This window comes from Mustela erminea, chromosome 18 (assembly GCF_009829155.1).
Source record: "Mustela erminea isolate mMusErm1 chromosome 18, mMusErm1.Pri, whole genome shotgun sequence".
NCBI classification, from domain to species: Eukaryota; Metazoa; Chordata; class Mammalia; order Carnivora; family Mustelidae; genus Mustela; species Mustela erminea.
The window spans coordinates 1,220,883-1,472,360 of record NC_045631.1 but is presented as its reverse complement, the minus strand read 5'-3'; the positions used below and the strand labels follow the sequence as shown (position 1 = coordinate 1,472,360).

The 251,478-nt window shown below is 53.4% G+C and overlaps 9 protein-coding genes and 1 non-coding gene across 28 annotated transcripts; 4 read left to right on the top strand and 6 right to left on the bottom strand.

Annotated features, from left to right (window-relative positions):
* Positions 1–18,885: 18,885 nt before the first annotated feature.
* Positions 18,886–108,290, top strand: RABEP1 (rabaptin, RAB GTPase binding effector protein 1). 4 transcript variants are annotated; one of them, XM_032321840.1, is made up of 18 exons: positions 18,886–19,145; positions 53,546–53,674; positions 69,940–70,143; positions 71,726–71,886; positions 75,355–75,474; positions 80,731–80,866; positions 84,068–84,246; positions 86,111–86,242; positions 89,326–89,793; positions 90,757–90,861; positions 92,265–92,381; positions 98,011–98,109; positions 101,440–101,580; positions 104,026–104,215; positions 104,677–104,732; positions 106,184–106,282; positions 106,764–106,880; positions 107,404–108,290. In XM_032321840.1, the coding sequence occupies exons 1-18, from the start codon at positions 19,112–19,114 to the stop codon at positions 107,503–107,505; spliced, it is 2,589 nt and encodes an 862-aa protein (XP_032177731.1). In that variant the 5' UTR covers positions 18,886–19,111; the 3' UTR covers positions 107,506–108,290. The 4 variants fall into 4 exon arrangements, with proteins under 4 accessions (XP_032177731.1, XP_032177732.1, XP_032177733.1 ...); XM_032321841.1 differs by lacking the exon at positions 90,757–90,861; XM_032321842.1 differs by lacking the exon at positions 53,546–53,674 and having other exon boundaries at positions 107,404–107,505.
* A 1,325-nt stretch (positions 108,291–109,615) lies between these two features.
* NUP88 (nucleoporin 88) lies at positions 109,616–129,834 on the bottom strand. Of its 2 annotated transcripts, XM_032321845.1 has the most exons (17): positions 129,487–129,833; positions 127,083–127,252; positions 126,218–126,343; positions 122,846–122,932; positions 121,571–121,747; positions 118,155–118,341; positions 117,689–117,836; positions 114,656–114,754; positions 112,375–112,465; positions 111,649–111,750; positions 111,119–111,277; positions 110,741–110,866; positions 110,590–110,655; positions 110,419–110,499; positions 110,200–110,326; positions 109,998–110,116; positions 109,616–109,838 (listed from the first exon to the last, which is right to left on the bottom strand). In XM_032321845.1, the coding sequence occupies exons 1-17, from the start codon at positions 129,772–129,774 to the stop codon at positions 109,775–109,777; spliced, it is 2,217 nt and encodes a 738-aa protein (XP_032177736.1). In that variant the 5' UTR covers positions 129,775–129,833; the 3' UTR covers positions 109,616–109,774. The 2 variants fall into 2 exon arrangements, with proteins under 2 accessions (XP_032177736.1, XP_032177737.1); XM_032321846.1 differs by lacking the exon at positions 122,846–122,932 and having other exon boundaries at positions 129,487–129,834.
* Positions 129,835–129,969: 135 nt separating this feature from the next.
* Positions 129,970–136,910, top strand: RPAIN (RPA interacting protein). 7 transcript variants are annotated; one of them, XM_032321847.1, is made up of 7 exons: positions 129,970–130,395; positions 131,507–131,677; positions 132,678–132,738; positions 133,501–133,612; positions 133,743–133,806; positions 134,848–134,988; positions 135,290–136,136. In XM_032321847.1, exons 1-7 carry the CDS (start codon positions 130,315–130,317, stop codon positions 135,587–135,589), a joined length of 930 nt encoding a protein of 309 aa, XP_032177738.1. In that variant the 5' UTR covers positions 129,970–130,314; the 3' UTR covers positions 135,590–136,136. The 7 variants fall into 7 exon arrangements, 5 of the variants coding, with proteins under 5 accessions (XP_032177738.1, XP_032177740.1, XP_032177739.1 ...); XM_032321849.1 differs by lacking the exon at positions 135,290–136,136 and adding an exon at positions 136,414–136,910 and having other exon boundaries at positions 129,974–130,395; XM_032321848.1 differs by lacking the exon at positions 135,290–136,136 and adding an exon at positions 136,143–136,910 and having other exon boundaries at positions 129,974–130,395.
* A 35-nt stretch (positions 136,911–136,945) lies between these two features.
* On the bottom strand, positions 136,946–141,671 carry C1QBP (complement C1q binding protein). The gene is made up of 6 exons (XM_032321853.1): positions 141,380–141,671; positions 140,694–140,844; positions 138,809–138,902; positions 137,617–137,712; positions 137,329–137,451; positions 136,946–137,237 (listed from the first exon to the last, which is right to left on the bottom strand). The coding sequence occupies exons 1-6, from the start codon at positions 141,582–141,584 to the stop codon at positions 137,088–137,090; spliced, it is 819 nt and encodes a 272-aa protein (XP_032177744.1). The 5' UTR covers positions 141,585–141,671; the 3' UTR covers positions 136,946–137,087.
* A 2,124-nt stretch (positions 141,672–143,795) lies between these two features.
* On the bottom strand, positions 143,796–157,463 carry DHX33 (DEAH-box helicase 33). 5 transcript variants are annotated; one of them, XM_032321303.1, is made up of 12 exons: positions 157,124–157,463; positions 154,975–155,135; positions 153,979–154,206; positions 153,643–153,813; positions 151,631–151,816; positions 150,942–151,053; positions 149,540–149,699; positions 149,357–149,445; positions 148,645–148,772; positions 148,084–148,287; positions 146,509–146,595; positions 143,796–145,666 (listed from the first exon to the last, which is right to left on the bottom strand). In XM_032321303.1, exons 1-12 carry the CDS (start codon positions 157,374–157,376, stop codon positions 145,358–145,360), a joined length of 2,088 nt encoding a protein of 695 aa, XP_032177194.1. In that variant the 5' UTR covers positions 157,377–157,463; the 3' UTR covers positions 143,796–145,357. The 5 variants fall into 5 exon arrangements, with proteins under 5 accessions (XP_032177194.1, XP_032177196.1, XP_032177198.1 ...); XM_032321305.1 differs by lacking the exon at positions 157,124–157,463 and having other exon boundaries at positions 154,723–155,082; XM_032321307.1 differs by lacking the exon at positions 157,124–157,463 and having other exon boundaries at positions 154,919–155,082.
* Positions 157,464–162,436: 4,973 nt separating this feature from the next.
* On the bottom strand, positions 162,437–173,358 carry DERL2 (derlin 2). 4 transcript variants are annotated; one of them, XM_032319854.1, is made up of 7 exons: positions 172,990–173,358; positions 171,955–172,020; positions 169,975–170,048; positions 168,755–168,848; positions 167,697–167,892; positions 167,356–167,446; positions 162,437–162,947 (listed from the first exon to the last, which is right to left on the bottom strand). In XM_032319854.1, the coding sequence occupies exons 1-7, from the start codon at positions 173,173–173,175 to the stop codon at positions 162,842–162,844; spliced, it is 813 nt and encodes a 270-aa protein (XP_032175745.1). In that variant the 5' UTR covers positions 173,176–173,358; the 3' UTR covers positions 162,437–162,841. The 4 variants fall into 4 exon arrangements, with proteins under 4 accessions (XP_032175745.1, XP_032175746.1, XP_032175748.1 ...); XM_032319855.1 differs by having other exon boundaries at positions 171,955–172,017; XM_032319857.1 differs by lacking the exon at positions 172,990–173,358 and adding an exon at positions 172,705–172,970 and having other exon boundaries at positions 171,955–172,017.
* Positions 173,359–173,384: 26 nt separating this feature from the next.
* Positions 173,385–175,499, top strand: MIS12 (MIS12 kinetochore complex component). The gene is given in 3 exon segments (XM_032319853.1): positions 173,385–173,552; positions 173,554–173,612; positions 173,810–175,499. Coding segments are annotated over 3 exon segments (867 nt in total). The 5' UTR covers positions 173,385–173,399; the 3' UTR covers positions 174,465–175,499.
* Positions 175,500–176,731: 1,232 nt separating this feature from the next.
* Positions 176,732–176,836, top strand: LOC116578622. The gene has a single exon (XR_004280989.1). It is a non-coding gene; the product is annotated as a small nucleolar RNA U13 (small nucleolar RNA).
* A 4,751-nt stretch (positions 176,837–181,587) lies between these two features.
* On the bottom strand, positions 181,588–183,156 carry LOC116577102. Of its 2 annotated transcripts, none has more exons than XM_032319860.1 (2): positions 182,156–183,156; positions 181,588–182,073 (listed from the first exon to the last, which is right to left on the bottom strand). In XM_032319860.1, the coding sequence occupies exon 1, from the start codon at positions 183,040–183,042 to the stop codon at positions 182,677–182,679; it is 366 nt and encodes a 121-aa protein (XP_032175751.1). In that variant the 5' UTR covers positions 183,043–183,156; the 3' UTR covers positions 181,588–182,073; positions 182,156–182,676. The 2 variants fall into 2 exon arrangements, with proteins under 2 accessions (XP_032175751.1, XP_032175750.1); XM_032319859.1 differs by having other exon boundaries at positions 182,156–182,678.
* A 7,073-nt stretch (positions 183,157–190,229) lies between these two features.
* On the bottom strand, positions 190,230–223,694 carry NLRP1 (NLR family pyrin domain containing 1). The gene is given in 19 exon segments (XM_032319861.1): positions 190,230–190,502; positions 190,504–190,593; positions 190,595–190,806; positions 191,718–191,856; positions 192,890–193,015; positions 193,448–193,710; positions 196,910–197,133; positions 198,373–198,538; positions 199,124–199,265; position 199,519; positions 200,917–201,006; positions 202,241–202,411; positions 202,777–202,947; positions 205,424–205,594; positions 208,593–210,240; positions 219,867–220,070; positions 222,234–222,386; positions 222,929–223,254; positions 223,544–223,694. Coding segments are annotated over 18 exon segments (4,350 nt in total). The 5' UTR covers positions 223,212–223,254; positions 223,544–223,694; the 3' UTR covers positions 190,230–190,406.
* Between the last annotated feature and the right edge of the window lie 27,784 nt (positions 223,695–251,478).

Here is a 251,478-nt window from a genome sequence, read left to right as displayed (position 1 = left end):
TTTTTGTTAAAAAGATTTGATTTATTTGAGAGAGAGAGAGAGACCATGAGCAGGAGGAGGGGCAAAGGGAGAGGGAGAAGCAGACTCCCCAGTGAGTAGGTAGCTAGATGCAGGGTTTGATCCCAGGACCCTGAGATCATGACCCGAGCCGAAACCAAGAGTCAGATGCTTAACTGACTGAGCCATCCAGGTGCCTCTGTGTGTGATTTTTGGATATAGAATTTTACGCACATTGCATGCAGTATATGTGTATACACAAACTTCCTTTTTTACTTGATTATATAGCAGCCATATCTCCAGGTAAAAAAATAGAATAAAATCACAATTTCCATGGAATTTACTACTCCATGGTAAGAATGTATTTCTTTTTTTCTTAAGTTTGTTTGTTTGTTTACTATTTGTTTACTATTTGAGCTTGCCATGGGGCTCGAGCTCATGACTCCAGGTCAAGAGTCCCATGTATGCTTTTCTGATGGAGCCAGCCAGGTCCCCTGAATGTATTTCATGCAATAAAAATATCCCTATTGATAACCACTGAAGTTGTTTGCTGTTTGCCCCATACTGTAAACAATGCACAACAAACTTCCTTGTTCTGGTGGGGTGCCGGGTGGCTCAGTCCATTACGAGGGTCCTGGAATCGAGTCCTGAACCAGGCTCCACACTCAGCCGGGAGTCTGCTTCTCCCTCTGCCCCTCCCCCCACCAACTTGTGCACACTCTCTCTCAAATAAGTAAATAAATAAAATCTTTAAAAACCCCGCTTACTTCTACTGGTGCTTGCAAAGACATCTTTTACGATATATTTTTGTTGTAAAAGATTTCCAGCAGTGGGATTGCTGTCGCTAGGTGTGCACGTACTTAAACAATTTTTTTTTTTTTTGAGAAACGCAATGGTTTTTATTACTTGTTACCGGTAGAAATAGACGGATTTATTTTTAAAGATTTTATTTATTTATTTGACAGAGAGAGATGACAAACAGGCAGAGAGACAGGCAGAGAGAGAGGAGGAAGCAGGCTCCCTGCTGAGCAGAGAGCCCGATGTGGGGCTCGATCCCAGGACCCTGAGATCATGACCTGAGCCGAAGGCAGCGGCTTAACCCACTGAGCCACCTAGGCGCCCCAAGATCGATTTTTTTTTAAAGATTTTATTTATTTGTTTGACAGATAGAAATCACAAGTAGGTGGAGAGGCAGGCAGAGAGAGAGGAGGAAGCAGGCTCCCCGCTAAGCAAAGAGCCCGATGCGGGGCTCGATCCCAGGACCCTGGGATCATGACCTGAGCTGAAGGCAGAGGCTTAACCCACTGAGTCACCCAGGTGCCCCCGATTTTTTGTTTTTTGTACTTAAACTTTTAATACATACAGTAAGATCCTTGCACGAAAAGTTATTTTATTTCACATGCACCCGGTGAGTGTGAGAGAGCTCATTTCTCCGTACTCTCACCAGCATGGCTTCTTCCAGCTGTGTAGATGACCGCAGGTCGGGTGGGAGGAGAGTGTATTTACCTGCCCCGCCCCCCAGAATCTGAGCCCCTTCCCATTCACTCAGTGACCATGTGTATTTCCCACGGCCGCACATTGCGGTTCTACCCTCGCCTCTTTAATTCCCTGTGATACTGCTGGTCTTTCTGTTGTCAGTTGCTAGGAGAGGAATGGATAAGATAACATTAAGTCTTTGTGTATCATTTATATTGCTAATGTATGTCTGAGCTCTTTGCCACATGTTCTGGATAATATAGTTTGTAACTGGTTTCAGAAAGGATGACACCAACTTGGATACCAGCTTGGAATGAATGCTTTTCCTAGTTCATTCAGATATTCTTCACACGTGGATAAGTGGCTTTTGTATTATGCAGGTACTATGTTTCCTCCACTGGGATAGGAGTGAATTATAACGTCCCTGCCCACCACCTCCCCTACACAACCCACCCCTCCCTCGTCCCTTACACACGTAATCCTAAATGTGCAGAAGCACCTGGTACCTATTCGTGCAGTCGAAAATTTTAAAGTTTCAGTGTATGATCTATAAAAATAAAGTTGGGGCACTTGGGTGGCACAGTCTTGGTTAAGCAGCCAGCTTTTGGTTTCAGCTCAGATCGTGATCTCAGGGTCAGGAGATCAAGCCCCACATCTGGCTCCATGGTCAGATTCTCTCTCCCTCTCTCTCTGCCCCTCCTGCTTGGGATCTCTCCCTCAAATACATGAAATTAAGAGGAAAATAAAATAAAGTGACCCTGTCAGGGCGAAATGGCTGGAATTATTTTTATATCAGATCCGGAAGATATTTGGGACGGTCCAAATTAAAACACAGATTCTCAAACCCACCAGGAGTGGTCACAGAGGTTTGTACCTGAGTGACTGCCTTAGGTGTTAGAAGCAGGTGTTCTCTCTGGTTGCTCCAACCACTGATTGCTTCTTTTTTGAAAATCTGCCTTTTATTTTTTATTTTAGTTCTGGTGTAGTTAACACATAATGTTATCTTAGTTTCAGGTGTACAACATAGGGTTTCAACACCTGCGTACATTACCCAGTGCTCATGGCGGCAAGTGTCCTCCTGAATTCCCACCCCTGTGTCCCCCATCCCCTCACCCGCCTCCACTTTGGTGACCATCACTTTCTTCTCTACGGTGAAGAGTCTCTTTCTTGGTTTGTCTCTGTTTCTTTAGGTGTTTGTTTTGTTTCTTAACCTCCACATAGGAGTGAGATCATACGGGACGAGTCTTTCTCTGGCTCACTCGTTTCACGCAGCATTACACATTCTGGTTCCATCCATGCCATTGCGAGACTTTGAACTTACTTGGTCTTAGTCTTCTTTGCTTTCTGGCACAAAATATGTTTCAGGCTCACCTTCCCTTTTCCCTGCCCCTGCCTGGGATCATCTATGTCTCCAAATATTCCTCCTCCTCCTTTTTTTTTTTAGTGGAGCATGGTATTTGGATGAACTGGGTGCCAGATGTGTTCACTGCATCTGGGTGCTTCTAAGCCCTTCCAGTAGATGGAGCAAAAATCATGAGCTCTTAAAAAAATACACATTTTTAGAGATCATACGCTGATATTAACACGACCAATTCACCTTCAAAAGATACCGCTGCGCCTTCATCCTTCTGTACTTGTGCCTTCCTTCTGCTACCATGAGAATCCTAGCTCTCGGCAAAATCAACATACTTGTGCATTTGCTCTATCCTACACTATACCTGAAATAGTTTGAGAATTACTCTCTGTATTATGACTTTTATTACACTCTGATCTATCCTGTGTCCTTTTGGGAAAAAATAAATGCAGACAGAAGCCCTTCCAGAGGCCAAGTAAAAGTCTCTGGAAATCTCCTCCATAAAAGCAACAGAAACACTGGCAAAAATGGTCAAAATCAACTGTTTTAGAACTCTAGAAATTCACCCAAGTCTTGCTAAAACCTGAGAAGGACTTACTGACGAGAAACAGTGGAAACTAGGCAGAAACAGAACGATTTCTGGCATTTTAACTTACTCCTTTCTCATCCCTCCTCTCCTTCTCTCTGCAGTAGACTTGGAACTAGAGTACGTGTGAAAACCACCAGCCTAGAAGCTGCCAGAGGGGCCAGAATAGATTTGAACTTCCCCCAACACAGAAAACCTTCACCATTTATCTGTCTGGCAGCTCCTTAAAAATCTCCACTCTCAAGGGCTCGTTTTTATTTGAACTGACTCAGAGCTTACCCTGTGCCAACAGCCCTATCCCCAGGGCATTTGTTGGGGAAAAAAAAAAAAAAAACAACCCCAACCAGTTGCAATTGGTTAACATCATAGCTCTCCGAGGCGGTAATGCCAGTTGGAGGCAACAAGAGGCCAACCTAAGAACTTGAAAGGAAAAGCTTGGGAATGAGACGTCCGCAGAGGGCTTTGATGATCTCTGACTTACTCTGGGACTTTGAAAGACACCTGCATGTGCAGGGCTGGGGACATGTCTATGAAATGCCCAAGAGGCCCCAGTGTCTACTTGTGACCCACCTTGAGGCCCTGAGCAAGCAGGAAATGAAGGGTAAGGCAGAGTTGTAGGTGTGCACTGGAGCATTGGAGTCCTGACGGGACACACGCACGCGTGCACACACACACACGTGCACACACACACACATACACAACCTCTTGTCAAAGGCTGTGAATCTGCTTCACAAGGCATTTAAGGAAATCTCTGTCTAATTATCAGCCTTTGGCTAAACTAATTGGATAGAGACTTCCCCACTGCACGTTCAAGAAATACAGACTTTGCAGAATGAGTCCGGAAGAGTCATTACACCAACCGACAACAATAGCATCACAGACAGACAACAAATCCTGGGAGGGGGAATCTAATTTTCAGATACATCATATTATTTAAAAGGTCCAGTTTCAAAAAATAAAACAAAATAAAATAAAAGGTCCAGTTTCCAAGAAAGACAATTATGATTCATAATGAGACATTTTTCATGTCTGGACATGAAACAATGTCTGCACATACACAGAAAAAGCAGTCAATTTTTAAAAAAAATATTTAATTTATTTTTTGACAGAGAGAGAGAGAGAGCACAAGCCGGGGGAGTGGTAGGTAGAGAGAGAAGCAAGCTCCGTGCTAAGCAAGGATCCGGGTGTGGGGCTCGATCCCAGGATCTGGGGATCATGACCTAAACCAAAGGCAGATGCTGAATGGACTGAGCCCCCCAGGTACCCCACAAAAGCAGTCAAGTGAGGCTGTTGCTGAGGAAGTTGGATTTGATTTACTAGATAAAGCCTTAGAATCAACTTTTATAGATATACTCAGAGAACTAAAGGAAGGCATCACTAAAGAACTAAATTATAGTAGGAGAATTTCAATAAAGACGTGGAAATTATGCAGAGGGACCAAATACAAAGTCAGGCATTGAAAAGTATAGCAACGGAAATGAAACAATCATGAAAGGTGGCAGGGAGATTTGAACTGGCAGAAGAAAGAATCAGCAAACTTGAAAATAGGTCATTTGAGATCATGCAGTCTGAAAAACAGAAAGAAAAAATAATGAAAAGTGAACAGGGTCTAAGACTCTAGTGGGACACACACATCAGGAGGAGAAGAGAGAGAAAGAGAATGTTTAAAGAAATAATGCCAGACAATTTCCCAAATTTGACGAAAAACATTAATTTGTACATCCAGAAAGCTCAGCTAACTCCCAGTGTGGTGGACTCACACAGGACTGTTGAAAACTAAAGCTGAAGAGCGATTCCCAAAAGTAGGAGATGAAAAACGACTTATCGCATACAAGAAATCCTCAACACTAACAGCTGGCATCTCATCAGAAATGCTGGAGGCCAGAACACAGTGGAATGACATATTGGAAGTGCTGAGGGGTGCCCGGGGAGGGGGGCTCAGTCATTAAGCCTCTGCCTTTGGCTCAGGTCGTGATCCCAGGGTGGGATCCAGCCCTGCATTGGACTCTCTGCTCAGTGGGGAGCCTGCTTCTCCCTATACCCTTCCCCTTGCTTGTGTTTCCTCACTCGCTGCCTCTCTCTGTGTCAAATAAATAAATAAAATCTTAAAAAAAAAAAAAGGTGCTGAAGGACAAAGACCGTCAGCTTAAAAATTCCATATCAGCAAAACAATCCCACAAAAATGAAGGAGAAGTTAAGATACTCTCAGATATACAAAATCTAAAAAATTTGCTGCTAGCATATCTTCCCTGCGAACAATACTAAAGGGAATCCTTCATACCAAAATGCAAATACATAGACAGTAATTAAAATCCACACGGAGAAATAAAGAATAACAATAAAGGTAACTACATGGATATAAGACAGCAAACTTTCACTCTTTTTATTTGTAACTTTTTTATACTGTTGGAATTAACAGGCAAGTGTATAAAACAATAATTTTAAAGTGTTTATATATGTGTTTATAGATGTATTAATTTCCTCATATTTTATCAGTAATTACATTAAATGTAAATGTATTAAATAGTCCAACCAAAAGGCCAAGATTGGCAATGGATTAAAAAAATCATTAAGTACATGCTGTTTCAAGTACCATTTAAATTCAAAGATGTTAAAGGAATGGAACAGATAATCCCTACAAATAGTCTTCAAATGAGAAGTAGAATAATGGCACTAATACCATATAAAATGTACTTTAAAGCAAAAATTGCCCCTTGCAACAAGGAAGAACATTTTTTTTTAAAGATTTTATTTATTTATTTGACAGAGAGAAATCACAAGTAGTTGGAGAGGCAGGCAGAGAGAGAGAGAGAGGGAAGCAGGCTCCCCACTGAACACAGAGCCCAATGCGGGACTCGATCCCAGGACCCCGAGATCATGACCTGAGCCAAAGGCAGCGGCTTAACCCACTGAGCCACCCAGGCGCCCCAAGGAAGAACATTTTATAATAATAAAAAGGTTAACCCTTTGTAATTATAAATATGTAAGGGCCTAATAAAAGAGACCCAATGAAGCACAAAGTGACAGAATTTAAGGAAGATATAGACAATTCAACAACAATAGTTGGCTTCAATACCCCATTTTCAGTAATCAGTGAAGCAGCTAGAAAGGTCAACAAGGAAATGCATGACTTGGACAACACGATAAACCAATTAGACCTAACACCACCCAACAAGAGCAAAAAACACATTCTTTTCCAGGGCTCATAGAATATTTTCTAAGTTGTAACATTGTGTTAGGCTATAACATTGTGTTAGGCCATAAAATAAGCCTCAGTGAGTTTAAAAGGATCGGAATCATATAAAGTATGTTCTCCAGCCACAGTGGAATGAAATTAGAACTTAGTAGCATAAGGATATTTAGGAAATTCACAAGTATGTGGAAATTAACACATTTCTAAATAACCAATGGGTTGAAAAATCACAAGGGAAATTAGAAATTACTTTGAAATGAATGATAATGAAAACACAATCAGAATTATCAGATTATTATTAATTATCAATTAACATTATCAGAATTAATGGGTTACAGATACAGGAGTGATTAGAGGAATATTATGGCTGTAGGTGCATATATTAAAAAGAAGATATACTTTAAGCCAATAACAAAAAATCATATACTAGGAAACTAGAAAAAGAAGAGTGAATGAAACCTGAAATAGCCTGCAGAATGAAAATGGTAAAGATTAGAGTAAAAATAAATGAAACAGAGAATGGAAAAACAATAGAGAAAAATCAACAGAACCAAAGTTGGTTCTCTGAAAAGATCAGCAAAATTGACAAACCTTTCATGAGATTAGGAGCTATAAATAGGGAACATTACTACCAACCTTATAGAAATGTTAGGATAATAAGAGAATATTATGAGCAATTGTTTGCCAATAAGTTAGATAAATGAAATGGACAAAGTCCTAGAAAGAAACTGCTAAAACTGACTCATGAAGAAATAGAAAATATAAATAGATCTATAGCAAATAATGAGATTTAGTTATTAATAAGAAAAAACTACTTAGAAAGAAAAGCTTAGGACCAGATAGCTCCACCAGTAAATTCTATTAAATGTTTAAAGAAGAATTAATACCAATACTTCACAAACTCTTAAAATAAGTATGAGAGGACACATCCCCAATCATTCTCTAAGGCTAGTATTATCCTGATACCAAAACCAAAAAAGACACCACAAGAAAGAAAACTACAGACCAGTATTTCTTACGAATACAGATGCAAAAATCCTTAACAAAGTACTAGCAAAGCAAAGTCAGCAAAACATAAAATGTGGGATTTATTCCAGGAATGGAAGACTAGGCAAACACCTGAAAATCAATTAGTATTATACACCATATCGATTTAGATAAAAGGAAAGAATAGGATCATCTCAATAGACACAGAAAGATCATTCGATGAAGTCCAACACCCTCTCTCATTGGGGAAAAAAAAACTAAGTAAAGTAGGAGTACAATTCCTCAACCTGATAAAGGATATCTATGAAAACCTGTATTTTTGTGATATATGTAGGAGCCCCTGAGGTTAGTGGTGTCTGTTGCATGTGAGATACTGTGTTTAGTGGTGTGTGATGTATGTTTTACCACATGAAACACTGTGTTTAGTCACACATGGTGTGTGCTACTGTGTTTAGTGGTACATCCATGAGGCAAGTGGTGGATAGTGTCTGTGTATTGTGATATACATGTGAGATACTGTGTTTAGTGCTCACAGTGCATGTTTGTTCTTAAGTGATATGTGTTTAAGACACTATGTCTGGTGGTATATGGTGGGTGTGATACTTTGTAAAATAATGAAACTTGCCTTCTAAATCAAGAGCGATACAGAGATTTGCACTCTCATAACTTCTATTCAAGATCAGACTGGAACATCTATCCAGGGCAATTAGGCAAGATTGGAAAGAAAATAGTACAATTATATTCTCGGATGACATGATTGTATATATAGAAAATCCTAAGAAAATCCACTAAAAAACCATTAGAACTAATAAATGAGTTCATCAAGGGTGCAGGATACAAAACTAATGTACAAAAATCAGTTATATTTCTATACACTAGCTGCAAAAAAAAAATCTACAAATGAAATTAAGAAATCAATTCCATGTACAATGGTTCAAAAACTATGAAATGCCTAGGGATACATTTAACAAAAGAAGAGCAAAATTTATACTCCAAAAACTAGAAAACATCACTGCAAGAACTTTAAGACAGAAATAAATGGAAAAACATACCATATTCATGGATTGGAAGATTTTATATTGTTAAGAAGGCAGCATTCTCAAAAGGGTCTGTAGAAGCAACATGATGTCATTTAATAGCCCAGCTGCTTTCTTTGAAGAAATTGGCAAGTTGATCCTAAAGCTCATATGGGAATTCAAGGAACCCAGAATAGCAAAAACAATCTTAATAAAGAAGAGTAAAGCTGGAAGCCTCACACTTCTTGATTTCAAAATATCACATGTATAAGAGACCTGAATCCAGAATATAAAAAGAACTCTTACAACTCAACAGTATAAAGAAAAATAACCCAATTTAGAAGTGGGCAAAGGATCAGAACAGACATTCTTCCAAAGAAGACATGCAAATGGCCAGTAAGCACATGGAAAGATGGTTCGACATTGTTAATCATCAGGGAATTGCAGGGGAATACTCCTCAATAAGGTACCAACTTATTATTATTTATTATTTATTATTTATTATTATTATTTAGCCCACTAGGTTGGCTAAAATTTTAAAAAGAGGAAATAAATACCAAGTGTTGGCAAAGTTGTGGGGATTTGGAACCCTCACACACTGTACAATTGTAAAATGGTGTACCTCTTTGGAAAACAGTTTGGCAGTTCCTGAAAATACCAAACACGGAGTTAGTCTATGACCCAGTAATTTCACTCATGGTTCTGTACCAAAAGTAAGATGGAAACATGTGTCCATACGTGTCCATGAATATTCACAGTGAACTTACATGGAAATAACCCAGATGCTTCTCAGTTGATGAGTGGGTAAATGAAATGGGGTGTATCCATACAACCAATGGAATATTACTTGGCCCCAAAAGGAAACGAAATATGGACACCTACCCCAACATGAATGAATCTTGGAAGCATTATGCTTAGTGAAGGAAGACAGACACAAAAGAGAACACATTTATGGTTCCATCTGTACGAAATGTCCAGAATGGGAAAATCCACGTACGTGGAAAACAGAGAAGTGGTTGCCCAGTGCTGGAGGGAGAGGAGACAGGTTGTGACTCTAATGGGAATGGGGTTTCTTCTGGTGTGAGGAAATGTTCTAAAACTGACTGTGGTGATGGCTATCTATCTTCATGAATATATTGTACAGCACTGATGTGTATACTTTAAAATGTTCAGTTTTGGGACGCCTGGGTGGCTCAGTTGGTTGGACGACTGCTTTCGGCTCGGGTCATGATCCCGGAGTCCCAGGATCGAGTCCAGCATTGGGCTCCCAGCTCCGTGGGGAGTCTGCTTCTCCCTCTGATCTTCTCCTCGCTCATGCTCTCTCTCACTGCCTCTCTCTCAAATAAATAAATAAAACCTTAAAAAAAATAAAATGGTGAGTTTTGGGGCGCCCAGGTGGCTCAGTCAGTTAAGCGTCTAACCCTTGATTTTGGCTCAGGACATAATCTCGAAGTTTTGGGGTCCAGCCCCATGTTGGACTTGCGCTGAGTGTGGAGCCTGCCCAAAATTCTCTTTGCCTCTCCTAACCCTCCCTCTCCTCACTTGTGTGAGCTCTCTCTTTTAAAAAAAATTAAAATTAGGGGTGCCTGGGTGGCTCAGTGGGTTAAAGTCTCTGCCTTCTGCTCAGGTCATGATCCCGGGGTCCTGGGATCGAGCCCCGCATCGGGCTCTCTGCTCGGCGGGGATCCTGCTTCCACCTCTCTCTCTGCCTGCCTCTCTGCCTGCTTATGATCTCTGTCTGTCAAATAAATAAATAAAATCTTTTTAAAAATTTAAAATTAAAATAAAGTGGTGAGTTTTGTGTTATATGGATTATATTTCAATAGAACCATAATAAAAATTAGGAAATACAGAACATATAGAATTCTTTCCCCATTTTTTAATATAAAACGTTACACACTGTATATACTTTTGACCTCTGCATTTTTACCACTTAGCAGCATGTCTTGGTCTTCATTTCGTTCTAGAGCGTAGTACTCCTGTTCATGGTCTTTTATGGCTGCAAAGTACTCAGTTGTATGGCTGTAGTACTTTTAACTCAACACTTTTCCCGTGTAGGTGGCATCTGGGTTGTATTTAATATTTTGCTATCAAAGATCGTGCCACAGCGAATAACTTCGTTGTTTCTTTCTTTCTTTCTTTCTTTTTTTTTTTACAGGTGTGTCCTTGGGGTAGCTTCCTGTAAAGCAGATCACTAGATCTGGGCCACCCGGATGGCTCGGTCAATGGAGCCTGCGACTCTTGATCTCAGGGTTGTGAGTTTAAGCCCCTCACTGGGTATAGAAATTACTTAAAAATAAAATCTTAAAAACAAAAACAAAAAACCCTTCCTGAGATTACTGGACCAAGGGGTCAATCCATATTAATACATAATTTTGTTAAATACTACCAACTTTTCCCTCCATAGCCTTTGTTCCATTTTGTGCTCTGGACAGCAAGGCGAGAGGGTCTTTTCTCACAGCTTCACTAATGGGATGGGTTGTCAGCCTCTCGAGGTTTTGTTAGCCAGTGGGTGATAAACAATATCTCAGTGTGGTTTCATTTTGAGTTTTGATTTGAGTGAAATTGAGCATCTTTTGATATGTGTAAAGAACTTTTGAAGATTTCTGAAGTGAACTGCGGTGTTTTCTATCAGGTTTTAAGTTTTGTTCTTTTAGATTTTTGTAGCTCTCTTTGAGACATTCTGGCTGTTGAGTGTAAGTATCTTCTAAGCTGGTGACTCCAAACCATGCCTGTACTCAGCTCCAAACTCATATGCCCAACCATCTACTTGATATTTCCACTTACAGACCCAATAGGCAGTCTTCCGTCTATCATGGGAAAGACAGAATTCTTTATTTTCCCCCCTTGGTAATTCCTCAGCCCAATAAATGATATCCAAACACCCAACTGGTTTTGTTTTTCTCTATCTCCTCTGATAAAGCCCCAGACCAAGCCAGCATCATCTATGTCCCTGACCCCGGCAGCACTTCCTAGCTGGCCTCCCCACTTCCACCTCTCCCTCGTCCCTGCCCCATAACCCACTTTCCAAACTGTGACCAGGATGATCTCCTTAAAAGTATAAATCAAATCCTATGGGGTCTTCTGTTTAAAACTCTCCAGTGGCTTCCCACGGCAGGTGGAAATCAAAGAACAGAGAACACACAGTTCAGTTCCTTGCCGTGGCTTCTCCATCTCACGGACATTGACTCTTGCCAAGATCTCCAGCTGTCCCCACCCCGCTGGTCCTAGAGGCTTTCTTTTGTCTGCTGAACGTGCCAGGCTTGTTATACTCCTGGGATTTTTTTTTTAAAGATTTTTATTTATTTATTTGACAGATCACAAGTAGGCAGAGAGGCAGGCAGAGAGAGAGGGGGAAGCAGGCTCCCCGCGGTGCAGAGAGCCTGAGGCGGGGCTCGATCCCAGGACCCTGAGATCACTGCTACCTGAGCCGAAGGCAGAGGCTTTAGCCCCCACTGAGCCACCCAGGCGCCCATACTCTTGGGATTTTTACAAGTTTCTCCTTTCTTTGGACGAATGTCATTCCCCTCCACATCTTCCCATGGGTGCGCCCATCTTCCCTCCTGGGTCTTGGGCAGAGTCTCCCCATCCCCCACTGCTCTAGTTGATTTAATTCATGGCCTGTCCCTCAACCAGTTGCTGTTCGAAACATGTCTGTTTTATGAACAAATTCCCTTTCTCCTATTCCTCCTCTTCCTTCTTCTTTTTTAAAAAACCATTTGAGGGTTGTTTTTCTTGCAACAAAAATAATTCTAGTTAATACATATAAGAATTTATCAACCATAAAATATACTTAGAATACTTATAAAAATGTGTCAGCCATAAAAGTGGAGAAATCACGATTTGGGGGCAATCCTAACCAAAAAAAGAAAATAAATTCAGATCCCTTCCCTTGTACTGTTTGAAAAGTTCTTTCTAGTAGATTAAAACCTAACCATGAGAAACCAAAAATATAAAAATATTGGGGAAATTTTGGGAAGACTATTGAGAATCCATTCATGAATTTAGGGGTGAGAAATGCCTTTTTGGAGAAGATGAAAAATCCAGAAACGGTGAAGAGCCAGATAAGTTGACAATTAAAATTGAAAACATCTGTGAATAAATAAAAATTTGTTATTCAAATTAAAAGACAAATAACAAACTGCGGGAAAATACACTGTATTTAACACACAAAAGATTCATATCCAGACTATGTTAAGAATTCCTCCAAATCAATAATAAAAGGCAAACAACCAGTGACAAACAAGCAAAGAGATGCGTCAAATTCGTGATAGATGAGGATAAACAGGTAACCGAAATATGACAAGATCCCTAACCTCGTTGATAGTCAGGGAAATGGGTCACTAAAATGACGTGACCATATCATCTTTTGCCCATCAGACTGGCAAAGATTGAGAGAAGCCAGCTTTGGTCCGGACGTGCAGAAGCAAGCGACCACGTTCACACACCGTCCATAGGGATGTACTATGGCGTGATACTTCTGGAGAGTAATTTCTTGCTATCTGTTACAAGGAAGTGTTCGTGACTTTTGATCGGGTAATTCCAGGTGGGTAGGTAAGTCTCTAGGAAAAATCACTCGCACAAAATGACTAATTAGGCTTGCATATGCTTTTTTCCCACCCCACGTAGTGAAAAATTGTAATTAACCCAACCACTTACCGAACTGGAAAATTATGGGAGAGTCAAAAAGACTAAGGGAAAAAAGCAAGTTCAGAATCATGCATACGATGTGATCTTATCTACGTGGGGAACATGAAACAGAGGCACGTTTCTGCATGTCTGTGAATGCATAGAAAAATGTCTGAAAGGATTCATGGAAAGCTGATAGTCGTCGTTTGCCTCGGGGAGGGGCGTGGGATTGCGTGGGTGTTGCAGGGAAGAGAGGTTGAGGGAGTACTTTTGCTTTATCTGTATTTAAAAAAAAATTACACTTAAAATTTTACTGGAGCATTTTGACAAACAACAACAACAACAAACAACCTAAGAAATAAAAGGTAAGATAACTTCTGGTGATATTGCTGACAATTCTAAAAATGAGTGTAGTTGATAATGGCTTAGCCGTAGGGGTGGGTATTCACTGGTATCTAGCAGACGTGGCTACCCAGCGCCACTGGCAAAATGGCATACATACACTTTCGAGTCAGTCAGAGTTGGATATGAATACTGGTCCTTTCACCATGTGACATGGGCAAGTCTTTTAACTCCCCTGAGCTCTAGACTAATAAATGGAATCTACGTTCCTACAGCAGAGGGCTTTAGGCTCTTATCATCTAAGGGATAATCCTGGTAAAATCTCTAGTACCTCATAGGTGCTCAGTTAGGGGTGGGTATTATTAGTAGCAGTGATAGAAATGATGGTTTGTGTGACCCAGTGAGAAGGGAGAGGCAGGTGAGTCCCAACGAAACAGAACCCAATCTCACAGATTTAATCTGCAGGTTGCATATCTCACCACCGAGGGTTCTCTTTTCTTTGCTCTGTATATCCCTAGTGTTAGTTATTCTTTTATTCATTCACTCCCTGATTCATTTAATAAGTATTTACTGAGCACTCCTTAGGTCAGGCACTAGACATATAATGTGAAAATGACGGTGTCCCTGGGTGCCTGGTGGCTCAGTGGGTTAAGTGTCCAACTCTTGATCTCAGCTCAGATCTTGAGTTCAAGCCCTGTGTTGGGCTCTATGGTGGGCATGAAGTCCACTTAAAAAAAAACAACAACTGTGCCTTTTTTCTGGGATTTGACATCTTCCCCAATGTGAGAAAAAGACACATGGCTAGTTGGCAACGTAGCATGGAATATACCCACGTGGACACTGGACCCAGACACCCTGGTTTTCAGTCTCAGCTCTATCACTTACTAGCTCTGTGACCTTGGATTGTTTATGTGACCTCCATGGTCCCATCATCTATGAAATGAGCTGTCAGCATTTCCCACCTCCACTCCCCACCGTAAGGGTCTTAGGATGTAAGGGTAAAGCACTTTGCCCTGTGCTTGGTCCATGGTATGTACTCGTAGATGTTGGCCACCTTTATTTCCAGTTATGTCCCTGTATAGTTGATGTTATAAAAGAGGAATTCAGAGAGAAAGGAGCACCCATTGGTTCTAAAGACACTTACTTCCCTGGTGAACTGCATATATTAGGTAATCGTGGATCCCTCTATATTATTAATCAACAGCTAATATAAAGCTGGGGTAGGAACTTCCAATCAGCATGAGAGAAGCAATGTGGTATGATTTCTGTTCAAAGCAAAGAAATTGACATTTTAGCTTCAGGACCTTATCTAAGGTAAATGGAATGGTTCTGTTAAGCTTTGAAAATAGTGGGAGTTTCTGCCCTGGATTCCTAGGAGTAACTTCACACTGACTTCTAAGGTCCAGGGATCCCTCGTCACCAGGATGGAAACTGCTGGTCCAGGGGAAAAGGAAGGAAAGGAGAGAAGGATCGCTGGAGGCAGACATTTATGGAGAAAGTACCACGTAGTGCGTTCTGGGTCAACAGCTCACCTGTGCCAGGATTCTAGGTCTTCTAATTGCAAGCCTGGAGTTCTTCCCTGGATGCCAAGCTGTATCTCACAAGAGTGTGAGAGAGTCACCCCTCCATATACTTGTCACCTGGGATGGGGTTGGGCAAGGATGGTTTAGAGCAAGTATTAGAGATCACCATCTTCCCACTCTAGGTCCCAGGAGGGGACAGTTGCTGCTTGAGGGCAGATGCATAAGGGGATGTGTGTGTGTGTGTGAGAGAGAGAGAGAGAGAGAGAGAGAGAGACCAGGCTGGGGGATTATGGTTGAGGACATAGAGGTGTCTGTCCCTGGTGCACTCTTCTTGGAGACTCTTAATGAGGAAGGCAGTACCCAGGTTGGGAACCTTCCAAGTCTTCAGGTTCCTAGACACAGATGGAACCCCTGGGGAAGAATCCCCTTGATTCCTGTTCCTCTCTCATAGCCAGGGCACAAAAGGCCAGAGGAGTATGGTGCTTTGACTTTATTTCCTGGTCCCTTCCTGCTGTTGGGAATCTGGGTTGCAGAGAGATAGATAGAGAGAACCCCAATACAACTGAATGCTATTAGCTGAATCCCAAGCTGGGACACCTGGTCTGAGAGCCATGTGTGCACAGGATAGAAATTTGAAATGAAATTTATCCAGGAAAATTTGGTTTATCTTTCCCATGCCTGTTGTCCACCTTTTGGTTGTAAGGAGTAAAATGATATAATGTATGGGACAGCACCTAGTGAAGTTCCAAAGGCAGCAGGCTTGTTATTGTCATTATTATAGCTTTGAGGCTGGAGAGGATTGCACAGGTGGTCTAATCTGATCCCCCAAGTGTGGCAGGAGTCCTTCCCCGGCCCCCCTGACTGATTGCCAGACACCCGTCTGTCCCATGCTTGCAGAGACAAGGAGCTTGCTCCTCCAAAGGTAGCCCTGGTTGGCGCTCACTGAGAGAAGTCCTTTGGATTGAGCTCCGATCTCATCGTGCGGCACTCGCTGGGCATACAGCACATTTGTGCCCACATCCTCCTGGATTTAAGGACAGCTTCGTGTCTCAAATCATCCTTGTGCCCACCCCCACCCCCACCAGAGTACCTTTCTCTAATAATCTAGGTAGACTTTGCACAGAATACTTTGCAGATTCTCCATTTCCTGGAGCCCCACCCACTCCAGCTGGTGGGTGTCCCCCTGCAGATAATAGTTACAAAACAAACACAGCCAGCACAGCTGATATGACCCAATCAGGGCAAAGTGCGGGAAAGGCATCACTTCCTATCATCTACACGCTGGGACTCTAAGGAATGCGGAACAAAACCAAGAACTTTCCAGCCGTTGTGTCAAATTTGCTCATGTTAAGCTTGCATTTTGAGCAGATATCCCGCAGTCTTTCTCACCTAAACCACGTCTACGTCCCATATTTATAATTAGTTGAAATGGCCCCGGGGGAGAAAGAGCATGTTGCCCGTACCCTAGAAGGCAAGCTTCTTGAGGTGCTGTTGCTGATTCTACGGCCCTCCCTCCCTGGTTCCGGAGCCGTTGCTAGGACTTCTGTGGTACTTGTTCTCGTCTGTCTGTAGTTTACTACGCGCTCATCGTGTTTAGTTTTGCCTGTTTGGGAACTGTGCAGAAATGGAATCATGCCATATCTATTACTTTATAATTCACTTCTTTTCCTCCGTATGTGTGAGAGCATGCATGTTGACTCTGTGGGGTAGTTTTCTCACCATCATTGCTGGAGGCATTCCATTGTGTGAGTGCTTTCCTGTTTACTTATCTAGTCTAGTGTTGATGAACATGTAGGTTATTTATTTGTTTACTCTGTTATAAGCTATGCCATCTCAGAGGTTCTCGTATGTGTCTCCTGGGGCACCTGCACAGTGTAATCGATAAGTACTTTATGTGTTGAGATCTGGTCTCAGTTTCTTTTAGAATGGAGGAATCCTGCCTTTTACACCTTATAAAGGCTTTGAGCACATGCTAGTTTTTTTTTAAAAAAGATTTTATTCATCTATTTGACAGAGAAAGAGGGAACACAAGAGGGAGAAGGAGAAGCAGACTTCCCACTGATCAGGGAGCCCGATGTGGGGCTCAATCCCAGGACCCTGAGATCATGACCTGAGCTGAAGGCAGACACCTAACCCACTGAGCTGCCCAGGTGCCCGAGCACACAATTTTCTCTAAATTACATACTTCTGGTGGAATTGCTGAGTCTTAGGATTTATGTAAAAATAGGAGAATGTATAGTACTATTGCATGCTCCTTACCTGATTTCAAAATTGCTTTTTTTTTTTTTTTTTTAAACGCTTGTTTGACATGAGGAGTCTCAGTTGTCCAGACCAGCAGCCTATTTCGGAGTGACCTTGATCTTGAAGGCTGGGCTTCAAGCCCCAGATTATCAATAGCAGTAAGCTTGTCTCTTACTCCCTGGAAAGGGTCCCTTCTGTAAAGGGCATCGGTATCTGCTATCTTTCCCGCTCTGCCTCTCCTTAGTCACCACCAGACAGAGGATGCATTGGGCTGCCCTATCCCGCACAAGAGACATTTAAGGGGGTGTGGTGAGTAGGGGAAGTAACCGGTGCTTGTTTTCTCAAAGGTACACCGCCATCCGAGGATATTAACTGCTCAAAAAACTCAGGCCTGTATTCAGGTCCTTCCCTAACGTTAGCAGGATTTAGGGCAAAAGTACCAATAGATGCCACATGCCTACTCGAATTATTTAAAATTATAAATCATTTCATCTGTTCACCTTAATATGTTCTATTCCGCCGCCACAAGTGATGCAGGAGGCCAGGCTTCAGTTCAGATTTCCTGAACTCCTGAGATGTGGGCACTTGACTGAGGTGGTTAAAGGAGCCCTCCCCCACGCCCCACCCCCGTGGGCTGGACTTGTGGCCCAGGAACCCACTTGCCACCATGTGTGCACACGGCAGCTCAAATGTCCAAGTGATGTGCCCTCCACTCCGGCAGACATAGCTGCCTCTTAGCTACGTGTAGGCATGCCCAGTTGCTGCTCTAGAGAGGATGGATCTGGGGAAGGGGCCCAGTCTCCAGCCCGTGTGTGTGTGTGTGTGTGTGTGTGTGTGTGTGTGTGTGTTGTGGGGGTGCATTCTGGGCTAACGGTTTCCCAGCACCAGGGCCAGAAGGAGGGGCCCAGGTGCCAGGTGGGCACGGTCTCTGCACCCTGTGGGAGGGCTGTGACCACACGCGGCTAGAGGGGAGCCTCCAACGCACGGGGCCTCCAGGGCAGGCCTCTTGCGCAGGTAGCGGGCGGCCCTGAGTGCATGTCACCTGTCATGTCTCCTGCCCCCCACGATGAGCGTGGGACCGTGCCGGCCGCACCCCCCAGCAGCCCTCCCAGCGCCGGGCCCCGAGAGGTCCCGTGGCACACAGGTGCTCCGTGCTGAGACGCCAGAAACGGGCTCATGCTCTCCCGCACGGACACTCTCCGCAGCAGCCCCGCAGAGGAAGCTCCGTGCGGCCCGGGAGGTTCAGGGACCCGCCCAAGGTCGCACAGCCAGAAGCGTTGGCCGCAGCCTCTGCGCTCCCTTCACCCACCGCCCGGTCTCCTCGCCCGGCTGGGCTTTCCCGGTTTCTCCTCGCTCTGTGCTGGGCGGAGCACTGAGAGCGGCCCCCGGGCGGCCGGGCGTCCCCTTACCGGGTCCCCGCGTTCCTCGTCCCGGCCAGCCCCGGCCCCCCGGACCCCCTGCCCCGCTTGTCCGCCCCGCCCGCTCGGCCGCGCGAGGCCCCGCCCCTCCCCTCGGGCGGGTCACGTGCCGCCGGTCCCCGCGCCTGCGCACTGCTTATTTCCCGCTGTCAGGATGAGGAGGCGGAGGTCGGCGCTCGGGTCCGTCTCTGCCCGCGGCTGTGGCGGCGCCGGCGGCTCCGGCCTTAGCGGTTCCTCCCTGGGTGGCGGCGGCGGCGGCTCGGTCGACGCCTCCTCCGCCAGCTGAGCCCGCGGGATCCCGGGACGCCGGCCGCCCGCCCGCCGCGCTCCGCCAGGCCGCCGCCCGGTCATGGCGCAGCCGGGCCCGGCTCCTCAGCCCGACGGTGAGGCGCCCACCATGGCCGGCGCGGCGGGCGCGGCCTGCGGGGCGGCGCGGCGCGGGGGCGCTCGGGCGGCTGGGGGCGCGGCGGGGGCGCGCGGAGGCGCACGCGGCTGCTGGCACGGGGAGGCCGCGGGGCGCGCGGCGGCGGGGAGGGCCCGGCACGTGTGCCGCGCGGCGGGGAGGCTGCGGACTTCGGGGCCCCGCCGGCGTCCTCAGTGCGCGCGGGGCAGCCCGCGGGCGGCGGGGGCGGGGCGGCGCTCCCGGGGGGACCGTGCGGCCTGCCTGGCAGTGCCGGTGCCTGGGGCGGGGGCTGGGGTCTGGAGGACAAGGACCCCCCCCCCCCCCCCCCGCGTGACGAGCTCCGGGCAGACGCCGCCTCCTTGACCTTCGGCACGCGCGAGGAGAGGCTCCTGACTCTGCTGTGCCGGGAGGACGGCCGCCCGCGTGGACTCGCGCGCCCCGTGGCCACGGGGCCTGGGGCAGCAAGGACAGGGCGTCTGACGTGCGGAGCTTCGCACGCTCGCCTTCTGCGGGGAGCGCGAGCCCGGCCTGAGTCGCCGGCGGGGCTGCGGCCTCCGGGGGACGCGGGCTGGGCCCACACTGGAGAGGCCCGGCGCGTCGCTGTGGGTGTTGCTCGCTGGCGCCCTGCTGGGAGCCCGCGAGCTTGTGGCTGGACTGGGTGTCAGGTGCGAGAGGCCCGGGGGGTGCGGCTGCCCCGGGCCTGGGCGCCCCGCGGCCTTGGGCGGGAGCGGGCCTTGGCCGGGGAAGCTGAACGCAGAGCAGGCGCGTCCTGGAGAGCGGGGCTGGGCCTGGGGTCGTCTGAAGTTCCAGCCTTTCGTGGGAACTTGGCCTCTGGGGGGCCCGAGGCGGTTCTCGGTTAGGGCCCGCCGGCCGCCCACGGAGCGGTGGGGCCCCCTCCCGGAGCTGTGCGGGGAGAGCGCGCGGGGCCGTGGCCAGGCCGAGGTCGTGTCCGCTCGCTTTCGCAGCGGCTGTCTGGGGAGCGCGCCCGCGCTTCCACAGGCCCCTCTGGTTGCTGCCGTCGGCGGGCGCCGGGAGCGGCTTCGGGTTGCTGTCGGCCTGGGAGGGATGCTCGGATGCAGACACAGGTCCGCGCGCGCAGGTGGCCCTGGCAGCCCGGCCCCAGCAGGACTCTCCGCTCTCCCGGGCTGTGGCGCGGTCCTCCTTGTCCACATGCCGAGATGACTAAGCACTTGAGAGCGGGTGGGAATCTGGTGTCCTTTAGCTATTCTTAGTGCAGGTTTACTCCCGGTTTTCCGAGTCCTGGGGCGGCCCGCGAGGTTCGGTTTGCGTGGACCGCGGTGTTTACTCTCAGTGTGAGTGGAGGGGCAGCGCCTGTGTCAGCGCAGTCTGGAAGTCCGTCACGGGGCCGTCATTTTTCTCGTCGGCGGAGCTCAGTGTAGGTCACTTCTTAACACCTGAGCTTTGAGGCTCCCTCCGATGTCCTTGCCCTGCTGAGTCTCGAAACTGCGTGCGGGATTCTTTTGAGCCACACCGGCAGTCCGAGAGAACCATCCAGTTTCCTACTTGAATCCTGCCGTCCTCGTTTTAGTTTAGAGGGGGCTGGTCTCTTGTGTTGGTGTCGTGTAACTTTTTGGACACACCTTTGTTTTCAGCGAGATACGGCAGATTAAGGAAAGGACTGACTTGTGTGTAAATTGATAGAATGAAATATAATGCCCTTATTTTTAATTTCTTGTTTTGCAAGTTTATTGAAAAGTGGTTTTGTTTTGGTTTGGTTTGCTGGTGCATCTCAGTGTGTTCATTTAGAACCAAGATGACTTGAACAGCCGTAGGAATTTCATCCGATGATTCCATTTCATCTTGAGAATTCTAAGACTATAAAGATTTTCAAATTTTAACATTTTAAAATCCAAGTTAAACTATATCATAGAAGCATTTGCTTTCATTTTTCATGTAGAAGCACTGCCTTGGAAAGTCCCCCCATTAAAAATGTGTGCCTATAGAGAATAGGTCTTCTGTCTCCCAGGGGTCACGACTAGTGAGTTTCCTGCCCTTGACTTTTACCTGTAGCTACACAGACGTGCTGAGTGCTCTCGTGAAGGGGATGTGCTCTCCGCAGATAGGTCTGCAGCTTGTCTGTTTCACTCAGCGCACGCCGGCTGTAATGACACGCATGTGAGTGGTCCCGAGGCCCTGTCCTGTGCAGTCAGCCCTGCATGCCTTGTCTCAGGAGATCTTGGGGTCAGTGAGGCCCTTGTTGCTGTAATACTGTTCCCGTTTTACTGATGAGGAAACTGAGGCACAAACAATAAAGGTGTCTGTAGAGTTCCGTAGCCAGGAGGCAGGGGAGCCATGGTTCAGATGCAGCCTGTGGAACGTTAGGGCCCTCTGCTCTGTTAACCAGGTCGCCCACTACCTTCGAGGCCAGTGTTAGCGATCTGCTCCATTCCGTGGGCTGCGTGTGCTGCACAGGATTTGTTTGCCTGCTTTTCTGTTGATGGACAATTCGTTTTCACTGTTGGACAAGTTTTTCATTACTTTATAAGCAGTGCTGCTGTAGATATCCTTGTACCTATATTTAAGGGACTCTTGTTTTTCTGTAAGAGTACTGACTTAAAGGACGTGAGCTCTGAGTGGTTTAAATTTTAATAGCAATTGCTAATTGCTAGCTTCATCTCAAAAAAGGTATTGATTTACATACCTGCCAGCAGCATATGAGAGGGTGGATTTCCTTTGCACTTTTATCAGCCCTGGATAACGTCAGCTGTTTTAAATTCGTATCTCCTGATAGAAAAAATGCTGTTCTTCAGTGAACAGATTTTGTATACCTAGTCTTTGCCAAGCCCTGTGCCAGGTTCTAGGAAGTCCGATGACGAGCTACTTGCCCGGCACGGCTGTAGGCACTTGGGATACATCGGTGGGCAACACAGATGATAAACAGGCCAGCCTCAGTGCGGGAGAAACTGATACTAAACTACAAACATAAGCAACTGATACAGACTGTCAGGTGACAAATGCTGTGGAAAAAAGGAAGAAGCGAGCCAGGGTAAAAGGAAGGGGCGGGGTGGGCTGGTCAGCTTTATTGAGAAGACGACATTGAAGGAAGGAGAGAGGGTCAGCTATGAGGCTGTCTGGAGTAAAAGTGTTCCAGACAGGGTCAGTGTTTGCACATACATGCTTTTAGGAACGGTGTGTCTGGCATGTTTGGGGAAGGGCATGGAGGTCAGTATGGCCAGAATGAAGTTATGGGGGGCTTGGTGGGGAGGTGGGAGAGGGGAGGTAGAGGAGAGCAGAAGGATATGAGGTGAGGGGTCATGGCGTGGGGGCAGATCTCGTAGGGCCTTAGGAGCACTGATTGGCTTTCACAATGGGAACCATTGAGAGTTTTGAGGAGAAGAGTGATGGGACAGGACTTACGTTTTAAAAAATCACTCTGGCTGCTAAATGGGCAACAGAGGACAGGAAGGCATGAGTCTAGGAAGAAGATGGTAAGGCTTGGACTGGATGTATGGCTAACAGGATTTGGATTAGATACAGAATGAGGGGGAGAGAGAGAGAAAGAGAGGGAAAGAGGGAAGATCACTCAGAAGTTACTGGCTTGAGCAGCTGTGAGAGATACGCAGTGCTATGAATGCATAAAATTTAGGGATTTGACCCATTTAGGGAGTCTAGGAAGGTTTTCTAAGGCAGTGATGCTAGATCTGAGATCTGAAGGGTGAACAGGGGTCCCTGTTTTGGGAGAAGCAGGATGGTGAGAGTGCTGCAGAGAGGCCAGTAGGGGCTGGCCTGAGTGGGTTTCAGCCTCGGAGCTGAAGCAGAAGCTACTGGAGGGTTTAAAGCAAGTAGGTGACATGATGGCTTTTAAATAGTGATTATACATACTTGGTTTTCCCTCTGTTATGCAGAGTTTTTTTGCAGATCTGACCATTTTTAAAATTTTGTGGTTACGGCTCTTGCTTAGGAAGACCTCTCTTAACTCCTGTGTTTATTAAAAAAACCCCAAAACCCTCATTTCCAACACTTTTATGGTTTTGTCTTTAATATTTAGTGCTTTAAATCTTCTAGATTTTATTTATTTTGAATTTTAATAGGGTTTATACTAAACAAATTTATTTATTTATTTATTAGGATTTTATTTATTTATTTGACAGACAGAGATCACAAGTAGGCAAAGAGGCAGGCAGAGAGAGGAGTAAGCAGGCCCCCTGCTGAGCAGAGAGTCCGATGTGGGGCTTGATACCAGGACCCTGGGATCTTGACCTGAGGTGAAGGCAGAGGCTTTAACCCACTGAGCCACCCAGGTGCCCCCCTAAACAAATTGAGTGTAAAGAAGCACTAGTGGATGCCTGGGTGGCTTAGTGGGTTAAGCATCTGCCTTTGGCTCAGGTCATGATCTCGGGGCCCTGGGATCGAGTCTTACTCGATCTCCTTACTCGAGCTCCTTGCTCATCGGGGAGTCTGCTTCTCCCTCTACCCTTCCCTGCTCATGTGCGTGTGCTCTCTCTCTCTCAAGTAAATAAATAAAATCTTAAAAAAAAAAAAAGCATTAGCTAAACAGGAGATTCCCTCAGAGAAAAAGAACACAGGAAAGCAAGTATATGGGACAGCCGCTGTCTGTAGGGCCGAGGCAGAGAGCCCAGAGAAGAAATCAGTCTTCGAGAGGCCCCTCCCACTTCTGAGATCAGACTTTCTTGGCCTTCCGGGAGGCCACTTTCGGGCTTGCTGGGAGAAGGCACCTGCATCTGGAATTTATTTTTGACACGACATAGGGATCTAATTTTATTTTTTTTCAAATTGGATAGCCAATTGTTTTAACACCATTACTCAATAATTCATGTACTTGGTTCGTTTATCAGAACTTGAGAGATCTCTTGAGTACTAAACTCGCAGAGATGCCTGATCCAGAAGGTGAAGCTGTGACCTCACCCTGCAGCCTTACTGCCCCAGTACCCCGACCCGCAGTAGCCCGGATTGTGTGATCGCCTGTAATCTGTACGGGTTACCCGGCTCCCTGCGGACAGAACAGCCTTTGACTCTTCAGGGCTTGGGTTCCTGAAATCCCATGACCAGTGCATACAGGAGCTCTTTATGCCGTGAAATCTGAGGTGCTTTTCTTGTATAATCCTTAAATCGAGTTTAGTCTTGAGAGGAGTGTGTAGCAGACGTTTTGTATGACACAGTTGGGGCAGGTGGTGTAGGGGGTGGGAGATGGAAATGACAGAGATAGAGTCCTCCTTTCGAGAATCTTGCTCTAGTGAGGGCGTGGGCCTGGGGCACGCTGATGGGAACTGAGGGGTGCCTTGAGGTCTGGGATTGTTTCCTCTGTTGGATCTCAGAGGAGGCTGCCACTAGTCAGAGAAGAGGAAGCCCTAGGAAGGAAGGTGTCTTTGTTCATTTTTCTCGGTAGGTGAGCCGGATCTCTTCCGAGTGGTAGCCTGATTCCTGTTGGAACGCCTCTGGAGAGCGCGGGAACCCACCACCTCCTCTTGTGACTGGCTCTGTCGTTCTGTGCGCGCTTTGCTCGAGCGGGGACTTGCCCGCCGTAACTTCTGCCCGGGGTTTAGTTTTCTTCTCAGGGACCACACAGAGCAGATCGAAGGCATCTCTTCTGTGTGAGCCTGAAGAAATTTGATATGTCCTTCCCAGATATTCTTTGTATTTCTCTTTTCCGGCGGTTTGAATTTCCTTAACACCTTACCCCCGGTCCCCCGGCATGTCAGCTTAAACCTGCATCGCCTTTCAGGCACGCAGAAGGGGTCTCTGAACACTTTCTTTTTCTTTTCTTTTTTTTTTTTTAAAGATTTTATTTATTCATTTGACACAGAGAGATCACAAGTAGGCAGAGAGGCAGGCAGAGAGAGAGAGAGGAGGAAGCAGGCTCCCCGCGGAGCAGAGAACCCGATGCGGGACTCGATCCCAGGACCCTGAGATCATGACCTGAGCCGAAGGCAGCGGCTTAACCCACTGAGCCACCCAGGCGCCCGAACACTTTCTTTTTCTTGATGTGTAGTTAGGACACAGTGTTAGTTTCAGGTGTGCAGCACAGGGATTTGGTAAGTCCGTGCCTTATGCTCCGCTCGCCGCAGCGTACACCGTCTGTCACCACACGGCACTACTGCAGTGTCATTGACTGTGTTCTCCACGCAGGACCTTCTATCCCAGTGACGTGCCGGTTCCGTCCCTGGAAGCCTGGACCTCCTTCCCTCCACGCATTCTGCCAGTCCCCTTCCCCCGCACTGGGAACCATCTGTTCTCATTTATGGGTTTGTTTCTGCTTTTTGTTTGTTTATTCATTTCTTTTTTAGGGTTTTACATATAAGTGAAATCATACAGCATTTGTCTTTCTCTGACTTATTTTACTTAGCATAATACTCGCTAGGTCCATGTAGATCGTTACAAATGGCAAAGATCCTACTCTCTTTTGCAGCTGAGTAAAATTCCATGGCGTGTACATCGCATTTTTACCCATTCATCCGTCGGTGGGCGCCTGGGTGGCTTCCGTATCTGGCTATTGTAAGATGATGCTGCAGGGAACGTGGCGGTGGGTGGTCTTTCGGTCCGTGTGTGTGTTCTCTTACTTTAAGTTCCCAGTAGCGGAGCTACTGGATCGTAGGGTAGCTCCATTTTTTATTTTTTGAGGAGCCTCCATACTGTTTCCCATGGTGTCTGCACCAGTGTGTGTTCCCACCCTTCAGCGCACAAGGGCTCCTTTTCCTCACATCCTTGTCAACATTTGATTCCTGTCTTTTTGACTCTAGCCTTTCCGACAGGTGTGAGGTGGGATCTTGTTGTGGTTTTGATTTGCGTTTCCCGATGGTGAATGGTGTTGGGCATCTTTCCATGTGTCTTTTGGCCATCTGGATGTCTTCTTTGGAGAAACGACTATTCAGATCTTCTGCCCATTTTTTCATTGAATTACTGGTTCTTTTGGTATTGAGTTGTAGAAGTTCTTTATGTATTTTAGGTAGTAGTCTTATTGAATATATCTTTTGCAAGTCTCCTCTCATTCACTGGTTGGCCTTTTAGTTTTGCTGATGTTTCCTTTGCTCTGTAAAGGCTTTTTATTTTGATGTGATCCCAGTAGTTTTTGTTTTTGCTTCCATTGCCCAAGGAGACATATCTAGAAGAATGTAGCTATGGCTGATGTCAGAGAAATTGCTGCGTGTGTTCTCCCAGGAGTTTCATAGTTTCAGGCCTCACTTTTAGGTCTTTAATCCGGTCTGAGTTTATTTTTGTGTGTGGTGTGAGAAAGCGGTCCGGTTTCATTTTTTGCATGGACCTGTCTGGTTTTCCCAGCACCGTTTATTGAAGAGACTGACTTTTCCCCATTGTATATTCTTGCCTCTTTTATGATAAATTGTTTGATTATAAAGCATGGGTCTATTTCTGGGCTCCACATTCTGTTCCATTGATCTGTGTGTCTGTTTTCACGCCAGTACCGTTCTGTTTTGATTACTACAGCTCTCTATTATAGCCTGAAACTTGAATTGTGAGATCTCCAGCTTTGTTCCTCTTTCTCAAGATTGCTTTGGCTATTTGGGGTCTTTTACAGTTCCGTGCAGGTTTTAGTTATATTCTGGTTCTGTGAGAGATGCTTTTGGCACTCTGTAGGGATAGCATTGAGTCTGTAGGTTGTATCGGGCAGGATGGCCATTTTTAGAGTATTAAGTCTTCTAATCCAAGAGTGTGGAATGTCTTTCCATTTTTGTCGTCTTCAGTTTCTTTCATCAGTGTCTTACAGTTTTATAGTTTATAGAGGTCTTTCATCTCTTTCATTAAGTTTATTCCTAGGTATTTTATTCTTTTTGGTACAGTTGCAATACTTAACATTCTTTTGACGGTCTCCAAGACGGATGTCTGTTGTTAATGACTTCTGGTGGCACCTGATGGTCTCTAGGTGTGTGTTACCTGTAGAGAGTAGTATGTACAGAGATGTGTTACTGAAAGGAGTCCTAAAGGCTAGTTGTCTTCCCTGATTTTACAGATCAGGAACTATGGACTAAAGTCATGGAAGTGACTTGCATTGTAGCAGGGGGCAAGAGTAGAATTGAGGGGGAGAGTGGGGCTGTCATTTCTCTTCTGGTTACTACTTCTGTTTGTGTAGAATGAACTTTGCCTACAGACCTTGTTCCGATGTGGCCTGAACAGAATCATAGAATTGATGTAACTTGATGATAGTCAAAACACACAAAACTTACTCATTATCATTCCTTTTACTTTAATACTTTCATTCTTTAAATAAATATTTACTGCATATGCCTAATGCATGGTGGGCATTGTGTTGTGGATATTACAACAAAATAGAAACGCTCCTTTTGTTATGGAACAGAAAGTCGAGTGGTGAACACAGAGCGACTCCGTGAGGAAGGGCCTGTCGTCTGGCTGCGGTGCTGTTCCCAGCACCATGTTTGTGGTTCCTGTGAGCTGTCGCAGTTTGTTGAAGGAAAGTCAGAGGACGGTGTGCTGTTGAGATAACGTGCTAGCTTTTCTTCATTTATAGCACTTCGATGACAAGTAGGGAGTGTCTTAGATCTTTCAGAAAGTTCAGTCAACATAGGTCCTTCCCTCCATTCAACCCTCACTGCACCCCAGGTTATATTGGAGAAAGTGGCATTTGAGTAGAGCTTTGAGAGTGGTGTAGAATTTCTGACCGATGGAAATGGCGTCTTGGAGAAAGATGGAGGAGTGGAGCAGCCAGCAGGGTACAGTTGGAGCAAGTGCAGGGTGAGGTGAGGTGAGTGCATAATCTGGTGGTGTGGGAGCCTGGGTCTTGATAAGCGACTGGCTTAAGAAAGGGGGTTGAGCCTGAACGGTGGAAAGCTTTGCTTCGAGCGAAGGAGTTGGGGTTTGCCTAGGTGGTGTGGCCGGGCCTGTGTGCTTTGATATAGTCATAGCGTGTCCCCACCTGGGCTGTAGGAGGCTGCTCTGGAAATTACCCAGAAGGTGGATTGGTCACACACAGAGGGTAGATTGCAGGTGGTTAGGGAGATTGGCAAGGCTGTTACTGTGACCCGAGAGAGATGATGGGCTGCTCTCTTTCATCCCCGGGAATGGAGAAAAGGAAATGATCGATGGAAGAAATACGGTGGTGGGCCAACAGCAGCTTGCTGAACACTTGGTCAGGGGTGCAGGTGGGAGAGAAATGGAGGAGGCTTCTGCGAACGTAGCTGCCGAGCACCGATCTGGGGGGCCAGTGGGAGGGTGGAGAGAATAGGAGATGCGGTGGCTTTGGTTTTAGAGTGTTGATGTGGAGCGCTCGGCAGATGGCCGTGTGGAGACACCCAGGAGGTGCCAGGACTTGCGGCCCGGAGCTTTGGAAGAAGGCGGGGTGTGGATGCATCGTTGGTTGTCAGATGCCTGGGAGTCCTCCCGGCGAGCTGTGATTGTTGTGTATGCCTGTCGTGGGATGGCCCCTCTGCTGGGGAGACCACCACAACCGGACAGGCTGTATGGAGGACCGCAGGAGGAACGGATGGGTTGGGTGCGCAGGAGAAAACCAGTAGTGAATCATAAAGGAGGAGAGTTAGGGGGCAGGTCGCTGTGATGCAGAGTCAGTGTTGGAGGGTGATAGTCAGCAGTAGTAAATGCTTGCAGAGCAGTCAGATGACTGCTCACCTGATGGCCGTCTGGAACCCTGGGAAGAGTTCAGCGAAGGAGACACTGTAGAGGCAGCAGGATTAGAATGATGTTTAAAATCGTGGTGATGCACGGCAGTCGGGGCAGTTGCTGGAGAAGGCTCATAGAGTTGTAACATCGTGTGTTTTAAAAATAAAAATTAAGGGGGGGCGCCTGGGTGGCTCATCCAGTTAAGAGTCTGTTCTCATGTCAGCTCAGGTCCTGATCTCAGGGTCCTGGGGGTGAGCCCTGGCTGGGGCTTTGTGCTCAGCCTCAGGGTGTCTGCTTGCCTTTCTCCCTCTGCTCCTCCCCTACTCACACATGGGCGCTCTCTCAAATAAATAAACAAATCTTAAAGAAGTGGAGGTTAATTGTAGGTACTGGTGGCACTGCCAGTAGAAGGCGGGAGCCTGGGAGCCCGAGGGTTTCGAGGGGAAAATAGGTAGGACTGGCTGGCTGAGGACCCGAGAGCAAGTTAGGTGGGGCGGGGACCTGGGTGAGCAGGGCGGCTCTCGTCCTGCCGGCAGCAGGCATCAGGGAGAGAGAAAGCAGAGACATCTCCCAGGCAGACGAGAAGCCAACTACTCGTGTGTGTAGCCTCCGTTTTCTCCTCATTCTTGCCGCGTACACGGTCTGTCACCCGTGAACAAGGTAGAGGGTTATCTGCCCTCCCGGAGGGTGCCGTTCTGAGACCTCTGTTGGAGCCAGGTCGGTCACCTCCTTCTTACTCACCTGGATTCTGCATCTTAACCACGGAACAGGTGGTTTTCCCAGTTAGCCCAAAGCCAATATCGCCAGTACTGTTCTTGATGCAAGGAGAGAAGTTAATTCTTTGTGCCCTTTGGGGACTGAGGGCCTTGGTGCTTCTTTCTGTCACGGAACCCTCATTGAGAAAGGCTGGTAGAGTAACACGTATGGGACGTGATTGGGTCCTTACTACGGAAAGTCTGATGGAGTGCGGGAAGCAAGCCACGATGTGAGGCACCATCCCATTGGTTAAAACTTAAAAATCGAGACAGATAGATACTGACCACTTAATCCTCAACTGACATCTGCTTTTCCTAAGCTCCTGCTACATTTATGTCTACAAAGAGCCTACTTCTGCGGCCTCCCACCCCATCTAGATCTAACGTCCCCGACTTCCTTATCTACCCCAGAGCAGAGTTTGTCTGCAACTACTTTCTTACATTTTATTGTGGCCCTGGTGAGCTTCTGTAGACCGTGTCAGAAGGGACGGCAACAGTTTAGATCCAGCTCTGTTGCAAAAGTTTCCTATGCATTTGTTCTTAATAGATGAAAATTTAGTCTTCCTGGAACACCTCCATTTTCTGTGGTAACTGTATCAGAAAAGTCTTAATTTTCGGGGGCCCAGATACATTCCTTACAGTTTAGACACCTTGGTTCTGGCCTTTTGAACAAATCAGAATTAGGCCATTTTCTCTTCCTCACAGAAGGCCCTCAGGTACTTAGAGAGCTCACGCCCATCATAAATCTGTGATTTATTGAGAAGCTGTATGACTTCTACCATGCTGTGTAATTTTTAAAAATTTTTGAGCATTTATTCTATACTAGTCACTGGGGATAAGATACAATAAAAGAATAGACTGTTTTTTAGAGAATTTTTAGAGAAGTTTTATTTCTTGATTTTTTTAAAAGTACTTTTTTTTTTTTTTTTTAAAGATTTTATTTTCAAGTATACTCTACACCTGATGTGGGGCTTGAACCTACGACCTGAGATCAGGAGTCACGTGCTCTATTGACTGAGCCAGCCAGCTAGGTGCCCTTCAGAGAAGTTTCAGATTCACAGTGAAATTGAACAGAAAGTACAGTTTCCTTATACCCTCCCCCAGCTGACTCCCCCACCATCGGCCTCTCGTGTCCTTTGGCACATGTGGTAAAGTTGGTAAGCCTACACACAGCGTTTCGTTATCGCCCAGAGTCCATCGTTTGCATTAGGGTTCACTCTCGGTGCTGGACGTTCTGGGAGTTCGGATGATGTACGATGATGTGTGTTCCTTGACTGTTACAGTCTCATACAGAAGTTTCACTGCCCTGAGTCCCACCTGTTCATCTCCCCCCGCCCCACCCAGTTCTTGGCAACCGCTGATCTTTTCACTGTTTCCATAGATAGGCCTTTTCCGGAATGTCGGGAAATCCGGAATCCTACAGACTGGCTGTTTTTTCCACTTAGCGATATGTATTTCAGGTTCCTCCATGTCTTTTCTGTGGCTTCTCCACACTCATACTTCATTGTACAGATGGAAGTACCAGTTTTTCCCTTCACCTGCCGAAGGATGTCATGGCTGCTTCCAAGTCCTGGTGATCGTGAGTAAGGCTGCCGCAGTGCGGATTTCCGTGTGGATGGGTGCCGCCAGGGAGCGTGATGGCTGGATCGTTTGAGTGTCAGAGTGGCTGTGCCATTTTGCCTTCCCGCCAGCAGGGAACGGGGATTCCTGTGCCTCCGCGTCCCCACCAGCATTTGGTGTCGGCTGTGTCTGGGATTGCCTCCATTCCAGTAGGTGTGCGGCGCTCTCTCGTTTTCACGCGCAGTTCCCTAGTGATGTGATGTGTGACATCTTTTCTTATGCTTATGTGCTATCTGTATATCTTTTGTGAAGTGTCCCATTCAGAATTTTGGCCTGTCTTTGAATTGGGTGATTCATTTTCTTGCGCTTGAGTTTGAGAGTTCTTGTATGTTTTGGAGAACGGTCCTTTATAAGATGTGTCTCTTGCAAGTATTTTCTCTGAGCCTGTGGCTTGTCTTCTCATTCTACTGACAGTGTCTCTTGCCAAGCAGTTTTTTTTTTTTTTAATTTAAGATTTTAATTTTTTGAGAGACAGAGCAGGAGTGATGGGGAGAGGCAGAGGGAAAGAGAGGGGCAGTCTTCCTGCTGAGCAGGGAGCCTGATGTGGGACTCATTCCCAGGACCCTCGGATCATGACCTGAGCTAAAGGCAGGTGCTTAACCAACTGAGCCACCCAGTTGCCCCCAGAAGTTTTTGATTTTAATGAAGTTCAGCTTATCAGTTATTTCATTCATGGATGGTGCTTTTGATGTAGTATCTGAAAAGTCATTGCCATACGCAAGGTCATCTAGATTTTCTGCTGTGTTTTGCTCTAGGAGTTTTACAGTTTTGCATTTTGCATTTAGGTCTGTGACTCATTTTGAGTTAATTTTTGTGGCGAGTGTAAGGTCTGCATCTAGATTCTTCTTTTTTCCTGTGCAGTCTAGCTGTTCCAGCACCATCGTTTGTCGTCCTTTCTCCATTGAACTGCCTCTCCTTCTTTGTCACACGTCAGTTGACTCTGTGTGGTTTTGTTTCTGGGTGCTCTGTTCTGTCCCATGGAAGTATTTGTGTGCTGTTTCATGCTATGTGTTTTTCAATTTCTTTTTCTTTCTTTCTTTTTTTTTTTTTTTAAGATCTTATTTATTTATTTGACAGAGAGATCACAAGTAGGCAGAGAGGCAGGCAGAGAGAGAGTGGAGGAAGCAGGCTCCCTGCTGAGCAGGGAGCCCGATGCAGGGCTTGATCCCAAGACCCTGGGATCATGACCTGAGCCGAAGGCAGAGGCTTTAACTCACTGAGCCACCCAGGTGCCCCTCAGTTTCTTAATTAAGAATGTTTGTGTCAAAAATAAATGCTTGTGGTAAAACAGTTTGTAAATTTCTAAAAAGGAGAGGGAGAATCCATATAAGCTCCTAAGCTCATTACTCAGAGGTAAACACTAGGAAAGCCCTGGTATATATTTTTTCTATTTTTTAAAAAAGTTTGCATCGTGATGATTTAGAAGTTGGATCATACTGCATATTGCTGTTCTCAAGCTTCCTTCTCTTAACTTTGTTTTTGATACAGATGATGTCATCAGTTTTGAAATAGATTGCTTTTGTGCAGTTATAACTGCACTATAATTTGTAAAAGTAAGTCCCCACTGATGAATATTTATGCCATTACAGTAATGCTACAGTGAGTATCCTTGTAGCTGTCTTTGCATACTCCTGTGAATGTTTTTTGTGGTGTAAAGTCTTCCAACTGGAATTACCGAGTCAAAGAACGTGCAGGTTTAAAAAATTAATGGCAAGTGCCAGATTCTCTTTCAGAAAGGGTTGACAGTTTACAGGCTCCCCATCAGGGCATAAGAAGACTTGCAGCTCCTCAATTTAACATCTTTGCATGTGGGAAAGTTGACTTCTTTGTCCTGTGTGGAGCAGGTGTAGCAGGAATCTCCCCCACTTTGTATTTTAATTTTGAGATGTTTTGGCGTATGGACATATTTTAATTTTTTGTGATTTAATACTTTTTTCCTTTGTGGCTTCTAGATTTACTTCTACCTTCTTGTGTTATCTTCTAGTATTTACTATTAAATAATTGATCACACTGGGATTTATTTTGATGTTAGGACTGAGACAGGAATCCAGCTCTTACAACTTATTTTCAGATGGGGAGCTGGTAGTTCTTGTACCACATAGTGATGGTCGTTTCCCTCCATTGATTTGGAAATGCTACAATGGATTATATGCTCTCCATCGAGGGACACGTGAGTCCATTTCCGGATTGTATTTTGTTGTATTAATTTATCTGTTCTGCTCTCATACCGTATGATAACAGTTGCTTACTGATACTTCCGAGTGTTTTCATCTTCTGAGAGCCAGGAACCCTCATTGTTCATTTTCTCGAGTTTTCCCTCAGCCATTCTTTGGTATTTATTAATTCAGATAAAATTTAGAATGAGCACATTAAGTCTGCTCACCATCCTCCCCTCTCCTGCCCCCACCCCCAAAAAAGGCCTTTGGAGAAAACCTCATTGGCTGAGTTCATAAACTAAGGAGAACATGTATCTCTAGCAGAAAACCTTTACAGTTATAATGCCTTATGACACTTTGAATACGTTAACTATATTATTTATTTCTCCAGATTCTTAGGGGATAGCATTATCTGCATCTCACAGTTGAGGAAATAAAACTCAGTAACAGTTACAGTGCCACATGACACTTTGAATACGTTAACTATATTATTTATTTCTCCACATTCTTAGGGGGTAGCATTATCTGTATCTCACAGTTGAGGAAATAAAACTCAGTAACTTCCCAGGACTCAGGTTCCCGTGACTACTATCATTCACCCACAATCTCTGAGGTCGGTGTTGGTTAAGGAAGTGCTTAGGTCATTAAAGAAGGGTCAAAATTAAAACAAAATCCCATTTCTTTTTTGATCATAAAGCACAAGGAACTTGTAAAGAAAGCTGGACTCACCCATAATTCCATCCTTCCGAGGATTTCATCGGCTGGTCTACTTCTGGTCATGTTTTATGTCTACAGATAAACAGTGTTTGAGCTGTTGAGAGACATGGGTGGCTTGGTGTGTTGGACATTGACTGTTGATTTAGGCTCGGTCATGACCTCAGGGTCCTGGGATCAAGCCCTATGAAAAGTTCTGTGCTGAGCAGGAAGTCTGCCTGGGATTCTCTCCTCCCTGTCCCGCCCCCCGTCCCTGCTTGCATGCTCGTGCGTGTGCTCTCTCTCAAGTAAATAAATAGAATTTTAGAAGATTCCTTATATAAAAAAGTGTTTAAACTGTTGATTGTATCACACATGTGGTTTTTTATTCAGCTATTTTTATTTTATAAAGTGGAATTTCCTTGTAAGTTATTTCTCAAAAACACACTGGTTTTAAAAGTTCAATTTACCATATGAATGTATCATAACGTAATAATTTTCCTGTTACTCTTGCCTGTTTGATTATCTGTGAGATCTTGCTGATAATAAGGAATTCTCCGGGAGGCATCCTCGACGTTAAGCTTTGAGTGTTTCCTGGACAGTCCTGGATCAAGAAGCGTGAGGTTTTGTTGTGTTTGTTGCCAAACTGCTTTCCAGAAATCTGGTTCTAGTTTATATTTCTACCATTAGTGTCATCTCACCCTTGCTGGCATTAAGTGTAGACTGAAAACTTTCCTGCCTGTAGCATAGGCAGACCTTTGTCTTGTTTAACTGGTGTTCTGTGACACAGAGCGGTCTAGGATTGCATGTGAACCAGTTAGATGATGCTTTGGCGCTTTCAGAGACCCTCTCTGTCTCTGTACCAGACAGTCTCCTGTACTGTGGTGTCTGCTGCCTACATAGCTGCTAGTTTTTTGTGTTTTTTCCCCCAAATAATTTGAATTCTTAAGTTCTTTCTCTAGGAGCTATTTGTCAAATTAGGTCTTTCACATCTTGTATTTAAGTCCTTAATTTTCTTTCTTTTAGATAAAATTGATACTGCTTATTGCAAATAATTCAGAAAATGCAGAAAAGCATTAAGAATAAAACGGTGATCGCCCGAAGATAATTTCCGTTAACATATTGATGTATTATTTTTGTAGAATTTTCATAGGTGTATTAAAATATATGAAAAAACTCTTTAAAATTTGATAAAAAATTTTACTGTTAGAGGATGCTCTTTTCACTTACGTGAAGGGTTGTTCATGACGTACTGTGAGACAGTGTTATTTTTCATGAGCGCGTAGTATCACATGGTATGGATTCCATAACATGTTTGGTTGTCTTGTGAATATTTAAGTTTTCAGGGTTTTTTTTGGTTTGTTTGTTTTTCAAAGATTTTTACTTATTTATTTGACAGAGATCACAAGTAGGTAGGAAGGCAGGCAGAGAGAGAGGGGGAAGCAGGCTCCGCGCAGAGCAGAGAGCCTGATGCGGGGCTTGATCCCAGGACCCTGAGATCATGACCTGAGCCAAAGGCAGAGCCACTGAGCCACTCGGGTGCCCCTAAGTTTTCGTTTTTTCCTCACAACAGCTAGCATGGCATGGGGCTTCTGACACCTAGCTCTCTGGAGGTCTCTGCAGACACTCCTCAGTCAGTCTCCGCTGGTTGTTGGAGAAGTTATACACGCTTAGATTTTGCTGCATCTGGTGTGTTTCCGTTCTGGTGTGTGCTCGTGTGCTCGGAGCAGGTGGGAATCCAGTCCCTGGAGGCTTCTGCAGGTAGAGGGTTTGGTGTCTGTGTGTGTCGCCAGGTTGGTAGTCCACAGTCCAGGGCTGGCTCCAGTGCTCGGGGATGGCCCGGGGCCCGCTTTCGCCTCTTCTTCACTTTCCTCCCACAGGAGCCTGTCTGCTCACATCTTAATCACTTTTCTTGCGGATGCAGTTCTAATGACCTTGTGGGAATATTTATTCCTTTATGTCTTTCAGTATTTTCTCTGTTCCGTGTGTAGCATTCCGTCCTGTCAGCACAGGGATCGTCCTTACGCTGGGCGCTCTGTTTTCCACAGCTATTTCCTCTTTAATTGCTTTACTGTTTCCTCTTTATTGTATTCACTGGGACTGTTTCCGTGCTTTTTGTTCTCTTTAACAAAATTAAGTATTTCTTATTGTTGGACAAATTTTTGCACACTTAGGGTGAGCTCAAGTTGGTTGTACAGGCCTCTCTTCTAGTGTGTAGTTAGATTTGATTGAATTGTTTCACAGTTCTGTTCATAGGTGCGGCTGGCCTGTATTTCCATTTTGGAACTCCCTTGGTTTTGGTATCTCGATTATGCTAGCTTGCTAAAATAAATTGGGAATCATTCTATCCTTTACTATACTGAGGAAAGTGTAAGTAATGTAGAAAATATTTATTCCCTGTAGATTTGATAGAATTTGTTATGTTCTCTTTAAAAGTTCATCTTGAAATTTGTAAAGCTCCTTCATAATTTTTTGTCATTTTTCTATTGTTAGACATTGGCTTATTTTTGATGTTTTGGAATTTTAATTGGTGGTACAATCAATGCTCTTGAAATTAAATGTACACATATCTATGATTACTTCTTTAGGATAAATTCTTAGCAGTGAAATTGCCTGGTTAAGAAGTATACAGACATGTCGCCTGGGTGGCTCAGTGGATTAAGCCGCTGCCTTCGGCTCAGGTCATGATCTCAGTGTCCTGGGATCGAGCCCCGCATCGGGCTCTCTGCTCAGCAGGGAGCCTGCTTCCCCCTCTGTCTCTGCCTGCCTCTCTGCCTACTTGTGATCTCTCTCTCTGTCAAATAAAATAAATAAAATCTTTAAAAAAAAAAAAAAGTATACAGACATGTAAGCCTTTTGCTGTTGACTGTCACATAGTTGCCTGTCTTGAATTACACCCTGGATTTGTTTTAATCAGGTTTGGTAAGGTGACAGATATAAATGTATTTTTTTTTAAAGAGTTTATTTATTTATTTGACAGAGATCACAAGCAGGCAGAGAGGCAGGCAGAGAGAGAGAGGGAAGTGGGCTCCCCGCGGAGCAGAGAGCCTGATGTAGGGCTCGATCCCAGGACCCTGAGATCATGATGTGAGCTGAAGGCAGAGGCTTTAACCCGCTGAGCCACCCAGGCGCCCCAGGTAAGGTGGCAGATATAGAGATGACTGCCTTTGAAAGCGGATTTTAATACTTAGAGTGCCCAAGACGGGGCGGGGGGGACGTGCCATCGGAGAATACCGGGTTGGTCAGGAGGCAGAAGGGGCCCATGGAAGACGTGGTCTAGAACCTTTATTGTGGTTTCCGTGGGAAGGAGTAGGTGGGCCAGAGGAGGCGAGATGGAACAAGCTTAGGATTGTCTAGTTTGAGTGATGTCCGCGGGTCTCTGGTGTTCTGATACCTGGCTTGGGGGTGACGGGAAATACTGGCTTGCTGTGTCAGAGCGGATGAGCGAGGTGGTTGTAGACCTCTGTGTAGTGGGCTTGCGTGCACTAGGCTTGTTTGCAGGTGAGTTGTTTAGTATCCTGGGAACTATCTGACCCTGGGGGCTCAGTCCCTTCCTGGCCAGCTGGGCCATAAAAATGTTGGCTAGTTTTGTGAGCAGAATCTTGTTCAGATTTGCATTTCTTTGATCTCTGTTGGTTTTTGGAATTCTTTTGCAAATCATCCATCTTTAACCACTAAATAATATTTGTCTTTTTATTTACCTTTAAGAGCTTTTCCTACAAAGACATTACTCTAGCAGGTCTAGGGACTTTTGTGTGTGTGAAACGTTGTTGCCGTAAATTTGAATTAGTTGCAGAGTGATCAGAGGAGAACAAGTGAGGGGATGGGGGCCACCTGATTGGACTCTGATGTCTGTGGAGACATCCCATACCTGTGGATCCTGTTTACGCTTTCTAAGTTGTACAGAAGACACTTGGGGATGAAGACCAGAGTCTTTCTTGTTTGGGGATGTGAAAATGAAAGCCTTTTTGTGTGACTGTTACTGAGTGATCTGGTTGAATTTGGAACAAGAAATCAAATTACTTCCTTAGGCACTGTCTTCCTGCATTTAAAAGAAAAGTTTTTTAAACTCTGAAAAACACCCATGATATTTTATTTTATTATTTGAAAAAACATTTTATTTATTTATTTGACAGAGAGCACAAGCAGGGGGAATAGCAGAGGCAGAGGGAGAACAGACTTCCTCCTGAGCAAGGAGCCCAATGTGGAGCTCGATCCCAGGACCCTGGAATCGTGACCTGAGCTGAAGGCAGACACCCAGGTGCCCCCTGCCGCATGAGTATTTTATATGCAGCGTTTGCGTAGTTTTGGTAGGATTGCTGTGTCTTTCCTGGATTTCTCCAGTACTTAAATCAAACTTCATTTTCTTTCCCTTTCTTTCTTTCTTTCTTTCTTTCTTTCTTTCTTTCTTTCTTTCTTTCTTTCTCTCTTTCTCTCTTTCTTTCTCTCTTTCTTTCTTTCTTTCTTAGCCCTTTTATTTATTTGCCACAGAGAGAGAGTGCAGAAACGGGGAGTAGGAGATGGAGCTGCAGGCTCCCTGGGGAACAGGGGATTGAGGTGGGGCTCCATCCCAGGACGGGGATTGTGACCTGAGCGGAAGGCAGATGCCTCGCTGAGACCCCCAGGCGCCCTCCTTATGCTCTTGTGAGGCGTGAGTGTTGAGAAGCACCGGTGCAGGTGTCAAGTGAGCGGGGGAGAGAGTGTCAGAGAATTCAGGGACTCGCTGTAGTTATGGACTGGGTGACCCTCCGAGCTTTACAACGGAAGGGAGGGACTCTTTACCTGTAGTCTGCGCTGTCACTCTGGCTCTGAGGGTGTCAGCCCTGTGAGTTTATAGCAAACCGCTACCCTTTGTCACTGCTGGCCTCTAGGGCCGGGTCGCTCATTGCTGTGGATGGCCGTCCTGGGTACCATGGGGTGTTGAACAGCGTCTCTGGCTTCCATACCCCTCTCCTCAGGTCTGACAACCGGAAACGCTTCCCACATTGCCAGATGTCCTCTGGGGAGCAAGGTCACCTCCAGGTGAGAACCACTAGTTTCTTTCTTTCTTTTTTTTAAAAAATATTTTATTTATTTGACCCGGAGAGAGAGATCACAAGTAGGCAGAGAGGCAGGCATAGAGGGGGAAAGCAGGCTCCCTGCTGAGCAGAGAGCCCGATGCCGGGCTCAATCCCAGGACCCTGAGATCACGACCCAAGCCAAAGGCAGAGGCTTAATCCACTGAGCCACGCAGGTGCCCTGAGAACCACTTGTTTCTAACAAAATGCTTTAGGATGCCTCTGTATCATTCTGATGTAAAACTACACACATGATTAAAAAAAAAATTAACAGTATGATGCCCTTCCCTGGTAGTCACACCGAGATCCGATCTGTCTAGGCCTTGGCACGTCAATGCTTATACCCCCCCACCCCCCACACGAATATTAACATCAGTGCGCTCCCCTGAAAAGTTTTACCAGTTGGTTCCTCTTGTCCCCTTCTAGGAACATGTAATTAATTTTCTTTATCCACTTGTAGGTGGAATAGCTGTTTATCAAACTTTTGTTCCCTCTTACATATGACCTTGTTGTTTCTGAAAAGTTCATAAATAATGCATTCAATTTCCCTTATAAATAAACTATAAACCCTTGTGGCTTTATTATGTATTTATGAACTTTTTTTTTTTTAAAACTTTGTCGGGGAGAGACAGTGCACAAGTGGGGGAGCAGCAGGCAGAGAGACTCCCCGTGGAGCAGGGAGCCCAGGGCAGGGATCACGACCCGAGTCAAAGGCAGACGCCCAAGTGACTGAGCCACCCAGGCGTCCCAAAGAACTTTTTTTCTGATAAATAAGTCCTAATGTCAATTTTGTAGCTGTCGGTAGTCCTTTTACAAGATAAGAGATGGAAAGTGACATCGGTAGTTTAGATTTTTGGTGTAATACTGAAGGACACTCTGTACATAGGGAATTTGAATTTACAGTATAATAAAACATGGTTCTAAGAGAGGTTTGACTTTTCCCCTGTATGTGATAAATCTTAAGAATATTCTCAACCAGGGCACCTTGGTGGCGTGGTTGGTTAAACGTCTGCCCTTGGTTCAGGTCATGGTGTCGTGGTCCTGGGATCGAGCTCCGCGTCATGCTCCCTGCTCAGTGGGAAGCCTGCTTTTCCTTCTCCCTCTGTTCTGCTCCCTGCTTGTGCATGCACATGTGTGCTCTCTCTCTCTCAAATTAAAAAAAAAGTGTTCTAAACCAATGACCATTTTATATTAAAGGAATTGGTAATAGTCAGAAACAAAGTTTTTATTAAATAGTTCTTTGTTGTGAATTATAAATGTGAATACGTATAATGCCCCATTATCTGGAAGGGCGGGAGAATGAATATTTTTAATTATTACTATTTTTTTTAAGAGAGTGAGGGAGAGGGAGCATGTGGGCTGGGAGAGGCAAAGGGAGAGGGAGAATCTTAAGCAGGTTCCTCACCGAGCACGTGCCCCATGCAGGGCTTAATCATGACCCTGAGATCATGACCTCGGCTGAAATCAAGAGTCTGATATTTAACCGACTGAGCCATCCAGGTGCCCCTGAAATGATATTTTGTGGGCATATTATTTTTCAGCTAATTTAGAGGTAATCCTTTCAACACAGAAGAGGTAAGACTTAAAAAAAAAATTAGACTTAGAGTCCTTTCTGTGGAACATTTTAAACGCTTAAAAAGATCCATAGGTAGTGGCGCCTGGGTGGCTCAGTGGGTTAAACCTCTGCCTTCGGCTCAGGTCATGGTCTCAGGGTCCTGGGATCCAGCTGCATATCGGGCTCTCTGCTTAGCGGGGAGACTGCTTCCTCCTCTCTCTCCCTCTGCCTGCCTCTCTGCCTACTTGTGATCTCTCTCTCCATGTCAAATAAATAAGTAAAATCTTAAAAAAAAAAAAAAGATTCATAGGTAGACCCAACACCCTCCGTGTGCCGTGACTGTCGTTGTGTAGTTGATCTTGTTTCGGTTGTAACCCTCTGCCTACATCCTGTCCTGGACTTTTTTTTTTTTTTAAAGATTTTTAATTTATTTTTCAACAGATCACAAGCAGGCAGAGAGGCAGGCAGAGAGAGAGAGGAGGAAGCAGGCTCCCTGCTAAGCAGAGACCCCCGACGCGGGGCTCGATCCCAGGACTCTGGGATCATGAACTGAGCCGAAGGCAGAGGCTTTAAACCACTGAGCCACCCAGGCGCCCCCTGGACTTTTAAATAACCCATCTCAGACACCTATGATTTCATTTGAAAACATTTCAGTATCTTTGTGAACATAGCCACAGTACTACGATCACATCTGAAAACAGTCAGCAGTCATTCTTTATCATGAAATATTCAGTCCAGGTGGACATTTCCTCAGTTGTCTCAATTTGAAAAATTGGGTTTGTTCCAAACAGGACCCAGAATAGGGGCCATTAGAGTTGGTTGGTCTGTGTTGTCTCTTCCCTCTGCCTCATAATTTGTTGAAGACGGCTGTCCTGTGGCACACTCGCCCCTGTAACTTCCCGATTGCATCCGTATTTTGGTGTTCTCCGTAGTCTTGTCTTCTGTGTTTCCTCTAAGTTGGGAGTTAGATCTGAAGTCATATTCAGATCTACGTTTGTTTGTTTGTTACATGGATTTTGGCATTTTTTGTGTGCCTGGTGGTTTTCTTATGCTTTTTAAAGACCATCTCAGAGCGGCAGTGGGTACGTCCATCGGGTGCACCTACTGTCTGGTTGGCTCTTTTGGAAACGTGAGGACCACCGATGACCATTTCCTGGGTTTCTCCATTCATCAGTGTTTGTCAGATGGTAGTTACAGCCGGAATACTTCTGGACGAGGAATGCTCCATGTAGATTTTGCTACCTTAAGGGATAGTTTGTGTAGGAAATGGAGAGGGAAGGAGTGATACTTTTCCTGGTAGGCTTTCACAGTGATAACTTGGTTGCCTAGATAAGGTGACCAGTCAGGTTTTTTTTTCTTTGTATATCGAGAATATGTGGATTTACATGTATACTCGTGTTTTGACTCATTGTTATTTTTATTGATCGTGTTGGTTTACTTTGGCTTCTCCAACAAATTACCACAAACTGAATGGCTTTAAAACAACAGATGTTTATGATCTCACAGTGGGGGAGGCGGGCAGTCCAGAATCCGTACCCCTGGGCTGAAGTGTCAGGCGCCGGTGCTCCTTCCAAAGGCTGGGGCGGGCGGCAGTTCTAGCCCCTTGCGGTGTCCGGCGCTGCTGGCCTTCCCTGGTGACCCCACCCCAACCTCCGTCTTTGGTGTCACAGGGCTGAGTCCTCTGTGTGGCTGCCGCACAGGTCCTCTTTCTAAAAAGGCACTTACGGGGGCGCCTGGGCGGCTCTGTCCGTTAAATATCTGCCTTCCGCTCAGGTCATGATCCCAGGGTCCTGGGATCGAGCCCCATATCGGGCTCTCTGCTGGGCAGGGAGCCTCTCTCTCCCTCTTCCTCTGGTGCTTCCCCTGCTTGTGCTCTCTGTCTCTCTCTGTCTCTCTCTCTGTCAAATAAGTAAAATCTTAAAAAAAAAAAAAAAGGCATGTATGGATTGCATGTAGGGCCTACTGGGTAATCCAGGGTGGGCTCCTCCAGGTCCTGAATCATGTCTTTTGCCACAGAAGGTAATACTTACAGGTTCTGAGGATTAGGAATGAATATATCTTGAAGGGGAGGGTGCTTTGATGTGCAGATGATCTCTTTGGGCCACTGTCTTCTGTAGGACTCCTCAGTCCTTTGATAGAACCCCAGCAGATGCTACCATGTTTCAGCTTCGTCTTGTTCCCTTCCCGTCCAGGCCTGGAATCAGTCACTATTTCTGCCACATTCTGGGTGCTCAGAGTCTAGCTACTTTTCTTAGCGGCTTTTCCAAAATAAAATGCACTTTAATGTGCTTCCTTTAACAAAGTGCACTGGACATCATTAAGTCTTTTTTAAAAAGATTTTATTTATTTATTTGACAGAGAGCGAGAGAGTGTGCACAAGAAAGCACAGCCGCAGGCAGAGGGAGAGAGAGAAGCAGGCTCTCCACTGACCAGGGAGCCTGATGCGGGACTCAATCCCAAGACCCCGGAATCATGACCCGAGCTGAAGGCAGCCGCTTAACCAACTGAGCCACCCAGGCGCCCCCCCCTCCTTTTTTTTAAAGTAAGCTCCATGCGCAGTGTGGAGCCCAGCGCAGGGCTTGAGCTCATGACCTTGACATCAAAACCTGAGCTGAGATTGAGTCAGACGCTAACCGACTAAGCCATCCAGGCGCCCCCACATTAAATCTTTTATCGGTAATTCATTATTACGAACATCAGTTTTAGGACTGAGCTGTAGGCTGGTGACTTTTCCAGTGCTGCTGAATTTTAAAATTAGATTCATTTGCTTTTATACTAAACGTACAACACTTCCGTGGAGTTCTAGTCACTGTTCTTTGTTTCTCTGTGACCCAGCCCTCCTTGCTGCCAGTGCAGTCTGTTTCTTACCTGCAAGGCTTTTCAGTACACTCTCCGCATTCCTGCCTAAACCCTGCTCTTTCCATGCCCTGTATTTTCTGACTCCAGGAACACTCAGGGTTATTAGGAGATCAAGTCAGATCTCACAGAGTATCAAGTCTCTGGATCTTCCTGTTTTTATACACAGAATCATACCGTCTGTAGCTTTGGTGTCTGGCATCTTCCAGTTAGTGTGATGTGTTCAAGGGCCGTCCGTCCTATAGCATGGATCAGTACTTTGTTCTTTTCTCTCTCTCTCTTTTTTAAAGGTTTATTTAATTTTTAAAAAATTCTAGGCCTACCATGGGGCTAGAACTCACGATCCTGAGATCAGGAGTCCTGTGTTCCTCTGACAGAGCCAGCCAGGCGCCCCTGTACTTTGCTCCTTTTTATGGACATACAACATTCCGTTGCATGAGGACCCCGTTTTGCTGACCCATCCGTCCTGGATGAACACTGGGCTTCCTTTGTTGGCTGTTAGGAACCATGCCGTGAACATTCGTGTACGGCTCTCCGTGGAGATTAATTTTAATGATGTATTTCATTTACCGCAGTATATTCCAGGTGTCACAGTTTGTACATGTGAGCACTATAAAAATCGTTGGGGCATTTTAGATATTTTTGTTCAAAGGTTTCAAAATTCCAGATTTATTTCATACTTAACATACTCAGCTTAGACACGTTTCAGGGGTGCGGTAACCTCACACAGCTAGTGGCTGCCGAGGCGGGAAGCACAGGCCCAGAGGTCGCTCAGGGGCCTCCTGTGCTCTGTGGGGAAGTGTTTTCTGCACGTCCGGGACATTGGCTTGCTCGCCCCGTGTCTGTGCAGACTGCCCTGTTCCTTTGTCCTTGACTGTTCCCGGCGAGGCGCCCTCTCCTTCGCTTCTCCAAGTCCTTGCTGCCTTCCAGATGTGCCCCTCCGCACAGGTCGTTCTAGCCACCGTGGCTCACGTCTTTGTTCTCGTGTTCCCCTGGGAAATGCTTGGCAAACACCGTCCCGGGCCAGCACAGTTCTAGGTGTTGGAAAGGCAGCAGTGAGCAGGCTACGTCAAGTCGGCTTTCACTGTTTCTGGTTAGGGACAGTATTTAAATATTCAGAGAAATAGTTTCGGAGGAGGGCCACGAGGCTCGTTCACGGTGGCTGACGAGGAGGTCGCTTCTGTTGGCACATGCTCATTTATTCCTGGAAGGGTTCACTCCTGCCTCAGTGAGGATGTTAAAACAGTTTCCATGCTGTGAATTTCATGACTTTAGCTCTAGGTCCATGCATTTTCCTGAACGCAGCAGTTCTGTAACCATCACCAGAGTCGTGTTCTGGAACATTTTACTCCCCTAAATTGCCTCCTCCGCCTTTGTAGTTCTGCCCCTGCCCCTCCTTCTGGGGAAGCGCCGCTCTCCCTCCCGTCACTGTATTTTGGCCCACTCTAGAATTTCGTCTGTGAGTGCAGTCTGGCTTTTGGGTTTGGTTCTTTCCCTGGGCACGGCACTCTCGAGACTTGTCCCTGATGTGTGTGTTAATAGTCAGTCCTTTAGTTGCCGAAGAGCATCTGATTGTATAGGCTTCTCGTTATTTGTCCATTTTTAGTGGGCATTTGGGTTATTTACAACTGCCTGCTTCTGTGAGTAAAGCTGCTGTGAGCATTTGTATACAGATCTTTGTTTGGAAGTATGTTCTTTTTTGTGCGATTGCTGGATTGTGTGGTACATGTGCATTTACAAACCACCACCAGACTTTTCCGGAGTGATTGTACTGTCCTGTGTCCCACCAGCAGCCTTACAGACACTTGGTAAATTCAAGCCCAAAAGAAGGATTGAATTTAACTGCCCTGGTGGATAGTGAGTTTTTAGCAGTCCCAACCCGAGTCCTGAAGTGGTACGATACGGTTCCACTTACGAATGCCGAATGCCACTCGAGCTCTGGGCAGAAAACGGAATTCTTTTCACCATTTTGTTAAGTAGGCCTGATACTAAGTTTCGAGTAGCCTTCTTTGTCTTGTAAACGGCCACTAAAATATTTGAATATCCAAAGTTGGAACCCGCATCTGCTCATTAGTGTGGTGGTTGTCATGCTGTTTCATCGGGCTTGGCATTCTGCCGTGTTTGAAGCCCTTGGGAGAGTGCAGCCCAGTGCAGAATCGTCCGCCTGTGCCCATGCATGCTCGCGTCTGCTCTTGAACATGGTGCTGGCCGGCTGCGGTGCTTGGACTAAATGTAGTCCGAAGTTAGAGTGACTTAACGGTGACCTGGTCAAGTGCACAGAACGGTGCCTGAATGCATCCTGTAGTCGACTGGTATTGTGAAACGTGCAGAGTTTATCTCAGTTGTGTGATCGGCTTATTTCTGAAGTTCTCCTTGTTTGGCGACTATTGGAGGCGTTTTCATGGTGTATGTTGTATATGCCCAGTGGGAACCCGTGGGGGAACTTAGCTTTATGGGCGTAGAGTAATGCAGGATCGGAGCCTGGAACATGGTTTATGTTCATTGTTTGCCTCCTGAACATTCCCTGAAACCCCCATGTTTTGGTTTATAGTTACTCCTACATTTTTTACTTTTTGTCAAAGCTTTGTTTGCATGTTTGTCTCAAGTGATAACTTTGCTCGACTGTAGTTTCTGGAACATTTAAAGAGTAGATTATTTGAACAAGTGGCTTGAGAATTTTTAGAAATACGGTGATTTTGTAGTTATCACTAGGAAGCATCTCTACAACACGTCGAGCCAAAGGAACGTCCCGATTTTTGTTAAATATTTATTTATTTATTGGAGGGAGAGAGAGAGGGTGGAGGGAAGCAGAAGGAGAGAGTGAGAGAGCCTCCAGCAGACTCCTGGCTGTGCAGGGAGCCTGATGCAGGGCTCAGTCTCATGACCCTGAGATTGTGGCCTGAGCAGAAATCAAGAATTGGATGCTTAACCGACTGAGCCCCCCAGGCGCCCCCCTCTATTTTTTTTGGCAGAATTTTGAAGCTGCAGCTATTAGATTCTGAAGTTAACAGTAACTGTCACGTTACCACATGTGAGCTGCGTTTGTGTGATAGCGTTTCGAGTCCTCAGAGCCTGCGATACTCTCCAGAGTGGGAGTCCGCCTTATTTTAATGAAATCTTGGAAAAGTTGAACTTTTGCCCCAGTTCGTATAAAGAGAGCTCGGCTTTGGGTTGAAGCATGGTTTTCTGACTCCAAAACTGTAGATAGCTTGTCTTTGAATCTTAGTATTTGATGACAATGTTACCGAATCATGCATATGATGAAGCAATGTGATTTGAGGCTAAGGATAGTTGGGATGAACTTGTAGCTAAGAGAGTAGTCTGATAAGGCAATGTCCGCCTCTACCCAGATCCCGAGTGATGGGTGGAAGAGCTCTGTCTTTGGTTCCACCGGAAAACTTTGTTTTTAAAACAAAACAAAACAGAAAGAGAACTCTCCGATATGGCTGTTGGTTAGAGGACCCTTGGCTTGGTTGAAGTTCGAGCTGAGGGGACATAGGGACAGTGTTAGATTATGTTAATCTTGTGGGCTGAGAATGGGAGCGTGTGCTTGCGTCCAGAGAAAGCTGGGGCCAATCTGTTGAATGTTGTTAGGGAAATAGCCTCCAGATACAATGTTTCTGCTCAACTCTGTGTGGGTAATGGGTTAGGGTCAGAGTGTCCTACTTTATGTCGAGTTCTGACTGTAGTTCTGACTGTAATGTTCGGGACCGCAGCTGTGAGAGAGTGAGGGATTGAGTCATTAAAGAGTCGGGAGGTGTTTCATCTGAAGGAGGAAGGAGAGGACAGGTGTGAGATGACAGGTGTTGGACGTTTTCCAAATCTGTAGGACAGATCTAAGATCTCAGAGGAAGCTGCTTTTGGGTTGTATGACTAAAAATAGATATTTCTCACAGATAACCCCTTATCTGAAGGGGAGGGGAGGATCATCTGATATCTGTGAACGGTGGACCTGTGTGCCGTGTGGGGCAGTGAAGTGAGTTACTAGTTTTAGGTTTCTGTGGAAGCCATGTGACCACCTCTCTGTGGTGTGGTGGGAGTGCAGTCCTGTATGAGTTAAGAATTGGCAGTTTTCAGATTATTTTGACCTCTTTCTGTCATAAGAAACACATTTCCCTTTACAGCCCAATAACAGTGTGTGAGCATCTGAAATGCAGATCTCAGGAAATAACGTATACCCAGGCGAGTGTGGTGCTGCTGGTTTCTACTTCCTTCGTTTGTTTGCAAACGTGGGTTGCTGATCACTGAATTTAACAACTCATCAGTGGGTCGAAGCGCAGGCCAAAGTGCACGAGACAGGTCTCTAAAGTCCTTGCAAGACTATGCTCTTGTGATTGTCCTGCTCAGTAACCGAGAACTGAACTCAGACCCGCAAGCTTCTAGCCGCACTGCAGGCGCCTGCCTGGAGGCTGCTCTGTACATTTGGTCGTGAGCGTGTTTAGGAACGGGGATGCGGCGCGCGCTCTGTCCTGCTTCCTCTCCCCTCCGTGTCCCACACCGCCCCTGTCAGGTTTCCCGTCGTTTCCTGTCTTTAATTCATTTCAACCTTTTTGAAGAATCTCTTCCTTAGTACATTTTCCCTCTGAATGAACGTTTGGTGTTTTTTTCTCTCACTTAGTGTCTTTCCTACATTTGTAGTCGCGCCTGTGGCTGCTTCATCAAACCCACTAACGCTGGGGAGGAAGCAGTTGGGTTTTGTATCTGAGGCCTGGGATCCTAAAGGTGCTCTTTTGTCTGAAGCATTGTGACACCTAATTGCTTTGAGACTTACAAAAAAGAAGAAAGGAGAAGTGAGACAAAGTAAGGTTTTTCTACTTGGATTCTCAAGAGGATGGTTGCGAAGCTGTTCTGTGACCCGTGGACCGCGGGGGGGCTCAGAGCTGCCTCCTCTGAGGGCAGGGGCAAGGGAGAAGGAGGCACGTTTTTAACATTGCCGAGGTCGGATAGTTATAGGAGATTGTGTGACGTGAAATGGGGTTATGTGAAGTGAAGTGACAGTTGTCAGTGATACTGCAGATACGGACATGGTGCTCCCCACAAGCGCCTCTGCTGGCTCAAGTACTGTGCAAGTGCAGGTGACCTGGCGTGTGTCTGCGTGTGGACCGCCCTCTGCGGGAGGCATCATTCCTGCCAGGCTCACACCCCCCACCCTTCTCCGACTTTCCCTCTCCCCGGTCTCCTCAGGCCGCTGGGTACTTGCAGGTTTCCTTTTTTTTTTTTTCTTAAATTCTGCCTTTTTTTTTAATTAAAGATTTTATTTATTTATTTGACAGAGAGAGTGAGAGAGCACAAGCAGGGGGAGCGGCAGGCAGAGAGAGAGAGAGAGAGAGAGAATGAAGCAGGCTCCTCGCTGAGCAGAGAGCCCGATGCGGGGCTCGATCCCAGGACCCTGAGATCATGACCTGAGCCGAAGGCAGAGGCTTAACCCACTGAGCCACCCAGGCGTCCCTGCTTTCAGGTTTCTTCATTAGGAGCCTAAACAGAGCACTGCTGAGTGGCTACATTTAGTGTGACAGTTACTGTTTTTGGTAATTCCTAAAAGAAGTTGTACATGGTGAGTTTTTAGAGCACTAGGAGAAGGCAGTTTGCTAGCTGGAAGGCCACTTCTGAAACAAATTAAAAGGTTCTATTTTTTAAGGAAATTCATCTATTCTAACAAATTGTTTATCCTGGGAAAATTAAGTGTAGCTTATAAAAAATGATTATTTAGTGAGTCAGAACACTGAAGACTATTGAGGTTAATCATGTGCAATTTTTATGAGCAGAGACATTGAGACGTAACAGTAAGAAACAGTTGTAATGATTTTTTTAAAAAGATGAAACACTTCCTGGGACGCCTGGGTGGCTCACTTGGTTAAGCGGCTGCCTTCGGCTCAGGTCATGATCCCAGTGTCCTGGGATCGAGTCCCACATCGGGCTCCTTGCTTGGCGGGGAGACTGCTTCTCCCTCTGCCTCTGCCTGCCACTCTGTCTGCCTGTGCTTGATCTCGCTTCTCTCTCTGACAAATAAATAAATAAAATCTTTAAAAAAAAAAAAAAGATGAAACACTTCCTTACCTTTTAAATTTAAATCCGTGTAATCAGTGTAATTTATTATTGTAGTTACCCTTTGGTTCAGAGAGGCAACCACTCAAGGTAATTTGGCATATTCCTCCCAGTCTTTTTTTTGTATGTATTTTTTTGCATAGCTCATATTGGGTTGTATAATTTTGTATTTTGTTTTTTTTTTTAATTTAATACAATTTTTTGGCTTGATATTATTCCATTGGGTGGATATTTCCTGCCATACTTAGTAGTTTCATTTTACCCAATGAGACAGAAATGAAGACTTTTGAGTTATAGAAAATGTTGATTCTTTTGTTCTACTGAAGTTATGTGCTTTATTTATTTATTTTAGGTGTTTTCTTGGCTCTTGAACTTCTTGAAACAAAAAGATTCTGGTTGTAATATTTGACTTACACTGCTTTCTTCTGTTGCTTATGTCTCATCAAACTTAGTAAGAGTTTGGGACTTAGTGGCGCCTGGGTGTCTCAGTGGGCTAAAGCCTCTGCCTTCGGCTCAGGTCATGATCTCAGGGTCCTGGGATCGAGCCCCGCATTGGGCTCTCTGCTCAGCGGGGAGCCGGCTTCCTCCTCTCTCTCTGCCTGCCTCTCTGCCTACTTGTGATCTCTGTCTGTCAAATAAATAAGATCTTAAAAAAAAAAAAGAGTTTGACTTAAAAATATCTTTAAGTTATTACATGTTTTCCCATTCGTATCAGGATTAGGGGAGGAGATTCATCTAAGAGTCATTGGGTCTTTCCTTCAGTTATTTACCATAGTCTTTTTCCTTTTTCATTTCCGGTTGCTTATTTCATACATTTTGAGTAATTGATGTAATAATTTTTTCCCTTTGGGTGTCAAGCATTAAAAATAGCCATTGCATGGGGCGCCTGGGTGGCTCAGTGGGTTAAAGCCTCTGCCTTCAGTTCGGGTCATGGTCCCAGGGTCCTGGGATCGAGCCCCGCATTGGGCTCTCTGTTCCGCGGAGAGCCGGCTTCCTCCTCTCTCTCTGCCTGCCTCTCTGCCTACTTGTGATCTTTGTCTGTCAAATAAATAAATAAAATCTTAAAAAAAAATAGCCATTGCATAACTTAGTTTTCCCCTTTTTCTTTCTTCTTTCCTTTTAAATTTTTTTTTAGAGCATGTGCATGCTTGCAAGGGAGGGATGTGCAGAGGGAGAGAGACAGACAGAGAATCTTAAGAAACTCCACAGTCAGCGCTGAGCCCGATGTGGGGCTTGATCCCACAACCTGGAGATCATGACCTGCGCCAAAATCAAGGGTCTGATGATGCTCAACCACCTGAGCCACCCAGGATCCCCAAGATTTTATTTTTATGTAACCTCTACACCCAGTGTGGGGCTTGAACTCAGAACCCTGAGATCAGGAGTTTCACGCTCTTCCAGCCAAGTCAGCCAGGCGCTCACTTTTTCTTAGGATCCGGCTGAAGGCACCAACGTGCAGACACGTGGGGTGGTTCAGGGAGGCTGAGATACCGATAGCTCTCACCTGCTGAGTTATGGAAGGCTGGCTTTCGGACTGACTTTTCATGGTTCTGTGAAGATGCAGGGTCCTAGAGAGGGGTCGGAGCTGGAAGTCTGAAGCGTGGGCACTGAGTCAGGATTACGAGGCTCGAGGGACTTCTGGTCTTCTGTGCCTATGTACAAAGTCACCTGCTTATTCTGCCTTTTTCCTTTATTCGTCAAATAAATACCACTAGTTTAATAATTACATTGATCAATTTTTTCCCCCAAATGCCAGGCTAAGTACTTTTAACATGAGCTGTTAGCTAGTTATTGTGAACTTGGTGGTGACCATGCTAGAAAAACAGCATGTGTACTTTGTGTGATGAGCACTATTTTCAGTTTACTTTGTGGTTGGCCGCTAATGCATTAGGATATGGCCATTTGTAAACTTCTCTGCTGTCTTATGCAAGGGGAATTGATTTTCCAGATACAGCAGTAGAGGCATTCTTTTTTCTTTTTTTTTAAACAGTTATTTTGGCCTTTTTCTTTGTTGTAGAATTGCAGTATGTTAGAAGTACTTCAGGTGGATTTAAAATTTTTTAATTAAAACAACAAATGAGAGTAAGGGAGTTGGTGTGTCCTCAAAGGTTTCCTGATCCCTGGAACTGAAAACTGTCCCAGAGCTGGAGAGAGGCAGCCAGACTGTGGGTGTAGGCTGCGGCTGCTCTGTGGGCCAGAGCCAGGACGGGCTTGGGAGCTGCAACCACACTTCATTTTGGCTGCAGGGTTGTTTTTTTTTTTTTAAAAAGACTTATTTGTTTAAGAGAGAGTGCCCATAAGCAGGGGGAGGGGCCGAGGGAGAGGGAGACACGCAGACTCCCCACGGCGTGGAGAGTTAGGTGTTGGGCTACATTCCATGACCCGAAGACCCCGACCTGAGCCGAAATTAAGTCAGACACTTCGCTGACTGAGCCCCCAGGCACCCCTTAGCTGCCATTTTAAAGGCTGTGTTTTAGCTTTTATTACCGATTAGCTTCAGTTCCTAAATGTTGAAAGGTACGGCCATTTTTGTGCGTGTTTTGAGGGTGGTAGGAGTGGGGTGGGAGTGTATTTGTTAGGGAAAAGGAAGGATAGAGGGGTCTTGCTTTTTCTTTTCTTTTGCTTCCCCTGAGTCCTTCCTGACCTCATGCGGTGATCAGTAGCTATCCATAATGTCAGACTGTTAAGGGAAAAGCTTGTTTATTTGACATTTGGGATTTGGGCAGTAAAAATACCAAGAGAAGTAAATACTGTAGATAGCAAGTTTCCTCCATGATTTCAAATAGGACGTGTGAGATGACTCTGTCTTTTCCCCTCCAGATTCTCCATCCCTCTTTTTCTCCAAAAGTCATCGAATGTTCATTTGACCGGATGCCCTTCTTTGCTGTGACCTAGAGGCCCTAGATAAGCGCTCCTCAAAATGATGCCTCACCTTTAATAGTGAATGGTGGGGCTCAAACAGCAGGACAGCAGCCCTTCCCCTTCTGCCTGGATTGTATCCAGACTGTCCGATCTGTAGTGAGGCTAGTCTGAAGACGTGGCGATGAACATAGTTTTAGGTGCTGATTTCAGCTCATTATCTTTTATCATAGGAGTTGTAGAGAACCTTGAAAACCACATGGAAGAAATTAATGAGACCGACTCTGTCTCGTATAGATAAACCACTGCTGCATTTCCCCAGTCTTTCCTGTGTGCTGTAATTGAGGACCCGGTTGGGGGAAGGTAGGGCCTTCAAAGAGAATTTCAGATCATGGTTAAAATTGCAACAAATCGTCATTATCTAGAGTGGCTCGTGCTAGAGACCTGGGACCTCCACTAGCCTTGGGGTTTAGGTGGTGGCATTAGTACCCATTTGTGTCTCTCAGAAGGATTAGGGTTATGGCTTTGTGTCTGGGTTGCTGTTGGGGCAGAGGAAGAGGTGAGGTCGGACTCCCAGATCGCCCTCCTCTTGCTTGAAGCAGAAGAGCCCCTTGAAGCAGAAGTGCTCAGGATAGCCACTTCTTTAATCAGCTGCCACAAATTATGTAGCCCTGAAGTGAGACATGTCCCAATCCCTGACACTCCCCCGTGACCATGACTCTACAAACCGGATCATCCGCCAGGAATGGGGGGTTCATACCTAATAGTTCTGTACACGAAAGGGTTTTTGATGATGATTCCAGTATAATGATGATGAGTCCTTTTGCAGTTGGGAGGATGGTCTAGGCTGGTCTGCCTTTCCCAGTCAGAAAACTGTAAAGTTTTGCTTATAACGCTTGAGGGAAACCGGAGCTAGCAAGATTGGGCCCGGCACTCCAGTATTTAATAACTCCAGAATAGATCGACGCGCTGTCAGCTACAGAGGGACTTCAGAAGCTCTCTTCTGGGAAATTTGCCTCACGTGATTCTCCATATATATATGCTGTGGTACCTTGTGTGACACATTTTGTAGTGTGGGTTACGTCTGATAGAAGCAAAGATTAGAATTTCTAGAATATATTGGATCTTTGGAAGAAGCTTGCTTACTTGTTTCGTTATAGAAATATGTAACTTATAAATAAAAGTTATTACTTGTTAACTAGTATTTTTTTTTCCAGTTTCTCTTCAGCAACGGGTAGCAGAATTGGAAAAAATTAATGCAGAATTTTTACGTGCACAGCAGCAGCTTGAGCAAGAATTTAATCAAAAGAGAGCAAAATTTAAAGAGTTATATTTGGCTAAAGAGGGTAAGTTCCTAAGTCTGTCTCTAACCCCCCGTACTAAGACTGCCTTAACGTGTTGAGTTTCTTGGTAGTACAATGTTAATTTTATCATTGAACACACCTTGATTTTATTTGTATTTATGTTGTAAACTGAAAGCCTATTTAGAGCCTAGAGTTAAGAACAGAACTGATAGAGGGGTGCCTGGGTGGCTCAGTGGGTTAAGCCTCTGCCTTCGTCTCAGGTCATGATGTCAGGGTCCTGGGATTGAGCCCTTCGTCGGGCTCTCTGCTCAGCGGGGAGCCTGCTTCCCATTCTTTCTGCCTGCCTCTCTGCCTACTTGTGATCTCTGTCTCTCAAATAAATAAATAAAATCTTTAAAAAAAAAATAAAAAGAGGGGCGCCTGGGTGGCTCAGTGGGTTAAAGCCTCTGCTTTCGGCTCAGGTCATGATCCCAGGGTCCTGGGATCGAGCCCCACATCGGGCTCTCTGCTCGGCGGGGAGCCTGCTTCCTCCTCTCTCTCTGCCTGCCTCTCTGCCTACTTGTGATCTCTCTCTGTCGAATAAATAAATAAAATCTTTAAATAAAAAAAAAAAATAAAAATAAAAAAAATAAAAAGAATGGAACTGATAGAACACGTTGGAAAATGCAGGATTCAGGCTTTCCCTTATCTTTGAGCTTCACAAGGATACGCGCTGTAGGGAGGCTCCAGCAACCTGGGACACGGGGCTCTCGGTGGTCTTCCCGCCCGAGAGAGAGCCCGGGCCAAGTGGCCTCGAGGTGTTCTACTGAGAGTGTTGCAGACTGTCAGATGCTGATGCTTCCTGGAGGGGATCCCGCAGATGATCACTTACTTTACCAGCAAAGACCCAGGACTCCAGTGAGGCAGACGTGGTGCTGGGTGCTGGCTGGAGCCGGAGCTGCAGCACCAGGGTTCTGGAACTCCTAGAACTGGAGTTCGAGCAAGGAGAGAAGGAAGGCTTACAAGACAGATGCGGGAGCGTTTCGAGAGGGCCTGGCCCTGAAGAATCAGGATAGGCTTACACTTTGGGTGTTGACATAGGAAAATACAGCTGTGGCTTCTGCAGCCCCCAGCAGTGGTTCCCAGAGTGTGGTTGCAAAACAGCAGCATCGGGGTCTCAGTCACCTGGGAGGCTTGTTAGAAATGTATGGTTTGGGTCCTGTCTCACGCTTGACCAGCTCAGGGTCCAGCATTCGGTGTTTTAATTGGGCGACTCAGATGCTGGGTGAAATCCTCCGAGAGCTCGTTAGAACACAGTGTGTTGGGGTGGTGCCCAGGAATCTGCATTTCTGATGAGCTCTAGGTATGTGCAGTTTGGGAGCCGCTGCTTGAGACTGGTGATCAGCCAGCTTTGAAGTTCCACTTTGTGGAAGCACTCCATCAAGTCATCACGTATACCCTCACACCTTCCCTGAAGGTGACGCTTAAAATGTTTTATTTTAAATTTAAAAAGGTTCAAAAGATACAAATTCTGTATTATTGTCAACACTAAGAATTTAAATTAAAACCTCATGCTCTTAAACATATCCAGCAGAAGCAATCAGTGACTTAATATCTTTCATCATTCATTTTAAGAAAAATACGTGAATAAGATCTTCAGAAATTTTACATTTTTTTCCCCTCCTTGTGTTGGGTTTTCAGTTCTACATCTCCCTCAGAATTTTATTCTACAAAGTTTTTTTTTTTTTTCCCCCTTGTTTTAGGAACACAGACTTGAGTGTGCATCAGAATTTGACTTGTAGGGTTTGTTAGAACAGAGATCGTGCGTCTCACCCTAGAGCCTGACTCATCGGGTCTGCGGGGTCCTAGAGCTGACACTTCTAGTGAGTTAGCAGGGGGTGCTGACGCTCTTGGTTCAGGGACCACACTTGGGGAGTCATGGGTGGTACTTGATGCTCGAAAGCCTTTTTCAAAGAAAATTTTGTCAGACTTGTCTGCGACAGAAATTGCTTGCATATTTCTAATACATTGACTTACCGTTACAGTTATTAATACGTGCACTGTTGAACACACTACATATATTCTATACATTTAAAGTATAATAAAGTGTGAAAATTGTTGGAAATACAGGTACATTACTTATTGGTAATGCAGATACAATTGGATTTCCCTCCCAATTAAGTCGTAACCTCTGTGTGAGTAATATTTACTTGTAGAAAAAGGTAAGTTTCGGGTTTTTAAAAAAATTATTTATTTGAGAGAGAGCGCACAAGTGGGAGTAGAGGGGGTTAGAGGGAGAGGGAGAGAGAGAAACCCAAGCAGACTCCCTGCCGAGTGCAGAGCCCAACACAGGGCTTGATCCCAGGACCCTGGGATCATGACCTGAGTCAAAGGCAGATGCCTAACAGACTGAGCCCCCCAGGTGCCTCCAGGTTGTTTTTTTTTTTTTTTTTTTTTAAATAAAGATGAGTGCTGAGAACCCTTAGTCTTATATGGAAATAGAAGGTTTATTTTATTTTAGGATTTTATTTATTTATTTGAGAGAGAGAGAGAGTGAGCATGAACAGGGCAAGGGCAGAGGGAAAGGGAGAAGCAGGCTTCCCGCTGAGCAGGGATCCAGATGTGGGGCTCCATCCCAGGACCCTGAGATCATGACCTGAGCCGAAGGCAGACAGTTTTTCACTGGCCAAGCCCCCCAAGCACCCTAGAAGGTTTATTTTATAGTGATGATTATTCCATTCACTTACGGTCTCTCTGAATTACATGTTAAGTCACATAGTCCTCAGCTTCAAAAGTACTTATCGTCTGTCAGCTGGCAGCTCGCTTGGGCTTCCTTTAGTATTGTTGGAAGTGGACTTCATAGTCGCCTGACCTGCCGCAGGCCTGTTACCCAGTCGTTAGCAGTGTGTTTTTCCGTTGCTTCATATTGTCCCTTTGGTTGGACACGGGAGAGGAGGTTATTCATGGGGCGGTGACCCACAGTGCAGGGCAGGCGGAAGGCTGTGTCTTGTTACATGGGAGAGTGCTGTTGAGGGAAGGGAGGTGGGCAGGGGACTCTGCCCTCATACTCTGCAGGGTTCTGTGTGCTCCACTGAGGACCCTGCCCTGCGGGTTCCCTGCAGGTTATAGGTGGCCGCGCTCGGAGGGGTCAGGAAAGATTGTAAGTGGTTGTGCGCAGCAGGTGTCAAGAGCACAGTAGGACGCAGCGGCGCAGGACACCTGGTAAGGCTCAGCTGAGCAGAGTCACGGGGACGGACCGGTTTGCGTCAGTGACACAGCCAGGTGTGTGCGTGAGGGTGAGATAGAAAATGCATCTTTTGCTGTGAACTGTGTTCAGACAAGCTTGAGAGCTGTGTAGGCCTCACGGAGTGCATCTGGCACAGCACAGGCTTGCTGCCTGTTGCGGGGTGCGGCTGCCTCCCTCTTCGATTTAGTTCCTTCGAGGCCCACAGGGAGGGAATGCTGGCACTCCTGTCTCGGCACGGCGCACGGTGCAAGTCACTGCGGAGGCTGGGGTGACTGAGTTACGGTTTTATCTCCAAAAAAGTATGGTCTTCAGGAGCAGATCATGTGTTTGCAGAGTCCTCGTTTGAACGTATATTGAGCGTCATGAGAAGTTCTGTCTGGTTCTTCCGTGTGTCTCTGTGACTTCGTTAATGCTCCCTGAGAAAAACTGTTCCAGCCTAGAACTGAGGAGGCACCACTTTGAATGGTGCAGTGGTGTGTCCTTGTTGGGGGACCTGTTGTACCTTTCATGTCCGTGTGCAGCGGCACATGGCTTGCCTCTGGTGACCGGTGAGAGCGCCGCCGCCCTAGCCGGGGTGTCCCGTCCCCTTCTCTGCAGTCCCCAGCAGCCCTTCCTATGCTCGCTCTTTCGGTCTGGCTTACTCTGTAAACTCGTTAGTCTTGCCCCAAGTTTGTTCATTTTATTTTCTGGTTTCCTCTGTCCCCAAATAAAGCTGTTAGGGTTTCCTTTGTTTTCTTATTTTCTGCTTTTAAATTATAAGATGGACTTTCCTGTAAGATTCTTCAGAACGGAAAATGACCAAGTACCTCTCATTTCTGAAATACGTGATCATTTGCGGTTTTCAGTCTCTGATCCAGACAGCTTGAACTGTGGATTCGTTCAGAAAACAGTGTGCGTATGTCAAGTTACTGTGAGGACACCGAGACCTAGTAAATGATCTGTGCGCACGGTTGTATCTGCATTGTCTGGAGTTCCTGGCAAACTTCAGCCGGCCGTGGAGGGGACATCACTTTTCACAAAAGTTCAGAAGAAATAATGTGACCCCTTTTGAGAGTTTTTGGTGTCATTTCTAAAGAAAATGCATAGTCTGTAAAAGGTAAATGTTGATTCGGTTTCAGTCCTGGCCATTTCCCTATGTCATAATGAAAATAAAAACGTATGGCTGTCCCCTAAAGCGGCAGCTTCTGGTACAGCGTCTGCTGCAAATGTGAACCTGGTCTTCGTGGTCACAGATGGCGGCAGCGTAAGTCATGGGTTTGACGTGTTCAGCACATCTTCAGCGTCCAGCAGACCAGGTTAAGGTGACTCTGGAAGTCCAGACATCTGTATTTGTCCCAATAGCAGCAGCATTTGCTTTGATGTCGTAATAGCTGCGCTCTCGTGTTTGGAGAAGGGCCAGCGGAGAAGTATGGACAGTATGAGGAAGGCTGCTGAAAGAGGTTAGGACTTCGGACTCCCCTCAGCCGCCCCTTCCGACCTTGGGACCTGCCCTTTTCTCAGCCGCCTTCAACTGGGAATGTTCGTGTTTCTGAAAGCTCTGTTGCTTTTCCACTGAACTTGAAGAAAAAGCATTCAGCTCTGAAAAGAAGAATGTGGTTTGGCTTTCTGGATTCGCCAACCTTGGCACTATGCCAGGGTTTGGTTTTGGAAATCCTCAGTCTTGGGAAGTAAGAGAAGCTCTGTTATATGAAGCAGCAAACAGAAGGCCAGAGAGTTCAGAGTTCGAAGGAAGGTAGTAGAGCTATAACACATATTCATCACCAGAAGACAGATTTTCTAGGGCTGTTGGGAAGGACTTTATCTGTGGGCTAGTTTCTATAAAGCCCGGGCACTGACCAATCAAAGTTTCAGTAGTTCTGTGCCAGGTTAAGGAAGATGTTTGTGGTTCAGGCACTGTGACCTTACACTGAGATACGGAAATAAATCTAGGTATATTAAATAAAATTAAAAGCCATTAGAAATCTTAGAAACAACAAATAAATGGAAATAAGGTAAATAGATGGTTTAAACTGTAGATAAGACACAGATTTCAGTGAATTAGAAAATGGTATTTGGGAGTTCCTCTTCTCAGTGAGACAGAGTGAGAAGGATCAAAGGGCAGCAGACGTAGAGGCTCCAGTGAGTCTCTAACATGTTTCTAAAAAGAGTTGTGGGGCTCCTGGGGGCTCAGTCATTAAGGGTCTGCCTTCTGCTGTGGTCATGATCCCAGGGTCCTGGGTTGTAGCCCCACATAAGACTCCTTGCTCAGTGGGAAGCCTGCTTCTCCCTCTCCCACTCCCCCTGCCTGTGCTCCCTCTCTCACTGTGTCGCTCTCTGTCAAATGAATAAAATCTTAAAAAAAAGTAATAATAAAATAAGAGTTGCAGGAGAAGAAGAGAAGGGTTAAAATATTTGAGGCAATACTAACTGAGGTTTTTCAGGGATTAAGAAAAAAAGTGAGTCTCTAACATAAATACTGAGTACCAAGTAGATATATAATAGTAAATTCTTATTCTGACATATCCTAAGCTGTAGAACAGTAAAGCTGTAGAATAGTAAATTCTACTATAAGTAGATAAGTAGATAAGTAAAGTAAATAAGTAAATAAAGTAAATAAGTAAATAAGCTGTAGAATGGTAAATTCTTATTTTGACATATCATAAGCTATAGAACACCAAGAATGAAAAGAAAATATGGAAGGCTAATAGAAGAAACAGGTTATTGGGAGATGCCACATAAACAAAAGGAGACAGATATCTTCAAGGTAAAAGTAAGTCTCAACCTCAAATTTTATATGTAGCTGAGTTATTCGAGAATGAGAGGACAGGGACGCCTGGGGGGCTCAGTGGGTTAAAGCCTCTGCCTTCGGCTCAGGTCATGATCTCAGGGTCCTGGGATGGAGCCCCGCATCCGGCTCTGCTCGGCGGGGAGCCTGCTTCCCCCCTTCTCTGCCTACTTGTGATTCTCTGTCAAATAAATAAATAAAATCTTAAAAAAAAAAAAAAAAAGAATGAGAGCACAATAGGTATTTTAGGTATATGGAAACTAAGAGCACTTATCAGCCACATGAATCCCGGAAGAACCAGTAGAGACGGCATTTGCAAGAAGAGTAAATGCAGGGAGAATATAGGGTAGAAGAAACAATGCCAGCCTAGAAACAGTAAGTCTGACTGTAAAAATCAGAACCAAAAAAATTCATAGCTCCTGTTAGGTTTTAAAAGAAGAAATTGAAACAAATGAAACAGTAAGAACAGATTGGGGCCTATGGCAAAACACATTGAAGGAATATAGAAAGCTATCTCATAAAGAGACAATCTACTGAGAAGATCCAGCCATCACTGGGGTGCCTGGAGGGCTCAGTTGGTTAAGTGTCTGCCTTCAGCTCAGGTCACGATCCCGGGGTCTGGGGATCCAGGGATTGAGCTGTGCATTGGGCTCCTTGCTCCTCAGGAATTCTGCCTCTCCCTCTGTTTTCCCCCCTGGCTTGTGCGCTCGCTCGCGCTCTCTCTCATTCATTCTGTCTCTCTCAAATAAAATTCCTAAAAAAAAAAAAAAAAAAAAGACAATCATGAACTTGTATGCACCCAATGAAATCCCCATGACAGGCCATGTAAAACAAAAGGTTGATAGAATTAAAGGAAGACATCAACAGACGCACAGGAAGGAGTTATGTAACATTGTATCGATTGCTAGATCAAGCAATAGGTAAGATGTAATAGCTTTGAGCAACAGAATTTTAAAAAGCTTGAGGAATTCTGTACCCAAGGAACGAAAAAATGTTCATTCCTTTTATATTTCTTTTATATTCATATTATTATATTTTATATTTATATATAAAATATATTTACATATATTTTATAATATATAAAAATATATTTATAATATATATAAAGTGTAATATTTTATAATCCTTTTATATTCATAAGGAACACAAAAAAATAGTCTGTGTACATATATCTCAAGAACTCAACATAGTAAAAAAAACAAGACTACTTATGTTTTCTTATGTAATTCTGTTAAAGATTTTAAACAGTAATGTAAGTGTTTTTTAAAAGCTTGGGAACTAAGAATTCATTCCTGTTGGTCTTAAGTTAAAGAGGAAATCACAATGGAGATCACAATATCTGAGAATATGGTGAAGATACTTGTGGAAAGCAGCTAAAACAATACTTAGAGAATAAGCTTTTAACTTTAAAAGCATTTATTAAAATTAAATAATTAAAAGACAGTGAGAGATTGAAAAGTAAATGATCTGGGTTCCCTGGGTGGCTCAGTCAGTTAAGCGTCTGCCTCCAGCTCAGGTCATGATCCCGGGGTGCTGGGATCGAGCCCTACATTGGCTCCTTGCTTAGTGGGGAGCCTACTTCTCCCTCTTCCTCTCCCTCTGCTGCTCCCACTGCTTGTGCTTGCTCTCTCTGTCAAATAAATAAAATCTTTAAAAAGAAAAAGAAATGATTTAAGTGTTTAGCTCTAGAAACTAGAAAAAGAGTGAACATAAAGAAGAAAAAATTAGAAAATGATGAAATGGAAAGCAAAGTTAATAGTTGAGAAGCTCAATAAAATCAAAAGCTCATCTTTTGGGAAAAAAAATAAGACAATTACTGATGGAGTAGAACTGTAAAAGCATAAGAACACTGTATGTCTGTGCCAAAAGTCTTGGATATTTAGTTGAATAGTATCCCAGGATATATGAATTACCAAAATTGCCTCAAATAGAAAACTTGAATAAAGCATAACCGTAAGAAAAACCGAGTCAATAAACAATTCTTATTTATAAAAGATGCCACAGGCACAGGGAAATTTTGTTAAATACACAAGGAATATTTGTTTCTTTTATATGCTATGTCAGAAACAAAAAGAGAGCCATCCATTTCATCTCGTGGAATTAGGCTAACCCCGAAACCTAACCAAGAAGCAGAGATCCTAGCATACAAATAAACCAATCTCATTTATGACCACAGAGTTTAAAACCCTAAATAAAATTGACTTCAGGGGAAGAAGGAGCTGGAGGGGAACCTATGGACTGAGAGAGAGAGCATATGTTGAAGCATTTATGCACCTTATTGGAATTTGACTCAAAGGGCTGAACTGTTAAAAAAAAAAATTCAGACAAACAGGACTTCGCAGCACTGGTGGCATGTTTGTGGCATTCAGATGTGGTCACGGTTTTCAGCCGTGAAGATGATCCTTCCAAAGTGAAACTAGCCGGAAAGAGACAAGTAAGGTGTGATTCCACTTACATGAGGAGGACGGACGGGAATCCACTGGAAGCCTGTTTGAGCAGTTACGAGAGTTCAGCAGGGCTGCAGGGTACGCGATCAGTACATAGAATGCAATTGTATTTCTTCTACAGTTTTGAGTTCAGTTCCGGTTAGCGAATGTGCGATGTAATGCTAGTTGTGAGTGTGCAGTGTGTTGGCTCAGCACTGTGCTGTTCTGCCAGGCGCCCATCGCAAGTGCATGCCGGAATCCCCACCACCTGTTTCACCCATCCCCCAGCTTCCTCCCCCCGTAACCTGCTCTCTGTAGTTAAGGGTCTGTTCCGTGGTTTTCCTCTCTTTTTTCCTTTTTTTTTTTTTTTTTTAGTGGAGCCCAACATGGACTTGAACTTACCACCCCAAGGTCAAGACCTGAGCCTAGACTGAGTCACACGCTTAACCAGCTGAGCCACCCAGGCACCTCATTTGTTTTGTTTCTTAAATTCTACATACGAGTGAAGTCGGATGGTATTTGTCTTTCTCTGACGGATTTGCTTTGCCTTATAGTCTGTAACTCAGCCATGTCTTCGCAAATGGCAAAATTTCTTTCCTTTTTATGGCCAAGTAATATTCCATGTCTCTCTCTCTCTCTCTCACACACACACACACACACACACACACCCCATATCTTCTTTACCCATTCATCATATGATGGACATGTGGGCTGTTTCCATAATTTGGCTGTTGTAGAGAATGCTAATGTACACATGGGGTGCGTGTAGCCCTCGGAATCAGTATTTTGCAACTTCGGGTAAACCCCTAGTAGCGCAGTTGCTGGGTCCTCGGGTAGCTCTGCTTTTAACTTGCCCAGAGCGCAAGTTTGCTTTCCCAGCAGCAGTGCAGGAGGGCCCCCCTCTTCTCCCCATCCTCACTGGCATCCGTGGTTTCTTGTGTTGATCTTTGACGTTCAGACGGGCGGGAGGTGGTACCTCCTTGTAGTTTTGTTTGCACGTCCCTGCTGACCAGTGATGTTGAGCATCTTGTCGTGTGTGTGTTGGCCATCAAGACGTGTTCCTTGGAGAAATCACTGTTCATGTCTTCTGCCCATGTATTAACTGGATTATTCATGTTTTGGGTGTTGAGTTATATAAATTCTTTATAGATTTGGGGCACTGACCCTTTATTAGATATGTCATTTACAAACATCTTCTCCCATTCTGTAGGTTGCCTTTTAAGTTTTATTGATTGTTCCCTTTGCTGTGCAGAAGCTTTCTATTTTGCCCCAATAGTTTATTTTTGCTTTTGTTCTCCCTTGCATCAGAAGACTTACCTAGAAAGAATCTGCTACAGCAGTGTCAAAGAAGCTACTGCCTGTGTCCTTCACTATGATTTTTGTGGTTTCAGGTCTCACATTTAGGTCTTTGGTCTATTTTTTAATTTGTTTTTGTGTGTGGTGTAAGAAAGTGGTCCAGTTTCATTCTTCTGCACGTGCCTGTCCAATTTTTCCAACACTCTTGGTTGAAGAGATCTTCTTTTCCCCATTAGATGTTCTTTCCTGCTTTGTCAAAGATTAATACACCTGTGGGTTCAAATTGATTGTATTTCTATACACTTGCAATGAATAATCTGAAAGTGGAACTAAGGAAATAATTCTGTTTACAGTAGCATCAAAATTTGTGATATATTTAGGAAGAAATTTAACAAAATAATTGTAAAACTTATACTTTGAAAACTTTCAAAATGGTGTTGAAAAAACTGAAAGTGATCTAAATAATTGGAAAAACATTCTGTGTTCATATATCAGAAGACTTAGTATTGATGGGACCCCTTGATGGGTGTACAGATTTAATGTAGTGTCTTCCATCATCTCAGTTGCCTTTCTGATAGACGTGGACAAGCTGATCCTCCAAATTATTCAACCATGTTAGGGATCCAGAATAGCCAAAATGTTCTTGGAAAACAAGAACAAAGTTGGAGGACTCACTTAGCCAGGTTTCAGAACTGGCTACGAAGCAGTAGTGGTCGAGACAGTGTGGTGCTGGCACAGGTGTGAGTAGTAGCTCCTCGGGGTAGAGCTGGGATCCAGACGCTAACCTCCTGCGCATGGTCAGCCCACTGTGTGCAAGACACGGAACGGCTCACGTGGGGAAGAACCATCTTTCCAATAGACTGTGCCGAGACATCTTGGTATCCCCGTGTACACAGATCCACTTGGTGTGTGTCAAGGACCAAGGTTTAAAAGACAGACTGTAAAACTCTTACAGGAAAACCTAGGGATCAATCCGAGCAACCTTGGAATGGAGCAGCGCTGTCTCCGGTAATGCTGCGAGCCGGGGCAACCAGTAAGGAAGCAGACAGAGCGCGCTTCATCAGAGTTAAATGCTTTTGTGTTTCCAAGGGCACTGTTAGGGAAGTGAAAAGACAGCCCACTGGATGCGAGACATTTTTGCAATTATTGTATCAGATGAGGGACTTTTATCTCTATATATCAGGAACCTTTACAGCTAAGTAATACAAAGACAACTCGGTAGAAAATGGTCAACAGACACTGGTCTGTTGACATTGACATTGACATTTGACAGACAGTGGTCTGTAGAGGTTACTTCAGAGAGGTCGCCCGGGTGGCTGACACACACACGATTAAGATGCTCAGTGTTCTGGGGCACCTGGGTGGCTCAGTGGGTTAAAGCCTCTGCCTTCGGCTCAGGTCATGATCCCAGGGTCCTGGGATAGAGCCCCACATTGGGCTCTCTGCTCTGCAGGGAGCCTGCTTCCTCCTCTCTCTCTGCCTGCCTCTTTGCCTACTTGTGATCTCTGTCAAATAAATAAAAATCTTTAAAAAAAAAAAAAAAAGATGCTCAGTGTTCTTAGTATCAGAGAAGCGCACATCAGAGTTACGGTGAGATGCCGCTTCATGCCCCAGGATGCCCGTGTCCAGTCCGGTAATAATAGGTGTGGACGAGGATGCGGAGAACCAAGTGTCCTCACACACTACCAGCAGGATTGTTAAATGGCCCAGAGGTACAGAAAAGAGTCTTCCAGTTCTTAACGTGGCGACACAGTTACCACATGACCCAGAATTTCACCCCTAGCATTATACACAGGAGAGGAAACGTGCGGCAGCATTATTCAGAAGATCCAAATGCGGGGAACAGCCCGGATGGCACCTGATGAACAGACATATTATTTTTATTATTCCTGCATAAAAAGGAATGAAGTCCTGATGTTACCGCGGGGTTGAGCTTTGAAAGCATCATGCCGAGTGACGAGCAAGTCACAGAGGGTCACGTATGATTACATTTCTGTGAAATGGCCAGGGTGTGTAGATGGTTGACAAGGGTGGAAAGTCCATTAGTGGTTCCTTGATACTGGGGGGTAGAGAGTTGGGAGGTCATAAAGAGCCCTGGGTTTCCCTCTGGGAGGATTGAATTGGTCCCAGATCGATTGTGGTGATGGTTTCTGAGTCGGAGTATAGTAAGGCAGTGAGGGACCACCACACATGTGTTGTGATGGCCTAAGAAACACTGGCCCTCCAGCAAATGCTGCTGCCTAGGAGTAGCCGTTGGAACGTCCTTCCATTGCTGGTGGAAGTACACAGTGGTATGGTCGCTTTGGGAGGTGGCTGGGCAGTTTCTTAAAAAAACTAAACCTACTCTTAGCTGATATGATTCAACACTTTTCCTCCTCAGTATATGCCTGAGAGAATTGAAAGCTGTCCATGCACTTATTTACTAGTAATTGCCCAAACTTGAAAGCAATCAGGATGCCCTTTAGTAGGTGAACGGATAAGCTGGTACATCCAGACAGTGGAATATTCAGCCTCAAAGAGGATGCTGTTGGATTCTAACTGTGGGACACCCCAGAAAAGGCAAGACTACGGAGACAGTGAAATGATGAGTGTTTGCCAGGGCCTGGGAGGGAAGGAGGAATGAATGGGGCAGGGAGGATTTGTAGGCCGGGGAACTCTTGTGTGTGATCCACGGGGGCGGAGACATGTCATCGTGAGTTAGCCTCACGCAGACCGTGGGGTGTGTCATGTGTAATGTGTGTTTGTAGGGTGTGCCCAGGAGGGGAGCTTGTGCGGGGTGGGGTAGGGAGGGTATGGGAGCTCTGTACTTTCTGCTCCGTCTTGCTGTGAGCAGAAATGGCTCTAAAAAATAAAGTTCATCAGTTTAAAATGCCTGAGGCTGGTCTCATAGTAGCGTGTTGCGCAGGGCACATGGGTGGGCGGGGCAAGACAGCCAGCCGGTCTGTGCTTGCGGGAGCTGCGTAGCGGGTGCACGAGGCTTGTAAAGGTCATTTCCGAATCTGGTAGGGGAGGACTCCCTATGTCATCAGAATGATATGTCTCTATGAAACTGCACAAAAGTACAGAATAGGGCAAGAACTGCTGTGTCAGGCCGCGCCGCGCAGCCCTGTAGGGAGAGAGCCCTCCTGCAGGCGAGAATGTCTGTAACCCGGCCCTCGCGAGAGCACAAGGTTTTACTACAGCTTGGACGCTGGACTACATCCAGCATGTTACTTGTGACAGCAGCACTGTGTGTGTGCAAGGACATAGTCCCGTTTTAGAGATGCATGTTGTAGTATGTTAGGTGATGTTCTGTTGTTTCTGGGGCTTATTTTCAAAATACGTGGTAGAAAAACAATGGCTGAAATCAGTGTGGTCGGATCTTGGTGCATCTTAGTGATGGGTACGTGACAAATTGTTGTACTAGATTGAGTTTCGGAGTACATTTGAAAATCTTTATCACTACATATACAAAACCAAAATGGATAGATTACTGTTCTTTAGTTGTTTTGTTTTGTTTTTTTTAAAACAAGGTGTGCAACTTTTTTTTTTTTTAGATTTCATCTATTTATTTGACAGAGAGAGACACAGTAAGAGAGGGAACACAAGCCGGGGGGTGGGAGAGGGAGAAGCAGGCTTCCCGCTGAGCAGGCACCCGGATGGGGGACTCAATCCCAGCACCCTGGGATCATGACCTGAGCCAAAGGCAGGCGCTTAACCGACTGAGCCACTAGGCACCCCAGATAACTGTTCTTTAATAATAACTTGTACCATTGCAAACATTTAAAATGTTTGGTACAGAAACTGTAGGTTTTTCTAACTTTTAACTTCTTTTGTTTCTTCATTAAATGTATATATTTAAGGAATATGTAGCATATAATATAGATCTTATCTCAATATGCATAACATAAGTCAGGAACTAAATTTGACCTAGTCTTCCTCTAGGCCCTCTGTGCTGCTTTTACCCTGTGGAAACATGCCACAAATTAGCATTTAAGTTTGGTATTTGCTGCTTTTCTGTTCATAGTGACCACGTGTTAGTCTGGGTAATTTCCAGTAAATAAAAAGGAGCAGGGGTAATCAGCATGAGCAGGTGTGAGTGTATAGACTTGAGCCTTAACAGAATTGTAGCTCTCAGAAAAGACCAAGGTATCCCAAAGATAATGCTTTTTCTTTTATTTCACATTTCACTCGGAATGTGGAGGTTACACATACAGCTTTCCTTCTGTGGCTTCATGTGTGTGGTCCCGGGGTCCTTCCCCGCACCCATCATTGTTTCCTACATACCCGTCTTTCCTCCCAGATAGGTCATTACTTTCTGCAGCTAACGTTCTTATCTCCTTCTCTGGCTAATGTTTCAGAATGGTTATTTTTTGGTTATTTTTTTTTTTAAGATTTTATTCATTTATTTGACAGAGAGAAATCACAAGTAGACGGAGAGGCAGGCAGAGAGAGAGAGAGAGGGAAGCAGGCTCCCCGCTGAGCAGAGAGCCCGATGCGGGACTCGATCCCAGGACCCCGAGATCATGACCTGAGCCGAAGGCAGCGGCTTAACCCGCTGAGCCACCCAGGCACCCCTCAGAATGTTTTTTTAAAGATTTCTTTGTTTATTGGAGGGGGTGTGAGGCCATTGGGCAGACTCCCCACTGAGCATGGAGCCTGTGGGGCTCTCTTCCTCTGCCCTGAGATCATGACCTGAACCGAAACCAAGACTCAGACGCTTTGCCGGCTGAGCCACCCAGGCGCCCCCAAAATGTTTTGATACTGACGTTGAAGCGGGTGTTGTGGAAGTAAAGCGTGACTAGTGTTTCTCTCGTTTCCCGGCCTGCCTGTGCTGGGTAATGATTAATGTCCACACAACGTTGAAAAATCCTTTAATATTATCGAGTTGATTTTTTTTTTAAAGATTTATTTGTTTATTTATTTGACAGAGATCACAAGTAGGCAGAGAGGTAGGCGGAGAGAGAGGAGGAAGCAGGCTTCCCTCTGAGCAGAGAGCCCGATGCGGGCCTCAATCCCAGGACCCCGAGATCAGGACCTGAGCTGAAGGCAGAGGCTTTAACCCACTGAGCCATCCAGGCGCCCTCGAGTTGATTTTTTTTAAAGATGTTATTTATATGTCAGAGAGAGGTTGAGCACAAACAGCAGGAGCAGCAGAGAGAGAGAAGCAGGCTTCCTGCTGAGCATTCAATGTGGGGCTTGACTCCAGGACCCCAGGATCGTGACCTGAGTGAAAGCGGACACTTAACGACTGAGCCGCCCAGGGATCCCTCGATTAGATTTTTTCTAATACTTAGAAATTCATCCCGAGAAGCATTGCCGCTGCCCTGGCTTGACCGCGGTGTGATTCCTTCATGTCGTGTGGCAGCCGGTGACAGAGTTAGGTCCTCAGACTGCTGTCCTGGCCTGTCCGCTTCGTTACTGCGGTCTGTAAAGGATATCGGCGACTTTACCTAGAGACGCACGGTTCTCCTGCATGAGTGTCTCATATCTTCGATGGTGAAAGCCGTGGAAAAGTCAAGAGACAAGCAGCTGGGAGAGTGTTCTCAGGAAGTAGGGTCAGTCAGTACCGGGATGTGTCAAATACTCTTCTCCATCAGAGGAAAGGCGGTTCATTAGAGACCCAGGCAGGGGCTGTCACCGAAGAAGAAAAGCAGGCATTAACTGTCTAAAAGATACTCAGCCTCACTGCTGATGGGGGCTTGACTTCTACCCGTGACGTCGGCACGGAGTGTGAGCAGTGGGAGTAGTGACTGTTTGTAAGTGTACGGGGAGCAGGTGCGATCCCACGTACTGTTGGCAGGTGCGCCCTTTGCAGAGTCGATTGGCCAAACACACGCCCTAGCTGGGCTTGCACGTCAGATAACTTAACACTTAAGAGGCGGTCAAGAGATGTGGGAAAATTCATCCTGACTTTAAGAAATCCTTGATCTTGTATGGCTACGGTGTACTCTGGCTGTTTTCCTCCTCTGTTAACTGTTTCTGGAATGTTTACTTTGTGTCAGTGTTGGACTACTAGGTATTTTCAGTAAATTGTCTTATCATTAAAGCAGCCTTCTGAGATGGGTGTTTCTAATCCCCGTTTGTAGATGTGGAAACTGAGGCCAGAGAGATTAAATACATTCATTAGCCAGTGGTGAAAGAGGCTCAGTTTAGCGTTAGAACTATGGCCTTAATCACTGTCTGGTCGGATAATTAAGTAAGTAATGGCTTTGTGATACCCTGTATACCTTAACTTTTATGTTTATTAAAATAATTCCATTTGGGGGCCCCTGGGAGGCTCAGTCAGTTGAGTGTCTGGCTCTTGGTTTCGGCTCAGGTCATGATCCCGGGGTCCTGGGATGCAGCCTGGCATCTGGCTCCCTGCTCAGTGAGGGTCTGCTTCTCCCTCTGCCCTGCCCCAACCCCTACTCGTGCACCTGCTCTCTCTCACTCTCTCTCAAATAAATTTTTAAAGAAATGTTCATTTTCTAAGTTACTATTTTAAAATACAGGGCTTCATTTCCTCACTAGAATGTTAACATCATGAGTGTAATGCTTTATTACTTCCTGGGGATGCCAGCCTGACCCACGTGGACGCTAACAGGAAGGCTTTCCTCTTTCCCTTTCTCCCCAGAGGACCTGAAGAGGCAGAATGCGGTGTTGCAGGCGGCGCAGGACGACCTGGGGCAGCTGCGGACGCAGCTGTGGGAAGCCCAGGCAGAGGTGGAGAACATCAAGGCCATCGCCACGGTCTCCGAGAACACCAAGCAGGAAGCCATCGATGAAGTGAAGAGACAGTGGAGAGAAGAGGTTGCCTCGCTTCAGGCTGTGATGAAAGGTAAAGACCGAGAACGTTCCGGGAGAGCTGTGGTTTCCTGATCTCAGCGCTGCTGATGGCGGACAGCTGGGCGGCTATCCCACAGGGTCCTGAGCTCATGTGTGGCTTCCTGCATGGCTGTCGTCGGAGGCACCGTCCTCTCTGGAATGAGAGGAGGCCCGCGGTGCTGTCAGTGGCCTGCCATCCGCCTCTGTCCCGGGTTTGGGACTGGGGGTTTACAGGGGCATTTCCCCGGGGTTGGCAGCAGGGCCAGGCCGGGCATGTGGGAGGAGCTGGCTGCATGGACACGGGGTGTGTGCGGGGTGTGTGCCGGGGGAGACCTCCCTGGGGCTCAGGTCGCTGCTGACACTTCCCTGCTGTGCGTGCAGTCCAGCGTGGCTGGGAGTTCGCGTTTTCAGGGGAAGCTGGGATTTGATGTGCCCCTTCACTGTGGTCTCCAGGGTCGGAAGGTGCGGGCCGGAGTCTGCGGGCTGGCGGGACTTCCGGCCTCTGAGCCTGGGCTAAGGGAGGGGTCGTGGCTTGGCCTGGCTGCTGTCAGCGCCGGTGCTCCGTGACTCCTGCCTCTCTGGCCAGACAAGGATGAGACAGAGGAAGTTGCTCCTGAAGCTTTGGGTTCCTGAAATTCGTTCCATTCATACCGTACATGTAAAATTGTGGTGACTTTCTCCGCCATGTTGGCCTATGTGTCATTTTTGCCCTGTTGCTCCGACAGGCGGCTTGGTTCACAAGCCCTGCCTCCAGGTTGGTGGCTGTCCCCTCGGGATGAGTGTAAGCCTCATGGTGGCTGACGACAGTGGCTCACCCGCACGGTGGCCGGTGACAGTGGCTCACCCTCGTAGGAGTCCCGTTCTTCCCTCAGAAGCAGCCGGGGACTCTGGGCCAGTTAGAGCCTCCATGATGGAACCTGTGTCTCTGGGCCTTTGGTCCTCATGGTTCTCCATCCCTTAGTACAGGGCTTTCAACACCGTCCTCCTCATGGCTGAAAAGTGGCCGCTGCACCTTCAGTCCACCTCAGAGAAGCAAACGTTTTCTCGAAGCCTCCAGCATGTACCCGTCCCGTTTACTGAGGGGCGTGGTTGCCCGTAACTACAAAGGCAGCTGGAGAATCTGGTTTCTAAACTGGGCCACTGAGTTCTTAACAGAATTGGGGTTTTGTGGGGCAGGAGCAAGGGATCGAAGTTAGTGGCTGCCAGCAGTGTATCTCCCAGAATGCTGTACGATTATACTGACGGTGAACCCATTTGATGAGGACCGTGTAGACTCCTCTCGGTGTAGAGTCCCGAGACCCAGGGCACTGTCGCAGATGTGTATTCCTATCCCCCACGTCTTAGGCTGTGGGTGGGGTGACAGTCCTGTTGGTGTTGCAGCCGAAGCCTGCGTGTGCCGGCAGAGGTGCGGCAGAGGCTGGCCCCCTCGGCCGAGCTTTGCTGTGGGGCCCGGCACTGGCAGGGCCGGACCTTTCCTGGGCTTTCCCTGTCTGGGAGGGAACATTCGGCTCGTGCTGGTCCCCGGGGCGGGCTCCTCCCTTGGTGCCTCCCGTGGTGAACGTGCCCTGACCCGCGCTGTGCGGTGCCTCCCGCAGAGACCGTGCGCGACATCGAGCACCAGTTCCACGTGCGGCTGGAGCAGGAGCGCGGCCAGTGGGCACAGTACCGTGAGTCCGCCGAGCGCGAGATCGCTGAGCTGCGGCGGCGGCTGTCCGAGGGCCAGGAGGAGGAGAACCTGGAAAACGAAATGAAAAAGGTATGAGGGAGTGTCCTTGCACAGGGGCGTCCGATCCACGTGTGCACACGGGGACTCTGGTCTGCAATGGGGGCGGTTGCACGCAGAGTGTAGGGCTAGCTCCCCTGACACACGGGATGGCCGTGTGGCCACCGGCCTCCTGCCTCTGATGTGCGTCCCCGCCACAGCTCTGCTGGTCACCTGGCCCCACGCACGTGTCTCCCTGTCTGTGGCACACACAGCTCCCCTGTGTGTCATGTGTGCTGTTCGCTGCCTCTCTGTCCCTGCTGGCCGGGGAGCTCCGCGGGGGCAGGAGTCTTGTTTGCTGGTGGAGCCTGCGGACTCGGTGCTCGTGTCCAGCACACCGGTGCCACGTGACCGCGAGTGGGTCTGACCGGACCTGGACACCAGATGGTGGTGATCTGTCCTTCCCAGCACGCAGTGGTTCCCGCGCAAGGGCTGCGCTGCCCGCCGCGCTGAACACGGTGCGGCGGGTGCCTGAGCTGGGCGGGAGGGCCAGGGTTCCCCTGGGGAGGAAAGCCAGAAAGCTTTTTGGCCTGTGTCATTAGATGAACTTTCCCTTTACTAATGGAGTCACAGTCATGTATTGTAAGGCACTTATTATGTAAAATAATGGCTAGAATTGGATTTTTTTTTTATGTCATTCGAATTAATCATTCTCTCTGGTCCCTCATTCCATACAAGGACACTTTTGTGTTTTTAGAAGGTTGTTTGGTTTTTCTAATAACATAAAAGTCATCTGAGAACCCAACACCCCGAGTAGAAGCTTCAGACATGAAGAATGGTTTTTTCCGTTCCATCTTGTTCCAGGACAAGCATGTAACTCAGCGTTTCTATGAGGACCTGAGTGTGTCTCGGTGGCTGCTAGAGTCACTTAGTCCTGTGACAGTGTGCTCCACGGCAGGCCCCGTGTCTGGTGCTGTCACTGGGAGTTCTAGCGCATATCCTACCTGGAGATCGTTGTGGTTTTCATTCTTCTGATACATTCACATCCGTGATTTTCACAACCTGCCACTTCTTGTCATTCTTAAAATTTGTTTTATTTGTAAGATAAACTTTATTTTTTAGAATGGTTTTTGATTTCCAGAAACACTGTGAAGATAGTAGAGAGTCCTATATGCCCCACTCCTGGTTTCCCCCGTTACTAGGATCTGCTGTCAGTGTAGTATGTTTGTCACAACTGACAAACCAGCATTGATTCATTCTTACTAACCCGAGTCCATGCTCATCAGTTTTTACCTAGCGTCCTTTTTTATGTTCTAAGATCTCTTGCACGAAAGCACATTGTGTGATGCCATGTGGCTCCTCTCGATTGCAACAGTTTTTACAATTATCCTTGTGTTGTTCAAAAGCAAATAAAAAAATCTGTTTAATAAAATGGAACACCCCGGGGGGGTGCCTGGGTGGCTCATTGGGTAAGCCTGTGCCTTCGGCTCAGGTCATGATCTCAGGGTCCTGGGAACAAGCCCCGCATTGGGCTCTCCGCTCAGCAGGGAGCCTGCTTCCCCCCGCCCCGCCTGCCTCTTTGCCTACTTGTGATCTCTGCCTGTCAAATAAATAAAATCTTAAAAAAAAAAAAAAGCAACACCCAGACATAAAAACAATTCTAAGAAAATTCATAAAGGAAGGCCATGTCCTTATTTCATTGTTTATAAAAAATGAGCCTATGAGAAGTGTAATTGGTATGAAATTCTTACAAGCTGTTTGCCTGGAAGAGAAGTGCAAAAGGAAAGCCTGTTCCGTCTTCTGCTCAGTGCCGCCCTGGACGTGCAGCCTGGCAGTAAAGCAGAGGAAAGAAAGAAAAAGCCATATGGGTCAACTTCATCCATGAAATCATTGCATCTGGATGACACTTTCTTTTTTGTTATTGTATTTTTTTCCCTAAATTAAAAAAATTTTAATTCCAGTGTGGTTCACACACATTGTTACCCTAGTTCAGGTGAACAGTGCTTCTGTGTCTCGCCCATGCTCATTACTGCCACAAGTGCCCTTCTTAATGAGTTTTTCCCTTTTTTTTTTTTTTAAGATTTTATTTATTTATTTGACAGAGCATGAAAGAAGGAACACAAGCAGGGGGAGGGGGAGAGAGAGAAGCAGGCTCCCTGCTGAGCAGGGAGTCCGACTCGGGGCTCCATCCCAGGACCCTGGGATCATGACCTGAGCTGAAGGCAGATGCTTAGGGGACTGAGCCACCAGGGGACCCTGAGTTTTCCTTGTTTTTAATGACCTTTCTGCCATTAAAAAAAAAATCATCTTTACAAGTTTTGTTTATAATGATATGCAACACGTGTGGGGTCATCGTTACATGGGCACATAGCTCAGTCTGTGTTAAAGTCTTTGCTTCTTTCCTCCTCTATCAGCAGGCCTCTATAGGTATCCCAGATTAGCCGTGACTGAGGATATTTTAAGCTCATATGTCTTTTCCAAACAGGACTTAGTTAAAAATAAAATAAGTGATGAAATGACTCTTTAAGGACTGGAAAACCAAGCGAGTCCCTCTTTTCTGAGAGAGATGTTTTTTAGGGAAAATTTCCATGCATATTTGGGCATATATGATATTTTCCCTATCATGAATGTTTAAGGGTAAACTGGAGCTCTTTTAAATTTAACAAATAAGGTTAATTTTCATTTTCACTAGAAGGGAAAAAGCTAACTTTCTGAGTCTCCTTTTGTTTCTGTGTGTATATATACACGTACATATACGTACACATTATATACACCTACGCCCACATATATACACACACCCATTATACACACGTATACGCTTATATACATTATATACACATATCACATGCATGTATACTTACATAATGCGTATTATGTATACAACATATATATATTATGAAAATCAAGTTTCTTACCAGTTTACTAATTTATGGATATTATTTCCTTTTTTAATCTATGTTTTTGAAAATAGAAGAAAACAATATGATAGTTTTAGGAGTCATTCTTTGGGTTTGTCTCATTTAGATATCAAAAGTAAAGTATTACATAAATTGCTCCTTAAAATAACGAAGATGGAAGGGTTTTTTTTATAGCAACATAATTTTCCAAAATTTTAGAAAATACATTGTATTTATGTTGAAAAATGAATCAATCCTTTTATCCAGCCATTTCGTGAGAAATATGGTCTCATGAATTTAGTAACTAAAATTATGAAAATGAAAGTATTATGTGTGTTTACTTTTATATATCGGGTCTTTTCCAGTTAATTGATTTAAAGAATCAGATTTGTTATAGTGAATCCATTTTCCTACTTCCCAGTTTCTAAGAGGAACATTGGGGAAAATCGTGATGATGACTTGAGACACAGAGTCGTGTGACGTTGGAAAGTCAGACGTGGTTCCGTTTAGCTGGCGCTCACACAGCACCTGGTAGGCCACACTGAGTCTCACAGCGGAGGAGTCAGCATTTCTTGGAAAAGCAGTGAACCAGTAAGTCAGAGTATTTCATTCTTTTTAACCGTAGGCTCAAGAGGATGCTGAAAAGCTTCGGTCTGTGGTGATGCCCATGGAGAAGGAGATCGCGGCTCTGAAGGACAAACTGACAGAGGCGGAAGACAAGGTTAAAGAGCTGGAAGCCTCCAAGGTTGTGAGATGCTGTAGCTCGTTCCCTGAACCCAGGGCCCTGACCTAATGCCATGAGCAAAGTTAGAGTCACTGAGGGGGTAAAAACTGGGATTCAGACTGTGTGTCTTAAAATCTTGCTTTCTTTAAAATGCAAAGGAGAAAAACACTTGGGGAGGATTTTGTCCTGATGGTTTTTGTTTGTTTGTTTGTTTTTAAAGATTTTATTTATTTATTTGAGAGAGAGACAGTGAGAGAGAGCATGAGCGAGGAGAAGGTCAGAGGGAGAAGCAGACTCCCCATGGAGCTGGGAGCCCATTGCGGGACTCGATCCTGGGACTCCGGGATCATGACCTAAGCCGAAGGCAGTCGTCCAACCAACTGAGCCACCCAGGCGTCCCTGACCTGATGGGTGTTTTAGACGATGACCGGAACAGTGTCCTGCTGCTCTGTGAGCCGCAGTCGTGTTCATGTTCATGTCAGAGCGAGGCCCTGCCTGATTCGCTTTCCTATCGATGAAAATGAGCTCTTGGAAGTTGATTTATTTTCCTGACATGAGTCCCAGAATTGATGCCGTAGAGATGATGTAGTTACAGTGTGGCTGGATTTGTTGGCCATAAAGGTACAACCGAGGAAATACAGAGGGAATGTTGAAAACATTGATAATTAAGAGAGAGTAGGAAAGAAAGAAAGATAATAAATAGGTAGTAAACAAAAGCGCAGCATAGGAATGTAGGAAGGGGAACTAAACGTCATCGCTTGCTAAAGTAGATGGTATTAAAAAAAAAAATCTAAATTTGTATTGCTTATAATAGACCGAAAATAAAACTGCAAGATACGACTGATAGAGGAGTATCTAAAGACATGCCACCCAAATTCTAACCGAAAGAAAGCTGATGTAGTAATTGTGATATGAAGCCTCCAGGATGTAGGGGAAGGAGTGTGGAGATGGAGGGACCCCACCTCAGAATTCATCAGTGAGCCGTGACAGTCACTCTCAAGGGCATCAGACACACCTGGAAATTCGTGAGCTAAGAGGGACAGTTACAAGGGGAAATTAATGTGCACAGTTCTGGTAGGAGAGTGAGGCTGATCGTAGCCAGTGGTCGTGTGAGAAGAGGAAAATGTGAGCCGGACTGTAGGGGTTTGAGCAGTCTGATTAATAACTTGGGCGTAGCAGATCGGTAAGAGAGAGACTGTGTCTTCTGCAGTAGCAGAGGCTCAGCTGGGGACCTTGAGCAACTGAACCTCATCTTACTGCGCTTTGCTTTTCTCAGCTGTAAAATGGGGGCAGTGGTAAGGCCACTGATAGGATTATGTGAGTCTGCAGGTGTGAAGCCTAGAAGGTCGTGCCAGGATAAAGTAACTGTTAGGTTCAGGTACATGAAGATTTTCACAGCGTCACAGAGGAAGTGCTGAGAAACTTTGTTATGTAAACTCAACTCTGTTGTTATGCCAAAAATACTGTTGTATGAACTCAGCTGTCTGACCACAGGCCATTAAATTATCTCCAGTATAATGGTCACTAAAATAAAATGGAGATGGAAAAAAAAAATCTCATGGAAAAAGGCATTGTAAAATAGTTAAAGTGATTTGAATGTTTTACTCCAGATTCCAGACAGGTGGACAGTAGCACAGACAGCAGGAATATAGGGAAGTAATGTACTGCAGAGCAGAAACGGTGAAATAGAAAAGCAAAAGAAAAACTGAGAATGTCAGTGTAATGGGGAAAATGGGCAAACTGGTAAGAAAGACAAAATTCCATTAAGACTGATCAGGGGGGCCCTGGGTGGCTCAGTTGGTTAGGCGTCCCACTCTTGATTTCGACCCAGCAAGACCCGATGCAGAGACAGCATCAATCCTGAATGGGGGGCAGTGAGGCTGACGGTTGTTCGCTTAGAAAAGCAAGAGGATGTGCCGGCAGATGTTAGACTCAGCAGCAGTTCAAGAAAGTTGTGCCAACAAGATCAACGTAAAAAATCATATTCTCCAGTCATCCATCCGAGTAAAGAATGTAATGGGGGGAAAAAAGTCCCATTTATAGTAATAAAAACAAAAACAAACGGCTCCTCCCACGCCCCCGACCCTGCCGAAAAACCCCAAATCAACTCTGCGTTGTCGAGTTGTAGGTACCTGAGAAAGTAAACATAAGTGAGTACGATCATTGTGGAAAGAGCTATGATGAAGGCATGAGCACGTGTGTGTCCCTCAGGGACATGACAGTGGGCGTCTTATGTCTTACAGCACAGGGTGTGTATCCCCAAATTCATCGGAGTTCAAAAATCCCACTCTGAATATAGTGAGAGCTTGAAAGGGGCGCCTGGGTGGCTCAGTGGGTTAAAGCCTCTGCCTTCAGCTCAGGTCATGTTCCCAGGGTCCTGGGGTTGAGCCCCACATCCGGCTCTCTGCTCAGCAGGGAGCCTGCTTTCTCCTCTCTCTCTCTGCCTGCCTCTCTGCCTACTTGTGATTTCTGTCTGTCAAATAAATAAATAAAATCTTAAAAAAAATAAATAAGGAGCTTGGAAGGAGGCAGGTTGCCCCGCCTACCAGATGTTAAGACTTACAGTGAAGCCACTGTCATTCAGATGGCTTGCTCCTGGTTTGGGAACAGACGGGACCAGTGGAGCAGAGTCAAGTGCTCAGCAGAGCCGTGTGTGTGTGAGTTTGGTACGGGATGGCTCGCCTTGTGCAGCTGCGGGCAGGAAGGGATTGTTAAAGCATAGCCTTTTCAGGGGCGCCTGGGTGGCTCAGTCGCTTGACTGTCCGACTCTTGATCTCAGCTCAGGTCTTGTTCTCAGGGTCATGAGTTCAAGCCCCACATCGGACTCCATGCTGGCTGTGGAGCCTACTTAAAAAAATAAGTACCCTTTTTTTAAAGAGAGAGAGAGCATGAGTTTGGGGGGAGCGGCAGAAGGAGAGAGAGGGAGTCTCAAGCTGACTCCACACTTAACAGGGAGCCTGACGTGGGGCTTGATCCCATGATCTGAAATCATGACCTGAGCCAAAATCGAGAGTTAGGCGCCCCTATGTAGTTTTAAATATGGAATAAATTGAAATTAGCTTTCTACCTCATACTTTGCAAAAATTAATTTCAATGAATTAAAGACCAAAGACTGTAAAATCTTTAAAACTTTTAGATCCTAAGAAAAGATGTTATTTGGGATAGAAAAACATTTAAAAATTTTTTCAAATTTAGGGAGCATGAACAAACGTGAACACGAGTGGGGAGAGATGGGGAAGGAAGAGGGACGGGCAGGCTCCACGCTGAGCTCATGGGGCTCGATCTCCCAACCCTGAGATCATGACCTGAGCTGAAAGCAAGTCAGATGCTTAAGGGACACCACCATCCAGGTGCCCCCAAAATGCTTCTTGAATCAGAGACAGAAATACTGGGAAAGAGAAGTTGGACAGATTTGGCTACACTAGAATATAAATCTTCCTTATTAAAAGATGCTGCAGAGGTTGCACAGAAAGGGTGTGGGCTGCTCAGTGCATGTGCCTGACAATGAGTACCCAGAGTCGGTCAGGGCCGCGCAGTCCGTGAGGGCCGGCCGTGGACAGACCAGTAAAGCACGCGGCGAGCCGTTCAGCCGGGAGGGAAGAGAGGCGTCCCAGAATGTGGGAAGACCTCGGCCTCACTGCGAGTCGGGGAAGCATGAGCGAGGGGAACGCGTTCGCAGCCTCTCGAGAGTATAAGTGTCGCCAGGCAGATGGGTCGCGTTTTTCCGCCGTGGGAGTGTGCAGACTCTCCCACTTCCAGCTGCCGCTGTCAGGTTGGAGACTCATGTGGCAGCCTGGGGTCCTTGGGGTCGTCATTCCCTCCCTTCACTTTGCCCCACGTTGCTGCTGTACCGTGGTCCTCTGTAGAGTAGCTTTCCGTGGTCGGCCCCACCGTCCAGCCATCACTTAGTTTCCTTCGCGGATGTCACTAACTACTCATTGAGCCAGATACTTAGCCAAGAAGCAGCAGCAGACAGAGTTACTGGCTGGGTTCCACCATTTTATGTCTGCCCCGTGGACTCCTGTTGTCGTCAGCTCAGTGCCCACCCCCTGCGGTCATGGGGACACGCTCACAGCGGCCCGCACCCGTCTGTGGTGCTCACAGCCCCATGCGCGTCCCATGCTGGCTCCCGCGGCCCGCTCAGCCTTTGCCCACTGCTGACCTCTTGTGTTAATGGTCTAGGAGTACCGATGCCTGAAAACAGGTCAGCCGGCATGTTCACGCTGGGGGAAATAGGAAGTTGAAAGGCATGAAAATAACTTTGAAAGTGAAATTAGACATAGCCATTTGAAAACGTGGACATACATAAATGGCCAGAATTTTGGATGGATAATACATAAGACAGGGTAAAACAAGTGATTCACACTCTGGGGCAAGACTATTTTATTTTGGTTATAACCATTTCAGATGTTAGACTATCTTGTTAACATTTGAATATTAAACAGAAATAAGGCGTTTTTAAAAAGAAGTGATTTTATTTATTTATTTAAAGATTTCATTTATTTATTTGACAGAGATCACAGGTAGGCAGAGAGGCAGGCAGAAAGAGAGGGAAAGCAGGCTCCCTGCTAAGCAGAGAGCCTGATGCGGGACTCAGTCCCAGGACCCTGAGATCATGACCCGAGCTGAAGGTAGATGCTTAACCCATGGAGACACCTAGGCACCCCTAAAAGATGTGATTTTAAAAAACATTCACACTGGCCTTCAAGTTAGTGTTTATCATGGTACGAGAGTAGTTATTTTTCCTATCATGACTTCCTCTTTTTTCCGTCCAGTACGTGTGTCCATGAAGATGGGCCCTTTTCATAAATTCAAGGCATTTGGAACTACTACACCAGAAGTCAAAGAAAAGCACATTTACAAGAGTGTGGCACTACTTGCTATCTTTAGGAATTAGCTACTGTTTAAAGACCCCTGCACGACGCAGTGTTACTGAGAATGTGACGAAATGGGTCCCGGCAAATGCTGCTCTGGGAATGCAGATTAGAGCTGGCTGTTTGGGACACGAGGGACAAAGCTGTTGCACGTCTTCTCCGTTCTGTACTCACTTGGTGATACGATTACGGAGAACACCACTATTAATCATGTTGCTTTCCTACTTTTCTATAGCAACTATGTGTTTGTAGTGTAACTAAAAATTTCAACTTAACTTTTAAAATTGCACATAAAGCGTAAATAGACGTGTCAATTATTTTCCAGCACATCCAGAACTTACCAGCATATCTGCAGCAGAAAGTGCAGTTGGTTTTCGTTTCCTAGAACTGCGTTTTGTTTCAGGTTAAGGAGCTGAATCATTATCTGGAAGCTGAGAAATCTTGTAGGACTGACCTGGAGATGTACGTGGCTGTTCTGAACACCCAGAAATCCGTCCTGCAGGAGGACGCGGAGAAGCTGCGGAAGGAATTGCATGAGGGTGAGCACGGGTTCTATGTCTTTCTAGTCTCGTCTCTAAGGAAAATCGGTACCGATTACAGCCAGTAACAAATCCCAGACTCCAGCATAACGGTGATGCACTTGAAGCTTCGTGTGTGGCTCGCATGTTCTCCTGAGCGGCTGGAGCTGTGAGGGCCCCTCGAGATACGTGGGCTGTCAGCAGCCCCTCTGTCCTCGAGGACTCTGGGCATGAGCTCTGGACAGAAAAACAAGAGGGCTGGAAGCTCTGCTTAAATGGCTTTTGCCCCCAGACTCACTTTGATGGAGGTGGATCAGCAAGAGTGAGCGTGGACAGAGGGCGGGCGGTGTGCTCCGGCGGCCTCAAGTGGCGTCCTGTTTGTTAAGGACAGTTTTGACCTCTGGCTTGGTGGTGGAGTTCCACAGAAATGGACTCTGTTTCCTCTGGCCTAGGGAAGAAGGCTTATCTTTCCCCATTAAAATAAAGATAGTTTTTTCTTTCTTTCTTTTTTTTTTTTTTTTTAAGATTTTAGTTATTTGTCAGAGAGTACAAGCTGGTGGAGGGGCAGAGGGAGAGGGAGACCCCCGCTGAGCAGGGAGCTGGACCTGGGACTCGATCCCAGGACCCTGAGATCATGACCTGACCCGAACGCAGACGCTTCACCAGCTGAGCCCCCCAGGCGCCCCTTCCCTGGCGTTCTTAACCTTCTTGTGTCACGGACTCCTTTGGCAGTCTTGTGAAACCCTCTTAGGATCCTGTTTTTAATCCCTGAAATAGAAAATACAAAAGAAAACTCATGCATTATGAAACAGTAATGAAAACGTAAGTGACTGATCTTCCGGTACAGTAACACGTGTGCCGTTCTGTTGATGCGCTCACGGCCAAGGTTTGGTGGTGGAAGCAGTGCCGAGCGTTGGGGCTGTGTGGGGGTACCTGCGGCCATCGTGTGGAGACACGGCAGTGGCTCCGGCTTCCGTTGGCTGCCGGGTCTCAGGTGCTGTCCTCCTTCCTGGGCTGGGCTGGGCTGCCCGTACTGCGGGTCTTTACAGGAAGCAGTACATTTCAGGGAGAGGGTAGTGGTCACACACATCTACCATTTTCCTCCTCTAGATGCATGGACTCCTGAGGCCTTGTGCGCGTTGTGGGTTGTACCGGGAGCCCCTTCACAGGCGAGTTTAGGACTGGGTGAGAGTCCTGTGGTGAATACTGTCTAAGTCTGTCAGGTGCCGAGGGACACAGAGCCGTTCCGTCGGTAATTGAGGCTTGCGTGTTCGGGGTTTTCCCCCCAAATAGTGGAAAGGTGAAATTCTGTAAGCCCACAGTATTATTTCTTAAAATGTTAGGAGAATAACCCAAAGTTTGAGCAGGTCTTTGGTTTTCAGGAAGCACTTTTCAGATGTGGTGCTGCGTCAAAAAGACACGCAGACTCTGAGAGCATCCAAAGAAATAGGACTTTCTGTTCAAATGACGTGCCTCAAGCCTTCCTAACTATCTGGAAAGTATCTGAGAAGTTTCATTAATGAGCAGGGCATAATTTCCATCTGGAAGCACACACCAAAACTAGTGCTTAACGGAGGAGAAGGTACAATGTGAGCAGCTGTGTGACTTACAGCCCGAATTGGGAGAATTCGCCAAGTTAGTGCTGTCGCCTCCCCGGGACCGGCTTGCAGGTGCACTGGGAGGGGACCGTGCATGGGTGGGCTTCTTGAAAGAAGGTGTGAAGGGGGGCTGTGACCGACAGGTGGGTTTTTGTCCGGCGGCCAGAGACGAGCCTGATGTTCAAGGCCATTTGCATGTGCTACAGCAAGGTCACGGAGTGAGAGAAATTTGTTCAGCAAAGTTAGGATACCAGCGGCCAGGGAGAAGTGGGAGCCAGATTGTGGCTGCCTTAGGCTGATGGCTTGGGATTTACCAGATGGGCGGGAAGGAGCTCATGAAAATGTTTTTCTTTGGGCTTCCTGCCCAGTGGGGAGCCTGCTTCTCCCTCTGTGTCTGCCTCCCTCCCTCTCTCTCTCTCTCATCAATCAATCAATAAATCTTAAAAAAAACAAAACATTTTTCTTAAATAAAAGCTTTATGGAGATATAATTCACATGCCATGAAGCTCACTCTTTTAAAGGCTGCTGTACTCAAAGAGCTGTGTACTGTTGTCACTGTCTGATTCCACAGCTTCCCAGCAGGACATTCTGTCCTCATTACTCGTCACTTCTTTTTCTCTCGCCCTCCCAGCCCTCGGCAACCTTGGTCTGTCTATACAGATTTACCTCTTCTGGGCTTCTGTGTAAATGGCATTATACAGTATGTGGCCTTGTGTTTGGCTTTCCTGAAGGGCTTGAAACTTGAGAGTGATCATACAGATTTTGTACTTAAGAAGTCCATTTGACAGCGGTGTGGAGGGTAGGCCAGGGCACGAAGACGAATGGCAGGACACGTATCAGTGTGTGAGTCGTGAGAGCTGGTCTGAGGCTGGTGGCAGATGAGGGTTGTGTCCCCCGCACCGGAGGGAGCTCGTAGCTCCTGTCACGGGGGCGGTGGGTGGGGTGAGGCACAGCAGCTGCAGTGGCTGTCTCTGGTTTCTGGCTTGAGTGACTGGGTGATGCCACCCACCACTTCGTTGGTACAGGATGGCCAGGCAGGGGCGTGTGGGCCGTATCCGCTGATACAGAGAACCTTCGCCTTGTCCTGAGCCATCAGAGCTGTGTGGGCTCAGGAGGGACATCTGGGTAACAGACTTGTCAGAGTGTCTCTAAAGACACTGAATCACGGTTACCATACTTGTGGCTTTCAGAGCAGTGTCTCCCAAAGGGTGTTCCCCAGAACTGCCCTTGTCACGTGAGTGGCACTGTGGAGAGGACTTGGTGTCAAAGGAGTTGGGGAACTGCTGTGTTCTGTATCCTCCTCCAGGAGAACAGGCATGAGCACAGGTGCTGGGCTCTAATTCCTGCAGTGAAGGACCCTGTAAAAATTCATCTAAGCAAGGTTTCTAACACTCCCTGGGCACAGATATCCTTTTCTCACGTGTCGCTGTTCCTGGGAGCACGCTTTGGGAGCCTGTGCGAGCGGACGGCTGCCCTGTGTCCAGTCGCTGGTGGCCCCTCGGTGCTTGTGCGCCGCAGAGTCCCAGCTGAGGTGGACCGCTGGCCGGACCTGGTCTAGGGGCCCCGGTTCCAGCCGTCGCCTGCTGTTAAAACCCGGTGTTTCTGATTGGGGGTTCCCAAACAGTGTGTCATCTCTTGGAGCAAGAGCGACAGCAGCACAACCAGCTGAAACACACGTGGCAGAAGGCCAACGACCAGTTTCTGGAGTCGCAGCGTCTGCTCATGCGGGACATGCAGCGCATGGAGGCCGTGCTCACCGCAGAGCAGCTGCGGCAGGTGGAGGAGCTGAAGAAGCGAGACCAGGTGAGCCGTGCTGCGGACGCGCCCCCCACCCCCTCACAGGCTTGTCCCGAGCCTGTGGGCCTCCACGCCCTTTCCAAATACGCAGTAGCTGCGTCGGAGGGATTTTGCTTTTCAGCTTCCGTGAGGGCCTTGACTGTGGGAAAAGAACTGCTTTAGCCTTGGTCCTCTTTGGAAGCTGCGGGATGCAGCGGTTCACGGTTCTGAGAAGCTCTTTCTCCGCAGTGCTGTTCGGTTCTCCTGGGCCACGGGATTTTGTGTATCCAGGTCCCGTCTTTGGTGACGTGGCTCTGAAAGCCTCGTTGGACGGTGATGGCGCGGGATGGTGAGCTGCCACAGATAGGATTCCCGAGGGTGCCCGGAGAGCCTGCGTTCTCCTTACCTTTTGAAATCCTGTCTGAGCCACGCAAGCCACACCCAGACACATCTGAGGTCTCAGATGCTTTGTTGTACACGCGAGGGGACGGAGGAGACTGTCCCAGCCCCTCCCTTGGAGGAGCACGTGCGTTTGTTGTCTGGTCTTCGTGTGGAGGACGGTCCTCCCGGGCATGTATCCGCGATCGGAAGTGGGTGTCTGGTTGGTTCTAGTCCACACAGGGTACGTGGAACTTGCTGTCCTCGGCCCCACGCTGGGGAGCTGACACTCACTGCCGGGGTGGACACACTGTGACGGCCTCGATCCCTGGCTCCATCCCACGCCCAGAAGGCCTCGCGATCTGTGTTCTTTGTCTCTGACAGTGGTGTGTCCCAGCCTTGCCAGGTGTCACGCGGGAGCAGAGATCTCCTGCGGAGAGCCACGTGGGAGCTTTTCTCGGTGCCATAGATGTTGTTCAGACTGCCTTGTAGGACTTAGGTTGGATTTGGGTTCAAAAGTTTCATCCTTTTCAAAATTCCGGTCTTCTAGTTGTGACTCCTCCTCTTCTGGGTGTGCGGACACAACAAGCTCAGGCTGAGGCTCCGGACTGCTGTCCGTGACCACAGTCGAAACGCTGCCGCCGCTCACTGAAGGCTGCTGTTAATGCCTGCCAAGGTTTTCCCGCATGTCTGCACATGCTAAGGCTTTGCTTCTAAAGCTTCTGTCCTGAGCTCTCGGAGCAGACGCACTGACGTACCCCAGCTGCGGCGCGGACTGCCGGCAGATCTGGGGTTCGAAGCCTGCGTCCCCCTCTTGCCATGCCTGCCCTCTTAGCCACGGCAGGACACTGGGGGTCCCCTGTGCGCCCGCCTCCCTGTCCTTGGAGCTCCGCCCCGCCTCGCCCCTGGTTGGCAGACTCCCTGGTCCGCTTACTGTTCCAGAGCCAGTAGTGGTGCTTCTCGGCCCATTTCCCCTGCCCGTGCAGAGCACGTGGCACTGCTCCTGCAGAAGCTCATGCCCCCCCACCCCTGCCCTGTGAGGTGCCATGGCCGTGTCCCCACGTGCCAGGCCGGGGCGGGGGACACTGAGGGGTCTGCTCGTCTGGTCGTGCAGCAGTACATGAACTTCAGCCGTTGCTTTTGCGTCTCACGTGAACTCACCTGGTTTCCAGGGGCTATGCCCACCCGAATGCTGCCAGCATCAGCAGGAGCGTCCGCATACAGCCCCGGGGCCCCATGAAGGAGGGGCTGTTTCGGGGTGCTTTCTCTTCACACGTGCTTCTTGGAAGCCGTTTCCTGGTTTCTCCTCCAGGCCAGGCTCCGTGCTCTGGGCCCACGGTGGGAAAGTATTAGGACTGACATCCTGACGCGGGGGCACAGCGAAGAGCCGCCAGCGCCCGGTTTTCCCGCAATTCTCTGCGCTCTCTGTGTGCTCGGAGCGGCCGCGGAATGAGTGAACTGTGAGGTGCAGGTTACCGGGGTGACGTCCGTATCTGTTTTCCTTAACTTTTAGGAGGAAGATGAGCAGCAGAGATTTCACAAGCGGAAGGACCCCGGCAGAGCGGACGCGGAGGAGGAGGGGAGAGCCCCGGCGGCGTGTGCTTTCCCGCATGAGGAGCCTGCGGCCCAGCTGTCAAACGAGGAGGTAGGGTGATGCCGTCGTCAGGGTCGCCGTGGCCACGACGTGACCATGTGCATGCGGGCGTGCAGGGCCGATAATCCGAGGAGATACAGAGGAGACGTGTGTCCCCACGTCTGCGAGCCGGCAGGGAGTGCTCTCCTTGCGCTCAGCGGCTTAGATGCTCTTGCTTGCAGCGGTTCCTGGATCAGAGCAGAAGGAGACTGCAGGGCCGCCTGCTGGATCTTTTCGGGGATGACAGTAACTGATGCTGGTGCTTTGGGTTTTTCTCTAGAAGACGATCTCATTTCCCGAGTCACCAAACTCCCCACAGCACATGCTTGCACGTCAGCCGGTCTGAGGCCGTGGGCTGTGAGGACAGCGGGTGAGGCCGGGGCAGCAGGTGGAAGAGGCGGGTGGGGTGGGGAGCCCCGGGCATGGAGAGTGCTGCTCCCGTGGCCTTGGGGCCTCTCGCACCCTCCTCGCGGCGGCCGGAGCCTCTCCATCAGATTTCCTGTCTGCAGCCTGTTGGCCCGCGGCGCCCCCAGCATTACTGTCCCCTTCCCTTATGGGCAGTGCAGCTGCAGCCAGGCCTCCCTCCTCAGAGCACACGGACTCCCGTGACTGGGAGTCACCTCCCACTGCTCGCCGTTCCAGCCACAGTCGCCGTCCTGTTCTGTCAGCGCGCCGGGGGCTGCCCCACCAGGCCGCCTGCCCTGCTCGCTGACCGCTGAGGTCCTCCCTCTCATCTTCAGGACGCGGGCTGACTGTTCCCACCTTCGGGGTAAGAGCGAAGGCCCCCAGCCTCTGGGGCCCCAGAGGCACAGAAGGGCCTTCACCTCTGGGTGACGCTCAGTGCTTACCATGCTCCCCGCATCCATACAGCCAGCCCTGTCCCCCTGCCCCGAGCTCATGTGCCTCACACCCACTGCCCCCAGCCCTGCCCCACCTCCCGGCTGGATCGGATCAGGGTCTGTTCCCACTTTGAGGGGTTCCGTGTGTCTGTGTGGTTGGCACGTGGACGCTCAGCCCTGTGTGATCTGCTTCCTGGTCACTTAGGTTTCCATGTTTATGGGTGGCTGGACGTCAACGTTTTAAAAATATCCCAGTGCACGCCGACAAGGATGATGTAATTGTTTTTCTGCATTCTTTGTTTTGGGTCGTACACTGAGAACCACTTGGCCTGATTCTCCCGTGCATTTTTTAAGCGGTCAGGCTCCCAGGAGAGTGTCACAGTTTTTGGGTACTGCCAAGCGTTACGTGTTTTTTGTATGCAGGAATGTTTGAAAATGTTTCAGACTTTTCAGAAAATATTTTAGCAGGAAAATGGGAAAGGGAGGTTTGTTATAACATACAGTGAAGCTTTTTAAAAAAATATTTTGATTCTGTCTTCGTTGGTCTGTAGTATATATTGTACATAACGTTATTTTCTGACATTCGAAGTATATTTTAGGTTTTCAGATCTGATCTTTTACGCTTTGTGGAAAACACTTGTATTGAGGCTCATGACGATTTACTTTTGCCTGTTGATGTGAGGTTCATAGTGGCCGCTTCAGAGACTGAGTTTTTTGGCTAAAGATGATGAAAATTTGTAGGGCCTGATATCTTCTTTTGCCTGATGTGTAGAGGATCTTTTTCTCACTATAAAAGCAAAGTGTGTTTGCTGTGGGAAATGTGGAAAGTACAGAAAAGTCTTGCGAAACAAGGATAGCTTCGGGATGGTCCCCCTGCCCAGAGGTGACACCGCGTAGCTCTGCTTCCGTTTTGTTTTCTGTTCCCAGAGTTAACGTGTGTGTGTTTCTATTTTCACTTTTTAACCATGACCCATATTGTAACTCTCCATAATGTTTTATGTAAATTTTTTCCACTTAAATCTGTCTTGGAGGTTTTGGCACATCAGTAAATGTTTTCCTACAAGCGGTATTGAATCGCTGGCATGCAGAGGCCCCATAATCCCATCCTGGTTGATTTGTGCCCAGGCCTGTGGGTCCGCGCCATTGGAAGGAAAGTGTGATGTTGCTCACAGTGTCCCTAGCAGCAAGTCATGCACATCATGCAGAGCCATGTCCAGTCGCAGCAACGCTGGGTCACGAGGCAGGAGCGGGAACGGGGACAACATGGGCCCCGGGTGTTGGGGACTCGGAGGGCAGGTGCGGGGCTGTGCAGGGCGGGCTGGTTGGGGGAATCCCGGTAGACGTCGGTGCAGGGTCTCCTCCGTTTCCCCACGCCTGGCGCCTGGTCAATTTAGGGTGAGGGTGCACTGGTGTGGGGCAGTGAGGGCAGGTAAAGGAGGTGGCTGGGCTGGATGCAGGATGGGTCCGGTGTATGTGCCAGGCATGTTCTTAGGCGACTTGTGTATTCATTGGAGGACTCAGGTGGCTTGGAGGGCCAGTCTCTCTCTGGCTGGCAAGGTCCTCGGAATGGGAAAAACATCGTAAAACATAGAAAACAAAGAAACAGGATTAACAGACTTCACGTGCTCATGTCTCCTGCCAGTGTCCGATGTCATTCTCACTGCAGCCCTCTCAGGCTACCCCTTCCTCTGTCCAGCCGCAGTGCGGATGGAATCGGTGTTTCTTGGGGCTCTGGCCTCAGCAGCCCCTCTGGTCCGTAGACCCTTCGTAGGGTTGTGAGCTGCTGCTGTGACTTTAGTTCTCATTGCAGCGGTCACTCTCCAGCCTCTGTCTAAAGCCTTCTGCTCCCTGTGTTGGGTGGGCGTCTCCCCGTGGGCGTCCCCAGCACGGAGCTCCGGGAGTCCTCCCCCGACTCCTGTCCGGCTTCAAGCCCACACCTCGAGCCCCCGGAGCTCTCAGCCCAGAGCGGGAGCCTGCCGTGTCACGCTGTGCGGTGTTCTGCCCGCCTGCTCGCTGGCGCACTGTTTCTCATGAGCTGCACACATGCCGAGGTCGGGGTTTGCTCGCAGCTGTGTCCTGAGCGCCTGGCTTGGGCCCAGTACACAGAGGTCATTGGTGAATGCCCCAGTACTACGGAGGGAGCACACTGCGGAGTGGCGTGTGTAGTGTGTGGCAGGTGCGTCTGCGACGCGCTCGCTCCCATCTCTGAAGTGGAGCACGTCGTCTGACTCGGCCGTGTGTGTTGTCACGTTTCAGGAACACCTGGACAGCGCCCATGGCTCTGCGCACTCGCTGGACGCGGACTTGCTGTTGCCGTCTGCAGACCCATTCGGCAAGTCGGACGCAGACATGTTTAAGGACGGACTCAGGAGGGCGCAGTCTACGGACAGCCTGGGGACCTCCGGCTCGCTGCAGTGCAGAGCGCTGGGCTACAACTGCAAAGCAAAATCTGCCGGCAACCTGGATGAGTCAGACTTCGGGCCGCTGGTGGGAGCAGACTCGGCGCCCGAGAACTTCGACACGGCATCCCTTGGGTCGCTGCAGATGCCGAGTGGGTTCATGTTGACCAAAGATCAGGAGAGAGCCATCAAGGCCATGACGCCCGAGCAAGAGGAGACCGCGTCTCTCCTCTCCAGCGTCACCCAGGGTGTGGAAAGTGCTTATGTGTCCCCCAGTGGTTACCGCCTGGTCAGCGAGACCGAATGGAATCTCCTGCAGAAAGAGGTGAGCCGTCCTCCTGCTTTTCTCCCGCTCGCTCCAGCGGTGGGACACCCGGTGGCCATGGGATTGTCCCTTCACTAGATGGCCCTGGGGTCCCGGCATGCACATGTTGCTGGGAGCGGCCTTCTGCCCGAGTCCCGGGACCGACTGGCTGATCGCTCTGACTGTGCGGCACCCCCACCGCCCCCAAATGCCCCCCCAGAGCGACACGCAGGCAGCTTCATGCTGGAGGAACGTGCTTGCTCTGCCCTGTCGCCAGTCTTGGTGTTCTCCGAGACCCCTTCTGTCGTCGCTCCTTGCGATCTCGTCAGCAGTCCGTGCGTGAGTGCACGTCAGGAGGGGGTGGACACCACAGGAGGGAGAAGAAGGCGACGTTTCAGGAGGTTTATTTTCCTCTCGGGCGTGTTTGCAAACTCAGAGGGACCAGTAGGAGCAAACTTGACGCCTTGCGCAGTGGCTCACAGGTTCACGGGGCCTGTGTTCTAGGGACATGGTCCCTGGCTCACAGGTGAGGGCTTTGTCTCAGGCCACAGAGTCGTGCAGGTTTTCCCAGTGACCGTGCGCAGGGAGACAGGGGGCCAGGTTCTCGGATTTGCAGCGCTTTCTCTCAGGGCCCCGTCTCCAGAAGGAGCGGTTGAGCTCTGAGTGGAGCCGCCTCCCTCAGTCACACAAAGGACGTGTAGCTCACTGGTTGGCAGCTTGAGCTTGGTGCGCTGGTTCCCCGCCCGCAGCCCCTCATGGACGGCGTGCGGCTCTCGGCCTGGGACTGTGGCCTCTTGCTCTCCTGCGGCACGGTGTCTCAGGGCCCTGGGCGTCCTCTCGTGCTCGTGTTGGTGTCCACCGTGTCAGAACCCCACCCTCTGTTGCCATAAATCCATGACGACGTTGTTTACCCTGCCCAGGCTGTCTGGGTAGTGTGGGTGGAACGACCCGTGCTGCCTGACGAGGGTCATTTTGGTGCCTCAGGTTCATAACGCAGGGAACAAACTCGGTCGACGCTGCGACATGTGCTCCAACTACGAGAAGCAGCTACAGGGCATTCAGATTCAGGAGGCAGAGACCAGAGACCAGGTGAGCTGCTCGCGAGACCGGAGGGCCGTGGCATCCTTCTCCCGGACGCGCGGAAATAAGGGCTCCCTTCTCCCTTCTCTTGGGGACATACATCCATGTGACCTCCAGGACGCCCGCTGCATTCCGCGGGGGGCACACCAGGACCTTTTGTCCACGCTCCCATGGCTCACCAGCTTCTGCGCTGGCTGGCCAGGCTCGTGGAGGGGCAGCGGCACCCGAGGTCCCCGCGCCCTCCCCTTTGCCCACGGCGGCCAGCTGCTCAGGAGCGGCCTTGCAAAGTGCCTTCCCGCGGCTGGGACCTGCTGGGGTGGGGGGTCGGGGGCTGGTGCTGCGCCAGCCAGAAGCTCCCAGGTGCATCCTCTTAACCCTGCATGGGCTCTTCACTGCTGTTGCCCGCTTCTTGTCACAGACTTGCTGAGCGGATGGGGGCGAGTTCTCAGGGGCACAGAAATTGAGACCTGATGGATTGTATGTGGGGATGGGCAGGTCCCTCTCCAAGCAGTGTGTCTGACGGCGAATTCTTGAGGACACCTAGGGAAGGGGAGTCTCCAGAGAGTGGGCTTGTGAGAGGATGTAGGAGGAACAGATGATTTTTTCCTTCTGTTTCCAAATTATTTGATTATTGTGAAGATTGTTTCCTTAGTTGTCTTAAAATTAGATAAGCAGGTTAGGAGGACGGCTTGATACGTCCAGATGCCACCGCCATTCATTTCCTCCGGGTGCGCTGCTTTCCATAGATGTTGGAAACACTTTCTAGGGACGCGGGAGGGCCTCGCCGTGTGCTCAGGGAAGGTGTCGCTCGAGCTAGGTGTGTTCTAGAGCCAGAGTGAAAATTGGGAGAAGAAACGGGAGAGGGTGTTCAGGGATAGGAGAGGTGCACAAAGGAACACTTAGGAAGGGGAGCGCTGTGTTCCGGAAGCACGGCCAGCTCGGGGCTGTGTAGGGGAGCAGGAGGGGAGACGACGCTGCAGAGGAAAGGCAGGGTGACGTCACGGGGGAGCGCTGCTGGTGGACGGCACCTGATTTCTACCCTGAGGGCCTTGGGACGCCTTTAGGAATTCCAAGTAGGGAAATAACACAGTTTGACGTTGGTCTCACAGAAGGTGCATAGTGTTAGCGTGGGTGCAGGTGGGAGGCAGCGGACAGAGCGGAGTAAGGGCCCCGGCATGCGGGACGGGACGGGGAACGACCTTCCCGCACGAGAGCACATGTGCGAGGCCGCCTGCTCAGCCCAAGCCAGGCACTACCCTCGAATGCCGCCGGCCTTTCTGAATGGACAAGTGCGTGCTGTTTCTCGGGAGGAAAACAGATGAGCTCTTTAAAATCTCTGGAGGTCGGGCCTTCATTTTAGTGCACAGAGGCTTCCACGGAGCCACGTGTTCACCGGCGTTTGCCGTCCGCAGGTGAAGAAGCTGCAGGCCATGCTGAGGCAGGCGCACGAGCAGCTGGAGACCACGGCGCGGGAGCGGCAGCAGCTGGAGGCCGCCCTGAGTCGCAGCGCCCACGACGCCGGCCACCAGGTACGCGGGCTGATGGCGCCGTGTGGCCGCGGGCAGTGGCTCTGGACCCCAGCCCTGGTCTCTCGGCCGAGACCCCGGGTCTGTCTGCGCCCGGGGAGTCAAGCTCCCTGCCCGAGCTTTCTGTGGCCGGCCCTCCGGACCTGGGAAGCATGGCTCTGTGCTCCGTGGCTGTCCGCGGGCTCGCGTTTTCTACCTTAAGCAGGTATTCTTGCTGTACACGCAGAGCTTTCTGACGGGAGTGATGCTTTTTATTTTATTTTATTATTTCTTTAAAAGATTTTATTTATTTATTAGAAAGCGCGTGCGTATGAGCGTGAGCACAGGCAGAGAGGCAGGCAGAGGTAGAGGGAGAAGCAGGCTTCTGGCTGAGCAGGAGCCCAATGTGGGACTCGATCCCAGGACCCTGGGATCATGACCTGAGCCAAAGGCAGACACTTAACCCACTGAGCCACCCAGACGTCTCAGGAGTGATACTTTTTAAGTTCTTACTGACTTCTTAAATGTGTAACACATAAAAAAACTCAAAGCTTCCCGGACAGGCCTGGCATGCCTGTGCTCCTCTCCGCAGAGCCCTGTCAGGACAGAAGAGCCGCATGCGAACCTGCCTGCCACGCCTGCCCCCACCTGACTTCGGACACCGTCCGACACGTGTATTGTCTTGTCGTTCTCTGTGTGGCATCGCGATGCTCTTCCCTGACGCGGGAGCGGTGGCTGCTTCCTTGTGGTCATCGCACACTTGTCCCGTACGGGTCCGTCCGTCTTTCTGTCAGGACATGCATTTGGGTGGCTTCCCGTTCTGCAGTGTTAGAAGTAATTCTGCTTTGAAATTTCCATGTGGGGCTGGTACTTCTGCTGGTGTCCACCCATAAGGTGGACACCAGCAGAAGTACTGCTCGGAGTACTTCTGTACTCGGAGTACTCCGGCTCGGAGCGTTTGGAATGCATGCGGCGGATGACAGCGGGTGACAAGGCCAGACCGTCGTCCACAGTGGCCGTCTGCATTTACGCTCTCACCAACAATGCACGGGGGATCCCTGTGGGCCTGTGGTCGTGGCAGGTGATGCTGGGGTCTCACAGGGGCTGCGTGTGCCTTTCTCCGAAGACCACCCAGGTTGTGTGGCACTTGTCCTGTTTCTTGGCCTCTGGGATATCAGTGCATGTGTGTATGCACATGTGCGCGTGTGTGAGTCCTCTCCAGTCTTATGCTGATTGTCTGTTGGATTGTCTAGTCTGTTTATCTGGTTTTGGTTATTTTTCTGACTTGTTAGAAGCTCCTTACACAATCCTACTAGAGTCTTTGGTGACTTGTGTGGCATGTGTCTCTCATATTTTGTGTTTCTGTTACTTATTGGAGCCTTTTGATGAACCGAAGTTCTTGATTTTCAGGTAGCCAGGTTTATTGACCTTTACGATTGGTGATTTTTGTTCTGTTTTCTAAAACAGTATTTTCTTGGGGCACCTGGATGGCTCAGTGAGCTGAACATCCAACTCTTGATCTCGGCTCAGGTGTGCTGGGACTGTGTGGGCTGTGTGCTCCCTGCAGAGTCTGCTTGGCATTCTTCCCCTCCCTTCTCCTCCCCCTCTGTTCCTCTCTCTGCTCATGTGCTCCTCTCTAAAATAAATAATAATATATATTTTTTTAATGAGTATTTTGTTACCCAGGCATTATAAAGATGTTTTTACATTATTTTTCTAGAAGCTTCATTGTTTATAGTCACGTTTATATCTAAAAACCCTCTAGAGCTGACTTTGATGTAGTTGCACAGATAAAGGTGAAATTTTATCTTTTCCATATGTTTAGCCGGTTCCTGTACCATTTAGTGAAAAGACCCCCTTTGTCTGCCCCGCAGGGTCGTCTTGTCGCTCACCTGGTGGGTACGCGCCTGTGGCTCAGGCTTAGTCTCTGTTCTCTCCGATTGGTTTGGCTGCTTCTATGCCAGATTCTCTGCTGTGATTCACAGTAACCTTTTCACCTGCTGCTCTTTTTAAAGGGTTTTTGTTTTGCTGCTGCGAGCCCTGTTTTCATTCATGTCACAGATGCTCACCTTTGTCTCATGCAGCGTGGTTCGCATACCTGCCTCGGAGCTGTCGGGTCATCGTGGGGCTGGTGTGTGGGAATTCCTTTCCTTTGAGAATTGCTCACATTTTCCTGATTCTCTCCGTGTCAGGTGCTTTTAGATTGTGTCCTGGAATTAGGGATTTTTTTTTTTAATATTTTATTTATTTATTTGTCAGAGAGAGAGAGAGAGAGCAAAGGCAGACAGAGTGGCAGAGGGAGAAGCAGGCTCCCTGTGGAGCAGGGAGCCCGATGTGGGACTCGATCTCAGGACGCTGGGATCATGACCTGAGCGGAAGGCAGCCGCTTAACCAACTGAGCCACCCAGGTGTCCCAATTAGGGATATTGTATTGTGAGACTCAGCGTTCTGTTAACGTGATCAGGTTCCGTTAGCAAGTTCTGTCTCACCTTGGGTGACCGGTCCATTTCTCGAAGCCTCTGCGGAGCCGTTGGATGTGTTCACTTGCGGATTGCTCCGAGGTGGGTGTGGGGCTCGCGCCGGTGGATGCCCTTTCTCTAGCGCCCATCCCCAGAACAGCCCTGCGCCCCCGCAGCTGGGCGGCCCTCCTGTGGGGCAGTTGGTAGTGGGGGAGCCCCGTGGGGACCATGGGTTCACCCCCCGAGGGGTTGCTTTTTCCTCTGTGGACTTCCTTCCCTTGACTACTTTTGCTTATTTTTTAGTCTTTGGGTAGCTTTCGTATTTATCCAGAGTTTTTCATTGTGATCAGCGTGGAGAAAGGCCGCCGTGGGCCTCATGCATCATGGAAGTCTGCACTCGTCCATATTCTCGTCTGTCAGATCGACCGTCTTACTCCTACCTTCATCCAAGAAGGGTGCTTGTCCGGCTGCGGGCCTGAGCACGGGGCTGCTTGTCTCTAACGCTCATCGCTGTGACGTCCGAGTTTCTTGTAAGAAGTCTGTGGCGTCTCACTGTTGCTCCTTTAGGTGAAATGTTGTTTTTTCCCCTGGCTGTGTTAAGGATGCTCTTTGTGGCTTTCGTTTTCAGCAGTTTCACTGTTCTGTACCTCGGTGTATCTTTTTCCTTTCTGCTGTTTAGGGTTCTCAGGGTTTCTTGGATTTCTGAATTGATGTCTTACACTGCAGTTGGAATATTCTCAGCCATCATGTGTCCTTTACAAACTTGCTTTTACTGAGACATTACCTACAGCAAGCAGAAATCTCATGTGTAAACTTGGATGGATTTTAACATGTGAAAGATGTGCCAGGGCGGTCCTCACCTGGATGGGGACAGGGAACTCATGTCGCGGCATGCCCTGTCGCGCGGCCGCACCGAGAGGCAGGTGGGCTTCTGGCGTCCCGCACCGTGGGCTGTGCAGCACGGCCTCAACTGCATGTAGATGGAAGCCTGTCGTCTGGTGGCTCTTTTGGGTTCTCTGTCTGGGAGGCTCCTGCGCACCACGGGGTGCGTCCATGGGGAGATGTTCTGCGCGTCCTTCTGTGCCGGGGAGACGGCCCCGTGCGTGCGATCCGCGGTGGAGGGCGCAGCGTTGTTTCTGGCTTCTGCAAGCACTCGCTCTCCTGCACCCCCGCGTGTCTGCGGTGGACGCGTGGCCCCGCTTCTCGGGAGCGGCCTCCAGCAGGTTCAGGGTCGCGGCGAGGGCCTCGCATTCGCACTGCTGGCTCTCTGCCTCCACGGCCGTGCCTCTGCAGATGCGCATGTTAGACCCGCATGTGGTCTCTCCGTGGCTTTTTAAGGCTTTTCTGTATTTTCTAACGTTTTTGTCTTTGTTCATTTTCTTCAGTTCTGTTTTACATCTCACTCATTTTCTCTTCTAATGTGTCTGATCTATTAAAACGCATCCACTGAAATTTTTAACTAAGACAGTTGATTTTTTTTCTTTTCTGTTTATCATATTCTTTTGGTTACTTTCTGTTTTTCCTAGTTCTCCAGTAGGTTTAAATTTTGCCTTTTAAATCTCTGGACAGGTCAGATACAGTCTTTCTCTAATAATTCCCAAATCTGGATTCATTTTAGATGTGTTTGTATTAGCTGTGTTATTATTTATTTTTGTTTTTATCCTATCTTTTCTTTGTGCATTTTTACTTGAGTGCTAGACATTATATGTGAAAATATTGAAAAAACATAAAACCTGGGTGGCTTACTGAGTTAAACATCTGCCTTCGGCTTAGGTCATGATCTCAGGGTCCTGGGATCGAGCCCTGAGTCAGGCTCTCTGCTCAGCGGGAAGCCTGCTTCTCCCTCTTCCTCTTCTCCTGCTTTTGTTTCTTCTCTGTCAAATAGACGAATAAAACCTTAAAAAAAAAAAAAAAAAGAGGGGCTCCTGGGTGGCTCAGTGGGTTAAGCCTCTGCCTTTGTCTCAGGTCATGATCTCAGAGTCCTGGGATTGAGTCCCCCATCGGGCTCCCTGCTCTGCGGGGAGCCTGCTTCCCCCTCTGCCTCTGTTGTTCCCCACCACTCCTTCTTTCCCTCTCAAATAAATAAAACTCTTAAAAAAAAAAAAAACAAACATTTTCCTGATGAGAGGCAACTAGTGGTCCTCACAATCCCGGACCACTGTCATCCAGTCGCAGGAATGGAGAGTACATAAAGGTGTGAAGGTCGGGTTAAAGTCTTCCCTTTTCCTTGGTGTCACCCTCTGGGGACCCAGTCCTTGGCTCCTTTTGCATCGTGGGTTCTGGACTCTCATCTCTGCCCCCCTATCCTGGGGCACTGAGCTTTGTGGTGTCATGTGTGTTTCTTTTGGAACCAGCACGTGCTTCTAGGGAAGAGCTGTTGCAAATGCCGCTTGACTCTCCATGTGTCCTCTATGTGGTCCAGGGTTCTGTGTCTTTTTTGCCGTCTCCTCCAGGGCCTTCAAGTAGTTATTGTTCATATTTTTATCTGGTTTTCCTAATTCCAAATAGGAAGGTTGGGTCCCCCGGTCTGATCTGCTGTTACTGGGAGCAGATAGTCATGTTCTCAGTGTCTAAACACATGTGTGTTGTTGTATTTTATCATTGTTACGTACATATTGTATTGTATGTTGTATTTTATCATTGATACATACCTATCAACGTTACATCCCAGCTCTCCCCGAGTCTCACAGGACCCGTCTCAGGAACATTAAGTCGAAGGGAGTTGAGAGTTCAGTGATGTTAATCATGTGTTTATTGCTTTGAAGTAAGTCATCTTGAAGCCTGAAGCCAGTTCAGAGAAAATCTATTTGTCCTTTACACTGTGAGTGGTTTTTTTTGTTTTGTTTTGTTTGTTTTTTTAGTTGACAGAGTTTCAGAATTTTTTATCTTTTTCCTAAAAGCTCCTTACAGGGTACTGTGAGTAGGCCGCGTGGGTTGTCATCCAAGTCCGGAGAGCCCAGTAGTGTTGTCCGTGCACAGTGCTGTGCAAGCCCGGGCACTGCCCCTGCTGCCCGGTGTGACGGCAGGGCTGAGGCCCCGCAGAGGCACGCACATCTGCATCGTGAGTGGTGATGAGTAGTGGCAAACGAAGCCAGCATCAGCTCTGAGTGTGAGATAAGCCGGGGCTGCAAGGGTTCCTGTCAGAATCGCTAGCTCCCTAACGATATTGTCTGTGTGCGCTTTTGTCTTTTAAGATCTCCGCACTTGTCCTGAGAGCCCAGGCATCCGAGAGCTTACTTGAAGAGTTACAGCAGGGCTTTTCCCAGGCAAAAAGGGATGTTCAGGAGCAGATGGTAAGTTGACATTTAAGTTAGCATGAACCATGTTGAAGAGATTCCTTTCTTGTTCTGTTGTGAGACCCTCTTTGCTGGGACTGTCTCCTTTGCCCAGTGGCCCTGCTGTTTGGCTCTCCGGGGCTGAAGCAGTGTCGGTCATGGACGAGGTTACATGAAGACCCCACTCCTTTTCTAAACCTGCCTCCCAACCAAAACCACTCGGACCTTTAACTTACTGTCCTTTTCTGACTTGGGCAGCCTCAGTAGGGTGAGCTCTGGGCTGCCGGTGGGCTCAGATATGAGGTGGACATTGAAATCCCCCACAGCCCCGGCAGCTGGAGCCGTCCCATACCTGCCCTGAGCAACTCCCTGACCGAAACCAGGCTCCTGGGGCTCCCGGGGCTCCCAGGCCACTGACACGGGCACCATTGCTGCGGTGCTGCACGGGGCCGTCTGTCTGTCTTGAGGGCTGGGGCGGACAGCTCCTGGAGGAAGAGCTGCTGGGAACCCTGCAGGGTAGCTCCTGGGACCAGGCCTCCTTCCCCACTGGGCCAGCTCCATCCGCCTCTGCTTCAGTTTCCTTGAAGCTGGAACCCGACGCCGATGGCCCTTGTAAGATGATGGCCGAGCTGGCAGAGCCGGCCAGAGCCACCTCGCGTCCTGCTCGGCCAGTGGTGATGGGGGAAGGCCTTCGGTTGTCTGGGCACAGCAGTGCTTTGTTCTTGGCTGGCGTTGGGTCAGCGTCTGAGCGCCTCTGGAGCTGGTCCCGAAATACTAGCCCTGGGCTCTGGAGCATCTCATTCTGACCCTTGACCAGGGACTTTCATACCTTCTCGTCGATCGGAGGGTACGACACGGTAACTGTCAGCGCAAAAGCCACTGCTAATGCTGACAGCGTTCCAGCGTTTAGCTCCTCTCTCCTCTGTCCTCCCTCGTCTCTGCCTGCTTGTCTTCCACACACATCGGCCCGCGCCCCCCGAGTGGACGCCGCTTAGAATGAGCGCGTGGCAGGTGACCAGAGACGTGTTCGAAGGCAGGCTGGGGGCCCGCGCTCCATCTGCTGCCTGACCTCTTTCTTGACGTGACCTGCACAGGTTCTTGGAGTGGGGGAGAGAGACCCCGTGTCTTTGCCCCTTCACACAAGAGCTGCTGTGGCCATGCCTGGGATCTTCGCATTCCCCCAGCAGCGTCTGGGAGCATGTCCGTCTCCAGCGGCGTATGGAATGGACACTCCTCGCGTCTTCAGTTAGCATTCCCAGTTGTCAGTGTTGGGCCGCACCTGCTTACGCACTGCTGAGGCTTCTCCGTCTCTACCATCTCTGTGTGTGTGTGTGTGTGTGTGCTGAGCCACCTGGAAATCCTTCGCCGACACTGTGCTGCTCCGGAATATTTGAGCACGCGTCACCCGAGAGCGGAGGAGGGGTGCTTCTCCTCCACCACGGCACTGTTCTCATACCCTTAAAATGGGACCAGGGTCCCCAAAGCGCGTGGTTCTTCATAGGGGCGGTTTTGGTTTTTTATTCTGATTTTTTGGTGGAAGAACCAGTCAGGGGTAACATACTGTCTTTTGCTGTCTTGTCACTTTACTCTCTTTTAGTCTCTGATAATCTAGAACAGTCATCTACCATTTTGGTGGTGGGTTTTTTTGTTTTTGGTTTTTTTGGTCGTCTGTGACATTAGCACTTTTGCAGAGCCCAGACCAGCTGCCCCCTAGAATACGTGTCGGATTATTCCACGCGATTCGATTCAGATTAGACATCTGGGCACGAGCAGCACAGAGGTGCAGTGAGTCTGGGGGGCGCTCTGTGGGGCAGGGGGCTTGCCGTGCGGCGGCCATCACCTGGTTAGGGCGGGGGCACCACGGTTTCTGAGTGACCATGTAGTGCCACCAACAGCAAGAGCATTGAGTGAGTTTCTGTGATTCTTTGTAGCACTTCTTGCTCTTAGAATGTGTCTCAGCTGAGGATTCGCAGTGCACCTGCTATGTTTCCAAAGCTCCTGGAGTTAGCTACTTCCTCTGTGGTTATGTTACCGCTTCCATGCAGGGTGAGCTCCCTTTGTGTCTGTCCGTGTGACATTTTTGGGTTTCCCTTTTTTTCTTTTTTGATTTACTTTTTTGGGGAGGCATGCAACATGGTTTATAAAATTATAAAAATGGATAAATGTTCATACTTCTTCCATTCCCTATTCCTTTCACTCCATCATGCCCCCTCCTGTGTAGGATCATTTAAATATATTTTTGGTGTATTCTCATGCTTTTCTCTTTACAAAAGTAGTAGCTATACCCATGTTATTTTTCCCCCCTTTTCATGTCCCAGAGAGAGTGGGATGCTCCTATTTTGTGAAAGGGCTGAAGGGGAGCGTAAGCCCAGTGGTTTCAGACCTGCAGATAAGAGCCGCAGAATGAACTGAGATTGATGCGTGACCGTGCAGGCCTGCCAGCAGCCTTCGAACTTCTGGATGCTGCAGTCCCCTTCTATGGGAAATGACCTTGAGCCTCTCCCCTTGGAACTGCTCTGTCCTGTCATCCCTGCTGCCCCCGTCCCCTATCCTAGTGCTTGTACTTCCCTGGGGTTGTCACTTTGCCGAGCTCTCCTCCCCTGCACTGTGAGCTTGTCCAGGCTGGGCTCCAGCTTTCGTCTCTGTCCCCCTGCACAGTGCATGCCTCTTGTAGAGCCGCCGCCACTAACGGAGTTTTGGAGCACACAGTTTGTGTTTATACACGTGCTCCGGTGAAATGACTGGGTGAAGTTAGCAGAAGTCAGATACTTGTGTAGAATTTCATCATATGCTCAAAGTAGCTGGGATAATTTTTATAATGATTCAAATCCTCATCAAATACCTACAATTGTATGGTGCATCAGCGTGCAAACACACGTGGGCGCTGGTTCCATTTTAGGAACGAGCTGCTCAGGTGTCCCATAGTTCCAAGCAGGGGTCCTCCTGCCGACGGCAGCACGCGTGGCCGTTGGGCCATGTGCGCGGACCCTGAGCTGACCGTGTAGACGTGGACTCTGTGCAAGGGAGCCGGTGCTGCTCGGCTGTCCCAGCTGGTGGGGAGACGGGGTCGTGCGGTGTGTGCTCCCACATGTGCTCTGTTTGAGTGAAGCCCCAGCTGCAGGGCCTGGGGCTGCCGGGGAGTGGGGGAGGGGTCATGACGTCTCTGCTGCCTGTGGAGAACGCGGAGCACGGGCTCAGACGCTTCTTCCTGTCTGCGTCCTCGAGAGGGAGGAGCCCCTGTGGGTGACATGGCGGTCGTTCCGAGTGTCCTCGCGTGCCCAGTCCCCACTGCTTTGGCCCGGTGTCTCCCGGCTGCAGCGGCGGTGGTGACTCTGGCGTGTGTTGCAGGCAGTGCTGCTGCGGTCGCGAGAGCAGGTGGCGGACGAGCTGGCCAGGCTGCAGAAGGACAACGACAGTCTGCAGGGGAAGCACAGCCTGCATGCGTCACTGCAGCAGGCGGAAGACTCCGTGCTCCCGGACACTCTGGAGGTACCATGTTTCCCCGGGCTCAGGAGCAGGGATGCACGGCTTCTGAAATGGCCGCTGGCTGGTTCTCACGTGCGACAGGCTGCGCAGGTGGAGCGCGGTGAAGCGTCGAGCACGGTGGGGCCGGCGGCTCTCGGATGCAGCCCCATAATTTCAGAATGTGCGCATCACCTCCGGAAGACGTCTGGGCCCTTCTCCCCCCACCGCCCCGCCTGGAGCACTTGCCGAGTTCCTGTCTTCCCAGCATTGCCATGCCGTGCTGTGCGCGGCTGGGACCCTGCGGTGTGGGCGGTGTGTGGTCCTTCACTGCCGCAGACCGTTGTCCACGGTCACTGCGCCGCACAGCCGCATCTGAGTGCCCGCCCTTGTCTTGGCTGCGTGGATGTTCTATTTACCCGCTGGCCTCTGGGTGGGCCTCCGGGGGGTCTCCTCTTGCACACAGTTGAGGATGATGTTGCTGTGGACGTCCGCTGCTCGTGTGGGTTTCTCTGGGGGACATACCTTGAGGTTCAGTCACAGGGCCTGTGAGAGCTACACAGTAATTGCATGAGGCTCTCTCCTGTCCCCGCTGGTGCCTGTCCCCACTGGTCCCTGTCCCCACTGGTCCTGTCCCCGCTGTCCTGGCTGCTGCCCATCCCCTCTGGTGCCCGTCTCACTGTTTTACTCCAGCCGGCGCAGCGGGTGTGGAGCAGCGTCTTTTGGTTCTCATGTGTTCTGTGCCCGCGCAGTGGTAGTGAGTGTCTTCCTGTAGTTTATTGGCCATTCGTCTGTGTTCCTCGGAGAAAAGTCTGTTCAGATCTTGGGCTCATTTCTGAGTTGGGTTATGTCTTTTTTACTGTGGAGTTACGCATGCTTGGTCTAGACCTAAGCCCCTCACCAGAGCAGCAATTTGCAGAGCCCCCAGGGAGCACTGTGAAAACGGAGGGCGAGGAGGTCTTGCCGGGCTTGGTTTTCTGTACCAGCCTGGGGAGGGTGAACAACACCTGCCACCCTCCTGCCCTCACTTAACTTCACCGACACGTGGGGTCGCTTCTGTTCCTCTGTCATTGGGCGGATGTGGGCTGTGAAGCTGCCCGCTTCCCAGAAACACTCGTGACTATCTCCCATCTGGGTCCCAGGCGGGCCCGAGATCAGGCGGGCCGGGTGCGCTCACAGCCCTGCACCGTCCCCACCCTTGTGCTCCCCACCGGCAGGTCCTTCAGCTGCCTGTGAGGCCAAGTCCAGGAGATGCAGACAGTATAGGCAAGGAGCAGTTGTTACTTGTGAGATCTTTGGTTTCCATTTTTTAAAAAAAAGAACTTACAGTAGTTAACTATCTAAGTGTCAACACTACAGAAATTTATAATTTTGCAAGTTTTCCCTGATCGTACCCTGCAGATCCAACCTCTATAACTTGGGCTGCCTCCTTTTTTTACACCCCCCTCCCCCCGTGTACATATGAACACGACCACTGGGTTTTATTTACTCATGGGGCCACCTCGCTGACCTGCCACCAGCGCCCTGTGTCTGGCCCCTGCCCTCCCGACCTCATGTCTCCGTGCAGGCCACTGGCGCTGCACTTTGGGAACTGGTGGCTGATCTCAGCAGAGAGAGTTTGGGGACCGGTCTGCTCGCGCTCTCCCCACCGTTCCCTGATGAGCGGTTTTGTGTCTGGGTGGGCTCCTCTTTTCCAGGCTCTCTAGACTTGAACTCCTGGACTGAGCACACTTCCTGGAATGCCGGAAGGCTGTGTGACTGGTGCAGGCAGGGGGACCGAGGCTTAGACCTGCTCCAGGAGGAGATCTTGGGGCTTTCCTCCCACGGTCTCTGGGTGCTCTTTTCTCTGCCTGAGCTGACTTCAGGTGCCGCAGTCAGGGACCTGAGGAGTCCGCGTTTACCTCACAGTTGCCTTAGGGTGTAATTGGACTTTTTAAAAAAGAAGACAACTACGATTCAGGGAAATAAGTTTTAAACTGAGTTTATTATAGAAAAACAGGCACTCCCCTTGGAAAGCGGCTCTTCGCCCTGCGGTGTCTGTCCCAGCGTGCCTCATGGCCTGTGGCCCGTGGCCAGTGCTTGGCAGAGCGTGTCAGTGCGCGTGTGAGGTCACTCTGTGCGGAAGTCACGCTTCCTTGGGGGCGTGGCCTGCTGGGACCTCACCCCGGCTCCCCCAGGTTTGACCAGCAGGCGGCGGGGCCACGGAGGCCTGCACAGCGCGCCCACACTGCGTGTCCCATTCGTTCTTGCTTTTCTGCTGGGGAGGTCTCGGGGGAGACACGCAGCCTGCCCTGCTGTTTCTGGCCGTAGTGTCGGGTTCTGCACCCTGGAGCGCCTGTGGTGCGCCATTGCGGGGAGCCCTGAGGGCGAGCTTCTGCTCTCTCTGGAACGGTGCCTGCGGATGCGGGGGCGGGAGCCGTCCGGGGCTTCTCCAGTGTCGCACAGCCGGCGAGCCCGGTTTCTTGGCTGCAGGCGCTGCGGGAGCTGGTCCTCAAATACCGGGAGAGCATTGTGCACTTGCGGACGGCGGCGGAGCACACGGAGGAGAAGCTGAAGGCCGAGATCCTGTTCCTCAAAGAGCAGATCCAGGCAGAGCAGTGTTTGAAGGAGAACCTTGAGGAGACCCTGCAGCTGGAGATCGAAAACTGCAAGGAGGAGCTGGGTGGGGCCCGGGCCATGGGCGGGGCCTGTGAGAAGTGGGTGGGGAAACGGGGCACCCGCGGGCTGCTGACTTTCAGATTATATATACACGTGAAAGGCAGCAAACGGGCAGAGGAGGTGTAGGAAAGAATGAAGGGGTTTTCAGATGTTCTGATATATCCGGAGTAAATTCAGATTTAATTGGGACTTGAAAATCCTCTGTTCAGGGAGTGGAGCTGCCGCTCCTGGCAGAGCCCTGCTGGGCTGCACGGCCGAGTTTGACCTGGCGCAGGATGCACTTTCCATGTGGCCTCTGCCTGCACTAGAGCTCTGTGCTGCTGGGGGGGCTGGAGCACTTGAGAGAGGGGGGCACTGGTTTGCTCATGGGGTCCGACTGCTTTCCTTGAGATCAAGCTTATGGGAGAAGGGAGTGTGAATGAAGAAGACCTCAGCAAGGCCGACGTTTCCCCCCTTCCCTTCCAGCTTCCGTGTCTAGCCTAAAAGCTGAACTAGAAAGAATAAAAGTGGAAAAGGCACAGGTGAGTCTCCTGAGGTCCATGGGGACTGCACCGCAGCTGGGAGTCGTGTGTGGGAGACGGGCTTCGTCCCGCCCGCAGGGAGCGGCTGCCTGGTGTCTGCTGGGGATCCGGGACAGGCGGGTGGGGTCAGGGCGCATCGGTGTGGAACAGGGTCTCCTACAAGCAGGAGGGGGTGTTTCTAGCTGGCTCGCAATCCTGACATCAACACCGCTGCTTGCCTGCCCCATGCCCTGCGCCCCCACCAGGCACGCCTTCATCCCGCAAGCCCGGCCAGCTGAGCCCTCGTCCACTCCTCTCCTGTCTCGCTGGCCGCAGCTTCCCCGTGGCTCTGCCGTCTCTCTTTCCTGGCTGCTTGCCTCTTCACACTGTCTCTGGCAACACCCAGGGGCCTGGCCTCTTGCCCTTCTCTGGCCTGGGCTGCCACCGGCCCTGGCTGAGAAGCCCCATGTGTCCTGTGCCCATCTGCTGTCCCCTCCCAGCCCCCTCAGGCCCCTCGCCCTCAACTGTGACGGTCCCGCCGGCCATCCGCGTGACCTCGCTGCTGGTGGTGCTCCCAGCCCGTTCGCGTTCCTTTAGGGAAGGGACGGCTTCTGCTGGGTCTCGGCGCCGCCCATCCTACTGTCTGGGCCCTGCGTCCTTGGTATTTCCCTCCCTGGAAACTGTCACCTCCTGACAGTGGAAAACTTTCCACCACACGCTGTGGACCCTGGTAGAAGTCGCGCCTTCTGATCTGTCCCCGGTGCCTCGATTCCAGCTCCTGCACTGTGGGGGGCAGACGGGCAGACCACACCCGCTTTGGCGCACCTCAGTCTTGTCCGCATGCATCGCCTGTTTGGGCTCGGACTTAAGTGCTCGGCCCCCGTGCTCTACCAGCCTGATGCCTCCGTCTGCCTCCAACACGGACGCCTCCCGGGTCCTCTTCATAGTGAAGCCCCAGGGGTCTTTCAGAACTACCAGGACGCAAACACAACTGTATCGCTGTCAAACCCCCTGTAGCCCCTGCCATCGCCAGGATGGAGCCCGTGTCCCCTGCCCAGCTCAGGGCCTCTCCCACGTCCACCCGCAGGGCCTGCTGCAGCAGGGACTCACCCTGGTTCCGAGTGCTCTTACACGTGTCTTCCCGCCTTCACCCCTTCCCACCCTCCTCCTTCCCTGGAAAATGTTTCCGTTATGGGTCAGTGTCACGTCAGCTTTACTGGCAGGGTGACGCTCTGCTTCTCTGTGGTCACATACCATCAGTCACACACACGCCTGTCTCCTGACCTCTGTCCCCGGGCCTCAGGACCTAGTAGGGCCCTGATGGATGTTTGATGAGGCAGGAGGTCTTGGGGGGCAGCGATGAGCAGGTGGGAACGGCGCAGGCAGCCGGTGGCCAGGGCCGGGGGTGCCTGAGGGTGGGGCTGCTGCTCTGGGCCCCAGGCCCTTTCCAGCTCGGCTTTCCCCTTTCCCAGCTGGAGGCTACCCTGAGGGACAAGTCGCAGCAGCTCGAGGGCCTCCAGGAGCTGAAGGTGACTTTGGAAGAGCAGTTAAAGAAGGAGACGGCGGCTAAGGTGATGTGGCGCTGGGAACACAGGGTTGCATAGTGCCTGTGTGGGAGGATGTGGCAGCTTGGGGCCGGATCCCCCGAGGCCATCCGCAGGTGAACGGGAAAGGTCCCTGTCAGGTCGCCGTGGCAAGTGCTGCTCTGGGCCGTCCATGGGGCCCGTCCCCCATGTATGCGCAGCCTGAGGCCAGCCCGGTGAGGACAACCTCCACGAGGCCGACTGCAGCCGCGGTACTGGAGGGTCCCGTGTCCCGAGAAAGGCTCGCGGAGGGCTTCCTGGCCGGGCGGACGGGCTCATGGGAGCCGCTATGGCAGGTGCCGGGCCATCCCTGCTGCCGCGGTAGCTCCTCTCGGCCACTGCTTTCTGCTGAACAGTGGTGGTGCTGGGGTGGTGGCTCTGTCCTTACTCCGCAAGGGCAGCCGTGCGGGGCCGGTGTGCGGCTGCGTGACCATGGCTTCCTGGGCCTCACGGTGGACTGCGCTTGCAGACGGCGGCGGAGCAGCTCGTGTTCGAGGAGAAGAACAAGGCGCAGCGACTGCAGACTGAGCTGGACGTCAGCGAGCAGGTGCAGAGGGACTTCGTGAAGCTCTCGCAGACCCTGCAGGTGAGGCCCGCGGGGACCCGGGGCCCCACTCCCTGGCGGCTCCGCGAGGGAAGTGGTTTGGGCACAGACACGAGACCCTTCCCCGCCAGGCCACTGCCTGCACTCGGTTCCTCTCCCGACCCCCAGCACCGCCTTCCCACCGTGGGCGCCCCATGCCCGTCCCCACACCCTTCCTTTGAGGCTCAGCTCGGCATGGTCCTCCCCGTGGTGTCCTGTCCACTGCCACAGCCGGCTGTGGGGTGCCTGCGGCCTTGGGCCCAGCAGACGCCTGCACAGATGTTTGGGAGATTGGAAACAACCCTTGAAGCTCGCGGTTTGTTCGTGTGTCCCGAACTCAGCCTGTGGCGTCTGCGAGGTCAGGGGTCGGGGGTCATCCCTGTTGCAGTCCCAGCAGTCAGCCTGGGTCTGTCGCACAGCAGCCCCCGGGGAGCAAATTGCTCTGAGGGGCCCGGTCGCCTCGAAACCGAGTCCGCTTGGGAGAGTCCGGCCCGAGGCGCAGGCACGTGTCCCTGTCACTTCCCAGGTGCAGCTGGAGCGGATCCGGCAGGCGGGCTCCCTGGAGCGGATCCGGGCCATCCTCAATGACACCAAGCTCACCGACATCAACCAGCTCCCCGAGACATGACGTGCGCGGCAGACGCTGGCCCGCACCCTGGGATTTTACCTCCTCTTTAGAGCAACGTTAATTTTATTTAACTCTTAACTGAAGAAGTCATGAGGAAGGAGCCTGCAGCCACGCTTGCTTCTGGTGGGAGACGATGCTGCGGTGCAGGAGCAGCGACTGGCCGGGGGATGTGCGCGGAAGGACTTCCCGTGGGGACAGATGGACACCCTGGACTCCGGGGGGCTGGGGTCCGCTCGGTGGCGGAGGAAGTGCTGCTTTCTCCAACGTTCTCCTGCCTTGAAAGTAACATCCCGATCGTGTTTGGAATTACGTTTTCTGTCCTAGACCCGGGAGGAGCGCGCCGGTCACCGTGTTCAGCTCCGGAGGGGTGTCGTGTGCCGGACGAGTATTTTATATTAAAATATGCAGCTGGAGAGCAGGCTGGCGGCTGGGGACTGCACTGCTCAGCTCAGTGTGTTTCTTTTTACCGTCCTGTCTCGTGTCGGAGGGCATTCAGCGCGACTGAGACCTGCCTGAGAGCCACGGGACGGTGGGGACACCACCGACGCGGGCGCTGACTTGACTGTGAGACCCGAGGGTGGTGGGGATGCCTGCACCGGAATCCGAGGTTTACGGAGAAGCACAAGAGGCCGTGGAAGCACTTCCTGCCCCCGGACGCTCTCTGCGGGCCCACAGGTACCAGGGTTAAGCCGAACGGGCACGTCTGCTCTTCCGAAAACTGTTTTAGTTTAGTTATTGGATCAGTGGAAAAATAATATTAATAAAACAAGCTCTGACATCTAGTACGAACTTCTGCATCTGCTTATTTCCACCTCGAGTCCGCGAGCCTGTGTACCTTGTTTCCGAGCGTCCCAGACAGATGCCTGGTTTGTGTCCCTCTTCGGACATCGCTGGGGTGTGGGCACTGCCCGAGGGAGCCCAGCTGGTCGCGTCTGTGCCTGGACCCCGCCCCACCGCAGGGAGCTTGGAGAGCAGGTGCCGGGCTCTTGCTGGCCCACGGGGGGATGCTGGGGCCTGGCACACACATGCGTCCTCGGGGGCCCTTGTGCTTGCGTGGCACAGCGGGGCGCGTGAAGGAGTTTGGTGGGCGGGAGTGGCTGCGACAGGCTCCGGCTTGGCCAGCGTGGACTCACAGGTCCAAGCAGGTGGTCTCGCAGGCTGGGCCGCACTCACTCCGAGGGTCACGCTGCCATTCTTAGCCGTGAATCCAACGGTAACTGCTGACTGTGGAAATCGTGCTCTAAGCCCGTCACGCACAAAACATTAAAATCCGTTTTTAAAAATCTCTGTCAAGTCTCTGTAGAGGGTGCTACTCGGTCATGACGACCCGCGGGTGGACTTCGAGGCGCAGCTGGGCCACCACCTTCCCCAGAGCGTCCACCTGCTCCCGGGGATGCCGGCCCCGCACAGACCGATTCCTCCCTTGGGCACCGCCGGTGACCTGGGGGAGCCCCGCTGAGAACTTCCTAGCCCAGCCCCACAGAGCCCCCGGGTTCTGCTGTTTTCTGTGAGACCGCAGCGATGCTACCCAGGGAGGAAGCACTTCCCGCAAGCAGGGTGACGGGATCCGGCCGAGGAGTTCAGTCCCCGCAGACAAAGGACAGGTCAGCTGGGCTCCCGGGGCGTCCCTGTGCTCGCGCTCCGACTGGACACTCGTGTCCGCACACGGCTGACTCATCCTTCCCTCCTGGCTTTCCGCGGTGTTTGCTCAGCCCTGCCTACCTTCCAGAACTCCCGCGGGCAAGAGCTAGAGACGGACAGACCCGTGTCCGGCGAGGCTCCTCTCCCGCTGAGGTCCGACCCACCTGGTGCCCGTTGGGGACCGCGCACAGCCCAGTGCCACGGATCGGTGGCCCCTGCGCTGGCTCTGAGTGGGCCTCAGGGGCGACCGTCTGACCGTGCTCGACGTGTCCTCGATGAAGTGTTGGCACGAAACAGCAGCCACCTCCGTTCCATCCCAGGTTTCTGTCCGCCGCTCCTGGACACTGCAGCCACTGTCTGGCTGGAGCACGGAGACCCGGCGCGGGGAAGTGGGCAGTGCACGGCCGCGGTCCTGGAAATGCCTAGGTCCATGCTGCACACAACCCTAAACCTCAGCTTAAACGCAAAGTCCATTCCAACACCTACGTAAAAGCATTTATTCAGTAATTATACACACGAGCGGGAGAGATGCACCAGCAGGGCCGAGCGCACCGACAAGGCCTCCTGGGTCCAGCGTGAGCCCCCGTGGGAGCTGTGGCTGCGACCGCCCGTGGGGACCTGCCGTGGCTCAGAAGTTCACGTGGCTGCGGATGGCGTTGATCTGCTTCACCATCTCCCGGATGTGTTCACCCCTGTGGGACCACACAGTCATTTGGGTTCGCGAACGCAAGAAGTGAGTGTGCCGGTGACACCCGCATGCAAGAGCTTCAGCGGAGACGCTCGGGCGGGTGGAGGATCTTGCGCGCTGCCCCAGATCGCTGGGCTCCCACCGCCCCCCGCCCGCGACTCACTCCTCCTTCAGCACTGACTGGATGCAGCTGCGCTGGTAGGCGCTGAGGGCCATGGCAGGCTTCTGCGGGCTCAGCGCACGCGCCATCTTGCGCTGCTGGTAGTCCTTCTTCATGGTCACCTGCGGGGCAGGACAGCCCAGGCTCTGTGTGCTGCACCACCGCTGCCCGCAGACCTGCCTGCAGACCCACCCGCCCCGCGCACCTGCTTGATGGCACGGCCCAGGTGGCGCAGCTGCTCGGGGATGCGCTGTAGCTCCCGCCGCATGTCGCGCTCGCGGTCGGACAGCACCGGCAGCTGCGCGTGGACGCGGTGCAGCACCATCTTCATCCTGTGGCGAGGCAGGTGGGCGGCTCAAGCTGCGGCGGCCCCAGGCAGCTTCGGCCTGGTGTCTGCGCCCTGGCGCGCCCCGCGGCTACTGACCTGTTCATGAGGTCTTCCTGCTTCTCCTTGGCCTCCTCGTACTTGTCGGCCAGGCGCTCCGCCATCTCCCGCAGATTCTTCCTGGCGGCACAGACCCAGAGGCTGCGGGCTGTACCCGGTGGCAGAGACACGGAGACACAGACATGGCGGCCCGCCCGCCCCGGCACTTACCTCTCCTCGCGGCAGTGGTTGAGGTCCTCCAGCTGCTTCTGTTTCTGGTCGCACAGCAGCCGGACCCTGTGGGGATGCACAAGCGTCAAGGCGGCCGTGCCCGCAGCAGGGGGGCCACGCGGGCGGCAGGGGGTGCCCCACGGGCCGGTACCTGCGCTGGATCTCCTCCTTGGCCAGGTCCTGCTTCAGCACATACTGCTCCCGGAACACCTGTGTGGCGCGGCTCAGCAGCTGCAGGCACTCCTCCGGGGGCGGCGCTGCGGCCTTGTCCGACCACCTGCCAGCAGCTGCCGTCACCTCCCCTGCCCGCGTCGGGGTGGGGCCCTCATGCCATGTGTCCTCCCGGCGGCCACCCGGTAGTCCCTCTCCCTGCATCTGCCCCTCCCACCCCGTGTCTCGCTGACGGACCACACCCGGTTCCCCTCCCACCGGCTGGCAGCACGCGGGGGACACGTGGGACAGAGGACCGATGCGCAGGAGGAAAACGGGGCGGGAACCTGGTGGAGCCCCAACGCCCCGAACCGCATACTTCAAAAAGGCAGGATTCGCAACGCTCCGTTGCAAAATGCTTCTGATGTGCTTCTCAAAGGAATCCGGGCTCTCTGCTAGGATGCGGAGGGGAGACTCGGCTGCGGCCTCGTCTTCTCGGGTGCAGAGCAGGGGCGGAGACGCCGGGTGGACCGTGCTTCTGCAAGACACACGGGACTCAGCGCCGTCTTCCGTGGGGGCATCGGTGCAAGTCCCACTGGGGTGTCTACGTGGAGCTGGGAAAACTCGACCAGCCAGAAAACGAGTCTCCAGGGACAGGACGAGAATGCAGCGCTCTGCCCTGCTGGCCACCCTGGGGGAGCCGCCCCCCCCCCCCCCCGCCCCGCTATCCCCACATGGCCACGGCACGCATGCAGGGCAGGCGTCTGAACGGACTGGGGCGGGCACCACACAACCATCTGTCACACAAACAGACCGTGCGTCTCCAGCGGGGATCCCAGATCCGCCCCAGCCTGGCTGAGGGCTCCCCCAGCAGGACGGCGGAGTATGTGGGGACGCGAGGGGACTTACAGCAAGGGCCGGATGAGGCACTCGTAGGTGCTGGTGATGCAGACCATGGTGGGCCCCAGGATGTCGGGCACGATCCAGAACCCTTGGATGGGTGCTGGTTGCCTGGAAAGACATGGCTGCAGGGCTGTCACACGCCTGGGATGCACCGCCCTGCAGGAGCACTGAGCTGGGGACCAGAAGGCCATCCTGCTGAGTCCCGGTCACCTCCCATCCCCATCTTGTGCCCTCTCCTGCGCTCCTTCCCCTACGGGCCCAGCTCCTGCACCCACAAACCCCGTCCACACGCCTTCTGCAACCCACCCTCCCTCCTGGGGCCCACGAGCATGACGGCAAGACAGTGACGCAGTGACCCCGGGACTAAGCTGGGGTCATTCTCTATCCCTTTGCTCCCTGAACGTCCAGGGACCAAGTGTCCCTCAGCCAGAAACCGAGCACAGCGCAGCATGCGACAGACAGATGCGGTCTGTGCCCTCACGGACTCACCTTCAGTAGCGCACCCCGGAGCGCACGAGGAGGGCCTCCGGCAGACATGCCCACAGGAGCCTGCGCTGAAGCCCTGACATGAGCTCAGGGTCATGAGCAAGGACAGGGGCACATGGCGGGTGGCCATCAGGCAGGGGGCTTGACCCACAGCCCCTCAGGTCAGTGGTCGTGTCCGCGGGTGGTCCGCGTGCACCTGACAACGTGAATTCAGCGGCCCGTGGGGAGGGGAACACGCGGCCTTACCTGCAGGGCAGCGGCTTGGTGCAGAGGATATGCTCCACGAAGCACTTCTGCTCGGCGGCCAGCTCCTGCAAGCTGTCCTTGTCCTCCTCGTCTGCAGGGGAGGGGCCCAGGGACCCGGTCAGCGACCTGCGCACACAGCACAGGCGCCCCCCAGACATGGCCAAGTGCCCGTGCCAGAGCCCGGCCTCGTGTGGGCCGTGCCAGCAAGCGGCTGTGTCCAGGCAGTAGCCTAGACACAGGCCGACTCCGCATCGGCTCCCCGAAATGCGACCCCACCAGCGCGCGAGCCACCGCGGCACGTCATGCTCCGGGGCGGGGGGAGCGAGAGCTGTACACCCACCAGGAGATTTAAGTCTCTTCGCGAGGGACGCCTGGGGGCTGAGTCGGTGCAGCGGCTGCTTCGGCTCAGGTCATGATCCTCGGGGCCCTGGGATCACGCCCCACGTGGGGCTCCCTGCCCAGCAGGCGTCTGCTTCGCCTCCCCGTCTGCTACCCCCCTGCTTGTGCGCTCTCATGCTCTTGCGAATAAGACATCTTAAGTCTGTTCAGTTCCCGAAAGGAAGCCCCATGCACATGAGCAACCACGCGAGTCTGGCCGATTGGTCCCCCTCCCTATCCCCCCGCGGTGGACCGTCTGTGTCACGTGCCAGCCTGCTCTGTGTGGTCCCCATGCACAGAGCCACGCAACAGGGAGCCGCAGCTGAGTTGGACCTCACCCCTCCCCTGTGCTGGTGGACATCCCGTTGGATGGCTGGACCGCTGCCCGCTTGGCGGCGACGGATGCCCGGCTGTTGGGCGATCGCGCCAATGCCGCTGCCAAGAGCTGCTTACTGGTGTGAGTGTGCACATGTGTGTGCGCCGAGGAGCAAATCACCGGGTCACACCATGCTGGGTAACACTGTGGGTCACCCGGGGAGGGGCCAGACTGTTGCCCTGCGCGGCACCACATCACGGTCCGCAAGGCCCGTGCTTACAGTGCTTGCCACGGCCCGTTGGGACTAGCCGCTCTGACAGCCCTGATGTCCAGGGCTCGTGCAGCATCTCCCTTCTGGGACCAACGCTGCCAAATGCGTCTCCCCACGCTTATTGGCTGTGCGCACCTCATCGGCCGAGCCATGTCACTCAAACCCCTTGTCCGTCCCTGAACTGGGCTCTTGTCGTCTGTCTGCGGGGCTCCACAAGCCCCTTGCGTACTCCAGCTACCAAGTCCGTGAGCAGATCTGGGCCGGGCACTTCCTTCCACCCCGTGGATGGTCCTTTCGCTTTGTCACAGGGTTTTCTTCCACGAGTTCTACAGTTTCACTTCTGTCATCCTGTCTAAGTCACTCTTGTGTCACGGTGTGAGGAAGGGGTCCAATTCTGTCTTGTCGCGGCTGCATGCACACGTGTCCCAGCACTGCAGGTCAGGAAGACCACTCTCCCCGGCCAACCCGTGCTGGGCCCTGCGGAAACCAACAGGGCTGTCCCCCCGTTCCACCGACCTACGCAGGTCTCCTATGTCCGCATTGTGCTGGGATCGCCGCACCTTCTGGGAGAGGCTCTGAAGTTGGCAAGTATGGGTCCTTCAACTGGATTCTTGTTTTTCAAGACCGTTTTGGCTATTGTAGGGCCCCATTTCAAATGAGTTTTCGGATCAGCTTCTCAATTTCTGCCAATTCAGACCCGGATGGCATGGGGTCTGCACACCATTAAATGTTGCCATTTTAAAAAGTACTAATTTTCTGGTCCATGAACATGGGATTTTTTTTTTTAAGCTTATTTCAGTAACATTTTGTCGTTTTACACTTATACTTTCACTTTTGTTAAACTCATTCTCAAGGATTCTCTTCTGAAGCCAGTACAAATGGGACTGTATGACTCTCCTTTGGATCATTCACTACTAGTGCATGGAAATACACAGGTGTCTGCAGCCTCAAGCCCTCGGAAACCATCAGCACAAACGCCCTGTAATGGGTCCCCTAGATTAACTGCACAGAAGACTGCAGTGTCAGAAGGGAGAATTGTGGCTCTGCCTTCCTAACCTAGAAGCCTTTATTTCCTCGGCTCCTTTCCTTGCCTGCCTGCTCGACGACGCCGCTCAACATAGGGGCCAGAGCTACAGCTCTTACGGGAAAGCGTGGGAGGCAGAACCTGTCACCCACCAGCCCGGATGTCCAGCGGAGGACTCCTGAGCCGGAACCAAGTGCTGGACGCTCAGCGCATTGAGCCACCCAGGCGCCACGACTCCAAACTACTTTCAAACAGAATCCAGGAAACACACTGCAAAGTACAGAAAACTCACCTGATCCAAGAAATTTGTGAAGTTTATGAATCCAAGTGAGCCCAACACTGTGCACGCCGGCCTCGTGAGTGCAGTGGTATCTTGAGGGACACTTGGGATCTGCAAATGGAAGCACAAATGATACGATGGCAGCCGTCAGAGTACTGACAGTCGCCCCAGCAGCCGACAAGCACAGCGGGGGACAGAAGTGACAGTCTGCAGGACCGTCACACTACTGTGTCAGCGGTTTTGAAATTTGAAGATCTGAATTCCATTTTCAAATACATTTTAAGTATTTTAAAAATAAACACAAGTTGTATTTTTCAACCAAAGAGTTCACCAACACGTATACACATGCTGCCTTTCTGTCCCCGCTGTGCATTTATTTACCACTCTTCAAATTAAAATGGAGTGGCCCTGCAGGAACGCCTGTGCCACACGTGTCCCTCCACCAAGCTACTCTAGGCAGGGCACAGGGCACAGCACACGGGGACAACCGTGGAGCCAGCAGCCCCATCACCGTGCATCCAGGCAGGTGTTGGCTGTCCTTTCTTGATAATGTCGGCTCGCAGGTGGTTTTACATTTAGTTTAAGCTTGAATTCTTTTTTCTTCCTTGTGTGAGTTTACTCCCAACATGGGGCTTGAACTCATGACCCTGAGATCCAGAGTCACTCGCTCTTCCAGCTGAGCCAGCCGGGCGCCCCAAGTGTATGCTGTTTTGAGTTTCCTTGTTTTTTTAAATACAATTCTTGTCTGACAATCCTTTATATTTACTTATTTTTTAAGAAAAGATGTGTTTTAGGGAGCATGTGTGCATGCCTGCGAGAGAGAGTTGGGGGTGGGGAGACTCTCAAGCAGACCCCCCACTGAGCACAGAGCCCAATGTGGGGCTCAAAGTTACGACCCCATGATCCCCACCTCAACCGTCATCAAGAGTCGGACGTGACTGAGACACCCAGAGAATGCTTCACATTTACACGAGGAAGTATGAGGATCCGCTCGCAGTTTCGATGAAATCTCCTATACTTCTGAGCCCTAGTACCAGGGAGACCAGCTAATGCTAAAACAAGAGTTCCTGAATATTTACGAATAATTATCCCTGCAACTCGATACTTTCAAAACATTAAACAACTAAAACAAGATACAGAATAATTTACACGCTAAAGCTGATTGAAGATGCAAGTGTTGAGGGACACTGGTTGGCTCAGGGGAGCGCGCAACTCGATCTCGGGGCTGTGAGTTCAAGCCCCATGTTGGATATAAAGATTACTTAAAAACAAAATCTTAAAAAAAAAAAAAGTTTGGGGGGCACCTGGGTGGCTCTGCCTTCGGCTCAGGTCATGATCTCAGGATCCTGGGATCGAGCCCCCATCGGGCTCTCTGCTCTGCAGGGAGCCTGCTTCCCTCCCTCTTGCCTCTCTGCCTACTACCTCTGTCAAATAAATAAATAAAATCTTAAAAAAAAATTTCGGGGCACTGGCTGGCTCAGTTGATAGAGTGTGTGACCCTTGCATCAAGGGCATGAGTTCAAGGCCCACGTCGGGCATGCAGCCTACTTGATGAAGAAAAAAGAGGCAGCTGTCCCCCATAAGCCCCGAATGAAAACCTCCTTTTGTCTGACAACCCTCTTACTGCTGACTTCACGGTAAGTAAATGCTGCAAAGCGAATGTTAGCGTTTTTGTCCTATTTTACATGTTGGGCTTCTGCACAACTCCCTCTCCAAACAGCATTAGGCTGTTACAAAGCTTTAAAAGGCCTGGTGTGTGGCAGTCCCCTGTCTGAACAATAAAATACTAAAAAGCTTCTCTTCAACTGTCCAAACTTGAGACTTTATGTTACGCTCAAATCATCTCTTTAGGTCTATGGTTTCCAACGGATTTTCAAAACATGTCTGCACTGAAGTCAACAGGAAAACCTCAGTGCTGGGAAGGAACCAGAAATCTATCACGAAGAGGTAACATCCGTCACTGAGTGGGAATCTGCCAGCACCCCACTATTCGGCGGCCACTCACTCAGTCATTAAAAATCTGGGTACATTTCGGTGACCATGACATGCCCTGAGTACGAACATGAATGAGTCAAAAACCTCCAAGCCATACAACACATGACATATCCACTCTTGGAAAAACTAGGACAAGATCGCCTCCGTCTAAGGTCTCCCAGACACCTGTTCTCTTCATAAGGAACCAAGGAGCGTGTGTCCCTTACCTCACCGGGTCCCCGTGTCCTCGTTTCTAAATTCTGACCCCTACTGCTTGGACCGTCTAGTCAGACGCGCTCAGTGGACTCCCCCGGCTGCTCTACTGCACGGGAGCCCCGAGCCCTGAAGACCTGCTGTCGGCTCTGCAGAGCTGGACCTGAGCCGGCGGCTCCAGGGCCTGCGAACAGCAGCTCCCGTCTCCGCCCGGGCCCGGGAAGCCTGGAGGAGACTCCAGGAAGCGGCGGAGGGACAGCGGGATCGCAGGGACTGGTGTCCGCGGCCTCGCAGGTCATCCAGGGTCACCCCATTCCAGATGAGAAGACGGAGCTGGAGGGGCTGACAGGAGGCTGGCTCGTGTCAGAGCTGTCCCCAAACACAGCAGGAGCCCAGCTCCTTCCGCTCAGCCCTTGGCACCCCAATGGCCCCGGCTTCCAGGGGCTCAGCAGTCTCGGCAGAAGCTCCCCAGACGCGCACAGAGAAGCCAGAAAGATCTGGTAGCGGCCCAGGTCAGTTCACAGAGACAAAGGTAAAAGGACCACGTTCACCCGGTCATACGACGTGTCTAGAAGCGAAACAGGTTTTAAAGCCGTAGCGTCTCAGTGGCCTGTTGTGACCTGATTTTTAACATTTACTAAGGTTTGTGTAGATTCCGGATTTGAATCATGACATAAGCTTTGAACTGGACCAGGAAAATTCCCCGCTGGGTCTGGATGGCTCCAGACGGCAGACCGGCTGAGAACCTGGGAAGCCCGCCCGGCCTCTCTTGGTCCTGGAGGGCACTCAGGGCTCGTTGGGCCTCTGTACGCCTGGGAGCAACCCGGCCCCGGCCCCGTACATGCAGGACCCCGTTACCTCTGTGCAGTCTGATGGGACAAGAAAAGTCAGAATCGAAGGGGTCGTCATCCCCAGCGGCGAGTGTCAGGGCGAGCTCCAGCTCCACGCACTCGAACACGTACAGAGACGGAACGAGGTCGGCCCTGGAGTCCCAGGACTTCTCCGACTGCGGAAGCAGCAGCGCTGTCTAAGACAATCTAGTCTGTCTTGCCCGACAGCACCCCCACCCTCACCTCCCGACCAAAGGAGACCAGAGGACAGAACAGCTTCTCGTTTCCCGGAAATGCAAATCAGGTTCCAAAAAGCCCACTTGGGGGCTGCCCGGCTCCCTGTGTTTGTCACTGGAGGCCACACCTCGGGACGGGCCAGCCAGGGAAGCCGCATCCCCGTGCTGCGACACAGAGCCCGCCTGCTCCCTGCCTTCACCCCGCCCAGGACGCCTCCCCCCACAACTCCCCACCCCAACCCCCGGTGCCCAACTCACTGTCTGGTCGTCTTCCTCCTCCCCCTCCAGCACGACACAGTGGTACAGCACTCCAGACTCGGTGGCGATCACCAGGATGTTGGGGACGCAGGGCAGGCAGAGGATGGCGCATGCATCGTAGCCGTAGTTGTCTTCCGCTGCGGGGTGCATGGGCAGTGGGCCCAGCAGCTTCCCCACACCCCCGGCGCTGCGGGAACAGGGACACACGCTGGTGGGCCTCCGCAGAGGGAACCTTGCCACTCCCAGCCTGGCTTGGACCAAGGTCCTGTGGCCGGCGCACCCCGTCCCACCCGTCCCCGAGCTCGGCACCTGTCTCTCCCGGCTCGGCTCTCCCCCTGGTGCTTCTCAACCAGAGACGTCTGCACCCGAGGGACAGGAACAATGTCTGAAGACATTCCTGGTTGTCAAGGGTTGGGGAGGTGTTTACTGGTGCGTGGAGGAACAGAGGGTGCTGGTCAGCTCAAACGTCCCTACTGTGGAGGCTGAGAAACCACGCTCCAATCTAGGCCCCTTTCCCTCATCGCGCCACTGACGGTCTACTGACCGACCGCTGCCATCAGCCCCAGGGAGACCCTCGCTGCCAAACCCTCAGCCGCTTCCTGTGGCCACTCAGCACCCCCCCACCTCAACACCTGTGCTTGGTCCCCTCCCCCAACACAGTCCCCGGAGGACCAGCGCTCCCCGGATTCTGTCGCAAGCCCCACTCCCTCCCGCTCCACACATGCACAAGAGCACGCTGGGCCTGGATTCTGCACTTTCCCGGAAAATGCAGAGACTCTCCGGGGCTTCGGACACAGTGTTTCTGTAGAGACGCCGTCACTGAGTGCCGGGGGACACCCCAAGGGACAGACATTCAGCTGAGGAAGAAGATGTGTAGCGAGAACTACCACACGTGGGCGGAGTGTGACAACACGGGGCCTCACAGCACGAAAGGAACGTGGGGACAGACAGTGAAGGAAGGCGGCGCCTATGTGGCTCGGAGGGTTGAACGTCCAACTCTGCATTTGGCATAGGTCGTGATCTCAGTCTCGTGAGATCGAGCCCTGCGCGGGGCTCAGCGCTCAGTGCTGAGTCTGCTTAGTCTCTCCCCTTCCCACTGCCCCTGCCGCGCGTGCCCTCTCCCTCTCTACGATAAACATTTTCCCCTAAGACGTTATCCATGTATTTGAGAGCAGGGGGAGCAGCAGCAGAGGCAGAAGGAGAGGCAGGCTTCCCGCTGAGCAGGGAGCCCGATACGGGACTTGATTCCAGACCCCAAGATCACAAACTGAGCCAAAGGCAGATGCGTAACTCAGCCATCCGGGCGTCCCTAAGTGAATCTTAAAAACTGAAAACCACCCCAAGTGAGATGAGAAAGGGGTCAGGAATGAATGAGATCAACGGCAAAGCAGCTATTCCGGGAGGAGGCTGTGAACGCTGCAAGGAACAGCTCTGGAATGTTCTGAAAGCACGGATGTCAAGTACCCACAGGAAGGAGACTGCATAGTGGGGACAGGAGCGGTCTAGGCCAACTGAGCCCCGGGAGGGCGGCCCAGGACCGGCGGACATGGGCTGTCTCGGGTGTGACGCTCAAGGCTCAGAGCCCTGCATTTGCAGGAGGAATGTGACAGTCGCGAAGGCAGGACGCGGAGGGAGAACTGGGACTCGGGGCCGCTGGTGGAAGGGGAGAGGCTCTGCGCAGAAGACGCGGAGGGTCCAGAGCCAGAATGAGGGGATGGAGAGAAGGGGGTTCGCACTCCAGGAATTCTCAGGGTGAAATCAAGAGAATTGGGGACTGGCCTAGACTAGATGTACAAGCACGCAGAAGGTGTCCTGCTGGGCGGCGACAGGCTAATGGCGTTGGCACAGAATCTCCCAGACAGGGTCCTGTGTGGAAGCTGGAGCACGTTCGGGTCACGGAGAAGCCGACGGGAGAAAGTGCTCACAACCCCGCGCCCAGTGAGCTCTTGGCCTTTGTCTCCCTCGTGGCTCCGCTCCCTCTCCTTGCGCTCTGGGGTCACTTCCGTGGCATCTGCACGCAGATGCCCCCAGTCCAAACTCCCAAGTCAGCAGCAACCCGGTGTCGCAGGCCAGCCACTCCCCCCTCCACGGCCCCACAGCCCCACCTGGATCTGCCTCGGCTACTACCTGTTGAGCCTGTTCAGGACTGAAGCACAATGTTCGGCCTCTAACCAGAGGCCTTTCTGGTTACAAACCCGCCCCCAATTATCTTCTCTTGACTTGCCCATCCTGACCCGGGAGACTCCGATCTTCCGCTCCAGCGTCTGCCTCTTCTCCCCAGGCCTGCGTTTCCAGCTGTCTGAGAAGCGCTCCCACGTTCCTGTCCCACAGGCAGCTGCACGAGCCCTCGGTACCAGCGCTGCCCGCCATCCCATTAGCTGCCCCTGCGGACCACGGCACTCGCACGAGAGGGTCGCCCCTCGCCCGGCCAGCAGCCAGGTCTCCCAGACCCTCCCTCTGTGCCATCTACCGTGGGCACCTCTCCCCGCTTCCAAACGGTGCAGTCTGGGTCCTGCAGGCGGTCGGCACCGTGTGCAACTGCGCCTTCAAACGTCTCTCTGCCCCCACGTGTCCCTTACCAACCACCTTACCCTTCTGTTAAGAAGCCATCACCGGCTTCCCACGGCCCTACTCCTATACAGGAAAAACCCATGTTCCTTTTCTTAAAAGTTTTTTTTTTACAGATTTTATTTATCTGACAGAGAGAGAGTTCACAAGTAGGTAGAGAGGCAGGCAGAGAGAGAGGAGGAGCAGGCTCCCTGCTGAGCAGAGAGCTGGACGCGGGGCTCGATCCCAGGACCCTGGGCTCATGACCCGAGCCAAAGGCAGACACTTAAGACTGAGTGGCCCAGGCACCCCGACCCCACATTCCTTAACCGGGTGTCTTAACTCCACCACATTCTCCATGGCAGATACTGCCAGCTCTGTGACCTGATGCCGCGTCCCAGGAACCCCTGCTCCTGCCACAAATGTCCCATCCCTGGGCCGTGACTGACACGTGCCCGTGCTTTCATACTCCCTGGGGGCGCCCCTCCCCGGCCCTTGGGGAATCCTGCACTAGACACGCGGCCTCTCTGAGAAATCTTCCCTCCCTCCTCCAGTGCGACCCTCTCTCCCTCCCCTGAGTCTCACTGTGCCTGAGTGTCTCTGTGCCACTAAAGCTGTTTGGGTACAATCGGAATGTTCAACACCAGACTGCCGTGTCTGCCCTTCCCCTTGGCGCCTCGCTCGCCTGCGTCACCTTGTTCACGGTATGTCTGTGGCTGATGGCGAGGAAGTCAGAGGCCAAATGCTCAGAACCAGTCTTTTCATGGAATCCAAGCCCTACAGGGCCGCCGTGCTCCCGCAGCCTGAAAACCACAGCGCCCAGATTCCACGGTGGCAGCTGTGCTCTGGGCAGTGGCGCCCCCACTCACCTGTGTGCCAGGCTGATGTACGTGAGGAAGGTCTCCCCGTTCTCACACAGGATGTACAGCGGGTGCGCCACGACCTCGCCCTTGCCCTTCTGCGGGAACACGCTCCTTGGGACGGCGCATAGCGGCCCGAAGTCAAAGGCCACGGCCGTCTCCCCCAGGGACGCTGAATACGCCCTCCTGCGGAGACAGGTAAAGCCAGGCCAGGCCAGTTAGGAACGAAACAGCAGCAGCAGGAACGGGGGATGGAATTTGCATTCAGTGAGGAAGGGAAAGAAAGAAAACAAAAACCCCACACCCAAATGACAGAAGCGTCGGCCTACAGCGAGGCTCCGGCTCCAGCAGCTTAAACCCGCAGACGCGCAAGAACCAGAGATGAAGAAAGCCTGAAAAGCCACTGAGAATGGCATAGGTTCCTGCCACACATCTGGGAATCTGACAGCCCCCCACCCCCCAGCTCGTGATAGCGATGCCCGAGACCCAAGAAAGGAGCACACGACGCAGCGTCAGCGAAGGATGTCACGAAGGAAGTGGAGGGGAGGAACCCTGACGGGCTGCGATCTGAGCTCAGAGCCAGAGGACCGGTGGGAGCACGGGTAAGGGTGGGCTGCGTGAGAACGAGGGGGGAGGTGGCTGAGGTGGCTGGGCCCAGAGCCGGGGCACAGGGCGGGAGAGGAGTGGCGGGGGGCAGGCAGGGGATGCCTGCTGGAAATCGGCGGGGCGGGGCAGCAGGGACGCACAGCCCTCTGCTTTATACCCAAGTGTCTCCCCGCTGCTGTGCGAGGAGACACAAAGGAGACCACAAGACGTTTCATTTTCTCTTTAATATTTTCCCGTAGGCGTTCCCAATTTCCTACAGAAAACACACACAACCTTTGTAATTACAGCAGACAAGTGATAAACATGCTGTCTTTGGGGGCGCCTGGGGGGCTCAGTCATTAAATGTCTGCCTACAGCTCCGGTCATGACTCCAAGCTCCTGCTCAGTGGGAAGTCTGCTTCTCCCTCTCCCTCTGCTGCTTCCCCTGCCTGTGCCCTGTGTCAAATAAATAAAATCTTTAAAAAAAAAAAAAAAGAGAGACACCCCGTCTGTGTTTTGAAGGTTGGTATAACTGCTCATCCAGGAAGACCGCAGCCCCACACAAGGCTCCGAACACGGGTGTTTTCTCGCCGCTGAGAGCATGCTGGTCAGCGACAGAAAACCTTGAGTGTCTGTGAAAAGCACATCTGTGATCCCAATAAGCTGAAAAACCGTTTCCGGACACGAAGAACAACTTACCCTTTATTGAGTATCAGGCTTTCCTCCTCCGCCTCTGAAAGCACGATGACCCTGGCAGGGGTCTGAGGCTCGCGCAGAGAGTAGACCCTAGGAGCGGGTGGGAGAGAGCTGCACTCAGAGCTCTGCCATCCCGAGTCTGCCCTTGGTCTGGCAGGTCGCTGCTTTGGTGCCGTCCTGCCAGGCTCATGACCGTGTCTCTGCTGGAGCGGTGCGCTGCACCTGCTGACAACGGCACCTCCAAAAACTCTCCCCGTTGTCACGAAGTCCCTCCAAGTGTCCTGCAGGCCGTCCTGCCCCACTCCCCCATCCTGAGGCCCTGGGCACACGCTGCCCGACTGCCCTGAGCAGCCCAGCTCCCCCACGCCGCCCGCCCCTGCCTGGCGCACACAAGCCTTGTAGAGGAGCCGCATGTGTGGCAGCCCCGGGCCGCGGGGAGAGACGCTGGGTCCCAGTCTATAGGCACTGCCCTTACACAAAGATGCAATATCACGTCACCCCTACTTTCCCAAAGGGAAGTATAAAACGGGAAAAATTTTTTCTTGCCAGCATCATTTGAATTTAAAACAACATAAAATTTCATAGCGCGTGGCTACAGTGCGGAGAACTATCTAAAGGCCAGTATTGTTGTTAGCAACCCGACATCACCTACAAACCCTCACTGAGTTAATCACTCACCTCCACAACCTTGAGAAACTCTGAACATCGTTTGTTCCACTACCAGTAAAATGTCTTACCAGAGATTTCTGATGAAAACATGACCCAACAGCACACACGCACTGCGGTCTCTCTGCGAGTAAGCAGCGCTGACTTTAAATCAAATGTGCCTGCTGGAAGGGACGCGCATGGTGGGGGGCATGGGGGCCAGGGGTGGGTAGGGAGAGCTTGGTGCCTGGAAACTGTCAACAGGGTCCAAAGCTTAGGATACACAGTAACTTCCCGTATGTGTCTTTTTGTTTGTTTCTTTAGAGAGTAGGAAGAAGGGACAGAGTGACGGAGAGAGAGAACCTCAAGCCGACTCCGCATTGACCACAGAGGCTGATGTGGGGCTCAATCTCAGGACCCTGAGATCACGACCTGAGCTGAAATCAAGAGTTGGATGCTCAACCAACCGAGCCCCCCCAGGTTCCCCATGTTTAAAAAAGAACCTTCAACAGCTGAGACCAAATACATCTCCTCTCAAGCTTAACTCCAGGAAGGTCTAGGCTAGCGCCCTTTCCTGCCGCCCAGTTTCCCAGGGGAGGAAAAGACGACCAGGGGAGGGGCGCCTGGGGGCTCAGTCAGTGCAGTGTCTGCCTTCGGCTCAGGTCATGAGCCCGGAATCCTGGGATCGAGTCCTGCATCAGGCTCCCTGCTCAGTGGGGAGTCAGCTTCTCCCTCTCCCTCTGTCCCTCCCCGGGCTTGTGCTCTCCTTCACTGACAAGTAAAATCTTTTTAAAAAGACAAATGTAGGGCGCCTGGGTGGCTCAGTGGGTTAAAGCCTCTGCCTTCGGCTCAGGTTGTGGTCCCGGAGTCCTGGGATCGAGCTCCACATCGGGCTCTCCGCTTCCCCCTGTCTCTCTGTCAGGGAGCCTGCTTCCTCCTCTCTCTCTGCCTGCCTCTCTGCCTACTTGTGATCTCTGTCTGTCAAATAAATAAATAAATAAAATCTTAAAAAAATAATAAAATAAAAAATAAATAAAAACACAGACGTGCTGAAAGACTAAGAGAGGGGCATCAGGAGTCCTTCCTTGGACATAACAACGTCTATGGCAGGAGGGTGTCCAGCTCCAAAGCCAGATGGGCAGGGAGGGAGACACTCCACCAGATTCAGGGGGGCTTATAATGTGGGGAGAAGGGCTCTCGTGTCCTCGCGGAATCCAGATGTGCCGCAGGAAGCTGCAGGTCCCAGGTAAGGAATCCCTGAGTGAACCGGACAGGTCACAGCCTGGGGTTGGGGGCTTGTGAATGCTATACAGTATCTACCACTCACACATCACACATCAGGGGGTGGGCTGGAGCAGTGTGAGAAAGGACTGTGGGACTGATGCTCAGGTCCCTGTGGCTGTTGGAGGGCAGAGCAGTCACCCTCCAGGACAGCAGGGTGGTCACTATGATGCCACAGGAAAAACTACAATGGCGGCACGAGTGCGAGGACCCTCCCTCTCCAGAGAGGCCCTGGGCCCGACCGCGGACAGAGCCAGTGGGAGACAGTGCTCCTCAGTGATGAGCAGCCCCTGAAGTGACACACAACGTTTGTACAGAGGAGCCGTGTCAATGGAGGCCACCAGCAGCAGATGGGACCAGACGACCCGGAAATCAGGCTCAGACCCATCGACTGCCAGCCAGCCAGCCTCAGCTCCCTTCACTCCCGAGGAAGCAGGAGGCAGCCCCCTTCCTGCACATCAACCCGCCTCCAAGTGTGGGGGCAGAAGCAAGAGCCAGATCAGGTCATGCCCTCTGCACAAGTGTCCCCTCCCCTGGGGTCTGGCCTGTGTGATGGGCCAGGACCCAGAACTGGTATGGACTGGACATCAGAGCTCCGAACTGGACACACTGAGTTGAGCAGCTGAAAGTAACCAGACAGCGATGAGATCTGTAAAAGGCCCAGAACGGGTCATCAGCCAGCAGTAAAGGAGGAGCTCGCAGGGCACGGTTAAAAGTGGTGAGGAGGGGGGCGCCTGGGTGGCTCAGTGGGTTAAGCCGCTGCCTTCGGCTGGGGTCATGATCTCAGGGTCCTGGGATCGAGTCCTGCATCAGGCTCTCTGCTCAGCGGGGAGCCTGCTTCCCTCTCTCTCTATGCCTGCCTCTCCATCTACTTGTGATTTCTGTCAAATAAATAAAATCTTAAAAAAAAAAAAAAAAGTGGTGAGGAGGGAAGACGAAGCTGTCTGCAGCTCAGTGGAGTCCCGAAACAGCTTTTACATAAGGCAGATCCAGGAAGCTAACTACGTAAATACCACAGAATTCTCTGTAGGAATAGGGCCTTTAATCAGAGTTCAAAACCTGTCCAATCAAACCAGCTCGTTTTACAGAGCTGGAAACTGAGCTCCTCTCAAGTTTAAGATCTCCAAGACAGAAGTGGCGTGTTAGGACGAGAATTCAGATCTCTCAACTCCCAGTTATACTCTCTGCTCCCCACGGGGCATTGCCTCCAGCAGAGCACCAGGAGAGGGGTTAGGGTTAGGCTCCTGGGCAGGTTAGCGAAGAAGTGCCAAGGTGGGAGGCCTGACTGGGCAGATGAGCAGTAATTAGGCCTCGAAGTTAGCGCAGTCGGACAGCCCGCTGGGCCTGAGTGCGGAGAGCAGCCTGAGACAGGCGCTGTGATTCCCAGTGACCCACCTGGGGGCCCACCGGCCGTCCCTGCGCAAAGCTAGAGACAGAAAGACATCGCACCTTATCACGTTGTCTGACGTCAAGAGCACGACATGGGGGTCCAGCAGCTCACTGGGGTACCAGGCAGCGTGCTTCAGCGTCAGAGATGGAGAGCTGGTGAGAAATCTCTCAGCAACGGGCGTGGTACTGAAATGAAGACAGTAGTTTGTCCAAAACTTTCTGCAGAATGTGGACCAAAGACCTTCTATGGGAAAACCTATCTTAACGCTCTGCTCTCGTTCCCTTCGCCATCTTTCTTCCTCCCACATTTTGCCGAGAAGAGCACTCGAAGCCCCCATTCAGTGAGCACACGTGAGGACCCACACGAAACCAATTTCTAAATCAGAGTTTCACACCGGTCCTCGTGAGGGACTCCACGCACACTAACTGCTGCGGTCGCCTTACTGGCCTGGGAAGAGAATCAGACACAATGTTCCAACAGCGGAAATGGGGAAACGGATTTTTTTCTTTTTTTTTCGGAAACAGATTTTAGAAATGAAACGTTGTAGAACTAAAGGCAGTTTCTATCTTACGCTCGTCAACACATCTTTCAGGCTCTGGCTTTTCCAGATTGTTGAAAAGATACAAAAATTAAAATTAGTTAAATTAAACTGACTCATATGTAGTAACTGCTTTTCAAAAGTTCTCTTATTTCTACACACACGACCAAGCTGAACTCCGGTGAGTCGGCTATGAGCCGTCAGGCAGAAGGGCAGGCTTGCAGGCAGGTGCAGATCGTATCAGCAGGAAGCCCGGGTGTGGCCCAGCTGGCGGCCTGTACTGTTGGATCCGCAGCACAAACAATGTAGCTGGCGAACCAAGGGGCCTGAGCCGCTTGTCCGCGTGTGTTCCAAACCGACAAACGATAAATCGATATTCAACTTACCTGCAGTTCACTGTTGATTTTCCGCCTTCAAATTCAGAGTTCTTCCCCCATCTCTTAGGTAGTTCTAACACCGTAAGTCCTTTGGTTCCCACAAGCGCTATGTGATGCTGCGTTGGACTTAACAGGACTTGGTAGACTTCAAACAGGGGCGGATTTATGCAGAGCAATCTCTGGAAAACAAAGCAAACTGGTCACAGTTCACATCGCAGTAAGTACGCGGTAATTCCTAGAAAGCACGACTGTCCCGGTGTAGTTTGGTCGGGCACTGGAGGCAGGCGCTGCTTTCCTCGCCGGGAACTGCAGGGCAGTGACGCCTCCTGGGTTCACACCTGGGCTAGGGACTCACTGGAGATTTTTAACCACTGAGATCAGGACATAACATAAACCGCACCAGACTTCCTTCCCTTGAAAAACAAACACTACACATTAATTGCCTTTTTTATGACCAAACTCCAGCCTGCCCTGGACAGTCTCTATGCCCACTCAGGTCAGCCTATGTCCACAAAGCCACCAGGCTCTGTCAGCCTCTGCGTCTCTCGACAGCTCTTCCTTCTCCTTCTGCGGCGGCTGTCACAGTTGGGAAGACCTCCTGACACACTACCCCGATCTTCCAGCCGGGGTACGTGTGTCTCCTCTGCACTCTGGATGACTCTGTCGCGGTCCTTATCAGCCTGCACTGAGGTCACCCCGACCGTCCTGCACAGCTAACCGAATTCCTGACACTGTGTCCTTCCTTGTGTACCCTCAGCACAATGCATGGCATAAAGCCGGCTCCAGGTGTTTCAGCGCAGCAAGAAGTGAACTCAGAGCGTTCATAACTGGCGGCTTCTGTTCGGTATCAGGAACGGGACCGGGACAGAAGAGCTTCAAGAGCTCGCACGGCCAGACCCGCACGGCAGAATCACAGAGCCACGGCATTTTCGGGGGTTCTCAAAACTGCTTGTCCCCATGTCACCAGCCCTCACAACAACGCACTTCCTCGGAGCGGCATGTCCTGCTGCTTCTCTCCTGACCACCCACACTCCCATCTTCTGTCCTTTCTACTTCCACTCATAAAGCAGGAGACGCCAACATATCACTCACCCTCCCGTAAGGAGAAACCCTCAGCCAGGATCTTTCCACAGACCACCACTCTGCACACAGCACACAAGGAGCGCTCTACCGCCCGTCTCCCTGCTGCGGCTCAGCGGCCTTTCGCCAAGTCCAGCCAAGTGCATGTGTCTCCCGTCAGTGGTCCTCGCTGACTCCACCATCTTCCTGTCCGATCGGGTCCATCTCAAACCAAACAGAGGCCACTGCTCTCGGAATATATTTACCCTCCAAACACCTGAGATCACACGTGACAATTACAAACATAGGGGGCTTTGCTTTACTTGGTTTCTGAAGTCACTATTCTCCTTTAATCAACGTTTAAATCTGCAACTCACGCGGAGCCGCTTTCTTGCCGGTGAGATTCTGGAAGGCTGAGAGCCACTCAGCCCTCAGTTTCCTGAGTGCCACCCGCTCCGGGCAGCCTGGGAAGAACGGGGATACAAAAGCAAGACTGACAGGCATGACCCTGCCTGGGTGGCGGTGGAGTAGAAAAGAGGGACAGCGAACACCATGGACTTAATCAGGGCCGCTCTACGTGCTGCTGAACAGGGCCGCCCAGCGCCTCCGATCACTCTGGCCAACAGAAATTTTACAGGAACAGAAGGTCAACTTGGGACGGGTCTTCAGAACCGCAGAAACACCCCCGCACCTTGATAAAACCCCCGCATTTCTCCCCCGCAGGCACCGGGCAGGGGCCCACGACAGAAGGCACGAGTCAGAACGGGCGACACCTCTGCTACGTTTTCCAGTCTTTAGAAGACCCGCACGCGTGTACCACGGACGACCGTCCCCTCAGGCCAGCGCTGGACCGCAAGAAGCCCGGCGCGCCGCTGCTCGCGTGCACGTGCTTGCGCTCACCCAGAGCCCAGGCAGCTCCCGCCCGACCCGGCGGCGGCTCATCCTCTAGCGCGGAGAGGAAGCAGGACCGGGGACCCCTCCTCCACGTCGGCACGAAACCGCGAGCGGCCGCTTCCAGACCGACCCCGACTCGGCGCTCACAGCGACCGCGGCAGGAGGTCGGATCTGTCCCCGCGACCTGGCGGGTGGCGCCCCACGAAAACGGAGTCTCAGACCCAGCCCGCCGCGCTCGCCTGCTGGGTTTCGCCTCGGAGCACCTGCACGCGGCTCCCCGGCCGCTGTCCCCGGCCCGGGCCCCCCGAGAGCACGCGGGCGTCCGCAAGCCTCCGCCGGGGAATGGAGCCCGGCCACGACAGGCTACGAAGCGGCCGCGCCGAAGCGGAAGGCGGCGGGGCGGGGCGCGAGGAGAGCCGGTGGCGCCGCGCCCCCGCGCAGCACGCGCGGCCCGGCCCACCTGGTACTGGGACAGGGACGGCTCCTCGCCCGCGCCGCCGCCCCGCAGGCGCACCACCAGGAACGAGCCGCCGTCGCCGTCCCACAGGAAGAGCTCTCCGCCCAGCCCCACGACCAGGCTCCTCGTCAGCGGCGGCGGCGGCGCGGACGGCGACGGGCACGCCGGCTTCTCAGCCTCGCCGGGGCTCTGGCTCTTCAGCCCTTCGCGGAGCCGCAGGAACACGACGTGGTTGGGCAGCCAGGACTGCCACGGCTCCCCATCTCCCGCGGGACCCTCCGCCGCTGCCATCTTAACCCGACTGCGCGCGTCGCCCCCGTGATGCCGCGCGCCGCTGAGCACAGCCCATCCGCGGCCCGCCGGCGCGCTCCGGCCAATCAGCGAGCAGGCAGCCGGGGCACGCGCGCCTCGGGGGCGGGGCGAAGGGGAGGGCCGGTCGGCAGCTTTCCGGCCAATCACTGAGCTGGCAGCCCGGGCACGCGTGCCTCGGCGGCGGGGCGAAGGGGAGGCCGGCCGTCAGGCGGGGCCATCGCTGAGGGAAGGCCAGTCCCCGGGGACAGCTTGAGAGCGGAGTCCGACCGCTGCGTGGACACCTCCGCCTGGCTAAGCCTGGACGTCCGAAGCCTTCCCTCAAGACCTACTTCCCTCACTCCAGGTGGGGCTGACCTCACATATGCCGCTGCGGCCCCGCCTCCTCGGGGTCGCCGGACGGGTCGGCACCTCCCAGAAGGCCCCGCGGGCGGGCGCGCGGAGCGCCGGGAAACTACAGCGGCCAGGATTCTGCGCGCCCGTGGGGGCGGGGCTGCCCGGCTGCTGCGCCCCGGACTGGAGATGGCGGAGGCGCCGGGCTCGGGCCGCCGATCGCGGTACAAAGCGGTGGGCTCGCCGCAGTGGAAGGAGGCTTTCCGGCAGGTGCGCGCGGGGCTTGGGAGGCCTCGGCGGGGCCGCCGTCCCTCCCCTCGTCGCCCCCCGTGCGAGGCAGGTGCGGGGCGCCGGGCGGAGGCGGCCCCGGGGCGGGATGGGACGGAGCGGGCCGGGCGCTGCGGGAGTTCCCGGGCCTGCGTGCGGGGGTGGGGGGGGAGCCGGCCCGGCCGCCGCGCGCCGCGAGGCCCCGCGCGCCCCACCCTGCTGGCGTCGGGGGTTGAGGGGACCCGCTGTCCTCCCGCGGGCGCGGCCGTCTGCTGCGGAGTCTCGGCGGCTCCCCCCCGCCCCGGACCGTTCCGGCGGCAGCGCGTTCCCGCGAGCCCGCCTCCCGGGAGCCGCCGCCGAAGCCGGGGCCCTGCGTCGAGGAGCGTGTAGCGGGTCCCGGAACTCTGCCGCGCGTCTGGAGGGTCTGGGGCGCGAGGGATGGTCGTCCCCGGCTGAACCCCTCGTGCAGGAAAGTCCCGCCGGAGCGCAGCGGAGGCCGAGCCGTTAGGACACTGCCACGAAGGACACTGTCGCGGAGGGTCCCACCCGGGGGGCGCGGGGAGCGGACTCCGGCCTCTCTTGGTTAGGCTTAGGTCACGATCTCAGGGTGCTGAGATCCGGCCCGCATTGGGCTCATGCTCGGCTCGGCCTCTGCTCAAGGGTCTTCCTCAGCCTCTCCCTCTGCTTCTCGCCCAGTTCACACTCTCTTTCGCGTTCTCGCTCTAAAATAAAATCCGAATGTGCTGAACCGAGTACATAAACCGTGATGACTTCCCTTGTCTGCAAATAAGGACTGCGCAGAAATAATTCAAAAATAGTAATTAGGGTTATGGTTGGAATTTTGTGTTTATAAGTGTCAGTTGATGTAACATTTAGTTTAAGAAAAACTTTTAGAGTTTCAGAGAGCGTGCATGTGTCTGGAGGGAAGGAAGGGCAGAAGAAGAGGGAGAGGCAGATGCCCCACTGAGCAGGGAGCCCAGTGCAGGACTCCATCCCAGAACCCCAGGATCATGACCTGAACCAAAGGCAGATGTTTAACTGACTGAACCACCCAGACACCCCTAATTTTGTTTTGTTTTGTTTTTACGGGCTCCGCTCCATTTCTCCTTCCAAGGGATGCCTGGAGAGAATGAGAAACAGCCGGGACAGGCTCCTGAACAGATACCGCCAGGCTGGAGGCAACATGCCAAGGAGAGCTCAGAACCCCCTTCTGGTGCAGGAGGTGATGGAAGAAGAGTGGAGCGCTCTGCGGGCCAGGGACAGCTGTCCAGAGGCCTTGACCCAGGTCAGAATGGGACATGTGCTTCCAGAGAGGGTGCTACAGCACCGAGAGGGCCTGCCCTGTGTCCGCTGGTCCTCTGGTCCCAGTCACCCTCCATCCTCCAGCCCCTAGTCAGGATTCCAGCTACTTGGAACCCAGACTCTTCTGTCTTTCAGGTTAGACTTTTCTAGGTCCATGGTTCCTAAACACCAGGCTTTGCCAACATTCTGTATCATGGCATCCTACAAAACTAAAAACAAAGACATCTGGGCTCCCCCGGTGGAAATTCTGACTTAGCAGACCTGCGCTAGCAACCTCTCTGTGCAAGAGAGCATCCAGGAACTTTCTGACTCTCGCCTAGGCCAGTGTCGCCGGCTGGGGGTGGATCGGAAACCGTTTACTGTGTGCGAGGAAGAGCCCTGGCTTGGACGTCCCTGGTTTTGGAATTCCAACCCTGGTTTTGCTCTGGGTCCTTACCTGTCCTGTGCCCCTGAGCTCTGCTTTCACGGAGTCCCAGCCTGACCCCATGCAGAAGAGAGCGCGGTCTGCACCGTGAGGTCGATGTGAGAAAACCTCAGCCAGCTGTTCCAGAAGCATCAGGGCCATCTGTAGTCGCGATGCGTTATCGGGAGCCCTACTGGGTGTCCTGGTGCAGGCCAGACTTCTGGCTACACAGTCCTGCTTCATGGTCACAAGAGCCCTTCAGGTCTGTGCCTGCTTCGCAGAGGCCCCAAGTGAGGCGGGCAGGCTTAGGAAGGCCCCAGCCGCTCCGGAGCTTTGGCAGAACAAGTACTTAGCTGCTGTCCTCTAGCATCTCCCCCCAAATGCAGGGCCCTTATCTTGTTACTGGGTGGTTTAATCATTTTTTGATGGCTTTCTAGCGGGATGCCATTGCCGCATGGGCGGCACCTCCTACGGAAGGACCGGGAGGGGCTTCTCCTTGGCATTGGAGCTCTTCACACTAGCCTCTGGAGCCCGTGTCATCAGGACTTGCTGGCTGAGGGGACTCTGCTTTCTCTTGCAGTTGGAGGAGCTGCTGGACCTGGCTGTGCTCGAGGAGATCCAGCAGGAGCTGGCTGACCAAGGTGACCTCGGGCAGGGTCCCTCCACCTGCCTCTAGCAAACTGGCACTGAGCACTTTTCAAAGCAGAATGCCTTCCTGACTGTCCCCGTCCTCTGCGGCCAGCTCCAGGCGGGTGTCAGGAATCCCTGCTTTTACCCTGAAGTCTTGGCTCTTCCCCAGAATGAGTCTTTGTGCCTGGGCCTGGTGCTCAGGCTCTGCATCCCGTGTGATCGCCTTCTGCTGTGGCGTGAAAATGGACACAGGCCTCATGGGCGCGGCTGTGTTCCAGCAGGATGTGATTTAGAAGACTGATGGCTGGTGTGGCCTGCGGGCTGGGGTTGGCTGGCACAGCCGTGTAGATACTGCGTAGACCTGTAGCGCATGGACCCGTTTCTGGCGCTGCTGCCCCTCCTTCCTGCCGCATCCTTGGTGTGGTTGTGTGCTCGCCACGCGAGCTAACACGGGCTGTGAACAGCACAGACTGGGCGTATGGTTGTTGGGGAACAGATTGTTTTAAACTCCGCTCTTCGTGCCCAGGCAGGGTCCGAGCTCTCCAGCGATCCCCCGAGCCCAATGCCTCTGGGGCCGCGTGTCATGCTCGTGCACATGCGGGACAGGCGAGAGGGGCGGGAGTCAGCAAGACAAAGCCGGGTAGAGCAGCGAACATTTGTGCCGGGTGGCGGCGTCCTGCGGGGCTCCCTGTCTGGTGTGGGTGAGGCTGGGCTATGGGACAGGCCTGGGATGGGAGGCAGGAAGGGCGCTACAGCTGCCCTTTGCCCCGCAGAACAGCGCCTCCTCAGCGAGTACGAGAAGAGCCTGCAGTTCGACGAGTGCTGTCTCAGTGTCATGCTGGCTGAGTGGGAGGCAAACCCCCTCATCTGTCCTGTGTGCGTGAGGTAAGAGATGCCAAACCTCTTTTAGCATTATGGGTGGACAGCGTGTCCCCCCGCAGGCTGGCTGTCTGCAAGGGTCTGGGGGTCCTGCGGTGCTGGCCCCGGCGCGCTGTGATGCCAGCTCTGCTTCCAGGTTCAACCTGAGAGTGTCAGGCGGCGTGGTCACGTGTCCGTGTGGCCTGTCCCTCTCCTCGCACGTGAGTGTTCCACACACACATCCCGTGTCCCTCCTTCCCACATGTGTCCGCTTGCTGGAGGCCCTTTGCTGGCGCTGGAGCCGATGGAGTGCATTTTCTCCTGGCGCCCTGGCCAGCTCACACAGGTGTCTGGGAAGCGGCCACAGAGCCCACGGGGCCCACAGGACCCATGGAGCTGGCCTGGGGATGGGCACACACTGTGGCTGTCCCAGCCATTTGGTCCCCGCTGGTGAGCGCACTGTGCTCAAGACCTTTACAGGGAGAACTGGAAACACTTGTATCTGCCTTCGTGTGAAGTTCCCACTGAAGACTCAACTAGATTCGAACATAGGCCTCAGTGGTCCCGAAACACGAAGGCACCTTCTTACTGGGCGTGATATGGCTGAAAGTTTGCAGCGGGGAATGGGGACAGCGAGCATCTCGCGGTCTGCTTCAGACACATCTGTACTGGCCAGGCCCCAGGCGGGGCTCTGCCGATGGGAGCCGAGTCGTGCCCGTCTGACCCCGAGGGGGCAGGTCTGCCCTCCCGGTTCCACTTCTGTAAAGTGCACCGCGGAGCGGAGTGCGGACTCGAGTTTGTCCTATCGTTGATGTGATTCAGCAGCTTTCCCTGTTCTTTAAACAAGCCCTCTTTTTGAGCGTTTGCTAACCATTCCATTCCTTACCTTTGAAGAAAAGGAAAAAGCATTGTTTTCATTCTCTTTGTCGGGTTCTGGAACGCATATGATGGCAAGCTTAACACAGCGTGACAGGTCTGGGCCCCACGGTGCTGGCTCCTGGGAAGGACACAGCAGCCGCGGGGGGCAGAGGGACTGGGGAGGTGGCACCCCATGCCCTCTTGGTGCTGCTGATGCAGGAGTGGGGGGCGGCAGTCACCCAGAGGGTTGCTGCGGTCACGGAGTTTAGCGCAGCCAGGAGCGTGAGCACGTTGGAAGGCTGTGCAGAGCCATCCCAGTGGGCGGCTTGAGGAGTCGGAATTTTCAGGTTGTCGGCTCAGAGGTGAGTGGGGTCAGGTTGCAGCTTAACTGGCTTATTTGCTAGTCTCCAGGATTGACGGAGCAAAAGCTTCGAGCCTGCTTAGAGGACAGCATCAATGAGCACGGTGCACACTGTCCGCACACGCCTGAGTTCTCCGTCACGGACGGGACAGAAGAAAAGCCCAGTCTTCTCATGAGCTGCGTGGTAAGCCTCCCATGGGACCCCGTGGCGGAACCGGCCATGGTTGGCATTGTTCCCACCCTAGCAGAAATCATACAAGCGGGGAGATTTTTTCTCTTCTTTTTCCGTTATGGCATTCTTTTGAGGCGGGGAGATGTTTACAAGTACAGTTTAGTCTCTTGAGGAATTTACTGGCATGGGAGAGTGGAGGTAACGTGTCACTTACACTAGGAGATCCATGGGCACCCCAAGGGCTGGGACAGAGGGGTAGGCCCGGCTGACAGGCAGTGGCGCACTCAGACCCGGCCGATGGTTCCGTGCTCAGGACACCCAGAGAGGCTGTGCCGATGTGGGCCTGCCGGAAGGAAATAGGATGGCAGCAGGTCACCGAGGGAGGGAGGGCCTGCAGCTACCAGACGGCTGGACGGTGGGGCAGGAAGCGGTGGGATTGCCTGCATGCTGCTGGCCCCGTGCTGTCATTGGAGGTGAATGTGGGCCCGGCTACTGGGGACAGCTTGCAGACTCTGACCGGAGCGGGTGCTGGGGACCCCTGCTGCTCCCTGCTCAGTGGTGGGGCCCTGCCGGCCTCTGGGTGGGAGGCAGGGAGCATGGCGGGTGGAGTTGAGGAAGAGGCGGCTGCTCCCTTTGCTCCAGATGCACCCCCGGAGCCTCGAATACGCAGGGTCTCTGGCCCACACGCTCTCGCTCCCGCGGCTCTGGGTCTGAAAGGCCTTTGGCTCCAGGATGATTTGCACACATATGTAGTGAGCCTGGCTGGTCACCACGTCCTGGAGGCCCGACTCCTCCTCTCTCTGAGCCTAAAGCTGTGTCCCCGCAGCACTACCACAGGGACCTGCCCGTGCGCTTGTCCTGGATGGCAAGATCACACATGGGTGTGTTCTCCCAGCCCCTGGCCCAGAGGCAGGCTCCTCGTGTGTGTGCAGACGGAGGTTCAGGTGGGGAGTGGGGGCAGCAGAAGACACAGGTCTGGGGGCAAAGGATCCTCACGGACCCCAGCCCAGTCCCAGGGTCCCCTCCCTGGACAGCATCTCCGAGCAGCGGGATTGGTAGCCCTGGGAGAGATGACAGGGAGTCACAGCAAAGATGAGACAGGAGTGAGGGAGAGGCAGAGGCATCCATCAGCGTCTGAGGACACTAGGCCTCTGGTTTCACTTCAGGGGACTCAGGTTCAGCCTGGACATGGAGGAGTGGGTGTAGGTTACCGTGAGGATGTGGCCGGGTGAGGTGTGGTCATTGGACGGAGTGCGCCAGAGCCGGGATGTCAGCCGTGTGGGCGGACGGCCTCCTCTGTGTGGTGGTGAGGATCGAGGGAGACCGCTTTGTGCTCTGGCGCGCCCCGACTGCAAGGGGAGACCCCAGAAGGCGTGCTGGCACACATGGGCAGTAGGCTCAGGTTCTGCCTGCAGCAGGCATGCCCATCCATCCCAGGTTCAGGCGACAGAGCCTCACCTCCCCATGAGGCCATGAGAAGCCACCGGTGACCTGCGGGGAGGCTGTTCAGAGTCCGTGTATGGGACCTGCTTCGAGCTCCTGGCGCATGTGCCACTGTCCTGGGACTGCAGGGTGGGGTCCCGCGTGCAGACACCCCACCAAGGCCACCTCATGATGGCATCTGAATGCCACCCTTGCATCCCTGCTGCTGAGACACAGAGACGGTGTGTGTGACCGGGACTCTCTTCTGTCCAAATCCAGGCTTGCGACACGTGGGCTGTGATTCTCTAGTGCCGACCTCCACTCCCCGTTCTTCTGGGGCACACGACTCGCTCTGCCTGGGACAGGGCTTTGTAAATACCAGCCTTTAACTTATATCGGATTTTGTACTAAACTCTGAAACTCTGTGCTCTCGGTGTGTTGGGACACAGGCTGCGAGGGGATAGCAAAGACAACAGAGGAAACCGCCCGATTTTATTGTCCATTATCACATTAGACAATCTTGGAGCAGGAGAGTTGTAGAGATGCAATAAACGAGGGTAAATGAGACCGCAAAGGAAGTCATTTAAATCTGAATCATTCTCCATGATAGCAGGAAGGAAACCATCTCCGAGCCCCTGTCCATCTGGCTCCCAAGCAGGCTCGCGCCTCGGCAAAGCCCGGCACCTGCTCTACTGGGTCTTGACGAAGCCCTGGAGGTCCTCGAGAAAGGCAATGTACTCCCGGTGCTCCAGGGCTGTGCTCAGCTCCACCAGCTCGTCTGCGAACGTGTTGTCCACCCCTCGGTCAGCCAAGAAATCCATCAGGTGGTCGTACAAGGCCTATGAGGACAGACGGGCCTTCCTGATCCCAGGCCGCTCCCCTGCAAGGCGCTGGGCTGCCCCGCTGCGCCGCACCCCTGCCCACACTCACCCAGTCCAGGGAGTCGGTGTTGAGCGTATAATTTGTGTCCTTCCACTCTGACTCGCCGACAGCCTGAAAGCTCACCTCCCTGATGGAGAAGATGTCACTCTCCTCCTCCTCCTCTTGCCCAACCTGAAAAGAGACAGGGCTGGGGAAAGTGAAGGCTTTCCCAGGACAACCTGACCACTTACCGCTGCCAACTCCCCCGGTTTGACCCCTGCCCTCCCCCCAGCTTCCCTGGTCTCTGCCAGACAAGCCGGTGCCCTTCCTCCCCATCCTGCGCCCCATCCCACACACCTCATCTTCCGGATAATGACAGTCCAGCACCAAAGCCTTCTTGCCACCGTCCTTAACGACTTCCACCACGAAATTGGGTGTGGACGTCAGTTCAGGCTGGGAAAGCGAAAACACATCAGTCTGTTGCCTGAACCGGGCAGGGGGTGCTCATGGTTCCAGGGATCTGACGACCACCACTGTTAGGACAGTCCTTAGCCACTTCTAAACCCCTCCATGATCCTGCCCCTTGACAAGGAGGCTAGAACCTTCCACAGCACTCAAGCCATGTACCGGCCTGTTCCAGAGACTGGGCTACACTCTTCTCGTTGTCCCTCCCCGAGGTCTGAACCCAGTTTTAGAGGGCGGAGGCTCACACGTCTATAGGGTCTCACAGCCGTTAGCCCCCTGCGTGCTTACAGAACGTCCCTGGTTTAAAGTGCAGAAATTGGAGCCGGGGTCCAGCTCTGTGAATTGGTCTCTCCCCCAGGCCTGTTAGTCCACCTGTGCACCGCGAAGCTGGCCTTGACCTCCCAGATGTCACTCCTGCTGCCCGTTTTGGGCTCTTCCTCTGTCCCAGGGCAGGACTCAGGCCAGCGCACTGGGCTAAGTGGCCGTCCTAAAGCTGAGCAATCCCAGTGGCCCTCCCAGTGGTGGTGAGCCGTCCTGCGTCAGGGAGGTCACAGTTGGGGTGGTGGAGTCAGGAGTGCCAAGGGGTATCCTCTCTGCTCGGCCCAGAGATGGTCCCAGTACCTGCTTGGTCAGGAGGTCCAGAGACCCTGCGGCCCCCACGCTGGCTAGTCCCTAGACCAGGCCCACGGCCCCCCATAACGTGTGCAGACTGGGCTCCCACTGGGCCCACGCAGGAGGGCCCGTGGCCAAAGCAAACACCTTGTCTGCCTTTCGGATGTCAGTCTGACGCCCCAGCTCCCCAACTGGTGTTATAGCCGGCCTGACACACTAGAACATTCATCCCTGGCAAACACGCCGGATGAGCCTCCCGATCGAGGGAAGGTACAAGCAGGTTCGGCTCCTCCCCACCGAGCGAACACAGGCCACGGCACAGAGCCCACACCTGCGGAACCCACGGTTCTCGTGTCAAAGCCCAAAACCGCGGCGTGGGGAGTTGAGGCCCAAGGGCAGCCATGGCCCTGCCTGTCCCCAGTGGCAGAGGAGCGAGGAAGACCAAGGCCCTCCCCGGGCGCAGTCCACTCACCTCCTGTTCTTCCGCTTTCTGCCCCTGGGACGGCTCCTCCTCGCCGTCAAACGTGGGTGGGATGCTGTTGTTGGTGTTGAAGGTGACGGTGACCCTGCAAAAGCAGAGAATGGCCCAGCGGGGCCCTGCAGATGAGGGAACTAGCAGTGAGCGTGGCTACAGTTATAAGGGTGACCGAAACTATGTGCCAAACCACAACAATGTGTCCAAACTGTGAGCGGCAAACCCCTGCAGCCACAGCATGCTCCGCGCCAGCTGCTAGAAGTCAAGTCAACAAGCCCCGCTTCATCTCCAAATGCAGTCCCGGTGGGGGAGGGCGGCAGTGCCCACCCTATCTTGGGGGTGAGCGTTGAGGAGTGTATCCGTGAGCGCTGAGGAGCCCAGAGAGCGGTAGGACCCAACAGAAGCTTCCTTTAACACCTTTCCTCCCTGCGAAAATCTGCCCATGGTGGGAGGGGGAGAGAGGCACCCAAGGGCTGCCCTCAGCAGAGGACCCAGAGGGGCCGCGGGGAGGAGGGAGGCTCCCCGACACTATGCTGTCCTACAGAGCCGCTTATCTCCTTTTTTTTTTTTTTTTTTTTAATTAAGCTTAACTATTTGAGAGAGAGTACACAAACAGGGGAAGTGGCAGGCAGGCAGAGGGAGAAGGAGGCTCCCCGCTGAGCAGAGAGCCTGATGCAGGAGTCTATCCTAGGACCCCGAGATCATGACCTGAGCTGAAGGCAGACGCTACACTGACTGACTAAGCCCCCCAGGTGCCCCCAAATCCATTCTTCACAAACAGCGGCGGGAAGTTTTATAACCACGAAGCAGGCCAGAAACACTCAACTGGTGACAGCTCGGCTCCAAGAATCCTATGCCGCCCAACCCTGCTCCGGAGCCAGGAGGGCAACAGCAGGGAGGGGACGTGCAGCACCAGCTTGCTCAGGATCCCCACGCACTGCCTTGCCAGGAAGGTGCTGTCCCGCCCCGCGATGCTAGCAGTCATGGTCAGTCACACTGACGGTCTCGTCTGCCCTTGTGCTGACCAAGCCAAGCTCCTGGGCGCACAGGTGCAGTTCTAGTCACAGGAACACGATTCACGGTGACCCCAAACCGACTGTGACTCACCCCAGGACAAGGGCTCAGAATGTCACAGGGTGTGTGTGGGTGGGGACTGACACCAGGGGCAGAGAAAAGCAGAAACCTCCTTTACAGCAGGTACAGAAGTTTACTCAAAGAGCAAACGATCAGCAGTGGAACGAGGTGGGAAGTTCCCCACCTTTCTCCCGGGGACACTCACAGCCCTGTGTCCTCATCTGCTCACAGGGGAGGCCTGCGGCTTGCGTGTTCCCTGCTATAAACGTGGTTTCCCGCAGCAGGGCCCACCCCAGTGCAAGAGTCTGCACCGCAAACCTGAGGCCAATCTGCTTCGGTCAGCACTGTAGGAATTTCTGAATCTGGGGCAACCAGGTGGCTCCGTCGACTAAGCGTCTGCCTTTGGCTCAGGTCATGATCTCAGGATCCTGAGATCAAGCCAGGCATGGGGGTGGGGTGGTCTCTGCTCAGCGGGGAGTCTGCCCCTCCCTCTGCTGCTGATGCCCCCACCCCCGCTCGTGCTCTAATATGTCTTTAGAAGAGTAACAAGTGTCTGAGTCCGTGTGTCTGCCTTCAAGCACAGCCTGACCAGGGCAACAGCCTCTACAGTCCAAGAGACCTCCAGCGACATCCTTTCCTGCCTTACCGAGTAAGCCAGCTCCTGGCACATCTGTGTGCAGCGAATGACCAACCTGGACATCGGGCGTCCGAGGACCTGCTCTACTAAAGGCAGCTCTGGGAGAAGGCAGGGCAGTCCTCGCAAGTTCAGGGAGTCGGTCCTCACAACCTGCAGGCTCTCCGCACTTACTTTTCCCCGGCAACTCTCCGCACGAGTTTGGCTTCCGTCCCGTTCACTTCCAGCTCCCAGCCTCCTGACATCTTGGGGAGGGACTTGTGCTTCTGGATCTTCCTTTCCTCCTTAATCTCATCACTCAGGAACTCCACAAAAGCTTTATCTCCTACAGTGAAAATCCGAAAGGAAAAGAGAGAAAAGACCCTGTTCAAATCCTAAAAAGGAAGCGGGGGGCGGTGACTGCAGCCAGAAATCTGGCCTCGGAGCTGTTCCTGGTAACTCCTGCTGGTGAGGGGACTCCCGCACTCGGGAACCGGCTGAGTCCCACCCGCTAGGCCTCAGGACGCACCGGTGGCCGTGCTGGGTGCCCGCGGCGCCAGGACGAGCCCAGTTCTGGAAAAAGGCCTCCGACAGGGAAGTCCCACCGCCACGCTCCACCGCGAAGCCAGAAGCTCCCAATTACGCACAGACATGACCCCCTGTCCTCCACCCCGACCGCCGGCCACCGCAGAGTCACCTTCGCAGGCGAGGGGGCGAAGCCGGCCGCCAGGGCGTGGAAGCGGCTCTGCCCGAAACGCCGACCTGCAGGGGGAAGGCGGGAAACGCCACCCGCGCGGCCGCGGCCCGGTGTGGTCCACCGGCGGGGAAGGCTCCCGACCCCGACCCCCGACCCCCGGCCCCGACCCCGACCCGAGCCTCACCCTGCGTGTGCAGCGCGCCGCAGCCGCAGCCGCAGGGCCCGCGGGAGCGCAGGAGGCCGGCGCGCACTCGGAGCGACCCGAACGGCCGCACGCAAGGCCGGGGCGCTGGCTGCAGCAGCGGCCGAGGCGGCGGGGCGGGCGCGGAGCGGAGCACGGCGGCCGCGGAGCCCAGCGCGCGGGGCACTCGGCGCAGCAGAGGGAGCATCGCAGCGGCGGACACGTGCGGGTGCGAAGGACGAGCCCAGGCCTAGATCCAGGCCCGCGCGCCGCCGGAAGTCCCGCCCCTGCCGGGAGCGCTTCCGCGCCGCCGCAGTGCGCGAGCGAGCCTCCGAGTTAGGCGCGCCCCCTGCTGGACGCCTCCGAGGTCAGGGCCGCTCTGCTCCCGGCGGACCCTCCGAATCCCTGCGACCCCCGCCCAGCGTGCACCCGCCTCTGCGTGCAACCCGCAGCCATATGCACAACCTCCCCCTGCGTGCACCCCGCCGCGACGTGCACCCCACCCCGACGTGCACAACCTTCCCCCAGCGTGCACCCCACCCCGACGTGCACAACCTTCCCCCAGCGTGAGGAAACCACCACTGCGTGCACTCCATCTGGACTTGTACTTCCTTCCCCCCGTATACAAACACGCTTCCCCGCGTGCACCCAGTTCCAAAGCCACGGCATTGCTCTGGGACCAGGAGGCTAGGAGCAGCAGTGAAGGGCCCAGAAAAAGAAGAAGGCCCCCAAGCTATGCTCAGTGACCTACACCTTACTTCCCCCAGCAGCTTCTGGCAGAACTAGGCTGTGTCAGAATGGCAGAGTTGCAAGAAGCTTCAGTAGTTAAGGACTCAAGGTAACAAAGGGGAAGCAGAAACTAAGCCACATCAGAAGTAAGAAAGGGAGGACTGGGGGGCTCAGTAGGTTAAGCGTCTGCCTTTGGCTTGGGTCATGATCGTGGGATCCTGGGATCGAGCCCCATGTTGGGCTCTGAGCAGGGAGCCCGCTTCTCCCTTTTCCTCTGCCTGCTCCTCTGCCAGTTTGTGCTGTCAAATAAGTAAATAAAGTTAAAAAAAAAACCAAAAACCAAAAACCAAAACAAAACCGTGGTAAAACTCCCGGGCTGTTTCAAAAGCAATCAATGAGCCCCAGAGCCCACCCCATTTATACTAGCTCTGCAGTGGGTCACCTCGCTTCAAAACTCCAAGTCTTTGCCGAGGGAGTTGCACAAGGTTCATTAACATAACACAGATGCGAGGAAAGGTATTTTTTTTTTTTTTAAGATTTTATTTATTTGACAGAGAGAGAGTTCACAAGTAGGCAGAGAGTCAGGCAGAGAGAGGGGGAAGCAGGCTTCCCCTGCTGAACAGAGAGCCTGATGTGGGGCTCGATCCAAGGACCCTGAGATCATGACCTGAGCCGAAGGCAGAGGTTTAACCCACTGAGCCACCCAGGTGCCCCAAGGCTGGGTTTTTTATCCCCTGCCTGCACAACCTCACATCCACCTCTACCGGCTCAGACAAAACACCCCTTTATGAGTAAGACTGCAACAAACCAGTCTGCGCCAAGGTGGGTGCCACAGTGCACCCCAGCGTGGGCCTTTCAATGACCTTCTCACATTGTAACACTGAAAATCCCTTGGGGTGGACATTTAACATGCTAATTAGACACACAAGAAGAAGGGTGACCTTTCAGTGCACAGGTGCTGGTACATCCCTGCCTCTCTCCGTTTGGAGGGCACCCTTTTCCCACCCTGATCTCACCCCAAGGAGTCAGCCTGAGAACTCCCCTGTTCCCAGCTGAAGAAGTCAGTCCTCCAGAATGGTGGACAAAATCAGACGAATTCGGAAATACATTCTATGCACCCGGGAAAAGAGAGCCACACACGTGGCGTGCGAGACTGATCTTTAATGGAGCGTGGTCTGGCTGGAGTGTGACACCATACGTAGGGCCCGCGGTCCCCCTGCAGCTGGCCCTGCCAGCAAGAGCAGGCCTTCAGAATACAAGGAAACCTGAACAAAGGTGGGGTTTTCTCCTACAAGCTCTAATGTTCCCATCAGACTATAAAACCCTTGCTTCCTGTCAGAGCAGCATGTCCCATGTTTACAGTCTCTGGGAGGAGAATCAGGCTGTGTCCTGCCCACCCTGGCCGCCTGCGGAAATGCCCCCCGAGGACGGGCCCTTATCAGGGACCGGATGCTGGTAGCTTGTCCCTCGTGGTGGCTCTGCGCTGTCCTGCTGGCCAGCCTCCGGAGAGAGCATCTCCCTCCACAAAGCTGCTCGCGGGATGTGGTGATTCACCAGGTGAATCAGTGGGCCCAGGCTGGAGAAGAGGCGGCTGGCCTTGGAGGTCTCTCACGGACCATAAGTGACGTCACCATGAAACGTGGAACTTTTAAGAAAGTTTCTTAAGAGAAAGCGCAGTGTCCGCCACAGGTCGATGTAAGCAGCACTTTATTTCCTTGTGGTGATTCGTGGTCAGAATGGGGTTTCCAACCTGCTTCACTCCCTGAGCAGCTAGGTTTAAAATGAACTTTTTCAAAAGTCCAGTAAAAAAAAACTACTGTATGAAACTTCTGCCAGAATGTTGCAGCAACTGACTTCTTTCCGTAGAGAAACGTGAAAGCTGCTGGCAGCTCTGTGCCCCGCGCTCCCACTCAGAACAGGTACTGAGCAGGACACACACTGCCCTTGCCCAAGGAAGCCCAGAGAACGTGCCGGCACGTTATCACCCACTCCCCATTCTTACCAGCACGATTCCCATTTTATTAAAAATACAATGTATTCTTTTCCCCAGTCAGCTTGAACATCCTAGGCCTCTATTAAGAAATGAGAAAAATACACTTACAAATTTTTCTGAAAAACTCGTCAGAAAGTCAGCAACTGTAAACAACAAGGTTGTCTGTGGAAGAGCCAGCTGAAAGTCTAAGAATGCAGAAAAACAGGTATCCGGGACTCCGCAGCCCCGGCTAGCCGCTGGGGTGCTCCGGGCACATGCGGCACAGAAGCGGGCATAGACTGCGGGGACGTTGGGGAGGCCGAGCCCGTGCCCCGGAGCGGAGACCACCCGCGGTCCCTGTGCAGTGTCAGGCAGTGCGGCCCCCTGCCTCAGAACCGCATGGTCCACTTGGTAAGGAATGACGAAGACACTGTACACCGGGGTTCTGACCACAAGGCCCAAACAAATGCTAAGTCAGCTTCTCTTACAGCAAACACTCTGGAAAAGCTGACTTGCATTTGGTGATCAAATAGCAAAGAGGAACCTTTGGTGTCTCTCCCCTTCCCGGAACAGGAGGCCGGGAAGAGACTGGAGACTCTGGGACTCCCACAGACGTGCAAACTGCGGCCCGGGGGTGGGGGTGGCTCACGCAGGAAGCCGGACTGTGTCCCCCTATCCCCATGAAGAAGGAAGCACAGAGACGACGAATAAGATGCGAGAGCACAAGCCCAGGGGCAGCAGACAGGACCCCAGGTGCGGCCGGGTCCTCACGGGCCCTCCCCCTCCAGCCACCCTGATAGCTCTCTGCCCAGGCCCCACCGGGACAGACTTGGCCAGTCCTCACGCCCGCGGGGCCGCACGTGCCTAGCTGGGGAGAACAGCAGCCAGCGGCCATGCTCGACGGTATCCTCGTGCTTGGAGGTGGCGACGAGGAGGCTTGCACCCTGGGGTGTGCAGTTCAGGAGGGAGGAGACAACAGTACGTCCCTCCTCAAACTTCTACAGACCTTAGGACATGTCCAGGGACAGCTGAGCTCTGCGACCCTAGAGTCCCCTCCTGGGAAACCCCACCCCATCACAAGGACTCGGGGAGTCTCACGTTAGAGAGTGGCACACGGGCGGGACAGCCTGCATGTCCCAGTCAGTCACCCGCCGAAGCCACCTGAGCTGGACTCTGCGAGGGCCGTCCCTGCACCCCCATGCAGCAGGCGGGGAACCCCGCTGGGACCGGGCTCTGCGCTCCTGGCTGGGGGTTGGATGCTCCAGTCAGGGGCAGTGCGCTCAGTCGCGGGCGGCACGCAGCTTCCTCCGGAAGTAGTCAGGGGCGGCCTCGTGCAGCCACTCGGCGTCCACGACACACACGTCGCGCATGTAGCAGCGGCTGGTGTGCAGCAGCTCCGTGTACACGACGCAGGCCGGCCGGCAGTGGAAAAGCACGGACGAAGGGTGGATGGCCACCGGCTGCCGGCTGTCCGTGGTGACGTATGTGCCGTCGGGTTGCAGCTCGGCTGTGCTCATGAACAGGCTGTGTGCCAGGCACCGGCGGACGCTCTCCCCGTCCCCGCGGGAGGACACCATCGGCATGGACATCTGCGGCGGGAGAAGTGGGCGCCAGACACCAGCCCTGGTCAGGCTCAGACGCAGCCCCAGCGCCAGCCCGGCCCAGCAGGCGCTGCTGCTGCAGGAGGCCGTTGGCGGGGCTGCAGGGAGCAGACGCACTTGGGCCGGGGAGGGGATGGATGGCCAGCTGTGGCCCTCAGAGAAGGGCCTTTCCCGCACTCCCATTGCAGCCAAATTACCCTTCCTGCTCTGGAGCGCCCCTCCAGCAAGCACCTCCCCAAGCCTCCCCTGTCCACCTCCGGCGGTCGTCCCCCAAGCACCAGTTCCGGAAGATCCTGCCCCTCAGCTGCACCCCCGGGGGACACCGGCCAAACAGGCCGCTGGTGGACACCGCCTGACCCCGCTGCCTGACCACGGTCTGCAGTTCCCCTGAGGAGAAAGGCCTGGGACAGCAACCACTATGGAGGCAGAAGGTGGGAAGCGGGAGGGGCATGCACAGAGCGGCCAGAGAGGACCCGCCCCCACCTCTGACCTGTCCCTGTGGGGTTCAACCATTTCCTGTCCACAGCCTCCCAGAGAAACCTCTCTCCCCACTTCTCCCTTTAAGACACCTCCAGGGGTTTTGGTTTCTGCAATCTGCTGTTCCCCTCCTGAGGGGGACCCTCTTCAAATCAGCTGTCACCATTTCTGGGGAGCCCCCCATTCCTGCCACTAACTGCTGGTCTCTCCTTCCACTGGCTGTGGTTCGGAACAAACTACATAGGTATGTAGGCTCCAGTCTCAGCGACCGTCAGGCGAGCCTGGAACCCAAGAGTGGAGAGGCGAGGACTTTGGATGAGGGGCACGGGGGCCCCAACATGCAGGACAGGTACCTTCAAACAGATGTCCCTCAGCTGTGCTCGGACCTCAGCCACCAGCGCCATGTTCTTGCTGTTGACGAAATTCTCTCTGCACCAGTCCTGAGCGGGAGAGGAAGAGTCAGCACACCCATCACTTGCACAGAGGAAAGAAGTAAGAGAACTTTGAGAACTGAATTCGGAAAGAAGACGTCAGTTGCCAAAAATAAATAGAGGAAAACAGCTTTCTGTCAGAAAGCACAAACTGTAAGGGGACACAGACGAAAATTCCCTCACACTCTGGATTCATTATCCCAGAATGCATTTAAAAAACTCCTACGTGGCAACGAGACAATGACCAACAAGTCGGCAGGCCAAAAGACAAGGATGCGAACAGCCACCCCACAGACACGAGCTTCGAGCGTCCGGTACAGGTCGGGGAGCCCGGCCTGCGGAGCGCTCCCAGACGGCAGCTTAAACTAGCTGAGAGGTGCACCGGCTCAGCGAGAACGCAGCATCTGAGCAAGTCGGACGGTGGAAGTGGGAACCCGCCCCAGCTGGGGCGGCCGGGAAGCTGCCGTGCACCGGGCCAGAGTCCGGCACGCAGCGGCCCACGCGAGACTGACTGCCACTCTCAGGCTGCGCTTTCGCCGGACACACAGCATCCTATTTCCTCAAACAAGCCGAGGCGGACAAAGCATGACGCAGGCAGCCACCACACCCGAGCAGTGGCTTTTCTCCTCCTGAGACCTGACCGCACAACGCAGAGTTGAGGCGTACACGCCAGGCGGGTTTCATGGACACAAGAGACCGCAAGGTATTCGTGATGCCCGCATCACGCCATCTCACTTGCCGCACACACCTATCTTAATACTTGTTTACCCTGACCTCATGACGCACGACAGGATTTTCACTTTTATGGAAAAGGGGGAAAGCAAGAGTAGCGCTCGGCGTGTGTTCTGTTCTGCAGCGCGCCCCGCAGAGGGGCCCATTTGGCCCCCGGCCCGAAGTGGCGCAGACGCCCGAGATGCGCTGATCCCCGGGAGGTGCACAGACCCCCTGGAGCCACGCTGACCCAGGAGCCGCGCCGGGCACCCCGGCTTTGAGCTGCCACCAGAGCTGCCGGGCTTCGGCTGCATTTATCTCGCGCACCTGTTCACAGCAGGGACCACGGTACCAGGGCAGTCTAAGGCAGGCCACTTTCTGGGTCTGGGAGCACGGACAGACATCTCCACACGAATTAATGACCACGGCTGCTTCCCTGTCTGCCGCTCTGGCTTGTGGGAGGGCTCACAGATGGCTCTGCCTTCAGACAGCGGGGTTCTAGAATGCTGTTCCCATTCGGGTCTGAGGAACCGCAATACCCTCCACGTGAACGCTACCGTGCAGACAGGCCGGCGGGGGCAGGAGGGAGCTCATTTGTAGCAGAGAAGCCAGGCCACCCCGCGCACAGGGCCCCTGCCCAGTGAGAATGAGCGGGACACGGGCAGGGTGGAGGCCAGCGCTGCGGGTCTCCCTGGTGAGGCCTGTGCACTCCGACCGGGGGCTCCGGACATTCCACTGGCTGGGCAGGAGAGCATCGCGGGAGAGAAGGCCCCGGCTGAGACCAACCTTACTTCTGCCCAGGTTCTTGAAGGCCCGGTAGATGTTGAGCAGCGTGATATGGTCCCCCTCGCTGGACACAAACTTCCTACGGACGGCCTGCACCTCGTCCCGCCGGGAAGGAGGGTCGTACAGAACACTGTCCACCGACAGGAGGGAGACGATGGTCAGGATCTCCTCCGTACAGTGGAACTTGGGGGACAGGAGGAGGGTCTGCAAATAGGAGTTGCAACGGTGAGCCCTGAGACCTCCCCCCACTGAGCACAGTCTGTCCACGCTGCCCATGCAGCCGCCCCACTGCGGCCTCGGAGGCCAGGTGCCTCTCCAGCCACCACCGCCTGCTCTCTGGAACCCGACAGCCCGCCCACAGGCTCCCACAGTCCTCGGGGAGGGCTCCCGACTTCGCGTGGCTCTGACTCCCACACCCGACACCAGCACACATCAGACGCAAAGCAGGGCCACAGCTGCTCCAAGGCAACAGCGAAGGGGGAAGCCAGGGCACCGAGGGTGCAGGTGACCGTCACACAAGCCGTGTCGGAGAAGGGGCAGCGAGTGGAGGAGGTGACTTACTTTGGCGAATTTGGGGTCTAAAGGGAAAGCGGCCATCTTTCTCCCCACCGGAGTCAGGGTGAGCTGGCCGTCCTTCTGTTCGAGAGCACCTAATAGGTCCAGCTGAGCAACTGCGGCCTGAACGTGATCTGCAGGAAAACCGGGAGAGGGGGACGCAGCTGCAGCCACTCTCTGCTTCGGGAGCCAAAGGCCCCCACATCCAACCCTGGTCCTCGGGGCGCAGTGGCCGGGGACACTCCTGTCTTTAACTCTGTCCACAGCAACGTCCTGTGACCCCGTTGCGTCACACACATGAAACCCGCACACGCCCACAGTCGTGGCGCCATCCTGACCCGCGTTGCCAGAAACAGAGACGCACGGCAGTGGAACAGAGGCTGTGCAAGGCCCAGCTGAGAAACACTTCTACTGTCCCCTTCACACGCCCTGAATTTCTAACCCCGGCCACACGTCACCTACTGAAGGATAAACCAGCGTTTTCGTGATGTAATACAGAGAAAATGATCCCCAAGGCCCGACAGGAAGTGACAGCTCTGGCCCAGGAGGCGCTATGGGCACAGAACCCCCCTGGAGGTCCTCTGGCCCCCCTGACAGCCAAGCTTATGCACCAAATGAAACGAGAGAGGAGGCGGCCCCCAGACGCAATTTGGAGAGCCCAGCCATTCGCGGGTCCTGTCCCCCCGCAGCCCTGGCCCTGCACAAAAACCCCGCCTACCCGGAGAGGGCTTGGACATGAAGTCGAAGGTGAGCACGTTGGGGACCTTCATGGCGAGGAGCTGCAGCAGCACGCTGGCCAGGTTACACCTGCGAGGAGCAGACGCGCAGCTGCCGCACCGGCTCCGGGTCCCTGGCTGGGTCCGCGGGGCAGCAGGGGCGGCAGGGGTGTGGGGGTGCCCACCTCTGGATCTCCGGCACGGTCATCTTCTCAAACTTCTCAAACTCGTCCTCTGTGTAGAGCCGGTAGCAGACGCCACTGCCCTCCCTGCCGGCCCGGCCCGTACGCTGCCACGCCTGGGCCTTGGACACACGCTGCACAGTGAGCACCTCGAGGCCACTGTCTGCAGGGAGAATGGCCCGCGTGAGGCCTCGCCCCGCAAAGGATCACACGGGTTCACCAGCGTGGGCACAAAGCAGTGCTCCTCAGAGCCCCAGTGATCCTTCCCACAGCACACAAGTCCGGGAACCCCGAGGCCATGTGGGAAAGCACAGAACAGCGCACTCCACACTGAAACTGCAGCGTATCAATCTTCGGAACGTCTTTTAAGCCCACGTGCCCGGGGCCATAGGTCCCCGCCAAAACCACAGGGCCAGGGGCGCCTGGGTGGCTCAGTGGGTTAAGCCGCTGCCTTCGGCTCGGGTCATGATCTCAGGGTCCTGGGATCGAGTCCCACATCGGGCTCTCTGCTCAGCAGGGAGCCTGCTTCCTTCTCTCTCTCTCTCTCTGCCTGCCTCTCAGTGTACTTGTAATTTCTCTCTGTCAAATAAATAAATAAAATCTTTAAAAAACAAAACAAAACAAAACAAAAAACCACAGGGCCAGAGCTGCGCCGGTCTGCTGGGGACCGAGAGTGTTCCAGGCTGCCAGGCTTTTCAGTGCCCAAACCCTGTCTCCAAGAAGATAGGGTAGCTGGTCAGCGGTCACTGCCTCGGAAAGGAGATGTCAGGGGCTGGCCTGCACGGCCCTCCCGGCTCCGCTGTCAGAGGATCCTGAGGTGGTGTGATGGAGTCACACCCAGGAGTCGCATGGGTCCTGGATAAAGGTGTGCTCTGTTCCAGGCCCGAGGGAACAAGTCCTTCCACACGCTACCTCCGAGTCCGCACCCTTGGTGGTGTGCTGTCCTCAGACATCCCCACTGCCTCTGATCCTCCGTAGCACCAAGCCGGGCAGAAAGCAGATGGGAGGACCAGCGTATCCAGCAAGCTCCCAGCGCACACTCTCAGGGACAGTGGGCACTCACCCCGGCCTAGGCGATCTCCTTCCTAGGACGCCTGAAGCTCGAACATTCATTTCAACAAAGCTCCTGCCCTGTGTCAGGGGTCCCTGGCCGCACAGCCCCCTCACCCAGCTGCTCAGGAGTCTCAGGCCAGGCCCAGCCGGTCCTCAAGCTGTTAAAGCCTGGGCCCCCGTCCTGCCCTGCCTGGCCCCGGGCTCCCGCTGCCAGCCCCCTTCCTGGACCTGACTGCTTTCAGACCTTGTCACCTGCGCGGCCGGTGCCACCCTGGTCACGGCGAGTCTGAGCAGGAAGCGCTTGCTGGGAGAGGCTGTGGGGAAAAGAGGGGTTTGTGGGCGTCATCCTCACCGGGATTATACATCTTTGCTTTAACCATGCCCGTGTCAACCACGTGTTTTATTCCCGTGATGGTTATGGAAGTCTCAGCGATGTTGGTTGAAACGATCACTTTGCGACAGCCCTGCAGGGAGGAAGAAACCAGAAGGTGACACACACAACTCTGAGGTTTCACAGCACAGTGCCCACCGGTAGCTCCCACAGCCCACGTGCTCTCCAGGAACGAGGATCACGTGACTTATGGGAATTCTTCACACTGAGCAGGAAGGTTCCTGTCCTTAAGGCTTATTTGAGAGGATGAGATGCAGGGGAACCGGCAGGCGTGGCTAGGTGCCCGGTCCCACCAGCCACTGCCTGAGCACCGTCTCTCCGCTTCTCGGGGCCTCTGTGTCGACACAACTGGACTGCCCCCATGCTGCCAGCTCAGCAGAGGGCAGCCAGCACTTGTGATGCGCTGTGCGGCCAGCACAGGCAGCTGGTCTGTGTCAGACTGGGGAGAGCCCCTCATGTACCAGTCACCTACTGCCTGTGCCCACCCGCCACCGTGGTCTACCCGCTCCCCCTGTTCTCACCAGGCCCGGGAGGCCCATCTGGCCTGGGTCTTCCAGTCCCACGGCTTAGCGGCTCGCATATCTGGTACCCGAGCACCCCACCCCACAGGTGCCCGGGGAAGGGCCCACACAGGCCGGGTGCGTACTCACCTTCGGGGCCGCCTGGAAGACACGGAGCTGCTGGGCGTAAGGCAGGGAGGCGTACAGAGGAAGGACCAGCATGGCGGGGCAACCGTCCGGGAGGTGCTTCGCGATGTCTCTGCAGGTCTTGCTCATGGCTTCGATCTCCTCCTGCCCCGTGAGGAACACCAGGATGTCCTGGGAAGGAGGCGCCTCCTGCAGGAGGGAAAGCGTGGCCTCAGGAGGTGCCTGCCAGAGCGTGGGCTGCAGCAACAGAGAGCGGTCACCAGCGAGCTTCCCAGACGGGTTTTCTTCGCTGTGGAGAGGTGCGTGGGCCACACTTGGTGTGTCCTCGGGGAGCACGCACTCGCCGAGGGCGCCTGGAGCGGTCAACCGAGCGAGTACAGTTAAATCCAGTCCCGCATCTAGTGTATCTGTGGCCCATGCCGGCCTGTCCCTCCCTCTACACGCAGGGAGGTGGTGTGCCCAGAGCAAGACGTCGCAGCAGAGACAAAGCTTGGACCCGTGTTGAGAGACGGAGGAGGGAAGGGCTGGGCCGAGGGTGCTCCAGCCTGGGCGAGGTCTGAAGGGTCTCTAGGGACAAGACCTGGCCCCGCTCCCTGGAGAAGACAGGAAGGCCCAGGACTCGGCCGTGAGAACCCGACAGCCTGCCCTCCTCTAACCGGCCAGGCAGGAGGCCAGAATGGATTTCAACCCGGAGGCACAGGACCCGTCCACACAGCAGCGCCAAGGCTTGGGAGCTGCCCGCCCTGTATAAAGGCAGCACAGGGCGCTCCGGGAGAAAGCGGACAGCATACCAACGCGGGAAAGATACTGATGACAGGCAGACAGACCATAGATGCTGGAACACCTGGGAGGAAATGAGCCACGGGAATGCAGAAAACTCATACAACTATGTTGCATAAGGAAGGAGGCATCAGGACAGGCCCTGCTGGCAACGGGTCGTGATGCTGTAATGCCCCCCACTGGCCTGAAAACCATGAGACATTTCTATGCTAAGAGGCGGGGGGAGTAGGAGGCCAGGGAGGCTAAAGGTATAGCCTCATCTGCCTGGGGGGAACCAGCAGCGCCAAGACCCGCAGTGTAGGCAGGTACTGCTGGAAATACCGAATCCAGAGTAAACAGCTCAGAGAGCCATTAGGTCCCCTGAAACAATGGGATCTGGACCGGGGAAGTAAAAGCAGCTGCTGGGTGGTTTGTTTTTTTAAGACCGACTGACTGATTTGAGAGGGACAGAGAGAAGGTGCGTGCATAGCGGCAGGCAGGAGAAGGATAGGCAGAGAGAGAGACTCTCAAGCAGACTCCCGGCTGACAGGAACCCGCCACCTCCAGGGGGCTGATCTTCTGACTATGAGATCACCACCTGAGCGGACATCAAGATCTGGAGGCCTCAGGGGACCAGCCACTCACGACCCCAGCTGCTGGTTCTTATGACCCTCTTAGAACTACTGCCCTTTTTTACTTTACACACTCACCCCTCAGATTAAAATAAAAATCGTTTTTAAAAGATTTGCCTCTGGATTCTTTCACAAAGTTAACGGGAAGGTACGAACAGTCAAATTTTATGAGGGGAACCAAAACGAGGGGATTTAATCATTCAAACTTAAGTAAATGTTTAACAAAAGAAGAAGATTTTGAAATGCCTCTGTAATTCAGTTTTTCTGAAAAAGTGAAGAGTTCTAAAGGATCACCCTTACTGGGTGGACAGCAGCTTCTCCCACAGCGAGGCCATAGCGGTCCACATGCCTTCCTTGGGGGCAGCACTGCGGGCACCCCACCCGCAGTCCGCTCTGACCAAGCCATCTCCCAGCTCAGCCAGGGTGCGAGGCCCATCAGAGCCCAGTGGTTTCCCCTGTAGAGTGGATGCGAGTCGCCGCAAGAAAGCAGCAGCAGGACACGGTGACACTTGGCAATGGCCCAGCTCCCAGGGCGCCCAAGGTGGCAGCGTTTCCTCTCACCGGGAGCACGCCCTCGACGGCGAGCTGAGCCCCATCTGCACGGGTGCGCGCAGCACGCTGTACCTGGTGGATCTGGAAGACGGAGACGAGCGCGGCGTGCAGGTAATCCTGCTGTGGCTGTTTGGTGTAGAGCACCTGGATGGGATGCTGCCGACCTTCCAGGTAGAGCACGGGCGCCCCATCGAAGTACTGCGAGAACAGGTCCACGTCCATGGTGGCGGACATGACGACCACCTGCGCACAGGAGGGAAGAGTGAGAGGGCTAGGCCGCGCCCACCCGTCCCACGCCTGCTGCTTCCCACCCTGCGCACCGCTGGTGACCGACTCCTGTCCGAAGCAGGGCCAGCAGCCGCCCGGTAACACAGGCCTCTCCCTCTCCTGGACGCGAGCCACACCTACTTTGAGAGGTGGCTTCCCCAGCTCCTTCCTCCTCTTCTGGGCAGCCTTCACCACCCCAAAGAGCACATCGGTATGGACCGTCCGCTCATGGGCCTCGTCCAAGACCACACAGCTGTATTGGCGCAACAGAGAGTCGGAGATTGCTTCCCGAAGAAGCATGCCGTCTGTCAGGAACTTGATCCTGGTGTCTTCCGAGCTGACGTCGTCGAAGCGCACGGTGTAGCCCACCTGCGCGAGGAACCGCGGGCTCAGTGGGCCTGGGCTGAGCAGCTGCTAGGTGCCCGGCACCCCCAGACATGTGTGCCCTCCTGGGGAATGGCCCCGCGCCCTCGGGCACGGACAGGCAGTGGGCGGGTCCCTTTAACTGCAATCATGAGCACCACTAAAACTCGGGGTGCTGGAGGCTCAGCTGTTAGCCCTCCACCTTCCACTCAAGTCATGACCCCACGTTCCGGGATGGAGCCCCCGCGTCCCACTCCCTGCCCAGCAGGGAGCCTACTTCTCCCTCTCCCACTCCCCCTGCTGTGTTCCCTCTTTTGCTGTCTCTGTCAAATAAATAAAATCTTAAAAAAAAAAAAATCTGAAACTAGACTCTCACCCCAGCTGCTGAGAAACTTAAAGCTCCGGACAGACAAGAAAAGGTAAGATGTTTTAAAGCGAAGTGCGCAAACACGCGCGAAGCTGCCGTACCCACAGGTCTAGGGCTCGATCTCCGCACGCACTGTAAGCTAAAGAAATGCTTACGATCTCTCAGACACACAGAGGTTTCACAGAGGTTACTGAAGCCTCAAGAACACTCGCGGAAAGCAACTAATTCATCCGACTTGCCGACAGACTCTGAACACAAAGCATATGCACAGACAGGTGACGTCGGAGGAACGAGTGACAGACTCAGGCTTGAGCAAGCCGGGGAAGAGAGAGCCTCCCGGCATCCCGGAACCTGGCTCAGAGAAGCGCCATGCGGGCGGGCTGTCAGCAGAGAAGGAGGTGAGGTACCAGCTTCCCGAGCTCAGTTCTCTTCTCGTCGGAGACTCTAGTGGCCAGAGAGATGGCAGCTACTCTGCGCGGCTGGGTCACAGCAATGACGCCCTGGCGGCCGATCCCCCCTTCATAGAGGTACTGTGGGAGCTGCGTCGTCTTCCCGGAGCCAGTTTCCCCTGAGACAGAAGATAAATCTCACTTACATGCAAATTAACACAAAGTTCACCAAACTAGAAGTTGATAAAGCCCCAGGAAAATAGGCACTGGTGTGTACAGCTGGAGCAGTGTTCTCGGAATTAGTCTGGGAAGGCCACATTGTATCAGAAACACCTTTAAAATATTTACAGCCTCCAGGCACACATCCACTTGCGGGAACTGGTTCTGAGGAAATAAAGAGGCACAGACAAATGTAGCTTCAGACTCATGCTATTCAACTTGGTTCGGGAGCACACAGCTGGAAACAATGTAAATGTTCAGTAACAGGTAACCTGCACAAAAAACCTAAGGAGGGCACACAACTGTTACAGAAAATGGTTACTTCTCAGAAGAATAAATGAGATGTAGCAGGGCACACCCAGAGCCATGCCCACTCCACGGCCCCCACACCCCACCATTCCATTCCAGATTCTGCCCTTTCCTTCTGGCCCCGCCCCACACCTGCCTGCCGTCACCAGGTCTGGCACCAGGTCTGCCCGCACACTTTACAGGAGGAGTCAGAGCTCACACTCTCCCTGGGGCTGCCCTGGTGGCCTCCTCCTAATCTATCTCTGGTACCTTGTGTGCCTCTCCTCCAGCACGAGCACCTCATACTGTGTGCCAACACTGCAGGTCCTGGAAGGCAGGGAGGGTCTACCTGTCTCTTCTCTGAACTTGAGCATCCAGCATACACCACCCTCAGGGGGTTCCTCTAACTGTCCCCAAATGGAACAAAGAACTCGGTAAACCTGGGTATCGTTCCCCTCCGGCGACCACTAAGAATCTCTGACCTTACAGCCCTACATGCCATGGTGCTTGCATTTCCCACTCTGCTCATCCTCCTAACCCAGCCCAGAATCAAGACTAGGACTGTGATTACTCTGCTGCATTCCTGCTGAAACTACCAGGCAAAACCCCAAATGCAGATCAATGTCTCCCTGCCCAGCTTTTCTCCTCCTCCACCAGACCCCTGGGCATGGCTAAGCAAAACAGCCCATCCGTGCAGATGAAGACAGGAGTCTGTGTTGGGGCCAATGCCCCTGGATGCCAGCACTACCCCGGATCCTGCTCTCCCTTCTGCAGCCTGGCAGGGTCCCCCTCTTCCCCAAGGGGCTACCTGAGGCCCCGTGACTGCTGTTCCCAGCAGAGCTCCCCACCTACTCCACAGAACTCGGGTCCTCACGTGGGCACTCCCTCTACCTCCCCTCCAGCCTCCTCCCCAGTCACACCCATGCTCCCCTCCGGTCGCCAGCCCTGGGCCTCCAGGACGTCCTTCCCCCTATTCCTGACCCGCTCCGCATCTGGTCTCTGTTTCCAGGCACCCCCCGCCCCCGTCTCCGCTCTCTCTCTGCCGGCTCTCCGTCCTCGCTTCCTTCGCCTCGGCCTCCACCGAGCTCTTCCCCTCCGTTCTCTTCCCTCCCTCCAGCGGAAGCCCGCTCTCACTGCCTTCCTCACCTGCCCGCCTACTCGGTCCGCAACCCAGTGACGATCCGCGTCGCCCCGCCCCGCCGGAGGAGCGAGCGGCGGGAGGCACACTCGGCACACTCGGCACACCCCCCCCCCCCCAAGTCCAGGGGTCGGTTTCGGCTCCTGCAGGGGTCTAGCGGCTGCATCTGTCCCCCTTCTTCCTGCGACTCCAGCCCGCTGATCCTCGCCCTCCCGGTCTCCCTCCTCCTGCGGGCTCATCGGCTCGGTCCTCTGGACGCTCTTCCCGACTTGGACGCTGGAGACCCCTGCCCTGCCCCGAATCCCCAGGCCGCCCCAGAGGCTGCGACCTCGCGTCAGGCCGGCCCACTCCCCCGCCGCAGGCTCGCCCCCGCGCGCTCCGTCCTCCCTCGCCGGCCGCCCCCAGAGCCCCGGAGTCTCCCGCTCGCCCCTCTGCGGGGCAAGTGGGGGGCGGCCCGCGAGCGGGGGGGGGCGCCTCGGGGGAGCGGCGGGGCACCTTCCCCGAGCCCCTCGGGCCACTCACCGATGAGGACGGCGCTGTCCAGGGCCCGGAGCTGGGCCAGCAGCTGCCCCCGCGCCGCGAAGATGGGCAGGCTCCGGCGCTGCCGCTCCACCGCCTCGGGGTAGACGCCGGCCGCGGGCTGCGCCAGGGCCGGCTGCGGCCTCCGGCGCCCGCCGCTACCGCCTGCGGTCAGCAGCATCAGCACGCGCCCCCCGGGGGGCCCGCAGCCCGGCCGGAACCTCTTGGCGGGCGGGAAGCCCGCCTCCTCGGGCATGTCGAGCGGGCGCAGCGACTGGAGGCCGGCCCCGGCGGCGCGCAGCAGGCGCGTGCGCCCCTTCCTGCCCGGCGCCGCGGCGCGTACCGATGACCTCATGGCCGCTACCGCCGGCCTCCGCGAAGGACTACGACCCCCGGCATGCACTGGGGGCCTGCGGCGGCGAGCGCGAGGCGGGGCCGGAAGAGGCTCGGCCCCAGGTGCGACGGAGGGAGGCCCGGAGCTAGCGCGGCGGGGGCGGGAGCGGGCCCGGAGGGGCTGCCGCGGGGTTCGGAAGCCGGTTCCGGCCGAGCTGCGGCTGCTGCTGCTGGGACAGTTACCGGCTGGTGAGCCGCGTCGGGACGCCCCGCGGCCGGTGTGGCCGTAGGGCTGGGGCCGGTTGCCCGCGTGTGTCTCGGGTGTTTAGAGGTAAAGGAAGTTCCCAAAGGCGTTTTTAAACGTTCAGGTGCTTCAGGTTCCGGGGCTGGGCTGGGCTTGCTCCGTGTTCTTAGCAAGGTGTCAGCCCCTGAGCCCCTGAGGGACGGTCACTCTGCTCCGAGGACTCCTGCCGGTGCTGAGGAAGTCCGACGATTTTCTTCTGCCCTTGCTTCCCGCGTCACCTGACCCTCCGTGCCCTCGTGTGCTGCATCCCGACCCCAGCCCCGAGGACCAGCCTCCGACACCAGGAAAGTCACGGGCCGGCTCCACGTCGCAGCGCAAGGGTGCTGGCGATCACCTGCTGTCAGGGCAGGGGACGGTCTTGTAGCATGTGCTGCTGACAACCCACTGTTCCAAGGACGGGGGTCTGCGTCAGCGGCCAGCAGGGACAGGGGTGCAGTGGCCCGCGGTGACTGCGGTTCTCGCTTCGCCCCGAGCTCCTTCCCTGCTCCCTCCCAGCTCCCTCCTTCCCCAACTCCCGTCCTTCCCAGCACCTTCCTTCTCCCCCAGGCAGAACTCTTCAGTGAGGGTGCCTGGCCCTTGTGTCACACCCCCTATCAATGAAATTTCAGAACTTCAGCAGGGAAGACAGGATGAAACCAGGAGATCGTCTCCTTCCAAAGCTCTCAGCAGCTGGTTCGTGGCAGAAAGAGTGGCAGGAAATACTTCCAGAGAATTCTTGGCGCGCTTCTTTGATCCCAGGATGCTTCAGCCTCCTGAAGAACTTTAGGCATCCTCTGGAGTCCAGCTCAGGGAAACGCATCCTATATGTAAACCTGTTAAAAATCCTTCTCCTTTCCTCCAGGAAAGAGATGATTTTCCTCTAGTTGCTGACAGTGTCATGATCAAGGATGGTTGAGAATGTGTGTGCTGAGTTCACAGCACACGCGTGTTCGGAATAAACTGAGAAAATGCCACTTCCTACCCAGAAATATTAACTTAGAAAGGCAGCTCACTCACAAAACAAAACAAGCAAAAAAGAAAAAAAGAGGCAGCCCCAGACTGCCAAAACTGAAAGGGAAGGAACTGGTCTGTTCAGGTGGCAGTAACAACCATTGCAGGCTGAGGGGCTGCCGCTGCTTGCAGCCCGGGAGGCCGGGAAGCACCAGTGAGGCTGCCCTGTGGCTCGTGTGGCTCATGGCCGCTGCCCGCTGCCCTGTCCTCACCGCAAGGTGGGGACCAGGGGATTTTTCTGCAGCAGTTTGATAAAGCGTCCATCTGGGTGTGAGGGCTGCTCCCGAAGGACTTCAGCCCCTCCCCAAGGCCCCAGCTCCAAATACCATCACATCAACATAGGAGTTTTCACATCATGGCAATACGTAAATGTTTACTCTCAGATTATGGACCTTGTGTCTAACAGATGTCCTTTTTCCCTGGCGCTTTCCAGACTAACCCCCCAGAGGGAGACACATGTATGTGCCCAATGGCGAGTCTGGGAGGGAATGTGAACGAGGAAAGTAGCTTCTGGAGGAGCCCATGGCCTATCTCTAGAAGCAGCTGTGAGCCTGTTACTTTTAAGCAGTAGCTGCCAGGCAGGTCCGGCCTTGCCAGATCTTCCCATTTTTTCAAGAAAAGCCCCAAATGAAGATTTTCTTTAAAAAAAAAAAATATTTATTTGTCAGATAGAGATCACAAGTAGGCAGAGAGGCAGGCAAAGAGAGAGGACGAAGCAGGCTCCCTGCTGGGCAGAAAGCCTGATGTGGGGCTCAATCCCAGGGCTCTGGGATCATGACCTGAGCCGAAGGCAGAGGCTTTAACCCACTGAGCCACCCAAGCACCCCCCAAATAAAGATTTTCATGTGAAATCTGTCCATTGTAAATGTTGGTCCCAATTTTAACAATGGTGCAGGCAAAGTGAACCACTGTGCTGTGGCCTCGCTGCCCGTGAAGGGGAGCACTGAAGCCTAAACTCCTGAGCAGGCACCAGCCAGTCTTGTGCACCCCCACGGGAGGTCCGGAGGAGGTCTCCAGTGCGGACGCAGCCCATCCTAAGATAACTATTCAAAGAATGTTAGGATCCTTCTTCCAAGAGGGGACTCCTCAGAGGGGGCTCATCTCTAGCTGCCCTGGGACACTCACTGGGCCACGTGCTCTTCCCAGGAGCCTGCGGCGGCGGGAGCACACACATGCACTTGGGCCCCACTCCGCTTTCAGACGCACGTTAGCGGCCGTAGAATTAAGAACACCAGATAATAGTCTGCTGGCAGGTAAATGAAGTGTCTATTCAGCACCTGTGTGCGTGGGGGGTATGTGGACCTCCCAGGGCACACATTCTCCCGAGGGAGAGGAGACTCACATTGGTGGACCAGCCAGGAGCGGAGCAAGACCATTAGTCATTTGGTGTGAGGGCGCACCACAGACTTGAAGCTCATAGGGATCCAAAGAAAGACGGGGAAGGAGGCCTCGGAGTCAGGAGATCCTCAGTGCCAGGAACAGGCCAGGCTGAGAAGAGAGCTCGGTCCCTGCTAGGGACAAGCGGGGCGGGGCACGTTGGATTTGGAGGCTACGATATCACCACAGACTTCCGAGCAGAGAAGGGGCTTGTTTGCGTCAAGTTCAACGACGTTAATGCATACTCAGGAAATGACACCAGCAGCTTTGGGGACGGTCCCACAGCATGGAGAACCCTGCCATACCACCACCAGAGCACTCACCAGCCCAAGCCTAGCTGTCGGGGAGATGGGACAGGTCCGGGGACCCCTCACCCAACTGCTCGGTGTCCCCTGGTTTCCACAGGCTCTAGATGGAGCGGGAGCTTTGCCGCAATGACCCAGGGCTTGGCGCTCTGCTCTGTACATGGAGAGACCACACATGAGGTGGGAGAGCCAGCGGGACCCACAGGAGGGACAGAAGAAAGGACAGATGGAAGAGAGACGCGAACGGAAATACCTAATTTAGAAAACACACCAAAAACATGTGGAAATCCCGTTTCCTGGGGAGATGCGAGGCGCACGCCCATGGCTTCCTCAGGAACGTCTGCGGGATTTCTCCAACCGCAAACCCTGCCTCCGTCAGGTGTGCTGTCGGTATTACAGGTAGAACCCAGCTGTGTGTGGGGAGACTGGGCACAAAATCCCATCTACCAATTCTCACCGCAGGAGGAAACAGCCAGTTCTGTAAGAGTCGGGGTGGAGAGGTGAGGTGGGGAAGGGGCCTCTCCATTGTGGCAGGGGGCCCGCCCCATGGGTGGGATCAGTGGTCAGTGCCCACACTGCCCAGGACACGGAAGGGGATCCTTGGAATTCTCATTCTGTAACAGCGTTGAGCACTCTTAGGTCACAAATGCTGAACCGGTCTCCTGTTTTCCCATCATCCATATGGACGGACGTCCCCTACTTAAAACCAGAGAAACTTATTTCTAGACCCTAAATAATTAAAAAAAACCCTCCTAATTATTACATCAAAAATTAAGGATGTACTATGTGTTGGCTAACTGAACTTAATAAAAATTTAAAAAAATGACAAAACAACAAACCCTTCTAATTAAATTCGAGCTTCCTGGAACAGAGACAAGATATGACAAAATTACAGAATTCTGTAAGGATTGTACATTCTCAGGTTGGCATTTCAAGCTTTTTTTTTTTGCCATTGCTTAGAAAAAAAAGCCGTCTCATCTACAACCCCGTTGCATAAATTTACACCTGTGTTCCAAGTTTCTGACCAGCGGCAGGTCCAACATCGGTGTTTCTGTCAGTCACGCATAAGCGGCGGGAAGACATTCATGTTTACTTTCCCCTTCACTACACCCCCTGAAGGTCCCCACTTACTCTGAACCATGTTCAGCTCTCGGTGGGGGGGATCTCACTCTGGAAAGGAGCTCCTACTTGCCCACGGTGCGACTGCTGGGGAAGCGGTCCACACTTCTGCCCCGCTTGCAAGAACCACCTGTGGCCGTCCCTCCCCTACAGGGGTCCACTTCGGGCTGTGGGTCCCCTCAGTGACTAGACCCCATGAGTGCAAACCTGCCGGGCCCAGGGGAATCAGTATTCCGGACAGGTCTTTATGGAGTCACAGACATCGGCTCTCCTTTCCTTGGGACCCTAAGGTCTACCTGATGGGAAGGTAAACCGGGTGCTTGGCTCGGAAAAGCTTGTGGGCTTTTCCTTAAGCAAAATGACCCATGTGCAACCAGCCCAGGACTCACAGACTCCTGCCTAACACAGGCCTGCTCATCTGGCCCCCAAGTGAACACCCCATACCTAAAACCGAGCTCTCTGTGGTCTTCCAAAAGGGTGGCCATGACGTGGCTTCTCCTGCAGAGCTCTTAATGCAGAAGCGGAGCGTTGTTGCTAGGATGTCACAGGCTCCCCAAGCCGGCCCTCCTCAGTGCTGTTCCTGCTGATGCGAGAACCACCCTACCCACCATTTTCCCTCATCTGACAACCTGTGGTTCTGCAAAACCCAGACGGAAAGCAAGCTATGCAGACACCACCGGCCCATCTTCCTCCTGCTTCCTCCTGCTCTGTGAGTGACAGGTGTGGACAGCCACGGCGCACCGGCCACGTCCTTCCATCCTGGAATGCCATCCTGCCGAAAGCTGTGCAGGCCAGGGACGGGCGGGCCCGGAGCTGCTGCAAGCCCAGGCCTGCACGGCAGGGCCAGAACCCGCGTCGTCCCTTAAAAGATCGCACACCAAGCTTGCGTTCAGTGAGAGAGATGCAACTCAGTTTTATTGTGTCCTCTCTGAAACTTCCCTTTTACCCCACGGCCTCGTCTAGCAAAGAAGAGGAGGAGGAGGAGCTCTGCCTGACACCCCAGGACTCAAGCGCTCGGGGGCTTGGGGCCAGAGGTGGTGGGGTATTTGTTTCTCCGGCACACTGGCCCCGAGAGATCACACTTCCAGGGCCGGAGCGGCAAGGGGCCGCCGGCCAGCCGTGCCGAGCGCATTCTGGATCCGTTAGTGTACCATTCCGTAAAGTGCTTCTGGAGTCAGAACCTGCCAGGCCGCCCAAAGCGTCCACACTTTTACAACACGAAGCATAGAAGAATCCCAACGGGCGGGTCATCGAGTCCTTGCCAGCTGGGGCTGGTAGCTGGCACCTGCCACTTTAACCGCCGAGACGCTGGCCCTCGCCCCAGGCAAAGCCTCCCGGCCGCTCCTCGGGCAGTGGGTTGTAATCTGGGTCGTCCTCCGGCGTATCGAAAACGGCTTTCCTGAAAGACAGCGATAGAGACACTTGGCGCCGAGTCACCTTGGGAAGGACCCCGGGGTTTCGTCTCAAGGACACACGCTACACCCGCCCCCTGGAACCAGTCACCGCACTGGAAGGTGTTCACAGGCATGTTCACGTTAACTCGTTACCTCCAGAACGTTACTTTTCTCTTTTTATTTTTCTTACGACAAAAAGCAATACATGTTCGTTGTAGAGAAAACAGAAAATACATAGAAGTATTTTAAATCTCCAAAGAGAATCATGGTGGGTGTGGGCATCATTCTTCCAGAACTTTCCTCTGTGTGATTCTATGGGAGTTAGATCACACTATTTGTTTTATAACCTCATTTTCACTAAATTTACCATGAATGTCTCCCCACAACCAGGGTATCACCCTGTACCCGCCGGGAGACGGATGGATTGAGAAAAGGGTCCGTCCATGCAACAGGATAGTATCCAGCCTTAGAAAGGAAGGAGGCTCTGACACCTGCCACACCGTGGATGAGCCCTGAGGACACGTGGCCAGACCTGGACCCATACCGTGTGATCTCATGTGTGTGAAGAACCGAGAGTGGCGCTGTCCCAGCCGAGGCTAGGGGCAGGGAGCGGAGTGAGGTCCTGGGGACAGAGTTCCACTTCTGCAGGATCGAGAGGTGTAAGGATGGACGGCAGGCACAGAAACATGCCAGGCACTAAGGCTGCGACTCTGCACATCTGAGATGCGTAACGTGACACAGTCCATGTTATGTAGATCTTACCACAATTGAAGTTAAAACAACTCACAGATCATTCCAAGACAAATTAACGCAGATCACAGGAAAAGACAGTCAGTGTCCAGAAGACTTTTACAATCTTGTTAGGATGGTCACTCAAGTTGTCCTTAAAGAACCCTTAAAACATCCGTTCTTAGCATTTTCTTTTTTTTTTTTTTTTAAAGATTTATTTATTTATTTGACAGAGATCACAAGCAGGCAGAGGCAGGCAGAGAAAGAGGAGGAAGCAGGCTCCCCACTGAGCAGAGAGCCCGATGCAGGGCTCGATCCCAGGACCCTGGGATCATGACCTGAGCCAAAGACAGAGGCTAACCCACTGAGCAATCCAGGTGCCCTGACATTTTGTTTCTAACTCTTGTTTCTAACGACACTGGACACTGCCTGCAGCCGGTCCAAGCAGAATGTATCTGAAAGCTTCCATGTCATAGTGGCGTCAGAGAACGCGTCCGTACCCCAGCATGAGCTCCCTGAAGTCTTACAAACTAACAACGCAAGCAAACACACACCAGCAGAAACACAGAGTGTAAAAGGCAGCTCAGAAAGGAAATCCAAAGGCCAATAAACATGAACACATCCGCTTTTGTGATGATGAAAAGAAAGCATGTGCAACAGCAGGGCCTCCTGTACTTCCCTAACACATACGGGACAGAACGGGGGTGCGCGAGCGAGAAAGTGGGGGTGCGGTGGCCCCAAGTGGGCTGAGGGGACATCCTGGGGCCGCAGGGGGGCACACGTGCATGGGCCCGGTGCAGGGTGGCGAAGCTAGAGGAGGCTCGAGGAGGGCAGCCCGCCACGGGGCGTGCGGGCAGCGCAGGAGGAGAAATGTGTCTAAGCAGGGGGCCGGCAGGACCGGGACGAGAGGCTGGTTTCACACGCGGGGCACAAGGTAGGTAGAGAGAGTAATGACCACCGGGTCAGGTGTCAGTGAGAGCAAGGAGGTGCTGGACACCACCCCAGACTTGGGAACAGACCCTTGCCACACGCAACCCCAGAGGCAGATGGCAGACAGCTGCCTTGGCCGGAAGCGGCCGCACAGCAAGGAGCACCTCTGCGCGTCCTGGAGGACTCCGCTCCTGATGCGGGGAGGGGCAGGCACGGCTCATCTTGCAGCCACACAACCAGTCTGGCCATCGCTCCCTGGGGGATGGCGTAGGACAGACGGGAGCCGCAGGTCGGGACCTTCTGGGGACCTGTCCCGAGAGGAGTCTGGGCCCCACGGGTTGGTGCATGTCCAGAAACTGTCAGCTGACACGCCTGTGGTGCGTGTTCTGCTCTAGAGAAATCGAAGACCCCAGTCAGCGTCACACACACTACAGGTACTCAGAGCGTAAAGGATACTGGCACGGACAGACATACAAAAGGCAAGAATAGTAAAATATTAACCACAGAACCTGTGTGGTGAGTAAATGGCATTCATTGCCATATAACTTTTCCCACTTTTCTGCGAGTTTGGAAATTTTTATGATAAAATATTAGAGAAAAAACATAGAGGAAAAAAACCCCACCTAGAATGTATCATATGAAGTTGTCCTAGAGCTGAGCATGTCAGTAACCCCACGTTTTTAAAAAACACACAGGTCTGCAGTGCATGGCAGGCCACCCTTGCTCTGGTCCCGGTCGGGCCGTGAGCTCATCCAGCACCGGCGCTGGGGCTTCCGCCCCCTGAGAAAGGAACCAGGGCTCTTGCAGACACGGCCGACTCTAAGACCGCATCAGGGAGAGCAGAGGATGAACCTGGGAGATCTTGTCTGGCCAGAAAATAATAAATCTCTTGACAATAAAGAGAAAAAAAGTGATGGGCCATGTTGACAGTAATCAGAAGCCAGTGTGAAGGGGTTCCTGTTGTCCAGATCTGGGGCCACACGAACACCAAAGCAACAACGATAACGAGGGCCGCAACTCACTCATGATCTAGGATCAGGAGAGGGTGGCTGGCTGAGTCTGGGCGCCTTCCCCGGAACAATCACCAGGGGAACAAAGGCAGCTTCAGGACCGACCTTCATCAAGTCATCGGAGTGGCTGCTGCCACCGTGACCAATGAGCGCACGGAAATCCTCCGCGCACAGCGTGGGGAGGACACGGGGTCACTTCTCTGACACTCCTGCTAAAAACGCGTGACCTGAAGCTAGACGTGAAGGACCCAAGACAAACCCTGGAGGTGGGACGTCCTACAGAACAGGCTGGGCGGCCACAGAAGCATCAGTGTGGTGACGTCAAGGAAAGACTCTCAAGGAAAGACTCTGGAGCTCTTCCAACCCGGCAGGGACCCAAGAGGTGTGACACGTCAGCGCAACACTGGGCCTGAGCCGGGCTCTCCCGGCAAGAGCATTTCCTGGAACAACGGCCAGGAGTGGCTTGGGCCTGTGGACTCAGGTTTCTCCTGATTGTGACTACGTAGGGGAATGTCCTTCTTCATGGAAAATCCACACTCATTGGGGCAGGGTGGGGAGGGGGGTGTGGCGCATCACAGGGGATCTGACAGTTTACTTTCACATACCTAAGGAAGAAAAACTCCTTTGCAGGATTTGTAGTTTTTTGAGTCTGAAACAGTTTCCAAAATAAAATAAAATCATAAAAAACAGACCATAGAAACGAGACAGCATCTTCCAGCTATCACCCTGGGGAAAAATAAACCATCCTCTGCCGTCGGACAAGGCCGCAGGGTACGGGAGCTCCACGGGGCCGGGAGAAGCATCAGCCTGAGCACCCAGTCCCCATAGCGACTTGTCGACGACCATCACCGCGATCCCAATTCTGGGAGCATGGCCTGCGCGGTCATGGACCCATGCCCCCTGGGGACGCCGGCGCCGTCAGTAGGGGTGGGGCCCACGGTGCTAGTGTCCTGCCACGTGGGACCATGTGGCTGCTACAGCTCCGCAGGACATTCATCACGGAAAAAGGATTACGACATTCTACACTGAAAAGGAGATTATGATAGAGCATTTTAAAAAATTTAGCCCCATGCAGGAAGAGAGGGGAGAGCATGTGTGAAAAGGGCCACGGTGACCGCCAGCGTCCTGCTAAGTGGGAGGGCTCTGGAGGACCAGGCTCTCTGCTTTGCTTAACTATGTGACAGCCAACATTTTATGCAAAAACTCACATTTTACTCCTAAATGCAGCAGGTCTCAAGGACACAACCCTCTGGAGAAAGAGGTCCCACAGACTGAAGCTCCCCTCTCAGGGAAGGGAGGGGCAAGACAGAGATGGACTTTCACGTCACACGGCCAGTCAGCAGGTCGGCCTACAGACCCGGGTTTCCCAGGCCGCCTCATGGCTTAGCTCTCCTTCCCCTGTTCCCTGGAAGGCCAGGAGTCCCACCACCAGAATCTGCCTTAGGGTCGGTGTGGCCCGTTCTGCTGCCTGGCCCCTGGGAGTTCCGACAGCGGCTCTCCGGGAACCCAGCAGGCTCCACCCTGGGACCTCACCTTTGGGACGCCCCAGGCTCGTGGAGCTCACTTGTGCACGAGTCTGGCACCATCTGGTCCGACCCAACCCAAATCCACCACCGCAGTCTGGGGCTCGATCTGCAAATGCTGACCCGAGCACCAGAGCACCAGGAGCCCTGCAAGAACACAGACCACGGAGCCTGCCCCACATCATTTGCCAAGAACGCGCAACCCGGCATCGGATACTCACAAAATAGATGGTGTTTTCAGAATTCTGATTCCACCAGGCTGATTGGGAAATACGTCTTCCAAGAAAAAATATATGTGTCCGACCGCAATGCCTAGAGTCACCCAGAAACAAAAAAGAACAAGGAGAGGATGAAAATCTGATGGCCGGTGCACCTGCCAACACAAAGTCCCCATGTTTAGGAAGGAATGTCAATACGACAACTCAAAATTAAAGAACGCTGTAGTCTTTGAACCTACAACTGCTATATGACCCCGAGACAGCCGTGTGGAGTGCCGGATATGGAAACCAGGAGCAAAGTACACTCACACAGAAAGTGGTACAGGAAGTTGCAAGACTCTTACCCAAGAGGTCCACAATGATCGAGTTCCCCAGCAGCAAGGAAAAGCCCATGAGCACCCAGGGCAGAAAGGGGGCCTGGAAGTTGAGAAGGCCGAAGAAGTTCATGCGGACGTATGGGTTCCTCCGGCTCCACACGTAGACGAGCATGATCGTGAAGGCCTGGCCCAGGAAAACCAAGCTCACGAACAGACCGAACAGCTAGCGGACGGCGTTAAGGAAGGATCTCCGCGTCGCACGTGTACAGCGAAGGAAGGCAACGAGGGGCTATGATCTAGCAGAGGCCTGAGGTGAGGAAGTCTCACAGTCGTTCGTCTTCAGAGGGAAAAAAACCCTGAAAATGATTACCCAGAGCAACCAGGCAAAAATCAGCAGAGGCCAAAACACCTGGACAGTAGCTGCTTCCCATGAAGATTCTGTTCCCAGGAAGTTCTCGACTATTTGGAAATTATATTAATTCCCTGGTCAATCATTACATTAAATTTCACTCACGATTAGCACCTTTAAAGAGGTGAGTAAAACCAGCTAGATACAAAGCATCTTGTCCGACTGGACTCTGTTCAAATCTAAATGATAATAATTTATCAGTTTTGATAGCGACCAAATAAATGTCTTACCAACTTAGTTCAAAAGTACACACACCGAGGGGTGCCTGGGTGGCTCAATCATTAAGCGTCAGACTCGGTTCTGGCTCTGGTCATGATCTTGGGGTCATGAGATCAAGCCCAGTGCTGGGGTGCACGCTGGGCGTGGAGCCTGCTTAGGATTCTTTCTCTCTCCCTCCACCCACAACAAAAAGTAAACGCACGGACAATCCCGTACCTGGGCAGTTAACAGTCACCCACCTGGGCTAAACGCCCTCTGGCTCGCCCACCCCGCGGCTCAGACGTGCTCACAAAGACGACCCTGTGCAATCCGCCGTGCCTGCAGCTACGGTCTGGAGGGCCGCTCTGTGGACATGCTAAGCACGTCCAGCGGACCGTGGAGGGCAGGCAGAGGCTTCAGCAAGACAGAAAGTGTTCCTGAGTGTTTTCCCGCGTTTGCTCTACTTGTTGAAGGATACAGTCATTAAGAATCCACCAAAAAGGAACATAAATACAAAGTCTGCCGTCCGGCCTCGGAATGAGCCTTCTTCTAGCATTCGACAGTAGCGGTATCTTAGGTTCCAAGTTAAGAAAACGGTAAGCACAGAAGTGGGAAAAAGCTCAACTTTAACATACGACTGCAGTGCGCTTGGCCGCCACGTCAGCCGTACGCAGCCAAATCTTCGCTTCTGCGAGCACGTAGCTCGCAGGGGTAGCGTGGGGACGTCACTGTCGCCCAGCATTTTAGGCACCAGGAAGACCAGCTCCACCTGTGGCACACACCGCTCCGGGCTGGGGAGCAAAGCCCGAGGCCACACACGCACGCGTGCTTGTGGGGACTTATGGAACCTTTTCAGAGCTCGGTTGTCTGCCCCAAGCTCAGCCCCGCCACAATCAGAGCCACTTTGCTGTTTCACAAGCTAACTCGTAAGATGCGCCCGGCAAGAGGCCTTGCCTGACTATCTGCTTTGGCAGGCCAGGCAGATTCAGCCTTTCTACACCTCAGTTAATAAAAAGACGGATCATGAGGAAAAGATCTCATTATTAGAAACTTACCAGGACGGTGTATCACATAGGAATCCGTCGGGCAGGGGTCCCATCACCCCGACAAGGCCCGGTCTCCTGCACGCTGGGCTGTAACTCCCTCTCAATCCAGGCAGTCGGGTACAGGAGGGATCCCCGTTCAGGGGCCCAATTAGCACCTGTCCAGAGCACCTCCTTCCCCTCTTTCAACAACCAGGACGTGGCCGGCCGGGCAGACATACTGCACTGTTGTTCCAGCCGGTAGAACCCACAACCAAGATCCAGGGAGATCTCACGTTCTCCAGCCCCCAAGAAGCCACTGCGGGGCTCCCAGACCTGTACCGACACTCTGGGACTTACCACTGTCCCTGGGTCCCTGCTGATACTATGCTCCAAAGAGGCCTCAACGAATCCACTTCTCTCCCTTGATGGGATCTGTATGGGATTTACGGGCAGAAGTGTAATCACTCTTTGGGTGAATACCTCCCATTAGAACAAACGGGAACCAACGAACACCCTCAAAATAGGACTTTCCAACCGGCTAGTCTGTACCACGAAGGCAGCACCCGGAAGTCACCATTACGAAAGGAACAAGCAGCCTCAGTAGCTTTAACTTACACTGTATTCCCTACGCAGACTGCCGGGTCTTACGCTGACCCCACTTAATAAAGGATACAGAAAAATCATGTTAAATAAAAAATTGAATCCCACTGGACCGAAAAATAAGAAATTGGTGATTAGCCTCCATATCTGTTAAAAGAAAAAAAAAAAATGAGGTAAGACAGATTAAGTAAAAGACATTTCCACATTCAGACAGAAGACATTTCCTGGGGTTGCGATGGTTGAAAGGCCACAAGTAAGTGACACTGTGATCTGAACCAGAAAGTGGGGCGACACGATCTGACACTGGATTTCCGTGCAGTTTCTAGCTGGAAGTCTGAAAGACATCATTCAGCCCGAGATCTGCTGAGAATGCTTCGAACTGTCGTCATCTTTAAAACAAAACGAAACAAAACCTATACCATATGGTCAGGAAAATTAAAGAGAAAGCTGGATGGAGAGACGACATTCATTTGCAGAACAGAAGCCGATGTTTTCATGTGTACAGTGTTATAATCTAGTGGGCAGCCTTGGGAACCAGAGAGAAACTCCAGAGACCTCACATAAACCGCCAGGAAATACTTCTGTGTTAGTCTGTAAGAAACAGCCAGAGAAGAGTGATTCTAGAACAAACAATGAGGTTCTAGTCTGAGTAGAACAGCTAACTCCCTATAAGTAAAGATCTAATGCTTTAATAATTAGTCTAATTGGCAGATACAATGATACTCATTTTCTTGTTGGAAACCCTGATATGCTTTTCCCCACCCATCCCATCCACACCCACAATAAAAACAACTACTCACAACGGGAGAGAACTTTACACTGTAAAATGTTTCAGCATGATCTATAATCTCGTGGGAGCTCAGCAGCCCTGTGAAACACGGGGTTGGTGGTCCCAAGCCCATGTCACACAGGAGGAAAACAGGCGTAACTGGAGAGCATGGAAATGGCCTGCCCAGGGGAACCTGTACAGGGAGACTGAATCCAAGCCTGCAACACCCGGCTCCAAATGTATCTGGTATCATCAAGAGTGTAACCAAGGCAAAATCGAGCCCAGCATGTTAACAGGAAGCAAAGCTCGGATGCAGCTTCAGCGCCCAGCAGAGGCCGGGGAGTGGCGAAGGATGGAGGCAGTGACAAGACTCCCCGGGTCGGCCTTGTGCAGCATTCGCTCCTTCGGCATTGGCAACGGAGGGGACGTAGTTCAGTTCTACATACGAACTGTCTCCAGGATTTGAGAGTCCCCAACTTAAAGAAAGAAGCAGCTCAATAAGTACAAGAAGGAAGGGAGAGGCTCTGAAGGAAGTATTTCCGGAAACCCTGGGGACACAGAGCAGGGTCAGTTTGGGAAGCCACACAAGAGCTGGGGCTGGGTGGGTGTAGAGTGAAGGACACACATTCGAGACAGAGGGAACAGCAAGTGCAGAAGAAAAGTACTGACTCTTGGTCCTTCCCCCACTCCAACCACAGGCTGTCTAATCATCCCAGAGGAGGAAAACAGATCTTTCTTTGAGCATTCTAACTACTGGGAAGGACTAGCTCCTACTCGGATCCAGTAAACTTGCATGCAGTTTCAGGAGCCCGTCTTTGGGGCTTTTGTTAATATCGGCTGATCCCTGGAAGACAGAGCATTTTGAAAGCACTGAGAGAGCTGGGTTTCTGGACCCGACCCTGGTGATAGCACCAAACCGGTGAGCGGACGATGTGGGCATCCTCTGAGGATCTCCCTGGGCTGGTCAGTCTCCTCTCAAACTACGGTATTAACCCCGAACCACTAATCTCCACATACGGGAACCGGATACATCAAATTAAAACCAGGCAGGGAATCTTACAAACAGAATACAGTCTTAATTCCTGCCGTGGGTGACTCTTTGCGGCGTTTCCTCGGTGATTCCGAGGCCCAACCAGGACGCAGGATCCCATCTTTACCACCCCGCCCCCACAATCAGATGTTCCCGCTGAACCTGCTAATACCATACGGAAGGATGGGCCAGCAGAAAGCACGAGGAAAAGCTTAACAACCGGAACACGGAGTGCGCAGGTGACAGCCCCATACCTGAAAGTGTTTGAAGATCAACTCGGGGTTGAAGTACAGCTGAAACGGTGTGATCAGCTCCAGCTGCTGGAAAGGAAGAAGGGCTCCTTCAGGCAAAGCCATCCTCAGCAGAAGGCGGGGCCCGGCAGGTTCCAGCCCAGCCACCCCCGAAGGCCTTCTCCTCGGGCGGGCAAGCTGGGAAAGGACTGTGCGCAGGTGCTGCCATTTCTGCACCCCGTCCGCGGGACACGAGACTCAGCCCTGCGCCTTGCTGCGGGGCTCGAGGCCGACCCTGGCCCCGGGGCAGCAGGAGCGGCCGCCTCGCACGTGTCCCCGCCCGGCCCCCACCCGAAGCCCCGCAGAACTGAGCCCGCGGAACCCGCGCCGTCAGGCCTGCTCCCCTCTCCAGGGCTCTTCCCTCCCGGCAGCCCGAGCCCTCCGCCCCCCGCGCCGGATCCTCGCCGAGCAGAACTGCCCGCTGGTCAGTGCAGCTCCTGCCCGCCCCGCCTTCCAGACCCGCTTCCCGGGTGGGCGGCTCCCACGGCCGCGCCCGCGCCGGTCCGGCCCTCTGCTGTCGAAAGCCGCCCGCAGCCCCGGCCCCGCACCCCTGCCGGGCGACACCGCCTCCTCGGCTCCCGGGACCCCGACGGGCGCCCCGCACGCCTCCACCCGCCCCGGAGACCTGCCCCTCGGGGCTTCCCCGCGGCCCGAACCGCAGCCTCCCAGGCCCCGGCCGGCGCGGCGCGGACGAGAGGGCAGCGCGCGGCTCACCACGGCGGCGGTGGTGAGCACGCAGGCGGTGGTGTAGGCGCGGCTGACTGGCGGGATCTGCAGGTACTCCAGCCGCAGGCTCTGGTACGCCATCTTCCCCACCGCCGCCGCCCCCCCACTTCCCCTTCCGCCGCACCGCCCCGGCGGCGGGCGGGGCCAGGGCGCGCTGTCGCCCAATCAGCGCCACGCTCCGGCCGGCCGCCAACCGTCGCAGCCCGGGGAACGGCGCGCCGGCCAATCGCGAGCGGCGCCTCCGCGGGGCCCCGCCCCCTCCGCCCCGCCCACCAGACCGGCTACGTCAGGGAGAGGCGTGGAAGTCCCGGGTCCGTGCGCCAATCCGCGCCGGCCACAGCTGGCCTTCCCGCCCGGCCCCTCCGCGTCTGAGCGAGGCGGCCCCCACCGCCGGCCAATCAGGAGCACGACGGCGTCCCGCCCGGGCCCCCGTTCGCCGAGTCCGGAATCGGGCGGCATCCGGGCTGCCGGTGGGGCCGCCTCTCCGCAGCTGCCGGCGGTGGCTTAAAGGCGGCCGAGGGAAGGCGGTGCGCGGTCGGTTTCGTCGCCCTCGCCCCCGCTCGGGTAAGGGCCGCGGGGCCGCATCGCCTCCTCCGAGCAGCGGGGAGGGCAGGGACTGCGCTCGGCAGCATCGCCCGGCGCCCGCCGGCCGGGCCGCTCGCCGCCTTCCCCGAGCTCCCGGCATGCCGCGGGGCCGCGGGGGCCGACGGGAGCGCGCAGTGCGCCGGAAGTGGTCCCCGCCCGCCGTGGCTGCGGCGGGCTTCCAGGCGGCGAGCAGGGTCGGCGTCCGGGGCTGGGGAGGTGCTGGTGGAGATAACTTGGGGTGGGGAGTCTGTCCAGGACGACAGCAGAGTTCAGGAGACGGAGCCCTGGGCCAGAGCCGGCATTAATGAGAAGTGAGGGAGAGAACCTCAGAGAGCAAGGCTCGTGTCGTGTTGTGGACAGGGAGGGCGGCAGGCAGTGGCGGGCTTCAGGACACGCTCGCTCCTTGGGTTGTGTTGCTGGCTTCCTGGCTCTCCTCAGTGGGCTTTGTCGCTCTCATCAAATGATCTCTCACCCAAAAGGGTTTGTTTTTTTCTTTTTACGTTCGCAGATTGTTCATAGTCAGGCCCATGGAGGGAGCGAAGAAGTCCGTGGACCCGATGGCCTACGAGGCCCAGTTCTTCGGCTTCACGCCGCAGACCTGCATGCTCAGAATCTACATCGCGTTTCAGGACTACCTGTTCGAGGTGATGCAGGCCGTCGAGCAGGTTATCCTGAAGAAGCTGGCCGACATGCCGGGTTGTGAGATCAGCCCCGTCCATATTCGCAAATGCACTGAGAAGTTTCTTGGCTTCATGAAAGGTCGGTTTGATAACCTTTTTGGCAGAATGGAGCAGCTGTGTTTGCAGCTGATCCTGCGCATCCCCCCGCATGTCCTGCTTCCGGAAGATAAGCCTCAGGAGATGCATCCTTGTACCGAGGAAGAATTCCAGCTTCTCCAGGAAGAAATCGAACAGCTGCAAGAGAGGTATAAGTCTGAAGTCGGCGCTAAGCAGGCCCTCCTTGCAGAATTAGAGGAACAAAAAATCGTTGAGGCCAAACTTAAACAGACATTGGCTTTCTTTGATGAGCTGGACAATGCCGGCAGAGATCAGGGGACTAGTGACTTTAGGGAGAGCTTGGCATTCCTGGTCCAGAACTCCAGAAAACTCCAGACCATCAGGGACACTGTGGAAAGGGAAAGCAAAAGAATGAAAATATCTTAATTTCTCAGGAGGCGCAGGAGCTCATCGGAAAGCAGAACAGCAGGGATTTCTGTCCTGACACTCTTGTGCGCCGTCCACGCTATGGGACTTCCTTTGTTGCTCTCTGTTGTGCCCCGCACCTTCCTCTGCCTTGGTCTGCTCTGCTGAGGTCGCTCTCCCCATCGGGGACTAATCTCCAGAGCATCTGTTTCCTGAAGACCTCTCGCCGGCCGGGTGGAAGCCCTGGTCCAGTAGCAACTAGCTGGGCCCCTTGACTGGAGAGGCATGGCTCTCCCTGGCTGGTCAGAAACACGTGTGAAGCTGTTCCTTGGTCACCCGTCCTTTGTGACCTTGGTCCTTTCAATTGACTCTCTGCATAGGATCACATGAGAAAAAGGTAAGGTGGGGGCCTTCGTTACAGACCAGCCACTGCCCCGCGACACATCACAGCCTGCCTGCCCTTGGCTGTGAGCGGGGCTTCTGCGGGGATGTCCGCTGAGGGAGAGAAGGAAGTTGAACACAGCCGTGATCTTCAGTAAAGAGCACAGAACTTCAGTTCCTTCCCTGAGCTGGAGTCTCTCTGTGATGTTGGAACAATGTGGCGTCTGGGAGCCCAGCGGGGATGACCGTGGACGGAGAAGAGGCAGGTCTCACCAGGGTAGAAGGGGAAACCTGGATCAGAGCCACAGGCAAAGCCGATGTGAGCTGACCACTGGGCATTTATTCATTTTGTTCATACTTCAGTGACTTTTGGAATCTGCCCCTGTACCTAGTGTTTTTAACTTATTTATTCATTCTCCTAAGCATCAAGTACTTAGTCCCTACAGTAGGGAGGTTTTAGCAGTGAATAGCAGTGCCTGCTCTTAGACTTTGCCGTCCGTGTCTTCCTAAAGAACGGGATGCAGACTTCTCCTTTATGCCGGAGAGTAACTCGGGACATTAATGTTTGCGATCAAATATTCATAGATTTAAGGTGCCTGTGTTTACCTGGAATGTGTTTATTATGAAAGACTCCTTTTTCCAATCCTGTACATGAAATACATATATTTTAAAGGCTTTGGTTTTTGATTTTCTATTATTTTAAGTAACCTCAGGGCCCAAGGTGGGGTTTGAACTCACGACCCCAAGACCAAGAGTCGCATGTTTCACCGACTGAGCCAGCCAGGCTGCCCATGTTTGTGGCTTATTTAAAATCTCCTTCTGTAGAGGGGTGCCTGGGTGGCTCAGTCGGTGAAGCGTGCAGCTCCATTTCGACTCACATGATCTCAGTCATGGGATCGAGCCCCGCGCTGGGGTCAGCGCTCGGTGTGGAGTTTGCCTGAAGATTCTCTCTCCCTTCCCGCTCCTGTGTGCGCCCATGCACTCTCTCTCTCGATCTCAAGTAAGTAAATTAATTTTAAAAATCAAGTATAGATGGTTAAGTGGAGATTCCCCCAAAGGTATGTCCAGATCCTGATTCCTGGAACCTGTCATTTTGCCTCACTTGGAAAAAAACGGTCTTTCGCAGGAATAATTAAGGATCTAGAGATGGGGGAGCCTCCTGAATTACCTGGATGGGCCCGAAATCCAGTGGCCAGTGTCTTCGCTAGAGAAAGGCAGAGGAAAGGCAGAGGGAGATTGGAGACAGAAGAGGATGGGGCAGGGTGACTGGAGGCAGGTGGGAGCACCTCCCCGGGGACTGACGGCCCTGTTTGGGACCTCTGGCCTCGGGGGCAAGGAGGAATGCATTTTCGTTCTCTCAACTCATAAGGTTTGTTACACGTTAACTCATAGAACTGATTAAGGGGCGCCTGGGGGCTCAGTGGATTAAGCCTCTGATTTTGGCTCCGTCATGATCTCAGGGTCCTGGGATCGAGCCCCACATCAGGCTCTCTGCTAAGCAGGGTGCCTGCTTCCTCCTCTCTCTCTGCCTGCCTCTCTGCCTGCTTGTGATCTCTGTCTGTCAAATAAATAAATAAACTCTTGAAAAAAAAAATAGACCTGATTAAGCTAAGATGTTCGCATACTCAACTCAGAAGGAGGTTGGTCCTTACTAAGGAAGCAACGGCTGACGCCTGGTTGGCCTCATAGGTACAATAATATGGTTCACCCGAATGTACTTAGAATATGGATGCAATCTGGACAGAAGGGTGAAGTCCACAGTGTTTAGAACTCAGGAGTTCAGGGGCGCCTGGGTGGCTCAGTCGCTTAAGTGTGCACCTCCCAATTTCAGCTCAGGTCTCGATCTCAGGGTCATGAGTTCGAGCCCTGCATCAGGCTCCAAACCCGGCTTAAGAAAAAACCCCAAAATCCTTTTGTAGTTCATAAGCATGATGATTGGGTGTTCACGCTTTTCTGTGACATGTGCCACCCTTTAAACCTTGTTACGACCTCGGCACATTACCCATCTGACATGAAGGAAAAAAAAAAGAAAAAACCCCAAAATCTCAGGAGTTTGTTTCATGCCGAGCCGGTACTTAGTAACTGGGGACATTGGTACTGTTTGTCGTAGTAGTGTTGTCAGCAGGAACAAATCAATGTACTTGGCTCCATTGTCCTCTGATAATTAAACTCCTCCCTCAGAAATTCAGTAAAAAGGATAATAAGCCCCAGGTTACCCTCTGGGCTTCATGGCCCTGTTCCCATTCAGCCTCTGTCTCACCGAGTTTCCTATTCTCTCCTATGTTAGAGCCTCTGACTGCAAAATCAACCTTCAGGTTCCCCAGATGCCTGGTCCCACACTTCCCCCCACTTCCCCCACACTTCTCTGGAGGTTTTTGCGGAGCGAGAGGACCCACAGAAGGACAATGTAGTGAGATCAGAGGGTCCACAGGCACCTCAAAGACCTTGCAGCCACTTCCTCGTTGACCTCCCACTAACCTTGAATGAGCTCTTGTGGCTCCGTCCATGTGGACAGGGAAGGATTCCGTTGTCCCTAGCAGAGTCCAGGGAGGCCAGAGTGAGCCTCTCCTCATCCTGTGGGCGTTTCCAAGGTCTGTGGGTTATTCTTCGTGGGACCCAGAACAAGTGGCCCAAAGAGAGGTCATCGCTCAAACTGAACAAGAGGGAGAGGCAGCGATGGGGTCAGTATTGTCACCACTCCTACAACTACCAACCTTCTAGAAATAGGACTATAGGGGACTGCTGTGGAGGAGGGTCTGCACTCAGTCCTCATGTGTGTGACGGGGGTTGGGGGAAGGCTCCCCATGCCACCTGCATGTGCTGAAGTTTGACTCAATCCTGACCTGCCTACTTGGCCATAACAGATTCATCAGGTTCCGGGGCTCAGTCCAGCATGGCTGCCCTGCTCCTCACACGCCGGCCACAAGTCCTGGTCACTAACCTGGGCTTCCGTCCGCCTGGCTGTCCATCCCAGGTTCCCGTGGCCCTGTCCTTGGGCTCCGTCATTTGCTGGAGAGACTCACAGTACTCGGGAGACCTGTGTGCCCATTAGACCACCGGTGTACTTCAAAGGATATGCAACTCAACAGCCAGGTGAAGAGACACATGGGGAGGCCCTGAATGAAGGAGTTTTTGCCCCCACGGGTTTGGGCCCAGCATGGCGGTATGAAGAGGCTTTCCAAGGCCCTGCCTCTTCAGGCTTCATGCATACCCTGTCCACTGTTGGTGGACATGAAAACGCACAAAAAACGCACCCCAAATGGATCAAAGATCTGAACGTAAGTGCTCGCACTATAGAACTGGGAGAAAACCCAGGCTTAACTCTTCCTGAACTTGAATTAGGCAGTGGCTTCTTAGACGCCCAAAACACAAACAACAAAGGGAAAAAAAAAGATAAACGACATCATCAAGATTTAAAACACCCTGGGTGTTGAAGACACTGTCCCAAAAGTTAAAAGGCAAACCACAAAATGGGAGAACCATTTTGCAAATAATTCCTGATGATGGGCTTTATTCAGAACACATAAAGAACTCCTAGAATTCAAGACAAATGGCTCAGTTTTATGTTTTTGATTTTTTTGGGGGGGGCATGGTTTATATAAGTAATCTCTACACCCAACATGGGGCTCGAACTCATGACTCTGAGATCAAGAGTCTGACGCAGGCAGGTGCCCCCCAACTTTTTTCTTTTTTGCATTTTTTCAAATGTCATGATTTAAAAAATGAGTAGAAGACCTGACTAGATGCTTCTTCGAAGGTAAACAGCTGACAAGCACAGGAAAAGATGCAGATGTCATTGCCGTCAGGAAAATGCAAATCAAAGCTACAAAGGGACTCCACTTCACACACACTGAGGTTATGACTTACAAAAGGAAAAGATAGGTTTTGTCAATGCAGTGGAGAGCGCAGAACCCTGCTGCGATTCTGGTGAGAATGTAAAATGGCGCAGTCACTTTGGGAAACAGTCTTGCAGTTTCCTGAATGGCTAAACGTCCATTTGCCCTGTGAATCAGTAATGCCACACCTAGAGGAATGAAAACCTGTGTCTGCACACACAACATTGTACGTGAACGTTCACAGCAGCGTTAGTCACAGTAACAAAAAGGGAACCAACCCAACTGAACACAGTGTATCCATCCGGAGAGTAAAATGGGGTCTACCCGGTCTACCCCGTCTACCTGTACAGGGAATATCGCTTAGCAGTAGAAATGAGGCATCGCCACACGTTGCTAAGACGTCGTGCTACATGAAAGGAGCCAGTAACAAAGGACCACATGCTGCAGGATCCCATTTACAGGGGATGTGCAGACCAGGCAAGGCCACGGAGACAGGAAGTCGATTAGGGTTTGCCTAGGGATGGGGGTGGGTGGCGGTGGTTGCAGGGAGATGGGTAAGGGGTGAAGGTAGGGTTTCCTTTCAGGGTAATGGCATATCCTAATATTGATACTAAATGCATCAGATCTGTGGCATGTGAATTCTATGTCACTTAGAGCTATGACGCTCTAAGAACAATGAGACTACACACTCCAGAAACAATGCCTGGGGTCATCTAGTCCTTCACAGGTCTTGTGACCTTGGCCACATCACTTCCCCTATGTCTGTTTCCTCATCTACAAAATGGGAAAAATAAAAGAAACTCCTCACGGGGTCGAGAGCTTTCAGGCCAGGTAAGACATCGCGCTGTCACACCATAAGTTCCATTTTAACACAGTGGGCTCCATGGAGGTCAGGGTTTTAGCTGTCCTGCTAATAATGACTATCTCCAGTGCTAGATACCCAAGAAAAAATGAAACACTTAAAAAAATGGATCCATTTCTTCTGATTACGGCTGAATTCCCACCGTGTCCCCCAACATAAACTTCCTACTGTCCCATGGTATCCAGAAACCACTGTTCACGTCACTGCCTCCACGTGCCTACCCACCCCCCGGCAGCTCAGCATGTCATAGGACAAGTTGCCCACAACAGTAGTCTCTCCCGCCGTCAGTTGTGATCTGCTGAGAGTCGCGTTACCGGATGTCTCGTGATTTTTGCCGGCCCACCCTCCGTGGTGGTGGTGACTTCAGTTTCCGTTGGGAAACCTTTCCTATCACATCCTATCTTCACAGGGCTGTGTGTCAAGTTAGCTCTTCCGCCTTCCGGCCAAAGGTGGGCGCGTGACCCTAGCTCAGTCAGGAGGACGCTCTCCAGATTTGATTCTTCAGCAACGTGGCCAAAGCATCTCCCAAATGGACCCATTTGGTTTTGATGGTTGAACCCTGAAAAGACAGCCCATTCGTACTTGAGTGGAGAGGCCGGATATTCGCGACAAAGGAACCTTCCATCAGAAGCCCAGAAGTTGGAGGACAGTTCAGAGCTCCGTGTAGAGAAGCAGCAACTGTGAAAGTAAGTGGGCAGTGCAGGGGATAAGGGATATTTGAGCTGTGTAAGAAGAAACTGGCCAGGTCAGGCATAAAGGGACGCAGAAAGTACACACAGATGGTGGAAGGACAGAAATTTAATATTGGTTAAAAAACGTGGGCCAAGCTCCCACCAGAGCCCAGTGGAATCAGGAATTTCAAGGAGATACGGGAAATTTCAGGAGCTTCAGGAAAATCAGGGTATGGAGAAAGGGAGGACTTACAGGGGGAGAATATGGGTGTATGGGAAGAACGCAATTCAGTCCGGGAGTGGGGGCAGCCTAGTACTGAGGACAGCAGTGATGCGGAGAATGTTAGGGAAGCCTGGAGCACTGTATCAGAGAGGCAGTGGTATTCCTAGTGTTGGGGGAGCCACACCGTGAATCCTGAAATAAGGGAGCCAAATGGGACTGGACATTGGGGAGAGTACTGGAGCCTACATTCAGGCTGTAGAGGCAACGGGAGCTGGAGAGTGGAGTTTGGGGTAGGATGTGGAGGTGTATATTGAGGAACAGGGGACTCTGGTTCAGGGAATGGCGGGAGATCCTACTCTCTGGGCAAGAGCGGAGGGGAGAGTACTGGGGGATCATATCCTGAGTCGTCCCAGAAGGACTGTCGAATGAGGGTTCTACAAGATGTGTGGATGGGAACAGTGGCAGTGTCTGGAGAACACGGAGCTCCCTACTGGGACTCAGTGGTTAGTCAATATTAAAGTCAGTAGGAGATCCAATATCCAAGACCGAAGGCAGGAAAACCAGTGAGAGGTACCTACTACGGGTGCCTTGGAGACTTAATTTTGGGGGAACAGAGCCACCATTGTTAAACTGGGGGTGTAAAGCACGGGCTGATTGTGGGGAACAGTGGGCATCCTATTTGCAGCACTGAAGCGAAATGCAGAGAGGCGACACTGAGCCCTGCGGTGGTGTGGGTCACCGGAGCACAGGACTGGGAAGCGACGAGGCTCTGGTACTGGATTACGCTGAGTTTATAAAGACACAAGCTGGGTGAAAGGGTGGGGGGGATTCTAGATCTTAGTTGGGGGACCATACTGGTGCAGAAGCATCTTGATAATGGAAGCAGGCGGGGACTCAATCTGAGGGGTGGCTGGTGAAGCCATAGGGGACAGTCACAGACCCGCAGGGAGGGAGCAGACCTGGATGCTGGCATTTCCCAGGAGCCTGATAGGGAGAATAGCCCGTGGGGCTGTTTAGTGGAGGGAAAGGCGACACCTGGGAAGGCTGATGATGGGACACACCTGTTTGAGAGGGACAGAAGGGATGCTCTCAGGATTATGGGGTGAAACGCAGCAGACTGGGAAGCTTGGCGGGCCCACAGTTTGGCCCCAAATTAAGAGAGAACTCAGTATCCAGGAGACTGAAAAAGGGATTTATTTCCTCAGAAGTAAAACAGACATTTCCAGGTAACGCAGGAGAGAGCTGAGTTGAGGACTCTGACATTCATGAGCAAAAAAGGGATGGCGGGTAGGTGAGGAACTCCCGAGGTGGGCTTCCGTGTTAGGCCTTTGCTGTCTGAGATGACAACCCCCTTCGTTCTCCGCAGGAATTCTGGCTAATGACAGATACCCCACACCCTGGTCTTGGGTCTCAGTGTTGTGGCAGTGCTCAGGTCCCGCTTGAAGGCGCCAGAGACGCAGAGAGAGCTCTCCCGCGCACCCCACCCGGGCCCCACTCCGTCTCATCCTGCGCCATCCGCGAGCGAGGGGCCCGCGTCCCCGGAGGTCTGCAGCCGTGGGTCCCACGCCATCCAGGACGCGACGACAGCGTGGCCTCCTGCCAGGACAAGCCCTCCAGCTGTGGGTCTCGGCCAAGCCCGGGAGCGCGGCAGCAAAGCCTAAGGCAGGAAAAACGCAAGGTGTGGGTCAGCTCACGCCCCTGGGGACGCGGCGACGCACCCCCGGACGATCTCCACTCACCGTGTCCTGCGCTCCCGCGGCGTCCGCGGGGCGCTCAGGTCCTCCAGCTCCCGGGCGCTTGGCTGTGCTCCGGACGGTGGGGGTGGGGGGCGATGCAGCATCACAGGGCTCCGGCCCAGTCCGTGCCAGGGCGCGACCCTCCCTTCCCGCGGGGCCCTCTCCCGAAGCTCGTCCCTTAAGAAACCGAAAGTTGGGCTCGCTGCGCCTGCTCGCACCTCAGGAAGTGTGGGGTCCAGGGACATGATCCTAACCGTGAGCCGCACCCCGCTCCTCCAAGCGCGGGGGGGATGACCGCCCGCTCCCCTGATCTCGGGGGCGGACGGATCCTCCTTCCACTACGGCCGCTACTTCAGACGTGCCCCTAGAAGAGCAGGACACAAGGGCAGTGACAACACAGGACAAAAGCAGCAAGCATCCGAAGCCAGACGAAGGGCGCGGCGCGTCTCCAGCACAGCCGCGCCGAGCCCCGGTTTCCCGTCCCGCCCCCCGCCCCCCGCGTCCCCGGCCCCGGCCCGGGCCGCTCAGGCCAGCTGCAGGTGGATGTAAGTGAAGATGCAGGAGGTGATGGAGAAGGCGATGGCCGCGTAGATGAAGACGGAGAGGTGCGGGAAATGGTCGAGGTAGCAGCCCTCGTCCCGCGCGGGCGCCTCCTCCTCGGGCAGGGTGCGCGCCGCGGCCTTGAGGGGCTGCCCGGAGCGGGCTCCCTGCGCCCTGCCGCCCGCGCGCCGACCGGCCCTCCTGCCCGCCGCCGCCACCGCCCGGGGCGCGCGGGCCGCAGGGGGCTCTTCCGGGGGCGGCTCGTCGAACAGGCCGCCAGCATCGTCGGCTGGGTCCGAACGGGTGGGCGCGGGGGCCCAGGGCTGGCGCGGGAAGAGCGGGGCCGCCATAGGCGAGGAGCTAGGGGGTCGCGGGCCGGAGCTCGGTGGGCGGCGGCCGGGCTGCGCCGAGGCTCTGCCTGCGGAGGGGCGGGGACCGCTCGGCCGCGCGCCTCCCCCGGCTCCTCCCCGCGCCGCGGCGCCGGCCTGTTCCCATGGCAACGCGGCTCGGGGCGCGGGGCGCGGAGCTGGGATGAGAGCCGCGGGCGGGGATCCCCCTGCTCGAGGCTGGGCTGGCCTGGACCCCAGCTGCGCGCGGGGCTTCCCTGGGGATGTATTCGTCTTTTTATTTCCATCGTTACCATTTTTAATATTAATTATTTTTATTTGTATTTGTCTTTTTTTTTTTTTTTAAAGATTTTATTTATTTATTTATTTGGCAGAGAGAAATCACAAGTAGACGGAGAGGCAGGCAGAGAGAGAGAGAGAGAGGGAAGCAGGCTCCCTGCTCAGCAGAGAGCCCGACGCGGGACTCGATCCCAGGACCCTGAGATCATGACCTGAGCCGAAGGCAGCGGCTTAACCCACTGAGCCACCCAGGCGCCCTGTATTTGTCTTTTTAAAAGAAGTATTTTTTGGGGGGCGCCTGGGTGGCTCAGTGGGTTAAGCCGCTGCCTTCGGCTCAGGTCATGATCTCAGGGTCCTGGGATCGAGCCCGGGATCGGGCTCTCCGCTCAGCAGGGAGCCTGCTTCCCTCTCTCTCTGCCTGCCTCTCTGCCTACCTGTGATCTTTCTTTCTGTCAAATAAATAAATAAAATCTTAAAAAAATTTTTTTTAACGGGTCTTTCTGTTTCTGTTTTTTTTTTTTTAAATCTAAAATGCAATACATAAAAAAAAACAAATAAACACATAATCCTTGTCGCAAACCTGAAAGTTAAAAAGCCCTGTAGGCAAAAACGGGGAACAAAACAAAGACTCCCTCTGCTATCCCAGGGCCCAGAGATGGACAGAGCCTTTCCTTCCTTCTTCCTCCTTCCTGGCCCCTCCCTGCGGGTACATCTGTCCCTGCAGTGATCCTGGGCCCCAAACCCAGTCCTGCCAGCAGTTGGCGGTTTGAGTACGTGCGGGCTGGTACTTTCTACTCAGGCCCCTCTGGGCATCTCCCAGGCCCTTCCCTGCCTTCCACTGTCGCTGCCACAGGCTTCAGACACCGGGGTTCCAAGGCCAGCAGGGTACCCCTGTGGAATGCGGGGGGGGGAAAAGCCACGAGGGCTTTTGGGGTCCGGGGAAAGGGGGGGGTATGCTGTCAGGCTCAGACTGTCATCATGGAGCTCATGGCCTCCGGTAAGGGAAAGGCCGAGGGGAAAGCAGGTCCGGAGCGCAGGGGACATGTCCGAGGGAGCTCTCCGTCTCTCCACCCTGCAGTGTTGCCATGGATCCCTGGCTGTGCCAGAACCCACCACAGAGCCGCAGGGCCCAGATAGTATTTGTGAAATGAGTAAGGAAGGGGAGGGATGAATAGCGGTTGGCAGCAGCAGACTCACATCTCAACCCCCTCCCCGGTCCCGTCAGCTGCCAGAACTTCCAGACGGCAGGCAGGTGGAGAGGCTACGACCCTCCCACGCTCCTGCGGGAATGTGAGAAAGGTGGGGTGGCTTTGGAAAAGCAGTTCGGCAGTTTCATAAAAATCTAAACACACATGTGTCAGTGTCAGGAATTCCACTGCCAGCGACTGCCCATGTGACAGGAAGACGGGTTTTCACGCGGAAGCAGGGACTGTCCGGGAAGGTCCACGGCGGCGGCGTGGCCGGTAACAGCGGCGACCCGGGAGCAATGTGGATGCTCTTCAGGTGATAAGCGGTAAGCGGGTGACCCGAGGTGGCTTAGCCGTGCCACGGGGGGGATACTTCACAATAGAGAGAGCTGCATCCTGGAGGAAACTCAGAAACATTTCAGTAAGTGCAGAAAAGCCAGGTGCACAAGACCAGACTGTATGGTCCCGCTTGCAAGAAATACCCAGGACAGACACACTCATTTATAGAGATGGAAAGCAGATGGGGGATTGCCGGGGCGGGAGGCGAGGAACCACGGAGGGCCTCAGGGCCGCTTTCCGGAGGGACAAGCACGTCCTCAACCCCAGCGCTGGTGGTGGTTATGCAGCTCTTGAATTTTTCTACAATTCATCGCTGTGTCCATGTAACGTGGGGGACTCTTGTGACAGGAGAGTCATCCTTCAAAAAGGCCATGGTCTTAAAAAACCAACCTCGCTGAGTTTTCACTTCTTAGATACCAGCTGGGCAAAACAAGACAAAACAAAACGAAAAGCATGGGTTTTGTTTGCAGTTCTGAGGGTCAGGTTCTCCCGGGTGGAGCTGATTCGACTGATCTCTACTGGATCTGGTCCTTCGTCTGGCAGGTCTGGTGACCGAGTTCTCCAGCAGGCTTCCTTGAGCTCATGCGCATGGCAGTCTCAGGGTTCCGAGCACAGACCTGGGGAACCCTGCAGAGCACAAGGACCATTCTGGTCTCTGCTCGTATGGTGTTTGCTGTATGCGGCCTGGGGCTCCGGGGGACAGGGGAGCAGGTGGCCAAGAACCTGGCTGGGGGATCCAGGACCCCGTGTGAGCACTGGGGAGCCCCTGAGCCTCAGAGCCCGTGTGAGCCTCAGAGGGGAGCCACTGAGCAGGACCCAGAACGTCACACGGACACTCACGTCCTTTCACAGTAGCCCCTCGCCTCTTACTACTGATGTAGAGCCAAGGATCCAAGACTAAAGAAAAGCTCCTTGTAGAAGGACGTCTCTTGCCGGATTGCTCATCATGGCCAAACATCGTTGGAAGCCAACTCAGGGTTAGATAGGGAGGACAGGGGTTCAGTGAACGTACCCACCGGATGGAACCCCACACCGTCTTCACACGGAAGGACTGAGACTCTTGGAGGGTCCTTGTGATGATCCCAGTCAACGTGGGATAGGCAGGACTTAAAACCACACGTGCTAGGATGTCAACGCCACGGAAATGTATTCCTGTAGAGAGAGGCCAGAACTGGGAAGGTAAAGAGGGTCCTTTTCGCGCTGTCTGGATGGCGAGATCATGGGGTGATCGTTTTCTCCTTTTTCCAGGCTCCGTGTACCATTGTTATGTTATTTTTTTGAGCAACAGAAGCAATTAATAGGTGGGAACCAGGGGCCACTCTCAGGGTCCACAGTGGCCTGTGGCTCATGTTCCCATCAGTGCCCACGCCCACGGAGGACCTCCCCCAGCTGCCTGGATGGCCTCACGTTGCCTAGCAACCATGGGCTCAGCAGCAGTTGCTAGGAAACCAGGGACAGAGCCAGGACTCATGACTCAAGGACCCTTGAGTCATGCTCCCCTCCGGCTTTCCTCCCCCTCCGACGCTCTCTCTCCCAGTTCCCCGCCATGCTGGGGCCCACCCGCTCCTGACATGCAGACAGCCCACCACAGTGCCGGGATCATGGGCTTGGGGGGACTCCCTTACTCCCCCTGTTCCAAGATTAGGGCCTGGATTTCAGGAAGGGCATGGCTTCAAGCTCAAGTGTGTACTGTTCTCATCGTCCGGGCGGGCGGGTACTGCCTGCCTTCTAGAAGGGCCCTGAGGCAATGATTTAGAAAAGCCACCGAGCTTCAGCCCAGGCCTTACCACCCCGGCAGCACCTTGGCCAATGGGAGCCTTAAATCCCAGACCCGCGAATGAATTCTTTGACGCAGTTCACACGGGCCTCTCTAAGCAGCTTACTTTAAGGAGAGACAGAAGTCATGTCAGATGGATTCACCGGAACACAGCAATGCTGGCACCCCTTGGCACCCCACCCTTCTTGCTTCCGGCACCTTCAACTTGCCCTCCCCTCACATCTCTCCTAAGGAGGAGGCTACCTTCCTCCTCCACCTGATCCCCCTTGGGTGCCCCATTCGAAAGCGAGCCAGAAAAGCGGGACCAGGGTGGGTGGACGGCAGACATGAAACATGGGCAGCCTCCTAGACGGCTCCGCCCCTGGGACCAGGGATGGCTTCTTCTAAGTGGGAGTGTTGATGTGAGCAGGTGAACTTGCTTGTGTTCAGTGGGGGCCTGGTTCCCTGGTTCCCAGACACCCCGTGGCATGGGTCCCGGCCTCGTCAGCTTACCCTTTGCAGACCTGCCCCCAAATCCAAGGAATCAGCAACGTTTCCAACGTCTATGATCCGCAGTGACAAATGATCACTCATGACTTCTGAGAACCAGGGCTGATGGGCAGAGAGCCAGATAAGGAGCTGACCCTCTCTTCTAGGTTGGGATGATGCAAGCCTGACTGTGAGTCAGACACCTCTAGGGCAAAGGGTATTAAAGTGCTCCAAGGGTGGGATGCATTGTATTTTCCAAAGATGGCTAACCAAAGTCTACCCTACCCGTGTGGGCCTGGTCGTCTTCAATGTCACTAATGGAGAGGTGGGGTCCGGTTACCTCCCCTGGGACATGCGCGCGTGTGTGTGTGTGTGTGTGTGTGTGTGTGTGTGTGTGTGTTTGCTCCAATCATTAGAACATGGTGATGTGTGACTTCTAAGGCTACGTCATCAAAGGCTACAGCTCCGGGGCGCGTGAGTGGCTCAGTGGGTTAAGGCCTCTGCCTTTGGCTCAGGTCATGATCTCGGGGTCCTGGGATCGAGCCCCGCATCGGGCTCTCTGCTCAGCGGGGAGCCTGCTTCCTCCTCTCTCTCTCTCTGCCTACTTGTGATCTCTGTCTGTCAAATAAATAAGCAAAATCTTAAAAAAAAAAATTAAATGTTCAAAGGCTACAGCTCCTACTTCTCTCCAGCTAAGATCTGAGCTCCTCTTGATTTTTTAGTGTCTCGAGCAAAATACATTTTGTCACCTTTTAACCCATAATAGCTGGGAGAGCACACAGCTAGAATCAAGGGAGACATGGTGGCCAGAGAAGCGAGGTAGGAGACGCAGTTGGAAAGGCTGGGCTACCGAGCCCAGGGCACTTTGGCCGTGTGATCCTCCCAACAGAGGACAAAGCCCTCCAGTGCCTTCGAACTACTTTTCTCTCTTGTAGACCAACAGAAGTTCTGTCTACTGATGCCCGGGGTGACTGCTGAGAACGCGTGTTAGTCACTGCTCTGTGGGCTCTGTGGGCTCCACGGGCTCCACTGAGCCAGCTCAAAGCTATCATTGTGCCTGGGGTTCAAAACCGTCACCCCCACAAAAAGAGGACAGAGCTCACCTGTGTGGTGAACGAAGCTTAAAGTCAAAGCTGCCTGGAGGTGGGATGGGCCAGCCCCGAGGCAGGGAGCGTCTCATTGCTGGCGGCGTTCAGGGGTGGGACGCCCCTGTACCGCATTCCGTTCCTGAAGTACACTCGACTTACAATCAATGGTACACACTTCGGGTGTAAATTTGGTGTTTTGTCCTGTGTCTATACCCACGAACCCACAGCAATTATGAGCATAAGTACTGACGTGGGAAACAGAGGCAGAGGAACATTCGTTAAATTTCCCTACTTCTCTCCGGCTTGTTGGTGGGTCCTTGAATCAGGCAGAGGGACCCTGCTCTAGGGACTCAGCTGCTTTGATGTTGATGCTTGGCTAAGGCCATCCTAGCCCGACCCTCAGGATCCTGTAAGTCCACTTCAACATACAAAAATTCTTTTGGAGACTTCCGAGATGCACTCTGGTGGTCATCCCCCAAGCTGTGGCCACCGAGACACGTCCGCTGGGTCTCAGGACTCGGGTTTGATTGGATGGTAATAAATGACCTTCTCCCAGCAACAGCGGGTCCCCTCAGGGTCCTAGAAGCTCTGTTTCCAAAATACCTGGGAGGCTGACTCTACCGTAATCACCTCCCAACTTGGAAGCATACAGTGGGCCACACCTCATGTCCCCAGGGCAGCTTTCTGCCCACGGGCCCTGTCCTGTGCTTTGACAAAACCACCTTTTTGCACCAAACATGTCTCAAAAATCCTTTCTTGGCTGTCGTGGCTTCGAACCCTAACATCTTTCCTACACCAAGGGGGTGTGGGCCCAAGTGGATACCAGGGAGAAGGGACTCCGGGAGAGGAGGGTGACCGCGGGGGGAGGGGTACAATCAGCTTGTGCTTCCAAATCTTGGGCAGAACTATCTCTCCTGAGTTGAGAACGGCGTAACATCTTACATCTAGAATTGTCATAAACGTCTTAATACGGACAGGTTCTGTTCTAAGGTTGCTGGCTCACTGGGACAGTGGGGTGGCCTACCGACTTGGGGATTGTTATGAAGGCGGCCCTGGTTTCCCGTGAACGGTACGGTCACCAGGAAGGGAGCTAAGGGATGTATCAGGGGAGGATCCCTTTAACATCTGCCTATTAATACAGCCTGACTTCAGGCCCACTGTGTGCCAGGCTCCGTGCTAGGCTCTGGGGATAAACTGACGAGCAGATCGGTCATGGCTCCTGCCCTCTGAGAGCTTTCCATGTGAGGGGGAGGGCAGCGATGAAGCCGGAGGGACAACGCCGTGTGTCGAGTGCCCTGAGTGCTGTGGGAGCACGGGGCAGGGGGCCTAGGACAGGGGAAAGGTCAGGGAGTCTCCGCGCATGGGGGATGTCGAAGCTAGGATCCGCTTCGTTTCCCCCGTGGGGGCGTCCTTCTTCACCCCTCCCAGCTCTAGCGACCCATCTGGATTCCACAAACGACAAAGCGCACTTTGGCCTAACAGAAGAACCCAGCTCAGCAAGTACAACTGAAAAATAAATCTCTTTTATTGCCCTTCTTTCCAAGTCATCAAAACCCCCCAAGGTGTCCACTCCCACCATCTGTCTCTAGCCGGAGGGGCTGGCCCTCTGTCTCCCTGCTCCTCCTGGAATCTGGGAAGGGCTCTAGGCCTGGGCTGCGGTAGCCACCACACCAGGCTCCAGGGTTAGGCTTCTAGCAGATGTCCAGAGGCATCACAGGAGCCCCATGACCCTGGAGCAAGAGGGAAATCCATCGGATGGGCCCTTGCATCCAGAGGAAGAGGCTGAGGCCCAGCGAGCAGTCCGCGGAGCCAGCGTCACGGCAGGGGCTGGGTCGGTGGGGAGGTACCCCGCTCTCTGTCACCACCCCACGTCTCCCAGAGCTCCATGATGAGGTAAGGGTGGGTCTCCTTCAGAGCTTGGTAGACTTGATCCTTGCAGGCCGGGTCCCAGGACCTGCTGAACCTGAACAGCTCCCGCATCTGGTTGGCGGCCGTGGCCTTAGCGCGCACCCGCTCGTACTGCTCTTCACTCAGCACCTGCCCCAGCAGCTTGTCAAGTACGGGGTCCACTGTTGTCACTCGAGCCACCAGCTGCTCCCGATGCCGGTCCAGAAAGTGCAGCGAGGCCAGGGCACCGGGGGGCGCGGGCGAGGCTGGCCACAGACACAGAAGAGTTCCCACGGAGGCTCCTACCCTTTGACCCCTCCACGTCACCCTCTTGGGTTCTCTTCACTCACTCCCTCTGCACTCCTGCCTCCTTCTCCCCCCGCAAAGGCATTTGACCACCAGAAGGTCCAGCATTATTCGGCTGGAGCTGGGGGTGGGGTGGGGCCATGATGGGGCCCCCTCTGAGGCCATCCAGCGTGGAGAGACCCCCTTCTCCTTCTGTGGAGGAGCTTCCAGGGCCCCCTCCTGGGCAGGAGTAGGAGGACAAGGAGGGTCCTAGGGCCCCCGCCACCCTCTAAGGCCTGGTCCCTGTCGGGGATGCAGCAGTGGAATCCCCTCCTCTCCTTCCCCTCCCCTCCGGGACAGACAGTGCGCCCCAGACTGCCCTGGCGCTGGGTCTCCAGCAGCTGATACTGACCTGCGGGGGCTGGGGGGACCAGAGAAGACGTGAGCTGGAGGTCCCCTGCAGGGAGACAGAGACGGTCTGTGAGGGTCCTTGAAACCCCTGCCCACACTCTGATATTCTTGGATTCTGACCAGCAGCTAGGGACAAGTTCTGGTCATACTCTGGAGCGAGGGCTGCAGGAGTCCTTACAGATCGCCCAACTGAGTCCCTTCCTTGTGCATGTGGGGAAACTGAGGCCATGCTCATAGAGAGAGACACACACACACCAGAATCCCAGAAAACACAGTTTAGTCCAATCTCGGGCTGAATGGATCTCAGGTCCCTCACTACATCACATGGACTATTTCAAATGTCCCTGCCTTGAGTGGGACTCCACCTCCTTGTCCTTGTTTGGCCTGGGGTGCACAGACCGAATCTGTCCGTCCTGGATTTCAGTGTCAGAATCAGGAATTAAGAAGCACGACCGAGAAACTCTTAGCACTTGGAAGTAACTGGTGAGTTTCAGCAGGAAGGACACACAGACACCCACCCGTGGAGGTCCTGGGGCCCATCCAGACTCATCACCAGCAGGAGCAAGCACCGACATAGGGAGGTGACCAGGATGGCAAAGAATTGAAAGACCGAGAGGGAAGAGGACACTGGGAGAATCTGTAGCTATTAACGTACTGAAGAGCGGGTGGTAGGGAGACCGCGCTCATGGAAGGACCCAGATTAGCCTGTCGGATGCACCCCGGTTGGCCTGATCCTTTGCACCCTGTAACTCTTCTGTTCTTGTTCACGAGAAACTTTGCCAAAGGCCCTGTGACCCAAATCCACTAGTTCGAGGGCAGCGTGGCACCCCGTGGCCTGTGGTTGAGAGCCTGCGGCGGGCAGGAGGGGTAACCCGAGTTTGAATTCTGCTCATACACGCAGGCCGCACGCCGGCACCGGCTGCTTCCCGCCCCTGAGCTCCCCGCCCTTGACTTTACCTGGTTTCACCAAGGCTTCCCACACCACAGCGCCACTTCCGTCTTTCAGCTGCAGCCTGAGACCCGACCCCAAGTCTCCAACGTAGAACTCAGAGTAGAGCTGGGGTTGTCCGGGGCTGCGGTAGCAGAGCTCCAGCTCCTGCGGGGAGAGGCAGCAGGCCAGTGAGCGCGTCCTGGGGCGGCGGGTTCCGCTGCGCTGATAGTTCACCGCCACCTTAGAAAGGCTCTTTTCCTACTTTCCCCGCAAATCCCGAGTCGGGGTCGGGGGGGGGGGGGGGATGGGGGGGTGGGGGCGGGGCGGGGAGCGCCACGGACACCGCGTGGACGAGTCAGGACGCGCCTGTGCATACGCGGTGGCACAGCCTAAACCGGGCCTCTCCCTCCGCCGCCCCGATCGTGACCCCGAACCCGCGCCTCGCCCACTGCTGGCCTGTCTTCTCAACGGGTCCTAAACGTGATCCACTATCAGACCCCTCCGCTGGCTCCGCTGGCCAACGCACACCTAGTACAGGGCGGATCCGGACGTCTTCCCTAATCCCTCCTCTCCCCACCACGTGCTGAGTCCTGTTGGCTCCGCGGCCAACGCGAGTCACGAGCCGCAGAATCTGGGCGTTGGTGAAGACTGGACTCCGCGGACGCACGTCCGGGGACCCGACATTGTTGGTCTCCTTGCCAGACGCCGGCCGAGGGGAGCTAGAGGCGGCCAGCCCCCCTGCAGTGGGGCTCGGGGTTCTCACGCACTGACCTGAGGCTGCGTCCCCGCCACCCAGTCCTGGGGGGGGGGGGGACAAGCACGATCTCATGGAATGGCCCCTTCGGATAGGTCACTGTGAGACCACGAAACGCCAAACATGATCCTCGCAGAACGCACCACTTGCTTTCCCACTTACAGCTTCCTCCCTGCCTCGCGTGGCCCGCCTGGAGATGCGGGGTTTGCCGAGGCTCTCGGCTTGGCCCTCGCCTCTGGAGCATGTGTCCACTGTTTTCCCCGCTCCCCGGATACTCCCCAGACACTCCCCAGGGCGCAAACTCTTGGTAAGCCTTGCCCATCCTGATTCAGGCCCCTTCCTCCAACCGGCCTCCTTCGTGGGGCTCTTGGAAGCCCTGCTCCTCATCGGCCTGCCCGAGCTGCCCGCCCCGGGGGTTCCCCCCATGACCGCTGGCCCGCTCACCTTGGGGATTGCTTCTAGCGTCTCCGAGCTGGACACAGTGTAGCGGGAGCCCAGGTAGAGGGAGGCCAGTGGGGGTGGCTTGCGGATCTGCACGAACTGGAACGCCTTCTCTTCGTCATTGATGGCCTGCGGGGCGCACAGAGCGGAGGTCAGGGGAGCGGCTGCCACCGGGCTCAGCGGATGGTCCACGGAATTCCATCCGGCGGAATGTGTCTGAGCCTACAGAGGCAGTGCCGCTACGAGTCTGTGTGGGCGGGGGTGGGGAGGGTGGGGGGGTGGGGGGGGCTGCTCTGCCCTCGCAGCCTGCTGCCCGGGAGCCCTGCACGGGGCCTCTGCGAGGCCAGGTGGGACTTGGGGCACCGCTGGAGAGGAAGTGGGGGGAGGGGATGGAGGTGGTTTGGGCAGCGATGCCTGGCAAGAGGGTCCCTAAGCTGACTCATGGAAGGTAGCCCAGGGCCCACCCTGTTCCTGCTTAGCCGTGAGTGGGGGGCTCTCTGGCTGCACCCCATGTCTGCCCACAGCCCGTGCTGGCCCGGCCTTCCTGGCTCCCAGGGCCACCTTCCGAACACAGCAGTCGCTGGGGATCAGGTAGAGGTGGAAGACGGTCTCGTCCGGGCGCGTGTGGTGGTAGAGCAGCACCATGGAGGTGATGGGGAGGAAACGCAGGGCAGCGTGGATGGTCCGCAGGAACACTCCTAGGGGCGAGAAGCTGGGGTCCTCCAGGACTACGTGGTACAGCTCCACCCTGGTGGGCTTCTCCAGCAGCATCCCTGGCTCTTTAAAGTGGGCCACCTGGAACAGGGAGGTGTCCACACAGCCCCCTGCCAAAGCACAGCATCAAGACACAAGGTTTAGTGCCCTTGTGGGGTCGGGCTGGGCTGGGGCAGCAGGTTTTGGGGATGAGGGCTGAGTGGCCTGTCTGGGGCTGGGGGCGGGGTGGGGGGCGGTCCACCTTGACCTGGGGCCTTTAGACACTGTGGGCCATCCTGTCTCCAGGGCAGGAGCACGGCAGGAACTCTCTGAGCCAGGCCCACACCAGCCCCAGCCCCTGGTCCCGGCGCCGGTGCTGGAGGAAGTGTGGGGGCGGGGGTTGCTGGCCTCCAGTAGCCATGCTGGCGTGGACCTTGACGGTGAAGGCCGGCAGGGGAGGCCAAAAGGGGCACCAGCAACAGGAAGGGACGGCAGGGAAACAGAGCCACTAGTGTGGCATGTGCATGTGTCTTCTGTTTTGGGAAGAACCTCCTCTTCCCCCGTCCTGAGGGTTTCGGCGGGATGGAACAGGGCCTCCCTTGCCGGAAGCCACTGCTCCCTGCAGCTGAGACACCCTCATTGGCCCCAGACTGGCCCCCCGGGGTGCTCCTGAGGGGCCTGGATCTGGAGGCAGTGGAGCGCAGGGGACGAGGCCGGGACACTTCTGGCAGCCGGCTGCGGTGGAGAGCCCGGTGGCCGTGGCGCTGGTAGGAGGGTCTCGTGCTGTGGGCCGAGGTCCCTCCCTATCTTTCTTGCTGCCACTCGGGTGTCTTGGCTTCTCAGCACCCTCTGCTCATTGTCTTTTCCTTCTTCTTTTTTAAAGACTCACTGCCCAGTCTGTCGTTAAACCTATCAGCGACCCCAGAACCATCCTTTCCCACCGACGGGAGGTGTCTTTGTGCCAGTGGGTTGCAGAGAGAATAGGAGCGATGTGAGGAGACCCGGGAGTGAGGAACTGCTTCTGGCGGGCCTCCTGGGAGATGTTCAGAGTCGCTGTCGAGAGCAGGGGCTTCAGATATACGGGGCTCAGGGACTCCTCTCTGAAGATGTCCGGTAACCTCTGCCCTGTGACAGGAATGACCTTGGCACTGCAGTCCTGGAGATTGCGGCCCAGCACGAGGGGGCACAGATGGCAAATAGGACAAAACAGAGAGCATCCCGAGCGCCATTGGCCTCCTTGTCCAGCCTTGGCCACTGCTGCCCCCGCAGTCCAGGACCCCGTAGTTGTTCTGTGGCTGGTCCCGCGGCTCTGCCCTCCCCGTGGAGCATGTCATTGGCACCTTCCAGGCTCAGGTGCACGGCCGAGGAGGAGGAGTAAAGCAAAACTGTCCTGGTCGAGGAGGAACATGGGAAGGCGGGGTGTGGAGCGCTGTCCCGCAGGGCGGTCAGGGATGGGGGCTGCCGGGGTCTGAGTCCCGGTGAAGCACCCCTGGCTCTGAAGGGCTGACCAGTTACGTGGCCTCCCTGTGCACCAGCAGCAGCACAGGGCCCACGAGAGCGGAGGCCACGGTCTCTCATTGCTGGGCAGAGCCTGCTGTCCACTCTGTCCCTGACAGGGCACCTGGAAGCCCCCAGGCCAGGGTCCCCCTCTGTGGAAGGGGCAGGAGGGTTGTCGTGGGTGCCTACACCCCCCTCCCAGTTTCCCCATGTGGACGGGTCTCGGCACCCCAGGGCCTTCTTGCACCTGCCCTGCCCCTGCTTTACTCTGGAATCTTCCCCAGTGACCCTGTCTGTCCATCCAGACGCCCCTGGGACCCCCCCCCAACCACTTGCTCCTGGCCCCCATGCTGTCTTCCCACAGCGTCAGTGGTTCACACTGAGCCTGTGTGGTCTTGACAAATGACCTCCTGGGTCCCCAGAACCGGCCACGTTTTGTTGGATTTACCCACACGTGTCTTCCCACGTCTGTGGTGGGTCCCTGCTGCACCCCACTCCTTTCCACTGCACCCAAGGTGCGTCGTCCTTTAGGATTTCCTCCCACTGGGATTTGTTTGCGGAAACCTCTCTCAGTTTTCGTTTGCGTTAAGCATTTCCACCATTGTGCTCTTCTCTTGGGAAATGACTTCTCTGGGTTTGCAATTTTCCGATGCACGTTTGTCATGAGGGAACCTTGGAGACACGTCCAGAGCCATGTTCAGAAAGCAGTGGTCAGCCTCGGGGCCCCACCCTGCTGGGCGTGTGTCTGTCCTTCCGGCAGCCACCGTGACTTTCCCTTAGGCTTCCCTTTTCCAGTCTCACTACGATGGGTCCAGATTTCTCTCTCTCTCTCTCTCTCTTCTGCTTTCAATTCTTTGGATTCTTTTCATCCTGAGAACGAAGTCACATCTTTCAGCAACGGTTGACATTTCTCGGACGTTTCTCTTCTTCGAGCACTGCTCCTTCTCCGTCCTGTCCCTCTTGTCCTCCTGGGTTCTCACTAGACGGGTGTTAGACCTTCTGACGGTCTCTTCCACACCAATGAATCCTCACTCTTCTCACATTTTTAAGTATTTTCTGGAAGTTAGTCTGTTTCAGAACTTGGTAAGGAGGCCGTGCGTCTCACATGTATTTTAAGGACTCCTTCTTCAAGGCATGTGTAATGTTGTGATTTTATGTGCAGTGTCTGGGAATTTCCGTGTTGGACGTGTTTGTGGGGCTGATTCGGGGACCTGCCATTTCCACTGGCTCTCGCCCGCGGCGCCTCGTTCACTGCCTGGGACGTTCCTAGCGGGGCGCTCGTGGTCGTTGGGACTTTATTGGGGGGGGCAGGCCCTCGGGGGGGAGAGAGGTCGGGGAAGTTACGTTGTTACCCTTCAGGACTCCGTAGCCTCCCGGGAAGCCCCTGTTCGGGGCTTCGGCTCCCAGAGGGTGTCTGGCGACACGGGGTCTCCCCTGCCTGAGGTGTTAGTCATGCGCTCCCTCGGGTGCTTGTCCCTGGGAACCCCAACAGCCCCATTCGCTCCTTTGCCCTCACTTTGTACATAGCCTGGTCTCTTCAAAAACCGCCACCGAACACGCGGCCCGTTTCCTGCTGGGACCGTGAGGGACCCGACCTGGGTACGGAGCTCTGAGTAGATGCCATTCTCATTAGTTATCGAGGAGAATGCTTCCTACATAGGGAAACTTTCGAATCGTTCAGGCAAGAAGAATTATGAGACGGGGAGACCAAATGCTTCAAAAACAGAGCCGCCCAGATCACGGCGAGCCCCCTCCGTCCCTCTGAGGAAGCCACGTGCTCCTCCCCCAGGACGTCGCGCCCCCCCAGGCCCCCCCATGCCCCGCCCCACTCACCTCGGAGGTCCACGAAGTGGGGGAGGTACACAGTCGCCACGACCCCTGGCTTGACCTTGATGTCAAACAGAGGCCCGACCACCATCCAGCTCTGTTCCCAGGCCATCTGGTGCAGGAACTTGTCTGAGGCACAGAATTCAATGTCGATGGTCGCGGGCTCTCTCACCACGAAACGGAGACCTGTGCTGGGCCAGCGGTAGGAGCCAGCCATGGGCAAGTGAACTCTGGGGGGAACAGGGAGAGGGGGACACAGAATGACCCTATTCCATTTCACCAGACCCTGTGCAGGGCACTGGGGATCCAGGGGAGTGGCATGGACCCAGACGTCGCAGTCCCAAGGCCTGGGCCGAGTCCCAGTGCCTTTGCCCTCTGATGACCCTGGGCCCGTCTCTGAGCTCCATGAACCGTGTCCTCTGTGGACGGGGATGACAGACGCGCCCATCCCAGAGGCGTGAGTGCTCAGGGACCCGGGGCACGCGGAGAGATGAGCACACGCCTGGCGGCAGTGACGTTTCCGTCCTGATGATGGCGATGAAACAGGAGAGTGTTCTCCTTTGTAAAGGCCTCTCTGCCAATGATTCGTGCCGGTCTGGTCTACACCGTGACACGAACACCCACGCTGGGGAATGAAAACAACTCTGCAGGGGCCTCTGGCCACGTTCCCAAAGCTCCCCATGCAGCGAGCAGTGGGGCCATGGGCGGGCGGGGTCCGCAGGGGCGAGGGCTGCGGAGCCGTCTCTCCCCTGAGTCGTAGAGGAGCTCACAATCGTGACGGCAGATGCCACGGCTGCCCGTTGTGGGCATTAGTCCGCCGGGACATGCAGGCCCCCTGAACACCGCCTGGGTTCGCGCAGACCGGAAGGACTCGCTGTAAACACGACACCTGCTGATGGTTGTCATGGTAACAGAAGAAAAGGTCTTTCTCCACCTTTTCTTTGAAATGCATCACGAAATATTTAGTGGTAGAGTCGCCTGATAGCGTGGATTTATGAAACACTCCACCAGGGGCGCCTGGGGGCTCCGCTGGCAAAGCGCCCTCGTTTGGCTCGGGTCGCGGCCTCAGGGTCCTGGGCTCCCTGCTCAGCGGGGGGCCTGCTTCTCCCTTGGCTCCCACCCACCCTCCACTTGCGCTTGCTCTCAAAGAAACAAATAAGTAAATAAAATCCTCGAAAGGCTCTAACAACAGAAGATGGGAAAACGGAATAAATTTGGCGAGACGGCTGTCCGACCTGGGTGACGGGTAATGCAAGTACCTTGGACCCCATTTCTGCTCACGGTTGAGAATTTTCACAGTGGAACCTCCTTTTCCATGATAAAAGCACGGACTGAGGATCTCAGCCTTGTCCATGCCTGCAGGCTTGGAAGGGGAGGGGACCCCTGTGCCATGGGTGTGGTGGGGGGAAAGGTGTGAGGACGGTGACCTGGGAAGCCAGCCCTGGACAGCAGGCCTCCCCCACACTCACCGGTGCAGGCTTCTGTCTTTGTCAACCATCTCGATGGCCACAGGCCCCAGGGGGCCCCAGAAATCATCCTCAGTCCCCAGAGACCCCGTGTGCTGCAGGTCCTCTGGAGGGGCAGGAGAAAGCAGACCGACGAGTCCCTCCTGGGCGACTGGAGGGGAGAGTCCCTCTGGAAACAGGCAGGAGAGTGGCTAGCTCTAGGTTCTCCTGTCTGGCCGCCCTGGCCCCTCACGGAGAGACCATGGCGGGGCCCCTCCCAAGGCTGGGCTGCCTGGCCCACAGCGGGGAGGGTCTGAAGCCTCTGTCCCTGCTCTTGTGGCTGCCTCCCTGCTTGCTTACTGCCTGAAGAGAGGGCCAGCCCTGCTGCCTCAGCCCAGCACAGCCCCAGCCCAGCTCCTGCCCTAGCCCAGCCCCTGCCCCAGCCCAGCCCCCAGGCCCTGCCCCAGCCCCAGCCCAGCCCCAGCCCAGCCCAGCCCCACACACCCATCCAGCAGTGTTCCGCTTCCCCGCATGCTACAGGGGGCAACTGTGAGCTGAACGTGGATCAAAAGATGGATGGCGGGGACGGAGAGGTGACTTTCAGGCCCCAGCCCCCCAGGCTGGGACAGAGGGAGGCCAGAGTCCTGCCAGACTCTAGGACTGGACGGCTTTCCATGGGGTAGGTTCTCCTGGGGGAAGCCCGCCCTGTCCCATGCCAGCGGCAGGGGTTGGAGCCACCCCTCCATGATGCTGCCAGCCTGGACCCCTCTACTACCTGACTCTTGTCTGTCCTGCTCAAGTGAGGATGTGCCGCTCGTCTCTCCCTCGCGTGGGCCCTCGTTAGGCATTGTCTCGCGTGGGCCCTCATTAGGCATCGTCTCGCGTGGGCCCTCATTAGGCATCGTCTCGCGTGGGCCCTCGTTAGGCATCGTCTCGCGTGGGTCCTCGTTAGGCATCGTCTCGCGTGGGCCCTCGTTAGGCATCGTCTCACGTGGGCCCTCGTTAGGCATCGTCTCACTCGGCTTCCTAGACACAGAGGCCTTCATTCTCCTGGGATCTCAGAGGAAGCTGGGCCGTCGCCATGACGTCCTCGCTTACATTCCGCTTGTCCCAGCTTGAACGTGTGGCCAGAGTCCAGGCTTCTCCAGTAGCCCCTTCCTTGGGAATGACCCTGTGAGGACTTATTTAGAAACTGTCCCTGCTCCCCTTCCCCCAGGGGATTTACAGGTAACAAAGCCCAGATACAAAGGTGGGTCAGGCCAGGTGGAGACATCCGATCAGTGGGGGGATGCATATTGTCTCCCTGGTTACCAAGGAGTATGGGCCCTGTCCTCTGGGAGCCCTTTTGGCGCCAATCCCAGTCAAGGTGTAATAGGCTGGTTCAAATGTCTACTAGGGTAAATTGTAACTCGATTGGTCACCTAGCATCACTGTGGAGTTTCCTGTGTGTGTTACAATCTCATTGGTCACCTGTGTGTGGCCAGGCCCGACCGCATGGCCTTTGCCCTTAAAAGCTAGCCTGTGAAACCGAGAAGGGTCGCCCTCTCTTGGAAGAGGTGCGGCCCCGAACGTTCGGTTAGATTCTTGATGCTTGGCGCGAAATAAAGCTTTGCTTGACCTTCGCTTTGTATCAGTCTCGCTCCTTTAATCACGGACCCATTATTGGGGCATAACAGACCCCATCTGCTCAGCGCTGCATGGCAGAGCTGGAACCAGGGGTCCTCCTGACCCCCCACGGCCCCTCCGAGGGCTGACAGGTCACTTGTCATTCCCCAAAAACAGAATTTACATTTCTAACACATCCCCAGGCGCTGCTGGTGCTGCTGGTCGGACCAGACCAGACGTCACTCAGAACGGGGCACAGCTCCCCGCACTCGGCTGTGCTCTGTTCCTCGAAGGAGCTGAGCTCCGAGCCTTTCCTCTGCCCAGAATCCGCTCCCTTCTGGGCCCAGCAAACAGCTCCCGTCATTCAAGGCTCAGCCCCGCTCCTCAGGATAGGGTCAAACCAGCCCTGAAATGCGCTTCCAGTCCTCCTAGGGGTGCCGACTTGGGCTGGGGGTAACCGGCACGAAGTCCCCGTTCCCTGTGGCATGCGGAAGCCGTGGCGGGTCTGCCGGGAGCCGACGCTCAGCCTTGCGTCCTTTCCCTCCGGACTGTGGGTGAGCACAGCAGCCGCCAGCGCGGGCACCAGCCACAGTCAGGGCCGAAGTGCCCCAAACAGGGGGAGCAGGGGGGCTGCAGCGCATTCCCCACGGGGAAGACTCTGCCCTGGGCTCGCCCCCCAACCCCCAGCCTGCATTGGTCTGGTCCCAAGCTTCTCGCTCTTTGTCTTTGCCTCCCCCTGGAGGTCACTGTTCCTTGTTCCCGGCCCCACCCAAGTTCCTGGAGCCTCTGTCCTGGTCTCCTCCCTGGTCCTCCCCCAAAGCCACTGGTTCTATTTGCATAAACAAACGGTCTTCTTCCCGGCTCTGTCTGCCTCCGCCCCATCTCTCAGGGCCCCAAGGACTCAGCTAGGGCCTGGGCCAGCCCCGTGGGGCTCTGGGTCTCCCCTGCCCCCAATGCCCGTACCATCTGCTGGGGATGAGCAGCGGCGGTTTCTCGTCCTCCAGGGCTCGGAGCATCCGGGTCACCTCCTCACTCAGCCGGGTCTGGTCCAGCCTGCGGGCACACAGGAAGCCTGGTTCTCCCGGGCTGTTGGTCACCCCGTTGGGGTCTCGGGGTGCTGGCCTCTGACATGGGTGGGTTGTCTCTGCGTGTGTGAGCCACAGACAAGGCGGCAGGCGAGACACTCCGCGCCCTGTCTGGGGAGGCGTGTGCCCCACTTGTCCCTTCTGTCGGAGCCGTTCTCCCCTGGGGGGTAGGCGCCAGCCCCAGGGTCGTCAGGTGTCTGTGTCAGCTTTGGGAGGTTCCTGTGTACCCCGTGCAGCCCCCGGTGTCTGGCTCCCCAATGTCCAGTCCCCCACTCCCTCCGTCTGAGAGCCCAGGCTCTGTAGACCCCCTCCGAGGGCCGAAGGGAGCTGCCAGGGGCCAGGGCACGAGGGTCTCTGAGTGAGGCGCCCCCCCCACACCGTGCTGAGTGCCCCAGGGCCAAGCCAGGGGCCGCAGGGAGGGGTGTCGCCAGAAAGATCAATAGGCTTGTTTTCAGGCTCTGGAGGAAGGAGGTAGAGAGAGCCCATTGGGGACAGGACTCAGGGCGCGAGGGAGGGTCACCAGCTCTGCTCTGTGCTGGTCCTGCTGGGGGGGCCATCCCCCCTGCCGGGGCCGCCATCCCCCCTGCGGGGGCCGCCATCCCCCCTGCCGGGGCCTGGCCGGCTCCTGCTTCTCCTGAGGTCTCGGCCTCTGGGCCCCCCAGTCCACTGCATCCTCCCCGACCCTACAGACTCAGAAGACCTTCACTCTCCCTTCACAGCCCCCGTGGAGCTCGAACGTACCCATTTGTGCCTTAGCACATGACTCGCGTCCCTTTGTTCCCGCTGGAGTGTGGCATCAGGAGGGCAGGGCCCCCGTCCGCTTGCTCCCTCCTGTGGCCTCAGAGCCTGCCTGGGGCTGGGCCCACGGGAGCCCTGCGGGTCTCCTCACAGTCGCCCACCTCGTTCCTGATGATCACGCCGCCCCGTCCAATTCTCTGCCCCGACCATCCGCCCTCTGACTCTCCTTGGACTCCCTGCAGCTCACAAGGCAGAACCGTTACACAGATGTGGACCGCAGAGTCTCCAAGGAAGACCTCCCCATGCCCCACGGCCCAAGTCAGTGTCGGAGCGGGCGAGGAGCCCCTGCTGACCTACATTTACGGGTCCTTCTCCTTCTCCCGTCCACTGCTGCCTCTACCATCTCGCCACCCTGCATGCCTCCTTCTCCCCAGCCCCTGCCGCGAGGCTCCCGCAGGCCTTACCACAGGAGCCTGAGCTGGCAGGTCGGACGCCTGAGGCCTTCGCAGAGCAGCCGCACACCGGCGTCCTCCAGCTCATTCTGCTGCAGGTCCAGCTCCGTCAGCCTGGGGCTGGCACTGAGCGCGGAGGCCAGGGTCCCGCAGCACCTAGACGTGAGGCCGCAGCCGACCAGCCTGTGGAGGAGACGTGCCCCTGTCGCTGTCAGCATCCCGGGCCCCTGTCCTGGGGAGACCGTGGGCTGGTTTCCCTTTCTGGTGCCCGTGGCCCTTAGGAGGGTCCGGGGCCTCCCCTTCTCCCGTGAGACTCCCCCGAGCCGCCCACCACACTCACCCCACTGACGGATCTGCCCCAGGGCCCCTTGCACGGGGGCACCAATCGTGTCGATGGGCACCCAGAGCCAGCTGACACGGCAGCCCCGGGGGAGCGAGGGCCTTCCGTTCTGCTCTGTGCTCCCCAGTGCCTGTCTGCCCCACGGATCTGGGGTAGCTCCCGCCCCCTCCCCAATCCACCCGCACAGACGGCCAGTGAGGACAGTCACCGCAGCCTGTGTAGCTGGCAGCCCGGCTCTTTCAGCCCGTTGCAGAGGCTCTCGACTCCTAGGTCCAGGAGCGGATTGAAGCTCAGCTCCAGCTCGGTCAGGGTCTCAGGGGTGTCCAGCACCCAGGCAAGGCCTATGCAGCCCTCAGCTGTGAGGCTGCAGTGGGTCAACCTGTGGGAGACACGTGACACCTTCGCCTCCCGGTGCTTGGCTCCCGTGCAGCCCCGCTCCCTCCCTTCCATCTCTGAGACAACCCGAGGCTCTTTCCTCCTGCCCTCTGGCCTCTGCTCTTCCCAGCACCCCGTCTTTCAGATCACCAGCTCCTTCTTCCCCAAGTGATGGGCTCCATTCAATATGCCCCACAACGCAGAACGCGCTGGGACCCTTGACCCTGGCCCATGCAACCTCTTCCGGGGCCGTGCCAGTCTCCAGCTGTCCCCCGGGACTTTGCTGGAGTGTCCTAGATGGTCTTGGCTCCAGAGGCAATAAAGTCCTGAGCTCTCCCAGTGTTTCCAGTGAGGGGAACGAGTCACGTCGGCCTGACCTAGCCTTGGTGCTCTTGGGGGAGCACGCCTTCTTTCTGTGACATGACCCCAGGGAGCCGGCATGAGCCAGATTTGGGCTTTCCTGACAGAGGGGTCCTGCTGGTGCCGGCTGTGTCCTCACCTGGTTCCCGTCTCAGCTCTCCTGTTTCCGGCTGTGGAAACTGGGGCAAGACTGTTGACCTCTCTGGGCCTCAATTCTTATCTTCTGGGAACCAGAAATGGTTGTCGCTGCTATGCTATTGATTCTTTCCTGAAGACCCCAGAGGACACGGAGATTATGAAGTTCTACACCCATGTGAGGGGTCCGTGGAAGTTGGATGTCTTCCCCCCAGGGCGTGAGGTTGGGTTTCTGAGTCCCTTGCAGAAGCCTTTCCTCCAGATCCAGGCAACTCTCCTTGCAACGGTTTTGGGAAGGGACCCAGGAAGTCACAACGCAAGGCTACATTTGCCTTCTTACTCTGTTGGCTCCCCTTTCTCTCCAGCCCCCCAGCCTCTGGCTTTTCTTCACTTCCCTTGGAATCTAGCTTAGATTCCACGATCCGTCATTGCCAATGTCCTAAAGGTGACCTTCTGTCACATCCTTCTGGCTAACCCCAAACTCTGCCATCTTCCTGCTCCCGAACAAAACCCCTACCCCCGCCTGAGTCACAGGGCAAGTGCAGCCATTGGGAACCACAACTAGGAGCCTTGGTGATGCCTGGCAGGTGGAAACCCCCACTGTACAAAGACCATTTCAGAATGATGTCTTCCCCCAACCTCCACAGCCAACCCTCACACTCTCAGCAGACAACTCGACTCCTACCTCACAGAAGAGAACGGAGGCATGAGATGGAAACCCCGCAGCACCCCAGAGTCCTACTGTGTGCCTCCGTGCCTGCCTCCCTGGGTCCCGTCCCTGCCTGCCTTCCTGATACAGTGGAGGAGGCTGTCCCTCCTCTCCAAGGTCAGTTGTTCTTCCCGTCTCAGCTGCTTTCTCCTTCTTATTTCTTTCACCATCAAATTTCAAATTTAGGTCTTCTTCTTAAATGCAAGCAACTGGTCAAACACACACACACACACACACACACACACACACACTCCCATTTAGCTGGTTCCGGTTTCCCTCTGCTTTAACTTGTTTCTCTTCTTTCCCACCCAAGTCTTAGTATTGTGGCCTCATTTTCTACCTGTCTCCCTCTGCTTCCTCAATTCCAGTCTGGATGTTGGCCCTGACATGACAGAGGCTGTTCCTGCTAAGACCACCGGACTGCCCTCACGCTAATCCAATGGTGGACAGCTTTTAGCCCTTGCTTTACATGGCTTCCCAGTAGCAGTGGCCCCTGCTGGCCACACCGTCCTTGGAACCCTCCGTTCCCTTGGGCTCCATGGAGCAAACTCTCCTGGCGCTCTTCCCACCTCCCTGGCAGCTCTTTCTCAGTCTGCTTTTTTGGCTTTTCTCTTCCTGAGCAGTAAACACTGGGGGGATTCCCCAACACCTGACATGCAGTCTTGTCCTTGCAAATGAATTTTAGGATCAGCTTGACCATGTCTGCAAGAAACGCAGCTTTGATTTTGATAGGGACTGAACTGAATCTGTGCAGTAGTTTGGGGAGTGTCACCATCATAACGATATTAATTTTCTGATCCATGAACATGGGATGCCTTTCCATTACTTAAGTCATCATTTAATTTCTTTTAATCATGTTTTGTAGTTTTCGGTATATAAGCCTTGCTTTTCTTTTGCTAAATTTGCTCCTAAGTATTTCATTCTTTTTGATGCTATTGTAAGTGGACTTGTTTCCTTAATTTTGTTTTTGGGTTGCTCATTGCTAGTGTGCAGAAGTAGGACCGATTTTTACATGTTGACCTTATATCCTAAAATCTCGGTGAATGCGTTCATTAGTTCTGATGGCTATTTCATGATTTTCCATATGTAAAATTATGCTGTCTCCAAAGAGCGATCATTTCACCTCGTCCTTCCTACCCTGGAAGCATTTGTTCATTTTCTTGTCTAACTGTCCTGGAGAGACCCTCTGGCAGGATGTTGAACAGAAGAGCCCTCAGCTTCCATCTCAGATCTCCTGCCCATCCCTGTTTCTGAGCAGGACCCACCTCAGACTCACCGCAGGGTTTCCAGACAGCAGCTTGGGAACCTCAGGGCCTTGCAGAGACTCTGTACCACGGTGTTGCTCAGGCAGTTTCCACTCAGGTCCAGCTCCTTCAGTTTTCCAGTGGTCCGGAGAGTGAAAAAGAGAACCTCCCACCAGGCGTCTGTGACTGGGAACCCTCTGAGCCTGAGGGAGGGGAGAGGGGGAGAGGGACAGAAGCAGCATGAGCTGTGTGGGTAGGGTCTGGGGTGCACAGCCCTGCAAAGCCCTGTGCGGCTCTGCCCCTCAGAGTGCCAAGCCCAGGACTGACTGAGCAGCCTCCCTGATGGCTCCTCTGTCCCCTGCGCCCCTGGGCGGCATGCCCCTCCTGTGTGCTTCCTCACTCTGCAATCCTTGCCACACCATCCTGACGTGTTCATTTTGTGAGTCTGTGTCTGTCCTAGTCTGGAGTTCCTCCAGGGTGGGGGTTTCTCATCTTTTTTTATCTGCAGTGCCCAGCAGAGGTCCTGATGCAGAGGAAAAGCTGGCGGGGCTTTCCTCCCTTCAATGCAGACACACCTGTGTTCCTTTGGCACAGACATTCTGGAATCCCGGGGCCCAGAAGGGAAAGGAGGGAGAGGCGGAGAGAGCAGGGGCCGGGAGAGGTGGTTTGAGGATGACACGGGATGGGAATGGTATAGGTGACTGTGTGTACTGTCCGGGTTGGGACCCCCTCCCCTTCCACGATGGAAAGGGTCCCCAGGAGCAAGCACCAAAGGAGAGCGTCTCAGGATGGATGATGGCCTTCATCAGAGGGTGTTAGAGCTGGCTCTGCCCCACATAATTTCCCTCACTTAATGTTTCTGTCCTCACACATGCTTCAGCGATCTCATCTACGTCCGAGGCTTCAGCAGCTCAAACTCTGTGCCGGCGGGTTCCAGACAGGCATCTCTGCCTTCACACCCGGAAGTCCCTTGACTAATGTGTCTCAATGTGCCCCCTACTCGGTTAGTCTTCCCTCTGGGTCTGCAGAGCCACACAGAGGCGAGGAGCCGGGGCCCCAAAGCCAGGACCCCAGCCTCACTCAGCGTCCTCGGCTGCAAAAGGAAGGCGGCGGGAGACCCTCCTGCAGAGGGTTTTGTGAGAGATAATCAAAACCTTAGCTTCATAGCTTTAATAGGCCAGGAGGCTCGACGCTACAGACATACCGCCCCCCAAACCATCATCTGAAATCTTAATTATTTAAATTCCTTTTATGCTTATTTCGTTTTGTGGAATTTGAACCATAAATTCGGAACTTTCTCTTTCAGCCAACATTTAGCGTCTGTCATCAGAAGGGCTCTCGTAAGGAATAGAAATTTATCATTCAAAGTGTGTACTGCTTCATTACCAGACGAATGCCTGGAAGCTGCCCGTTCCGACCACGTTGGGTCGCTGGGTCGGTCCTCTGCTCCCTTCCCCCAATCTCCTGCCAGTCTTCCATTTCTCCCCAGCTGCCCTGTTTGTTCAGAGCAGCCCCTGCTGCTCCCTCTGTCTTGCCTTCCCAGGGCTCAGTCCCCTTCAAATCTGCTGTACACGGCAGCCAGAGTCTCTGACTTCCCAGGGGACTCTCTCCATCAGCCACCACCCCTGTTCCTTCCAGACCTCCCATCTACAACCACACAGAGGGAGAAGGCACCTGCGCCCGGGAATATGCAGATGGTCTAGCCCATCGTGGTGCCTTCCCCGTGCAACATCACGTGGTCATTCAGGCATTCACGGAAGCTGTGCTGAGCTCCTGTGCTGCGCAGGGCAGACGGCCTTGGTACGAAGACCACGACCTGGGCGCCAACCGACTCATTCAGTGAAGGCTGTGACTCTTGATCTTGGGGTCGTGAGTTTGAGTCCCCATGTCGGGGGTAGAGATTATTTAAAAAATAAAGATAGAGACTCTCAAGTAGAATGGACAGCACATGGCTCAGCTCTGCCAGAGAAAGGTGTGTAGAGGAAAGTCTGCGGGGCAGACCCTGGTTCTTACGACATCATCTCTGAGTGACAGAAGTCTGGCTCCTGCTGATTTCATCGGCCTGCCTACCAAAGCACCCCAGCCTTCTGCAGACAGCATGAACTTTATCGTGAAAAGAAGAAAACGTAAAAAGATCAGAGAATAAATCCCCGAGTCCAACATTTCTTCCTCTGAGACCCTTTATCTGCTCTACTTGTGGGCTCCCTCCCTTCCCCATGCTCCTGCCGAGCCGTCCCTGTGGGCACCGCTCTCCAGTCTAATTACGGGACGGGCATCCGTCTTCTCCCTCAGACTTTGAGTTCCTCGAGGGCAGAACTGTGTTTATTAGTCTGTGATCTCATAGCATAGAGCCTAGTGAAAAATCAGTTCTTAAGTGTTCATGGAATGAATCATCCCGGGGCTAAGTGATCCGGAGGGCGACCGTGCTGGGGGGACCCTGTAAGGGACGTTCACGGTGCTGCCGGGTTGGAGGGTGGTTTGAACAAGCTCTCCCTCAGCTCAAACGCAGTGGGTTTCAGGCTGTGCCTCATGGGCACAAACAAGGAAGCCAGTTTTTTTTTTTTTTTTTTTATTTTTTTTTTATTTTTTTTTTAAAGATTTTATTTATTTATTTGACAGAGAGAGATCACAGGTAGGAAGAGAGGCAGGCAGAGAGAGAGAGGAGGAAGCAGGCTCCCTGCTGAGCAGAGAGCCCGATGCGGGACTCGATCCCAGGACCCTGAGATCATGACCTGAGCCGAAGGCAGTGGCTTAACCCACTGAGCCACCCAGGCGCCCCAGGAAGCCAGTTTTTCAGGGAAAAACAGAGACTCTCCTGCAGGCACACACATTCTCAGGTGACGGGCGGGACGTTTCAGCGTCAGTGGTATTGTCAACAGTCATGGGGGGGTGGCCTGATGCAGCTGAGGGAGTATTTCTCCAAAGAGAGTGAGAGAGAGAGAGAGAGAGAAGTCAGGCTAGCGTGGGGGCAGAAATGTGCCCAGAGAGAAGGTGGCAGGCATCACAGACACAGGATGGGGAAACCACAGAGGGCGCCCCCAGAGGCAGGCAGGATGCTGCACGGGATCCTAAGGGGACAGGGAGCCGGGGCAGATTTGACAGTTCGAAGTCACTGGTGACCTCATTCCTCTAGCCCTGGGCACCAGGCTTAGGGGGATGGGACCTGCGGAGGGGTTGGCGGGAGGGGTGTGGGGTACTCACAGAGCCACATGGAGTGGGCTCCCCGTGTGTCCATGCTGTCCACGCTCGTTCAGTCGAAGCTCCTTCACGGTGCAGAATTTAATGCAGAACATGAACACTAGGAGCTCCAGGCTGGTGTGGACGCGCACCCTCGCCCCATGGAAGGGGGCCATCGCGTGTGTCAGGAAGTCCTTGTCCTGAATCTCGTACAAACAGTGCAGCATCGGCAGGGAGCTCTGCTGCAGAACAGGGAGCTGGTTCCTGACCGCCTCCTCGGCCCAGCACAACAGTTTCCGTTTCCTCTCCGCAGGCACCTTGCCCTGGAAGACGGCCTCCATCTCCCGCTGCACTGGCTCGCTCAGAAGTCCCAGGACGAAACACGTGGTTGGCACCCCAAATGGGTCAAGGCCCCCATATGCCTTTAGCAGGTCTTCCAGCCCTCGGATACTGTCTGGCGGATGGCACTCCTTGTCCTCACTTCCCAGCACGCAGGACACGGCTGCAAAGAACTCTTGGAGGTACTGGTGAGCAAAGTCGTAGTCTGGGGAGGAGGGATGCTTCCGAAGAATGCCCATCTCTAAGAGGGCAGAGACGGTGTCCTCTAGCTCATGCTTCCTGAGATCCTCCCAAATGAGCAAGGTCTTTCTCTGCCTGATGCCCTTGGCAGCCAGAGAGCAGAGGCCCCTCAGTTGAGTCCCAAGAGGCTGGGCCGGCAGAGCCTGGGCAAGGTAGTGCAGACAGAGGGCAGTGGCAGTCTGGGAGGGCAGCCTGAGTGACTCTCCCCGCTTCATCTGCTTCTTCATGCAAGTGCATACCAGCCAGGACACCAAGGGCATGAGACACATCGTCAACAGTGGTTGGTTTAACTCAACCGAGTGAAAGGCTCTGTTGGCTTTGTTTTTACTCTTGAAATATTTGTAGAAATATTCCTTCCGGCCAGACTCAGAGAACCCCAGGACCTTCACCCACTGTGGCTGCTTGATAGAGAGAATGAACAGTTGCAGAGCCGTGGTCCGTGCTGTGATCAACAGAGATGCCCCAGGGAGGATGGTTTTCCTCAGCAACCCGAGCAGCAGTGTCTTCACCGGCTGTGGCTGGTCCCAGTATGGACATACTTCTTCCCAAAGACCCATTCTCCTTTCCGACTTCTCCTTCCCAAAGACCCATTTTAGCTCATCCAAACCATCAAGGATGAGCAGCAGCTGTCCGGGCTGAGACAGGATCTGCTTGCTGGGAGCCGTGGGGGCAGCCCAGTCCTTTGTGATGAGCTCCTTGAGACTCATCGTCTTGGACTGGGCCAGCTGTCTGCAGCTGAAGTAGAAGACGTGTTGGAAACGGTCCCTGTAGAGCCGGCCTTCCTCCCAGGCCCTCCTCACCTGTCTGGCCATCACCGACTTCCCGACTCCAGCAACTCCGTGCAGTACAACTGCTCGACCTTCTTCCTGAGCATCCAGGCCCGGGCCAAATAAGTCTTTGACCTCAATCAACCGACCTTGCTCCTCCACCCCGCTGTGATGCCAGCTCCCCTTGCTCTGGGACTCCCGGCGTCTGTGGCGAGATTGATGGAGAAGCAGCAGCTCTATGAATTCTTCATGCAAATCCTCGTTTCCCCATGACTTTGTGGGGCAGGGCCTCTTTCTCCTCTGGTGCTGGCGTCTTATTCTGATTGCTATACAAGGGAGGGAAAGAGGGGACATGAAGGCAGAGCTTACATCTGGTCCTCGGTTCATTCATTCGCTCATTCACTTGACAGCCATTTTAGGCAGCCCCTCCAAGCCACGTGCTGTGCTGGCTGCCAACGCCAGCACGTTCTTGCCACTGCTGTGGAAGGAGTGTGGGCTGCCGGCAGAAAATCCCAGCTTGCCTCGACTTGACCAAGGCATGCTCCCTGGTGATTTCATGCTGCAGATAGTCACCAAGGGCTTGGTCTGTGCCAGGTGCTGCTCTGGAGGCTGAGGGTAAAGAGGGAAGGAAGCGTACAACCCAATTGCTCTCATTAAGCCTGTGGCCTGAGCCATTTGCCCCACTGGGCCTTAGTTTTCTTGCCTGTAAACTGGGGATCATGACATCTCCTTGTAGGAGGTCACAGAGGAGTGAAGGAGATAACGTTGACCTCAGCACCCACCATGGAAGCACAGGCCAAGGACGTCCTTCTGCCCACACCTGTGGTTGTTCGTCTGAGGGTCATGTCCAGGAAAAGCCCTCGACCAATGGCAGATGGCAGTCCCCTGCCCCCAGGAGAGACAACTCCAGGTGCATTCTACACCGTCTCCCACAGATTCCAGAAACATCAGATCTCAGTTTCTCACTGGGCAGGTTACATTGTCTTCCATTGTGTGTGTCAACCTGAGGTGCCAAGGGAGGCATTAGTTCTTGGCACCATGTTCTCCAGAACATCATCATTCTCTTAGATCTGTTAATGCTCCCAAAGACCTAAATCCTGTATTTTTGGTTATACTCTAAAAATCCTCCCCCTGCTGCCAGTACCTCCAACAATATGCTTTTGAACGGGGGTTAGCAGACACTAGTCCAATCCAGCGGGCCACCTGTTGTAAAACCTATAACCTGAGAATGGTCGTTGCATTTTTTAAGCGGTTGAAAAAAATAAAAAGAAGAATATTTCACAGTATGTGAAAGTTATACAAAATTCAGAAAGTAGTGTCCATAAATATAGCTTCACTGTCTCCCTGCCAGGCCTCCTGGTTTGGGTATTGCTGATGTCTGCTTTCGGGCTACAATGGAGAGTACAGTATTTGCCATATGGGCCATGTGGCCCACAAAGCCTAAAATATTCACTGTCTTCTCCTGTACACAGGAAATCTGCCTACTTTTACTCTCTATGTATCAAACTGTATACCATGCAGATTTTGCACTTGCTATGAAACTGTTGTTGGGATATTATTTTATTCAAGTTTCCCCACTGAGGAAGTTCCTTAGAATTTAGAATTGGGGGGAATTGACATTAGCAAGATGGGGAGTAGGAAATACTAGTATTTGCCCCCCCCCCATTAGCTTTTCATGAATGCAAATAGCTTCAGGAGAACTCAGGACTTCAATGAAGAACCTACAGCAACACAGTGCCAAACAACAACAACAACAAACAAACAAAACAACACAAAACCCCACGGAAAAAGGATTGCTGGGGAGATCAGCCTCCCATAGACATCTGGGGAAGCCTAGGTACAATGGAGAAGGGCGAAGGCTGCAAGCATCAGCCATGCAACAGGGGCCACTATGGTGCCCAGAGGTCTACACTAGGGAGGAACTAGCAGTCTTTGCTGCTGAAGACCTCAGTGGCCCTACTGTGGACTCCCAGCTGGTTTCACAGAAGAGGACCCCATCATGGCTGTTGGTGTGGACTCCAGTGGCCTGCTACAGAGTGGACACCAGCAGCTTCTGCCACTGAGGAAACCAACAGCCATCCCCACCATGGACTCCTCAGTGTGGAGATGATACTGTGTCCCCTTCCTGAAAGTGTTGTTGCATTGTTCTGGGGTCAAGGTTGCCAGCCTCCCCAACTGTGTACATGTTGTGGACCCCAGAGCTGTGGATGCTCTGTGCATATCCATGCTTTAGACCCCAACTCTGTGATTACTCTGGACACCTCTGCATCAGATACCAGTACACCACCATGAGGGTTCCTGCAAGCTGGAACCAGTGCCAAAAGGGATCCCCTTGGCCATGATATCCCCAAGGGCAGAATAAGAGAGCAGAAGGTCTCCAGCAGCCTTAGCTGCTGACCCCACCCAGCCTGTGCCTGTACATCCACCCACAGATGAAGACCTTTGCAGACTAAAACCAGTCTATAAAGTTTGGAGGACGTGAATGTTCCATCCAATGCACAGAAATGAACACAAAGCTGCAAGAAACACAAGATGATAAGGAAACAGGACACCCCAGAGGAACACCACACATTTCCAGCAATCAAATCTCCCCCCTAAAACGGAAATCTGAGAAGTGCTAAAGAATTCAAAATAGTTCTTTCAAGGAAGCTCAGAAGGCTACATGAAAACACAGGTAGACAACTCAATGAAACCAGGAAAACAATACACAAACAAAGCAAGAAGTTCAACAGGGAGACAGAAATCATAACAAAGAAAGAAGTAGAAATTTGGGAGCTGAAGAATACAGTGACTGAAATGAACAAACATGCAATGGAGAGCATCAGCAACACCAGCAATGAAACAGAAGAAAGAACCTGTAAACTCTGAGGCAGGTCATTTGTGACTATCCAGTCAGAGGAGAAAAAAGAAAAATGCATAAAAAAGAGCAAAGAAAGCCAATGTGAATTATGGACACCATCAAACAAAGTATTATTTGCATTATGGGAGGCCCAGAAGGAGAAGAGAAAGAGAAAGGGATGGAAAGCTTATTAAAGAAATAATGGCTAAAGATTTCCCACACCTGGGGAAAAGATATGGACATCCAGGTACATGAAGCTCATAGCTCTCCATAACGATTAAGCCCAAAGAGGATTTCACTTATAAATTACAATAAACTGTAAACAAACAAAGAAACAAACAACCTAAAGACAGAGAATTTTGAAAGGAGCAAGGAAAAAGAAAAAAAAAAAGACTCATCATATGCAAGGGAACTCCCAAAAGGCTGTTAGCAGATTCTCCGAAGTGACACTTTGCAGGCCAGGACTGAGTGGGCAGTTATATTTATTCAAAGTGCTGAATAAACACTTTTTGCCAACCCAAAGTACTTGACCTAGCAAAACAGTTCTTCAGAAATGATAGTGAAATACTTTCCTAGATAAACAAAAGCTCATCACCACTAGGTCTGATTTTTAAGAAATGCTAAAGGGGGTTCTTCAAGCTGAAATGAAGGGATGCTAATTAGTAACATGAAAATACATGAAAGTGTAAGTAACTCACTTGGAAAGATAAGTGTAGAATGAAATTCAGAATGCTCTTAATACTATGATGGTGGTGGGGCACCTGGGTGGCTCAGGAGGTTAAAACCTCTGCCTTCGGCTCAGGTCATGATCTCAGGGTCCTAGGACTGAGCCCCACATTGGGCTCTCTGCTCTGCAGGGAGTCTGCTTCCCTCTCTCTCTCTCTTTCTGCCTCTGTCTGTCTACTTGTGATCTCTGTCAAATAAATAAACAAAATCTTAAAAGAAAAAAAAAACTGTGATGGTGGTGTGTAAAACACTGAATGCTAGTACAAAGGCTAGAAGACAAAATTATTAAAAATAATGAGTTACAATATTTTTTTAATGGGTACACAATGTAAAAAGATGCAAATTGTAACATCAAAAACATAAAATGTGTGTGTGTATGGAAGTAAAAGGGTAGCATTTTTTTTTTAAAGATTTTATTTATTTATTTGACAGACAGAGATCACAAGTAGGCAGAGAGGCAGGCAGAGAGAGAGAGAGGGAAGCAGGCTCCCTGCTGAGCAGAGAGCCCGATGCGGGGCTCGATCCCAGGACCCTGAGATCATGACCTGAGCCGAAAGCAGAGGCTTTAACCCACTGAGCCACCCAGGTGCCCCAAGGGTAGCATTTTTGTATGTGATCAAAATTATGTTGTTATCAACTTAAAGTAGAGTGCTATAGCTATCAGATAGTCTATGTAAGCCTCACGGTAGCCACAAGGCAAAAACCTATAGTAGACACACAAAGGATAAAGAGAAAGGAATCAAAGCATGCCTCTATAAGAAATCATCAAATCACAAAGGAAAATAGCAAGAGAATAAGAAAAGGATAAAGTAAGAGCAAAGCAGGCAGAAAACAATAAACAAGATGGCAATACTAAGTCCTTAGCTGTAGAAATTACTTTAAATGTAAATGGATTAAATTCTCCCATCAAAAGACAGAATGTCTGAAAGGATTAAAAAAAAGAAAGAAAAAAAAAAAACCCCAATACCAAGACCCAGTGACTTGCTGTCTAAAAGAGTCTCATTGTAGCTTTCAGGACACACTTAAGCTAAAGTGAAGGGATGGAAAATGATATTCCAAGCAAATGGAAATCAAAAGAGAGAAGTAGCTACACTTCCTCTAGACAGAACACCTAATAAGAGAAAAAGGAGGTAATTAAATAGTAACAAAGGGGTGAATTCATCAGGATGTTATAACACCCAAATTTGTCAAGCAAATATTAACAGATCAGTAGGCAGAAATAGATAGCAGCACAATAATAGCAGGGGACTTCCAATACCCCACTTCCAACAATGGAGAGGTGATCCAGACAGAACATCAGTAAGGAAATGCTGGACTTGAACCACATGTTAGACCAAGCAGAACATTTGTGTTAGACATGCAGACCCTTCCATCCAATAGCATCAGGATTCATGTTCTCAAAAACACAGAGAATGTTCTCTAGGACAGATCATATAATAAGCCTCAACAGGTCTGAGAAACTGAAACCATGTGAAGTATTTTTTCTAACCACAATGATATGAAACTAGAACTTGCTAACATGAGGAACTGGGAAAATTTATAAATAAGTGGAAATTAAGCAACCCTCTCAAACAATCAATGGTTTAAAAGAACAAATTGAAATTAAAAAACAAACAAACAAAAAATCTTGAGACAAATGAAAGTCGAAACACAGCATACTAAAACATATCCCTGGAGGGCAGAATAAGAGATCAGAAGATCTGCAGCAGAAGTTATTCTAAGAGGGAAGTTTACAGTGACACATGCCTTCTCAAACAAACAGCCCAACTTTACGCTGTAAGGAACTAGAGAAAGGAAAGCAAACTAAGTCCAAAATTAGCAGAAGGAAGGGACTAACAAAGACCAGAGCAGAAATAAATGAGAGGCTAGAAAAGCAAAAGTCAAACCAAACTAAAAGCTGATTTAAAAAAAAAAAGATAAAATTGACAAACATTTAGCTCAACTAAGGAAAAAAGAGAGAGAGAGAGAGAGAAGACTCAAATAAATAAAATCAATTACTAATGAAATTGAGGAGACAACGAGTCACAAGGCTACTTTGAGTAATCAGACGCCAACAAACTGGGCAACCTAGAAGAAATGGATAAATCCCTAGAGACACGCAACTAATGACCATACTTTAACTGGAAAGGGGACTGAATCAGTAATTAAGAATTTACTTAAAGAGCACCCAGAACCAGATGTCTCCCTTGATAAATTATTTAAATATTTAAAGAAGTAAAGCCAATTCTTCTCATACTCTTCCAAAGGAAGAATAGGTAGCCACTTCCCATGTCACGTTATGAGGCCAGTTTTGCCCTGATAACAAGGTCAGGCAAGAACAATCACAGTCCAATATCCCTGATGAACATACACGTAAAAATCCTCAACAAAATGCCAGCATATCAAATTCAACAGCACAGGATCATATACCATGGCCAAGTGGGATTTATGTCTGGATGCAAAGATGGATCAACACAGGCAAATCAATAAATGAGATATACCATGTTAATAAAACCAAGAATAAAATTATATGATCATCTCAGTAGATACAAAAAAAGCAGTTATCAAAATTCAACTTTTTGTTTCATGATAAAAGCTTTCAACAAATTGAGTATAGAAGGAACATACTCAGCATGGCAGAGGCCATATATGAGAAGCTCATCACACTCAAGGACAAAAGGCTAAACCTTTTCCTCTGAGATCAAGAACAAGACAAGGATGCCCAATCTTGCTCCTTCCTTCCTTCCTTCCTTTCATCCTTTCTTTCTCTCTCTCTCTCTTTCTTTCTCCTTTCCTCCCTTCCCCACTCCCTCTCTTTCTTTCTTTCTTTCTTTCTTTCTTTCTTTCTCTCAGGACTTATTTATTTTGGGGAGGGAGAGGCAGAGAGAGAATCTCAAAGCCTGACATGGGGCTCAATCTCACAACCCTGAGATCTTGACCTGAGGTGAAATTAAAAGTCAGATGCTTGACTGACAGAGCCACCCAGGTGCCCCCTCATCACTTCTCTTTAACATGTTACTGGAAGTCCCAGTCAGAGCAATTAAGCAAGCAAAAAAATAAAAGGGATCGAAATCATTAAGAAGTAAAATGTTTCTGTATACAGGTGGCATGATCTTACAGATAGAAACCCTAAAAGACTCCACCAAAATGTGCTAGAATTGATAAAAGAATTCAGTAAACTTGCAGGATACAAAATCGACATAGAAACGTCAATTGCATTTCAATACACTAACAATCAACTATCTGAAGCAGACATTTGTCTTGCATCAAAAACAATAAAATACTGGGCGCCTGGGTGGCTCAGTGGATTAAGCCGCTGCCTTTGGCTCAGGTCATGATCTCAGGGTCCTGGGATCAAGGCCCGCATTGGGCTCTCTGCTCAGCAGGGAGCCTGCTTCCTCCTCTCTCTCTGCCTGCCTCTCTGCCTACTTGTGATCTCTCTCTGTCAAATAAATAAATAAATAATCTTAAAAAAAACCCCAAAACAATAAAATACTCAGGGATCAATTTAACCATGGAGGTGAAAAGCTGTGCATAGAAAGCTATAATATACTGATAAATTGAACAAGACACAAATGAATGGAAAGATATTCTGTGTTCCTGGATTATAGGAACTAATATTGTAAAAATGTTCACATGACCCAAAGCAATATGCAGATTCAGTTCAAACCCTATCAAAAATTCCAGTGGCATTTTTCATGCACATGAAAAAATGCAATCCTAAAATTCTTATGAAATCACAAAAACCTCATAGCCAAAGCAATTTTGAGAAAAAAGAACAAAGCTGGAGGCATCACACTTCCTGATTTCAAATGTTATTACAAAGCTGTCGTAATCAAAACAGTATGGTACTGGCGTAAAAACAGACACAGGGATCAATACAACAGAACTGAAAGCCCAAAAATAAACCCGTGCAAATATGGTCAGTGATACTTGATGAGGAAGCTGAGATACTCAATGAGGAGAAGATCATCTCTTTAATGAATGATGTTTGGAAACTGGACGTCTGTGTGCAATGGAATGAAACCGGACTCCCACCTTATAACACCCACAGATATTAACACTGAATGGATTAAAAACTTAAACGTAAGATCTGAAGGCATAAAACTCTTAGAAGAAAATTTGAGGGGAAAAGCCGTTGACGTTGATCTCGACAATCATTTTTTTGATATGACACCAAAAGAAACAAAAGCAAAAAAAAAAAAAAAAAGAAGAAGAAGAAACAAAAGCAAAATATGACACTAAAAGAAACAAAAGCAAAAATACAAAACAAAAGCAAACAAAAGAAGAAACAAAAGCAAAAATACGAAAGTGGGACAACATCAAACTAGAATGCTTCTGTGAAGAAACAAAATGATCAATAAAATGAAAAGGCAACCTGTGGAAAGGGGGGACACATTTGTAAAGCACACATCAGGTAAGGGGTTAATATAAAACATATATAAAGAACTCATACAACTCAACAGCAAAACAAAAACAAACACAAACAATGAGCAAAGGACCTGAATAGACATTTTTTTTTTTTCTAAAGAGGATGTGCGAATGAACACCACTAATCATTAGGGAAATGCACATCCGGTAGCACCTGACATCTGTCTGGAAACTATCGTCAGCCGGACAGGCTGTAACGGGTTGGCGAGCATGTGGAGAAGAGGGACTCCTGCACACTGTCAGTGGGAATGTAAGTTGGTGCTGCCACTGTGGAAACAATATAGAGCTTCCTCAAAAATTTAAAAATAGGATTGATATGTGATCCAGGAATTCCACATCTGGGTATTTATCCAAAGGAAACAAAGATTGGTATCTTGAAGAGACACCTGCCTCCCCATGTCCACTGCAGCATTATTCACAGCAGCCAAGACATGGAAACAGCTTAGGTGTCCTCTGGCTGATGAGTGGATAAAGAAAATGTGGCACATATATACAGTGGAATATAATTCAGCCATAAAAAAGGGAAATTCTGCCATTTGTGACAACACGGATGAACTTGGAGGGTATCATGCTAAGTGACATAAGTCAGAGGGAGAAAGACAGATATAGAGTACCACTCACATGTGCAACATAAAACAAAAGACAAAAACCAAAAGCCCAAAAGTCAAGCACATAGAAGCAGAGAGCAGAATGTTGGTGGCTAGGGGCCGGGGGTGTGGGAAATGGGGAGACATATGTTGATGGGTACAAGTTGTAGTTTGAAGTTCTGAGGGTCTAATGTACAGCATGGCGACTGTAGTTAAGACTAGTGTGGTTCATACTGGAAATTCGTGGAGCGACTAGATCTCAAGGATTCACACACACACACACACACAGGTATGGGAGGTGATGCATGTGTTCATTAACTTGATCACTCATAGTGATCACATCACAATGCATAGATTTATCAAACTGTCACTTTGTACACTTTAAATCCGATTCTATTTGCCAGATATACTCTAATAAAGCTGGAGAAAATGAATTTAGAATCAGGAAAAAAATGTGTTTCTTTTGATTTGACCTTTTCTACTGAGTAAGGGGCATTGTGTAACCCTATTACATTTCCCTTTTCGCCTTGGTTGCTAGGATGCTCAAAATCAATAATTAATTATTTGCAAGTAATTTGTCCTCATGGCTTTCATGCTTGCTTCATTTTAAGGTTATTGCATTGGTATGTTTCTGTTAAATGTTCTCTAATCCTCCCTCCTTCCTTCCTACTTTCCTTCTTTCTCTCCTTCCCTCCCTCCCTCCCCTTCTAAATAGAAGGCAGCATAACTTATCAAGTCAGTCAATACATTCTCAGCCTGGGCCACACACATTTCAGGACCCTGAATTCCACAAGTTCACTCCTACCTGGGTGCAGAAAGAATCCTTTCCCCTTAACATCTCTCAGATTTCAAGAGCGCATCTCTGAGCATTAGGGTCAGTTCTAAAGGTATGTCTTGGCAGCGGCTAAGACCCTGGGTGGCATGAGGAGCCTGTGAGCCTGACTGTCCCTGTTGCCCACATGGCAGAGAGAGCGTGATGTGGGGCTTAAAGGTGTGGACTCTGGCATCAGGGAGACCACAGAGGCTGAAACCCACCCCTGCCTCCAGGAACCTGCAGTCTTCCCTCTCTGAGTCCTGTGTTTCTCATCTCCACGATGGGTGACAAGGGTCTCGACCCCATGGAGGGAGGGGCTGTGACATTTGAGCGGCTGTGCCCCACACTGGGCACAGAGCCTGATGTGTTTCCTGCCTTGGGTAAAGCACCTGCATTGTAATTTCCAAGGGCCGCCTAGAAATGGTGGCTTAGCCTGATGGAGGGACGCCAGCCAGCGGGGTTTTCTGGAGAGGGGTTTCCGATGAGCTTGAGATCATCTATGCTCAGCCTGCCTGTCTGGCCCCACCCGTGCCTCAGCCCTACCTGTCCTCTCCAGGAGCTCTGCAGGGGCCTCACCTTTGCTGTGCTTTCCAGATGTTTCAACCAGGGGCCACTCAGCTCTGGCAGTCTCCTGCTTTCTGGGCTTGTGGCTGGACCATGGTGGGGGTACCCAGTCCTCCAGGACTACCGTGGACGTGGGAGCACTTGGTGACTCATGGAGTGGTGACTTTTGGTCTGGGTGGCTTGGAAGGAGTTGGTAAAGGGGCAAGAAAGGGTCTCCTGCGGGGAAAGACAGGAAGGAAATTGCCAAAAACTGAGCATCCCTTTTTTGTTAATTTTATTTTTAAAAAATTTTTTATTTATTTTTTAAAGATTTTATTTATTTATTTGAGAGAGAGACAGTGAGAGAGAGCATGAGCGAGGAGAAGGTCAGAGAGCGAAGCAGACTCCCCGCAGAGCTGGGAGCCCGATGTGGGACTCGATCCCGGGACTCCGGTATCATGACCTGAGCCGAAGGCAGTCGTCCAACCAACTGAGCCACCCAGGCGTCCCTAAAATTTTTTATTTTTAAAAAGATTTTATTTATTTATTTGACAGATCACAAGTAGGCAGAGAGGCAGGCAGAGAGAGAGGAGGAAGCAGGTTTCCCGCTGAGCAGAGAGCCCGATGTGGGGCTCGATCCCAGGACCCTGAGATCTTGACCTGAGCAGAAGGCAGAATCTTGATGACTGAGCCACCCAGGTGCCCCTTGATGTTTTTTTCAAACAATTAAAAAAAAAATTGACACAGTGGGGGAGGAGAGAGCAAGCACAAACGGGGGAGTGGCCAGCTGGGGAGAAGCAGGATCCCCGCTGAGCAAGGAGCCCCGATGCGGGGCTCGATCCCAGGACCCTGGGGTCATGACTTGAGCCAAAGGCAGAGGTTTTAACCCACTGAACCACCCAGGTGCCCCCTGAACATCCCTTTATATCAAGACCCTCTGTTCTGAGCTCTGGCTACAGTCCTTTGGGATGGGTGTTGCTAATCTGAGATTTAAAACCATAAAGAGGGGCGCTTGGGTAAGGTGTTCTTTTAGAGGGTAATGAAAATCTTCTAACATTGATGATGGCAACCACTGAGTTGGACGCTCTAATGGGTGAGTTCTGTCTCAATACAACTATTGCCAGAAGAATCATAAAGATAGGGACACAGCTTTATTCTCTTAGTAGCTGGCCTGGAACTTCCTTCTGGCATTAGGTAGAGAGATGCTGAGAAGCCACTTGGTGGGGTCAGGAGCCTCATTTCTAGGACAAGTAGTTAGCAGGCCGCATCTAAACTTACAGGGCCAGCAAGTTGGGACAGGGCGGCTGGTCATCAGGGGAGAAACAGTGGAACCAGGTGCTGCATGGGGCAGAGCGGGGAGATGGATGCTGGTGGGGGCACCAGAAGGCCTTTGTGGGGGGACATGGGACCGGTCTAACCCCCCCAACACCATTCATCACTAGAGCTGCCCTGAGGAGCGTGAAGGCTCATAGCGGGAAGTGGAAACACGGTGGGGATGGAGTGACTTGTTTTGGTCACACAGAAAGCAGGAGTCAGGGAAAAGGAGAGCACTGGAGCTCAAGCTCGGGACAGGAGAGGGACGCTGGACACCAGGGGGAGGGAAAGCAACGGGGACTTCCACAGAGCGGCAGCAGGACTGGCTGGTTCCAGGGTCCAGCCCTGGGTCCGTCTGCAAGCGCTGCGTGAGCGTGGACCAGAGCTTCCACACTGGGCGGAGGGGCCTCTCAGAGCCCGGATGTGGTTACGATCTGAAGCCTGGGCAGGAGTTCCCGGATGGGACTCTCGGGTGAGCGTGACTCTGATTCTGGCTCAGGTTGTGATCTCAGGGTTGTCCGCTTGAGCCTGGTGCTGGGCTCCTCGCTCAGTGCAGAGCCTGCTCGAGATTCTTCCCCTCTGCTCCTACCCCCCGGCCCCCTTCTTAAAATAAATAAATCTTAAAAAGAAAAAAAAAAAAGATCTTTGGCCTGGGTGACTCAGGATGGTGGAAGTCGAAATACGAGACGTCAGGAGAGGGGACCACGGGGGCTGAGGAATGAGCCTGGCCTCCTCTGGGGCTCATGTGGAGAGCAGGGTCCACTGTGGAACCTTCTAGACCACCGTGGCCCTGAGGATCTTCAGTCCTAAGACAACCTGCTAAGCTCTGCCTGGGGAAGGGCCCATGAAGCTCCGGCCTGGTAATGCGCCACCCGCCCCGCCTGGGTCTCCTGTCCCCATCTCTCGCTTGGAACAGGCTGTCACCTCAGCGCTGGAACCTTCCAGAAGATCACTTCCAGGCCGCCTGCCTCCGCCACCCAGCCTGGCTCCCCCATTCTGCTGCCTTCCCCTTTGCCCCACCCAGAGCCCCAAGCAGCCTCAGGCTCATCTGGGTGGAACCAGCAGGAGGTCCCGGGCCAGGCTTACGGTTCTGAAGGATGTGTCGGGATGTGCTTGGCAGATGTCTCCAACTCCTGGTCCATAGGTCCTGGTTGAACGACAGCACCTCGGTGGAGGTGGGCCCGCTGGGGGACTGCATGCTGGGTGCGCCCGGGGAGCAGGGCAACGAGGAACCCTCGGCTGCGGGCAGCAGACAGAGGTGGGGGCTTGTCGCTGGGTGGGCCAGGACTTGGGCACCGAGGCTCTGGGCATGGAGCCGCTCTGCTGACTGCACCGGGAGAGGCCCAGAGAGGCCAGGGACCCCGTGAGCCGGGAGACCGGATTTCTGGGGCCCTCACAAGGTGCCAGTCTCTGTGCTAAATGTTTCCCGCGGACGAGACCATGATCGCTCTCACAGTCTGAACAGGCAGAGGCGGGATGGGGCTTGCGGGGTTAACACCTGTGCAGCTCCGGGGTCTACACTGTCAGCGCAGCTGAGCATGCGCACCTGGGAGTGCACCTGGGAGCTGGCGCCAAGCCCCTGCGTGGGCCTCCCTCCTCCATCTAGGATGTCAGCCCCTCCCCCCAGGCGCCCTGGGGAACCTGTTTGGGCCTAGAAATGCACTTGGCCAGGAGAAGGGCCCAGAGTCGCTGCCCAGAGGATGGCCTGGAGGGGGCTCCAGGGTGGGGGTTCCTTGGGGGTCAGGGGCCAGGCCCGTGGACAGAGGGGGTTCTGCGCTCACCTGACATCAAGGCCGCCTCTGCCCGGGCCTGGGCACAGAGCTGGCTCAGGCCCATCTGCTCCCAGGTGTGCAGGGCCAGGTCCCAGGCCTGCTGCTCCCCATGCTGAGCCACCAGCTGTGAGGCCACCTCCAGGGCCCCGGGCTGCTGCCCACAAGCCTGGGTGAGGTGGGGCCGGGGCCCGCTGAGGGGCTTCTCAGGCAACCGAAGCTGGAACTCCTTCAGCTCCTCCTTCCCCAACATGTCCAGGTACCGGGCCAGCCGCCACTGGACTCCGCTGGCCATCTCTGTTCTGCGGACGCCCTTCGGGTTGTCCACAGGGGTGGGGCTGGGGGGTGCAGGGGGGCGTCAGGCAGAGGGAGGACAGTGGCGTCCCTTCCTCTTTGTCCCTCCCCTGTCCCCCACTGCGACCATTCCTCTGCACCTGGCAGACTCCTACACAGCACTCGGAACCCCCTTGTGTGAACCCCAGAGCCTCTGCGGAGAGCGAGGGGGTGGGGGTGGGGGGAAAGGGAGGAAAGCCCCCCCCCCCAAAGAAGGAGCTCTGCGCTCGGTCAGGGCGCTGGAGTGGGCTGCGGCTGGCCAGCAGAGTGGATGGATGTGCCAGAGACACTCACCCTCTCTGCTCCTGGCAGTCCTCGCCTGACTGAACTCAGAGCCAAGAGCTCCCAGGCCCCCTGCAGGCCCCTCCTGGCCGTGGGACATGGTCCACGGAGAAGAGCCAGAGTGAGAACGGAAGCCACAAACCCCCCACAGAGGAAACCAGGCTGGGTGTGCCCGGGACAGGGGAGGGGCCACCTCCTCAAGTGGTTCTGGGCCCAGAGGGGCCCCGCCCCCAGGGTGGGGTGGGGCCAAGACCCACGTGGCACCCAGTGCCTCTCCCACTCAGCAGCCAGGGTGTGGCCTCTTGGGATGGGTGGGGGCCTGTGAGTCACCAGGGGAACTTCTTCCCAAGCCACTCCAGCTGGGCCAGGGAGCCTGTCCCCAGCCTCTCCGGGGTGGCCAGGCTGCCCGAGCCCCACGGCCCGTCCTGCTAGCCACGAGGGCACCCAGGTGGGCGTTTCAGCCAGGACGGGCTGCTTGCTGGCGCTCAGCCAGGAGACACTGCCACCAGAAAGCAAAACGGTCCCTGCCCCAGGGCCACAGAGCCGGGCCTCTGGGGAGACAGGCACAGGCTTTCTTCCTCTTTTGTCAGTTGGCAGAAATTAGGGTCTCTCCATGGAGGGGAGGCGTGAGCAGCGGGTCCCTGTTGCCTGGCGGTTTCTGGAGGCCCCGTGGTTTGACACAGCGACCGCTCTTCGGCACACTGCCGCCTCTGGCGCTTCCTTCCTCCCAGCCTCGGTTTGCTCCTGTTGGGGGATCGGAGCGCTCCACGAGGGACCCCAGGGCCCTGGACGGTGGGACGTAAGCTGGGTTTAGCTCAGGCTCTGAGGGTTTAAGGCTCAGCCCCACAAGACTGCCCCCGCTCTGGCTGCCACCCGCCTCCCTACCTGATTTGACGATAAATTCAGCCATACCCGTCCCCCCACCGACCCCTTTTCAGGTTTATTTGTGATTATTTGCTAGGAGCTGTGTGCCGGGAACTGGGGACAGAACCCAAATATTTACCTTTTAATACAACACATCTCTTTCCCTCAAACCCCATGTCCAGAACCTGACTCCGCACTGTGCCCACGGGTCCCGCCCTGGAGTAGCCCCCCTCGTCTTGTACCCGGACTACTGCAGTAGCCTCCTAACCGCCCTCCAAGCTCTGATGTTGTCCCTTGGCTGTCTGTCTCCTGTCTGTCTGGCAGGCAGAATTACCCTCTGAAAACATCCACCAGGCCAGGTCACATCTCCACTCAAAACCTTGCAATACTCCCCATTTCTCTTGGAGTAAAAGCCAAAGTCCCACCAGTGCCCCGTATGATCTGACGCCTGATGCCTCTGACTTTCTCTCCTACCTCTGTCCCCGCTGGTCTCCTTTCTGTTCCTTGAACACACGAAGAATGCTCTGATCTCAGGGCCTTTGCACAGGTGCCCCCATCCTCTTGGGATGATTGCCCCTGATAGCAGAGGCTTGTTTCCTCGCCCCCTTGTTTCCGCACCCACCTGCGTTCTGCTTCTGCATCGGCTGGCCTCAGAGGTATACTTGTTGGCTTTACCTGCCTGTAGGACGTTAGCTCCCTGAACACGGGGCACTGAGACCACTTTGCTCACCAGGAGCACCTCTATCCACGGATCTCTATCCACGCCTATCTGCAGATGTCCTCGTCCGTCCAAACAGCACTCACCATGGCCACTGGATGGCACTGGCGGCCTTTCTGTGCCTGGAAGCCAGGTTCTTTCCTAGGGGCCTGAAGACCCGAAGGTGAGCTCCCTTTGGGTCTGAATGTTTAGTTCCCTGGTTCTGGTGCCTTTAGGAGCACATTAAACATATTTCATTTCATTTCATTTCATTTCATTTATTTTTATTCTATTAAATAATTCTAGTTCCTATTAAAAATTAACATGGCTGGCGTCCTTCCGACTAGTCCCATCACCCCCAGGCCCAGGATTCCCCAGCCCCTCCCCGTGTCTGAGGTGGGGCAGTATGGCCCCAGACCCCCAGGAAGAGAGCAGGCTTCCCCCACGCCCCCCAGCCCCCAGCCCCCACCGCAGGCCGGGCATCCACTCCTTCCTGAATCCCCCGTGTGGCGTGTGGTGTGTCCTGCGGACGCAGCGGGGGATCCCGGCCTGAGCCGCATTGTGATTTATGTGCTCGGTCTGCCGGGGTGAGGGTTCAGCTAGTTTTCCTCTGCATCCTGCTGGGATAGAACGAACGCCAGCGTACGGGTGTCCTCCAGCACGCCTCTGAGCTCCTCCAGGAAGAGAAGCTTCTGGATCGAAGAGAACACACATTTGAAATTTTGGTCCAGAAACGTGTGTTTTTGGGGAATGCCCCTGGGCTTCCCTTTGGAGCACCTGGTGGTGTGACGTTGTGCGTCTTGGGTTTGTCCCGGGGCATGTTTTCAAGTCACACATTCGGCCCGTGTCTTAGAAATGCCGCACGTACCCCCTGTCGTCTAGTTTGCTCTTACGTCCCGCCCCTGCCCTCACTGTAACTGTGCCTGCTTCACACGGCAACGTCACGGAGTTTTAATTTTACTTGACGTCTTCACGTGGATGCGCGTGTGCCTACCAGAAACGAGACGGTAACGTGTGCCTTCCGGAACGAGACGGGCCATGAGGAAGGGAAATAGTGGGGCTGGTGTTTCTGGCGGGGGTCCTGGGGGTGCGAGGGCCGGGTGGAGGCATCTATCTAAAGAGACCTGCTTCAGGCAGAGGTTTGCCGAGCTGCTCGCTTTATTGTCCCATATTTTTCTGAGCTGGGTGGGGGGGGGGGTCCTTGTTCTCATTGTGCAGCTGAGACCAGAGCCTCCGAAGCCCCGTGTGTCCCCTGCTGTGTCTCCCGCCACCTCCGGGATGCCACACGCGTGTCCTCAGGTGATGAGCCATGCCTGCCTCCAACAGACTTATTATCCTCCTGTCTGTCTGGCTGGCAGAATTACCCAGTAAAACATCAACCAGGCCAGGTCACATCTCTGCACAAACCTTGCAATAACTCCCCATTTCTCTCGGCGTAAAAGCCAAAGTCCCACCAGTGCCCCGTATGATCTGAGGCTTGACGCCTCTCTTTCTCTCCTACCTCTGTCCCCACTGGTCTCCTTTCTGTTCCTTGAACACACAAAGAATGCTCTGACCCCAGGGCCATTGCACAGGTGCTCCCATTCTCTTGGGATGATTGCCCTGGATAGCAGAAGGCTTGATTCCTCGCCCCCTGTAGAGCTGCCCTCCCCCCTCCCTGAGACCCCGACGTGCTTTCTGTGTCTGCAGTGTCGGGTTTTTGCTTCTGGAAGGCGGCTTCCTAAGCTGGGGTGCCCTGGCTGCTCGCTCTGGCCCTCACGCTGGGGGAGGCCCGAGCCTTCCTGAGGCACACCTGAGTCCCTTACACTAAGTCAATGCCCCTCACCCCTTCTGCCCTTTACAAGTGAGCTGGAAAATACAGAGGTGACTCAGTGACCTGTGAGTGTCTCCGGCCCTGCCACTGTCCATCAGAGCAGAGACACTCTAGCAGCAGCGGGATCTGGGATTAGCTCTGGAGTTGGACTTCCGCCCAGTCCGAGGTGTCGGGTGCGGCCGTAGTTCCGGGAGGTGAGCAGCCTGCAAGAACAGGCCAAATCCTCCGTCGTCTGGGGCTCAGCCTGGAGAATTAATGAGGCCCCTCGCGGCAGCCCCGCTAAGCCTCCTTACAGCAGCACAAATCCCTGTGCCAACTGGTCATGAGACTCCATTGCTCAGGCTCTTCCTGACAACATCTTCTTCGGCCAGCAGGTTGTGACAGATCAGGAGAATAAGATCGTGGGCTTCTCCAAGCTGCCTGGGAGGGCTCTGGGACCACGAGGGGGTCCTTCTGGGAGCCCAGAGCTGGCCCCGGGGATGACTGCGCTTCGAGGACGAGTTCTGTCCTCTCCTGATTCCTGTCTCGGTCCCAGAGTGCAGAGGAAGGAGCTGTCCACTCTCAAGTGTCTCCTGGACCCCCACGCCGGCCCCTTGAGGTGAGACCGCAGGACAGGGCCCCCAGCCCTGTGGATCCTGCACATGAGGCGGGGTCCACCCTCTCAAGGAGGCATGGCTGCCAAGGTCCTCTGACCCAGTCTTTCTGGCACGGCTGCTGGGCACAGCCCGCGGGGAGGACCCACCCCTGTCCTCCCCTCTTGCCTCTCTGCTCCCCGGGCTGTCACTGCACCCAGGGCAGGGTTTCCGTTTCTCCTGCCCAGAGCCCTGGCCCTGCTGCAGAGAGGTGGTGGCAAGGGCCAGAAGCTCACTACCTGTCCTTTGAACAAAGAGATTAATGAATGGTAGGGCAAGGAGCCGGCCTCCCGGAGCTGCCTCGGTTCCCCACCGGCACGCAGCTGCCTTCAGCCACAAGTGGATGTTTGCCTTCTTGCTTTCTTCCCGGGCCTTTGCCGCAGAAGCTGCTGCTAGCACGTGTTTGCTGAATTATGTCCTCCCTTGACAGCATGACTGTGTCCCTGGTGACCCCCTGGGGGGCCCTGCTGGGAAGGGCTACCTGGAACCGAATGGGTTCAATGTGCAGAGCTCGTCTGCCTCCATGAAGTTTTGAATTCCCCCTCACCGCCCGTGCCTGCAGTCACTGTGGGTAGAGATGGCCCGGAGGAGCCAGCTGGGCGCTCGTGGGGCAAGAACCGGTGGTTGGGGGAACATGCTTCGCCGGCCCCTGAGGGCTCGCGGTGGCCCACATGGTTCCAGGCCCGGAGGAGGCAGTCCGTCCAAGAGGCGTCATTTCCAGTTGTGCACGACTGTGCAGAGGATGTGGGAAATGCAGATGTGGTTCTCAGCCCCCGGGGTGGCTCAGTGAAGGCTCCCTGAGGAGCAGGAGGGGAGGGACCCCTCTGTGCTTATGTCTGCATTGACAAGAGGGGCCCACCTCCGTCTCGCTTCCACCGTCTGGGACCGTGGTGGGATACCAGGTGAAGACAGTGAGGGAGGAGGCTCAGATCCGGAGCAAAAGGTATGTCGGGGGAGCAAACCTCAGACCAGAGAGGGCGGTTTGGCAGGTGGGTCCTGGAGAAAGTTCAGATGCCACCTCCTCCAGGAAGCCTTCTCTGATCTGCCAAGCTCCTGTTGCTTTCTTTTTTTTTTTAAGGTTTCATTTATTTATTTGACACACAGAGAGAGATCACAAGTAGGCAGAGGGCGGGCGGGGTGGGGAAGCAGGCTCCCTGCCGAGCAGAGAGCCCAATGCGGGACTCGATCCCAGGACCCTGGGATCATGACCTGAGTTGAAGGCAGAGGTTTTAACCCACTGAGCCCCCCAGGCACCCTGTTTCTTATTTGTCTCCCTGTTCCCTTCCTCTTCTGTCCTGCAGAGTGCTGGCGTGTGCTGGTGCATAGGAAATACTTACAGGGTTGCTGAGTTAATTGAACAGACACAGAGACTGCTTCGGGGGCGGGGGGGCACGGATGCTAGAAGGACGGAGGCAGAGAAAGGTCACACCAGAGGCTCTGAAACTCTAAGGAGAGTGGAGCAGAGTGAGGGTAGGTGTGTCCCTTGGTCCCTGAACTGGCCAGTGTTACTCACCCTTCTCCCATAAGCTGTGTCCCCTGGCCCTTGGCAGCTGGTCTCTGTCTGGCACGAGACTGGAGGGAACCAGCCAAAGGAGAGTGAGGGAAAGAGGCCTGGCGATTACTTGTTGGGAGAAGAGGGAGCCGTGGGGGATGGGGGCACCGAAGGCCTGGAGGGAGGGGGCCGGCGGGGCCTGCGGTGGGAGCTGGAGTGGGCAGGCGGTCGGTCCTGAGGGGCAACAGGACGGACTGCAGAGGTCTGGGGCCGGTGGAGACATCCTGAGAGGCTCCATCTGCCCCACTCTGGGGGGACCGTCCTCCTGAGGGCGGCGGGGTGCTGAGAGGAATGTGGCAGAGTCAGAAGGACAGCCTAGGAGGATGGCCCTGTGCGCCAAGGGGAGGCGGGACAGCGGGGCTCAGGGGGAGGCCGGCCCTGGCGATGGTTCCTCCGACAATCTGCACAATCTGGCTGAGGAACTGGGTGGATGGACGGGCCGTGCTCCTGACCGGGATGTTGGGGGCTCCCTGGGGCTCCCCCTGGTTGGGCAATGGGGGCCCCGGGGAGCTGTGTTGGGCACAGAAGGGGGAGGAGGTCCGGGCTGGCTCTGAGCGGTGCGTTTGCGCTGGGCCGAGGGCTCCGTCCCCCACAGCGATGGTGGCTGTGGCTCGGGGACTCTGTGGGCCACCGGGCTGCAGGTGGACGCTGCTGCAGAGCTGGGGGGCATGCGGGGCGTCCGGGAACGCATGTGAAGGCAGCGTCTCGATACGACTAAGTTCCTTTGTTAACTGAACGAGTCTGGCTGCTTTCCTGGAACTCCTAGTGCCGACCGGTGCCCCTGCGGCTCCCTCTGAAGGGTGTCATCGAAGCTGGGGTGTGGCGAAGGCACAGCGGACAGTCGGAGCTCGCAGAGCACGGGGCAGCTCTGAGCCTCAGGCAGAGTCTCAACGACCTTCCGAGAGGGAGCCCTCGGTGCTCAGAGGGCGTCCTGCAGGGCGGGGTGGGGGTACGGCGGTGGAATCTGAGGCGTTATCTGGGTATCCTTATCTGGGAGACTAACACTCGTGCCATGCTAAGGTCGAGGCAGAGACGGCAAAGGGGCCCAAATGCTCCCCAGCCCTTCCGCCTGCAGCTCACGGAGGCGACCTCTGGTCTGGGTTTTCTTTTCTCTTTTAATTTAGAGCATGAGCAGGGGGAGTGGCAGAGGGAGAAGCAGGTTCCCGGCTGAGCAGGGAGCCCGATGCGGGGCTCGATCCCAGGACCCTGAGATCATGACCTGAGCCGAAGGCAGAGGCTTCACCGACTGAGCCACACAGGTGCCCCCTTGTCTGGGTTTCTGAAGTCCGACCCCACAGTCTCTGCCCTTTCCACACCCCTGGGTTTGTGTTCCGCTGTTCTGGAGGTCCCCAGACACACTGAGAGGGAAGCTTGAGGCAAACCGCTTCTTCCAAGTACAGGCGAGACTCGGAACAGCAGCTGCGGAGACCGGGGCACCGGGTGCACTGGGAACAGACAGACCTCGTCCGGCTCCTCTAGTTCCTGGCCACGAGAGAGGGCGCGGTGTCTGGGGAAGTCACCAGGCTTCCGAGTCCGTAACAGCGTTGTGAAAGACCCCACTTGGAATCGAGTTTGGACCCGAGAGCTGGATGTGGACCCCACGGGATGGGAAAACCTTCCCTGATGAGGTCAGCCAAGAGACCGTGGGATGCCAGGTCCCCTGGCGCATGGGGGAGTATGGGACAGAGCTGTGGCCTCCGACCCTGGACCCTCAGTGAGCCCGCAGTGAGGACGCCAAAGCTCCATCGGGGGGAAATGCGGGCACAGAGGGTCCAGTTTCTTGGCGGAGCTGCCCAGCGGGCGGGACTCAGATTGTCTCCTGCTGACGGTGGTCCCTTCCCTGGCATCGCCCCTTGCGGACCAGGAAAGTGGGTGTCGGAGGATCCACGTGGAGTCGGCTTTGAGCGCAGCCCAGCCTGAGGACAGCGTCTGCGGTCCCCTGCACCCCTCCTGGCTCCTGTCCCAGGGAAGGATTCCACATGGCTGGGTGCTTTTACAAAACTTTAACTTTTCAATTACATGTTTATTGTAACAAACCCAAACAACACGAACGTGGGCGACGTGGGTGGAGAAAGGCTCCTCCTCCTCCTGGAGTGAGACCTTCTTCTTGCTTGGGAGACGCGGAGTTGTGGCTGCGGACGGCGGTTCGGGGACCGGCGTCCGCGCTCCATCCGGGCTCTGGCCCTCTAACCTTACAGCCCTGGACGGTTGCCAAACTCTGTGCCTCAGTTTCCTCTTCTGGCACATGGGACGATGGTCCTTGCCTTGTGAGTTTGCTTTAGGAGGAAATACTTAGGTACGTGCCCAACAGGGGATACGTACTCAGCAAATCATAGCTGGGTTTTATTACATGTGGCTTCTAAAATAAAAAAACGAGTATTAACACTACACATATTGTGGCCAACTTCCCTTTTCAATTTACAGTATGTTGGAGACATCTTTCCAAGTCTGCCCATATGGCAGTTTTGAGAAAATGGTTGTGCAAAACTTTATTTGTAGGGAGGCGCGATAATTGATGCCTTCCGATAGGGACAGACGTTTACATTATTTCCAAAAGACACGTTGCAACATTGTGCTTTTTTTGCTCTGGAGGTCTGATCGCTGGATTTCAGGGTGTGTGTAAATCTATATCTGAAATCTGATTATATATTTATGCATTTTTGCCAAAATACGGGGCTGGTTATATTCTTACTGACAGCATCACCAGAAAGCCCGCTCGCCCCACCTTCCCGGGCACTCGAGTTACTGACCTTCTACGTGCAGAGGAAAGGAACATCCAGCTAACGTTGTGTATGACGACGGCGACTCTACAAGGTAAGTCCTCGCGTCACACCACTGATAGGCACAAAGAACGTGAAAGAGACCCATGGCCCCAGACGAAGAGGGCAAGAGGTGCCCAGCCCCTTCGTGCACGATCTGAGCCAAAGACAAGTGCGTCCAGGAGCCTTGCAGAGCCTTCTCTGGTCCCATGACACCGGCTCGTTACTGACTCCATGTTAGAGGCGAGAAACTGAGGCTGAAGACTGGAGGCTGCTCTGACCCTGGGGGCCCCGCTGTTGCCACAGAAGGGGTTCCACACTCATGAAGAGTCTGGATTTGAAGAAACCAGTGAGGCCTCACGGGAGGGGAAACCCAGCTGCGTGGGCTCGGGTCCTGTGGGTGCACCGGGCTAGCTTCCTGCGTGGCAGGGCAGGGCTCCCATCCAGGAGGCCGAGGAGCCTTTCTGTCCCTCTCTGCCACTCAGGATGGAGCTGGGGAGCAGGCGGCCGGGGGCTTCTCTTGGGTTGGGCCGCGTGGGCATCCTGTGCGTTCGTCCCCGATTGCCTGCGGGGCGCCTGTCGCGTGCGGATCTCCGGTGCTCCTGCTGGCTTCCTCCTTATTTTATTTCTTTAAAAAGGAGAATCAGAGCCTTTTGTGTTCGAATGCTGTGTCCCTAAATCAGTGCTTCTAAAGTGAGAAGTCATGTGCGGGTTCCTGAAGATGGGGCTTTGAGTTATTTACCCAAAACGGACGCTACCTGGAGCCTGAGGCACACTCGGCCGGAAGATATAAAACTGGGCGGCTTCTCCACATGTTTTGGGGTCCCAATAACCACATATTTGGTTATCGGTGGCCCCTGCCCACCTTTCCAGCCCCTGTGGGCCCCAAGAGGCAGCCGCACCCCAGTGCTCCCGTGTTCCCCGACTCTCATGCTCTACCCAGGCTGCTGTGTTCGGGGCTCCCTCCCGCGGATCCACCCTGAAAACTCCTATTTGTCCACCACGAGCCAACCTGAATGGCCCCTTCTTTCAGAAACGTTCCCCTTCCTCCCGGGTGGGGTTGGTCGCCGCCTCTGTGGGTCTGGCTGGGTACAGAACTCGTCGAGGGCAGAGTTCGTCCTGTCTGCATGTGCCGCTGGAGCCAACATCAGGCACGTGGTCCAGGTTCGGCTGCGGTGGGTGAGGGAGCGGTGTGAGGCCAGGGCAGGCCCTCCAGGGCTCGGATGAAGACGCCGGGGGTGGCCGCGTCGCCTGCCGCAGGTAATGCCTGCCAGAGCGGGATGGCACATGCACTGTGCGATCGTTCCTATCTGGAAGGATCTCGGAAGGTCGGCAGATCTCCTGAGATGGGCAACGTGAGGGCGAGCGCGGATGAATTTGAAATGTTACCGACATACGGGCTGGTGGATCAGTGTGTCCCCGTGGCTGGGGCAAGGGACAGGGACCATTCATGGGTCGCTAAGGTGTTAAGGTGGTTCTCTTCCCCCCCAGCAGAGGCGGAGCTCACAGCCTTGTCTGGAAAGGGGCACGATGGTACAGGACTGTGTCCCCCATTCTCTGGGCTCATAAGGACACCTGGAACATGGCAGGGGCTCGACAGGCGTTCGATGGGCTACGAGTGACACTCGTGTGGCTCTGCATGGGTCACACTTTGTCTCCAGGTTCTCGTTAACTCTTCAAGCCTGAACTTGGGTGTCGGCCGCTCTGCAGCACGTTGTCTGGGGGGTGCTTCTCCGCTGGCTTGGAGGGCAGGACTCCCCGTACTGAGCGGACGTTATTTGCTTACGGTGTGGCTCCCGCCAGATAGGGAGTGTGGGAGCAACAGGAGCCAGGGGGACAAGGTGCCGATCGACCTGAGCTCTCTGTGAGCACCCGTGGTGAGTGACGGGGTGTTCAGTTCTGGCAAAGCTCGGGGGTCTGCAACGAGACGAGGGTCAGCGAGCAAGGTCCTGGACTGCACAGGGCGGGACCGGGAGGCTGTGTCTGGGAGCTGGGGTTGGAGGGTTGCAGTGGAGGCTTGGTCCCAAGAGCACTGGGAACCAAGGACATTCTCTGGCTCTGTCCCCCTGCTTTGCCTCTCGGGCATATCCGCTCCCTCTGCCGTTTCCGCGATGGGCAACTTCCTTCATGTGGCGGGACACTGTGGAGTCTCACTTCTGATCGCTTTAAACACCAAAGAGACTGACTCTGTGTCATGTGACTCAAAGCATTCTCAGGGAAGAGATGCACTGGCTTGGGAGGGAGGCACTCACCCCTTGACCAGGGTTCTCGACTGGCCGTTGGGTGGGACAGGAGGAGCGCTTTCAGAGCGCAGAAGCTTGGGTGGGACGCAGTCGTTAGGGGGACGTCCGTTCCTCGCCCTGGTGGAGGAGATGCACCAGGGAGGGTGCCTTTTGGCTGTAGGGTTGGCACAACCGGGCTCAGAGAGCTTGAACAGTAAAGACCAGCTCACAGAGCATGAGGTCCGATGGTGTGGAGGGTTGGCGCTCTGCAGCGGCGCCAGCATCCGATTTTCCGTGTTCTCCTCTTGCTTCGTCTTTGTCTGGCTTTCAGACCGCTTTGCTTACTAAGGCAAAAAAGAAGCAGCAGTTTCTGGCTTCATGTCTGCCCGTTGGACACCCCAGAGGAAGCGACAGCCCCTGGCAAGTGATTCGTAAGCACAGGGGGCTCACACCTGCCCATCACACAGCCCGGGGTGAGGACCTTGGGACGGGGCTGGTGGAGTCAGACTCCTCGGAGCCCTCCCACACTCCCAAGGGCTACACGGAGACGGTGTTGCTGTTGTGGCAAAGCCCGAAAACATCATCGTTGTTTAGTTCCCGTGGGTTTTGTGGGTCTGCTGTGTAGGCTGTGCTCAGCAGGAGGGCCCTGGTCAGCCGCCAGGCCAGCTGGGGATGAGTGGTTTGCTGTCTTTGCTGCGGTGGCTGGGGTGACAGGGGACCCTCCCTTCCCACGGGCTGGGCGGGGCTGGCTGCCCGGCTGTGCCAGGTCCCAAGAGCAAAAAGAGACGGGCGCCAGCAGACACAACACTTCCAAGTGTCTTCCCCCCCTCGCCTGTGCAGTGGTCCCAGGGGTCAGAGTGAGTTGCATGGGCAGCCGGGGAAGGAAAGTCAGCAGAGCCTTCCCACGCCGAAGGGAAGCAGCGAATAAATTTGCAGCCGTCAGTGTGACCGGTGAGCATAGCGAGGAGATGGGAGGCAGGGAACAGGCCGTTTCCACGGGGCCGTACAAGAGACGGCACTTCCGAGAAGGTGCCGGATATGGGGCACTTTGATTTCATTACAACGGGGGCTGGCGAGGGCAGGTTGGAGGAGAGGCTCTGTCGGGAGAGCAGAGGGCTAACGGAGCCCTCCGGGCCGGAGAAGGGGGTTTGCACTGAGGACAGCAAATGAGGGAAACGTCACATCTGAGTGACCCTTAAACAGTGCTGGGCTCTGGACCAGGAGTGTTGCACTGTCTCACTTAATCCTTAGAATTGTAGGTGGTTACACAGGCTCAGAGAGGCCCAGCAACTTGCCCACAGTCACACTGTAAGTAAGCGCGGGCGTGAGCTCTGGTTTCTCTGGCCTGAAGGCGCCCGGGGTTTGGAGGAGGCAGGACCCCAGGGAAGGAGAAGGGGGACGGGGTAAGGGCTTGTGACGTGCAGGGATTTGTACCACCAACTCCCCTCGGCCTGGGGCCCAGATGAAGATGCTTCCCTCCTGCGACGTTCTGCCCTCCAGCACCCGGCAGTGGGAGGACGCGGCCTGGGAGGGGCCGCGCCCGTGTGCCCTCGGGACTTGGCCGTGGGGGGACTCCAAGAGCGGCATCCCTGCAGGAGGGGCCCCGGGGGAGGCGTCCACCTCCCCGTCCTAGGAGCACAGCGGCTGCGAATGTGGACGAACCAGGTCGGGTCCACGGGTGCCCGGTGCTTCCCTGCTTCTCGTGCCAGCGCCGAGGCCCCCGGGCGCGGCCAGCCGGGCGGGCAGGAGCTGAGTTGCCCAGAATCCGACATTTCCCGCACACACCTTTGTCTCCCCAAAGTCATCAATAACGACCCGCATCCCGCGGCATCTGCTAACGATTTATTATTACACGGGTGGTGCGACGTGTTCATGCACACCACATTTCTCATCCTGGGCTGAGTTAATTACCTCTGACTCACGAGCAAGCGCGTTTCCGCCCGCAGCCGCCGCAGACAATGGTGCAGAGCGCTCCCTCCACCCGAAGCAGGAGCGTGCCACCTTCCGCCGCTCCCGCACACGCCCCTCATCCATCACCGCCGCTCTGAAGGAGTCGCACACACACACAGACACACACGCGCACGGACGGAAAAGCCTCGGAAACTTTGGGCCCAGCAGATTCTCCCTACTGGAAATGGGTTCCCAAGACCTCTGGGTCCTTCTTGACGACCGTGTGCCGGGGTCTCCCGGAGCAGACTGAGCACACGTCCTCGGGGTCCCTTCCCGCCTCCTGGGTTTATCCGCTGTACCTGATGTCATGGCGTCCTCGCCGCGGGGCAGGGGCAGGGCCGTGTGGGGTACAGCTCTCCAAACTGGTGCTCTTCCCCTCATTTTAAGGGAATACAGTAATCATAGGCAACAGCTAATGTTTATAGAGTCCTACTACGGGCTGGACACAGCTCTGAGTTACACACTTTGTAAAACATGGCATTCTCACAGCTGTTCCGAAATGCTTACTACTGGTGTTCCCGTTTTGCAGATGGGGAAACCGAGGCACATGTAGTTTAGTGGCCTGTGGCTTGCCCCACGTGGCGTGGCCAGAAGGGGCTGCAGCTGGGGTTCAGATCCAGGGACGTCCGGGCTTCTGCCCGCTCAGCTGTGCAGCCTTCCACAGGCGGCACCGCGGGGAGCGATTCTGAGCTCTAGTGCAGGCCTGGCGGGGGCAGGGGTGCTCTCAACGGTCAGCCGCAGGCCCCGGGTGGGGCGACCGCTGCTCCGGCATGTGGCTTTCTGGACCCAGCAGAGTTGGACTCTTCAGACAAAGACTCCTGGAGAGGTTAAAGGATTTTCTAAGGCCTCACTGTGAAGGGCTGATGGAGGCGTGGCCCGTGCACAGTTTAACCGTCGCATGGTGGGAGCTGGCGTGGTCGCTACAGACACTGAGAACTCACAACTCCCTGTGGCAGACGGCACTATGGTCTGGCCAGTGCTTCCTTGCTGCTCCGTCTCCAGCCCAGACGGGAGTGAGGGACACCACGTGCCTGTTGCTGTACGGCCCCGAGGTCTTGTGTTTGTCACGTAGCAGAAACTCGCTGGTGCACCGAGGCCAAGAGCTCCCCCAGCAGAAACTCGAGGCGTGTGCATCAGCCTTGAGCCTGGGTGGGCGGGGCGAGGCCAGCGTTCAGCGGCATTCAACGGCTTTCAGAACTCATGTTCTGCAGTGGGGAGACACACGGTACAAAAGTGCACTCAGGGCACCTGTCCCGTTGGGGGAAGAGATTTTGAGACAAGGCGTTGGAAGCGTGGGCTGGCGGGGGCTAAGTGCATGTGAAAGACGTAAACTCTGGAAGGGGTTGGCCAGCTGGCAGGCGGAGTTTCAAACCCAGAAGTTGCCAGGTTGGAAAACTGAAGGCTTCCTCACCAGCGGAAGGTGTGGCCGTTACGACACAGCCTCAGGGAGAAGACCAAGTTCAAGGCTTCCCAAGATTTTGTGGGTGGCTTCCCAGCGATAGCTGACTGGTGGTTGGGCGTTCGACCGATCACTTGGCCTGTACCATCCCACTGAAACCTTGCGACAGTTCCATAATATAATTCTCCCATAAAATGTAGCTTTGTGGGGCGCCTGGGTGGCTCAGTGGGTTAAGCCTTTGGCTCAGATCATGATCTCAGGGTCCTGGGATCGAGCCCTGCATCGGGCTCTCTGCTCAGCAGGGAGCTTGCTTCTCCCTCTCTCTCCACCTGCCTCTCTGCCCACTTGTGATCTCTGTCTGTCAAATAAATAAATAAAATCTTTAAAAAAATGTAGCTCTGTTATTGTTCAGGTCAGGCCAACCAACAGACCAGGAGATGATTACTATTGAAAAGACGGTCTGTTGCTCATGGTTCTGAAGAGGAGGGGCCGTGCCCTGCCATGCAGGGCCACCTGGGGAAGCACTAGGGGAGATGTGGACAAGATCCTTTGCTGGGGTCTCCATGAGGAGGAAAGGTGAGGCAGAGCGGTCAGGTCTGGGATTGGCAAGTTCGAATACTTTCCACTGCCTCTGGGGTCCAGGGGCAGGGGAGGTCACAGAGCAGGTGGCGGGGTGCACGGGCCCTGAGGGGTGGTCTGTTTGCACATGGAAACCTCTGTCGCAGGCAAGTGCTTACCTGTCCCTGGAACGGGCTGGTCGTGGGAGGCCCCAGATGTCGGGCATTAGAGTAAAAAGACACGCTTTTAAAGCAGAAGGTTGTCCCCATTCGCATTTTCCAGGTGACAAAACCATGGCTGAGACAGGGCTTGAAAGGGGCCCCAGGTCACGCAGCCCCAGGAGGCAGAGCCAGGGTTGGAAGTTGGTGGGACGGGAAAGCCCGCAGTCTCGATCAGAAAATTCTCCGGCTCTCACCCCGCACGCCCCTCTGTTGCTGTGCTGTGGATACGTGTGTGTGAGAGATGGAGCTGGAGCCTCTCGGAGACTCGGGGTCCTGATCCCTGGAACCCGGGAGCGTGTGAGCGTGCTTGGCGAGGTTGTGCCTCCTTGGAACCTGAGATGCGAGATGGTCCCGCTTAGCCTGGGACAGCCGGGTGGCAGCACGGGTCCTCGGGAGTGCAGGAAGAAGGGAGGGCATCAGAGCCTCGGGGACCGGCTAGGATCCTGCAGCCTCCAGCGCGTGGGAGCGGGCAACGCCGCCCTGTCCCCACTTGGATTTTAGCCCGTTTCAACCCATCTTGGACTTCCCACCCCTAGCACCATGACCTGATACGTTTGTGTCTTTCTGAGCCACGAAGTTTGTGGGCATTTGTTGCCGCAGAAGTAGGAAACCAGCACAGTAGATATCCCCGGGTGGGTAGAGGGGGTTTCCTAAGGGCGTGTGTGTCCGCAGGTGTCTAAGCAGCCTTGAGGGAGGGGAGTCCCTGGAGGGGGCCCGGACAGGGCTGCAGACCTCTGAGCTCTGCAGACTTCCTTCCCGTCTGGTCCTTCATCAGCCGGCCACACACCAGCACAGCCCTGTGTCTGAATTTCACAAGCTCCACGCGCCAGGCGTCTGCAGAGGGCGGGGGCCCGTGTGAGTGAGCGGCGCGGGCGTCTGTGCTCAGGTGCTCACACGCACGTGTGCTCACGCGGAGGGACAGGCGAGGTGTGGAGATGCGTCTGCGTTCCCTTGGGGCCTCCTTGTCTGTGCAGAGGGCACCTTCCCGAGCTGGGCCCCCTGGGGTGTAGGGAGGGAGACTGGGCCCCCGACAGGAACCATTCATTCGCTCTTTTGTCCCTGGGGCTGGAGGAAAACGAAGCTTGTTTCCGTTTCTACCCAATGAGAAGCGGCGGATCCATCTTCCTCCCTTCTCACCGTTCTCACTGGAGACTTCTTTCTGGGCGGTGGACGGCCTCGTCCGTGCTCGCTGCATGAACGTTTCACCGACTGCTTTCCCCTTTGAGAGGCGGTCCTGATTGGACCAAGAGGTCCCTTTGGTAGGCTTCCGCTTCCCTGCGTGGAGATTATCCCTCGAAGAGTGAGCTCAGCTGGTCTGGTGGTCGCTCTCTGTGGCTCATTTGTTCATCTGTGAATTTGTCCAAAAAACCCTGTTGAGTGCTGGGGACGTGTAGGCAAGATCTGGAGGGCGGGCGCCAGCCGCGGTCACGGGCACTGGCAGCCCTTGCCTGTGGAGCCGTCAGTCTGGGGATGATGCCTGAGCCAGGCGAGGCCTCCCTGCCATCTTCCTGCAGAGCAGGGACAGGAAGGAAATTCAGGGCAGAGGGAAAAGGAGGAGGAGGAGGAAGAGGGCAGGATGAGCCCCAGCCCAGTGGGTCCCTTCTCCCAGCGTTGCTCGCTGCATGCTGACCTGTCAAAGGATGCTGTGCCCGATGTGTACGGCTATGTAGTTGTGATTCTACCCAGAAAAGCCCGGTATGTAGAGCCTGGGGGATTCCACACACACATTATCTACTGAATCTTGTAAAATTCTATTACTAGCCCCCGAACGTGCCCTCTGATTTCCAGCAGAGCGTGGGATCTGACAGCTCATCATAATGGTGCAGCAGCTCCCTCTTAATTTAAGGCTCATGGGCGTCTCCCAAGATTGGGGATAGTCAGGTGAGCCAAGAGAGAAATCCGTAATAAGGCAGGGAGCCCAGGCCCCTGGAGAGCCCCCAGGATAGGTCTGCAGTGGGAAGTTGGGCCCCCCAGGGAGTTCCCCGATGCCTCTTGGCTTCGGCTCCTCACCCTCCACAGGGGGCTGCCGCTCTGAAACCTCTCACCGCCCATCAGGTTTGCCGGTTCTCGAACTCTGAGCCGGGATCACGCACTGTGCACGCTGTGTGTGTGTGTGTGCGTGTGTGTGTGTGTGTGTGTGGGAGGGGGTTAGCACTCCCTTGAGATGGGGCCACGATCCTCCCGGGGAATGTGTCCCCCCCTGCTTGTCTGTTCACCCGTGCATGGATGCCGTGAGCATTCATTCTTGCTTTCCTGCCGTTCCTTGCTCCTTCGAGAGGACGTCAAGGGTTTTTCTGGCTCGGACGCCGTTCCTCCCATGGCCTGGGATGTCCTGGGTCTGGATCTGAAGGCAAAGGCTTAGTGGAGCCCGTCCCTCTGAGACAGGCGAGGACAATGGATTGTGAGGCTGGGCAGATGCCTGGGGTGTTGCTTTTGAAGAAATTATTTGTTGGGGTGTCAGTGTGAGATCGCAGGCTTTTCTGCACAGACAAGAGGGGAACCATGGGTTCCCGGGGGGGTCCTTGGGAACCAAGCGTGGGTCCCTGGACGTCAGTGACGGGAACTGGAAGCAAAGGGTCTGCTGTTACCCTGTCTCGGATACTAGCTGTAGGACTCTGTGTTTGATTTCCCAGGGTGGGGGGGGACTGTTGGAGTCCTCTCGCCGAACCCCACCCTGCCCAGACTGGGGAAGGTGGTTTCAAGCACTTCGCTTTGAAGGATGAGGATCCCCTGTTTCCTGCAAAGTTTGGCCCCACAGTCTTCAGGAGCTGCATCCCCCCCAGCCCTGTGAATGCCCAGTGTCTACCCGTGCTGGGTCCCGGATCCAGGCTGGGCTCCCTGGGCAGCTCGGACCTGCCGCTCGGTCCTGGGAGCCCTGTGACCCCGACCCTAGCAGGCCCTATCCCTTCCAGCCTGACCACCTCGTCGGGCTTCCTGAGGATGCCCTTGTCTCCAGGCCGGCAGCCCTGACACACGTTGACACAAGGTTGCTTTCCAATGTCTTTCCTTGACTCTGCCCGGCACCCCCACACCCCAGCCCTGCAGAGGGCTGCCTGGGACCGTGGCACACAGATGAGGCACCTTCCCGGCTTCGCAAAGTTTGAGGGGTGCCCCAAACTCAGGAGCCGAGATAAGTCATGTTTAAAAAAATCAAACGAATGCAAAACATATTCACGATGAGCAAAGTGTTAGCATTTTATGCAGAGACAGGCTCTGCGGGACTGATGCATTCTTTCGAGCGTGGTTTGATGGGTTTTTCTTTTTCTTTTTTCCCCCAAGGGTTCACTCAAGTACTGAAAAACAGAAGAGGAGCTCTGTTAACACTCATGGCGTTATTTGAAGTTTAAATATTTTATTTTTACTCAAACCAGAGTTTATTATAACTTCGTCTCCCGGCTTCACGGACGCAGACACCTCAGCCATGCTCTCTGAATCCAGCCGTGGGGAAGGAGGTTTTGCCTGGCACTGGGACGCCCCTCTCCTGCCCATGCGGTCTTGGGGCCGCGCCTGTCTACACCGCAGTCCCGTCCCTGGCTGGCTGCGTGGATTGGGAGCAGGGGTTTACCTTCTCTGTACCTTCCAGTGTGTGCAGGATGGAGATCACAATGAGAGGGCTCCCGTTTTGGGGCCGTGTGCAGATGGAGGCACTTAGGAAAACGGGAGGCACGGGGTGAGTTCTCAAAAGGACAGAAAGTGAGTTGCTGTCGTCCCTGGGGCTTTCCTCCTCGTCCTCGAGAGCCAGTGTGGCCTGAGGAGCCATCTCCAGGCATTCCCAGGCACACGTCCCTGTCTCTGATTCCCTTGGCCGCTGCTGCTCCCCTCCGGCATCTTCCAGCCCACAAGGCATTGCCCGCCTGGCTTTATGCTCTGTCTCCACGCTGGCCTGTGAGCGGCAGGCAGGCGGTCGTCACCAGGCAGCTGCGGGAAAGCGAGGCTCTGCCGCGTCCGGTGACCTCGTTCTCCCTGCGGGGCCCTCCGATGACTCCGGGGCCCGGCTGCGCAGGAAGCAGAAGGTAAGATTTTGGCCATGTGGAGAGGTCCACAAGCAGCGTCTCTAGAGGACTGTGACCCCCAGGACAGGCCAGGCTGGAATTCAGCCTCCCAGCGGGTGGGCGAGGGGTCCCTGGGGGTCAGGGAGCCCCCACGTTCTTTTAGAGAAGGGCCCAGCCCTGCCGTCATGCAAAGGCTCTTGGTATCTCTTGGCCCACGAAGCAAGCCATTCTAGGGAGACGGGGAACTCTGGGCTGAGCAGCACCCTGGGCCACGCACGTCATCCTTGCGGGTGTCCTGATGGCCAGAAACTGGGGAGTCCACCGCTCCTGGGACCCCTGGGGCTGCTGGGCCCCCTCCTTCCCTGCATCCGTCAGGATCCATCAGACAGAAAACCGGGATGAGTATGGATATATATGTGTTCTACAGTCTCAGAGCTGGCGGGGCAGGCTGGGCTGTTGGGAGGGACGGCAGCAGCTCTGCCCGATCTGTGGCGTCCGTGCTTAGGTGGAACGCCTTCCTCTTCAGGGAAACCTCCGTCCCGCTTCTCTGCCTTCACCTGATCAAGTCAGGCCCACCCCGAGTACCCAGAATAGCCTGTTTACATGTAGACTTCACTGACCCGAGAGGAAGGAAATAAGGGAGCAGATGAACAAGCTGGCAGGAGGCATTGGGATGGTGCATCCTCAGCACCCAAACGGCCCCGGTGAGCTCTGAGAAGCCCGTCCCCGTGGCTTCCAAATGGCACCGATTTATTTCTCACGGTCTGGAAGCCAGAAGTCCAAGCCCCGGGGGGCCGGCTGGGCGGGGTCTGGCGAGGACCCTCTCCTGGGCACCCGAGGGCCAGCTTCTCACGACCCCTCATCTGGGAGAGTGTGGGATCTCCTCCGTCGCTGACCGCTTGCGTGGGTGCCTGTCTCATCGTGACCCTCTGCCTCATGACCTAAGCACCCCGTAACGACCGCACCTCCTGTACCATCACCTCAGGGGGCTGGGACCTCCACATACGCATTCGGGGTGTGGGGGACACGAACATGCAGCCCATTACAGTGCCAGACTCCCGGTCGAGGATCCGACCTCTGTGCACACAGACGTCACCTGGCGGTAAGGTGGGCTTTCCAGACTGCATTTCTGAGGGACACGGGGCAGCGAAACCCTGGTTGTGTCATCCAGGAGACTGTGTTTCCCTCCCAGGTTGAAAGCGAGTGCCGTGAGAACCAAACTGAGTCCAAGACAAAAGACCAGGCATCGCAGAGTGAGGCGGGTCTGCCCGTTGGCGTTTTTAAAAGCTTTCGACAAACGGGCAGAGGAGAGCGGAGACGCTCCCTCAAGAAGGAACTGGGGCCCAATAGAGGCAGAAGACGTTGCCTTTTGAAAATTGATGACGCAGAGCTCTGCTCCCCCGGCGCCCTCCCATGGGGTGCACGCAGCTCGGGGACCATGGCGTGTGGCTTCCTCTGTCCCCACCATTCCTCCAAGAGCCCCTGCCCTTGCCCTCGGGGTGGTGGCCAGTCCAGGGCCAAGAGAATAAGCCGGTGGATGCTGGTGTTGGCGTGGGGTCAGGTGTAAGGCTCTGCCTCGCATTTCCAGCTGCAGACCCCACTCTCTGAGGGGGTCTGTGGCCCTCGGATCCCCTCGGAGCTGGGTTACGGGTTTCTATCCCGCCCTCAGAGGACTGCTCCCCCTTCCCCCGGTCTCCCCACCTACACTCCACTCCCAGATTTCTCCCCAAAACACAGCTCAGACTTAGCGCTGTTGCTGTAACCTCTCCCGTGGCTGCCTGTCGGCCTTCAGGGCCACGGGCTGATGCTCTCCCCGGTCCTCAGTGGCACACCCCACATTCTCGGGGTGAACGCACAAGCCGGGGGGATGCGGTCTGTCGTGCTGAGGTTTCCGAAGAGCGGAAGGTGGCAGAGGGCACTCCCCGAGGACGTGTGTAGGCTTATCTGCCACACCTCACATCCCACCTCCCACGTGGACCCCATGTCCTCACCCCCAGCAGCCCGGCAGACCTTGGGGATGGTCCTGACTGATGGAGCACGGCTGGGCGATGCTGTGTGGTTCCTGGGGTGCGAGCGTCACCGTGCCACGTGCTTTGGTCGCGCTCTCCAAAGATGCTCTCGGAGGTCGGCTGTGGGGCTGCGAGGGAGCCCACATGAGCCCATGCGGAGAGCATGGAGAGGCCACATGGAGTGTCCTGGCCAACAGCCCAGCCGAGGTCCGGCCGAGCCAGCATCAGGCACTGGGCACGTGAATAAAGGTCCAGCTCCCGCCACAGTGAGACCCGCGGCTGAGACCCCGACAGATGGTCCCTGCTGGACTCCCTCCGAGCTTCTGACCCATGGAGCCCTGGGGGGCTTTGTCATGTGGCCGTGGCCGCTGGAGCGCCAGGCCGCCCTCGGGGTCGGGTCTGCCTGCCAGGCCTGCTCCCTCCTGGGCAGCGTCGTTTCTCGGGCTTCCTTCAGACACGAGGCCCCTTGTTGCAAGTTCCTGGAGTGAACCTGTTCCTCCTCTGACCCCTCACTCTGGGGGGGCCAGGACGGCTCCTGGGGAGCCACACCCTAGCGCCAGGCTTGTCCCATGCCCGTGTGCATCTTCAGTCCCTGTCCTTGTCTGGCTGGGATTTTTCTTCCCACACAGCATAACCTCCCAGCTTGGAGAGCTCCTGCTCACCCTCAGGGGGCTAAAACAACAGCTCCTTCCTGGTGAAGAAGGCTCCGGACCCATGCCCGGGGAGTGAGGGCAGAACCAGGGCGTGTGTGAGCTTGAGACCCTGGGTCTGTGTGCCGGGCAGCTGTGGTCTGTCTCTAGATCACTGATGCCCCTTTGCCCTGTTGTGGACTCAGGGTGGCCGGACCTGCTTTGCCATAACAAGTCTGAGAGTTTATGCCACGTCTCCTGGTTTGGGATCTCCAACAAGCCGTGTTGCCTCTGGCCTGGGGGCTCCCAGTTTGCAATTAGCCGCCTCCCTCCGGGGCTCATTCCATGACCTTTCCAGACTGTGTGGCCATGCTTCTCTTGTTCTGACCATGTCTGTGAACCCAGCACAGGGCTGACTCCATGCTCGCTCCCTCTGGACACTGGGCTGTGCACCGGGCAGGAGGCATAGAGACCGAGGAGGCCATTGGTTGGTCTGTCCCGTGGTCTCTGGAAAGAGGGCTCAGACACCATGTCTCCCCAGCACAGCCCATGCAGGCTCCCAGACACCTCCTCTCTGGCTAGCGCCCCCTGTGTTTTCCTCTAGAAGCAGCTCTCCACGGTTGGGAGCCCCTCCTTCCCCCGCAGCCCTCCACAGTCAGTCTCCCCCGAAGCCCTCTGGCTGCAGGGTGGAAATCTGCTCAGAGACGGGCGCCTCTCCCAGCCTGTCTTAGCTGAAGCAGGACGCTTGCCACTGACGATGGCACAGCCGTGGTGCCGATGCGTAGTGCTGATCCCCGAGGTAGACTGCATGGGGCTGAGGAAGCTTGGGCTTCAGAGGAAGAAGTTTTCTGTGGCATTTTGGATGCCCCGTCCCCTCCAGTGCTCCGTGCCCTCCGTGCCACTCCCAACGGTGCCGCCAGGGGTGGGATGGGGAGGACGTGCACCTGCCACTCACTTCCACACACCCGGACGGAAGGCGGTGCGTCTCCATGTGGGCACATCGTTGGCTGATGGCAAAACATTGTCTTTTCTGTATGAATAATGGGAGACATTTGGCTTGCTCATAATCTTTGGAAAACTGTAGTCATAGTAACATGTGTTTTGCCCGTTAAGATGAGGTTTTTTTTTTTTTTTTCCCTCTCAAAGACAACAGCCTATTTCATAATGTGTTCTTATCTCTCCACTGGTGCAATATCTGTTGGATTTGCAACCGACCAAAGTCAGAGACAGGAAAAAAAAGGCTTGTCTTTGCTGCTGGTGAGAGTCTTGGTTGCCGCCATAGGGAGATGTGATGGCCAGATTCCTCCGGCCAAAAATTGTCATTTAGAACAAAAGACCCAAGTCTCTGATGGAAAGAGTCACGAGCAGTGAGTACACGCAGCCTGGGAGGTGATCTGCCCACGTCTGCCATTTTCTAAAGGAGAGAGCTGGGGGCTCGGGAGAAGTTACTCACGTGGAGACATCCCATGTGGGTGTGGACACGAGGGTCTGCTCTGCTGTGTGGCTGTGCTGGGGGGAGGCTGTTACCCCAACCGGGGGCACAGCTTCTCTTTCTGCAACTGGCAGCCCATGGGGGTACGGAACCTATGAGATCAGGTAGCACGATGTGGGTGCCCAGTGTCAGGATGATTAAAGGCTGGGGGTCAGTTGGCTTGGAGGGGGCGGCTGGAGGCGTTCAGGAGACATGATGGCCAGTTTCATCTCCCTTCTCTGTCTCTCACTTTCTCACTCTCCCCTCCACCTTTTTTTTAAACAGAGGGAGGGGGCAGAGGGAGAAAGAGAACCCCAAGCAGACCCCCTGCTGAGTGCGGAGCCTGATGCAGGGGTTGATACCATGACTTTGAGATCATGACCTAAACTGAAATCAAGAATCGGATGCTCAACCATCTGAGCCATGCAGGTGCCCCTCCCTTCTCTTTTCTTAAGCTTTACTGAGATAAGATTGATAAATAAACTTGCAAAATATTTTAAGTATCCATTGTGTGGCTTGATACACATATATGGTGTGAAAGGCTCCCTTTCCTCTAGCTCCCTGATGATGATGTCTCTGGGCAGAGGGAAATGTTTTGTGTGGCCTTGAGAGAGAGGACTGATCCCTGTGGATGGAAGACACCAAATGGAGGCATCATTTGGTCAGTCCGAAGCAGAGCTCTCTCCTGTCATTGCTGCGTGGAGAGGGGATGGTACATGGGGGTAATTATGGTGCCCTGGGGTGGGTTCCCTGGGACATGATTCTACAATGTATTTGTGAATGCACAAGTCCATAAGGACATGTCCTTGTCATCAGTAGCCTAGTTGGGTGGACGCATGAGGTGAGCCATGGTCAGCCACACCTGACCCCCACAGGGTGCCCTGGAGTGGGGATGTCCACTAATGCCATCCTGATTTGAAGTAAGGGACCTCACGCTGACCAGTCACAGGATGCAGTTGTCCCTGGAGGAAGGGGTTAACCTTGGACAAGCCTGCTCTCTTTGGGCAAGGGCAGTTGAGGAAAGCAGCTCAGCTGAGGTCCGTCAGCTGCCAGGGAGTCAGACCTGGGCAGCAGCCCATGGTGCTGGGGATGATGGCTTGATGGAGATGCTGTGGCCTCTCTGTCACGTGACTTCAATGACCCTTCCAGTGCTCATGTAGTATGATAAAACAGAGTCTATGGAATACCCTTTAGTCCCCAGGGGTCCCAGACAGAGCCACAGGTATTGTTTGCTTAAGTTCTAGCTTCAGGCTCCTGGAGCTGGGGAAGCAACTGACTGCTGGTTCCAGAAAAAAGAATTATCACATCATAGAATTCATGCACATCATACTGGTTCGATGTCTCCCTCCAGGAGTTAGATGCACAGGTATGAACACATCTCCATCCCTGCTGGGGCTACATTCTCATGGGAGAGAGAGAACGCAATAAACACATTCATCCTGGCGAGGGAATGTGGAATGGCTGTGCACACACCCTCAGAGAGGGGAGTAGTGATACAGGCACATCCGAACGCCATGAAGAAGGTCTGTGTGTGACGATCTGGGGAGCAGAGTCCCTACCTCTGTCTCTCTCCTTCCCTGTGTATGTCTCTTGGTCTGCTTTGGTGACTCTGCCTGTTTGTCTGTCTCTGTCCCTCGCTCTGTCTTCTGCTGCCTCCAGATCTTTGTCTCTGTTCATTCTGTTTCTCTCCCTTGTTCTCTCTGGCCCCTCTTTCCTCCCCCCTCCCTCTCTCTCCTTCTTCCTCTTGGCCCCCATCCCCCTCTCAGGCCCCACTTCCCTCCTCCCCACTCTCTCCCTCCTCTCTCCTCCTCCTCCCCTTACCCCTTCCCTCTTGGTCCCCACCCTTATCTCTCTCCTCCTACCCCACCTCCCCTCAACCCAGGCCCAGAGCCAAGGTGGGCTCCTACAGGCCTGGGAGCAGGCCGCTCTCCATGGTGCTGACAAGGACAGCCGTCCAGACCTCCATCCCTCATTAGGGAACAGAGATGGATGGCCGTGGTTTTCTTTGAACACCAATCAGCAGGGACTCTCCATCTGCTGGTGCAGGTAGAGGAACTCCCCTTCATGGGACCAGCTTCCCTGGAGCACACGAGACCCCCTTCAGTCCCAACAGCAGCTGCCTTTCCACTGCCTCCCTCCACAAACACACTCAATCCTGTCTAGTACATGCCCATACAGCCTCCACGGGGGGCTGGAGCAGCAGGTCCTTTTTGGTCTCTGGACTGCGGCGAAGCAGATTGGAAGCGGATTTATTTCTCCTGCTCTAGTGGTGCAGAGCAGCTCCCCGGTGAGGGAGCCAGGGGCTGGCCTTCTGGAAACACAGGCGCTCTCTCCATGGAAACCCTTCCCAAGGAGAATGGTGGCAGAGGGCCGTGCCATTTTATCCCTCCAAGAAGCTTTCTTTAATATCACCTAAAGTGAATTAAATGATGAGGACCTGGGGATTTCATCTCTTCTGATCCCTTTCAGCCGCTGATGGGCGGGGGGTGGGGGAAGGCTCTGGGCTTGAGGGAGGGGAAGAGGGGCTCTGAGCGGGGGAGCCGTGCTCACAGAACTTAAAGCAGCCACGCACAGATTTCAGTTGCTAATTCTGTGTGATCCTGGCTGAAGGATTGATGGGGGTCCCCGTCTGAGGCTGGGGGCCAGCATATCTGTTCAGCTTCCTCATAAAGACGTTGTGAGGCTTGAACAGAAAATGGAATGAGAGAATTTAAAAACTAAACGCTGTGCACATTCCAACAGCTCTTTTTGTGTGTGTGTGTGTGTGTGTGTGTGTGTGTGTGTGAGTTTTCTTCTTCTTCTTCTTCTTCTTCTTCTTTTTTTAAGATTTTATTTATTTATTTGAGAGAGAGAGTGAGAGAGAGCATGAAAGCAGAGAACGTCAGAGGGAGAAGCAGACTCCCCATGGAGCTGGGAACCTGGTGCAGGACTCGATCCCGGGACTCCAGGATCATGGCCTGAGCTGAAGGCAGTCGCTTAGCCAACTGAGCCACCCAGGTGCCCCCTTGGTGAGCGTTTCCTAAACCTGGACCCTGTGTTAGGCACTTTATATGCATTACAATCCTCACAAGGTACTTGCTGTTACTGTCCCATTTCAGGGATGAAGACACTGAGGCCCCAAGAAGCCACATAGGCTGCCCAAGGCCCCTCGGCTAGCCAGGGCAAGAGCTGAGAAATAAACCCAGGTCTGTTTGACGTCAAGATTCCTGTCTCTTTCCTGGCATCCCTCCCCTCCTGCCCCCTGGCTTGTTCTTGCAGGATAGGCAGTGGCTGGCATCCCCACGGCCCAGTGGTCCCCATGGACTAATGGCAGGGGGTCCCCATGGCAGACATCAGGGCTTGAGTTGGCAGATCCACTCTGAGATATCGGGAAGGCTGACCTTGGACATACCAGAGGGCGTGTAGGGGAAGAGGATTTGGAGTTCCTTCCTCAGGGAGGGCACCATCTGCTCTGTGTTCTTTCACATCAATTACCTTCAAAGTTTGTGTCTTTCACTGACACTTCTGGGTAACAGAGAGTAAGGAGACTAGGCGTCTGATTCCTTATCTGTGCAGAGAAAGCACAGTTGTCCCTGAAAAGGATGCTTCTGAGAGTCCAGGAAGGGTTTCTCATTGGCTGCAAAGACCCAGCCTCAAGGATTCTGCAAGCAGCCCGAGCTGTTTCTCTTCTTCTACCTACTTGCAGTCTTGTCTTCCAGCTCCATGCCACAGCCACCAACTAAATGCCCTCATCTCTGCTTTGAAGATGGCAAATATGCTTTTAAAGTCTGGGTTCAAAGCTTCGAGCAAGTTTTCTAGGATATCCCAGAATAAGCTGGAGCCAGGGGAAGCGCATTAGGAAAAACTTGGAAATGAATTGAATTGAGTTTCTACCAGTTCTCTCTCCAGCTTCGTAACTGCGGATGTGAATTTCATTCTACTTTATATTTACAAGTAAAAATGTGGTTGACCTCCACCCTCCTGCCCCAGCCCTGATGCTTGCTGTATTTTTAAAAAGCTCAGCAAATCTCTTGGAGCTTTTGGATGATTACAAAAACCTTAGGATGTTCTCCATCGAAAATGAAGAAGTCGGTCTGACTTCTGCGGGTATGTGCGGGTGGAACTGGGAAACACGGCCCTTGTGACAGCAGGCGGGCCGGGTGTCAGCATGGACGGCCATTGAAGACTGGTCTAGCGTGTTCTCCCACCTGTGTCTGAGATGCTGCACTCGCTGGCTCGGGTCCCTGGGCTGGCTGATGGCGCTGTTCTCGGGGATGGGGGTTCTCTTCCCTCGTGTGGCCCTTGGCTCTGTGCGGTCCATGTGGGGACTCCTGAGCCAACAGGTGCCTGGTCCACACATGGGCTCTCGGCCACATGTCACACGCTGGGCTGGACACGGCGTTTTGCCAGCTGTAGCCAAGCATGGGGCCAAGACCAACTCTTCATCTCGTTAGCGTGGGCCGCCTCTCCGCACCTTCCTTTCCCTTGGGGGTGGTTTTTAGCCTCATTTCCTGCTGCTTGATTGATGGGCGGGACCAGCCTGTCCTATGGCCAGAAAAATGTCCAGTGGCTCTCCCCTAAGAGGCAATGGGTGACACCTTGTAGTTTCCTGTGGGGCTGGGCAAGTTTTCCCAGAAGGATGCACTTGTATAGAGAAGTGACAACATGTACATCTCACTCCCCAGGAGAGTTTGGATTCTACCCAACCAGGCACCCCTTACACGTCTGAGACACCAAGAATGAGCCTAGCCTTCAAGCCTCTTGCTCTCACAGTGTCCTGTGCCTGGGGCCCAAGTGACTTTAGACTCTGGACGTGGTTTCTGCTCCAGATTCTGGTAAATAGCTCAGTCCTCAGGCTTCTTCCTAGAGGACAAGCCGTGCCTTGCTCCAGCCTGTCCCTCATCTGGTTGGCCCTGGCCTTGGTCGAAAGGTTGCATCTGGGTTTTCTTTTTTCTTCTTCTCCCCACACTTTCTCATATATATAAAAAAAAAAAAACTCATTTTCTGGGCACCTTGGTGGCTTAGTCTGTCGAGTGTCCGACTTTTGGTTTCGGCTCAGGTCGGGATCTCAGTGTTGTGAGATCGAGCCCTGGATTGGGCTCTGTGCTGGGTGTGGGGCCTGTTTGAGATTCTCTCTCTCCCTCTCTCCCTCTGCCCCTCCCCTTGCTTGTTCTCTCTCTCATAAATAAGTAAATCTTAA

Coding starts and splice junctions, on each gene's coding strand:
- RABEP1 (XM_032321840.1), top strand. CDS start 19,112: ATGGCGCAGCCGGGCCCGGCTCCTCAGCCCGACG. Junction 71,887..75,354: donor TGGAAAACGAAATGAAAAAG/GTATGAGGGAGT, acceptor TTTTAACCGTAG/GCTCAAGAGGATGCTGAAAA. Junction 80,867..84,067: donor GCGGAAGGAATTGCATGAGG/GTGAGCACGGGT, acceptor GTTCCCAAACAG/TGTGTCATCTCTTGGAGCAA.
- NUP88 (XM_032321845.1), bottom strand. CDS start 129,774: ATGGCAGCGGCGGAGGGTCCCGCGGGAGATGGGGAGCCGTGGCAGTCC. Junction 111,278..111,648: donor TGCCTCATCCGGCCCTTGCT/GTAAGTCCCCTC, acceptor TGTGTCTTGCAG/AAGCACGGTCCACCCGGCGT. Junction 110,656..110,740: donor AAGGAGGAGATCCAGCGCAG/GTACCGGCCCGT, acceptor GCATCCCCACAG/GGTCCGGCTGCTGTGCGACC.
- RPAIN (XM_032321847.1), top strand. CDS start 130,315: ATGGCGGAGGCGCCGGGCTCGGGCCGCCGATCGCGGTACAAAGCGGTG. Junction 130,396..131,506: donor GGAAGGAGGCTTTCCGGCAG/GTGCGCGCGGGG, acceptor TCTCCTTCCAAG/GGATGCCTGGAGAGAATGAG. Junction 133,807..134,847: donor GCCTGTCCCTCTCCTCGCAC/GTGAGTGTTCCA, acceptor CTTATTTGCTAG/TCTCCAGGATTGACGGAGCA.
- C1QBP (XM_032321853.1), bottom strand. CDS start 141,584: ATGCTCCCTCTGCTGCGCCGAGTGCCCCGCGCGCTGGGCTCCGCGGCC. Junction 138,903..140,693: donor CGGAGAGTTGCCGGGGAAAA/GTAAGTGCGGAG, acceptor CTGCTTTTGCAG/GGTCACCGTCACCTTCAACA. Junction 137,238..137,328: donor ACACCGACTCCCTGGACTGG/GTGAGTGTGGGC, acceptor CTGTCCTCATAG/GCCTTGTACGACCACCTGAT.
- DHX33 (XM_032321303.1), bottom strand. CDS start 157,376: ATGCCCGAGGAGGCGGGCTTCCCGCCCGCCAAGAGGTTCCGGCCGGGC. Junction 148,773..149,356: donor CATGTCCAAGCCCTCTCCGG/GTAGGCGGGGTT, acceptor GTTTTCCTGCAG/ATCACGTTCAGGCCGCAGTT. Junction 145,667..146,508: donor TGAGGGACATCTGTTTGAAG/GTACCTGTCCTG, acceptor CTCCCGCCGCAG/ATGTCCATGCCGATGGTGTC.
- DERL2 (XM_032319854.1), bottom strand. CDS start 173,175: ATGCCGCCCGATTCCGGACTCGGCGAACGGGGGCCCGGGCGGGACGCC. Junction 172,021..172,989: donor TCCCTGACGTAGCCGGTCTG/GTGGGCGGGGCG, acceptor CTTCCTTTCCAG/CAGCTGGAGCTGATCACACC. Junction 167,893..168,754: donor TTGGTGGATTCTTAATGACT/GTATCCTTCAAC, acceptor GCCGTCCGCTAG/CTGTTCGGTCTGTTCGTGAG.
- LOC116577102 (XM_032319859.1), bottom strand. CDS start 182,397: ATGTCCCTGGACCCCACACTTCCTGAGGTGCGAGCAGGCGCAGCGAGC. Junction 182,074..182,155: donor CCGCGGGAGCGCAGGACACG/GTGAGTGGAGAT, acceptor TTCCTGCCTTAG/GCTTTGCTGCCGCGCTCCCG.